At 40.5% G+C, this 288358-nt stretch overlaps 3 protein-coding genes across 11 annotated transcripts in view; 2 read left to right on the forward strand and 1 right to left on the reverse strand.

Annotated features, from left to right (window-relative positions):
• The window catches only part of LOC133536452 (uncharacterized), a 5861-nt gene extending 1058 nt beyond the window's left edge, over nt 1-4803 (forward strand). For 3 of the 5 annotated variants that reach the window (XM_061876983.1, XM_061876980.1, XM_061876981.1), the window contains 2 exons: nt 14-184; nt 427-4803. In XM_061876983.1, coding sequence (XP_061732967.1) covers nt 14-184; nt 427-554 — 299 coding nt within the window. In that variant the 3' untranslated portion in view covers nt 555-4803. Of the gene's footprint in view, nt 1-13; nt 270-426 lie in introns of those variants that run through there. The other 2 variants (XM_061876982.1, XM_061876984.1) reach the window with 2 other exon arrangements.
• Nucleotides 4804-33093: 28290 nt separating this feature from the next.
• Nucleotides 33094-34794, reverse strand: si:dkey-175m17.6 (N-acetyllactosaminide beta-1,3-N-acetylglucosaminyltransferase 2). Its single transcript, XM_061877246.1, has one exon. The coding sequence runs from the start codon at nt 34681-34683 to the stop codon at nt 33358-33360; it is 1326 nt and encodes a 441-aa protein (XP_061733230.1). The 5' UTR covers nt 34684-34794; the 3' UTR covers nt 33094-33357.
• Nucleotides 34795-45859: 11065 nt separating this feature from the next.
• Nucleotides 45860-228447, forward strand: smad2 (SMAD family member 2). Of its 5 annotated transcripts, XM_061876989.1 has the most exons (12): nt 45863-46035; nt 57402-57903; nt 65477-65566; nt 69351-69544; nt 69630-69764; nt 71354-71428; nt 71559-71612; nt 76178-76390; nt 76487-76624; nt 78557-78701; nt 223325-223395; nt 226889-228447. In XM_061876989.1, exons 2-11 carry the CDS (start codon nt 57647-57649, stop codon nt 223344-223346), a joined length of 1323 nt encoding a protein of 440 aa, XP_061732973.1. In that variant the 5' UTR covers nt 45863-46035; nt 57402-57646; the 3' UTR covers nt 223347-223395; nt 226889-228447. The 5 variants fall into 5 exon arrangements, with proteins under 5 accessions (XP_061732971.1, XP_061732969.1, XP_061732973.1 ...); XM_061876985.1 differs by lacking the exons at nt 223325-223395; nt 226889-228447 and adding an exon at nt 144009-144201 and having other exon boundaries at nt 45862-46035; XM_061876986.1 differs by lacking the exons at nt 223325-223395; nt 226889-228447 and adding an exon at nt 96039-98794 and having other exon boundaries at nt 45864-46035.
• The last annotated feature ends 59911 nt before the right edge of the window (nt 228448-288358 follow it).

The raw sequence follows: 288358 nt of genomic DNA on the forward strand, positions 1-288358 counted from the left end.
TATTTACTTACAGATTTTCCGTTTACATCTCTTGCTCACTGGTCTCCCTTAACGCTGGAGGGTCCGTCAACGGCCATTCCAGGCAGAGGAGAAGGCTTGATTGCGCCAAAGACTCCAGACATCGAATCCTTGCTCCGTGGGGAAATCATCGAAAACGACGGTGAATGTCCAACAGGCACCCGCTGTAAGTTTTTCTCGTTTTCTGTAAGCTTTTTAAGATTCTCAGGAGCTTTAAAGAGCTCCTCTCATTCCAATGTCTTTCGCTCAAATGAATTTCGCGCCTAAGGGGAATGGGCGGGGACTGATTCCGGAGGTGGGCGGTTGTTTCCGGCTATGCTTGCATGAGTGGAGATGACAGCGCCACATGTGGTTAAAGCCGGTATATATTAATTTTTTTTTTTTTTTGTTTTTTTTTTTTTTCCACAGGCAACAAACGCAGGAGGAAGCGTAGATGCGCCCGCCAGCTCGACAAACATGATAGAAACAGAAGAAGGCTGAAACAGTACTATCGTATACTGGCTCGCACTCTCATGAAGATGGCAGACATGATTTGATACATACTGGTTTGTTATATCTGTTCCATTCGAATTATTTTTTCTTTTTTTCTTTAGAGAAATATAATGGGTGTAGTTCCATCTGAATTAGATGTAGTTATTGAAGAAGATGAAGACGTTTGTAATCATCATTTAGATCCAAACAACCAGATAGAATGGGAACCAAACAATGATCCGTCTTTGCAAGATGATATTAATGTGTTAAATTCAAACACAAACACACAAGCCTCTACACAGCATCACGAGGTGTTGGGAGGGGCGACACCCTCGGGGGAATGTTTGGATTTTTCGGAGGTGGTGGGGGTCATGCAGAACCAACCGTCAACGGCTGACCAATCAATTTCAAATGAGACCCAGAGGGGTGATGGGGTAAATGTCTTGAGGAGGGAAACATTCAACAATATACAACTATCCAGCGTTTTAACTTTTCCTCAAAACAACGATGTAACAGATTACGCCACATTTTACCGCGGAGTCTTGGGGAGGCTTAAAAAGCTGACACAGATGGTAACTAAGGAAGCTAGACCCGGCGATATCATTCAATTGGAGTTATCCGGTGAAAGTGCAAATCAACACACTTCATTTACATTTCGAAACGATGCCGGGGCTGTGATGAATGCTTTTCAAGATGTGTTAGATCTGTTGGTACAATCAAACGTTGAAATATTGAACGATGAAGAAATACAGGTGATGGTCCAGGTGATACATAACCCTCGAGGTGGTGTAAGAAGAAAAATCGAAACCCTTTTGGAACATGAAATCCACAGAAAAAAAGCTCGTTATCTTTACAATCCATTAAACTCGAATAATCAACTATGTTTTGCCATTAGCCTAGCAAGTCTGTTACATCCTGAATTTACAGATAGCCAGGCTGTGGCGGAGGCTGAAAAAATACAGAGAAAAGCGGGCTTAGACGAACAGACTTCCGTCACTTTCAGTCATATTCGTGAATTTGAAAAAGTGGTACGTCGTAAAATTGTCATACTGTTCAGAGAAGAGGGCCAACGACCCCTCTCACGGTTCGAGACGGATTACCCAAAATCAGAAAATCCGTTGTATCTGTATTTATCTCAGAATCATTACAGCGGTATCATTAACATTAAAGGTTTTTTGTCAAAACCGCACGTTTGTCACTACTGTTACCAAGGGTACGACAAACCCGACAGACACAAATGCGACGGCTATTGCTTGGTCTGTACACAAAACGGGTGTGTAAAAATAGAGGGGAAAACTGTGCTTTGCAGGGATTGCAACATGTGGTGTCGTTCTCCTGCATGTCTCCTCAGACACAGGGTAAAACACCGGGTTATGGAAAAACTCGTCAGCAACTGCGATCGGCGAAAGAAATGCCTTAAATGCAACCTATTTTACGATGTACCTGTGGCTACAGGTATCGCTAAACACACGTGCCCTAAGTTAAAATGTCAAATATGTAAAGAAGAGCTACCTCGCAGTGACTCAGAGACACCTGAAACACGACATCTTTGCTATATACAACCCCAACCACGTGAAGTAAACCACAATGATAATATCATATTCTATGATTTTGAGACGTTTGTCGATGACAATCACACTCACATTCCCTTTCTAGTCTGTACCAAGACGCTGCAAGGAGAAGAGTGGTGTGCTTTTGGACTGGATTGTGTTACAGTTTTCCTCAATCATTTCAGGAAACCTCGTTATCTTAAATCTACATTTATAGCCCACAATTCGAGAGGATTTGACGGTTACTTGATTCTGAGAGGCATGGTACGGCTGGGTATAGCACCCTTAATTATCATGCAGGGGAGTAAAGTTCTCTGTTTTAAAGACCCTGATTTTTTGCAAAAATACATTGACTCGCTTTCCTTCCTTACCATGCCGCTTAGCGCTATGCCAAAAGCGTTAGGACTCGGTGATTGCTGGTCCAAGGGGTATTTTCCTCACAAATTTAGTTCGGAGGAACATTTAAATTATGTCGGAAAATACCCCGCAATCAGCAATTACGGTGTAGAACGCATGACACCTGTTGAACGCACCAAGTTTGAGACGTGGTATCAAAATGAGAAAAGCGAGGTCTTTGATTTTCAAAAACAAGCGGTACACTACTGTAAAAACGACGTCAATGTTCTTCGTGAGGGTTGCATCAAATTTAGAGCCGAGTTTACGAGCGAGACGGGTGTTGACCCCTTCTCCCGTATCACCATAGCCTCGGCCTGCATGAAGGTGTTTGTGACTAATTTCCTCGAGCCGCGTTCTCTAGCCATACCTTCCCCGGATAACTACCGAGGGTTGTGTAAAAAATACTCACACACCAGCATCCAATGGTTAGAATGGGAGTCGCATCGTCGTGGTATTTTCATTCAGCATGCTTTAAACAAAGGCGAAAAACAGATGGGGGCATACTTTGTGGATGGGTTTGCTATAATCGGTGGCAAACCATTCGTCTGGGAATTTCAGGGGTGTTTTTATCACGGATGCCCGACGTGTTTCGAACCCGGTGCTGTATGCCCTTTGACAAACACACCGTTCGAGGAGTTGCACAAGGCTACCGAGAAAAAAATGAAAGCGTTAAAGCGTGACCACAAGGTCAACATCATCGTCATCAGAGAGCACGAGTGGAATGAAATGAAAAAATCAAATCCTAGGGTAATAGACTTTCTCAAAACACGCAATTACCCCGCACCTCTCATGCCTCGAGACGCTCTTTATGGAGGTAGGACAAGCGCCTTTTGCTTGAGGCACACGGCGGGTGAGAACCAGCGTGTATTGTATGAGGATGTCACCTCTCTCTACCCGTACGTCAACAGCGCATTTCCTTACCCCCTGGGTCATCCTGTCATCATCCACACGGATTTTGACGATGTTGGAAACTATTTCGGTCTGGTCAGAGCCGTTGTTCACCCTCCTCGAGGTCTCTATTTCCCTGTGCTACCCTACAGAACGGTCAAGGGTAAACTAGTGTTTACACTTTGCCGCACATGCGCAGAAAACAATAACCAGCAGGAACCCTGCGAACATGATGAGGAAGGAAGGGCATTGACGGGAGTCTGGGTCACGCTCGAATTCAACAAAGCTTTACAGTTGGGATACAGAGTCGGTAAGATTACGGAGGTGTGGCACTTTGAAGAACGGAGCGAAACCGTTTTTACGGGTTATGTTCAAACTTTCCTAAAGGGTAAGCAAGAAGCTTCAGGGTATCCCAAAGAAGCCGTCGATGCAGAAAGCAGGGAAAAGTACATTCGTGAATATCGTGAAAATCAGGGAATACAGCTGGATGCTGAAAAAATCGACCCCAACCCTGCCAAGAGACAAATGTCAAAACTCTGTTTAAACAGCCTTTGGGGAAAGTTTGCGGAGAGGTGCAATAGAACTCAGACCACCTTGGTGAGAAAAAGTGAAGTATTTTTCGACTTTGTATTTTCAGGAAAATATCAGGTTGAATATTTTTCCTTTCTCAACGAGCAAATTGCTATGGTGCAATGGCAATACAGTAAAAACAGCGTGGTGCTTCCCGGTAACACAAATAATGTATTTGTCGCTGCTTTTACCACCGCTTACGCACGTTTGAAAATGTACGGTTACCTAGAGGGGTTGCAAGAGAGAGTTCTTTACACAGACACCGATAGTTTAATCTACACGGTAAACGAGGGGGAAGTTTCTCTGGAGACGGGGTCCTATCTAGGCGATTTGACGGATGAGTTGGGAGGAGACAGCATTCACGAATTCGTCTCCGCCGGTCCAAAGAGTTATGCCTACCAAACCCTGCAGGGTAAAAAAACTGTGCTGCGTGCCAAAGGAATCACTCAAACCCGCGAGTGTTGTGAGAGGGTCAACTTTGACAGCGTTAAAGATTTGGTGGAGGGCTATCTGGAGGAAGACAAAACAGGTGCGATCTACACCCCTCATCACCAAATTGTTCGTGATAAAAGGGGGTTCCTTTTAAATAACTCGTCTTTCGAAAAAAAGTTTCGAGTGGTGTATGACAAAAGACGTCTCTTTCCCGACGGGAAAACTTTACCTTTCGGGTATTAGGGAGGAAATGGAAAAAATGGAACGAGTAGACTTTGATCCCAGATTTCATACACCTTTTTCATGCCTGGTTGTAGGACCTAGTGGTTGCGGAAAGACTTTTTTTGTAAAATGTGTATTGGAAAATTGTGAACACGTCATGAATTCTGTACCCGACAACATTGTGTGGATTTATACATCTTTCCAACCCATGTATGCTGAATTAAAAAAGATGAATAAAAAAATAAAATTTGTTGAAGGACTGCCTGATTCCTTTGAAGATGAAAACTTGTTTCCGGACGATCAGACCCATTTGGTGATTTTGGACGATGTTATTTTTCAAGCCTCAAATCACCCCGAAGTGGTTAAAATTTTCACGCAGTATAGACATCATAGAAATATGAGCGTTATGATGCTGACCCAGAATGTTTTTCATCAGGGAAAATTTTCACGCACCATTAGCTTAAACTGTAATTATATGATCCTGTTTAAGAATCCGCGTGACAGATTGCAGATTAACGTGTTGGCACAGCAAATGTTCCCCGCACAAAAAAGTTTTTTCTTGGAAAGTTTTGCGGATGCTACTTTGGATGCTCATGGCTATTTATTGGTCGACCTGACACCTTTCTGTCCAGAACAATACAGAGTGAGGTCGGGCGTGCTTCCGCACCAGTGGCCCGTTGTCTACGTGCCAAAAACATAATGTCAAAGCGTGTAAAGAGGAACGGTCCCATGTTAAAAGCTCTGTACCATGCCACACCACAAAAACGTCGAGATATTCTGAGTCACGGCTCACCAGACTTTATCCAGACGCTGTGTGAAATTGCTTTAAACATTCTGAAGGGTAATGTGCCCTTATCACCGTCTCAATTTGCTCAGCTTAAAAAACAAAAGAAAATCATCCGACTGCTGGCTGATAAAAGGACTGGACTGAAACGCAAACGCCAGACTCTGATGAAACAGTCGGGCGGTTTTCTTCTACCCTTACTGGCCACCGTCGTACCGTTTATAGGGAATCTTATCGGTGGATTGAGCGGAAAAGGTTGAAGATGAAAAAGGCTCAAAAATTGTTTCTCCTATCCCCCCAACAATTAAATCGTCTGACTCGCCCGGAGCCGACCATCAGAGACTCGGCGGAGGATGATCTAGATGTTAAAATGAGAGCCGTCTTAAACGAACCCGGAATGAATCCTCATGAAAGAATAAAAATATACGATACCCTGCTGCAGAGATATCTCGGCCTGTTGAAGCAGGGGCAACGGGAGGAGAAAAGGATGACTCTGACTTTACACAAGGATTTGCGGGGTGAACCATGGAATGACTCTGAGGATAAACCGGAGGATAAACCAGAGGATAAACCGATGGATAAACCGGAGGATAAACCTCGGAATACTGGCGGGGGGTCAAAGGATGTCACGATGATCGAAGTTCTGAAAATCCTCCCCCGACGCGACCGTAACAACGCCGAGTACATTATGAAAAAATTATCCGAGAATGATAAGGGGTGGACCTCTAAAGGAGAGTTTGTTCAAAACGGTACACCGGTGCAGGGATCTCATATGATCGATTTACTGAAACACCTGATGCAACGGTCCAAAAATCCACAGACCCGCACGCCTGAGGGTTGGAGAAAATTTTTAACAGCGTTGACGGAGCTAAATGTCCCCACATCGACCATTCATAACCCCAGAGCACGAGATCAATACAGACATCTGAAAGCGGATGGAGAGTTTGAATCAGAATGGGTGGAAAAAGAAACATTTCTATCCCCCGAGAGGAAAAGAAGAGGTAGAAAAGTGACATTGTCCCCACATTGGTTAAACCTTGAATGAATGATGACAAAACTCTTGTTTCAATAAAATGTTTTTTTATTCATCAAACGCAGTGTGTACAGCATTTTCATTTCAACGGTTCAAAAAAGTTTCTAAACAACAGACGTCTTGTACGCCACAACGACTACTATTATTCTTATTCGTGCTAGTACAACATTGAATTTTTTTAACCAGGGTATATGCTTCAAGATCATTTTTTACTACATCATCTGTGTATAAAGACAAAACTTGTTCAAAAGACAGTCCGCAAAATCGATGGTGCAGATAATAAACGCAGTGTTGACCGCACACTGTGGACAAAGGGTGTTGAAGCTGTAGGTTGTGGTACAATATACGGTCAGAACGATTTTCCAAAAAGTTCAAGATGCTCCGAGGGTAGTAATCAAAATCGGGAGAAAATCCATAAGAATCAAAAAAAGTGGCGGTCCCATCTTCCTCCAGAGTCATCGATAACCAGTGCTCCCCCGGTCGATGTCCTTCGTGGGTGTTGACGATAAAGTAGGAGGGTGGGGTAAAGGAGCGAGTCAGTGAGGGGAGTTGGTCGGAGGCCCATACACCACAGAAAACATTCCCCAACACTCGTCGCAGAAGCTTCTCCAGTTGATGGTTATTCATCTCCGTCGTCAATAATAATCCACCAGGACTTGTCGTTTGGAATCAATTTCCAAAATAGAATCGTAACATGCGTAAACCACAAGAGTGACCGTGTTGGGTAAGGGTACTCTGAATCTCATTTCCAACCTCAAAGTGCCATTAGAAACCCGAGACAATGCGTCGCTGTCCTCTCCCGGATTGAGATTGAACACAAACAGCGAATAACCCCGTTCAAAATCTTGTCTGTTGATGCACAGAGGTAAATCTTTCATATGCCTCCCTGTAGCGGTAAACATGTTGTAAAACTCTCTGACCGAAGCCCCCTGGTTAAATTGCGGTTGGAAAGCTTTGGAGGGAATTTGTTTTCCCGCGTGACAGAGGGTGATGTATTCTGTGTTAAAATGCTGGAAATTAAAGGGTGAGAGATCTCTTCTTCCTGTGAAAGCTTCATGATTTACCATACCCAAAACAATGTATTTAGGCATCGTGCCCAAAAACAAATTTTCTTGGGTGCATACTCTGGAATTTTCAGGGATAGAGTAGGTTTTCACGCTGACCCGTGACAAAGGGTAGAGTGCGTTTCCTTTGAGTAAGGCCGAGGCGTGCCCCAATCGTACGGCCGGCGAAACGGTGACCTTTTTTGTGAAGAGAGAGGCACCCAGCACTTTCAGACGGAAAGTACCGTCCGCAGCCCCTGTGAGACAAAAGGCGTCGCTGGCACGCGTGAGTTTGATCCTCAGATCCACCGAGTTGAGAAGGAGTCTCTCGCTGAAAAGAATGTCTGCGTGGAGGGGTCCTAGTAGCTGAACCTCTTTAGATTCAGCCGTGTAACCGGCTCTGATGTTGAGTCCTTTGTTTGGTCCGTTCGCTGTTTCTATAGAGTCTATTGAGCCGCCGGTGTCTTTGTGGAATAACCCGGCTGAGAATTGACTTCTGAGTGTGGCTTCAGAATAGTTTAGTAGCGTTTCAATTATCGCCCTGTATGGGTGTGTGGCGCTGGATTGAGAAATCAGTCTTTCCCCGAGCATAATGTCGCATTGGCTGAAGATGGTGTTTAGAGGATAATTGATGAGACCCACATTGGCGTCGTTTGGGATATTTGATCCATCGGCGCGGGTAATTTTAACCCGCAGGTAAAGTAATGTGTCATTCAGATCCAAGTACTTTTCACCTTCTCCCGGGATGAAAAATTCAATAGGACCCCCGTCAGTGATGGCGGATAGCGGTAGGACTTCTGTGTAGGATTTATCATCGATAGACATCTGAGTCATAGGAGCTGAAAATAAATCCAGCTCGGCCATCGTGCATTCGGCCGAATTTTGATGTAAAAGAGCCATCTTTTTTCTTTTTTTTTAAAAATATATCGTGTGAGGGAACGACGGTCCTTCTCTTCGAAAACCTTTTACCGACTGATTTTCTTCTCCCCAGATGACGGCGTTTTTTACCACTCGTTGAGAGACGTCGTCCCGGGGGTCTCTTTCGGGGTTGTCTAGCCAGGACCATTATTCCTCCTGATCCGTCTTGTACCCCACTACCCATTTTTCCAACGGCATGACTGAATACGTCGGAAGCGATATTTTTTGCCGCTGTTTTAAGATGAGGTTTGACCAGGGCAAAACCTCTTTTCACCAGAGGTGATACAAAACGAAACAACCTGGAAAACACGGAGCCTATCCCACGCCCGTACATCACAGGTGAACCTGTGAAACCGGGGAGGGAACCCCCCACCTGGCTTTCGTAATAACCCACTAAACGTAGAGGGTCGTGCATGGGTTGACTCATTCTCATTGTTGTTGGTTTTACTTTCTAACGGGTCTAAAGTGGAGCTTCGCGATGGTCTTTCCAAAGGTGAAGTCGACGTGTTTGTTCTGATCAGATTTAATCTCCACCCTGATGTTTTCAATGTGATTTTTCGAGACGGGTAAATAGTAGGCGGGGTTAAAACACTTGGTGACAATCTCACCGTAAGCTCCCTCTACACTCACGATTCTCAAAAGAGGAGCATAAGCGTCGCCTACTATCTGAGGTCGCACCACGTCACTGTAACAGTAGAGATGGTAGAAACCGGCGTTTATATCCGCGGGATAGGGGGCCGACCCCCGGTCAAAGTTGATCCACTTTCCAGGTTTCACTCCCATGATGTAAGCCAGGGAAGGGGAAAAACGAAAATGAGTTTGACCCCCTGATTGATAGGAGATTCGCTTTTTAACATCGTCAAAGGCTATCCTCACATCGTTGTCAATTTTTTGTAAAGATTCATTCAGTTCATTTATGAATCGTGTAATGTTCTCATAACATCCCCCTCTCAATTCTTGACGGTAAACTATCCCCATTCCAGGATTGCTTTCAGGTCCCACCGGTGGAGGTCTCTTTAGCCATTCATAAAATGCTCCGTTAGAAACATTATACCATGAGCGAGGGTATGAAATCTCTGTTAAGGCCACCTCCCATGAGCCTGCTAAATCTATATGTTGACTTAAATCTATCTGGTAATGGGAACTTTTGTTTTCTTTAAATACGTTGAGGCTGGCGTTGGAGGGTAAGGTGAGGTAAAAACCCTCGTTGCAGGAATGATCCATAATGCTCGATGATCTTTAGACTGTGAGGCTCATCAAAGGCATCAGATTGTTTTATACATTTGTAAGGAGGTCAGCGTCCACCCAACTGTTGAATTTTTCGGGCCAGTTTTTCCAGTGCACTAGAACTTGTTTTTTGCCACCGACCGTACGTCGTTTTAGAATTTCCTCCACATGATAGCGCTTGTCCTCGCTCTCTTTTACTTTCTGCAACTCGGCTTCGTAAAAAGAACCCTCTATTATTTCACCGTCAAAATCTTTCAGTCTGTATGCCGGGGGAGATCGATGGAGACGTCGTGTTATTGTAAACACCTCGTCTGTAAAACTCTGTTCATATTTTTTATCAAACACTCCTCTCACTTTGGATATTCTCACCATATCTCCCGTGGCAAATTTGTATTTGCGTTTGAATGCTGTGAATGAGCCGTAGAGATTCTCAAACACTTGAGGGGTATTTTCCAAAGTCACATCCACCGGTTTCATTTTAATACTGCTGTGATATCCGTGATTGTAGCTTTTTACCAAGTCTTGTAAGACGTCTAGGTAGCGCCTGGTGTTGTTGGCTGTAAAATATCTCCACATTCTCCCTTTCAGAGTACGATTAAATCTTTCAACCACCGAAGCTTTGAGATCGCTGGCCGTAGAAAAATGTACAATATTGTGTTTCTTCATCAGAGCTTGAAAACTCTTGTTAAAAAATTCTTTTCCCGCGTCGGTTTGGAGTTTGCGAGGAATCTGACTTTCCCCCAACACCGATTGAAACGATTCAACCACCTCCACGGACGTCTTTCTCCTCAAAACCCTCACATAGGCCTTCTTGGAAAATACATCTATGACCGTTAATAAATAATTATAACCGTCGTTATATTCAGCCAAGGCTTGCATGTCACAGAGGTCGGCTTGAAACTGGGTTAAAGGTCGCGGGACAAAGACTCTGTTTCTTGGAAAATGAATGCGAACCGGTTTATGGAGTGTATAGGCGTCCTGTCCCGTTAAATATTCTTGAACTTTTTCTTTTGTGACACGTTGCCCCGTTTCATCCTGCACAGCTCGACGGAGTCGATCTACCCCTCCAAAACTACCCGGGTGTGCGGGTGTATAGTATGCTTTTTCCATAGCTTTCTCCATTGTGGAAAGACAAAGAGAAATGAACTCGTGTTGCTTGGTACACATTTCTTTTATTCATTCATGGAAACAACACAATGAATCTAAAACAGTTTGTTTTTATTCATTCATGGACACCACACAGCGAATCTAAAACAATTTTTTTCTATAAACTATAAACTATAATCAAGGTTTGATGTAAAACAGGTATACCGTAGGTGAATTTAATCGCTTCGTGCAGTTTTTGTAGTTCAAACAAAACGTTGACGGGGATGTCGCATCGTAGACGATACATCGACATATCAACAAACAGAGCATATAAAATGAACACGTGATAAGGAGAAGGTTGAAAAGACTTTTCTTTAGACCATTCCTTCAAAATTGTTTCAAAAATGTCAAAGTCAAAAGCATGAGAGACAACGGATTTCCAGGTAGCTTCCCAGGTAGGCTTAGAGCGGGCATAATCAAGAATAATTTGTAGTTTTTGAGGTTTGTCTCATTTTAGAACATACGCTTCCATCGCGTCAATCAACGGGTAAATAACAGCGTGGTTCTCGATAGAGTTTACAAGTTTTCTCCAATAATTACCCATCTTTTTTGTAATTATTCCAACACTCTGTCACCATATCCAGATGTCTCAAAATCGTTTCATCACCCCGTACCAACTCGTTGTACACGTCATCTATGGCCCACCAGACATTTCTCTCAGATTTCAGTTGAGACAGCAGAGAGTCGGCGTAGGATTCGACCCTTGAATCCTCAGCCTCGATGCGACGAAGCATCAGCAAGCGTTGAATGGCTTGAATGAATTTAGACGTACGCAGAGTCTTGATGAGTCCGTCGTAGTTGTACAGGAGAAAGTCCTCTTCATAGGGTTCCAGGCACGGGTGGTTTCTCTGGCTCGGATGGTTCACCCGACAACCGTAACATTCGCTCTGCCTGAACTGGCGGATGGCCTCGTTGAGGAGATGAAACACGGCCGTTTTCACCGTGCTGGTGAAAAGCAACCACTTCCCCCCATCGGTTTCATCATCGATGTGCAACGGGGGGTCCAAGAGTGACAGGGATGGTGACGGGGGTGGTGGCGGGGACGGCGGAGGTGTTATGATGATCAGGTCATTCTCCTTTTCCTCCTCCTTCCTATCGTCATCTGGCAAAGACTGCGTAGCGTTGTCGGTTTTCACCCCCCATCTGCAGAAACATCTGCCGAAGCGACACGTCTCATCGTCGCTCACCACCTCCGATCCAGCCGTCGTTTCAGGAGGGTTAAAGATCTCGGCCATGTTTGCTTCATCAGTCGTGTTTACGGATGGTTTGAAATCGTCCTGTGGTATAAGACGGGTCTTTACGCGTCTGATGGTCTTGTTTGCCATTTTCTTGTTTGAGATCCGTGCGTTCAAAAAAGGGAGCCAATATGGTCTGGTCGAAAAAAAAAATTGCAGGGTGGGGGTTGTTTTTATAGGGAGGGTCGAAAAAAAAGTCTCGACCAATCAAACTAACGCTATGATTTTCAAAGGGTATTGGACGAGTCGGAGGAGGGGGTGTTTCCTTGAAGGTTATTGGTTGAAACTGAAGCGGGGGAGGTCCTTTCGTCCTCCGTCGGGGGTGTGGTCTCAAAGGACAACTTTCTTCTCGTCGTCAGCATGCTTTTCCATTGTCGACTGCTTCGGAACAAGTCGTTTATTTTCTCCTTCATCGACGCCATTCGCTCTCGCCATGCCACGATGGGTACGACCACCAACGGTGTAAACACCCCGCATTCATCGTTGAAAGACTCCAGGGAAAAGACATCGGGCTCGGTCCACTGAGCCGTATAGGTACCGGTGATTTTTGGAGCACGGAGACTGGCACGTAAAAACCAACGACCCGAGGCTGAAGATTTCGTCTCCCAGGTAGCGCTGAACAGAATTCTTCTCTCATTCAACTCATCCATCGTCGGGTAAGTAAACAAGCTTCCTTTTACGCGTTTATCCACCGGTGAAGGATCACGCCACAGGAAATCGGGCATTGCCAGTCTTAAAACTTCCCAATCCACGGTAGATAACGATGAAAATATCGAGAAAGGGCTTCCGTCTCTTCTTTCTTTTAGCTGAAATAAGCAGATATCCCCCATTTCGTATCTGAATACAAATCCAAAAGATCCCTCCCCTTCCAAATCCCATTTCTCACGCAAAGATTCGGTCGGCGGCATCTGAATACGATTTAGAAACACTCGACTTTTTTGCGGAGCGTCAATGTAAGTTTTATTATTTTTATAAATCGACACAGGCGTTTCACTAATCATGACCGAATCGAACAAAGTCTTTACGCTAACGTATAAAGCTCCAAATAATGACTAAGCCTTACACCGCCCTTTTGTACCCCTCCTCTACGTGTGTGTGTGTGTGTGTGTGTGTGTGTGTGTGTGTGTGTGTGTGTGTGTGTGTGTGTGTGTGTGTGTGTGTGTGTGTGTGTGTGTGTGTGAAGTGCGTGCGTGTCCACATCTCCACACGTAACATTCCCAGCCATCAATACATCGAAATCTGGAAGTTGTTTCAAACGATCGTAAACATTTAAACTATCAAATATATGGTCACATGCTGCTCAGATGACATTGCTTTCTTAAAAAAACTGATCCCTCCTCTGTTCCCTGTCAGGTCTTAACTCCACCCTCTTCCTGGTTTAACCACTCCCACCGCAGGTCTTAACTCTGCCCTCTTTCTGTTTAAAACTCCACCCTCTTCCTGGTTTAACCACTCCCACCGCAGGTCTTAACTCCACCCTCTTCCGGGTAAGCCACACCCACTTGACCTTGACATTTGAACCTGACATTTGAACCTGACCTTTAACCTTGACCTTTAACCTTGACCCCCTCATAAATCATTAACCTTTGAACTTGACCCCTCATAAATCATTGACCTTTGACCTTGAGGGTCATAAATCATTGTTTTATGGGGGGTCATAAATCACTTTTGACTAAAGGTAGGGACTTAACTTCTCTGTCGTGTCATCAATAGCAAGTCTGCCTTCTAATGATGCTCAGCTGGGATGGACTCTGGTAGTCCTCAACTTTACACTGCAAGTTCGCCTCCTTTGTTGTCCTTCCACTCAATGATTGCTGTATTTTGGGCCATTATTTTGGAGGAGTTACTGTCACCAACACTAAGGCAGTTGTGACATGCCGGTGAGAATATTTCAACTAAAAGATGGAGGCTTGACCAGCAGGATGTCAGGCTTGCCACTGACAGTTTGTGTTTTAGTTTTTCCTCTGTGTGTGTTTAGTATTTCCTGTCCTTAGTTCCTGTCAGCACTCTTATTTTGGTTCAGCTCCCTGTGTGTTGTTTTCCCTCAGATGCAGCTGATTGGCACCTGGCCACACCTGTTATCAATCAGCCCACTCCTATTTTACCTGCTTTCTTCCTCCAGTCAATGCTGGATTATTGTCGCTCTTGTGTCGTTGCTACCTGTCGTGTCGTGGATTGTCGATGTCACTTCTCGTCGCTCTCGTCGTATCTTTGCAGCGTAGCGGTAAGCTATATTTTGTTAGCTATTTGTAGCTTACTGGCTTTTGTTCCCTGCTTCCAGTTTTGTTTGTTCATAGCTTTTTTTGGTTTGTTGTCCGCCCACGTGCGCACTTTTTGTTTGTACCTTTTGTTTGTTCTAGTTCTAGTATTTTAAATTAAATGATGTTTTTCTCTCTCCATGCCTGCCTCCTTCTCTGCATCAATAGCAAGTCTGCCTTCTAATGATGCTCAGCTGGGGTGGACTCTGGTAGTCCTCAACTTTACACTGCAAGTTCGCCTCCTTTGTTGTCCTTCCACTCAATGATTGCGATATTTTGGGCCATTATTTTGGAGGAGTTACTGTCACCAACACTAAGGCAGTTGTGACATGCCGGTGAGAATATTTCAAATAAAAGATGGAGGCTTGACCAGCAGGATGTCAGGCTTGCCACTGACAGTTTGTGTTTTAGTTTTTCCTCTGTGTGTGTTTAGTATTTCCTGTCCTTAGTTCCTGTCAGCACTCTTATTCTGTGTGCTGTTTTCCCTCAGCTGCGGCTGATTGGCACCTGGCCCCACCCGTTGGCAATCACCCCACTCCTATTTTACCTGCTTTCTTCCTCCAGTCAGTGCTGGATTATTGTCGCTCTTGTGTCGTTGCTACCTGTCGTGTCGTGGATTGTCGATGTCACTTCTCGTCGCTCTTGTCGTATCTTTGCAGCATAGCGGTAAGCTATATTTTGTTAGCTATTTGTAGCTTACTGGCTTTTGTTCCCTGCTTCCAGTTTTGTTTGTTCATAGCTTTTTTTTTTTGTCATCCGCCCACGTGCGCACTTTTTGTTTGTACCTTTTGTTTGTTGTAGTACTAGTATTTTAAATTAAATGATGTTTTTTCTCTCTCCATGCCTGCCTCCTTCTCTGCATCAATAGCAAGTCTGCCTTCTAATGATGCTCAGCTGGGATGGACTCTGGTAGTCCTCAACTTTACGCTGCAAGTTCACCTCCTTTGTTGTCCTTCCACTCAGTGATTGCTGTATTTTGGGCCATTATTTTGGAGGAGTTACTGTCACCAACACTAAGGCAGTTGTGACATGCCGGTGAGAATATTTCAACTAAAAGATGGAGGCTTGACCTGCAGGATGTCAGGCTTGCCATTGAGAGTTTGTGTTTTAGTTTTTCCTCTGTGTGTGTTTAGTATTTCCTGTCCTTAGTTCCTGTCAGCCCTCTTATTTTGGTTCAGCTCCCTGTGTGCTGTTTTCCCTCAGCTGCGGCTGATTGGCACCTGGCCACACCCGTTGTCAATCAGCCCACTCCTATTTTACCTGCTTTCTTCCTCCAGTCAGTGCTGGATTATTGTCGCTCTTGTGTCGTTGCAACCTGTCGTGTCGTGGATTGTCAATGTCACTTCTCGTCGCTCTCGTCGTATCTTTGCAGCGTAGCGGTTAAGCTATATTTTGTTACCAAATAGTAGCTTACTGGCTTTTGTTCCCTGCTTCCAGTTTTGTTTGTTCATAGCTTTTTTTGGTTTGTTGTCCGCCCACGTGCGCACTTTTTGTTTGTACCTTTTGTTTGTTCTAGTTCTAGTATTTTAAATTAAATGATGTTTTTCTCTCTCCATGCCTGCCTCCTTCTCTGCATCAATAGCAAGTCTGCCTTCTAATGATGCTCAGCTGGGGTGGACTCTGGTAGTCCTCAACTTTACACTGCAAGTTCGCCTCCTTTGTTGTCCTTCCACTCAATGATTGCGATATTTTGGGCCATTATTTTGGAGGAGTTACTGTCACCAACACTAAGGCAGTTGTGACATGCCGGTGAGAATATTTCAAATAAAAGATGGAGGCTTGACCAGCAGGATGTCAGGCTTGCCACTGACAGTTTGTGTTTTAGTTTTTCCTCTGTGTGTGTTTAGTATTTCCTGTCCTTAGTTCCTGTCAGCACTCTTATTCTGTGTGCTGTTTTCCCTCAGCTGCGGCTGATTGGCACCTGGCCCCACCCGTTGTCAATCACCCCACTCCTATTTTACCTGCTTTCTTCCTCCAGTCAGTGCTGGATTATTGTCGCTCTTGTGTCGTTGCTACCTGTCGTGTCGTGGATTGTCGATGTCACTTCTCGTCGCTCTCGTCGTATCTTTGCAGCGTAGCGGTTAAGCTATATTTTGTTAGCTATTTGTAGCTTACTGGCTTTTGTTCCCTGCTTCCAGTTTTGTTTGTTCATAGCTTTTTTGGTTTGTTATCCGCCCACGTGCACACTTTTTGTTTGTACCTTTTGTTTGTTGTAGTTCTAGTATTTTAAATTGAATTATGTTTTTCTCACTCCATGCCTGCCTCCTTCTCTGCATCAATAGCAAGTCTGCCTTCTAATGATGCTCAGCAGGGATGGACTCTGGTAGTCCTCAACTTTACACTGCAAGTTCGCCTCCTTTGTTGTCCTTCCACTCAATGATTGCTGTATTTTGGGCCATTATTTTGGAGGAGTTACTGTCACTAACACTAAGGCAGTTGTGACATGCCGGTGAGAATATTTCAAATAAAAGATGGAGGCTTGACAAGCAGGATGTCAGGCTTGCCACTGACAGTTTGTTTGTGTTTCAATTTTTCCTGTCCTTAGTTCCTGTCAGCACTCTTATTTTGGTTAAGCTTCCTGTTTGTCTCCCTGTGTGCTGTTTCCCCTCAGATGCGGCTGATTGGCACCTGGCCACACCTGTTGTCAATCAGCCCACTCCTATTTTACCTGCTTTCTTCCTCCAGTCAGTGCTGGATTATTGTCGCTCTTGTGTCGTTGCTACCTGTCGTGTCGTGGATTGTCGATGTCACTTCTCGTCACTCTTGTCCTATCTTTGCAGCGTAGCGGTAAGTTATATTTTGTTAGCTGTTTGTAGCTTACTGGCTTTTGTTCCCTGCTTCCAGTTTTGTTTGTTCATAGCTTTTTTTGGTTTGTTATCCGCCCACGTGCGCACTTTTTGTTTGTACCTTTTGTTTGTTCTAGTTCTAGTATTTTAAATTAAATGATGTTTTTCTCACTCCATGCCTGCCTCCTTCTCTGCATCAATAGCAAGTCTGCCTTCTAATGATGCTCAGCTGGGATGGACTCTGGTAGTCCTCAACTTTACACTGCAAGTTCGCCTCCTTTGTTGTCCTTCCACTCAATGATTGCTGTATTTTGGGCCATTATTTTGGAGGAGTTACTGTCACCAACACTAAGGCAGTTGTGACATGCCGGTGAGAATATTTCAACTAAAAGATGGAGGCTTGACCAGCAGGATGTCAGGCTTGCCACTGACAGTTTGTGTTTTAGTTTTTCCTCCGTGTGTGTTTAGTATTTCCTGTCCTTAGTTCCTGTCAGCACTCTTATTTTGGTTCAGCTCCCTGTGTGCTGTTTTCCCTCAGATGCGGCTGATTGGCACCTGGCCACACCCGTTGTCAATCAGCCCACTCCTATTTTACCTGCTTTCTTCCTCCAGTCAGTGCTGGATTATTGTCGCTCTTGTGTCGTTGCAACCTGTCGTGTCGTGGATTGTCGATGTCACTTCTCGTCGCTCTTGTCGTATCTTTGCAGCGTAGCGGTAAGCTATATTTTGTTAGCTATTTGTAGCTTACTGGCTTTTGTTCCCTGCTTCCAGTTTTGTTTGTTCATAGCTTTTTTTTGTTTGTTATCCGCCCACGTGCGCACTTTTTGTTTGTACCTTTGGTTTGTTGTAGTTCTAGTATTTTAAATTAAATTATGTTTTCTCACTCCATGCCTGCCTCCTTCTCTGCATCTCGGGGTTCGTCACCAACTAACTTGAATCAGGATAACACTGACAACAATTATACTGCAACTAGTGTTGTAAACATACCAATATTTTGGTACCGGTACCGACACCAAAATAATTTTGATACTTTTTGATACTTTTCTAAATAAAAGGGACCACAAAAAATGTCATTATTGTCTTTATTTGAACACAAAATGTTTGTGTACATCATAGGTGTCAAACTCTGGCCCACGGGCCAAATTTGGCCCGCCATGTAATTTCATTTGGCCCTTGAGGCAATATCAAATTAACATTAGAGTTGGCCCGCCGGTGCTATACAGCGGTGCCGCTGTAACACCGCATTCACCGATTTCCCGGCAGACTCTCGAATTTCAGTGCCGCTCCCGAATTCCACCCGGACAACAATATTGGGGGTGTGCCTTAAAGGCACTGCCTTTAGCGTCCCCTACAACCTGTCATCAAGTCTGTTTTTCTTCCTCACAAACAGCGTGCCGGCCCAGTCACGTAATATATGTGGCTTCTACACACGTGTAAGTAAATGCAAAGCATACTTGATCAACAGCATACAGGTCACATTGAAGGTGGCCATACAAACAACTTTAACACTGTTACAAATATGCGCCACACTGTGAACCCACACCAAACAAGAATGACCAACACATTTTGGGAGAACATGCGCACCGTAACACAACATTAACACAACAAAAACACAACAGAACAAATACCCAGAACCCGTTGCAGCACTAACTCTTCCGGACTACTACAATATACACCCCCATCCCCCTACCAACAAACCCCGCCCACCTGAGCCCCGACATTAACTGAGCAGTAAAAAGGCCTGAATGGTTGATTTATTCATTGTTATTTTATTTTCAAATGTATTAGCCTCTGGAAAAAGTTGATATTTACCTCAGAAGGCTGCAAATACAAAAGAAGCATTCAATTTTTATTTAAATTTGATTTGATATGCCATTGATATTTTTTAATTACCGGTATTGTTGTTATTATTATTTGAAACTCAATTTTGCATGTCACTATAAAGTTATACAAGCCTTGCTTGTTCAATATTCAGTGACAAACTTGTTTGGCTCGCTATTAAAGGGTTAATTTGTTCAACCCCGGCCCGCGGCTTTGTTCAGTTTTAAATTTTGGCCCACTCTGTATTTGAGTTTGACACCCCTGGTGTACATGAAACATATGTTTATTAGTGTAATTTAGTCCTTGAGTAAAATGTTGAACGTACTAGACATCTTGTATTTTAGTAGTAAGTAAACAAACAAAGACTCCTTATGTACATATATACTTACATCATGTATATATTACATGTTATTATGAATGTTACTAGATACTACACATATACTTACATCATGTATATATTACATGTTATTATGAATGTTACTACATGACATACATACTTACATCACTTATATATATATTACATGTTATTATGAATGTTACTAGATACTACACATAAAATTACATCATGTTTATATTACATGTTATTATGAATGTTACTAGATACTACATATATACTTACATCATGTATATATTACATGTTATTATGAATGTTACTAGATACTACATATATACTTACATCATGTATATATTACATGTTATTATGAATGTTACTACATGACATACATACTTACATCACTTATATATATTACATGTTATTATGAATGTTACTAGATACTACACATAAAATTACATCATGTATATATTACATCTTATTATGAATGTTACTAGATACTACATATATACTTACATCATGTATATATTACATCTTATTATGAATGTTACTACATGACATACATACTTACATCACTTATATATTTTACATGTTATTATGAATGTTACTAGATACTACACATAAAATTACATCATATATATATTACATCTTATTATGAATGTTACTAGATACTACATATATACTTACATCATGTATATATTACATGTTATTATGAATGTTACTAGATACTACACATATACTTACATCATGTTTATATTACATGTTATTATGAATGTTACTACATGACATATATACTTACATCATGTATATAAAATCTTAATGGAGGTGTTTGGATATTTGTTATGGCTTTGTTGGCAGAATACAGTGACTCCCACAGGCTATAAAGTAAGCTGGCTTTTGTTCACATTTATGTAATATTTAAAATGCATAAAAAAAGAAAAATATGTGTTCTTATCTTACATAAGATTATGAATGATAGGCAAAATAAAATTAAAAAAAGGTGCAGTTCCTCTTTAAATAAATGTTTCTTACTGCATTTTAAAAACAATTTAGTCCTTAAATAAAATGTTGAACATAGTAGACAACTTGTCTTTTAGTAGTAAGTAGACAAACCAAGACTCCTAATTAGTCTGCAGTAAAATATTGTGTCATTTATACATGTATTATTTTGCACAATTATAAAGGACAAGCTGTGAAAATTGATTATTAATCTGATTGTTCATTTACATTTATTATCTGCTTATTATCCGTTTTAACATGTTCTATCTACACTTCTGTTAAAATGTAATAATCACTCATTCTTTTCTTCTTTAATACTTTACATTAATTTTGGATGATACCACACATTTGGGTATGGATTCGATACCAAGTAGTTACAGGATCATACATTGGTCTTATTCAAAGTCCTCATGTGTCCAAGGACATATTTACTGAGTTTTAAACATAATAAACGAAAAAAGATGTTGCAATACCAAAATATATAGATGTAATCATAGTAGTATCAACTAGATACGCTCTCGTACTTGGTATCATTACAGTGGATGTCAGGCGTAGATCCATCCATGGCATTTGTTTACATTGTGGCGCCGGTGCACTACTGTATCCTCCTACGGTGTGCAGGGAAGCATGTTTAGCTATTCCTCTTACTGCAGTGAAGAAACTTACTTTATTTGTCGCCATGGAGACCAGAATTAGTGATTAAGAAGTAGCAAAAACACTGCGGATGGTTGTTAGCCATGTCTTAAAACAGCTCTTCCTGAGGGTGTTTCAGCGGTATAACTTCACCTTTATCTTTACTTTTTACAACAAAATGCGTTCATTCTCCCTTTTCTGTCCACACACTGTGTCTGCTTGTAAGTACTCAGTGTGTGTGCGCTGCCCAACATGCTCCTCTGCTCGTAAAACCAGCAAAGAAATGTCAGTCTTTTCCTTTCTCACGTATTGTGCTCAAATGTCTTAGTCAGCAGAAATACCAAACATCCATCCATTTTCTACCGCTTGTCCCTCTCGGGGTTACCACCTCATCCCATATAAACACTTAATTTTATTTATTTTTTTAACCCTTTGAAGGACTTTTTAAAAATGATTTCAGTTTTCACTTTTGTATCACATTAATTATTTCATCTGACCAAAAGGCCTAAAAAGTATATATAAAGCATGTTTGACACTATCATAGTTTTAGAGAGAAAAAAGTTAAAAGTATATGACTCCAACATGTTTTTATGCCCTTCAAAAACGGGAAGAATTTTATGCCCTGTTTGGCTTTGAATATAAATAAAAGTGAATCTCCCCGGAAAGTTACATCAAAGTCAGAATGTTAGTTTTTTTTTTTATCATTTTCCCAATCATTCAACCTCAAGGAAAGTAAGCAATCATGTTCGAGCAGGGGTCACCAATGCGGTGCTCGCGGGCACCAGGTAGCCCGTAAGGACCAGATTAGGAGCCTGCTAGCCTGTTCTAAAAATAGCTCAAATAGCAGCACTTACCAGTGAGCTGCCTCTATTTTTAAAATTGTATTTATTTACTAGCAAGCTGGTCTCACTTTGCTCGACATTTTTGATTCCAAGAGAGACAAAACTCGAATAGAATTTGAAAATCCAAGAAAATATTTTGAAGACTCTGTCTTCACTTGTTTAAATAAATTAATTTATTTATTTACTTTGCTTTTTATAACTTTCAGAAAGAACATTTTAGAGAAAAAATACAACCTTAAAAATGATTTTAGGATTTTTAAACACATATACCTTTTTACCTTTTAAATTCCTTCCTCTTCATTCCTGACAATTTAAATCAATATTTAAGTATTGTTTTTTATATAATTGTAAATAATAATAAATACATTTTAATATACTTCTTCATTTTAGCTTCTGATTTTTCGACGAAGAATATTTGTGAAATATTTCTTCAAACTTATTATGATTAAAATTCAAAAAAAGTATTCTGGCAAATCTAGAAAATCTGTACAATCAAATTTAAATCTTATTTCAAAGTATTTTGAATTTCTTTTAAAATTTTTGTTGTGGAAAATCTAGAAGAAATAATGATTTCATATAGTTCGGTCCAATTTGTTATATATTATAACAAAGTGCAGATTGGATTTTAACCTATTTAAAACATGTCATCAAAATTCTAAAATTAATCTTAATCGGGAAAAATTACTAATGATGTTCCATAAATTATTGTTTTTTATTTTTTCAAAAAGTTTCAAATTAGCTAATTTTTCTTTTCATTTTTTTCGGTTAATTTTTGAAATTTAAAGGGTCGAAATTGAAGATAAACTCTGTTTCAAAATTACATTTTCATTTTTTTCGTGTTTTCTCCTCTTTTAAACCATTCAATTAAGTGTTTTTTTTTTTTAATCATTTATTCTCTACAAAAAACCTTCCGTAAAAGCAAGAAAAATGTACGGCGGAATGACAGACAGAAATACGCTTTTTTTTTATATAATACAGATTTATTTATTAAAGATAAATTGAGCAAATTGGCTATTTCTGGCAATTTATTTAAGTGTGTATCAAACTGGTAGCCCTTCCCAATAATCAGTACCCAAGAACTAGCTCTTGGTTTCAAAAAGGTTGGTGACCACTGTGCTAGACACACCACAATAATGTTCTGTGTGTGATGGCAATGACCCCCAATTTTACGTATAAAGCACTTCAAAACATGAAAATATGAAAGCAAAAAGGCATGTAAACTAATAAAAGCCAACATTATACATCCCCCCAAAAAATGAATGCATTTAAAAAGGTGGATCAATTTAATAGCCAAAAGATAAACAAAACAGATATATATAAACTAAAAATAAATATAAGGTAAAGTCAAATTAGCAGCTTTAAAAGTGCCAAAAGCCAATGAAGAGAAAATTTATAGTTGGAATAAGTCTCTAGTTTATATATTTTAGAATCTCTATCAACTATTTTGGAATGACGTACTCGTTAAGGGCCAACGTGTTGGACATTTATTGTGAAAGGCTGCCACCTGCTGGACAAATAGCAGTACTGCGAGGCCCTCAGGGTTCTCGAAAAGGGAGTCTAAAACCCCTCATACTTCCACTACTATCTTCTCATACGTTAGATACCATTCAAAGTAGTCAGTGTACAGCTTTTAAAGCAGGATGGACTGATACATGTAAAACGCTGGTACTAGGATGACAATTGTGGGTTCCACCCTTTATGACCAGGATACTTGATACTTTGAGTAGCTGGACAAGTGAACTTCAGTTAGCGTTCAATGCTGCATGAGTGCTGGGGAGCTGCGGTTCATCGAGGGGAGACATTGTGGAATAGTGCACGACAACACATGCATCACAGCAGAGTGTACGCAATAATACTATTAGGAATGTCACCGACTTGTCTGTTCTGATTAGGGTAGCAAAGAGGTGGGAAGTTTCCGGAAATTTTCCAGAAATTTACCATGGGTAATTAAGCTCGGGAAGCACTTAAGATTAAATATATTCATCCCAGTTATATCATCAAAACTTAAATGACTCCTTGTGCTGAAATACTAGTGCGGCCTCAATAGTCCTGCTGTAGTGTGTAGCATGCTGGCAATTATCTGGGCATGTGATGGATCCATGCACTGCACATGCGATGGAGGAATGCACGGTGCAGGGTTGAAATCCTACAGGTTGCTTAGCTGATAATCATGCTGCATGATCTAGCATGTTGCATTCAATGATTATTCCATTCATTTCCATACATTCCCATGGGAAGTTTCCGACTTTGAATATTCCTGGACTTTTGCCACCCTCGTTCTGATAGTAGGCTGGTGTCCCACTTTCAACTGGGCCCACTGACGCAGTGCAGGAAGTGGCCACTAGATGTCACTCAATCCCAAAATAACATCGGAAATCTGCATTTATGCCAACAACTTCCCAGACTTGGATGATTTGCTCAAGTACAAAGATCATTTGCAACATGGTGACAGCAGCCTTATAAAATGGGGCTGCATGAATGCTGCCGGTTCACAGTATTATCTCACAGTACATTATGTTAAATAGTTTATTGATTAAAACTTTGGGTAGCAACTTTTATGTATTGTAAGATATAGTATAATTTTTTTTTTACTACGTGCCTCACAATACAAAGGTCCTGAGTTCAATCCCGGGAGTTTGCGTGGGTTCTCTTCGGGTACTCCAGCTTCCTCCCAGCTCCAAAGACATGCACCTGGGGATAGGCCCCTCCCACCTCCAAAGACATTCACCTGGGGATAGGCCCCTCCCACCTCCAAAGACATTCACCTGTGGATAGGACCCTCCCACCTCCAAAGACATGCACCTGGGAATAGGACCCTCCCACCTCCAAAGACATGCACCTGGGGATAGGCCCCTCCCACCTCCAAAGACATTCACCTGGGGATATGCCCCTCCCACCTCCAAAGACATTCACCTGTGGATAGGCCCCTCCCGCCTCTTAAGGGGAATCTTAAGGTTAGCTTTTTTGCAACAAAAGCAGTCAGACAACTTTTTTGCGCTAAATGAGGCATCTCCTCCTATCTATACGAATGCGCATATTGCCCGTCCCCTTAAAAGGCGGGAGGGGCCTATCCTGACATGCACCTGGGGATAGGCCCCTCCCACCTCCAAAGACATGCGCCTGGGGATAGGCCCCTCCCACCTCCAAAGACATGCACCTGGGGATAGGTTGATAGGCAACAGTAAACGGTCCCTAGTGTGTGAATGTTGTATGTCTGTGAAGAGGTGGTGACTTGTCCATGGTGTACTCCACCTTCCGTCCAAATGCAGCTGAGATAGGCTCCAGCACCCCCCGCCATCCCCAAAGGGGACAAGCGGTAGAAAATGGATAGATGGATGTAAATGTGTTCATGAAAATTGTACAACAGTCATTTTTGTATGATTGCAATTGTTTATTAACGTTTTCTTCAGAAATTGTTGTTGTAAATGTGAACAATTCCTGACTATTTTGAGTATTATGGGATGTCTGCTGAGTGCCTATGTAATGATCAGACTGTGTGCAGTGCACTACTTATGTCCTGAGTGCACTTAATGAATATGTACCTCGCCTGCTTCAGTCAGTGTTTTTCTGCTCCGCACAGAACTCCAACCTGGGTCATCCGGCATGAGAGACAAGTGTGCTAACTGCCGAGGTAAAAGCCCAAGCTACCAACCCGATAGCCAGTATTGCTCTCAAGGTTGTCAGGGAGTGATGTTTACCAACTTACACATACTGGTTGGCCTCCATCACATATACAGCAGAGAAGCCAGAAATATAGGAGTTTTCTCACAAAGTATTTCCGGTCTACTTCAGTGTGAAAGAGTATAATGTTTCCAGAATTGTGTTGAAATCCAGACTTTGTACATTGTAGAATCATGCACCCTACGTCATGTATTCATTGTTATTCTTAATGATTGGACGCTACAGAAAAAAACGGGATTTTGTTTGAAAAAAAACTTTATTGACACAAACAAAATACAATAAATCTATGTTAATATCCTGCTGAATTACTGAAAGAATAAATGAATGTATAAATGTGACTACAAGGATGGAAAATGATAATAGTGCTGTATTGTAGCAATCAAATAATTTATTGATTAGTTTGTTTGATTCACCGAGTTCACACTTCATAGCCTCAGTGTGTATTTTAGGGAAACAATTTGAAATAAAATATATTTCTGCTTATCATAACCGTCATTCTTTTCTAATAAATTCCCATCATTAACAATAACATTGACCTTATTCCACACCACTGCTCTCATGTTCACTCTTTTGCACTCTACAGCTATGTTCGTGTATTTGAAGTCCCCAGCACTTCCTTTGATGAGTTGCACTTATTCAATGAATGATCAAAGCAACAGTATATAAATCAAAGCTTGTTTTTCTTGTATAACTAATCATCTGATTCATTGTGGCAGCCCGAGATTAAATATACAAGCTCTAAAAAGTCTCCAAACTGGTCTTTTCGACACAACCGAAGGTGACCAACATGTAAAATCAAAGTACTGTATAGAATCGGGGTAGGGAACCTATGACTCGCGAGCCAGATGTGGCTCTTTTGATGACTGCATCTGGCTCTCGGATAAATCTGAGCTGACATTGCTTAACACGATAAGTAATGAATAATTCCACTTGTAATCACAGTGTTAAAAATAATGTTCAAAATATAAAACATTCTCATGCATTTTTAATCCATCCATCCGTTTTCTACAGTACCTGTTCAAGAAGTTACGTTAAAGGTAAGATGTTATTTATTTATTATTGGTTAGTGTGGGGCTTGCCCTCCTGGGGGTTCTTCAGACCACAAAGCACCGACATGAGAGCCTGTTTCAGGGTTACAATATTGTTTTATTTTTCAATCAGTCTCTCGGTTGCGTTCCAGCAATTGTCTTTTTCTCTTTCGTTCTCGCTCGCGCTCTGGCTCCAGCCCCAGCCCCAACCCCGTCTCTCCTCCTGGCTGCTGCTTATAACAGAGCGACAGATGATTAGATAACAAGGCCCAGGTGGGCCTTCTACACACCTGTCGCTGATTTCAAGGCCGATCCTGGCAACACCCCACTTCGCAGCTGGCCCGCAGGCCACGCCCCCTCCACATTTAGCTTCAGAAAAACAATGTTATTACAAAGAATAAGAGATGTTGGTCTTACTTAAAAATGCACGCGTTTAGTTGTGTTCAGTGTTAAAAAAATATTAAATTGCTCTTAAGTAAATACATTCTAAAGCAGTGGTCTCCAACCTTTGTGTATCCGCGGACCGGTCAACGCTTAATAATTTGTCCCGCGGCCCGGGGGGGGTGTCCTTTTTTTTTTTTTTTTTTTTCTTTGTCATGAAAAAGGGACGTTTTTGTCATGAAAAAGGGAGGTTTTTTTGGTTGGTGCACTAATTGTAAGTGATTTAATTAAAAAAAAACAAAAAAAACTTTTTTTTTATTTTTTCTTTTTTTTTTTTTATAAAAAATTCTTCTGCGGCCCGGTATCAATCGGTTGGGGACCACTGTTCTAAAATATTTGGCTTCTTGGTTCTTTCAGTCAAAAATGCTCCCGACCCCTGGTATAGAAGCTTGTACATAATTTCATTTTATAAAAGTAAATAAATGTGACTTAAAAGTATTTGATGATTGATGAAATAATTGATTTTAATATTTTTATAAAAAAATGTATTATTCTCTTCTTTTTCTTGTTATCCACTTTGGGCCCTAAACTCCTGTTTACACTTCAGCGAGGTTTTTTTTTACTCGCTTGAAGTTACGCACGTTTCTATTATTAGTTTTCTCCCAAGCGGCCTGCGGACACGCCCACGCCGCATAAATCGGGCAAAAGTGTTTATGTTCGGAATAGAGGCGGGATCATTACTAGTGAGGCAGACTTTGTTGTGAAAATGATGGAACCTGAAGTCGTACTAACACTTGTGAATGTCTTTCGAATCCATGGAGAAGATAACACTTAGAAAAGTATCTATCCAGTCAGCGCTTGTCATGTGTGTCGCCATGGCGATGTAGTTAGTGTATGCAAGCTACAACGGCTTCTTCTTCCTGGCTGGATGCATATAATAATCCAAGGATTAAAGTTTGTTTCACTTGTTTTTCTAACCACTCGCATGTTATTTATGATGTTAAAAGGTCTGTTTAGCACGAATGTTTGTGAACGGCCTTCTTTCATCTCCGTAATATCGCTAAAATTCGCTCCGTTTTGTCCACTAAAGACGCCGAGATCATTATCCATGCGTTTGTTACGTCTCGTCTCGATTACTGTAACGTATTATTTTCGGGTCTCCCCATGTCTAACATTAAAAGATTACAGTTGGTACAAAATGCGGCTGCTAGACTTTTGACAAGAACAAGAAAGTTTGATCACATTACGCCTGTACTGGCTCACCTGCACTGGCTTCCTGTGCACTTAAGATGTGACTTTAAGGTTTTACTACTTACGTATAAAATACTACACGGTCTAGCTCCATCCTATCTTGCCGATTGTATTGTACCATATGTCCCGGCAAGAAATCTGCGTTCAAAAGACTCCGGCTTATTAGTGATTCCTAGAGCCCAAAAAAAGTCTGCGGGCTATAGAGCGTTTTCATTTCGGGCTCCAGTACTCTGGAATGCCCTAGCCTTTAAATAGACCTCCTTTTTTGACCAGTTGATCTGCCGCTTCTTTTCTTTTTTCTCCTATGTCCCCCCACCCTCCCTTGTGGAGGGGGTCCGGTCCGATGACCATGGATGAAGTACTGGCTGTCCAGAGGCGAGACCCAGGATGGACCGCTCGCCTGTGTATCGGTTGGGGACATCTCTATGCTGCTGATCCGCCTCCGCTTGAGATGGTTTCCTGTGGACGGGACTCTCGCTGCTGTCTTGGATCCGCTTTGAACTGAACTCTCGCGGCTGTGTTGGAGCCACTATGGATTGAACTTTCACAGTATCATGTTAGACCCGCTCGACATCCATTGCTTTCGGTCGCCTAGAGAGGGGGGGTTGCCCACATCTGAGGTCCTCTCCAAGGTTTCTCATAGTCAGCATTGTCACTGGCGTCCCACTGGGTGTGAATTCTCCCTGCCCACTGGGTGTGAGTTTTCCTTGCCCTTTTGTGGGTTCTTCCGAGGATGTCGTGGTCGTAATGATTTGTACAGTCCTTTGAGACATTTGTGATTTAGGGCTATATAAATAAACATTGATTGATTGATTGATTGAAGTAGTGACACATCAGAGAGCCTTGAACCGACAACTCAATTGAAATCATCAAAATATTGACGTATTTTCTATTGAACGGTCACATTGCTCAATGATGGCGGTCCAGATGCATTTAGTACCAGGATGTTCAACACATGCAGTCGACTTTTGCCGTGGTCGTACCCATAAGATAATGATGTGCTGTTTTGATTTGTGATAGTTACCGCACGGTGGCATTGTTTATCCTCAAGGCCCTGAGGGTTCCTGGTTCAATCCCCACCTTTTACCAACCTAAACACGTCCGTCGTGTCCTTGGGCAAGACACTTCACCCTTGCTCCTGATGGCCGGTGGTTAGCGCCTTGCATGGCAGCTCCCACCATCAGTGTGCGAATGTGTGTGTGAATGGGTGAATGTGGAAATAGTGTCGAAGCGCTTTGAGTACCTTGAAGGTAGAAAAGCGCTATACAAGTATAACCCATTTACCAATTAATGGTTAGAAAAGCACAAAAAAAAAAGATGTTTCCAGTTGTCTCAACTGAGGCGATCAGAATAGATTTCATAGTTTTCTGGAAGTTTCTTTTATCATTTTCTTATGTGCCTACTGAAATGAGATTTTCTTATTTAAACGGGGATAGCAGGTCCATTCTATGTGTCATACTTGATCATTTCGCGATATTGCCTTATTTTTGCTGGAAGGATTTAGTAGAGAACATCGACGATAAAGTTCGCAACTTTTGGTCGCTCATAAAAAAGCCTTGCCTGTACCGGAAGTAGCAGACGATGTGCGCGTGACGTCACGGGTTGTGGAGCTCCTCATGGACCGAGAAAGCGACGATTTCCCTATTAATTTGAGCGAGGATGACAGATTAATGGATGAGGTTAGTAAGAGTAAAGGACTATAAAAAAAAAAAAAAAAAAGCGAGGGCAGTGGGAGCGATTCAGATGTTATTAGACACTTTTACTAGGATAATTCTGGAAATTTTCTTATCTGCTTATTGTGTTACTAGTGTTTTAGTGAGATTATATGGTACCTGAAAGTCGGAGGGGTGTGGCCACGGGTGTGGTGACCGCCAGTGTCTACGGTAAGAGACGATTTATTAGCACAATTTTCTCACCGAAACCTGCCGGTTGACATGTGGTCGGGAACCATGTTTGCTTGACCGCTATGTTCAATAGTAAAGCTTCACCTTTGGGAATGTAACCAAGTAAACACCGGCTATGTTTGTGTTGCTAAAGGCAGCTGCCATACACCGCTTCCCACCTACATACTTCTTCTTTGACGTCTCCATTAGTAAAGGCCTACTGAAATGAGATTTTCTTATTTAAACGGGGATAGCAGGTCCATTCTATGTGTCATACTTGATCATTTCGCAATATTGCCATATTTTTGCTGAAAGGATTAAGTAAAGAACATCGGCGATAAAGTTCGCAACTTTTGGTCGCTCATAAAAAAGCCTTGCCTGTACCGGAAGTAGCAGACAATGTGCACGTGATGTCACCGGTGTGAGGGCTCCTCACATCCTCACATTGTTTATAATGTGAGCCACCAGCAGTAAGAGCAATTCGGACCAAGAAAGGGACAATTTCCCCATTAATTTGAGCGAGGATGAAAGATTTGTGGATGAGGATATTGATAGTGAAGGATTAGGAAAAAATAATAATAAATAAATAAAATAAAAAGCGACGGCTCCGGGCGGCGGCAGTGTGAGTGTTTCAGATGTAATTAGACACATTTACTAGGATAATTCTGGAAGATCCTTTATCTTCTTATTGATTTAATTGTGTTTTAGTGAGATTGTAAAGACATACCTCAAAGTCGGATAGCTGCGGTGAACACGCCGGTGTCTTTGATGGAAGCCATGGAGGACCCAAGCTCCGAGCTGGCTTTTTTGACAGCTACTGCAGGAGGACGCATAATCCACTGATGTCTCCGGTAAGATAAATATCACAATTTTCCCATCCAAAAACATGCTGGTTGTTGTAGAGAAACATGTTCGCTTGACCGCTCTGTGTTAAAGCTTCACAACAAACAAAGAAACACCGGCTGTGTTTCGGTTGCTAAAGACAGCTGCAATACACCGCTTTCCACCAACAGCATTCTTCTTTATAGTCTCCATTATTAATTGAACAAATTGCAAAAGATTCAGCAACACAGATGTCCAAATTACTGTGTAATTATGCGATGAAAAGAGACGACTTTTAGCCATAATTGGTGCTGGGCTAATATGTCCCCTCCAACCAATAACGTCACAAACACACGTCATCATACGAGTCATCATTCCGCAACGTTTTCAACAAGAAACTCCGCGGGAAATTTAAAATTGCAATTTATTTAAACTAAAAAGGCCTTATTGGCATGTGTTGCAATGTTAATATTTCATCATTGATATATAAACTATCAGACTGCGTGGTCGGTAGTAGTGGGTTTCAGTAGGCCTTTAATTGAACAAATTGCAAAAGACTCATCAACACAGATGTCCAGAATACTGTGTAATTATGCGATTAAAGCAGACTACTTAAAGCTCGGATCGGGCTGGAAGAACATGTCCGCTACAACCGGTGACGTCACTCGCACGCGTCATCATTCCGCGTCATTTTCGGTTTGTAAAGACAGCTGCAATCCACCGTTTTCCACCAACAGCATTGTTATTTATAGTCTCCATTATTAATTAAACAAATTGCAAAAGATTCAGCAACACAGGGTCCAAATTACTGTGTAATTATGCGATGAAAAGAAAAATTGCTCGGTTTGTAGCGCAGCCGTGCCAGCAACTTGAGGGTTGCAGGTTCAATTCCCGCTTCCGCCATCCTAGTCACTGCCGTTGTGTCCTTGGGCAAGACACTTTACCCACGTGCTCCCAGTGCCACCCACACTGGTTTAAATGTAACTTAGATATTGGGTTTCACTATGTAAAGCGCTTTGAGTCACTAGAGAAAAGTGCTATATAAATATAATTCACTTCAATTCATTTCACATTTTCAACAGGATACTTGGCGGGAAATTTAAAATTGCAATTTAGTAAACTAACCCGGCCGTATTGGCATGTGTTGCAATGTTAATATTTCATCATTGATATATAAAGATGTTCTTATTTAAACGGGGATAGCAGGTCCATTCTATGTGTCATACTTGATCATTTCGCGATATTGCCATACTTTTGCTGAAAGGATTTAGTAGAGAACATCGACGAAAAAGTTTGCAACTTTTGGTCGCTAATAAAAAAGCCTTTCCTTTACCGGAATTAGCAGACGATGTGCGCGTGACGTCACCGGTGTGAGGGCTCCTAGCATCCTCACATTGTTTATAATGTGAGCCACCAGCAGTAAGAGCAATTCGGACCGAGAAAGCGACATTTTCCCCATTAATTTGAGTGAGGATGAAAGATTCGTGGATGAGGATATTGAGAGTGAAGGACTAGAAAAAGAAAAAGAAATAAAAAGTGACGTTGGGGTGAGTGTTTCAGATGTAATTAAACACATTTACTTGGATAATTCTGGAAGATCCCTTATCTGCTTATTGTTTCAATAGTGTTTTAGTAAGATTGTAAAGACATACCTCAAAGTCGGATGGCTGCGGTGAACGCGCCAGCGTCTCAGAGAGAAGCCGAGGAGCCAAGCTCACAGCTGCCTTTTTTGACAGCTACCGCAGGAGGACGCATAATCCACTGATTTCTCCGGTAAGAGCCGACTTAATATCACAATTTTCCCATCCAAAAACATGCTGGTTGACGTAGAGAAACATGCTCGCTTGACCGCTCACAACAAACAAAGAAACACCGGCTGTGTCTCGGTTGCTAAAGGCAGCTGCAATACACCGCTTTCCACCAACAGCATTCTTCTTTGACGTCTCCATTATTAATTGAACAAATTGCAAAAGATTCAGCAACACAGATGTCCAAATTACTGTGTATTTATGTGATGAAAAGAGACGACTTTTAGCCGTAAGTGGTGCTGAGCTAATATGTCCGCTACAACCAATGACGTCATCATTCCGCGACGTTTTCAACAAGAAACTCCGCGGGAAATTTAAAATTGCAATTTAGTAAACTAAAAAGCCCGTATTGGCATGTGTTGCAATGTTAATATTTCATCATTGATATATAAACTATCAGACTGTGTGGTCGGTAGTAGTGGGTTTCAGTAGGTCTTTAACACTAACTTAAGTGCAATATCATTTTTCATCCTCCAGGGGCACTGGACTTATTGGCGCCTCAGAGGCACAAAGGAACAAAAGTATTTACGTAGATAGAAGGCCATATTTGACAGGCAACACCCACATCAGAGGGTGGCTCCACCAGAGTCTGCATCTTGGATGAAGACAGCGCCAGGGAATCTGCACACCTTTTTTTTGGACTAAAGCACATGGGAGATTAGGGCCCTTACTGTAATAACAATGAGGACCTCACCTGTGATTTTCTATTCAAATAGTGCCTCAACTGCCTCGAACCTCACCGCACGTCACTGATATCGTGTATGGACTTGGTCTTGCGAGTGTTTCGTCACAGCCTGGTATTCATTGACCTTGTTTACGATGTTACCTGCTTGAATTAAACCCGCTGAGTCACCCAGAGTTCACCTGGCAGGCTATTTATATTTGACAGGCAAATGACGCTCAGCAGTGAGCGGGCAGATTGTGCAACTGGTGCCACAAAGTCAACATCTCTTTGGGACTCCGCCTGTGCACCAGCAGCACGGACCTGTGAGCGCAGGGATTCCCTCTGTCCGTCTCTGGGAGGTCAAATGTTAGAAAACCAGGGTGATGGCTCGGAGACAACCCCAGTCTCTGAAGGCACATTCCCAAGTAAACGTCGTCGATGGGGAAGAGGCATACTTTTTGGGACACCTCTTTCAGTCGTAACGCCAGTGAGGCGGAATATACCACCCCTCCCCCTCCAGCGTACGTTGGGTAGGCACCTTTATAGAAGTTTTCCGGTATGTAGTATTTAGTCGATGGATTCCGGTTCGGGAAGGCGTTACTGATGACATCCCCCACAAATAAATTGATGTGAGTTTGGTTGCGCAGTTTGTGCTCCTCCCACTGCTGGTGCAAGTAATCCAGGAGAGCGCCGGTCCGGACGAAGACGTCATCGTCCCCTTTGAAGACGAACACAGCTGTGGGACAGTGTTGTTGGAGCCAATGCCAGAACAGCAAGTCTTTCAGGGTCAGGTTGAAGAAAGTATCTTGGAAATCCCACTGGAGGATGTCGCCGTATTTCCGGTTCTCCAGCTCCAGAAAGTTTTTGAGGTCCGGATGAGGTCCCGTACTGGAGTCTTGCCTTCCCAGCAGGAAGAGAGTTCGCACGAACCCACCTTTCCTGTGAGACTCCCCTTTAATCAAACCACTGCGGCCCCATGTTTCACGGATGGCTTGCCTGTTTTCAAAGTTCCCCACTTGAGACTTGACGGCCATGAGGAGCATCGGATACTCTCGACTGGTCTTGTTCCTTTTGCACGTCGTCGGCTGATTGATGAGGATCGGATAACTCCTGCAGTGCATGGACCTGACAAATGCCCCAATTTGTTCGGGCATATCGTCGACGTCATGCAGACCGGCTTCTGAGCACTCACACGATGTACGGTCAGGAAGGCACTTGTCTCCATTTTGACTGGGTAACTCTGCTTTGGGCTTCCTCAGAGTCCCGGTGGTGTTTCCACGCAGTATGGGGTTGTTCTGGCGGTCCAAAGAGTGCTGCAGCCGGTTCCACAAGGCACTGTTCTCCAGGTGAAGGTTCCAGAAGGGGCCGAGTGGATGAGAGGCTAGAGCGCCGGAATTTGCGGAAATCCCCGGCGCGACATAGTGGATGGTTATTTTGGGGGGAACGTAAGAGATGGTGACGAAGATGGTGACCATGATGTAGATGAGAAGGTGGCCAGTCATCATGAAGGGAAGCAAGCACAGGCACAGCAGCCTCCCGTTGCACTTGCAGCATTTGCCCATTGCCTGCAGCCAAGTCACCTGCACACACAGAAGACTTACAACAAACCCTGTTTCCGTATGAGTTGGGAAATTGTGTTAGATGTAAAGACAAACGGAATACAATGATTTGCGAATCATTTTCAACCCATATTCAGTTGAATATGCTACAAAGACAACATATTTGATGTTCAAACTGATAAACATTTTTTTTTTTGCAAATAATCATTAACTTTAGAATTTGATGCCAGCAACACGTGACAAAGAAGTTGGGAAAGGTGGCAATAAATACTGATAAAGTTGAGAAATTCTGATTAAACCCTTATTTGGAACTGCCCACATGTGTACAGGCTAATTGGGAACAGTTGGGTGCCATGATCGGGTATAAAAACGGCTTCCATGAAATGCTAAGTAATTCACAAACAAGGATGGGGCGAGGGTCACCACTTTGTAAGCAAATTGTCGAACAGTTTTAGAACAACATTTCTCAACGAGCTATTGCAAGGAATTTAGGGATTTTACCATCTACGGTCCGTAAAATCATCAAAAAGTTCAGGGAATCTGGAGAAATCACTGCGAGTAAGCGATGATATTACAGACTTTTGATCCCTCAAGCGGTACTGCATCAAAAACCGGCATCATTGTGTAAAGGATATCACCACATGGGCTCAGGAACACTTCATAAAACCACTGTCAGTAACTACAGTTGGTTGCTACATCTATAAGTGCAAGTTAAAACTCTACTATGCAAAGCCAAACCCATTTATCAACAATACTCTGAAACGCCGCCGGCTTGGCTGGGCCCGACCTCACCTTAGATGGACTGATGCAAAGTGGAAAGGTGTTTTGTGATCTGACGAGTCCACATTTCAAATTATATTTGGAGACAGAGGACGTGGTGTCCTCCGGATCAAAGAGGAAAATAACTATTCGGATTGTTATAGGCGCAAAGTTAAAAAAACCTGCATCTGTGATGGTATGGGGGTGTATTAGTGCCCAAGGCATGGGTAACTTACACATCTGTGAAGGCACCATTAATGCTGAATGGTCCATACAGGTTTTGGAGCAACATATGTTGTCATCCAAGCAACGTTATCATGGACGCCCCTGCTTATTTCAGCAAGACAATACCAAACCACGTGTTACAACAGCGTGGTTTCGTAGTAAAAGCGTGCGGGTACTTTCCTGGCCCGCCTGCAGTCCAGACCTGTCCCCCATCGAAAACGTGAGGCGCATTATGAAGTGTAAAATACGACAGCGGAGACCGTGGACTGTTAAAAGACTGAAGCTCTACATAGAACAACAATGGGAAAGAATTCCACTTTCCAAAGCTTCAACAATTAGTTTCCTCAATTCCCAAACGTTTATTGAGTGTTGTTAAAATAAAAGGTGATGTAACACAGTGGTGGACATGCCCTTTCCCAACTACTTTGGCACGTGTTGCAGCCATGAAACTCTAAGTAAATTATTATTTGAAAAAAAAAAAAAGTTTATGAGTTTGAACATCAAATATCTTGTCTTTGTAGTACATTTAATTGAATATGGGTTGAAAAGTATTTGCAAATCCCTGTATTCCGTTTATATTTACATCTAACACAATTTCCCAACTCACATGAAAACTGGGTTTGTAAATGAAACCCACGCAAACATAGAAAACACAGGTTCTCACAAAGCGTATCCCGACACGGGTATAACCAGGACTACTGTCAACCCTCTGGGGTTTCCATCACCTTGGTGACGCCCCAGTGAGCGTTATTAACTCGGCATCAGTCTTACCTGCCTGGAACCCCATGAACATGCACAAAGCACACAATATACAACAATGTTACACAAAATCTACTACAATATCAGAGTCCATTCTCTCTTAACATGGTTGTTTTTGAACAAGAGTATGTCTTGTCTGTGTGTTTTGATGTAAAGGAGAGGTGTGGTTGTAATGTTTAATAAGTATGTGTCAATGAAAGGGCATTTTATGACTTTTCTTGATTTGATTACATAATATAGTAGAATTTTATTGTTATAATTGTATTGCATGATTTGTGTATCCCTTTAATTTAGGTAGCCAGGGACTGCAGATAGAAATGAGTTATTTAGCTATAATCTGGTGCAGAACATAACTGTCTTTGAGCTTAATGTTTCTGTGCATTATCCCTTCAAATAAAGACTAAACTAAACTAAGATATTAATTAATGTCAATATGGTCACATGACCTGCTGAGCTTTGTCAACAACGTACAAACAAATTTCCTTCTAGACAACATGCTAAATTGTTGCCTATAAGCCAAAAGCTACTTTTTTTTTTCATTAGAATACATGAATGTAATGAATCAAGGAAATTGCAAAAAACATACTTACAAGAATTCAGAAATTAGTGAAGTCGTCAGAGATGGGAAAAAAAGGCTCCTTGTCTTTTCTCTCTACTTACTAAATATATTATTTCCGTTCCAGAAAGCATCACTGATGTCAATGGCGACGTTTAATGATTATTTGAAAAATGAAAATCCTGCGGTATTAAACAGTCCTTGGCATCGCGCATCAGTCGCACCTGAGCAACAAGTGCCAGGTGAGACAGTGGGCGTCGTGCGCATGTGCGGTGTTGTCGCCCCAGCACCGACGGTCTATATTAAGTACAAACATCCACAGGTGAATTAAAAGTAGGATGCTTTTCAGCGAGGACTTGATTTGCATCCAGGTGCTGCGGGGGAACGTATTTGCATGATGCATATACCAAATGACCTGTGAAAAGTCCTGATTATCTCTTCAGCTTTCAATGTTTTTATATCAGCTTGAGGGTGCTATTGATTAAATAATCATTATCTTAATCACACAAAAAGACAGTGATTTGTGTAGGGAGTGTATTTTTGCGCAAATCCTCGGAATAAAAGTGTATAGTGTACTTCTCAAACATCTAAAAAGGTTTTTTCAAAAGCAAAAAAAAAAAAGAGTCAATAAATGATAAAAATAAAAGTAAGGAGAGAAGCAATAATAGTATAAAAGACTTACATAATTATCTAAAGGGCAATTAAGGTATAACTCAGTGGTTCTGAACCTTTTTTCAGTGATTTGTTAAATTGTATAACAGTGCAAAATATTGCTCATTTGTAGTGGTCTTTCTTGAATTATTTGGGAAAAAAAGATAAAAAAATAACTAAAAACTTGTTGAAAACTAAACAAGTGATTCAATTATAAAAAATACAGATTTCTACACATAGAAGTAATCATCAACTTAAAGTGCCCTCTTTGGGGATTGTAATAGAGATCCATCTGGATTCATCAACTTAATTCTAAACATTTCTTCTCAAAAAAATATACCTTTAACATCAATATTTATGGAACATGTCCACAAAAATTCTCGCTGTCAACACTGAATATTGCATTGTTGTAGTTTCTTACATTCACATTTAGTTGAAGTATTACTCAATAAATACATTTATAAAGGATTTTTGAATTGTTGCTATTTTTAGAATATTCAAAAAAAAAAAATCTCACATACCCCTTGGCATACCTTCAAGTCACCCCAGGGGTACGCGTACCTCCGTTTGAGAACCATTGGTATGACCTTTTTTTTCTTTTAAATGTTTATTTATAAATTTCAACACTAACAAACAGAAGATAAACATAATCAAAATAGTTCAACAACAGTATACACACAGTAAACAGTACAAAACATTATAAAAAAAAGTACAAAACAGCGCCAGGGGGTTGTAAATTCAAAGTAAAAAAAATGGAATACAAATATATATATATGGGACGGCGTGGCGCAGTGGGAGAGTGGCCGTGCGCAACCCGAGGGTCACTGGCTCAAATCCCACCTAGAACCAACCTCGTCACGTCCGTTGTGTCCTGAGCAAGACACTTCACCCTTGCTCCTGATGGGTACTGGTTGGCGCCTTGCATGGCAGCTCCCTCCATCAGTGTGTGAATGTGTGTGTGAATGGGTAAATGTGGAAGTAGTGTCAAAGCGCTTTGAGTACCTTGAAGGTAGAAAAGCGCTATACAAGTACAACCCATTTATCATTATCATTTATATATATATATATATATATATATATTAAAACGCTCTCTAGAGGTAGAGAGCGTTTTAATGTAAAGTTCAAAATCTTTTTTAAAGGCACAAAAAACAGGTCGGGTATTGAGAAACTTACATTTATGAATATATAACTTAGCCAATAGAATAATGAGTTTGCAAAGGTAAAATTCCTTTTCAATTTTTTTTTCAATTAAGGTATAACTTTTTTTTTTTTATGTTTATTTATAAATTTCAACATTAACAAACAGAAGAGAAACAATGATCAAAATAGTTCAACAACAGTATAAAACATTACAAAACATTATAAAAACAGTACAAAACAGCGCCAGGGGGTTGTAAATTCAAAGTAACAAAAATAGAATATAAAAAAAAATAAATACAGTATATAATAAACAAAGTGCAAAGCCATAGGCTCACTCAGATTCAGTAAATAACTTAAATTTGGAAGACAGCATCACCGTTTTCACAGCTTTTTGGTTGTTAGAGGTAGAGAGCGTATTAATGTAAAGTTCAAAATCTTTTTTAAAGGCACAAAAAACAGGTCGGGTATTGAGAAACTTACATTTATGAATATAAAACTTAGCCAATAGAATAATGAGGTTGCAAAGGTAAAATTCCTTTTGACAATTTTGTTCAATTAAGGCATGGGTGTCAAACTCAAAATTTGGCCCGCCGTGTAATTTTGTTTGGCCCTTGAGGCAATATCAAATCAACATTAGAGCTGGCCCGCCAGGATTATACAGCGGATTCACCGCTTATTCTCAGACTTGCCAACCCTCCTGATTTTCCCGGGAGACTCCCGAAGTTCAGTGCCCCTCCCGAAAATCTCCCAGGGCAACCATTCTCCCGAATTTCTCCCCGGACAACAATATTGGGGTCGTGCCTTAAAGCCACTGCCTTTAGCGTTCTCCCCAACCTGTCTTTACGTCCGCTTTTCCTCTATACATACAGCGTGCTGTCCAAGTCACATAATATATACACACACACACACACACACACACACACACACACACACACACACACACACACACACACACACACACACACACACACACACACACACACACACACACACACACACACACACACACACACACACACAAGTCAATGCAAGGCATATTTGATCAACAGCCATACAGGTCACACTGAGGGTGGCCGTATAAACAACTTTAACACTGTTACAAATATGCGCCACACTGTGAAGCCACACCAAACAAGAATGACAAACACAATTCGGAAGAACAACCGCACCGAAACACAACATTAACACAACAGAACAAATACCCAGAACCACTTGCAGCACTAACTCTTCCGGTACGCTACAATATCCACTCCCCAACCCCAACCACCTCATTATTTTATTTTCAAATTTATTAGCTAGTGGAAAAAGCTAATGTTGATATTTACATTAGAAGGCTGCAAATATAAAAGAGGCATTACATTTTGTATTTAAATTTTATTTCTGTGATGTTTTTTCGTTTGTTTTTTGAAAGTTGATTTTGCAATATTAGGTTATATAAGCGTTTTTTAAGCAAATCTGTGTAACAAACTGAGCAATAATTAACGTTTTGATTCACTTTCGCTTGCTACTTTCAAGGCTTGAATGTTTGATTCATTCCTTATTGTTACTTTACTTTCAAATGTATTATTGGCCTGTGGAAAAAGTTTATTTTGATATTTACCTCAGAAGGCTGCAAATAGAAAAGAGGCATTCAATTTTTTTATTTTTTTTTATTTGATATGCCATTGATATTTTTTAAATATTGTTATTATTTGAAACTCAATTTTGCACGTCACTATAAAGTTATTTAAGTCTTGCTTGTTCAATATTCATTGCAAAACTTGTTTGGGTCCCTATTAAAAGGTTAATTTGTTCAACCTTGGCCCGCGGCTTTGTTCAGTTTTAAATTTTGGCCCACTCTGTATTTGAGTTTGACACCCCTGAATTAAGGTGTAACTTTAAAAAAAAAAAAAATTGTATTTATAAATTTCAACATTAACAAACAGAAGAGAAACAATAATCAAAATAGTTCAACAACAGTATAAAACAATACAAAACAGTATAAAAAACAGTACAAAACAGCGCCAGGGGGTTGTAAATTCAAAGTAACAAAAATAGAATATAAAAAAAATATATATTTATATAATGAATATATTTATATAATAAACTTGGCTCATTCAGATTCATTAAATAACTTAAATTCAGAACGCAGCATCATCTTTTTCACAGCTTTTTTATTGTTAGAGTTATAGAGCGTTTTAATGTAAAGTTCAAAATCTTTTTTAGAGGCACAAAAGACAGGTCGGGTACTGAGAAACTTACATTTATGAATATAAAACTTAGCCAATGGAATAATGAAGTTGCAAAGGTAAAATTCCATCCATCCATCTTCTTCCGCTTATCCGAGGTCAGGTCGCGGGGGCAGCAGCCTAAGCAGGGAAGCCCAGACTTCCCTCTCCCCAGCCACTTTGTCTAGCTCTTCCCGGGGGATCCCGAGGCGTTCCCAGGCCAGCCGGGAGACATAGTCTTCCCAATCAATCACTCAATCAATCAATGTTTACTTATATAGCCCTAAATCACTAGTGTCTCAAAGGGCTGCACAAACCACTACGACATCCTCGGTAGGCCCACATAAGGGCAAGGAAAACTCACACCCAGTGGGACATCGGTGACAATAATGACCCAGTGGGACGTCGGTGACAATGATGACTATGAGAACATGATACTGTGAAAGATCAATCCATAATGGATCCAACACAGTCGCGAGAGTCCAGTCCAGAGCGGATCCAACACAGCAGCGAGAGTCCCGTTCACAGCGGAGCCAGCAGGAAACCATCCCAAGAGGAGGCTGATCAGCAGCGCAGAGATGTCCCCAGCCGATACACAGGCGAGCAGTACATGGCCACCGGATCGGACCGGACTCCCTCCACAAAGGAGAGTGGGACATAGAAGAAAAAGAAAAGAAACGGCAGATCAACTGGTCTAAAAAGGGAGTCTATTTAAAGGCTAGAGCATACAAATGAGTTTTAAGGTGAGACTTAAATGCTTCTACTGAGGTAGCATCTCGAACTGTTACCGGGAGGGCATTCCGGAGTACTGGAGCCCGAAATGAAAAAGCTCTACAGCCCGCAGACTTTTTTTGGGCTTTGGGGATCACTAATAAGCCGGAGTCTTTTGAACGCAGATTTCTTGCCGGGACATATGGTACAATACAATCGGCAAGATAGGATGGAGCTAGACCGTGTAGTATTTTATACATAAGTAGTAAAACCTTAAAGTCACATCTTAAGTGCACAGGAAGCCAGTGCAGGTGAGCCAGTACAGGCGTAATGTGATCAAACTTTCTTGTTCTTGTCAAAAGTCTAGCAGCCGCATTTTGTACCAACTGTAATCTTTTAATGCTAGACATGGGGAGACCCGAAAATAATACGTTACAGTAATCGAGGCGAGACGTAACAAACGCATGGATAATGATCTCGGCGTCTTTAGTGGACAGAATGGAGCGAATTTTAGCGATATTGCGGAGATGAAAGAAGGCCGTTTTAGTAACGCTTTTAATGTGTGCCTCAAAGGAGAGAGTTGGGTCGAAGATAAAACCCAGATTCTTTACCGTGTCGCCTTGTTTAATTGTTTGGTTGTCAAATGTTAGAGTTGTATTATTAAATAGAGTTCGGTGTCTAGCAGGACCGATAATCAGCATTTCCGTTTTTTTGGCGTTGAGTTGCAAAAAGTTAGCGGACATCCATTGTTTAATTTCATGAAGACACGCCTCCAGCTGACTACAATCCGGCGTGTTGGTCAGCTTTAGGGGCATGTAAAGTTGGGTGTCATCAGCATAACAGTGAAAGCTAACACCGTATTTGCGTATGACGTCACCTAGCGGCAGCATGTAGATGCTGAAGAGTGCAGGGCCAAGGACCGAACCCTGGGGAACTCCACACGTTACCTTAATGTAGTCCGAGGTCACATTGTTATGGGAGACACACTGCATCCTATCAGTAAGATAAGAGTTAAACCAAGACAGGGCTAAGTCTGACATACCAATTCGTGTTTTGATACGTTCTAATAAAATATAATGATCGACAGTATCGAAAGCAGCGCTAAGATCGAGGAGCAGCAACATAGATGACGCATCAGAATCCATCGTTAGCAATAGATCATTAGTCATTTTTGCGAGGGCTGTCTCCGTGGAGGGATTTGCCCTGAAACCGGATTGAAAGGTTTCACATAGATTGTTAGACGCTAAGTGTTCATTTAACTGCCCCGCAACAATTTTTTCGAGGATTTTTGAAATAAAGGGAAGGTAAGACACCGGTCGGTAGTTTACCATGAGGTCAGGATCGAGGTTAGGTCTTTTAAGAAGAGGATGAATAACCGCTTTTTTGAATGCTAGGGGAACACTGCCCGAGGAGAGTGATAAGTTTATAATATTTAGCACTGATGGACCTAATAATACAAAGAGCTCCTTGATCAGTTTCCCAGGAAGAAGGTCAAGTAAACATGTTGTTTGTTTTATTCCATTTACACGTTGTAACAGTTCCTCTAATGTTATTTCCTCAAAACGAGAGAAACTATTTTGGAGGGCAGTATCCGCCGTAAATACCATCGTGTCAGAGTTAATAGAACCCCGTTGTAGCTGGGACGCATTGTCTTTAATCTCCTTTCTAATGACTTCAATTTTCTTACTAAAGAATTGCATAAAGTCATCAGCTGAGTGGGTGGAGCTACTGGAAGGAGTCCCTTGTTGGGTTAGCGATGCTACCGTACTAAAAAAAATTTAGGATCGTTTTTATTACGGTGGATGAGATTTGAGTAATAATTAGCTTTAGCTAAGGTAAGCATGCGTTTATAAGTTATTAAACCATCACTAAATGCTTGATGGTGCACCTCAAGTTTAGTCGTGCGCCATTTGCGTTCCAGCTTTCTACATAATAATTTCTGAGCTCTAGTTTCTTCTGTAAACCACGGGGTGCGCTTTTTTGGAGCCTTTTTCAACGTGTCCTGGGTCTTCCCCGCGGCCTCCTACCGGTTGGACGTGCCCTTAACACCTCCCTAGGGAGGCGTTCGGGTGGCATCCTGACCAGATGCCCGAACCACCTCATCTGGCTCCTCTCGATGTGGAGGAGCAGCGGCTTTACTTTGAGTTCCTCCCGGATGGCAGAGCTTCTCACCCTATCTCTAAGGGAGAGCCCCGCCACATGGGGGAGGAAACTCATTTCGGCCGCTTGTACCCGTGATCTTATCCTTTCGGTCATGATCCAAAGCTCATGACCATAGGTGAGGATGGGAACGTAGATCGACCGGTAAATTGAAAGCTTTGCCTTCCGGCTCAGCTCCTTCTTCACCACAACGGATCGGTACAACGTCCGCATTACTGAAGACGCCGCACCGATCCGCCTGTCAATCTCACGATCCACTCTTCCCCCACTCGTGAACAAGACTCCTAGGTACTTGAACTCCTCCACTTGGGGCAGGGTCTCCTCCCCAACCCGGAGATGGCATTCCACCCTTTTCCGGGAGAGAACCATGGACTCGGATTTGGAGGTGCTGATTCTCATTCTGGCCGCTTCACACTCGGCTGCGAACCGATCCAGTGAGAGCTGAAGATCCCGGCTAGATGAAGCCAACAGGACCACATCGTCTGCAAAAAGCAGAGACCTAATCCCGCGGCCACCAAACCGGAACCCCTCAATGCCTTGACTGCGCCTAGAAATTCTGTCCATAAAAGTTATGAACAGAATCGGTGACAAAGGTAAAATTCATTTTCAAATTTTTGTTCAAGTAAGGCAGGGGTGTCCAAAGTGCGGCCCGGGGGCCATTTGCGGGCCGCAGCTAACCGTTTACCGGCCCGCCACACATGCTGCAAAAATTGCAAAATTGATAGTATTGCAAAAATTAAAAAACACATTTAAACAAGTGAAATGAGGTGAAATCTAATGAGGAAAAAATGGCAATGTTGACTCAAAGCTGCCATGCAGGCAGTTTTTTTGTTCCTTTTGTCTTTATTTTCTTTCCCGCGGAGTTTCCTGTTGAAAACGTTGCCGAATGACGCGTGTTTGTGACGATATTGGTTGGAGGGGACATATCAGCCAACACCAATTACGGCTAAAAGTCGTCTCTTTTCATCGCGCAATTACACAGGACATCTGTGTTGCAATTCGTTCAATTAATAATGGAGAAGTCAAAGTAGAAAGATGGAGGTGGGAAGCTTTTAGCCTTTAACCACACAAACACACGGTGTTTCCTTGTTTAAAATTCCCGGAGGTGAAGCTTTACTATGGATCAGAGCGGTCAAGCGAATATGGATCCCGACTACACGTCAACCGGCAGTTTTCGGTGAGAAAATTGTGGTAATAAGTCACCTCTTACCGGAGATCAGCGGAGCTTCTGTCCTGCTGCAGCTTCGTGACTTCCCTCAACACTTCCCTCAACACACACGGCCGTGGCCACACCCCTCCAACTATCAGGTACTATTTAACTCATTAAAACACTATAGCAACACAATAGGCAGATAAGGGATCTCCCAGAATTATCCTAGTAAATGTGTCTAAAAACATCTGAATCCCTCTCATTGCAATCGCCTTTTTTTATTTTTATTAAACTCTCTTTTTTTTTCTAGTCCTTCACTCTAAATTTCCTCATCCACGGATCTTTCATCCTTGCTCAAATTAATGCGGGAATTGTTGCTTTCTCTGTCCGAATAGTTCTCGCTGCTGGAGCCTCACATTATAAACAATGTGAGGATCCCTACAACCCGTGATGTCACACGCACATCGTGTGCTACAGGCAAGGCTTTTTTATTCGCGACCAAAAGTTGCGAACTTTATCGTGGATGTTCTCTACTAAATCCTTTCAGCAAAAATATGGCAATATCGCGAAATGATCAAGTATGACACATAAAATGGACCTGCTATCCCCGTTTGAATAAGAAAATCTCATTTCAGTAGGCCTTTAAATTTTTCCGTGTGTGGCCCTCCGTGGAAAAAGTTTGGACACCCATGAATTAAGGTATAACTGGTAAGGGTCCCCGACCTACATTTACGTCACAATAGTACACAACTGACAGCGAAATGAACCAATAGAAATCCTGTCTATCAACTTCCTTGCTGAGTTTATAAAATCAGCCAATGAGAAGACGACAAAGGCGGAGCTTAGCGCGTCAAGCTCTTTGTGCAGAGATACAAGTTCGGTTGTACGATACAAGTTAGGTTGCGCTTTGAATGAGGGGCCATCATCCCGGTGGTTCTGCGCTGCTATTTATCTCCTTTTTACTTTTAAAATGAACAACTTGGATTTATTGACGGGTACCTGAGTCACCACCACGCCTTCTTTTGCCCATTTGGCCAGTAAGTATGCTTTAAAAATGGTTACATTTACTCCGTTTGCAGATTATGTGTCTGGCGGACAAAGTAGCAAAGCTTGCTAGCGGATTTTTTTCTCCCAGCACTCGTTGTTGCAGCCGCAGGGAGGAGGAGATGCACTTTTAGTCGCTGCAGGACAAAGAAACTGCAACTGCATCTGTTTGCCTTCATTTAGCTCGCTTTTATGCGCTTTCTTAAAGTCTACATCCACTGTTTGTGGCGGCGAGCGTTAGCTTATTCTTCCAGCGTGTGTGTGAGTGTGTTTGTGTGAGTGTGCAAGGTGGGTGTATGTGTATGGGGTGTGTGTGTGCATGGTGTGTGTACGTGTTTGTGTGTGTGCAAGGTGTGTGAGGTTCTATTTAGTGTGTGTGTGTGCAAAGTGTGTATATGTATAGTGTGTGTGTGTGAGAGAGACAGTGTGTGTGTGTGTGTGTGTGTGTGTGTGTGTGTGTGCATGCATGTGCATGGTGGTGTTTGCAGGGAAGAAGTAAGGATGTGAATGCATGGTGGTGTTTGCGTTGTGTGTGTATGTGTATGTGTATGGGGGTGTAAGTGTGTGTATGGTGTGTTTGTGTATGGGGTGTGTGAGTGTGCATGGTGTGTAAATGTATAGTGTGTGTGTGTATGGTGGTGTTTGCAGGGAAGAAGTAAGGGTGTGTGCATGGTGGTGCTTGCATTGTGTGTGTGTGTGTGTGTGTGTGTGTGTGTGTGTGCATGGCGTGTATGTATATGGGGTGTGTGTGTGTGTGCATGGTATGTGTGTGTGTGTGTGTGTGCATGGCGTGTGTATGTATATGGGGTGTGTGTGCATGGTATGTGTGTGTGTGTGAATATGTATAGGGGAGTGTGTGTGCATGTTGGTGTGTGTGTGTGTGTGTGTGTGTGTGTATGGGGGTGTGAGTGTGTGAGTGAGTGTGTATGTGTGTGTCTGTGTGTCTGTGTGTGTGCAAGTTCATGGTGTGTGTACGTGTGCAAGGTGTGTGAGGTTCTGTATAGTGTGTGTGTGGATGTGTATAGAGTGTGTGTGCAAGGTGTGTATATGTATAGTGTGTGTGTGCATGTGCATGGTGGTGTTTGCAGGGAAGAAGTAAGGATATGTATGGATGGTGGTGTTTGTGTTGTGTGTGTGTGTGTATGTGTAAGTGTGTGTATAGTGTGTTTGTGAGTGTGCATGGTGTGTATATTTATAGTGTGTGTGTGTATGGTGGTGTTTGCAGGGAAGAAGCAAGGGTGTGTGCATGGTGGTGCTTGCATAGTGTGTGTGTGCATGGCGTGTGTATGTATATGGGGGGTGTGCGTGTGTGCATGGTAGGTGTGTGTGTAAATGTGTATAGTGTGTGTGTTTGCATGTAGTTGCTTGCATGGTGTGTGTGTGTATGTGTATGGGTGTGTGTGTATGTGTATGGGGGTGTGAGTGTGTGTATGGTGTGTTTGTGTGAGTGTGCAAGGTGTGTGTATGTGTATGGGGTGTGTGTGTGCATGGTGTGTGTATGTGTGTGTGTGTGTATGTGTATAGGGGCTTTGTGTGTGTATGTGCATGGTGTGTATATGTATAGTGTGTGTGTGTGTGTGTGTATGGTGGTGTTTGCAGGGAAGAAGTAAGGATATGTATGCATGGTGGTGTTTGCGTTGTGTGTGTGTGTTTGCATGGTGTGTGTGTGTGTGTGTGTGTGTTTATGTGTATGGGGGTGTAAGTGTGTGTATAGTGTTTGTGTGTGTGTATGGGGTGTGTGAGTGTGCATGGTGTGTATATGTATAGTGTGTGTGTGTATGGTGGTGTTTGAAGGGAAGAAGTAAGGATATGTATGCATGGTGGTGTTTGCGTTGTGTGTGTGTGTTTGCATGGTGTGTGTGTGTGTGTGTATGTGTATGGGGGTGTAAGTGTGTGTATAGTGTGTGTGTGTGTGTATGGGGTGTGTGAGTGTGCATGGTGTGTATATGTATAGTGTGTGTGTGTATGGTGGTGTTTGCAGGGAAGAAGTAAGGTTGTGTGCATGGTGGTGCTTGCATAGTGTGTGTGTGCATGGCGTGTGTATGTATATGGGGTGTGTGTGTGTGTGTGTGCATGGTATGTGTGTGTGTGAATATGTATAGGGGATGTGTGTGTAAATGTGTATAGGGTGTGTGTGTGTGCATGTTGGTGCTTGCATGGTGTGTGTATGTGTGTGGGTGTGTGTTTATGTGTATGGGGGTGTGAGTGTGTGTATGGTGTGAGTATGCAAGGTGTATTCATGGTGTGTGTATGTGTATGGGGTGTGTGTGCATGATGTGTGTGTGTGTGTGTGTGTGTGTGTGTGTGTGTGTGTGTGTGTGTGTATGTGCATGGTGTGTGAGTGTACAAGGTGTGTATGTGCATGGTGGTGTTTGCAGGGAAGAAGTAAGGATGTGTGTGTGCATGGTGGTACTTGTGTTGTGTGTGTGCATGTGCGTGTGTTTGCATGGTGTGTGTGTGTGGGGGCATGGTGGTGTTTGCAGGGAAGAGTGTGTGTATATGGTAGTATTTGCAGGGAAGAAGTAAGGATGTGCTTGTGTGTGTTTGTGCATGGTGGTGCTTGCATTGTGTGTGTGTGTTTGTGTGTGCATGGTGGTGTTTGCAGGGAAGAAGTAAGGATGTGTGTTTTTGCATGGTGGTGTTTTCAGGGGAAAAAGTAAGGATGTGGGTGTGTGCATGGTGGTGCCTGCGTTGTGTGTGTGTTTGCATGGTGTGTGTGTGCATGGTGGTGTTTGCAGGGAACAGTGTGTGTGCATGGTGGTGCTTGCATTGTGTGTGTGTGTGTGTTTGTGTTTGCATAGTGTGTGTGCATGGTGGTGTTTGCAGGGAAGAAGTAAGGAAGTGTGTTTTTGCATGGTGGTGTTTGAAGGGAAGAAGTAAGAATGTGGGTGTGTGCATGGTGGTGCTTGCATTGTGTGTGTGTGTTTGCATCGTGTGTGTGCATGATGGTGTTTCCATTGTGTATGTTTGCAGGGAAGAAGTATGGATGGGTGTGTGCATTGTGTTTTTTTGCATTGTGTGTGTTTGCATGGTGTGTGTGTGTGTGTGTGCATGGCAGCGTTTGCAGGGAAGAAGTAAGGATGTGTGTGTGCATGGTGTGTGTGTGTGCGCATGGTTGTTTGCAGGGAAGAGTGTGTGTATATGGTAGTGTTTGCAGGGAAGAAGTAAAGGTGTGTGTGTGCATGGTGGTGCTTGCATTGTGTGTATTTTTGCATTGTGTGTGTGCATGGTGATGTTTGCAGGGAAGAAGTAACAATGTGTGTGTGCATGGTTTTGTTTGCAGGAAAGAAATAAGGATGTGTGTGTTTGCATGGTGTATGTGTGCATGGTGTGTGTGTTTGCATGGTTGTGTTTGCAGGGAAGAAGTAACCCAAACAGACAGTTTCTCACAGAGACTTGCACTACAGACATAATAATGCTTACTAATCTCGCTTACAAGGCCGCGCCAGTCGTGATTAGCATTTTGCAGTTGGCATGTTTGCTGTATAAACACTTTTTCAGCTTTTTTTAAATTGTGTGTGTTCTGTACATTAAAACAGTGTTTTTCAACCTTTTTCAAGCCAAAGGAACAATTTTTTTTTCATTGAAAAAATCCAGAGGCACACCACCAAGCAGAAAACATAAAAAAATTAAACTCAGCAGTTGATATTGACAGTAAAAAGTCGTTGTCGCAATTGTTGGATATGACTTTAAAGCATAACCAAGCATGCATCACTATAGCTCTTGTCTCAAAGTTGGTGTACTGTCACCACCCGTCACATCAAACCCTGACTTATTTGGACTTTTTTTCCTGTTTTCCTGTGTAGTGTTTTACTTCCTGTCTTGCGCTCCTATTTTAGTGGCTGTTTCCTGTTTTGTTGGTATTTTTCTGTAGCAGTTTCATGTCTTCCTTTAAGAGATATTTCTCCGTTCGATTTTTTTTTTTAGCAATCAAGGATATTTGAGTTTTGCGGACGCCATCTTTCTATGTGGGGATATTGTTGATTGTCATGTCACGTTCGGATGTACTTTGTGGACGCCGTCTGCTGCTCCACATGCTGCAAGTCTTTGCCGTCGTCCAGCATTCTGTTTTTGTTTACTTTGCAGCCAGTTCAGTTTTTAGTTTCGATTTGCATAGCCTTCCCTCAGCTCCAATGCCTTTTCTTAGCGACACTCGCCTTTTGTTTATTGTTGCTGTCGTCTGCATATAGGGATCACGACAAACCATCGTCGTCGTTCCCGACATCTACAAAGCAATTAGCTACCTGCTGCCACCTATGGAAGAGTATTATACGGTTACTCTGCCGAGCTCTAGACAGCACCGACACTCAACAACGGCACATTATTTGCGGATTATAACTACTGGTTTGCCATCCATTTTCCATCCATTTTCTACCGCTTATTCCCTTTCGGGGTTGCGGGGGGCGCTGGCACCTATCTCAGTTAAAATCGGGCGGAAGGCGGGGTACACCCTGGACAAGTCGCCACCTCATCGTAGGGCCAACACAGATAGACAGACAACATTCACACTCAATTTAGTGTTGCCATTCAACCTATCCCCAGGTGCATGTCTTTGGAAGTGGGAGGAAGCCGGAGTACCCGGAGGGAACCCACGCATTCACGGGGAGAACATGCAAATTGCAAAAAATACTTTTAACCCAGCCAGGTGAAATTACATAATCTCGCACGGCACAGCAGACTGTATTTCGCGACACACTAGTGGTCAAAAAACACTGCATTAAAGGCCTACTAAACTGAGATTTTCTTATTTAAACGGGGATAGCAGGTCCATTCCATGTGTCATACTTGATCATTTCGCGATATTGCCATATTTTTGCTGAAAGGATTTAGTAGAGAACATCGACGATAAAGTTCGCCGCTTTTGGTCGCTAATAAAAAAGCCTTGCCTGTACCGGAAGTAGCGGACGATGTGCGCGTGACGTCACGGGTTGTAGGGCTCCTCACATCCTCACATTGTTTATAATCATAGCCACTAGCAGCAAGAACAAATCGGGCCGAGAAAGCGACGATTTCCCCATTAATTTGAGTGAGGATGAAATATTTGTGGATGAGGAAAGTTAGAGTGAAGCACAAAAAAAAAAGAAAGAAAAGGCGACGGCTCCAGGCGACGGCAGTGTGAGCGATTCAGATGTTATTAGACACATTTACTTTTGATTGATTGATACTCTTATTAGTAGATTGCACAGTTCAGTACATATTCCGTACAATTGACCACTAAATGGTAACACCCAAATAAGTTTTTCAACTTGCTTAAGTCGGGGTCCACGTTAATCAATTCATGGTAAAGGATAATTCGGGAAAATCCCTTATCTGCTTATTGTGTTAATAGTGTTTTAGTTAATTATAAAGTCATACCTAAAGGTCGGAGGGCTGCGGTGAACGCCAGTGTCTCTGAGAGAAGCCAATGGAGGAGCCAAGATCACAGCTGCCTTTTTGACAGCTGCAGGAGGAGGTCGCATAATCCACTCAAGTCTCCGGTAAGAGCCGACTTAATATCATAATTTTCCCATCCAAAAACTTGCTGGTTGACGTAGAGAAACATGTTCGCTTGACCGCTCTGTGTTAAAGCTTCACAACAAACAAACGGTTGCTAAAGGCAACTGCAATCCACCGCTTTCCACCAATAGCATTGTTCTTTATAGTCTTCATTATTAATTGAACAAATTGCCAAGGATTCAGCAACACAGATGTCCAAAATACTGTGTAATTATGCGATTAAAAGAGACGACTTTTAGCCGTGAGTGGTGCTGGGCTGAAATGTCCGCTCCAACCAATAACGTCACAAGCACGCGTCAACAGGATACCTCGCGGGAAATTTAAAATTGCAATTTAGTAAACTAAACCGGCCGTATTGGCATGTGTCGAAATGTTAATATTTCATCATTGATGTATAAACTATCAGACTGCGTGGTCGGTAGTAGTGGGTTTCAGTAGGCCTTTAACGCCGTGTGTGCAATTTGTAAGGCTCCCTTCACAACACACGGTTGTATCCCCAGAAGCTACAGCATTATTGCTTTTTCTTACGTTTCTTGACGCATAAGGGAAATAATCAGAAGTTGAAATGTGTGAATTCCCAAGCTGCTTGTGATGGTTTTTCCAGGCACTGTCTTTGTCTGGCATCCAAACATTCCTCCAGAAGCAATAATTATTAATGCCACGAAGGCTTAAATAGTCGCACACCGCTAAGAATCAACATTTTTTTCCCCCATATTCAAAGATGATTTAGGTTCGTTCTGCCACTGTACTACTTGTAAGCAGTCCAAGGGTTAATCCATTGAAATTAATTCTTGGAAGGAGCTTGGACTTTCAGAGAAACACTGTAAAGACAGTTATCCCTTCTTTCCTGTCATCAGTGTACCATTCTCTATGGATTGAAGGCCTCATTGATCAATATTTTCTTATACTAATTCGACATATGCATTCCCACAGTCTTTTCCTGAGCTTGTTTCTCTCTGATTACCTAATCAGGAAAATTGATCTTGTTTAAATAATGGCTGTAATAGGATAGGGTTACAGAGAAAGTCAATACTCAACAAAAAAAGGATTGCAGCCTTTTCAGAACTGTATTTCATAGTGTCAGAATTGCTGAAAGAGAAAATGAAAACCAAGCCAAGCTGTAATGCAGGACTATTCGACCGGGAATTACATCGTTCCAGCCCCCAGGTTCTGTTCAAAACTTGAGAGACAAACATTTTTGCGGCAAATTCATACAAACACTATTGTGTTTCTGCAGACGCACTTAGACCAGTTTAAACTAGGCACGTTCCAATCAGGGATTTATGCTGCTGATTCCAAAACGACTATACTTGAGTGCGATCGGCCAATACCAATCACATGTTTTAAGTTATTTATTGTGAGTGCTAGTGACAGTTTGACAATATCAGCACAATATTTTATCTAGATCTTTATTTTGTTTTATGACATTCAATTGTTGGTGCAAAACAAAGTCAATACACAATAACTAAACAAATTAAAATAAAAATAACACCATCTATTACTCATTGAAGTCCTTTTTCGCTCTTAAAGTCTTCCTGTGTCCACGCACCTATTCTCTGAAATTGGTAACATTAACAAAAACATTTTTTGAAGGGGAGAAAATAGAAAATATCGATCAAATCACTCTAGTATCAATCATATACTGATATTACTCCCGGTGGCGACGCCACCAATTCATGGATGGATCCACCCTCCTCTTCCGTGTTCTGTGACAATGTTGACACATCAACAGTTATTAAATCATCCTTGCTTTAGACTCTATAAATCTACTTGTTGATAGCAGCTTACTTTCTTTTGCAACATGTTTCCATCTATACTTCTTAAAAGTCATGAAGTTCTTATTTCTTATGGTATTTATGAATTTATTAGGGGTGTAATGGTACACAAAAATTTCGGTTCGGTACGTACCTCGATTTAGAGGTCACGGTTCGGTTCATTTTCGGTACAGTAAGAAAACAACAAAATACAAATTTTTTGGTTATTTATTTACCAAATTTGCAAAATCATCCACCAAAAATATTTTTCTTAGTGGAATATTTGATGTACGGTAATGGGAACCTTGGATAGGTGAATAATTCATAATAATATTGATTTTGATTCAATATTATGTTTTGAGCAATGACAGTTTGAAAGAAAAAAAACAGCTTTGTTTTATTAGTCAGCATTGCAACTTTTTCTAAAGTACATTTAACTTGTAAGCTTTTTTATTTCATTTTTGTTATGTTTTTATTTATTTTAATAGTATTTTTAGAATGTGCCGTGGGCCTTTAAAACATTAGCTGTAGGCCGCAAATGGCCTCAAGGGCACACTTTTGACACTATAGATAATAAAAAATAAAATCTGATAAATCTATGAATAAAAAGCAGAGCCTGGCAACGCATACGCGGTTATCATAACTCTCTCGCTCTCTCTGTCTCTGCCCCTCTCTCACGAATGCTGCTGCATGCACAATTTTTGTTTTTAATCCCGAACGTACATTGAAAATACACTCAACTCTAACTTAAAATGCCAGACATTTGAGGCATTTAAGAAACTCCACCCGGATAGCCCCGTAAAAGAGGAGGTGGTCAGTCTATCGTAGCCCGGTCGCTGCTAGCATGCCGTGTGTTGTGCCTCGCTGTGCATTGTTTACACAACGTGCGGTACACTACTTAATATGTCTGTGTGAAAACTCGTTCGGTACACCACCGAACCGAAATGGTTCTATACGAATACACGTACCGTTACACCCCTAGTATTTATAGCTAGTTTACCGGTGATCTTAGCAACTAGCATGCCTGCTCCTGCTTGCTCTCGGTGTGCAATATTTTTAGCCTTGTCTTAAATTTTGATGATAATACCTGATAGTGATACTTACAATACTAAAAAAAATGCAATTTTGGGCCAAAATGGAGGTGATTATAAAGAACTTCAACAGTGACTTCAAACTGAGTATGGAGATACACAATTAGTTGGTAGCTTGTTAGCCGGGGGACTAAAACTAAATATAATATTAGCCAGTGGAAAATGGCATTTGTGATTGCCATTGAAAGGCAGTATTCGGCAATTGTGATCATGTACTTTTTCAGGAAAATCTGTCGACACTGATCGGTGGCCGTTCAATTGAAACATCCCTATTGCAATCAGATTGGAAGAGCCTGATTAACATTTTAACCTCCCTAAGACCAAGGTACACTACAGCGTATTGTGGTATATTTTGCATAATCAATCAATCAACGTTTACTTATACAGCCCTTAATCACAAATGTCTCAAAGGGCTGCACAAGCCACAGCGACATCCTCGGCTCAGATCCCACCTTAGGGCAAGAAAAAAATTCAACCCATTGGGAACAACAAGAGACCAGATGTGAGCGGGTGACCGGTGAAATGGGTGCCGATTGGATACAGTTAATAATGTGAGAGTCCAGTCCATAGTGGTGCCAGGGGGGGGATCTTCTTGCATGTAGACACGTCGGGGCGCAAAGATGGCACCGACTGATGCATAAGGAGTGGTCACCCCGGAAATTGTGAAAATCCAGTCCTTAGTTGGGTCAGCAGGGGACCATCTTTTATGTAGACAAGTAAGTCAGCAGTGCAGAGACCTCACCGATTGATGCGAAGAGGAATGGTCCATCCTGGGTCCCGACTTTTGAATAGCTACCGCCTCATCCGTGGAGGTTGATCCGTGGTCACCTGATAACCTCTCCACGCATGAGAGGTGGGCAGAGCAGAAAAGAAAAGAAACGGCAGATCAACTGCTCTAAAAAGGGGGATCTATTTAAAGGATAAAGTATACAAATTAGTTTTAAGATGGGACTTAAATGTTTCTACTGAGGTAGCATCTCTTACTATTACCGGGAGGGCATTCCAGAGTACTGGATCCTGAATAGAAAACGCACTGCAGCCCACAAACTCTTTTTGGGCTCTGGGAATCACTAATAAGCCAGAGTTCTTTGAAGGCAGATTTGTGGCCGTGACATATGGTACAATACAATAAGCAAGATAGGATGGAGCTACACTGTGTAGTATTTTATACGTAAGCAGAAAAACCTTAAAGTCGCATCTTTAAGTGCACAGGAAGCCAGTGCAGGTGAGCCAGTATAGGGATATATAGGTGTATATGTTTATAGGTATATACAGTATAGGCGTAATATGATCAAACTTTTTTGTTCTTGTCAAGTCTAGAAGCCGCATTTTGTACCAACTGTAATATAGGGAGACCCGAGAATTATACGTTACAGTAATCAAGACGAGAAGTAACCAACACATGTATAATGTTTTCTGCGTCGCTGGTGGACAAAATGGGACACATTTTAGGGATATTATGAAGATAAAAGAAGGCTGTTTTTTAGTAACAAACTCAAATGAGAGAGTTGGGTCGAAGATAATACCTAGATTCTTTACCGAGTCACTTTGTGTAATTTTTTTGTTGTCAATTTGGTATTATTAAATAGGTGTCGGTGTCTAGCAGGACCGATAATCAGCATTTCTATTTTGTTGCTGGACATCCATTGTTTAATTTGATATAAATACGCATCCAAGTGGTCATCTTTAGGGACATGTATTGTTGGCTGTCATCATAACAGTGAAGGCTAACTCGTATGATGTCGCCTAGCTGCAGCATGTAAATACTGAAGAATGCAGGGCCAAGAACCCAACCCTGTGGAACTCCGCACGCTACCTTAACATACTCCGAAGTCACATTGTTATGGAAGACACACTGCATCCTGTCAGTAAGGCAGGAGTTTAACTTAGAAAAGGCTAAGTCTGATGTACATGTTTTGATAAGTTCTAATAGAATGTTATAATCAACAATATCGAAAGCAACGCTAACATAAAGTAGCAGCAACATGGAAGACACATCAACTTCCATAGTTAGCAATAGATTATTAGTCATTTTCGCGAGGCCTGTCTCCATAGAGTGATTAGCCCTGAAACCGGGCTGAAAGGGTCGACAGAGATTGTTAGACGCTAAGTGTTCATTTAGCTGCTGTGCAACAAATTTTTCGAGGATTTTTGAGATAAAGGGAAGGTGGGAGACCGGCCGGTAGTTAACCATGAGGTCAGGATTAAGGTTAGGTCTTTTGAGCCGAGGATGAATTGATGTTTTTCTGAATGCCAGAGGAAAGTGATAAGTTATTTAGACTGCTGGTCTTAATATTCCAAACAGCTCCTTGATAATTTTCCCAGGAAGTGGGTCAAGTAAATATGGTTTTTGGATTGTCCAATTTACAAGTCTCAGGAGTTCCTCTGTTAATTCTTCAAAAAGAGAGAGATTATTTTGAGCTCAATATCCGTCGTACATACCATACCTGTATAGCTGCGTTAATAGAACCCAGTTAGAACTGGAATGCTTTAACCTCCTTTTCTAATGAGTTCAATGTTCTTATTAAAGAAATTCATACAGTATAACATGGCTATTTTCTTAAGAAATGTGTAACAATAAAAGAAATATACCAAAAACAAATGAAAATGGTTGTTCTCAAAATAAGAATAATATTGAAATGAGAAATACGACCTTGATCCTTAGCTTTCTGAAAATGTGGCCCCTGGAACAAGTTAGTTGATTAGTCCTGCTGTAATGGCAGCATGTTTGACCCTGCAGCCGAGCCAACTTTAATGCAGTCTGACACTGCTCGGCTTTAGAAGGAGAAGGTTATAACCCTGGTTTTGATAATAGGATAGGTACACTTGTATAGGATTAGCATATGATTAGGTTAGGCATCAACAGAGAAGATTTGTCACCTCAGTTAAGATGGATTAGGTTTTAGAAGCTGACCTAGTAACCCACAGGGAACCTTGTGTTGTGACATGGGGTCGTCCACATTTGTGAGCTTTTTTAAAAAGAAAAACAATAATTGTCTCTTTGTCTCTTTCTTTTAGGATCCTTTGGATGTTCCTCTTTCTGCTCCCCTTCATTTGCACACTCCAGCGTCTTATACTTTCTTTAATGCTAATGCCTTAAACCTGACCTAACTTCATTTAAAAATATACACATTCTGTATTTGTACATTTATCTCCTGGAGGATTTCAAACATACAGCCCAGCAACTTCAAATCCCACTCCCCCTCCCTTGTTCCCTTGGCATCAGATTAAGACGGGTAACTGAAAACACACGTACAGCAAGCATGTCCTCCATACTACCCTTCACTCCCCCGGTTGTGAAGAGGCTTCTTGGGTGGAAGAAGACTCCGGCAGGAGGTGGAGGAGCCGGAAGTGGGATTGGAGGAGTCGGGGAGCAGAACGGAGGCGGGCAGGAGGAGAAGTGGTGCGAAAAAGCCGTCAAGAGCTTGGTGAAGAAGCTGAAGAAGACGGGGCAACTGGATGAGCTGGAGAAAGCCATCAGTACGCAGAACAGCAACACGAAGTGTGTCACCATACCAAGGTGAGATTAAAACGCTAACACAAGCAGTTAGACTTTCATCCGGTCTGATTAGCACTGCCACACATTTTTAAATAAGGTAAAACATAGAAAGTCGCCACTGAACTTAAACAATGGAGTATTTGCAATATGTACATACTGTAGTGTCTCAACTATGGTATCTTTTTAGAGAGATTATCAAACCCTAACGGTCAGCTTTACCTCAGGCTGACAATAAATAGCGCACAACTCCGACTCAATGCATTAAATGACTTTAATTTGCTTTCACTTAAAAAAAACACTTATTTTTAAGGTGTGGCGATACTGGCAGCTATGATTTTGCTGTGGTGGTGGGCCACGTTCTGTTACAACCCTGAAATGTAAAAAATAGGAAATAATAAAATAAGATTATAGTAACGGTAGAAAATAATCAACATAAACAAAAAGTATTATTAAAAATAAATGTATTGTTAACAGGAAACATTTGCTTTATTGTTCCTATCAAACAGTTATGCATGCTCATTTTTTCTTTTTTCTTTTGAAATTAGCCTTTGGCTACAATGTGGCACGTTTACATTTTATATGTTCATTAATGAGCATTGTCCTATGAAACAAAGCATCAGTGTCAGTTTTTAATGCTGTGTTTACTGGAATGCACATAATTAGATCCTGTTCTATAGTGCTGTTGTTTTTACAAGCTCCTGGTGTTATGTTAGTGTTTACACTTGCTATATTATCTCACAATGCCTATAGTTTATCCAACATGTGTTGGAAGAAGCGATCTAATGTGACACGAATACTTTGTTGCTGTTTGTTCACACTGATTTGACTCAATGCTAAGCTATTGATGTAAGTGACATGTTCATCTTTAACTATTTACCAACTCAATTCTTCATTAAGAATCTTCTCATCAACATCATTTAACTCCACAATTATTGCTCCTCATTGGACGTATCAAACTCTTTAGCTGCAAATTTCTTCTGGCTGGTTTTGCAAAATAAGTGAGCCATGGTCTTCAATGACTACCCCTGTCGTTTTTTTAGGCACTGAAACATCGTGTAGTAGAGCCTTCGGGATTAGATAACTGTGACATTTTTAATCACGGTTAATTGTTAAACCGGTTAATCATTGCATCCCTACTTTCGCACCAAGTCATGACGAAGGGGGCCTTCATTGGAATTCAGACACATCAATATAACAAAATATTACCATAACTATAACTATCACTGCTAAAAAACGCTACCGTTCGGGCATGGCAAAATGCATAAAAATGTTTAAAATATTTTCTTGATACACAGGTCAAAAGACATAAATAGAGTTAGACCTCTGTTTATTTAAACCATTATTGGTACCTCCCCTGCAAATTCCTAAAAACAATAAAGTGCTGACATAGATCTTTGACTAGCTTTTTTGCTGTAAGTATACAATAACAGCAGATTGTCATGAATATACAAAAGAGTAATTGTGTAGAGAAAAGTCAAGCCCACTAGTCCTTAGCTCTGTGGAAGTGGCTCCCAAAACAATTAGGTTGAATAGCCCTGGCCTCTTGTCTCTCCTGCACAAACATAGGTATCGCTACTCTGGATAGTAATAACCTAAGCGGATAAAACATGCTACCTGTCTTCAGTCTAGCTAAGCCGAAATAAATAATTAATACATTGACACATAACTTCAGTAGTTAGCCACATGTCCTAAAGCCAAAACTCAACAGGCTTGCAGGACAAAATATAAAAGTTGTGAAACCGAGAACTCGCTTCTTCATTCATTTTACACAGATTGGCATTGAAAGAGTGAAGTGAAACCAGGGTGGAGGAAACCAAAACCCAGCATGTGAAGCCAACCAACTTTCACCAACTTCTGCTACTTGAATAGTTTTCGTAAGGAGAGCTTGCCTGAAATTGTTAAAATGTCCTTTTTTTTTTTCTTCTAAAAACCATGCTGCTTGGCCAGTAAACTCCCTGGACAAAATCCTGCAAAATATACAGTGGAACTGCTTAACAATCAGGCATTGCACCAAAGTCTTCTGGAAAAATTCACCTCAAACATTGAGCACAAATCTATGCTTCTAACTCTGCAGGAACACTTAAACTTCTCTGTCCCAGCATGACTCCATGAAGACATACTCTGATGGGTTTGGTGTGTAAAGCCTGACCTTAAGTCCTTTGTGATGAGATTGTGAGCAATCATCGATCACCTGAGACCAGAATTCACATTTTTTGGACAAGCTGTGACGCTGTTACTTCATGGTTCTTATTCTTCATTGTACTATATATATGGTATTTATGCATTTTAGACATCAATTGTATTTGATTATTTCAATAACAGAGGTTTATATCCTAGATGCTTGACTGATTTTTATTTGCCAAATTTCAGTCAACTAACTATCCATCCGTTCATTTTCTACCACTTGTCCCTTTTGGGCTGACGAAGGGGTGAGGGGGGTATAGGGCTGTAGCTTTTGTCAGCTGCAGTCGGGCGGAAGACGGGGTATACCCTGGACTAGGGATGTCCCGATCCAGGTTTTTGCACTTCCCATCCGATTCCGATATTGTTTTTGCACTTCCGACCCGATACCGATACTGGCCTATCCGAGCATGTATTGAATGTTCAAAGTTATTTAGCCTACTTATTTTTCAGATTCATGCTGGAAAGGATTTTAGTACTCTTGATAACAACTAGCGAGCTGAATTAGGTGAGTTTGAATAATACACAATAGTTGGTATTCAAGTATAAACACAAAAAATCAAAAAATATACATGACAAACAGAAATGGCATCATTAAACAGTAAAAAAGTGAACAGTATAAAGTGCAAATAATGCTGTAAACATTATTAAAAAAAGCAAAACACACAAACAACCTGAGTGGGATAAAATGTCTATAACTCAGCATCAATACTTGCTCGTGAACAAGTGTAAACTTAAAAAATAAAATTAAAAATCTACACACTCCCTTCAATTTTTTGCCCCAGTCAGGGGGGGGGGCGGCAAACAATTAAGTCCAAGCATGATGGGGAGATTCTTTCTAACAAAGACGAGCACTTCAAGATGCTCAGGTGTCAGCCTGCTCCTGTGTTCATCAATGATGAGTGCTAAAAAGCCTCTAACTCTAAAGAGTCAGTAAAATGTCTTACATTACCACCACGCTTGACTATATTGTGGCATGTTTTACACTCCACCTCTTCATCTTTTTCGTTTTGTAGGGTAAAATAATCCCACACAGCTGACATTTTTACCGTAACTTTTAATTCGCACGGCCGTCTGAACGGTTAGAACACAGACTTGTGGATGTTTTGAAGGTGTGCTGGAAAATGCGGAACGGAGTATAGAGAGCAGCAGAAGAGTGGAATGTATTATTTAAATCGGTGCTTTGGAAAACACGGACCAGTTTTTTTTTTTTTAAACTGGATCTGGATCGGCATTTTCCCATGCCTTGCTGATACGCATTTTTTGGCAAATATCGGCATCCGATTCAAATATCGGATCGGGACAACCCTACCCTGGACAAGTCGCCAACACAGATAGACAACATTCACACACTAGGGACCATTTAGTGTTGCCAGTCAACCTATCCCCAGGTGCATGTTTTTTTTTTTTTGGCGGTGGGAGGAAGCCGGAGTACCTGGAGGGAACCCACGCAGTCACGGGGAAAACATGCAAACTTCACACAGAAAGATCCCAAGCCTGGGATTGAACTCCGGACAACTCAGGACCTTCGTATTGTGAGCCCTGGTCCACCGTGCTGCCCTCAACTATGCAAGTGCTGTATTTAGTGCATCCTTATGTGATAAAACATTTTCTACAAGTCATTTGTTTTACAGTGTGGACTTCAGAGGTCGCGAGGATTACGTACAGAAGCCACATCACATGAGCAGGCAAAACACTATCTTGATCAAAAGCAAGTCAAGCGAGTCCCAACAGAAGCATGTGATCAATGTCAATCACTGTGTTGAGGTTCAGCAGTAAATGGAGATTGTAGTAGCCTGTTTGTCAAACATAGAGTTTTAAAAATCCAAATGTTCACCAACCTTTGGGTTGTACTGTTTTTTGTCAGACTGGTTTAAAATTAAACTTCACTAACATTATATAGATTCACCCGGTCACAAAATGAGGTGCATCTGCCCACTCATCGATTGATATACAAATTAGTAAAAGAGCTGCTTTTAGCAGCATTTATGTCAGTGCATGTCGTACGTCGTCATTATTGTGCGCATGCCAAGATTACATGAACATATTTTATCCTACCTGTGAGAATCACATTTTTAAAATGGTGTTGAAAAGTGTTAACTTGTGATTAGTCTTTTTTTTAATATTTCCTATGGCCTTAAGTCTTAGATGAAGAGTTTGTTCCTCCCCTGTTTGGTGGTATTAAATATCCATCAGTGCACAGCTGAAATGGCTGTATGGAGCTTTAATATACTTTAACCCTATTGCCTTTAGAATTTGCGACTAATCTCACATTTTTGGGTGAGGTGTACAGTCAGGAGGAAGCGGGTATAAATGTCTTAGAAGTCAAAATGATGTTGGAGGAAGTGTGTGAAAGAACACAGGCACAATTGGATGCTTACTATTAGTTTGAGTTTAAATGCTTCTAACGCATGCATTAAATGGTGGTTGTGTATTTTACTTAAGACAGCAGACATCTAGATTTAATCTGGTGGTACTTTCCGGCGATAGTCAGTAATCAGTCCATTGTCATTATAGCTAGATAAAGAATAAAGCAGCAAATTGCTCTGTGTGGAGACACTTGTATTCATTTAATAGAGACAAGGCCATTGCAAATTCCCATTAAAGATTTTGGAATTGCTCTTACTGATCGGTCACATGCTCCTTGAAGAAAATATATTGTAACCAAGGAGGTTACAACAATATAGTCTAGTAGGGCAGTCTAGATGTGTGTGTAGGAGTGTTTGTTGGTCATAAACAAACCATACGCAACCCTTAGAAGGGAACTGCACTTTTTTTGGGAATTTTGCGTATCTTTCACGATCTTCATGACAATGCAGTTTTATTTTTAATGCATTCTAACTTGTAAATAAAAGTCAGCTTTCAATGGAACCAATAGAAAGTCCTCTATCCAGCCCATAAAACAAAATAAATAACCATGCAAAAATAGCCAACAATACTCATTTACAATTTGTGACTTGAATATTAACCAGGTATTAGTGGTATTGTTATCATAAGCACAAACACAGACAAACTACCTCCAAGCTTGTTTGCCTGTTTTGACACGATGGACTAGTTAGTTGCTTTCTTGCTTGTGGAAGTTTATTCTCGATCATTAATCATGCTCACCTGGGTAGAAGAAGGATGAGGACGTGTTCCCACGATTTGGTCAACTTTGACATCCAATTTAGACCCGCACATGTCGGGAAGGACAGGAAAAGATGCTTGGTTCCACTCCCCCTTTTTCCCGCAAGTATTATGAGTCATTTTCCACCTAAACGGGACTAAAACAACATTCTGTCAGTCGGCAAACTAATGACAGCAAACATTGTCCTGTAAGTGATGTTTTATTATGTGTGTTGGTTCTCATGAAGTCTGCAGTGAGTAGTTATCAGTGCCATCCATCCCTCTCGGGGTGGCAGGGGTGCCGGACCCTGGACAAGTTGCCACCTCCTAGCCGGGGCAACACAGACAACCATTCACTCTAGAGATGCGCGGATAGGCCATTATATCATCCGCAACCGCATCACCAAAGTCGTCATCCACCCACCGTGCACCCGAACCAACATTTTATCAGAACCGCAACCACCCGCCACCCGCCCGTTGAAATACATCAGAAGTCGGCCACCTTTACCACTCAAAGAGCTATTTAAACCCGTCTCACAGAGTAAAGAAGACAATGGGAGCCGCTAACGTTCTCGCGAATATCCAATGGTGTTCGTCCTGATGGTAAGAATAAGGGCGTGCTGTGAAGCCATTGCCTTTGACACCTTCAACATGTACAAATCAATTTTTAGTCCAGCAACTTATTGTATGCAGCTTCCGCAGTCACACGTACAAGATTGAAAGGCATACTGGGTGATACAGAGTACACTGATGGTTGTGATATAAACAATTTTAACACTCTTACTAATATGCGCCACACTGTGAACCCACACCAAACAAGAATGACAAACACATTTCGGGAGAACATCCTCACAGTAACACAGCATAAACGCAACACAAGAAATACCCAGAATCCTTTGCATCCGTGACAGTTCCTGAATATATTTTACACCCCCGCGCCCCCAACCCCGCCCACCTTACCGATGCAAGGAGGGGGAGGGGGTTTGCTGCTAGCAGGGTGTATAAAATAGTCAGGAATTGTCATGGATGCAAAGGATTCTGGGTATTTGTTGTGTTGCGTTTATGTTGTGTTACTGGGAGGATGTTCTCCCGAAATGTGTTTGTCATTCTTGTTTGGACTGATAAACAGATCGTACATGCTATAGAAGGCGACAAAGCCAATGGCTTCATAGCACACCCTAATACTTATTAACTGGGTCACTGCCGGCAGACATATTTGAGAATGTTTACGTCAACTAATGTCTTCTTCGCTTTGTGACACGGGTCCTAAGTGGCTCTTTGAATGGTAAAAGATACCGATCCCTGAACCATGTATATCAAATATTTCCGAATGGATCAACCGCCACCCGCCCGAATCTAATTAAAATCAATTTTTTCGTCATGTCACCCGCCCGACCCGCGGACTCCGCGGATGAGACCGCAAACCGCGCATCTCTAATTCACTCACTTTCACGCACTTGACACAATTTTAGGGATTACTATGCCTTTTTGCCTGTTCCTTTGTCTGCTTAGTATTAGTCGTGTTTATTTAGCCTTGTCCTCCAATGATTGTGATACTAGTAAGAAATTTAGTTTTTTTTGCCAAAACCGAGGATTATTAACTTGGAGAAGGCGCTCTAGTCTGTTAATGGAAATAAACATTTAGCTGCTTGCCGCGTCTGACATCAGAGGCCCTTAAAATAAATTCAGTGTCAGAGGGAATTGTCTTTTTGTGATTTGCATCGAAAGGCTTCAGTCGTCTTTGGCCGATCACATACTATTTCTCATAAATCGGCTAATACCGATTGATTGGCGCGTCCCAATAAAAAAAATATACCGTAGCAATATATTAGGAATAATGCACATTGTATGAATTTATGTGCAACTAGCGTGAGCTCATGCGATGTTCAACCCTGGAAACAAGGAATGGATATCTTTTTTCATGGGCATACAAAAACAGTACTAGGACTAATTTGAACAAGTTGTCCAGTGGTCAAAACAGTTTCATTACAACACCTGCCGTTTTTTGGACAATAATTTTACTTTTTTGTCACCATTTGTCCTCATTTAAATGTTTTCAAAGAAAACCTACTCTACAATACTTATTGCACACATCATTTTTCAAATTGTCACACCTCAATCCCTCCTTTTAGTGGTAAGCATGTGGGAGGTCAGCTGTTTACATTTAATGTTTGTGCTTTCATCCTGCTTATTTTCAATACAACATCTCACATTTACTGTCTGTTGGATTTTATTTTGGTCATTTTTTTGCTCATGCCCGATATGTTTTTGTGTCTTGTGTGCATGTGTGTGTCCTGTGTGTCTGTAGCAATTGCTCAGATCTATGGGGTCTTGGCTCAGGCCACATGATAGAACAGTGGGACTCTGCAGGCATGTACGGATACCATGACCACAACAGGTGAATACACTCGCATGTACACGCACACACATGCTATGGCTTTATTGCCACCTTGTCTGTCATTCTGACCATTAGGGTGTGATTAACCCAATATAACGACTATACTGAGTGCATTGTAATTGTGTTGTTTCACAAAGCAGCATATAATGGAACCAATCTGCTACACAAACAAATTAGTCCCTTGTATTGTTTATAGTTCTTTTTCACCTATTTATTTTGGTTGCTATTGTCAGTTTAACAATATCAACACAATGTCTAAACTAATTCTTTATTCTTCTATTAAATACAATTATTCAAGTAAAATAAAAGTCGATAGTACCTAATAACTGAACAAAAGCAAAAAGTACTCATTTAAATATGTCAAGGGAATTTATTTCCAGAGTTTATAAACAAGTTTTAAAAGGAAAATATCGACTTAATCCATTTATACTAAGCACTTTAGTATGGATCTTTTACTGCTACTTCCCTTATCCACCACCAATTTATGGATGGATCCGCCCTCCTACGTGTCGTGCACTGATGCCGACAACGCTGACAAACCAGCAGTTGCTGTTATATTATCCTCCCTCTAGACTTTTAATTAATTTGTAAACTGCTTACTCTCCGTTGCAATTTACCTGCATTCTTAAAATTCACTAAGTACCCATTTATTGGTGGTGTTTAAAACCAGCTTAGTAATTAGCATGTCTGCTCCTGGCTTGCTCTCTGTGGGTAACATGTTTAGCCCCATCCTCCAGTGATATCACACTTGATCATGATAATTAAGATACTAAGAAATGCAGTTTATTTTCCGTAATGGAGGTGATTATAATTAATTGGGGGAGCGACCCCACACTACGTATGGAGACACATATTTAGCTGTTAGCCGCTCACATACAGTCATGGTCGAAAGTGTACGAACACTTGTAAAGAACATGATGTCATGGCTGTTTTGAGTTTCCAATCATTTCTGCAATTCTTATTTTTTTGTAATGTAGGGATTGGAGCACATACTTGTTGGTCATAAAAAACATTCATGAAGTTTGCTTCTTTTTTGAATTTATTATGGGTCTACTGAAAATGTGAGGGTCAAAAGTATACATACAGGATTGTTAATATTCGCTTACATGTCCCTTGGCAAGTTTCACTGCAATAAGGCGCTTTTGGTAGCCATCCACAAGCTTCTGGCAAGCTTCTGCAACCTAAAACCATCAGCCCAGAGGTTGGGTCTTGGGCGCAGTTGGGTGTTCAAACAGGACAATGACCCCACACACCTCAAAAGTGGTAAAGGAATGGTTAAAGCAGGCTAGAATGAAGGTTTTAGAATGGCTTTCCCAAAGTCCTGACTTTAACACTTGGACAATGCTGAAGAAACAAGTCTATGTCAGAAAAGCAACACATTTAGCTGAACTGCACCAATTTTGCGGTCAATAATTCAAGCAGAGGCTACCAAAAGTGCCTTATTGCTGTGAAACTTGCCAAGGGACATGTGAGCAAATATTAACATTGCTGTATGTATACTTTTGACCCAGCAGATTTGCCCACATTTTCAGTAGACCCATAATAAATTCATAAAATAAGCAAACTTCATGAAAGCTTTTTGTGACCAACAACTATGTGCTCCAATCACTACATCACAAAAAAATAGAAATGATTGGAAACTCAAGACAACCATGACATTATGTTCTTTACAAGTGTATGTACACTTTTGACCACGACTGAATTTAGTCACGAAAATCCACCCGATCAACACATCCCTACGTGTAATATACAGTCAAGAAAATAAGCATTTGAACACCCTGCTATTTTGCAAGTTCTCCCACTTAGAAATCATGGAGGGGTCTGAAATAAGTATTTGAACACCTGTCTATCAGCTAGAATTCTGACTCTGATAGACCTGTTAGTCCGCCTTTAAAAGTCCTCCTCCGCTCCACTGTATTATCCTGAATCAGATGCACCTGTGTGAGGTCGTTAGCTGCATAAAGACACCTGTCCGCCCCATACAATCAGTAAGACCCAGACATTCAGCATGGCTAAGAGCAAAGAGCTGTCCAAAGACACCAGAGACAAAATTATACAACTCCTTAAGGATGGAAAGGGCTCTGGAGAAATTGCCAAGCAGCTTGGTGAAAAAAGGTCCACTGTCGGAGCAATCATTAGAAAATGGAGGAAGCTAAACATGACGGTCAATCGGAGTGGAGCCCCATGCAAGATATCACCTGGTGGAGTCTCAATGATGCTAAGAAAGGTTAGCAATCAGCCTAGGACTACACGGCAGGACTTGGTCAATGACCTGAAAAGAGCTGGGACCACTGTTTCCATGGTCACTGTTGATAATACACTAAGATGTCATGGTTTGAAATCATGCATGGCACGGAAGGTTCCCCTGCTTAAACCAGCACATGTTAAGGCCCGTCTTAAGTTTGCCAATAACCACTTGGATGATCCAGAGAAGTCATTGGAAAAAGTTTTGTGGACAGATGAGACCAAAATTGACCTTTCTGGTCATAATTCCACTATGCGTGTTTGGAGGAAGAAGAATGATGCGTACCATCCCTACTGTGAAGCATCGGGGTGGTAGCATCATGCTTTGGGGGTGTTTTTCTGGTCATGGGACAGGACGACTGTACTGTATTAAGGAGAGGATGACTGCAGCCATGTATTGTGAGATTTGGGCCAAAAACCTCCTTCCCTCAGTCAGATAATTGAAGATGAGCTGTGGCTGGATCTTCCAACATGACAATGACCCAAAGCACACAGCCAGGAAAACCAAGGAGTGGCTTCGTAAGAACCATATAAAGGTTCCGGAGTGGCCTAGCTAGTCTCCAGACCTAAATCCGATTGAAAATCTTTGGAGGGAGCTGAAATTCTGTGTTACTCAGCGACAGCCCAGAAACCTGACTGATCTAGGGAAGATCTGTGTGGAGGAGCGGGCCAAAATCCCTCCTGCAGTCTGTGCAAACCTTGTGAAGAACTACAGGAAACGTTTGACCTCTGTAATTGCAAAAAAAGGCTACTCTACCAAATAATAATCATCATCATCATCAGCCGTTGTCAGTCCACTGCTGGACGAAAGCCTCAGCATGTTTCTGCCATTTGGCATACTTTTCATGCTGGTTATTAGCCTACACCTTCTACGCTGGCTTGGTGCGGGTTGGAAGGGGTATTTTATATCAGAGATCCTTCTCCTAGACTAATTGCCTTACTGGGCTGGTGAACTTAGTCTGTCCAGTTGGTTGTCCGCGTCCCATTTACCCAGGGACCCGCTCAGCTTTATGGCGCTGACCACCCGCCAGTCACAAGAGAAGGTGCAAACGGTTCTTTGTGTGCATTTTATAGACGTTAGTTGGGACTCACTAACCCCACACACAACCTCCCATCTCATGCCTGGATGTAGTTTAACGTCATACCCAGGACGCCAAATAATAATGTTGGTGTTCAAATACTTATTTTCAGCTTTATCACACAAATAAATTGTTATAAAATCATTTCTGGATTTTTCTTTTTAGGTTATCTCTCATACAGTGGACATGCACCTACCGTGAAAATTTCAGACCCCTCCATGATTTCTAAGTGGGAGAACTTGCAAAATAGCAGGGTGTTCAAATACTTATTTTCTTCACTGTATGTGTACTGTGACTCATATTTATTTTCTTACCTGGCACTAAATGGATTAAGTAAAATACAAAATGAATTCCATAGTGAATACGGTGGTGTGTTCAATGTTGTAAATTGTTCTTTTTAGGTAATACTGTATCATACCTTGTTTCGCAAGTGATAGCCGTCTTCTTTCAAATGTAATCAGGTCACTGGATGGCCGTCTTCAGGTGTCCCATCGTAAGGGCCTGCCACATGTCATCTACTGTCGCTTGTGGCGATGGCCAGATCTCCACAGCCACCATGAGCTGCGAGCCATTGACAACTGCCAGTTTGCCTTCAACCTCAAGAAGGATGAAGTGTGCGTCAACCCATACCATTACCAGAGGGTGGAGACGCCGGGTAAATAAACACTTTTGAAGTCGATTTGTGGGAAAATCTCATCAGGGTGCCATCAAAGTTCAATCTGGACCTCTTTCGTCTTCAGTGCTGCCCCCCGTGTTGGTGCCACGCCACACAGAGATTTTGACTGAGCTTCCACCTTTAGATGACTTCACCAATTCAATCCCTGAAAACACCAATTTCCCTGCCGGCATAGATCCTCCAAACAACTACATACCAGGTCTGTATGTAGAACCACAAGATGCTAAACCTTCTTAACGTGATTGTAATGTGTCACATATTCCCTATCCATCCATCCATCCATCATCTTCCGCTTATCCGAGGTCGGGTCGCGGGGGCAACAGCCTAAGCAGGGAAACCCAGACTTCCCTCTCCCCAGCCACTTCGTCTAGCTCTTCCCGGGGGATCCCGAGGCGTTCCCAGGCCAGCCGGGAGACATAGTCTTCCCAACGTGTCCTGGGTCTTCCCCGTGGCCTCCTACCGGTTGGACTTGTCCTAAACACCTCCCTAGGGAGGCGTTCGGGTGGCCTAAAGAAACACAAATATTACAAAATGTATCTGTGTTGCATATATTTATTTCTACCAAGTTTGGCAAAAGTGTGAACCCAGTATGTTCCACTTCTTCATCCACTGTACTTTGACTTTATAATTCAAAAAAAGTTGTAATTGTTTAGAGGCCTACTGAAATGAGATTTTCTTATTTAAACGGGGATATCAGGTCCATTCTATGTGTCATACTTGATCATTTCGCGATATTGCCATATTTTTGCTGAAAGGATTTAGTAGAGAACATCGACGATAAAGTTCGCAACTTTTGGTCGCTAATAAAAAAGCCTTGCCTTTACCGGAAGTAGCAGACGATGTGCGTGTGACGTTACGGGTTGTGGAGCTCCTCACATCTGAACATTGTTTACAATCATAACCAGCAGCAGCTAGAGCTATTCGGACCGAGAAAGCGACAATTTCCCCATTAATTTGAGCGAGGATGAACGATTCGTGGATGAGGAAATTTAGAGTGAAGGACTAGAAAAAGAAAAAAAAAATAAAAGAAAAAAAGGTGATTGCAGTAGGAGTGATTCAGACACATTTACTAAGATAATTCTGAAAAATCCCTTATCTACCTATTGAGTTGCTAGTGTTTTAGTGAGATTAAACAGTACCTGAAAGTCGGAGGGGTGTGGCCACGGGTGTGTAGACGCCAGAGTCTCTGAGGGAAGTCACCGCAGCTGCAGCAGGATGGAAGCTCTGCTGATGTCTCCGGTAAGAGGCGACTTATTACCACAATTTTCTCCCCGAAAACTGCCGGTTGACTTGTAGTCGGGATCCATGTTCGTTTGACTGCTCTGATCCATAGTAAAGCTTCTTCTTTGGGAATTTTAAACAAGGGAACACCGGCTGTGTTTTTGTGGCTAAAAGCTTCCCACCTCCATCTTTCTACTTTGACTTCTCCATTATTAATTGAACAAATTGCAAAAGATTCAGCAACACAGATGTCCAGAATACTGTGTAATTATGCGATTAAAGCAGACTATGCGACGTTTTCAACACGACACTTCGCGGGAAATTTTAAATTGCAATTTAGGAAACTAAAAAGGCCGTATTGGCATGTGTTGCAATGTTAATATTTCATCATTGATATATAAACTATCAGACTGCGTGGTCGGTAGTAGTGGGTTTCAGTAGGCCTTTAACCAACTAGTAGAAGTATTGAATGACTGTTGTGAACCAGTACTACATCTCAGCAGGAACATTTTTTCTTGTTGTCTGCCATTCAAGTAAGCGTAATTCATGTATTATTTTCTAATGCAGAGACTCCCCCGCCTGGCTACATCAGTGAGGATGGCGAGGCTAGTGACCAGCAGATGAATCAAAGTATGGAATCAGGTAAATTTGTCTTTTTTTTTTTTTGTCGCGTCTACTTGCTGCTGTTGGACTTTAGCAGTAGTTGCAGCCAAGATGATACATTGGCATTTCTTTCAAATACATACAGTACATATTGCCTTGTCTGTGCTAGGTTCACCAGCAGAACTGTCACCCAACACCTTGTCACCGGTCAGTCACAGCCTGGGTAAGTCTGCTTTCTGCCTTCCGTTCTATAAAACAGAGGTGTGCAAAATTGCGGATTTTGAGGTAATTGAGTTGAAATGGCTTCATTTCACAGGATGTTGAATTGGAATTACAGGAAGTTGAACTAAATTTATTACAATTCAGATAAATTCCTGAGTGAATTATGTAAACCCACTACAATATCAATAAAATAAAATCAAAACACAATTGGTTGAATGCTGTTTAGCCACAAGTACTCACTGTTTTCCCGGAGCCTGAACGTCACACTGAATTGCAAGACAATGCGGCGACAAACTCGCTAGTTAGCCTAGTTAGTAGGGATGTAACAGTCTCAAGTCTTACAAGAGGATATTTCAGAGTATTAAGGCCACAGTACGATATATGAATTGCTTTAAAGGGGAACATTATCACCAAACCTATGCAAGCGTCAATATATGCCTTTATGTTGCAGAAAAAAGACCATGTATTTTTTTAACCGATTTCCGAACTCTAAATGGGTGAATTTTGGCAAATTAAACGCCTTTCAGTTTATCGGCCTTTTAGCGATGACGTCAGAACGTGACGTCACCGAGGTAACACACCCGCCATATTCATTTTCACATTACAAACACCGGGTCTCAGCTCTGTTATTTTCCGTTTTTTCGAGTATTTTTTGGAACCTTGGGGACATCATGCCTCGTCGGTGTGTTGTCGGAGGGTGTAACAACACTAACAGGGAGGGATACAAGTTGCACCACTGGCAAGAAATCTTCCACCAGACCCCCATTGAATGTACCAGAGTGTCTTCACATTTTACCGGCGATGCTAAGACAGACATGGCACAGAGATGTATGGATAACCTACAGATGCATTTGCAACGATTAAGTCAACGAAATCACAAAGGTGAGTTTTGTTGATGTTGTTGACTTATGTGCTAATCAGCCATATTTGGTCACGGCATGACTGCCAGCTAATCGATGCTAACATGCTATGCTAATCGATGCTAACCTGCTATTTACGCTAGCTGTATGTACATTTGAAACTAAATACCCACATTTAATGCGAAACAAACACTTACCAATCGACATATTTAAGTTGCTCCAGTGTCACAAGATGCGAAAGTCCTGATCGTTTGGTCCGCACATTTTACCGGCGATGCTAATAAGGCAGCCATGCTGTGGGCCACGTCATTAGGTACACCCACGCTATGGCCAAATAGCGTCAATAGCTATTCGCTCAATAGCTTCAATTTCTTCTTCAATTTCGTTTTCGCTATCTGCCTCCATACTCCGACCACCTGTGTCAATACATGCGTAATCTGTTGAATGGCTTAAGCCGCTGAAATCCGAGTCTGAATCCGAGCTAATGTCGCTATATCTTGCTGTGGTAACCGCCATGTTGTTTGTATTGGCAGCCCTGTATGACGTCACAGGGAAATCGATAGTGGTTTCTAAGATAGTGAAACAAAGGCACTTTTATGCTTTATTTAGGGATATTCCGGGACCTGTAAAATGTTGAAAAAATTTTCCAAAAATACAACAAGTCACTGGAAACTGATTTTTATTGTTTTTAACCCTTTTGAATTTGTGATAATGTTCCCCTTTAAAATGTTACACTGTGTAAAATTGTGGCAGTTATGTTTAGGATAAGCACACCTACTTTAATTGAAAACAAACATAAAGCTAAAATGTTGTAATCAAATTTACAAATGTAAATTTAAGTGAAAAAAAAAAACCTATAGTTGAGTGTCTTTTAGGTGACAATGTAAGCATCCACTGTAAAACTAAGTTATTTTACTTTCTGACAAGCGGTGTCCTTCACAGTGGACATGTTCATATCAGTCTGGAAAATGCTGTTTCTCAGAAAAGTTAACGAGCAATTTAACTTTTATTTATGTAAATACTTTAGCAGATGTTTGGCTTTGCTGGCTTAAAGATATCTTTTCTGGCTGACATTTTTTGAGGAGGCGACTTTAAATCCTGGTAGCACAGAGACCAAAACTAGTGAATCCCAGAGAAGAGCGCATACACTATACTTTGATAAAGCAAAGGATTCTGGGAATTTAAGTGTTTTTCCATCGTTTTAAAAATGGTAACAACAATTGAGTTATATTTTTGTATGTACAAAATTGGCTAGCATGCTAAGTTAGGTTTAAGATAGCGCCTAAGATTATCTATGACAGGGCTCACCAACGCAGCGCCCGCGGGCACCAAGTAGCCTGTAAGGACCAGATGAGTCACCCGGTGGCCTGTTCTAAAAATAGCTCAAATTGCAGCACTTACCAGTGAGCTGCCTCTATTTTTTAAATGTTATTTATTTACCAGCAAGCTGGTCTCGCTTTGCTCGACATTTTTAATTTTAAGAGAGACAAAACTCAAATAGAATTTGAAAATCCAAGAAAATATTTTAAAGACTTGGTCTTCCATCCATCCATTTTCTACCGCTTATTCCCTTTCGGGGTCGCGGGGGGCACTGGCGCCTATCTCAGCTACAATCGGGCGGAAGGCAGGGTACACCCTGGACAAGTCGCCACCTCATCGCAGGGCTAACACAGATAGACAGACAACAATCACACTCACATTCACACACTAGGGCCAATTTAGTGTTGCCTTCACTTGTTTAAATAAATTCATTTATTTTTTTTACTTTGCTTCTTATAACTTTCAGAAAGACAATTTTTGAGAAAAAAATACAACCTTAGAAATGATTTTTGGATTTTTAAACACATATACCTTTTTACCTTTTTAAATTCCTTCCTCTTTTTTTCCTGACAATTTAAATCAATGTTCAAGTAAAAATTTTTTTTTTATTGTAAAGAATAATAAATTAAATTTAATTTTTTATTATAGCCTCTGTTTTTTCAACAAAGAATATTTGTGAAATATTTCTTCAAACTTATGATTAAAATTCAAAAAAATTATTCTGGCAAATCTAGAAAATCTTTAGAATCACATTTAAATCTTATTTCAAAGTCTTTTGAATTTCTTTTAAAATTTTTGTTCTGGAAAATCTAGAAGAAATAATGATTTGTCTTTGTCAGAAATATAGCTTGGTCCAATTTGTTATATTTTCTAACAAAATGCAGATTGGATTTTAACTTATTTAAAACATGTCATCAAAATTCTAAAATTAATCTTAATCAGGAAAAATTACAAGTGATGTTCCATAAATTATTTTTTTTAATTTGGATTAGTTAGTCTTTCTCCATTTTTTCGGTTGAATTTTGAATTTTAAAGAGTCAAAATTGAAAATAAACTATAATTCAAAATGTAATTTTAATTTTTTTCCTGTTCTCCTCTTTTAAACCGTTCAATTAAGTGTTTTTTTCATCATTTATTCTCTACAGAAATACCCATTTTTATATGTATATATATATATATATATATATATATATAATATATGTATATATATGTATATATTTATTTATTTATTTATTAATTAATTAAAGGTAAATTTGTTTTTTCAAAAAGATTCGAATTAGCTCATATTTCTTTTCATTTTTTTCGGTGAATTTTTGAATTTTAAAGAGTCGAAATTGAAGATAAACTTTGTTTCAAAATTTAATTTTCATTCTTTTCGTGTTTTCTCCTCTTTTAAACTGTTCAATTAAGTGTTTTTTTTATAATTTATTCTCTGCAAAAAACCTTCCACAAAAGGAAAAAAATGTACGGCGGAATGACAGACAGAAATACACTTTTTTTAATCTACAGATTTATTTATTAAAGATAAATTGAGCAAATTGGCTATTTCTGGCAATTTTTTTTAAGTGTGTATGAAACTGGTAACCCTTTGCATTAATCAGTACCCAAGAAGTAGCTCTTGGTTTCAAAAAGGTTGGTGACCCCTGATCTATGACTTTGCGTGTTGGCCAATTTTGTAGGCATAAAGCTAGCAGTCAGCATCCTAACACCTAGCATGATAGCAATAAGTACAAAGAGTGCTACATGTCCTGAACTAATTGAGCATTTTGACTTTGGAGTAGTTTGACAAATAGTTTGAGTTGTTGATTCTGGTATACCGAAAGTATCAATTAAAATTTCAAAACGGTATACCTTTTTCAATTCCAACTGGAACTGACAAATCTACTTCGTGTTTGCAACCTCCATTCAAATTTAATTCACATTCTCAATTCAATTTAGAGTTTTGCACAAGTCTGGTAAGCAATTTGAAGTTTTTATTTCGTAGCTGTTTGTTGCAGTGATAGAACAACTACCGTGTTGCTGTATTTTTTTTCTCATCTCATAATGTCATATAAATTTAAATTTCAGACTAGATATTCAAGGACAATATATACATGGAAAGATCAAACGTGCTTGCTACCATGTTTGATCTTTCCATGTATATATTGTCCTTTGGACCCCCTATCGAAAGCTTCTTCTAGCTTATTTGGGGGACCCTTTCACGTACCAACATCTTTAAATGATGATATTCACCACTATTGTAAATGTTATATGGTATTGTGAATAAACTTGTAACAAACTAACTTGTAACTAACTATGGCAGCCATTATTTCTATGTTTACATTGGAGTTTAAATGTCACCATTTTCCAAACAAAAGGTATTTATTGAAACCGGTTTCCCCACCAGACCTTCAGCCTGTTACCTACAGTGAACCAGCTTTTTGGTGCTCTATAGCCTACTATGAGCTCAACCAGCGGGTTGGAGAAACCTTCCACGCGTCGCAGCCTTCTCTTACTGTGGATGGCTTCACTGACCCCTCCAACTCTGAACGTTTCTGCCTCGGACTACTCAGCAACGTCAACAGGAACGCAACTGTTGAAATGACAAGGAGGCATATAGGTATCTAATATGTAAACACACCTACCAGTTAAAGGCTGAGAAGATTTTCATTGGAATATCTTTTTAATGCTTCTATATTTGCAATGCACCCCGCAGGCCGTGGCGTGAGGTTGTATTATATTGGAGGTGAGGTTTTCGCCGAGTGCCTCAGCGACAGTGCCATTTTTGTCCAGAGTCCCAACTGCAACCAACGATACGGCTGGCACCCCGCCACAGTCTGCAAGATACCTCCAGGTAATTACACTGGTTTAAAACAAAAAAAAGAAGGAAATCCAAACCTCATATCAGGATGTATTTTTACTGGGCCACTGTTCAGCTCTGCATTTGGGTCTATCCAGGCAGGGCTCCTCCTCATTTTATTGTGTGTCTGTTAGGGGATGTCCCGATCTAGGTTTTTGCACTTCCAATCCGATACCGGTGTTGTTTTTGCACTTCCAATCCGATACCGGTGTTGTTTTTGCACTTCCGATCCGATACCGATACTGGCCGATTATAGCCTAAGTTATTTAGCCTAATTAGCTGTCAGATTCATGTTGTAAAGGGTTTTAGTACTCTTGATAACAATTACCCAGCTGAATAAGGTGAGTTTGAATCGAATCCAAAAAAATCGATATATTATCGAATCGTGACCCCAAGAATCGATATTAAATCGAATGGTGGGACACCCAAAGATTCACAGCCCTACCAATAATGCTTTAAACATTATTAAAAAAAAAAGCAAAACACACAGACAACCTGAGTGGGATACAAGTGTGAACTTAAAAAAAAAAAATAACTATCTACACACTCCCTTCAGTTGTTTGCCCCAGTCCTGTGTGAAGTCCTAGCATAATGGGGAGATTCTTTCTAACAAAGGCGAGCACTTCAAGATGCTCCTGTGTTCATCAATGATGAGTGAGGCTGTGTTAAAAGCCTCTCACTCTAAAGAGTCATTAAAATGTCTTACAACTTTACCACCATGCCTGACATTATTGTGGAATGTTTTGCACTCCACCTCTTCATCTTTTTCGTTTTGTAGGGTAAAATAACCCCACTCAGCTTGTGTTCCAAATTTAAGTTATTTACTGAATCTGAGTGAGCCTATGGCTTTACACTTTGGTTATTATATATATATATTTTTTTCTATTCTATTTTTGTTACTTTGAATTTACAACCCCCTGGCGCTGTTTTGTACTGTTTTTAATAATGTCTTGTTATGTGTTGTACTGTTGTTGGACTTATTTTGATTATTGTTTCTCAACTGTTTGTGAATGTTGAAATTATAAATAAATATTTATATTAAAAAAAAAAAAAAATCCCACACAGCTGACATTTTTACCGGTATCTTTCACATGGCCATCTTAACGGTTAGGACACATACCTGCAGATGTATTAATGGTGTGCTGGAGAATGCGGAACGGATATTAGGGAGCAGCAGAAAAGTGGAATGTATTATTTAAATTGGTGCCTTGGATTTTTTTTTAAACCTGGATCTGGATCGGCATTTTCCCATGCCTTGCCGATACGCATTTTTTAGCAAATATCGGCAGCCGATCCAATCCAAATATCAGATCGGGACAACCCTAGTGTCTGTCATAAAAAAAAATTCACTCAAAATGACATTGATGACCAAATTAGAATAGTATAAGTCAGTATGTTGCTGCAGAATGTGAGAAACTAAACATGTCATATTGTGATTACGTAACGAGCTCCTTCTACAAATGACACTCATATGAAAAATAAAGCTCCTCAAAGAAGCGCAGCCGATGCTCTTCACAGCATGACTTGTTTTTTCTGTCAGCTGCTCACCCACACACGCTGACTAATTTGTATCCACGCAACTTTGAACATTTCATTCTTGGCCAAAGAGCAGCGTGAACAAAGTTGTACACATTTGCGTATAAGTAACACGAGCATCACGTGCAGATGTCCTGGTCTGAGCTGTCCGCTCGTGAATTATAGCCCTCCTCATGGTTTAACGCCCGGCAGTTTCACAGATGTTTTGTTTTGCTTCAGAACACAATACAATGGAAACATTCCACACTGTTGAAGTGTTCAAGGCATTTTGTGTTCTTACAATGCACTCATCTCTCTTATAAAAAGCATGTCACGCCACACAAATGCTCAAAGATGTTTCGGTCCGTGCAAGTCAAATGAAGCCTCATCCCACGTCTTCTGCATTTCTAGGCTGTAATCTGAAGATTTTTAATAACCAAGAGTTTGCTGCGCTGCTGGCCCAGTCTGTCAATCAGGGTTTTGAGGCAGTCTACCAGCTGACCAGGATGTGCACCATCAGGATGAGCTTTGTTAAAGGCTGGGGTGCTGAATACAGGTATGCCTCTTTTCACATCACCTACACATCAAAGAGTAGTTGACTACAATCAGTTGAAAAAACCCTAGAATTTTGCGACTACTTCACAACACATGTAACTTCAAAACTGACCGACTTGTGATTTTAATCTAAGTTTAAACCACATACTTGTGGTTTAGATCAGTGGTTCTCAACCTTTGTTCAGTGATGTACCCCCTGGGAACATTTTTTTTTAATTCAAGTACCCCCTAATCAGAGCAAAGCAGTTTTGGTTGAAAAAAAGAGATAAAGAAGTAAAATACAGCACTATGTCATCAGTTTCTGATTTATTAAATTGTATAACAGTGCAAAATATTTCTCATTTGTAGTGGTCTTTCTTGAACTATTTGGAAAAAAACTAAAAACTTGTTGAAAAATAAACAAGTGATTAATTTATAAATAAAGATTTCTACACATAGAAGTAATCATCAACTTAAAGTGCCCTCTTTGGGAATTGTAATAGAGATCCATCTGGATTTATGAACTTAATTCTAAACATTTCTTCACAAAAAAGAAATCTTTAACATCAATATTTATGGAAAATGTCCATAAAGAAATCTAGCTGTCAACACTGAATATTGCATTGTTGCATTTCTTTTCACAGTTTATTATATTTTGTTGAAGTATTATTCAATAAATATATTTATGAAGGATTTTTGAATTGTTGCACTTTTTAGAATATTTAATAAAAATCTCACGTACCCCTTGGCATACCTTCAAGTACCCCCAGGGGGTATGCGTACCCCCATTTGAGAACCACTGGTTTAGATAATATGCATTGGATATGATTTAGTGTACATTTTGCTATGCACTCCCTTTTTTTGAGTTAGATGTTGATTATGGTTCCAATGATGGAACCGATGGTCAGTGACCAAGAATTTTATTTGAAAGTATTGTTTTCACAGCATCAATATACATTCGCGGTCAAAAGTTTACATACACTTGTAAAGAACATAATTTCATGGCTGTCTTGAGTTTCTATCATTTCTACAACTCTTATTTTATTGTGATGTAGTGATTGGAGCACATACATGTTAATCACAAACAACATTCATGAAGTTTGCTTCTTTTATGAGTTTATTATGGGTATACAGCAATGTTAATATTTGCTTACATGTCCCTTGACAAGTTTTCACTGCAATAAAGCCACCCATAAGCTTCTGGCAAGCTTCTGCAAGCTAAAATCATCAGCCCAGAGGTTGGGTTTTGGGCGCAGTTGGGTGTTTCAACAGGGTAATGACCCCAAACACACGTCAAAAGTGGTAAAGGATTGGCTAAATTAGGCTACAATTAAGGTTTTAGAATGGCAAATATATATACTGTGTGTGTGTGTGTGTGTGTGTATGTATATATATATATATATATATATATATATATATATATATATATATATATATATATATAATATGTAGGTGTGGGAAAAATCACAAGACTACTTCATCTCTACAGAACTGTTTCATGAGGGGTTCCCTCAATCATCAGGAGATGAAAAATCTCCTGATGATTGAGGGAACCCCTCATGAAACAGTTCTGTAGAGATGAAGTAGTCTTGTGATTTTTCCCACACCTACATATTGCGCTCTACCACGGTATCGAGCACTATTCTCGGGATATTCCAATCAAGACATATATATATATATATATATATACTGTCAAACGATTCAAATATTTAATCAGGATCAAACACATTTCCATAGTTAACTCAATAGGTATAATTTTTCACCATTAATATGTGTACCCTGGACACATAATTTTCAGGAGGGGGGTGGCTTCATATAACTGCATAACAATGTTTTAACCATCATTATTATTTCATAAAATGTAATATTCAGCATGTTAATCATTCTGTAATTGAGGACTGGACCAGAATATGTTATACAAGAATTTACACAATATTTCAGGATCACAAGTAGCATTATTTCTCTAGGCTCTAGTATTCTATTTGAACAATACACAAACCTGCAGCTAGGTGGCAGCAGTGCTCAGTCTATTAATGAGGCTTCCTGTTTGACCCGGTTGAAGTAGTAAGCACACAGGAACACGTGTACAGAGCTAACATAAACCAAGAAATAGAAGTTTGTGACAGGAATAACGGCATCTATTAAGATTGTAACTCACAGTGCGTCGTACAGATACATGAATACATATTACCAAGATCTTAATGGTAATTACATTCAGGGGGCTTGTGGCAGAAAATACATGAGAAGCACTGGACTACAAGTTACATGGAGTTAGGAATTTAAGGCAGTAAGAATCAAGTGTTATAATAAGTGTTGTCATCTCAAAGTTTATTTGTGATTGGATTTTACGATCATCAGTGGTCGACTATTGCTAGTGTTATGGTTCACACTGCAGAGTTCTAGACTTAGCATGTTCATAGTCACCCTATCTGTAGTCCACATTTTCAGTTAAAGATCCAGTAGGTGCCGAGTCCTGCTGGGACATTCAACAAGATCATCTTTTTTTAACACTTGGGTGGCGGTTAACTTCAAACTGCAAGAAATGTTGAATAAAGTTTACGCACTTCCAGGATAGATTTTCTCGGGTTGAGCACCTGGAAAAGCTTGTTGCTTAATTTTTTGTTTTTGTCCCTATACCTGACCTACGGCACCTATTTCTCGTCGTCATTTTACTGCTTGATATATACGGTACCAGCATCCCCAGCGTATGAATCCTATTCAGAGAAGTTAAGTCCCTACCTTTAGTCAAAAGTGATTTATGACCCCCCATAAAACAATGATTTATGACCCCTCAAGGTCAAAGGTCAATGATTTATGAGGGGTCAAGTTCAAAGGTTAATGATTTATGAGGGGGTCAAGGTTAAAGGTCAAGGTTAAAGGTCAGGTTCAAATGTCAAGGTCAAGTGGGTGTAGCTTACCCGGAAGAGGGTGGAGTTAAGACCTGCGGTGGGAGTGGTTAAACCAGGAAGAGGGTGGAGTTTTAAACAGAAAGAGGGCAGAGTTAAGACCTGCGGTGGGAGTGGTTAAACCAGGAAGAGGGTGGAGTTAAGACCTGACAGGGAACAGAGGAGGGTTCAGTTTTTTTAAGAAAGCAATGTCATCTGAGCAGCATGTGACCATATATTTGATAGTTTAAATGTTTACGATCGTTTGAAACAACTTCCAGATTTCGATGTATTGATGGCTGGGAATGTTACGTGTGGAGATGTGGACACGCACGCACTTCACACACACACACACACACACACACACACACACACACACACACACACACACACACACACACACACACACACACGCAGAGGAGGTGGAGCTTTATACGTTAGCGTAAAGACTTTGTTCGATTCGGTCATGATTAGTGAAACGCCTGTTTCGATTTATAAAAATAATAAAACTTACATTGACGCTCCGCAAAAAAGTCGAGTGTTTCTAAATCGTATTCAGTTTTCAGCTAAAAGAAAGAAGAGACGGAAGCCCTTTCTCGATATTTTCATCGTTATCTACCGTGGATTGGGAAGTTTTTGGTGGACACGCACACACGCACACACACGCACACACACACACACTTCACACACACACACACACACACACGCACGCACGCACGCACGCACGCACGCACGCACGCACACACACACACACACACACACACACACACACACACACACACACACACACACACACACACACACACACACACACACACACACACACACACACACACATTCGTACGCACTGAAACAACTTCCGTACCTCACGAAAACATATTTAAACAGATGGAAAAAACTATCGCAGAACACAGTGTCACGTAGCAACTGGTCTTTACGGTCGTTTGAATCAACAGGTCAGTTTGGGGGACAAAAGGAGGGTTCAGTTTTTACTGACTTCCCATCTGACAGTTTAAATGTTTATGACCGTTTGAATCAACAGGACACGCACGCACACACACACACACGCACGCACACACACACACACACACACACACACATACACACACACACACACGCACACACACACACACACACACACACACACACACACACCATTACCTCTGCTTTACCATGTTATTAGACATTGGTTTAACTCCATTTAAGCATTTAAACGTTAAAAGCATTACACTTGTACGACGATGTAATACCTTTTTTTTTTTAACAGCCGATGACGACGAAGTGAAAGACGATGAACTTTGCTTAAACGGTCTTACAAAGTTGGAAGATGATTTTCGAGGTGTGTTTAAACCTTCAAATTATTTAATATTATGTGTATTCATTATTTAGTTTCATAGAGGATTTGCCGTAAGATCCTAACGCGATCGTTTTAACACAATCGCAGTCTGGTGAGTCAAATGATTCTCATTTTACAAGAAAAAAAACATGCGGTATACGATACATATATACATATATTTACTTACAGATTTTCCGTTTACATCTCTTGCTCACTGGTCTCCCTTAAAGCTGGCGGGTCCGTCAATGGCCGTTCCAGGCAGAGGAGAAGGCTTGATTGCGCCAAAGACTCCAGACATCGAATCCTTGCTCCGAGGGGAAATCATCGAAAACGACGGTGAATGTCCGACAGGCACCCGCTGTAAGTTTTTCTCGTTTTCTGTAAGCTTTTTAAGATTCTCAGGAGCTTTAAAGAGCTCCTCTCATTCCAATGTCTTTCGCTCAAATGAATTTCGCGCCTAAGGGGAATGGGCGGGGACTGATTCCGGAGGTGGGCGGTTGTTTCCGCCAAGCAACCTTCTGGTTGAAATGGAGTGTGGATCAAGATGGATCCCTACTCTATATTCTTTTATTTAACCCAATGTTTTTTAAATACGTGTATAATGCTTTATATCCTATGGGTTGTGAATTCCATCCTACAATATCTTTCAAGGAACCCAAAGAAATGTTACCACACCTCCCGCTTTATTTATTCTATAGATTGCCTGAACTATTTCATAAACTAAATCTTGTCTTGTTTCTGATGCTATGTTTTTTATGCTCATCAATGCACTGTTGGACTGCGAGCACACAACTACTTTCCTTGCTTTGTTTTCCTCTATCCAGTTAACTGCCATATAAATTGCTACCAATTCCCCCGTAAAAACAGATAGTTTATCACTGATTATTTTATTTAATACTATGTTTCCTTGTGGGATAACTGCTACAGCTCTTACCTTTATTTTTTTTTATATAGTTTTTGATGCATCCGTATATATCATATCTCAATCCATTTTTCTATCCGGTAACTATTTAAATTTCTATTCTTTAGTAATTGCATGTTTTCTTTTGGGTTATCAAACATCCACGGTGGTATTGCAGGCATTGGTACTGTAGGACTAACTTTAATATTGTCAATTTTAACTTTATTACATATGTCTCCTATAATCCACCCAAAACTATTCTTTTTTGTTTTCTCTTTTTCTTGGCAGATTGGTAGCACTGGACAAGTCGGATATCCTTGCTTGGATCCTTTTAAAGTTGCCCGATAAACTGCTGAGAGTTGATCTCTCCTCTTGTCCAAAGGTTTTTCGTTCATTTTTACTTGTAATACTGGCACTAGGGTTGATGTAGTAGCTCCACAACATAACCTTAAAGCCTGTGACTGGATCCGGTCTATTTTCCCAAGTCATGTTTTTGAAGCAGATTGGTAAATAATGCATCCGTAATCAATAACAGATGGAATTAAAGTTATAAATATATACATGTATTGTTTTCAACGTTAACCTATCAGCCCCCCAATCATTACCCCTCAAAGACCTCATTATATTTAACACCTTTTTACTTTTTCCCCTATTTTTTTATTTTCCGGAAGGAACACTCCTGAAGGAATAAATAAAGTACTATCTAATCTAATCAAATCTATTTTGCTGATGTGGGTTGACTAGTTCATATTTTTATCAAACCATATTCCTAAATATTTAAATACTTGTACCTCTTCTATATTTTCACCTTAGAGTTTTTATTTGGAGCTTGTTTTGTACTTTTGTCTTTGTAAAATGTATGACTTTTGTCTTTCCAACAGAGAATCTTAAACCTCAAGCCGTTCCTCAGTCTTGAACATTATTTACCACTTTGTTAGTTTTTTGATTATTTCTTTTGACTCTAAATAATATACTAGTCTTTCATTAATCTTTTTTTTTTTCCATTACTTTTCCCCAAATTTATAATTTCCTGCCTCTTCCGGGTCTTACCCTGACTTGCATATTGGAATTGTTACCGCTAATTTTCCCCTCTGCCGGTCATTCTCCTTCTTCATATATCCTGTCATATCATTTCAAGACCACTTCTTTGACGATGCCACCTAAGTTTTTGATCATTTGATAACCCGCTAGGTCTTTCCCCGGTGACGTATTTTTAACCTTTTTCAAAATTCGAACCATTTCATTCAAAGAAAATGTCATATCCATAGTGTTGGTAAAGCTATTAACGTTGTCTTCCATCATTTCCCCAATATTTAAACTCATTGTTTTTTCTCTCTTTTGTTTTTCCACATTTCTCAAATTATCATTACTGTGCACTTTAACACATTTTTTTTGCTAAAGGTTCTGCTGTTTCTTTACCCGTGACTACATCTTCTTTAATAAATGTGGCACATCATCCTCTTTACCCTTCATTCCTATCTTTACGAATCGTTATATATCCTTTTATTATAAAGTTTAATTTTGGCTTCAGCCCTGTTTCTTGAATACAAATTATACGTGGTTTAGTTTTCATATTTTTAATATATCCCTTTAATTCATGTTCGGTTGCTATCAAACTTCTGGCATTCCACCGGACCATTAACAGGGTGTTGGAATGTGGTAACATGACTCCGTCACGTCTACTCTCCGTAGTACAGCTTGCACCCGGTACCAAGATAGTTCTTTCAACAACTTTGATGCTGCTTTGACAATTATTTTGATCTTCTCAGTCTTATTTTTACTTTCATTTTGTATCAAAGCTGAGTTGTGCTCTCTGGTTTATTTTGCAAATGAACCGACAGAACATGATCATGTACAAGACTCGCCTACCCACAATGCACTGCAGCCCAACGCTCCTGGTCGGATGTTTTTTTCGGGGTTCATGGAGAGATGCGGTAAAGAGTGGTAGCCAAGACACACGGTCACACACGGTCACACACGGTCACACACGGTCACACACGGTCACACACGGTCACACTCGGCAATTATTTTGACCTGGGGAGCAGATATAGAGGAAAAAATGTGTCTGGGGGGCCGGGATATCTGATTTTCAGGTACAAAAAACTTCACAATGACACAAAATAAACACAACAGTTAAACCTCACACTAAAATCAAGACATTGACTTGTACGTTCAAAAGACAGAATAGAACAAGTCAAGACATGCAATGCCATCTACAAAATGTTATGTAAATGTTAGTCACTACACACGCGGCTATGGTTTTGATGTATTTGTTACAGACATGTTTACGTCAAGTAACATCACATGGTTCCATTTGCACCTTTCAACAAATCTGAAAAGGAATATTAAGAAGTAAAACTTATATTTAATCCTACCTCTTCTTTGAGCACACGGTGACTGTACATACGGGTCGAAAAATGTTGACCTAATTCAGCATTTCTCAAAGTGTGGGGAATAGAGACATGACAGGTGGGGCGCGAGGAAAGGGAGGACATTTTTTATTTTTGATTTTTTTTTACTATGCTTTCATTTTCTATACACACTGTAAATCACTTTGTGATTCTGTCTGTGAAATCCGCCGTATAAATAAATGTAAATTACTTATTTTTCCTGTAGGCTTTAAATTTCTCGGCAGGAGCGAAAGTTTGACAGACATAGCAACAGTAACTTTTGCAGGCAGGGCTAAGAGGAACAAACTTTCGCGCGGATGGGTAGCAGGCTAATGTGCGGACCACAATTACACAAAATGGATACATTTGCAACTCGCACCTCAAAGGTCTGCGGAGAAACAAAAATATGACGGGTCTAATCAACCAAAAAGTCAACCTAAAAGAAAATATGGCGAAGGGTATCTTGCTCTTGGATTCACGGCAGCGGAGGTGGGGGCAGAGGAGAGACCCCTGTGTGTTCTTTGTCTAAAACGGCTAGCAGCAGACAGCATCAGGCCCAACAAAGTAAAGAGACAACTCGAGACCACACATGATGTCCAATAAATTGTTTTGTTGGGGCGATGGGGGTAGGTGGGCCTTGAGTCTAAAGTGCTGATGACAGAAAAAAAAAAAGTTTGAGAAGCCCTGACCTAATTGTACGGATCTCACTTTAAACGGCAAACCGATCATTTAAATGTTTTCACTTTGAATATGAAACGAGGAGTAAAATGTACAATGTACAATATTATCAATTATTTCACAAGGACATGTTTTAAGGATATTGTACAGTATAATTAAATCTAAAATGAATGTGATCACTTTCAGGATCATTTTATTTTTAGCCAGTAAACAACTGTTATGTACTTTTGAATCGGGTTTTCCCCTTTAAATAACAAAAATTATAGAATTTTACAATATTCATTATTATTAAATATTAAATGTGCCAACTAGTTTTACGGCATACATCATCCCCCCTTTACCCATTTGTTAAAAAGACGAAAGTTGATGCGAACGCCTACGTGCTGTCAGAAAACTAAAAGAAGAAGAATGCCTTTGTGCAATTACTGCTAATAAATCAATCAATAAAATGCATCAGTCAAATAGTACAGGCAACTTCGTTAACATGGAGCCACAGACAATTTCATTCAAAAAGTCCCAATTGCTAACATAAAGATACAACAACAAATAAAGGCAAAGAAGGCCTAGTAGGTAATTACAACAACAGACAAAGTATTAAAAATATCGGTCCAATAACTGCACAGGGATGGGCAGAGCCAAAACATGTGTAGCAAGTAAGCTGGAGACTGTTGACACTGAAATAAGGCTATATGTGGCACAGATACAAGATTTATAAACTCTACTTAAACCCCCACTTAAGAACTTTCAGTTTTGGTTTATATTGGCCGCACCAGTGAACCAAAGCGATGGCGTTTTCCCAAAAGGAAAACCACATTTACCATGAGGACTAGCGCATATAGCGTCCAACTGACACGATAATGCCACAATGATTCTGTATTACTGAACTTTCCACAGTAGGAACCTACATTCGTTTTCTACCACTTATTCCCTTTTGGGGACGTGGGGGTCGCTGGCGCCTATCTCAGCTACAATCGGGTGGAAGGAGGTGTACACCCTGGACAAGTCGCCCCCTCATTGCAGGGTCAACATAGATAGACGGACAACATTCACACCAACCTACATATTTTACTCAAACCTTATATTTGCAGTTTGAAGTCACTGCATTGTTTTTTCCTTGTACAGTTCTTTTGAGTTTGTTGCGTGGTTGGTCAGTGTGGAACTGCAAAGTATCGCGCTGGTGGGTATTTATTGCCACCACACAAATTTCCAGTAGCTAAAATTAGTATTATTATTCTGATTTGAGCATTGAAAGTCACTTACTAGTTTAGCAGGAACAGATCCAAAGCAGCATTGGTCTAAAATCTCTTGTCTTTTGACCTCACGCAAGTTAGTGAAAGTCGTGCCATTGTTGATCCTTGATTGTCCCTCCCTTTTTTTTTTTTTTGAAAACCCGATTCAAAAGTACATAACAGTTGTTTACTGGCTAAAAATAAAATGATCCTGAAAGTGATCACATTCATTTTAGATTTAATGATACTGTACAATATCCTTAAAACATGTCCTTGTGAAATAATTGATAATATTGTACATTGTACATTTTACTCCTCGTTTCATATTCAAAGTGAAAACATTTAAATGATCGGTTTGCCGTTTAAAGTGAGATCCGTACAATTAGGTCAGGGCTTCTCAAACTTTTTTTTTTTCTGTCATCACCACTTTAGACTCAAGGCCCACCTACCCCCATCGCCCCAACAAAACAATTTATTGGACATCATGTGTGGTCTCGAGTTGTCTCTTTACTTTGTTGGGCCTCATGCTGTCTGCTGCTAGCCGTTTTAGACAAAGAACACACAGGGGTCTCTCCTCTGCCCCCACCTCCGCTGCCGTGAATCCAAGAGCAAGATACCCTTCGCCATATTTTCTTTTAGGTTGACTTTTTGGTTGATTAGACCCGTCATATTTTGGTTTCTCCGCAGACCTTTGAGGTGCGAGTTGCAAATGTATCCATTTTGTGTAATTGTGGTCCGCACATTAGCCTGCTACCCATCCGCGCGAAAGTTTGTTCCTCTTAGCCCTGCCTGCAAAAGTTACTGTTGCTATTTCTGTCAAACTTTCGCTCCTGCCGAGAAATTTAAAGCCTACAGGAAAAATAAGTAATTTACATTTATTTATACGGCGGATTTCACAGACAGAATCACAAAGTGATTTACAGTGTGTATAGAAAATGAAAGCATAGTAAAAAAAAATCAAAAATAAAAAATGTCCTCCCTTTCCTCGCGCCCCACCTGTCATGTCTCTATTCCCCACACTTTGAGAAATGCTGAATTAGGTCAACATTTTTCGACCCGTATGTACAGTCACCGTGTGCTCGGAGAAGAGGTAGGATTAAATATAAGTTTTACTTCTTAATATTCCTTTTCAGATTTGTTGAAAGGTGCAAATGGAACCATGTGATGTTACTTGACGTAAACATGTCTGTAACAAATACATCAAAACCATAGCCGCGTGTGTAATGACTAACATTTACATAACATTTTGTAGATGGCATTGCATGTCTTGACTTGTTCTATTCTGTCTTTTGAACGTACAAGTCAATGTCTTATTTTTAGTGTGAGGTTTAACTGTTGTGTTTATTTTGTGTCATTGTGAAGTTTTTTGTACCTGAAAATCAGATATCCCGGCCCCCCAGACACATTTTTTCCTCTATATCTGCTCCCCAGGTCAAAATAATTGCCGAGTGTGACCGTGTGTGACCGTGTGTCTTGGCTACCACTCTTTACCGCATCTCTCCATGAACCCCGAAAAAAACATCCGACCAGGAGCGTTGGGTTGCAGTGCATTGTGGGTAGGCGAGTCTTGTACATGATCATGTTCTGTCGGTTCATTTGCAAAATAAACCAGAGAGCACAACTCAGCTTTGATACAAAATGAAAGTAAAAATAAGACTGAGAAGATCAAAATAATTGTCAAAGCAGCATCAAAGTTGTTGAAAGAACTATCTTGGTACCGGGTGCAAGCTGTACTACGGAGAGTAGACGTGACGGAGTCATGTTACCACATTCCAACACCCTGTTAATGGTCCGGTGGAATGCCAGAAGTTTGATAGCAACCGAACATGAATTAAAGGGATATATTAAAAATATGAAAACTAAACCACGTATAATTTGTATTCAAGAAACAGGGCTGAAGCCAAAATTAAACTTTATAATAAAAGGATATATAACGATTCGTAAAGATAGGAATGAAGGGTAAAGAGGATGATGTGCCACATTTATCAAAGAAGATGTAGTCACGGGTAAAGAAACAGCAGAACCTTTAGCAAAAAAATGTGTTAAAGTGCACAGTAATGATAATTTGAGAAATGTGGAAAAACAAAAGAGAGAAAAAACAATGAGTTTAAATATTGGGGAAATGATGGAAGACAACGATAATAGCTTTACCAACACTATGGATATGACATTTTCTTTGAATGAAATGGTTCGAATTTTGAAAAAGGTTAAAAATACGTCACCGGGGAAAGACCTAGCGGGTTATCAAATGATCAAAAACTTAGGTAGCATCGTCAAAGAAGTGGTCTTGAAATGATATGACAGGATATATGAAGAAGGAGAATGACCGGCAGAGGGGAAAATTAGCGGTAACAATTCCAATATGCAAGTCAGGGTAAGACCCGGAAGAGGCAGGAAATTATAAATTTGGGGAAAAGTAATGGAAAAAAAAAAAGATTAATGAAAGACTAGTATATTATTTAGAGTCAAAAGAAATAATCAAAAAACTAACAAAGTGGTAAATAATGTTCAAGACTGGGGAACGGCTTGAGGTTTAAGATTCTCTGTTGGAAAGACAAAAGTCATACATTTTACAAAGACAAAAGTACCAAACAAGCTCCAAATAAAAACTCTAAGGTGAAAATATAGAAGAGGTACAAGTATTTAAATATTTAGGAATATGGTTTGATAAAAATATGAACTAGTCAACCCACATCAGCAAAATAGATTTGATTAGATTAGATAGTACTTTATTTATTCCTTCAGGAGTGTTCCTGCCGGAAAATAAAAAAATAGGGGAAAAAGTAAAAAGGTGTTAAATATAATGAGGTCTTTGAGGGGTAATGATTGGGGGGCTGATAGGTTAACGTTGAAAACAATACATGTATATATTTATAACTTTAATTCCATCTGTTATTGATTACGGATGCATTATTTACCAATCTGCTTCAAAAACATGACTTGGGAAAATAGACCGGATCCAGTCACAGGCTTTAAGGTTATGTTGTGGAGCTACTACATCAACCCTAGTGCCAGTATTACAAGTAAAAATGAACGAAAAACCTTTGGACAAGAGGAGAGATCAACTCTCAGCAGTTTATCGGGCAACTTTAAAAGGATCCAAGCAAGGATATCCGACTTGTCCAGTGCTACCAATCTGCCAAGAAAAAGAGAAAACAAAAAAAGAATAGTTTTGGGTGGATTATAGGAGACATATGTAATAAAGTTAAAATTGACAATATTAAAGTTAGTCCTACAGTACCAATGCCTGCAATACCACCGTGGATGTTTGATAACCCAAAAGAAAACATGCAATTACTAAAGAATAGAAATTTAAATAGTTACCGGATAGAAAAATGGATTGAGATATGATATATACGGATGCATCAAAAACTATATAAAAAAAATAAAGGTAAGAGCTGTAGCAGTTATCCCACAAGGAAACATAGTATTAAATAAAATAATCAGTGATAAACTATCTGTTTTTACGGGGGAAATGGTAGCAATTTATATGGCAGTTAACTGGATAGAGGAAAACAAAGCAAGGAAAGTAGTTGTGTACTCGCAGTCCAACAGTGCATTGATGAGCATAAAAAAACATAGCATCAGAAACAAGACAAGATTTAGTTTATGAAATAGTTCAGGTAATCTATAGAATAAATAAAGCGGGAGGTGTGGTAACATTTCTTTGGGTTCCTTGGAAGATATTGTAGGATGGAATTCACAACACATAGGATATAAAGCATTATACACGTATTTAAAAAACATTGGGTTAAATAAAAGAATATAGAGTAGGGATCCATCTTGATCCACACTCCATTTCAACCAGAAGGTTGCTTGGCGGAAACAACCGCCCACCTCCGGAATCAGTCCCCGCCCATTCCCCTTAGGCGCGAAATTCATTTGAGCGAAAGACATTAGAGTGAGAGGAGCTCTTTAAAGCTCCTGAGAATCTTAAAAAGCTTACAGAAAACGAGAAAAACTTACAGCGGGTGCCTGTCGGACATTCACCGTCGTTTTCGATGATTTCCCCTCGGAGCAAGGATTCGATGTCTGGAGTCTTTGGCGCAATCAAGCCTTCTCCTCTGCCTGGAACGGCCGTTGACGGACCCGCCAGCTTTAAGGGAGACCAGCGAGCCGGAGATGTAAGTAAATATATGTATATATGTATCGTATACCGCATGTTTTTTTTCTTGTAAAATGAGAATCATTTGACTCACCAGACTGCGATTGTGTTAAAACGATCGCGTTAGGATCTTACGGCAAATCCTCTATAAAACAAAATAATGAATACACACAATATTAAATAATTCGAAGGTTTAAACACACCTCGATAATCATCTTCCAACTTTGTAAGACCGTTTAAGCAAAGTTCATCGTCTTTCACTTCGTCGTCATCGGCTGGTAAAAAAAAAAGTATTACAACGTCGTACAAGTGCAATGCTTTTAACGTTTAAATGCTTAAATGGAGTTAAACCAATGTCTAATAACATGGTAAAGCAGAGGTAATGGTGTGTGTGTGTGTGTGTGCGTGTGTGTGTGTATGTGTGTGTGTGTGCGTGCGTGTGTGCGTGCGTGCGTGTCCTGTTGTTTCAGACGATCGTAAACATTTAAACTGTCAAATGGGTGGCCAGTTGCTATTCATACGACATTCTCAAGCTCCCATAAAAACTGAACCCTCCTTTGTACCCCAAACTGACCTGTTGTTTCAGACGACCGTAAAGACCAGTTGCTACGTGACACTGTGTTCTGCGAAAGTTTTTTCCATCTGTTTAAATATGTTTTCGTGAGGTATGGAAGTTGTTTCAGTGCGTACGAATGTGTGTGTGTGTGTGTGTGTGTGTGTGTGTGTGTGTGTGTGTGTGTGCGTGTGTGCGTGTGTGTGTGTGTGTGTGTGTGTGTGTGTGTGTGCGTGTGTGTGTGTGTGTGTGAAGTGTGTGTGTGTGTGTGTGCGTGTGTGTGCGTGTGTGTGCGTGTCCACCAAAAACTTCCCAATCCACGGTAGATAACGATGAAAATATCGAGAAAGGGCTTCCGTCTCTTCTTTCTTTTAGCTGTAATAAGCAGATATCACCCATTTCGTATCTGAATACAAATCCAAAAGATCCCTCCCCTTCCAAGTCCCATTTCTCACGCAAAGACTCGGTCGGCGGCATCTGAATACGATTTAGAAACACTCGACTTTTTTGCGGAGCGTCAATGTAAGTTTTATTATTTTTATAAATCGAAACAGGCGTTTCACTAATCATGACCGAATCGAACAAAGTCTTTACGCTAACGTATAAAGCTCCAAATAATGACTAAGCCTTACACCGCCCTTTTGTACCCCTCCTCTGCGTGTGTGTGTGTGTGTGTGTGTGTGTGTGTGTGTGTGTGTGTGTGTGTGTGTGTGTGTGTGTGTGTGTGTGTGTGTGTGTGTGTGTGTGTGTGTGTGTGTGTGTGTGTGAAGTGCGTGCGTGTCCACATCTCCACACGTAACATTCCCAGCCATCAATACATCGAAATCTGGAAGTTGTTTCAAACGATCGTAAACATTTAAACTATCAAATATATGGTCACATGCTGCTCAGATGACATTGCTTTCTTAAAAAAACTGAACCCTCCTCTGTTCCCTGTCAGGTCTTAACTCCACCCTCTTCCTGGTTTAACCACTCCCACCGCAGGTCTTAACTCTGCCCTCTTTCTGTTTAAAACTCCACCCTCTTCCTGGTTTAACCACTCCCACCGCAGGTCTTAACTCCACCCTCTTCCGGGTAAGCCACACCCACTTGACCTTGACCTTTGAACCTGACCTTTGACTTTGACTTTTGACTTTGACCTTTAACCTTGACCCCCTCATAAATCATTAACCTTTGAACTTGACCCCTCATAAATCATTGACCTTTGACCTTGAGGGTCATAAATCATTGATTTATGGGGGGTCATAAATCACTTTTGACTAAAGGTAGGGACTTAACTTCTCTCTATTCTGTAAGAGTGGCATATTTGCACTGTAAATAAGCATGAGACGTACTCTGATCTGCCAGGCACCTGTATAAGTTCTACTGTATTCACCTTTTGTGTTAAAACACCCTGAGATTACAGGGCATTTGTCTGTCTGTCTGCTCATCTTACCATCCATCCAGCAAACATCTGTTCTGCCCCTGGCTGGGTTTTTATGTTGGAGGCTCCCAGCAGCCAGACATCACAGTCTGTGGCATATCCTCATTGGTCAGCCCTAAGCTGCTGTGTCTGGTTAGCCATCACTGTACCGACTGCTTTAATCATCTTAGTCTTGGGCAATAAATTACCGCTCCCCCCCCCTATTATACAGTTTGTACCATTACTTTTTATGGAGGGTTTGTTCAAGTTATAAACCCAATTCTTAAAATGAGTATTACAGTGGTACCTCATCTTAAGAGTGCCCCAACTTAACAATGTTAAAGCTGTCTCTGGACTAATTGTTATGCTTGAAGTTGCAAGTAAAGTTCATTTGAGTGTACATAAATGAAGGTGTGTGTTGCTGAGTCCAACCTGGACATAATCTGGACTGTACATAAACACTTATTTTGAAAATGTAACTTTGCTTATAGATTATATGCAATCTGTTGTTGTGTTTCCTAATTTGAGTGTACATAAATGAAAGTGTGTGTTGCTGAGACCTGGTTTTAAGAACCCTTTAAACCAAGGGTCTCAGACACTGACTCTACCGGGCTACCCCCCCTGCAAGATCCCACAGCTGCATCTAGGGCAGGGGTCTCAAACTCAATTTACCTGGGGGCCACTGGATGCAGAAACTGGGTGAGGCTGGGCCGCAAGAAGAGATTTCTTAAAAAAATATAACAAGAACTGTTTAATAAATTCACCTTCTTTGAATGGCTTTCCCACCCTAGCAACATACTTGCCAACTCTCGCGATCTTTCCGGGAAACACCCGAATATCAGTGCCCCTCCCGGGGCAATTTCTATCGGTTTTCCCCCGGATAACAATATTAAGGGCGTGCCGTGATGGTACTGCCTTTAAAGTCCTCTACAACCTGCCGTCTCGTCCGCTTTTCCACCATACAAACAGCGTGCCGGCCAAGTCACATATTGTACGAGGCTTCTGCAGACCCATGGAAGTGACTGCAAGACATACTTGATCAACAGCCATATAGGTCACACTGAGGGCGGCCGTACAGACAACTTTAACACTGTTACAAATATGCACCACACTGTGAACCCACACCAAACAAGATTGACAAACACATTTTTGGAGAACATCTGCACAACAGAACAAATACCCAGAATCCAATGCAGCCCTAACTCTTCCGGGCTACAATGTGGGGGACGGGGGTGTATATTGTAACCTGGAAGAGTTGGGGCTGCATGGGATTCTGGGTATTTGTTATGTTGTGTTACAGTGCGGATGTTCTCCCAAAATGTGTTTGTCATTCTTGTTTGGTGTGGGTTCACAGTGTGGCACATATTTGTAACAGCATACCGGTATTCAATAGGTTGGACCTTAAATCCTGCTGAATATCTTTTAATCTTCTTCCCTTTATGCAATTTCAAATTACCGGTATTGAAATCAGCCCCCTCCACTTTGAAAATGAAGACAGAGGACGTGTCACGAGTTTGACCCGGCAGTAATTCAAGGCAGGCGCGTAATATATGCCTGGCGGCAATTCAAGGAAATACGGTAATTAAAAATTAATTACAAATATCCATTTAATTTTGAACATTGACAATCAGCACAGTAGAATGGGCTACAAACAACTACAGTAGTTTAAAGTAATAATATATCAATATTTGACAGCATTTGGACTACAATGTAGTGTCTCCTTAGAGCTGAGTGTCTGTGTATTACCCGCTTATTACAAGTGACTTGTTTTCACGGAGCTCTTGCATGCTTCTGTCCTTACGTCTGGCAACGCTGTCCTTGAGTGAGTGACCCAGGAAGTCACAGCTCACAGCTTTTTTTTTTTTTTTTAATCTCTCCAGACGCCAGACGGTCACCAGCACACCTTGTTGGATCGAGTTGCACCTCAACGGCCCCCTCCAGTGGCTGGACAAGGTACTGACCCAGATGGGTTCCCCCTCCGTGCGCTGCTCCAGTATGTCATAAGCGGCCCGGAGCTTCTGCAGAAGAAACTTGACCTTGCACAACATTTGACCAGCGTCTTGAAGGACGACACCATGCAGAGGTGATGGAGCAACATCATCTCAAGAAGAAGAAGAAGAAGAAAGTCAAGCTCAAAGATGAGAGAGCAGTGCCGTAGTGGAATGTAGACGTCACAGCAAGCCTAATCACCTTTTTGCTTCTGCTGGATCCACCTCAGGCGGACATTCCGATCATCACGGACTTAATGAAACAGTCGGAAGCGGCGTCACGGTAGCCCAGAATCCTTTCAGGTATTGGACTGAGGTGCTGAACCAGACCTTCAACAACTCTTCTGGGAACCAAGTCTCGCTCACCAGTACACCTCACCGCCTGGAGATGCCACACCACAAGCCGGATCCAGTGTCAAGAGTTTTTCGTTTACACAAGGTTGACTTGTAGTCCAACTGCCACTCTCTGGGTTCACGTTCAACCAAAGTGTTTCTTGGTTCCAGTGACCAAAGTATTGTTTTCTTTTCCCTTCTCTCTGAGTCCGTTGTTGTCTGGACGGCAGACGTTGATGTCTTTTAATGAACAGTAACACCCCGTCTTCACATCTCACTTTTCACTGCTGCGTTTGGGTCAAAAGTGGTGGGCTGAATTAGAATTCCACGTCCACGTTCTATCTCTTGCTTCCTTCTACGTCATCTTCCTATACCAAGGGGCAACTGTAACGTCGCCCCGTGCCGTCAGTTTGTTCCCCTCGTTCTGGATGACTCTGGAACTGATGCATGGTCCCCAGCCCTATCGTTAAAAGTCCTACAATGTGGGATTTTTTTTGGAAAAATGGCCTCTATATTGTAATTGCACTGCCCCCAAATGATGCACCCTTATTAACGCTTTCAAGAAAGTTGCCTTTTGATGTCAAATACAGCAAGACATGCTTTTAAATTGTACAGATAGGAATGTGGGGGGAAAACCCAAGAGAAGCAAAGAATTTGCATATTTTTTAGATAATCACCATAAAGATTCTCCTTCTATTGTATAAATTGGCTGATGTGGTATTTTAGTGAGTTCCTGTCCTCATATGAAAGCAGTTTTAGAGTCCACATGTTTCCAATCAAATATATTTAAGCTTTAAGTTTTAAACCAAGCACAGTTATTTGAGGTTTGGAGCTTTGTTTTTCCTTGTATTAATGGTTTAAAACAAAAAAATATATATATATACTGCAGCTTGGGTAGGCTTTGGCTCCCCTCTACTGCAACCCCAAGAGGGACAAGTGGTATAAAATGGATGGATATATATATATATAAATGTGAAATAATCAAGCCTTGGGAACAAATGCAAGAAATTGTCATTTGGCCAAGTTGTGTTCACACAATCAGTGAAATAATCCTTGTCCAAAATATATTTTTTCTTTTACCTCCTTTCTTAAAAATGAGATTTGAAATTGCTCTATTATAATTGAATACTTCCAGAATCTATAAGCTATTTTATCCCCTTTTAAAAAGGACCTTTCACCAATTGCAAAATGGATTATGATGTCCCAAAGACGAAATGCATTGTTTGTACAAGTTTATTAACATAATGGCCACCTCTCAACTCTTATTTCAATGACAACGAACACAATTTGTACGTTTTATGTCCTCATGTTTTTTTGTTATTTTTTTTTTAAAAAGCTTCAGCAATGCGGAATGACAGTTTTTATTTTTTTATTTTTTTTTATCACTTGATGCATTGATTGAATTCTGTCTACTTTTCTTCAGTGACATTCCAGTTTGCGTCGTAAAAAAAACAACTCCACAGCTTGTGTGTTTGCGTTCATTTCCACGGAGTGTGTTTACATTTTCATGTTCAATGTTCCCGTCAGGCCAATGTTGCTCATGTGCACGCGAGCACAATGTCGGTGTAAATACGTCACATTCCACATGCATCGTTTACTCCAAACTATTGGAAGCGACATGTTGTCCAACAGGGTGATGAATATTGACGAGTTGAATGACTTTGATCACAAACCTGATCCTGCAGGGTGGCCTTTTTCTAGTCTTTTCTTTGAGTCCTCCTCCGGATCGAATGGGATCGTACTTGTACATAAACTTAACTAGCGGTTGTGTTTCTTTCCTTTCCTTTGTACTATTTGGCAATGACTTTGTTGGATGGCCAGGTCAGTAAGAAGGTGTTGTATCAGTGCCACCGAGTGTTTGTTCTATGCATTGACTTCAGATTGTATTCACTAGTAGTTCCCGTTGACGTTCCATCACTTGTGTGCAGATTGCCAGCTTCCCACCAGCCTTTCCTCCTTTCAACCAGTGCCACCTTGTTCTTTATAGTCGGCTTCTTCCCTTCCCCGAGGGAATGTGAGCCCAAGTGTGTGTTTGCCACATCTACACACACCTGGTTTCTTCTGTGAAGGACAAGTGTGGATTCCCAAACAGCCTAAAAAAAACCGAAACAAACTACTACTTCAGGGGAAAGTTGCTTCACGTCTCGAGTAGTTTTGTATAGTTCTTCTCTCATCTTTATTTGTATGTTTTTCTGGCTTCCCGCCAACATAGGCCCTTAGACAACAAGCTGTAAGGATTCTTCAATCACTGATCTTCATATGTGAGCAACTTGGGACTGTGTACACTAATAAAGCTGTTATGATTCCAGTCAGAATGTTTGTTGTGTTGTCTTGTCAAACCAATAGAAATAGTCACTTCAAGCTCAAATATCGTGCCAACGTCTTTAAAGGGGAACATTATCACCAGACCTATGTAAGCGTCAATATATACCTTGATGGTGCAGAAAAAAGACCATATATTTTTTTAACCGATTTCCGAACTCTAAATGGGTGAATTCTGGCGAATTAAACGCCTTTCTGTTTATTGCTCTTTTTGCGATGACATCAGAATGTTACGTCACCGAGGTAATACAGCCGCCATTTTCATTTCCTCGAACACATTGCAAACACCGGGTCTCGGCTCTGTTATTTTCTGTTTTTTCGACTATTGTTTGGAACCTTGGAGACATCATGCCTCGTCGGTGTGTTGTCGGAGGGTGTAACAACGCTAACAGGGAGGGATTCAAGTTGCACCACTGGCCCGAAGATGCGAAAGTAGACATTTTACCGGCGATGACTGACATGGCACAGAGATGTATGGATAACCTGCAGATGCATTTGCAACGATAAAGTCAACTAAATCACAAAGGTGAGTTTTGTTGATGTTGTTGGCTTATGTTCTAATCAGACATATTTGGTCGCGGCGTGACTGCCAGCTAATTGATGCTAACATGCTATTTACTGGCGGTGCTAAAGCAGACATGACACAGAGATGTATGGATAACCTGCAGATGCATTTGCAACTATATTACTTTTCCTTCCACCCACATTTAATGGGAAAAAAAACACCTACTAATCGACAGATTTAAGTTGCTCCAGTGTCACAAGATGCCAAAGTCCTGATCGTTTGGTCCGCAAATTTTACCCGCGATGCTAACGCAGCTATTCGGCCATGCTATGGCTATGAATAGCGTCAATAGCTATTCGCTCAATAGCTTCAGTTTTCTTTTTCAATACTTTCATACTCCAACCATCCGTTTCAATACATGCGTAATCTGTTGAATCACTTAAGCCGCTGAAATCCGAGTCTGAATCCGAGCTAATGTCGCTATATCTTGCTGTGGTATTCGCCATTGTTTGTTTACATTGGCAGCACTGTGTGACGTCACAGGGAAATGGACAGTGTCTTGGCAGAGAGCGAAAAAAAGGCACTTTAAATCTTTTTTTAGGGGTATTCCGGGACCGTTAAATTTTGAAAACTTCAAAAAATATAACAAGCCTCTGGGAACTGATTTTTATTGTTTTTAACCCTTTTGAAATTGTGATAATGTTCCCCTTTAAAAGAGGAACATTATCAAAACTTCTAAAGGTTAAAACCAATAACAATCAGTTCCCAGTGGCTTATTTTATTTTTCAAAGTTTTTCTCAAAATTTTACTCATCACGCAATATCCCGAAAAACAGCTTCAAAGTGCCTGATTTACACCATCACTATATCCACCCGTCTATCGTCCTGTGACGTCACTGCGTGAAGCCACCAGAAACAAACCTGGCTGATAGCACAGAAAGGTATAGCATAGTAGCTCGGATTCAGACCCGGATTTCAGCGCCGTAAGCGATTCAACAGATTACGCATGTATTGAAACGGATGGTTGGAGAGTGGAGGCAGGTTCCGAAAACGAAATTAAAGAAGAAACAGAAGCTTTTGAGCCATATCACGACAGACAGCGGCACGGGAGGAAGCGTGGACAAATTCGCCGATCGCCTTCTAAACCAACGATTGGTATGTGTTTGTTTGGCATTAAATGTGGATGGAGGGAAAGGCTGGATGCAAATATAGCTACAAATGAGGCATAATGATGCAATATGTACATACAGCTAGCCTAAATAGCATGTTAGGATCGATTAGCTTGCAATCATGCTGTGCGCAAATATGTCTGATTAGCACAAAAGTCAATAACATCAACAAAACTCACCTTTGTGATTTTGTTGACTTTATCGTTGGAAATGCATCTGCTTTGAGTGTTGCAGGATATCCACACATTCTTGCCATCTCTGTCGTAGCATAGCTGTCGCCGGTAAAGTATGCAGAACAAATGAGGTACTTTCGCATCTTTTGACCAGTGGTGCAACTTGAAACCGTCCCTGTTCGTGTTGTTACACCCTCCGACAACACACCGACGAGGCATGATGTCTCCAAGGTATGGGAAAACAGTAAAAAAAAAAACGGAAAATAACAGAGCTGATTTGACTTGGTGTGTGTAATGTGTTTGAGAAAATGCCGGGTCGCTTCACGATGTGACGTCACGGGTGAAAGGTCATCGCTCCGACAGGCGAACAATTGAAAGGCGTTTAAATCTCCAAATTCACCCTTTTTAGAGTTCGGAAATCGGTTAAAAAAAAACATATGGTCTTTTTTCTGCAACATCAAGGTATATATTGACGCTTACGTAGGTCTGGTGATAATGTTCCCCCTTTAAACTTAAATGACTGCAAATGTTTGTTTTTTAGTTTGACGGCACTAATTGCAAATTCAACAAATGTAGTTACGGTAAATTTGTAAAATATTCACAAAGCTTCACTCTTGCCACATTTTATCAAACAGCCTTATTCCAAAATAACGTTTGTTTCATCTGACATCACATGAACAAAGATGAGACCTTCTGGAGGAAAGTTCTGGGGTCAGATGAAACAACAATGGAGCTGTTTGGCCACAATACCCAGCGATATGTTTGTAGGAGAAAAGGTGAAGGAACACCAAACCTACCGTCAAGCATGGTGGTGGTAGTATTATGCTCTGGGCCTGTTTTGCTGCCAATGGAACTGGTGCTTTACAGAGAGTAAATGGGACAATGAAAAAGGAGAATTACCTCCAAATTCTTCAGGACAAGCTAAAATCATCAGCCCAGAGGTTGGTTATTGGCTGGTAAAAAATACATGGTTCCACTAGCTGGTTGCAGGGTCAGATATACAAATACACCTGCTCAGGGGTCACCAATCTTTTTGAAACCAAGAGCTACTTCTTGGGTACTGATTAATGCAAAGGGCTACCAGTTTGATACACACTTAAAAAAACATCCATAAATAGCCAATTTGCTATGTGTATATATATATCTATATAATATATATATATATATATATATATATATATATATATATATATATATATATATATATATATATATATATATATAATGTGTATATATGGGTATTTCTCTGTCTGTCCGTCGTAAATTTTTTTTCCTTTGACGGAAGGTTTTTTGTTCAGAATAAATGATCGAAAAAAACGCTTAATTGAAGGGTTTAAAAGAGGAGAAAACAGGAAAACAATGAAAATTTGATTTTGAAACATAGTTTATCTTCAATTTCGACTCTTTAAAATTCAAAATTCAACTGAAAAAAAAAGAGAAAAACTAGCTAATTCGAATCTTTTAGAAACAATTAAAAAATTATTTATGGAACATCATTAGTAATTTTTCCTGATTAAGATTAATTTTAGAATTTTGATGACATGTTTTAAATAGGTTAAAATCCAATCTGTACTTTGTTAGAATATATAACAAATTGGACCAAGCTATATTTCTAACAAAGACAAATCATTATTTCTTCTAGATTTTCCAGAACAAAAATTTTAAAAGAGATTAAAACAAATTTGAAATAAGATTTAAATTTGATTGTAAAGATTTTCTAGATTTGCCAGAATACGGTTTTTGAATTTTAATAATAATACGTTTGAAAAAATATTTCACAAATATTCATCGAAAAAACAGAAGCTAAAATTAAGAGTTAAATAAAAAATTATTTATTATTTTTCACAATAAAAAATATATTTACCTGAACATTGATTTAAATTGTCAAGAAAGAAGAGGAAGGAATTTAAAAAGGTAAAAAGGTATATGTGTTTAAAAATCCAAAAATAATTTTTAAGGTTGTATTTTTTCTCTAAAATTGTCTTTCTGAAAGTTATAAGAAGCAAAGTAAAAAAAAAAAAATGAATTTATTCAAACTAGTGAAGACCAAGTCTTTAAAATATTTTCTTGGATTTTCAAATTCTATTTGAGTTTTGTCTCTCTTAGAATTAAAAATGTCGAGCAAAGCGAGACCAGCTTGCTAGTAAATAAATAAAATTTAAAAAATAGAGGCAGCTCACTGGTAAGTGCTGCTATTTGAGCTATTTTTAGAACAGGCCAGCGGGCGACTCATCTGGTCCTTACGGGCTACCTGGTACCCGCGGGCACTGCGTTGTTGACCCCTGTCATAGATAATCTTATGCGGGGTCACCGCGTTGGTGACCGCTGGTCTAGCTGTTATCAGTAATTATACAAATACACTAGCTGCTATCAGTTATCATACAAACACTTGCTCCATAGCTGCTGATATGTTTATTATTCTTAAATTGTGTCCCTGTCAGTTAAAAAAGCCACACCACTTCAATATGTTACATCTGCTAACATGTACAGCAGGGGTCACCAACGCGGTGCCCGCGGGCACCAGGTAGCCCGTAAGGACCAGATGAGTCGCCCGCTGGCCTGTTCTAAAAATAGCTCAAATAGCAGCACTTACCAGTGAGCTGCCTCTATTATTTACATTGTATTTATTTACTAGCAAGCTGGTTTCACTTTGCTCGACATTTTTAATTCTAAGAGAGACAAAACTCAAATAGAATTTGAAAATCTGAGAAAATATTTTAAAGACTTGGTCCTCACTTGTTTAAGTAAATTCTTTTTTTTTTTTTTTACTTTGCTTCTTATAACTTTCAGAAAGACAATTTTAGAGAAAAAATTCAACCTTAAAATGATTTTAGGATTTTTAAACTCATTTATCTTTTTACGTTTTAAATTCCTTCCTCTTCTTTCCTGACAATTTAAATCAATGTTCAGGTAATTTTTTTTAATTATTGTAAAGAATAATAAATACATTTTAATTCAATTCTTCATTTTAGCTTCTGTTTTTTCAACGAAGAATGTTTGTGAAAAATTTCTTCAAACTTATTATGATTAAAATTCCAAAATATTATTCTGGCAAATCTAGAAACTCTTTAGAATCAAATTTGAATCTTATTTCAAAGTCTTTTGAATTTCTTTTAAAATTTTGTTCTGGAAAATCTAGAAGAAATAATGATTTGTCTTTGTTAGAAATATAGCTTGGTCCAATTTGTTATATATTCTAAACAAAGTGCAGATTGGATTTTAACCTATTTAAAACATGTCATCAAAATTCTAAAATTAATCTTAATCAGGAAAAATGACTAATGATGTTCCATAAATTATATTTTTATTTTTTTCAAAAAGATTCGAATTAGCTGGTTTTTGTCTACTTTTTTTTGGTTGAATTTTGAATTTTAAAGGTTCAAAATTGAAGATAAACTATGTTTCAAAATTTTTATTTTAATTTTTTTCCTGTTTTTTCCTCTTTTACACCGTTCAATTAAGTATTTTTTTTAATCATTTATTCTCTACAAAAAACCTTCTGTAAAAGGAAAAAAAATGTACGACGGAATGACAGACAGAAATACCCATTTTTGTTCTATATATATAGATTTGTTTATTAAAGGTAAATTGAGAAAATTGGCTATTTCTGGCAATTTATTTAAGTGTGTATCAAACTGGGAGCCCTTCGCATTAATCAGTACCCAAGAAGTAGCTCTTGGTTTCACAGTAAACATTGCCGTATCTTTTTTTTTTTTTTTTACCTTTTATTTTCTTTACTGATTTTGTAAGAATTAGGAATGATTGAATTCACTATTGTGTTCTAATTCTATATTTTTTTTAGTATCGTGTGAGACTTTTATTTTGACACTCTCCCGGAAGTGCGCAGATGAAGCAGGAAAGGTTGAAGCTAGCCTGCCTTTTAAACTACAACTTTATGGTTTTAAGATACTCCTTTTAAGCTCCGAAGCAAAAAAGTTATTAATAAGGTATGATTATGTATGTAACAAGATGACTAATATATTTGATTTATTGACATATTTCATTCCAGCTGCCATTTGCTGAGGTAAGCATTAGCTAGCTAACTTACATTAATAGAATATTAATCTATAATGATATGAAGGAAAGTTGTATTTAATACCAGAGATTCTATTTCGGTATTTTTTATTTGTTTTATGTTAATGTATTTGAACTAAAATGTAAACATATGTCCATTGGCCACTGAATCCAACTACAGTATTTTCATTATTACTTAGTTTAATCAGCCTCATAGTCATAGTTTGCATTATTTATTGAGTATCGGTGTTTCCTTTTTTTTTTTTTTTAAATTAAGTCCCTATTATAATTTGGCTGTCTTTTTTTAGTGTGATAAAACCGTGAATACATCAAATATGATATACTTTATAATTACTGGCGATAGCTGCATTGCACTAGAATGACCACTTGAGGGAGGTAGAGATGCACTAATGAGACTCACTGCAGCCTACACTCTTATACGAAATACAATCAATAACAAAAATAATTCAAATATTTTAGGCATATTTAAACTATAGTCTATGTATGTGTATATATATATATATATATATATATATATGTATACACACACACACACACACACAAATAATGTTAAATATGTATTTAAGGGAATAAGCGGTAGAAAATGAATGAATGTATTTATTTTTTTTAAAAAGTGTTCCTGTAAATAAAATAATTTGGGTATTTATGAGAAGGTAAAGGACAATACAGGAACTGTATCAATTTAGCATTATTACAAATAGTATAGTTTACTCCTGCAAGCTACAACGACAAAATAATTGTTGCCAATTATTTGTTAAAACAAGTAGGGGAACACAATTTTGCCTTCATATTTATAAATTGTGCACATTTTTATTTGAGTTGTATTCATATTTTTTATACAGATTATTCTAGGTGTATTAATGCAGTGGTTCTTAAATGGGGGTACTTGAAGGTATGCCAAAAGTACGTGATATTTTTAAAAAATATTCTAAAAATAGCAACAATTCAGAAATCCTTTATAAATATATGTATTAAATAATACTTCAAGAAAATATGGATGTAAGTTCATAAACTGTGGGAAAAAAAATGGAACAATGCAATATTCAGTGTTGACAGCTAGATTTTTTGTGGACATGTTCCATAAATATTGATGTTAAAGATTTCTTTTTTTGTGAAAAAATGTTTAGAATGAAGTTCTTGAATCCAGATGGATCTCTAAAACAATCCCCAAAGAGAGCACTTTTTAAGCTTATGTGTAGAAATCTTTATTTATAATTGAACCACTTGTTTATTTTTCAACAAGTATTTAGTTATTGCTATATCTTTTTTTCCAAATAGTTCAAAAAAGACCACTACAAATGAGCAATATTTTGCACTTTATACAATTTAATAAATCAGAAACTGATGACATAGTGCTGTATTTTACTTCTTTATCTATTTTTTTAACGAAAAAATGCTTTGCTCTGATTAGGGGGTACTTGAATTAAAAAAAAAAAAATTCACAGAGGGTACATCACTGAAAAAAGATTGAGAACCACTGTATTATTATACCGGTATTTGTTTATTCTTCAGCAGTACAGTATAACTCATTTCCACATTGCAAAATATTAAAATGCCATTCAGACCCAGCATGCTACATGCCTGAAAAGAATAATAGACCAAGTATTAATAATTCAAATTCCTGAAGTGGATATTAACAATAGTATTTTTCAAAAGCCAATAATGTTTTTTTGTTTTTGTAGAAAACTGCTCATCACTAATCACAACGCCCAACCTAATAAGAAACAAGCCTTCTGCAAATACTTTTGAGTGTAATTTAGCAAGTTAAATCACACAAATGTTACATATGTATTTATTTATTTTTTAAATATGTTTTTTTTTTGTTTTGTTCTGCATAGCCTTCCCTAAGCTTCAATGCCTTTTCTTACCTGCACCCTACCTCCCCCTGTTTCAGACATTTACAAAGCAATTGGCTACGGACAGTACAGACACTCAACATACAACATATCATTTGCAGACTATAATTACTGGTTTGCAAAAAATATTTTTAACCTAAATAGGTGAAACTAGATAATCTGTTAGATGTAAATATAAACGGAATACAATGATTTGCAAATCCTTTTTAACCCATATTCGATTGAATTCACTACAAAGACAAGATATTTGATGTTCAAACTCATAAACTTTTTTTTTTTTTTTCAAATAATAATTAACTTGAAATTTCATGGCTGCAACACGTGCCAAAGTAGTTGGGAAAGGGCATGTTCACCACTGTGTTACATCACCTTTTCTTTTAACTACACTCAATAAACGTTTGGGAACTGAGGAAACTAATTGTTGAAGCTTTGAAAGTGGAATTCTTTCCCATTCTTGTTTTATGTAGAGCTTCAGTCGTTCAACAGTCCGGGTTCTCTGCTGTCGTATTTTACGCTTCATAATGCGCCACACATTTTCCATGGGAGACAGGTCTGGACTGCAGGCGGGCCAGGAAAGTACCCGCACTCTTTTTTTGCGAAGCTACGCTGTTGTAACACGTGCTGAATGTGGCTTAACATTGTCTTGCTGAAATAAGCAGGGGCGTCCATGAAAAAGACGGCGCTTGGATGGCAAAACCTGTATGTACCTTTCAGCATTAATAGTGCCTTCACAGATGTGTAAGTTACCCATGCCTTGGGCACTAATACACCCCCATTTCATCACAGATGCTGGCTTTTGAACTTTGCGTCGATAACAGTCTGGATGGTTCGCTTTCCCTTTGGTCTGGATGACACAATGTCGAATATTTCCAAAAACAATTTGAAATGTGGACTCGTCAGACCACAGAACACTTTTCCACTTTGCATCAGTCCATCTTAGATGATCTCGGGCCCTGAGAAGCCGGCGGCGTTTCTGGATGCTGTTGATAAATGGCTTTCGCTTTTCATAGTAGAGCTTTAACTTGCACTTACAGATGTAGCGTTGAACTGTATTTAGTGACAGTGGTTTTCTGTAGTGTTCTTTAGCCCATGTGGTGATATCCTTTAGAGCAGGGGTAGGGAACCTATGGCTCGGGAGCCAGATGTGGCTCTTTTGATGACTGCATCCGGCTCTCAGGTAAATTTGAGCTGACTCTGCTTAACACGATAAATCATGAATAATGTGTGTTAAAAATGATGTTCAAGATATAAAACATCATTGTGCATTTTTAATCCATCCATCTGTTTTCTACCGCACCTGTTCAAGAAGTTGCGTTGATGGTAAGAAGTTATTTATTTATTATTGGTTAGTGTTGGGCTTGCCCTCCTGGGGGTTCTTCAGACAACCAAGAACCGACTTGAGACCCTGTTTCAGGGTTACAGTATAGTTTCATTTTTCAATAGGTCTCTCAGTTACTTTCCAGCAATTGTCTTTTTCTCTTTCGTTCTGGCCTGCGCTCTGGCTCCAGCACCAACCCCTTCTCTCCTCCTGGCTGCTGCTTATAACATAACGACAGGTGATTAGGTAACAAGGCCCAGGTGGGCCGTCTACGCACCTGTCGCTGATTTCGAGGCCGGTCCTGGCAACACCCTGCTTCGCTGCAGGCCCGCAGGCCACGCCCCCTCCACAGTTAGCTTCAGAATAACAATGTTATTACAATAAATAAGAGACCTATTATACTCTAAAAATGTCAGTCTTACTTAAAAATGCACGCGTTTAGTTGTGTTCAGGCTTAAAAAAATATTTTACGGCTCTTACGGAAATACATTTTCAAATATTTGGCTTCTTGGCTCTCTCTGCCAAAAAGGTTCCCGACCCCTGCTTTAGAGATTGATGTCGGTTTTTGATACGGTTCCGTCTGAGGGATCGAAGGTCACGGTCATTCAATGTTGGTTTCCGGCAATGCCGCCTACGTGCTGTGATTTCTCCAGATTTTCTGAACCTTTGGATGATATTATGGAGCGTAGATGTTGAAATCCCTGAAATTCTTTGAAAAATGTTGTTCTTAAACTGTTTGACTATTTGCTCGCGCAGTTGTGGACAAAGGGGTGTACCTCGCCCCATCCTTTCTTGTGAAAGACTGAGCATATTTTGGGAAGCTATTTTTATACCCAATCACGGCACCCACCTGTTCCCAATTAGCCTGCACAACTGTGGGATATTCCAAATAAGTGTTTGATGAGCATTCCTCAAATTTATCAGTATTCATTGCCCCCTTTCCCAACTTCATTGTCACGTGTTGCTGGCATCAACTTCTAAAGTTAATGATTATTTGCAAAAAAAAAAAAAGGTTTATCAGTTTGAACATCAAATATGTTGTCTTTGTAGCATATTCAACTGAATATGGGTTGAAAATGATTTGCAAATCATTGTATTCCATTTATATTTACATCTAACACAATTTCCCAACTCATATTGATACGGGGTTTGTATATGTGTGTTATTATGTCCTGCATACAATATCTATATGTGTGTTATGTCCTGCATACAATATGCATATGTGTGTTATTATTTCCTGCATATTATATGTATATGTGTGTTATTATGTCCTGCATACAATATGTATATGTGTGTTATTATGTCCTGCATACAATATGTATATGTGTGTTATTATGTCCTGCATACAATATGTATATGTGTGTTATTATGTCCTGCATACAATATGTATATATGTGTTATTATGTCCTGCATACAATATGTATATGTGTGTTATTATGTCCTGCATACAATATGTATATGTGTGTTATTATGTCCTGCATACAATATGTATATGTGTGCTATTATGTCCTGCATATAATATGTATATGTGTGTTATTATGTCCTGCATACAATATGTATATGTGTGTTATTATGTCCTGCATACAATATGTATATGTGTGCTATTATGTCCTGCATATAATATGTATATGTGTGTTATTATGTCCTGCATACAATATGTATATGTGTGTTATTATGTCCTGCATACAATACATTTATATGTGTGTTATTATGTCCTGCATACAATACATTTATATGTGTTATTATGTCCTGCATACAATATGTATGTGTGTTATTATGTCCTGCATACAATATGTATATGTGTGTTATTATGTCCTGCATACAATACGTTTGTTTATATGTGTGTTATTATGTCCTGCATACAATACGTTTATATGTGTGTTATTATGTCCTGCATACAATATGTATATGTGTGTTATTATGTCCTGCATACAATATGTATATGTGTGTTATTATGTCCTGCATACAATACGTTTATATGTGTCTTATTATGTCCTGCATATAATATGTATATGTGTGTTATTATGTCCTGCATACAATACGTTTATATGTGTGTTATTATGTCCTGCATACAATATGTATATGTGTGTTATTATGTCCTGCATACAATACATTTATATGTGTTATTATGTCCTGCATACAATATGTATGTGTGTTATTATGTCCTGCATACAATATGTATATGTGTGTTATTATGTCCTGCATACAATACGTTTATATGTGTGTTATTATGTCCTGCATACAATACGTTTGTTTATATGTGTGTTATTATGTCCTGCATACAATACGTTTATATGTGTGTTATTATGTCCTGCATACAATATGTATATGTGTGTTATTATGTCCTGCATACAATATGTATATGTGTGTTATTATGTCCTGCATACAATATGTATATGTGTGTTATTATGTCCTGCATACAATATGTATATGTGTGTTATTATGTCCTGCATACAATACGTTTATATGTGTGTTATTATGTCCTGCATACAATATTGTATATGTGTGTTATTATGTCCTGCATACAATACGTTTATATGTGTGTTATTATGTCCTGCATACAATATGTATATGTGTGTTATTATGTCCTGCATACAATACGTTTATATGTGTGTTATTATGTCCTGCATACAATACGTTTGTTTATATGTGTGTTATTATGTCCTGCATACAATACGTTTATATGTGTGTTATTATGTCCTGCATACAATATGTATATGTGTGTTATTATGTCCTGCATACAATATGTATATGTGTGTTATTATGTCCTGCATACAATACGTTTATATGTGTCTTATTATGTCCTGCATATAATATGTATATGTGTGTTATTATGTCCTGCATACAATACGTTTATATGTGTGTTATTATGTCCTGCATACAATATGTATATGTGTGTTATTATGTCCTGCATACAATACATTTATATGTGTTATTATGTCCTGCATACAATATGTATGTGTGTTATTATGTCCTGCATACAATATGTATATGTGTGTTATTATGTCCTGCATACAATACGTTTATATGTGTGTTATTATGTCCTGCATACAATACGTTTGTTTATATGTGTGTTATTATGTCCTGCATACAATACGTTTATATGTGTGTTATTATGTCCTGCATACAATATGTATATGTGTGTTATTATGTCCTGCATACAATATGTATATGTGTGTTATTATGTCCTGCATACAATATGTATATGTGTGTTATTATGTCCTGCATACAATATGTATATGTGTGTTATTATGTCCTGCATACAATACGTTTATATGTGTGTTATTATGTCCTGCATACAATATGTATATGTGTGTTATTATGTCCTGCATACAATACGTTTATATGTGTGTTATTATGTCCTGCATACAATATGTATATGTGTGTTATTATGTCCTGCATACAATACGTTTATATGTGTGTTATTATGTCCTGCATACAATACGTTTGTTTATATGTGTGTTATTATGTCCTGCATACAATACGTTTATATGTGTGTTATTATGTCCTGCATACAATATGTATATGTGTGTTATTATGTCCTGCATACAATATGTATATGTGTGTTATTATGTCCTGCATACAATATGTATATGTGTGTTATTATGTCCTGCATACAATATGTATATGTGTGTTATTATGTCCTGCATACAATACGTTTATATGTGTCTTATTATGTCCTGCATATAATATGTATATGTGTGTTATTATGTCCTGCATACAATACGTTTATATGTGTGTTATTATGTCCTGCATACAATATGTATATGTGTGTTATTATGTCCTGCATACAATACGTTTATATGTGTCTTATTATGTCCTGCATATAATATGTATATGTGTGTTATTATGTCCTGCATACAATACGTTTATATGTGTCTTATTATGTCCTGCATATAATATGTATATGTGTGTTATTATGTCCTGCATACAATACGTTTATATGTGTGTTATTATTTCCTGCATACAATACGTTTATATGTGTGTTATTACGTCCTGCATATAATATGTATATGTGTGTTATTATGTCCTGCATACAATACATTTATATGTGTGTTATTATGTCCTGCATATAATATGTATATGTGTGTTATTATGTCCTGCATACAATACATTTATATGTGTGTTATTATGTCCTGCATATAATATGTATATGTGTGTCAGATGAGCAGCAAAGTGTATTTTAGGAGAGTGAGTAGATTTTGTCTGCCTGCACTCATTAGTGCAGCTTCTGCTCCTCATCTGGCCTTGGATGTCCTGCCTCCCCAGCGTCCTCTCACAGTGGAGTACAGTGCCTTGTAAACACTTCCCAAACAAATGAATAAACAGCACTGGAACTTTCTGGAAGTGCAATAGAGACTGGAAATGGGAACAGTGGTGTAGTCCTTTCTTTGTCCAGTGGTCATGTTTTGGTTGATGTTTGTCGACACGCGACCGTGCTGTCTGCTTTATTGGATGGATATTGATCGGGTGTGCTGTAACCGTATCGCAGCCCATGGCAGTGCTAATGCTAAATGAATTCCTATAATTATGTGTGATTTAGCTTGCTAAATTACAGTCAAAAGTACAGTATTTCCAAGAATTGCCTAATTAGTTAAAACCTTTTCTCACTCCTGCGCTCACCAAAGGCATGCGGTAAAAGTAAGCATGCGCTAATTATTTCAAAACCTCTGCTCACTCCGGCACTTACCAAAGGCATACAGTAAAAATTTAAGTGTGATGTAAGCTTGGACCTTAAATTTGACTGAATAGCTCTTAATCTTCTTCCCTTTATGCGATTTCAAATTACCGGTATTGAAATCAGCCTCCTCCATTTTGAAAGTGATGACAGGGGATGTGTCACTCTTTGACCAGGCGGTAATACTAAGCATGCACTGATTATTTTGCAGTAATTCAAGGCAGGCGCATAGTATATGTCCATCCATCCATTTTCTACCGCTTATTCCCTTCGGGGTCCCGGGGGCGCTGGCGCCTATCTCAGCTACAATCAGGCGGAAGGCGGGGTACACCTGCATACTATATGCCCTGCGGAAATTCAAGGAAATACGGTATTTGCAGAAGGCTTGTTTCTTATTATGTTGGGCGTTGTGGTTAGGGATGAGCAGTTTTCTACAAAAACAATTATTATTATTGGCTTTTTTTAAATACTATTGTTAATATCTACTTCAGGAAGCACGAAACATTGAATTATTATTATTATTATTATTATTATTTTCAGTAATGTTGCATGCTGGGTCTCTTTGGCCTTTTAATGTTATCCATCCATCCATCCATCTTCTACCCCTTATCCCTTTCTGGGTCGCGTCCGGGTGGCAAAATGACCAGATGCCTGAACCACCTTGTGGGGAGGTGGAGCCAACGGGCCGACGGCAGGGCAGGGCACGCTGCGGCCCTGACCAAGATGGCGGCAAGGCCGCAGACTCTCCAACTCCATCTCCTTGTTCTCTCCTCCTTCTCCTCTTTTACACATTGTTAGGAGAAATGTTAATATAGCAGTATAGCTCGGTTGGTAGAGTTGCCGTGCCAGCAACTTGAGGGTTGCAGGTTCGATTCCCGCTTCTGCCAACCTAGTCGCTGCCGTTGTGTCCTTGGGCAAGACACTTTACCCACCTGCTCCCAGTGCCACCCACACTGGTTTAAAAGTAACTTAGATATTGGGTTTCACTATGTAAAGCGCTTTGAGTCACTAGAGAAAATGCGCTATATAAATATCCTTCACTTCACTTCACAATAATTTCCCGGTGTGTGAGCCACGCACCTGATTTCGATTGCAGCGGCGTCGCTCCCGGTACGCCCCGCCTCTCCACTCTGCTGCATCCTCCGCCTCCTTGCCGCCATCTTGGGCAGGTCCGCAGCGTGCCCTGCCCCGCCGTCGGCCCGTTGGCTCCGCCTTTCCACACACCTCATCTGACTCCTCTCGATGTGAAGGAGCAGCGGCTTTAGTGTGAGCTCCTCCCGGATGGCAAAGCTTCTCACCCTATCTCTAAGGGAGAGTCCCGCCACACGGCGGAGGAAAGTCATTTCGGCCGCTTGTACCCGTGATCTTGTCCTTTCGGTCATAACCCAAAGCTCATGACTATAGGTGAGGATAGAAACGTAGATCGACCGGTAAATTGAGAGCTTTGCCTTCCGGCTCAGCTCCTTCTTTACCACAACGGATCGATACGGCGTCCGCATTACTGAAGACGCCGCACTGATCCGCCTTTCGATCTCACCATCCACTCTTCCGTCACTCGTGAACAAGACTCCCAGGTACTTGAACTCCTCCCATACTTGCCAACCTTGAGACCTCCGATTTCGGGAGGTGGGGGATGGGGGGCGTGGTCGGGGGTGGAGCAGAGGCGTGGTTGGGGGCGTGGTTGGGGCGGGCCGTGGTTAAGAGGGGAGGAGTATATTTACATCTACAATTCATGAACTCGAGTATTTCATATATATTTCATATATATATATATATATATATATATATATATATAAATGATAAATGGGTTGTACTTGTATAGCGCTTTTCTACCTTCAAGGTACTCAAAGCGCTTTGACACTACTTCCACATTTACCCATTCACACACACATTCACACACTGATGGAGGGAGCTGCCATGCAAGGCGCCAACCAGCACCCATCAGGAGCAAGGGTGAAGTGTCTTGCTCAGGACACAACGGACGTGACGAAGTTGGTACTAGGTGGGATTTGAACCAGGGACCCTCGGGTTGCGCACGGCCACTCTCCCACTGCGCCACGCCATCCCATATAGATGTATGAAATACTTGGCTTTCAGTGAATTCTAGCTACATATATTTATTATATTACATATACAAATAAAATAAAAAGTTGAATTTCAGACGGCACCTATCAAATACACAGTAATAAAAACACAGTTGTTCTACTAACTGTACTGTGGTTGCTGGTTACTAAAAAAAACAACAACAACACTTACCTTTCACTATTTCAGTGACCTTTGGCGAGAGTCACTTGACATCAAGTGCACAGCACCACGTAAATCGTTGGCCAATCCAAAAGCAACCCCATAACGCTATAGCCAACATTCACCAGGAGATGGCGACAGACAACATAGACTCACTCTATTACAAACGGCGTCCCCATGGCTTTAACTTCCTCGTTCTTCTGCTTCGTCTCCTTGTGTGTGCAGTTTTTATTAAAATCCATAGATGTTGTAACGTGATTGGGCGGGCAAGCTGTTTATATAGTGGGAAAGTGGACGTGAAAACAGGCTGTCCCCACTCAGGTCTGCATGGAGCTGGAGGGAGCGTGTCCTCCAGCTCCGCTGAATTTCGGGAGATTTTCGGGAGAAAATTTCATCCGGGAGGTTTTCGGGAGAGGCGCTGAATTTCGGGAGTCTCCCGGAAAATCCGGGAGGGTTGGCAAGTGGAAATGGCACTCCACCCGAGAGCCAGGTTCAAATGTCAATGCAAAAATTTTCTTTCCTTGTTTCTTTATTTTTAGGAATTTGCTGCAAAAATGTTTGTCTCTGAAGTTTGAACAGGATTTGGCCCCTGGGCTGCCAGTTGAAGAGCTTATTTGTGATCCCTGCTTGTCATGGCTTTGAGATGTTAGACGAGATGTTACAAATGTTAGACGGATTCATTTGATTTGTTCAAGTGAGAGTAAAAAACGATGAATAATATTAACAAATATTGACCGAGGACCTCCCTGATATGACTTTATATCTGATTGATTGATTGAGACTTTTATTAGTAGATTCCACAGTTCAGTACATATTCTGTACAATTGACCACTAAATGGTATGTATTTCAACTTGTTTTAAGGCCTACTGAAAGGAGATTTTCTTATCTAAACGGGGATAGCAGGTCCATTCTATGTGTCATACTTGATCATTTCGCGATATTGCCATATTTTTTGCTGAAAGGATTTAGTAGAGAACATCGATGATAAAATTCGCAACTTTTGGTCGCTAATAAAAAAGCCTTGCCTTTACAGGAAGTAGCAGACGATGACGTCACCGGTGTGAGGGCTTCTCACATCCTCACATTGTTCTGCAGACCACCACACACTGCCAGGAAAGCCCAGCATTCAGGGTATAACACTGTTTTATTGTCATATAATAGTGCCAGTCTTTTGCATTCCAGCAAACGGTCTGTTTCCGTCCATTTCTCGCTCGCTCTCTCTCTCTCGCTCCCACTCCAGCTCCAAAAACCTGTCTCAACCCGGCTGCTGCTAATAAAGGCGAGAGGTGTTTAGATAACAAAGCCCACCTGGGCCATCCACTCACTGGTCGCTGTCTTCGAGGCCAGTCAGTAGAGAACATCAACGATAAAGTTCGCAACTTTTGGTCGCTAATAAAAAAGCCTTGCCTGTACGGGAAGTAGCAGACGATGTGCGCGGGACGTCACCGGTGTCAGGGCTCCTCACATCCTCACATTGTTTATAATCATAGCCACCAAAAGCAAGTGCAATTAGGACCGAGAAAGCGACGATTTCCCCATTGATTTGAGGGAGGATGAAATATTCGTGGACGAGGAAAGTTAGAGTGAAGCAGTAAAAAAAAAAAAAAGGCGACGGCAGTGTGAGCGATTACTAGGATAATTCTGGGGTTTGCTGCTAGCGGGGTGTATAAAATAGTCAGGATTTGTCATGAATACAAAGGATTATGGGTATTTGTTGTGTTGCGTTTATGTTGTGTTACTGTGAGGATGTTCTCCCAAAATGTGTTTGTCGTTCTTAATTGGTGTGGCTTCACAGCGTGGCGCATATTACTAAGAGTGTTAAAATTGTTTATATCACAACTATTAGTGTACTCTGCGTCACCCAGTATGCCTTGCAGTCGTGTGCGTGTTGCCGCGGATACCACACACAACATGATGCTGGACTGACAAGCAGATCGTAAATGTTATAGAAGGCGACAAAGACAATGGCTTCATAGCACGCCCTAATACTTATTTTCTGGGTGACTACCGGCAGTCATTCAGGAGCATAATAGCATCTCTTATTGTCTTCTTCGCTTTATGACACGGGTCTTAAATGGCACTTTGAATGGCAAAGGATACCGATCACAGAACCATGCATATCAAATATTTCCGGATGGTTCAACCGGCACCCTTCCGAATCTAATTAAAATCAATTTTTTCGTCATGTCAACCGCCCGACTCCGCGGATAAAATCCGCGGATGAGACCGCAAACCGCGCATCTCTAGTTAATAGTGTTTTAGTGAGATTATAAAGTCATACCTGAAAGTCGGAGGGCTGCGGTGAACGCCAGTGTCTCTGAGAGGAGCCAAGATCACAGCTGTCTTTTTGACATCTACAGGAGGAGGTCGCATAATCCACTCAAGTCTCCGGTAAGAGCCGACTTAATATCACAATTTTCCCATCCAAAAACTTGCTGGTTGACATAGAGAAACATGTTGGCTTGACCGCTCTGTGTTAAAGCTTCAGAACAAACAAGGAAACACCGGCTGTGTTTCGGTTGCTAAAGGCAGCTGCAATCCACCGCTTTCCACCAACAGCATTCTTCTTTGACGTCTCCATTATTAATTTAACAAATTGCAAAAGATTCACCAACACAGATGTCCAAATTACTGTGTAATTATGCGATGAAAAGAGACGACTTTTAGCCGTAAGTGGTGTTGGGCTAATATGTCCGCTACAACCCGGGACGTCACAAACACGCGTGATCATTCCGCGACGTTTTCAACAAGAAAATTAAAAATTGTATTTTAGTAAACTAAACCAGCAGCAATGTTAATATTTCATCATTGATATATAAACTATCAGACTGCGTGGTTGGTAGTAGTGGGTTTCAGTAGGCCTTTAAGTCGGTCGGGGTCCACGTCAATCAATTCATGGTAATTCCGCTGTGTTGTTTTGTGATACACGGAGAAACCCTCTTCCTGGCTTTTATGTCTGAAGCATTTCTTATATTTGGAGACTGACCCGAGTGGAGGTGATCATGTATAAGTCATGTCAGCTAATTAAGACTGCCTTCTAACCTGCGGCTGACCCCCGAGAAACAACAATGCAGCATCTGAAGGCCTTTTGTACCCGGGTGCCCGCGGCCTCTTGGATGTCTCGTGTTGGTGTGTCAGTGCAGGACTACCATGATCTGGTAACAGGAGCGTTATGAGAGGAGAAGTCAGGGGCCGAGAGAAAGGGAAAGGGTGAAAGAAAGTACGAGGGACGCCAGAGCCTGAAGCATATAATTAGTCCTAAATGAGTTTTCCATTGATGCAACACAAAAGACAAGACTGGACAGACTGGACTTTGGTCAAATAAAACAACATGAACTTGGAGACCTTGGTGGTCAAGGTTTCTTAAATCCAATCATTAGGATAGTGAAACTCATTTGACATGTTCTATAGTCTTTGGAACACTTCGTTGTGTATTTTATACTCTGTATTGTTTATATTATACTTTGTGTATTTTATACTCTGTATTGTTTATATTACACTCCGTAATGTGTATATTATAATCTGTATTGTGTATTTTATACTCTGTATTCTGTATATTATACTCTATATTATGTATATTTATATTATACTCTCTATTCTCTGTACTCTGTAAGCTCCTCTTACCAAACCTCTAGAGACTGGTCAACATGTGGTAGTCCAGGTTTTAGGTTTTGAGAAGTAGACTGGTCAACATATGGTAGTCCAGGGTTCAGGTTTTAGGCCTGGAGTGAGGCCTTAGATAAACCACACACTCTTCCCTTAACAAGCAGAGCTAATGGCTCCTTCAAAGCAGTCCAAGCCACAAAGTGGTGTGAAACCGTTTCAAACTCATTTACAATAGAATTGGTCCCTGGTAAGTGTGACGTTAGAGGAAGTGACCACCTGGTGGCAGGAAGTGTGGTTGGGATTACATCATCCTCACCTGCTGGTGAAAATTAACTCTACCATACTCTACTGCACTCGACTCTACTGTACTGTACTCTACTCCACCCTACTCTAATATACTCGACTCTACTGTACTGGACTGTACTGTACTCCACCCTACTCTAATGTACTCGACTCTACTGTACTGTACTCTACTCCACCCTACTCTAATGTACTCGACTATACTGCACTCTACTGTACTGTACTCTACTCCACCCTACTCTAATGTACTCGACTCTACTGTACTGGACTGTACTGTACTCTACTCCACCCTACTCTAATGTACTCGACTCTACTGTACTGTACTCTACTCCACCCTACTCTAATGTACTCGACTCTACTGTACTGGACTCTACTCCACCCTACTCTAATGTACTGGACTGTACTATACTCTACTCCACCCTACTCTAACGTACTCGACTCTACTGTACTGTACTGTACTCTACTCCACCCTACTCTAATGTACTCGACTCTACTGTACTGGACTCTACTGTACTCTACTCCACCCTACTCTAACGTACTCGACTCTACTGTACTGTACTGTACTCTACTCCACCCTACTCTAATGTACTCGACTCTACTGTACTGGACTCTACTGTACTCTACTCCACCCTACTCTAATGTATTCGACTCTACTGTACTGGACTGGACTGTACTCTACTCCACCCTACTCTAATGTACTCGACTCCACTGTACTGTACTGTACTCTACTCCACCCTACTCTAATGTACTCGACTCTACTGTACTGGACTGGACTGTACTCTACTCCACCCTACTCCAATGTACTCGACTCTACTGTACTGGACTGTACTCTACTCCACCCTACTCTAATGTACTCGACTCTACTGTACTGGACTGGACTGTACTCTACTCCACCCTACTCTAATGTACTGGACTGTACTGTACTCTACTCCACCCTACTCTAACGTACTCGACTCTACTGTACTGTACTCTACTCTACTCCACCCTACTCTAATGTACTCGACTCTACTGTACTGGACTCTACTGTACTCCACTCCACCCTACTCTAATGTATTCGACTCTACTGTACTGGACTGGACTCTACTCTACTCCACCCTACTCTAATGTACTCGACTCTACTGTACTGGACTGTACTGTACTCTATTCCACCCTACTCTAATGTACTTGACTCTACTGTACTGGACTGGACTGTACTCTACTCCACCCTACTCCAATGTACTCGACTCTACTGTACTGGACTGGACTGCACTCTACTCCACCCTACTCTAATGTACTGGACTCTACTGTACTCTACTCCACCCTACTCTAATGTACTCGACTCTACTGTACTGGACTGTACTGTACTCTACTCCACCCTACTCTAATGTACTTGACTCTACTTTACTGGACTGTACTGTACTCTACTCCACCCTACTCTAATGTACTCGACTCTACTGTACTGTACTGGACTCTACTGTACTCTACTCCACCCTACTCTAATGTACTCGACTCTACTGTACTGGACTCTACTGTACTCTACTCCGCCCTACTCTAATGTACTCGACTCTACTGTACTGGACTGTACTGTATTCCACCTTACTCTAATGTACTCGACTCTACTGTACTGGACTGTACTGTACTCTACTCCACCCTACTCTAATGCACTTGACTCTACTCTACTTGACTCTACTGTACTCGGCTTGACTCTACCCCACTCTACTGTACTCTAATCGAATCTACTTTACTCTACTCGACTCTACTTTACTCTATTCTACCGTACTCGACTCTACCCTACTCTGCTCTACTCAACTCTACTCTACCCCACTCTAATGTTCTCTACTTGACTTGACTCTACCGTTCTCTACTCGACTCTACTGTACTCTCCTCGATTCGACACGACTCTACTCTACTCCACCACTCAGTGAGCGTTTACAAACTAGTCTCAGGCACTCCATGCCATCCAGATTTTTAAAATGTTTATTTTATACCCTCATGTAACAATTATTTGAAGCAACATGCGCTAATATGAATACTGTATAAGCTTTTTGTTATGAAATGAATTAGAGCTGCAGCTATTAATTATTTTATTAATTTATCATCAAGTTTATTCAATTAATCGAGTAAATAATGGGATAATACACATTTCATGGCCTGCGTGTTTTACAGATATAGTTTAAATAAACAAAATAGGTTTCTGCTTCTCAAAACCGTCATATAATAAAATTAATAATAATAAAATATAATAAATAATAAGTGTGAAATACAAAAACAAAAACAACTCTTAAATGTTTCCGCCACAGGGACCACAGCAGCAAAACACCACCACTCTCATGTCTGCTCTTTTAGCAAAGCACCACCGCTCTCATGTCTACTCTTTTAGCAAAACACCACCGCTCTCATGTCTACTATTTTAGCAAAACACCATCGCTCTCATGTCTGCTCTTTTTGCAAAACACCACCACTCTCATGTTAGCTCTTTTAGCAAAACACCAGCGCTCTCATGTCTACATTTTTAACAAAACACCACCGCTCTCATGTCTGCTCTTTTAGCAAAACACCACCGCTCTTATGTCAGCTCTTTTAGCAAAACACCACCGCTCTCATGTCTACTCTTTTAGAAAAACCCCACCGCTCTCATGTCTGCTCTTTTAGCAAAACACCACCGCTCTCATGTCTGCTCTTTTAGCAAAACGCCACCGCTCAGATGTCTGCTCTTTTAGCAAAACACCACCGCTCTGATGTCTGCTCTTTTAGCAAAACGCCACCGCTCTCATGTCTGCTCTTTTAGCAAAACACCAGCGCTCTCATGTCTACATTTTTAACAAAACACCACCGCTCTCATGTCTGCTCTTTTAGCAAAACACCACCGCTCTTATGTCAGCTCTTTTAGCAAAACACCACCGCTCTCATGTCTACTCTTTTAGAAAAACCCCACCGCTCTCATGTCTGCTCTTTTAGCAAAACACCACCGCTCTCATGTCTGCTCTTTTAGCAAAACGCCACCGCTCAGATGTCTGCTCTTTTAGCAAAACACCACCGCTCTGATGTCTGCTCTTTTAGCAAAACGCCACCGCTCTCATGTCTGCTCTTTTAGCAAAACACCACCGCTCTCATGTCTGCTCTTTTAGCAAAACACCACCGCTCTCATGTCTACTATTTTAGCAAAACACCACCGCTCTCATGTCTGCTCTTTTTGCAAAACACCACCGCTCTCATGTCTGCTCTTTTAGCAAAACACCACCACTCTCATGTTAGCTCTTTTAGCAAAACACCACCGCTCTCATGTCTACATTTTTAGCAAAACACCACCGCTCTCATGTCTGCTCTTTTAGCAAAACACCACCGATCTCATGTCTGCTCTTTTAGCAGCGCTGCTTAAACCTCTTTTGCATATTTAAAGTTTTGGTCATTGCATTTGTACATTTGTATTAGTTTTATAATTAAAGCAACAACACATTAAAATTCTAATTGAATCATTAATTTAATCAATTAATCTTTGCAGCCCCACACTTGATATTTAGTCATCTTTATTCAGCTAAGTTGGACAAAAAAGGACCGAGCAGGCTATCAAGAAGCTGAATTACATTTGCCAAATCAAATAATAAAAAATGAAGGTCATGTTTTACCGTTCTCTGCATTCTAGTCGTCCTGTACTAACGGTGCTTCAGTGTTGGATTTTAAAGCAATGTAAACAATATAACATGATAATAATGTGTGTTCTGCCGTCACAGGGTTGTTATGATATGTTGTGAAACATCTAACTACAATTATCACTTTATTGTTTTTTTTGTGTGACACATTTCTAGAAAAAATAACATTCCAGTTCAATCACATTTTTGCATAAAAATGATGGATTTCAAGACACGGCGAGATTCACCCCAGTGTGTGTGCGTTTGTGTGTGTGTGTGTGTGTGTGTGACTCTGCTGGTCATCTCCCGCCTCCTGCCTCCCGCCTACCGCCTCCCCCCTGCCGTCCCCCAACATGTGTTAGGTGCTAGCATGTGTGTAGGGTTATGAAAACAGTTAAACTTAATAATTGATGTTCTGCATTTCAATCAATTTCACCACAGTGTTAGGCTAATTAAGGTTACCTTCATCCTCCTGGGGGCTGTGTGTGTGTGTGTGTGTGTGTGTGTGTGTGTGTGTGTGTGTGTGTGTGTGAGTGTGTGTGTGTGCGTGCATGCGATGCAAGGGACAATGTGTGTGTGCGAGCTCCTGAGGCTCCACGCTCCATTTTCTATCCAAGAATACATGTGAGTTGTCTATTTTAGGAGGCAAATGTGAGATCATCTCCATCTCCCTCCTCCTCCCCAGGCAGGACCCTAAATGCAATTAACACAGTCGCTTTACTGCCTGCTAATTATTAAAATACACATGTGCACACACACACACACACACACACACACACTGTGGTGCAATGATTATTTTTGCTTGTCTAATTTAAAGTTTATTGACAATTGTGTTAATTAATCAAAGAAAAGTACACACTTAAGAAAATTTGTCAGGCTGCCAGGCAAGTACTGCAGGTTATCTTGTGTGTGTGTGTGTGTGTGTGTGTGTGCTTGTGTGTGTGTTTACATTTTTATTTCGATTTATTGTTTTAATTGGTTTTACCCTTTAAAATCGTTTTTAGTCATATTTATTTTTATATTTATTTTTGTTTTTGTTTTTATTCAGTCATTGGTGGAGCTAAGGATAATATTTGAATATTGTTTTTAATATTGTTGTGCTGCACTTCGGAAACTTTGTTGTTGTTTAAATGTGCTATACATATAAAGTGGATTGGATTGTGTGCATGTGTGTGCGAGTGTGTGTGTGTGTGTGTGTGTGTGTGTGTGTGTGTGTGTGTGTGTGTGTGTGTGTTTTAAAATGTTTATTTCGATTTATTGTTTTGATTGGTTTTCCCCTTTAAAATAGTTTTTAGTCATATTTATTTTTGTTTTTGTTTTTATTCAGTCATTGGTGGACGTAAGGATAATATTTGAATATTGTTTTTAATATTGTTCTGCTGCACTTTGGAAACATTTTTGTTGTTTAAATGTGCTGTACAAATAAAGTGGATTAGATTGTGTGCATGTGTGTGCGTGTGTGTGTGTGTGTGTGTGTGTGTGGGTGTTTTGAAATGTTATTTCGATTTATTGTTTTGATTGGTTTTCCCCTTTAAAATAGTTTTTAGTCATATTTATTTTTGTTTTTGTTTTTATTCAGTCATTGGTGGACGTAAGGATAATATTTGAATATTGTTTTTAATATTGTTATGCTGCACTTTGGAAACATTTTTGTTGTTTAAATGTGCTATACAAATAAAGTGGATTAGATTGTGTGCATGTGTGTGCGTGTGTGTGTGTGGGTGTGCGTGTGTTTTGAAATTTGTATTTCGATTTATTGTTTTAATTAGTTTTACCCTTTAAAATACCTTTTAGTCATATTTATTTTTATATTTATTTTTGTTTTTATTCAGTCATTGGTGGACGTAAGGATAATATTTGAATATTGTTTTTAATATTGTTGTGCAGCACTTTGGAAACATTTTTGTTGTTTAAATGTGCTATACAAATAAAGTGGATTAGATTGGGTGCATGTGTGTGCGTGTGTGTGTGTGTTTTGAAATTTGTATTTCGATTTATTGTTTTAATTAGTTTTACCCTTTAAAATACCTTTTAGTCATATTTATTTTTATATTTATTTTTGTTTTTATTCAGTCATTGGTGGACCTAAAAATAATATTTAAATATTGTTTTTAATATTGTTGTGCAGCACTTTGGAAACATTTTTGTTGTTTAAATTTGCTATACAAATAAAGTGGATTGGATTGTGTGCACGTGTGTGTGTTTTTAAATTTTTATTTCCATTTAGTGTTTTAACTGGTTTTACCCTTTAAAATTGTTTTTATCCATCCATCCATCCATTTTCTACTGCTTATTCCCTTTCGGGGTCGCGGGGGGCGCTGGCGCCTATCTCAGCTACAATCGGGCGGAAGGCGGGGTACACCCTGGACAAGTCGCCACCTCATCACAGGGCCAACACAGATAGACAGACACCATTCCCACTCACATTCACACACTAGGGCCAATTTAGTGTAGTCATATTTATTTTTATATATTTTTTTGTTTTCGTTTTTATTCTGTCATTGGTGGACCTAAGGATAATATTTGAATATTGTTTTTAATATTGTTGTGCTGCACTTTAGAAATATTTTTGTTGTTTAAATGTGCTATAGAAATAAAGTGGATTGGATTGTGTGTGTGTGTGTGTGTGTGTGTGTGTTTGTATACGTGTGTATAAATATGTATACAAACATACTGCAAGAATGTGAAGTAAAAATAATGAAGAATAAAAACCAATTACAAACAAAAAAAATACTAAAATCAGTCTTTTTCTCACAATGTGTCACTTTTTTCTTATAAAACTGGGAACAATTTCTCATATTCTTTCAGTTTCTGTAATATTGCAATATTTTCTTGTAAAATTATCACTTTTTTATGTAAAATTCTTACTTTTTCTTGCAATATGGCGACATTTGTCATTTAAAATTCGGACTTTTATCACAATGTCGCCAATTTTTTGGGTGTTCTTGTAAAACAGTGACATTTTTTAAGAAAAAAATGTTGACTTTTGTCATAATTTTGCCATGTAAAATTCCAATTGTTATTGCAGCATTGCAAAAACACAAAAGTTTTCTTATAAAAGTGTGACTTGTCGGGTAAAGTTACGACTCTTTTCATAAAATTGCCAACCTTTTGAAGACCTACTGAAACCCACTACTACCGACCACGCAGTCTGATAGTTTATATATCAATGATGAAATATTAACATTGCAACACATGCCGATACGGCCTTTTTAGTTTACTAAATTGCAATTTTAAATTTTTCGCGGAAGTATTATGCTAAAATGTCACGCGTCATAGAGGACATTTTGGTCCAGCACCGTTCACACCTATAAGTCGTTTCTTTTCATCGCATAATTCCACAGAATTCTGGACTCTTTGTTGCTGAATCTTTTGCAATTTGTTCAATTAATAATGGAGACGTCAAAGAAGAAAGCTGTAGGTGGGAAGCGGTGTATTGCGGCCGCCTTTAGCAACACAAACACAGCCGGTGTTTCCTTGTTTACATTCCCGAAAGATGACGGTGAAGCTTTACTATGGAACAGAGCGGTCAAGCGAACATGGTTCCCTACCACATGTCAACAAGCAGATTTCGGTGAGAAAACGGTGGTAATAAATCGTCTCTTACCATAGACATGAGCGGAGAGTTTGCGTCGTTCTTCCTGCAGCTGAGGACTCTCTTGCCTCCTCCCATCGGCCGCCACCGACCTTCGGATGCTTACACCGTGGAGGAAGGGGGGGAAAGAAATCTCAGCCCGGCTGCCTTACCTCGTCGAGAAACGTGGCTTCCCACGGAGACACTGGCGGTCACCACACCCGTGGCCACACCCCTCCGACTTTCAGGTACCACCATATAATCTCACTAAAACACTAGTAACACAATAAGCAGATAAGGGATTTTCCGGAATTATCCTAGTGTAACAAAGAGTTCAAGGTGTCCCAAGTTAACAGAGAGTGTGAGGAGGAGGAGGAGGAGGAGTTTTTTCCTTTCAGAGTTGCCGCGGGGCTGTGACGAAGGGTGTGTGGTTGTGGAGAGAGAGGTGTAAAGGAGTTCACATTAAAGAAGCGGTGGCTACCGGACCTGCTCTAATGTCTCCCGTTTATTATTTTATTATATAAATACAATGTATAAGCAAACCCAGGACACTCGGCTACACTAACATAACATCTGAATCGCTCCCACTGCCCTTGTCTTTTTTTTTTCTTTCTAGTCCTTCACTCTAAATTTCCTCATCCACGAATCTTTCATCCTCGCTCAAATTAATGGGTAAATCATCGCTTTCTCGGTCCGAATCGCTCTCCCTGCTGGTGGCCATGATTGGAAACAATGTTCAGATGTGAGAAGCTCCACAACCCGTGACGTCAGGCGCACATCGTCTGCTACTTCCGGTACAGGCAAGGCTGTTTTATTAGCGACCAAAAGTTGCGAACTTTATCGTCGATGTTTTCTACTAAATCCTTTCAGCAAAAATATGGCAATATCGCAAAATGATTAAGTATGACACATAAAATGGACCTGCTATCCCCGTTTAAATAAGAAAATCTCATTTCAGTAGGCTTTTGAGCTTTTTCTTGTAAAATTGCGACTGTTATCGAGTAAAATTCCAACTTGAATCATAATATTGCACAAATGTTCACTTTCTCTCGTGAAATTGTGACTTGCGTTGAGTAAAATGACGACTTTTATTATAACACTGCCAAAATTCGACGTTTTTCTTGTGAAATTCCAACTTATTTTTCACAACAAGCTTTTTATATTTTCATAGTATGTATATATTATTAATGTTGTAAATACACCTCTTTATATTTGTAGAAAGGCTGGTCCTAAAGAAGTCGGCATTTTTGCGGTTTGTGTGCTTGTCTGAATGAATATCAGAGTGTCAGCTATAACGTGTATTTTAGCACATGCTTAGTTTGTGTGTGTGTGTGTGTGTGTGTGTGTGTGTGTGTGTGTGTGTGTGTGTGTGTGTGTGTGTGTAGACAGAAGCTGCTGGCCATGCGTTATTGATGCTTCTGCCTGGGGGTACGTGGGGGGGGAAGTGTGTGTGTGTGTGTGTGTGGGGGGGGGTCAGGTGGTGTGGTCAAACGGCGGCGGGTTGAAAGATGGCGAGCGGTGACATGATCAGTCATGTGTTGATCAAGACGTAATAGTGCCGCCTAGTCCTACTTTCTCTCACCACTCTTGACTTCTTCTTCGTCTTTGCCTGCCTTTAAGTTATGTGTCGATCATTCCAGAAGATTCCATGCACACCCCCTAGGTTATTGGCCTTCCACTTTCATAACTTTGGTAACTCTTTGAGCTCAGTGAGATGTATTTAACAAAAAGCATTTTATTTGATAATTACTGTTTTGCATGTAGAAAACATGACTTATGAGGTGGGTAAATAATGAATATGTAATTAAAACCAATTTTAAACAAAAAAATTAACTAAAAGCAGTCTTTTGTCACAATGTGTCGACTTTTTTCTTGTAAAATTGGGAACAATTTCTCATATTCTTTCTGTTTCTGTAACATTGCAATAGTTTTTATTAAAATCATTACTATTTTTATGTAAAATTATAACTTTTTACTGCAAAATGGTGACATTTGTCATATACAATTCTGACTTTTTTCACAATATTGTAAATTTTATTGTTGTTCTTGTAAAATAGCGAGATTTTTAAAGTAAAATGTTGACTTTCGTCATAATTTTGCCAAGTAAAATGGTTATGATCCGCCGCCCGGATCATATGTTATTTTGGTTTTTGAGCCCTTTTCTGTTTTTTAATTATTTTTGGACTCTTCCTGTTCCGAGTTTTGCTCTTCCTGATTTATCTGGTTACCATGGTTTCATATTAGTTCCACCTGCTACTCGGTGTTAACGCGCACCTGTTATTGTTGATTACTGCCAGTATTTAAGCCTGCCTTCTACCTCAGTTCATCCTTGATCCTTTGTTTGCGGTAAGCAACATTCACGAGGCGTCACTTCCCTAAGTCTGTTTTCTTTACTCGACAAGTCACACTTTTATAAGAAAACGTATGTATTTTCGCAATGTTGCAAAAATAATTGGAATTTTAGTCAACATTTTACTTAAAAAAAGTCACTGTTTTACAAAAACACCCAAAAAATTGGCAACATTGTGATCCATCCATCCATCCATTTCCTACCGCTTATTCCCTTTTTTGGGGTCGCGGGGGGTGCTGGCGCCTATCTCAGCTACAATCGGGCGGAAGGCGGCGTACACCCTGGACAAGTCGCCACCTCATCGCAGGGCCGCAACATTGTGATAAAAGTCCGAATTTTTATGTGACAAATGTCGCCATATTGCAAGAAAAAGTTATAATTTTACATGAAAAAGTGACAATTTTACAAGAAAATATTCCAATATTAGAGAAACAGAAAGAAAATGAGTAATTGTTCCCAATTTTATAAGAAATTAGTTGACACATTGTAAGAAAAAGAGTGATTTTAGTTATTTTTTGTTTTTAATTGGTTTTTGTTGTTCATTATTTTTACTTCACATTCTTGCAGTATGTCTGTATACATATTTATACACTGTGCGGAAACAAATAATTTACCCTACGATGAGGTGGCAACTTGTCCAGGGTGTACCCCGCCTTCCGCCCGATTGTAGCTGAGATAGGCGCCAGCGCCCCCCGCGACCCCGAAAGGGAATAAGCGGTAGAAAATGGATGGAAATGGACATATTTATACACATGTAAACAAACACACACACACACACACACACACACACACACACACACACACACACACACACACACACACACACACACATTCTTGCATTTCTGACCTTCTTGAGACCTGAGAAAAATGCTTACCTCTTGAGGACCACCATAATGTATTCAAACTATGCAAATATAAAACAAGCTTGTTGCAAAAAATGAGTTGGAATTTTACAAGAAAAAGGTCAAAATTTCACAAGAAAATCTTTGAATTTTAGCAGTATTATAATAAAAGTTGTCATTTTACTCAGCGCAAGTCAAAGTTTTACAAGAAAAACTGAACATTTGTGCAATGTTATGATAAAAGTTGGAATTTTACTCAATAACAGTCACAATTTTACAAGAAAAGCTTTAAGCATTTTGGCAATTTTATTTAATAGAGTTGTAATTTTACTTGACAAAAGTCACACTTTTCCTATAGTCTTAATAGCGTAGTGTATTTGTTCATCCTATGCTCACATATGGCTTGTCTTACATCAGCACCAGAAGTTGTAAAATCAGCTGTTCACCTGGTGGCTTTTTGCCATGAATTGATTAACGTGGACCCCGACTTAAACAAGTTGAAAAATTCATTGGGGCGTTACCATTTAGTGGTCAGTTGTATGGACTATGTACTGTACTGTGCAATCTACTAATAAAAGTTTCAATCAATCAATGCCGGGGATAAACAGGGAAGTCCTTCTTTAGCAGCCGTCTTGTTTTATCAGATATTGCTGCCTTTGTCAATGTTTACTTTTCTAGTCACATTAAACCAACCAAAAATCCTGACTTTGGAGCAATGTTCACAGACTATAATATTTGACTCTTTATTAGATGCAATGGTTTTCTGTATTGGGACCAGGATTTATGTCATCACTTGCTACTTTTCCTTGTTGATGACTCAAGAAGGGTCAAAATACAAGGACACACACACACACGCACGCACGCAGGCGCACACACACGCACACACACACACATTCTGGCATTTTTGACCTTCTTGAGACCTGAAAAAATGCCTACCTTTTGAGGACCACCCTTTCTAGATATATAAAGATGTGTATTTATAACATTAATTATACATCAAAATTATGCAAATATTAAAAAAAAGTTGTTGTGAAAAATGAGTTGGAATTTCAGAAGGAAAAGGTCACAATTTCACAAGAAAAACTTAGAATTTTGGTGTTATTATAATAAAAGTCGTCATTTTACTCAACACAAGTCACAATTTTACGACAAAAAGTGAACATTTGTGCAATATTTTGATAAAAGTTGGAATTTTACTCGAAAACAGTCGCAATTTTACAAGAAAAAGCTTAAAATGTTGGCAATTTTATGAAAAGAGTCGTAACTTTACTCGACAAGTCACACTTTTATAAGAAAACTTTTGTATTTTTGCAATGTTGCAATAATGATTGGAATTTTAGTCAACATTTTACTTCAAAAAAGAAACTGTTTTGCAAGAACACCAAAAAAATTGGCAACATTGTGATTAAAGTCCGAATTTTATATGACTAATGTCGCCATATTGCAAGAAAAAGTAATCATTTTACATGAAAATATTGCAATATTAGAGCAACAGATTTACCAAAGTCGAGAGATAGCGTCGTCACTTGTTGAGGGAAACGAGGCTAGGAAGCGAGAACGAGTCACAGAAAATGCAGGCTTAAATAAGGATGGTAATCAACAAACAGGTGAAAGTCTGGAAACAGGTGAAACAAATATGCAACCATGGCGACCGAACAAACCAGGAAGTGGCATCAAACCCAAAAATCCAAATAACAAACGATCCGGGCAGCAGATCGTAACATATTGCTGCCTTTGTCAACGTTTACTTTTCTAGTCACATTAAATCAACCAAAAATCCTGACTTTGGAGCAATGTTCACGGACTATAGTATTTGGCTCTCTATTAGATGCAATGGTTTTCTGTATTGGGACCAGGATTTATGTCATCACTTGCTACTTTTCCTTGTTGATATCTAAAGAAGGGTTGAAATACATGCACGCACACGCACACGCACGCACACACACACAGACATACTGTGGTGAGTTGGTAATACGCGGTAGAAAGAGTGGTTAAGAGTAAAAGAGCCGTCTAAAGTGCTCTGCTCTGCGGTGAATAGCTAATGGACTTCAGAGTTTGTTTCTTTAAACTTGAGGTGGTGTAGTTTTCTGTGGTTAACAGATAATGGGGGCCTCATTGTGTGGTTAAGTGCTAGCTGGTGTGTGTGTGTGTGTGTGTGTGTGTGTGTGTGTGTGTGTGTGTGTGTGTGTGTGTGTGTGTGTGTGAGTTTATTAAAAATACTATTACCTAATGGACTTTGTTACTTGAATAAAATTAACATATACGTCAGAGGTGGCCACACTTTTCCAGCAGATGATCAAGTATAAATATTAATAACTCTTTATTTAAAAACAGATGTTTTTTTTTCTTAACAAGTTAAAGGTATTTAAAGGCCTACTGAAATTAGATTTTCTTATTTAAACGGGGATAGCAGGTCCATTCTATGTGTCATACTTGATCATTTCCCGATATTGCCATATTTTTGCTGAAAGGATTTAGTAGAGAACATCGACGATAAAGTTTGCAACTTTAGGTCGCTAATAAAAAAGCCTTGCCTCTACCGGAAGTAGCAGACGATGTGCGCGTGACGTCACGGGTTGTGGAGCTCCCTCACACCTGAACATTGTTTACAATCATGGCCACCAGCAGCGAGAGCGATTCGGACCGAGAAAGCGACGGTTTCCCCATTAATTTGAGCGAGGATGGTATATAGGTTATACTTGTATAGCGCTTTTCTACCTTCAAGGTACTCAAAGCGCTTTGACACTATTTCCACATTCACCCATTCACACACACATTCACACACTGATGGCGGGAGCTGCCATGCAAGGCCCTAACCACGAACCATCAGGAGCAAAGGACAAGTGTCTGGCTCAAGGACACAACAGGCGTGATGAAGTGAATTTTTTTTTTTTAATATTTATATAGCGTTTTTTGTCTAGTGACTCAAAGCGCATTACATAGTGAAACCCTATATCTAAGTTACATTTAAACCAGTGTGGGTGGCACTGGGACCAGGTGGGTAAAGTGCCTTGCCCAAGGACACAACGGCAGTTTCGAAGTTGGTAGAAGGTGGGGATTGAACCAGGAACCCTCAGGTTGCTGGCACGGCCACTCTCCCAACTGCGCCACGCCGTTCCCGGATGAAAGATTTGTGGATGAGGAAAGTGACAGTGAAGAACTAGAAAAAAAAAAAGGCGATTGCAGTGGGATTGATTCAGATGTTATCAGACACATTTACTAGGATAATTCTGACTTAAAGGTGTGGCCAATGCTGAAGAAACAAGTTCATGTCAGAAAACCAACACATTTAGCTGAACTGCACCAATTTTGTGGTTCAAAAACTCAAGCAGAAGCTTGTGGATGGCTACCAAAAGCGCCTTATTGCAGTGAAACTCGCCAAGGGACATGTAAGCAAATATTAAGGTTTTACTACTTACGTATAAAATACTACACGGTCTAGCTCCATCCTATCTTGCCGATTGTATTGTACCATATGTCCCGGCAAGAAATATACGTTCAAAAGACTCCGGCTTATTAGTGATTCCTAAAGCCCCAAAAAAGTCTGCGGGCTATAGAGCGTTTTCCATTCGGGCTCCAGTACTCTGGAATGCCTTCCTGGTAACAGTTCGAGATGCTACCTCAGTAGAAGCATTTAAGTCTCACCTTAAAACTCATTTGTATACTCTAGCCTTTAAATAGACCTCCTTTTTAGACCAGTTGATCTGCCGCTTCTTATCTGTTTTCTCCTATGTGCCCCCCTCCCTTGTGGAGGGGGTCCGGTCCGATGACCATGGATGAAGTACTGGCTGTCCAGAGTCGAGACCCAGGATGGACCGCTCGCCTGTGTATCGGTTGGGGACATCTCTACGCTGCTGATCCGCCTCCGCTTGGGATGGTTTCCTGTGGACGGGACTCTCGCTGCTGTCTTGGATCCGCTTTGAACTGAACTCTCGCGGCTGTGTTGGAGCCACTATGGATTGAACTTTCACAGTATCATGTTAGACCCGCTTGACATCCATTGCTTTCGGTCCCCTAGGGGGGGGGAGGGGGGGGGTTGCCCACATCTGAGGTCCTCTCCAAGGTTTCTCATAGTCAGCATTGTCACTGGCGTCCCACTGGATGTGAATTCTCCCTGCCCACTGGGTGTGAGTTTTCCTTGCCCTTTTGTGGGTTCTTCCGAGGATGTCGTAGTCGTAATGGTTTGTACAGCCCTTTGAGACATTTGTGATTTAGGGCTATATAAATAAACATTGATTGATTGATGATGTGCTCCGATCACTACATCACAAAAAAATAAGAGTTGTAGAAATGATTGGAAAGTGAGGAACATGATATCCTTTACAAGTGTACGTACACTTTTGACCGGGACTGTACATACAAAATATGGATGTTGTTGATGCATTCATGTGTAAAAGAGCTCATATTTACCGTAGGCATGTTTGCATGTGTGCTGTACACACACTGTATGACTGGAGAAGCATGATGATGTCACCACTACTTTGACCTGGTGTCAGTGGCAAAGAGCTGTGATGTTTGCAAAGTGTGGTGAGAGTGTTGAGCGACACAGTTCAGCGTCCTGACCCGCCCATGCATAATGCAGCCGCTCTGACCGCACACGCCAGCCAGAAGTGGACCTCCGTGCCGGCATTAGGAGGGAAGATGAAGCACTAAAAGGATGCTTTAATGAAGGCTGGGATGGCTGATTGGTTACCATTGTGCGGGTCTTTGCTTCTCACTCATTCATTTTGGAATAGTGGCTTCAAAAAGAACTGCAGTCTTTTGGAATTGAACCTATTATTCACAATATTTATGTTAGACAATACCACATCTTTTTTTTTATATCCATCCATCCATTTTCTACGGCTTGTCCCGTGCTGGAGCCTATCCCAGTTCCACTCGGGCGGAAGGCGGGATACATTTTTATGCATTGTAATTTGGTGGCTAACAAGTACTCTGGTGAGCCCCGTTTCCATATGAGTTGGGAAATTGTGTTAGATGTAAATATAAACAGAATACAATGCAAATCCTTTTCGACCCATATTCAGTTGAATGCACTACAAATACAAGATATTTGATGTTCAAACTCATGAACTTTATTTTTTTTTGCAAATAATAATTAACTTAGAATTGCAAAGTAGTTGGGAAAGGGCATGTTCACCACTGTGTTACATCACATTTTCTTTTAACAACACTCAATAAACGTTTGGGAACTGAGGAAACTAATTGTTGAAGCTTTGAAAGATGAATTCTTTCCCATTCTTGTTTTATGTAGAGCTTTAGTCCTTCCAACAGTCCGGGTTCTCCGCTGTCGTATTTTACGCTTCATAATGCGCCACACATTTTCGATGGGAGACAGGTCTGGACTGCAGGCGGGCCAGGAAAGTACCCGCACTCTTTTAATTTGAAACCACGCTGTTGTAACACGTGGATTGGCATTGTCTTGCTGAAATAAGCAGGGGCGTTCATGATAACCTGGCTTGGATGACAACATATGTCGCTCCAAAACCTGTATGGACCATTCAGCATTAATGGTGCCTTCACAGATGTGTAAGTTACCCATGCCTTGGGCACTAATACCCCGTCATACCATCACAGATGCTGGCTTTTCAACTTTGCGCCTATAACAATCCGGATGGTTATTTTCCTCTTTGTTCCGGAGGACACCATGTCCTCTGTTTCCTAATATAATTTGAAATGTGCACTCGTCAGACCACAAAACACTTTTCCACTTTGCATCAATCCATCTTAGATGAGCTCGTGCCCAGCGAAGCCAGCGTCGTTCCTGGGTGTTGTTGACAAATGGGTTTTGCTTTGCATAGCAGAGTTTTAACTTGCACTTACAGATGTAACAACCAACTGTAGTTACTTACAGTGGTTTTATGAAGTGTTCCTGAGCCCATGTGGTGATATCCTTTAAACACTGATGTCTGTTTTGGATGCAGTACCGCCTGAGGGATCAAAGGTCCGCTTACGTGCAGTGATTTCTCCAGATTCTCTGAACCTTTTGATTTTTTTTCCGGATTGTAGATGGTGAAATCCCTAAATTCGTTGCCATAGCCCGTTGAGAAATGTTGTTCTAAAACTGTTTGACAATTTCTTACAAATTTGTGACCCTCGCCCCATCCTTGTTTGTGAATTACTTAGCATTTCATGGAAGCTGCTTTTATACCCAATCATGGCACCCACCTGTTCCCAATTGGCCTGCACACCTGTGGGATGTTCCAGATTAGTGTTTGATGAGAATTTTTCAACTTTATCAGTATTTATTGCCACCTTTCCCAACAGCTTTGTCATGTGTTGCTGGCATCAAATTCTAAAGTTAATGAATATTTGCAAAAGAATATATATTTCTCAGTTTGAACATCAAATATATTGTCTTTGTAGTGCATTCAATTGAATATGGGTTGAAAAGGATTTGCAAATCATTGTATTCCCTTTATATTTACATCTAACACAATTTCCCAACTCATATGGAAACAGGGTTTGTAACATCCAAAACAATACATCCATTTACATGTGGCGACCTGAATGGTAACTGTCACAATCATTATATTTAAGTTATCACAAAACTTTCTGTTCCTTGCGAGCAGACAAAAAGCTGTCTTTGATCTTACCAAGCAAAAGGCTCGTAAAACTCCATTGTGTCCGATGGGGAGCGACAAGAAGGTGTTGGTTTCTTTGATCTATTATGATCCACAAGAAGATCCTGTCTTGACCTGAGATCTACAAAGAGGAAGCATGACCTGACTTAAGCTCCAGGCACCTTTTCTTTGAACTGTTTTGTGACATAGGGCAACGGCTGTTTACAACCCCCCCTCCCCTTAGAAACAGCTGTTACCATACTTCCCAACCCTCCCGATTTTCCCGTGAGACTCCCGAAATTCAGTGGCCCTCCCGCAAATCTCCCGGGGCAACCATTCTCCCGAATTTTTCCCGATTTCCAGCAGGACAACAATATTGGGGGCGTGCCTCAAGGGTACTGCCTTTATTGTCCTCTACAACCTGACGTTACGTCCGCTTTTCCTTCATAGAAACAATTTGCCGGCCAAGTCTCATAACATATGCGGCTTTTACACAAACACGAGCTAATGCAAGGCATACTTGGTCACACTGAGTTTGGCCGTATAAACAACTTTAACACTGTTACAAATATGCGCCACACTGTGAACCCACACCAAACAACAATGACAAACACATTTTGGGAGAACATCCGCACCATAACACAACATGAACATAACATAAAAAAATAATCAAGAAACCCTTGCAGCACTAACTCTTCTGGGACGTTACAATATACACCCCCCGCTACCGCCCTAAATAACAGCTTAGAAAAGGGAGAACGAGTGATGAATGTGTGTTTAATAGGAAGAAGTAGGGGTGTAGGAAAAAATTGATTCGAATACGAATCTAATCGAATCCGTTGTGCGATTCAGAACCGATTCTTTTTTTTTTTTCATCAATCCAACAAACCATTACACAGCAATACCATAACAATTCAATCCAATTCCAAAACCGAACCTGACCCAGCAACACTCAGAACTGCAATAAACAGAGCAATCGAGAGGAGACACAAACACGACACAGAACAAATCAAAAGTAGTGAAGCAAAAATGAACAGTATCAATATTAGTTATAATTTCAGCATAGCAGTGATTAAAAATCCCTCACTGACATTATCATTCGACATTTATAAAAATAATACAAAAGAACAATAATGTCGCAGTGGCTTACACTTGCATGGCATCTGAAGTGAAGTGAAGTGAAGTGAATTCTCTTTATATAGCGCTTTTCTCTAGTGACTCAAAGTGCTTTACAAAGTGACACCCAATATCTAAGTTACATTTAAACCAGTGTGGGTGGCACTGGGGGCAGGTGGGTAAAGTGCCTTGCCCAAGGACACAACGGCAGTGACTAGGATGGCGGAAGCGGGAATCGAACCTGGAACCCTCAGGTTGCTAGCACGGCCACTCTCCTAACCGAGCTATGCCGAGTAACCGTGTAATACTCTTCCATATCAGTAGGTGGCAGTCGGTAGCTAATTTCGTTGTAGATGTGGGAAACAGCGGGAGGCAGGGTGCAGGTAAAAAGTTGTCTAATGCTTAAACCAGGGGTAGGGAACCTATGGCTCTAGAGCCAGATGTGGCTCTTTTGATGACTACATATGGCTCTTGGATAATTATATTTATATAGCGCTTTTCTCTAGTGACTCAAAGTGCTTTACAAAGTGACACCCAATATCTAAGTTACATTTAAACCAGTGTGGGTGGCACTGGGGGGAGGTGGGTAAAGTGTCTCGCCCAAGGACACAACGGCAGTGACTAGGATGGCGGAAGCGGGAATCAAACCTGCAACTCTCAAGTTGCTGGCACGGCCACTCTAACCAACCGAGCTATGCCGCTCATACGCTTGACAACACACTGTGTCCAATGTTTTCACAAAGATAAAATAAGTCATATTTTTGGTTTGTTTAATAGTTAAAACAAATTGACATTATTGCAATCAGTTGATAAAACATTGTCCTTTACAATTATAAAAGCTTTTTTTTTTTTAAAATATGCTACTCTGCTAGCATGTCAGCAGACTGGGGTAGATCCTGCTGAAATCAATCAATCAATCAATCAATCAATCAATGTTTATTTATATAGCCCCAAATCACAAATGTCTCAAAGGACTGCACAAATCATTACGACTACAACATCCTCGGAAGAACCCACAAAAGGGCAAGGAAAACTCACACCCAGTGGGCAGGGAGAATTCACATCCAGTGGGACGCCAGTGACAATGCTGACTATGAGAAACCTTGGAGAGGACCTCAGATGTGGGCAGTCCCCCCCTCTAGGGGACCGAAAGCAATGGATGTCGAGCGGGTCTAACATGATACTGTGAAAGTTCAATCCATAGTGGCTCCAACACAGCCGCGAGAGTTCAGTTTAAGCGGATCCAAGACAGCAGCGAGAGTCCCGTCCACAGGAGACCATCTCAAGCGGAGTCGGATCAGCAGCGTAGAGATGTCCCCAACCAATACACAGGTGAGCGGTCCATCCTGGGTCCCGACGAGCGGTCCATCCTGGGTCTCGACTCTGGACAGCCAGTACTTCATCCATGGTCATCGGACCGGACCCCCTCCACAAGGGAGGGGGGGACATAGGAGAAAACAGAAAAGAAGCGGCAGATCAACTGGTCTAAAAAGGAGGTCTATTTAAAGGCTAGAGTATACAGATGAGTTTTAAGGTGAGACTTAAATGCTTCTACTGAGGTAGCATCTCGAACTGTTACCGGGAGGGCATTCCAGAGTACTGGAGCCCGAACGGAAAACGCTCTATAGCCCGCAGACTTTTTTTGGGCTCTGGGAATCACTAATAAGCCGGAGTCTTTTGAACGCAGATTTCTTGCCGGGACATATGGTACAATACAATCGGCAAGATAGGATGGAGCTAGACCGTGTAGTATTTTATACGTAAGTAGTAAAACCTTAAAGTCACATCTTAAGTGCACAGGAAGCCAGTGCAGGTGAGCCAGTACAGGCGTAATGTGATCAAACTTTCTTGTTCTTGTCAAAAGTCTAGCAGCCGCATTTTGTACCAACTGTAATCTTTTAATGCTAGACATGGGGAGACCCGACATTAATACGTTACAGTAATCGAGGTGAGACGTAACAAACGCATGGATAATGATCTCGGCGTCGTTAGTGGACAAAATGGAGCGAATTTTAGCGATATCACGGAGATGAAAGAAGGCCGTTTTAGTAACGCTTTTAATGTGTGACTCAAAGGAGAGAGTTGGGTCGAAGATAATACCCAGATTTTTTACAGAGTCACCTTGTTTTATTATTTGGTTGTCAAATGTTAAAGTTGTATTATTAAATAGAGGTCGGTGTCTAGCAGGACCGATAATCAGCATTTCTGTTTTTTTGGCGTTAAGTTGCAAAAAGTTAGCGGACATCCATTGTTTAATTTCATTAAGACACGCTTCCAGCTGACTACAATCCGGCGTGTTGGTCAGCTTTAGGGGCATGTAGAGTTGGGTGTCATCAGCATAGCAGTGAAAGCTAATACCGTATTTGCGTATGATGTCACCTAGCGGCAGCATGTAGATGCTGAAGAGTACAGGGCCAAGGACCGAACCCTGGGGAACTCCACACGTTACCTTAACATAGTCCGAGGTCACATTGCTATGGGAGACGCACTGCATCCTGTCAGTAAGATAAGAGTTAAACCAAGACAGGGCTGAGTCTGACATTCCAATTCGTGTTTTGATACGCCCTAATAAAATATTATGATCGACGGTATCGAAAGCAGCGCTAAGATCGAGGAGCAGCAACATAGATGACACATCAGAGTCCATCATTAGCAATAGATCATTAGTCAATCCTATGTATTGAATGAATACAGAATCGTTTTGAATGGGAAAAATATCGTTTTTGAATCGAGAATCGCGTTGAATCGAAAAAAAATCGATCTATTCTCGAATCGCGACCCCCAGAATCGATATTGAATCGAATCGTGGGACACCCAAAGATTCGCAGCCCTAGGAAGAAGTCTGTATTATTATGCTTTAGAAAGGTAACATCGGCTCCAATCTGGTCATCTTCTTTTACTCGCTTACTTCATTTGCTCTCCTGCTTGGGTCTTAACTGTCTGCTCTGCAGTTGTAAACAACTCTCATAGCTTGCCTTCTTAAATAGCCATCGCATTACACACCGAATATCTCATCAATGTTTCATAGGCCGGGGCTAAGTATCATCCAGCTATGGAGCGTAGCTCGTCCTCACTTATTTACATCCGGCCGCCCCGCGCCACTGAAACCTCAACAGCAGCATCAATGATTCATGAGCCATCTTTTAGCAAAATGCATCGCAGCTCCGTCAATACAGGAGGGAGGAAAGAAAGGACGGCGCTTGAATGAATGGAGGGAAGGCAAGAGGAGAGGAGGGGAAAAAAAAGAGACAAAAGCATGGATTATTTATTTTATTTAATGCATGACTGGAAGGAGCAGGAAGAAAAAGGAGGGGGCGAGGTTAGGAAATAAGTGCAAGTTGGAGTCAGGGGGCAGCAGAAGGAGATTTACAGGTACAAAAAAGTTGAATGTAGAGAACAGAAAAAAGTCTGCGGGCTATAGAGCGTTTTCCGTTCGGGCTCCAGTACTCTGGAATGCCCTCCCGGTAACAGTTCGAGATGCTACCTCAGTAGAAGCATTTAAGTCTCACCTTAAAACTCATCTGTATACTCTAGCCTTTAAATAGACCTCCTTTTTAGACCAGTTGATCTGCCGCTTCTTTTCTTTTTTCTCCTATGTCCCCCCCCTCCCTTGTGGAGGGGGTCCGGTCCGATGACAATGGATGAAGTAGTGTGAATGAATGATGGGTTCCCACTTCTCTGTGAGCGCTTTGAGTATATAACAATAGAAAAGCGCAATATAAATCTAATCCGTTATTATTATTATTATTATTATTACTGGCTGTCCAGAGTCGAGACCCAGGATAGACCGCTCGTCGGGACCCAGGATGGACCGCTCGCCTGTGTATCGGTTGGGGACATCTCTAAGCTGCTGATCCGTCTCCGCTTGGGATGGTTTCCTGTGGACGGGACTCTCGCTGGTGTCTTGGATCCGCTTTGAACTGAACTCTCGCGGCTGTGTTGGAGCCACTATGGATTGAACTTTCACAGTATCATGTTAGACCCGCTCGACATCCATTGCTTTCTGTCCCCTAGAGGGTGGGGGGGGGGGTTGCCCACATCTGAGGTCCTCTCCAAGGTTTCTCATAGTCAGCATTGTCACTGGCGTCCCACTGGATGTGAATTCTCCCTGCCCACTGGGTGTGAGTTTTCCTTGCCCTTTTGTGGGTTCTTCCGAGGATGTTGTAGTCGTAATGATTTGTGCAGTCCTTTGAGACATTTGTGATTTGGGGCTATATGAATAAACATTGATTGATTGATGATTGAACACCAAGCCTTGGGTGGCGTTGCCCGCTTGGTAGAGCCTGCAACTTGAGGCTTCCAGGTTTAATCCCCGCTTCCACCGTCCTAGTCACTGCCGTTGTGCCCTTGGGCAAGATACTTTACCCAGTGCCACCCTCACTTAGACACTGGCTTTCACCATGTGAATATATATATATATATACTAGGGATGCACCGATTAATGGGTAACCGAATATATTCGGCCGAATATGGCAAAAAAAAGCCACATTCGGCCTTTGGTGGAATGAGTTAAAAACAAGGCCGAATAGTGGCGTGTGACGCCATTTTTTGACGCGGTGACGCAATCAACCAACGTGCAGTGACGCGGTGACGCAATCAACCAACGTGCAGTGACGCGGTGACGTTAGGATATGTTGTGTACCTGTATAAGTGTATGAGGTTACAAGCACACACTTAATTGAGATTTTCCTAACGGAAGTTACAAGCAGTTTTGTCTGTGTTTTATTCCTAGGGGGCGCTAGGGCGCAATTTTGAGTTTTTATTTATTTATTTATTTATTTTTTTATTAGATGGCAATTTTCACCAGTCTTAAAGCGTGTGCCAAGTTTGGTGAGTTTTGAAGCATTTTAAGGGGGTCAAATTACAGCTCAAAGAGGCAAAAATGACACTTTTTAGGAAACTTTTGTCTTGAAGGGGTTTTTAATAACGTTTTGTTGATTTTTGCTGAAGGATGTCAATGTATGAAATCTAGGTCCAAGTCCAACCTACATAGAGGTTTTTGTTTTATGTCTCTACACCATTCCTAACGGCAGTTACAAGCAGTTATGTCTGTGTTTTTTCATAGGGGGCGCTAAAGCGCAATTTTGAGTTTAAAAAAAAAAAAATGTATTAGATGTCAATTTTTACAAGTCCTAATGCGTGTGTCCAGTTTGGTGAGTTTTGAAGCATTTTAAGGGGGTCAAATTACAGCTCAAAGAGGCAAAAATGATACTTTTTAGGAAACTTTTGTTTTGAAGGGGTTTTTGACAACTTCGTGTTGACTTTTGCTGAAGGATGTCAATGTATGAAATCTAGGTCCAAGTCCGACCTACATAGAAGTTTTTGTTTTACGTCTCTATAACATTCCTAACGGCAGTTACAAGCAGTTATGTCTGTGTTTTTTCCTAGGGGGCGCTTGAACACAATTTTTAATTTTTATTTTTTATTTTTTTTTATTAGATCGCAATTTTCACCAGCGTGTGTCCAGTTTGGTGAGTTTTGAAGCATTTTAAGGGGGTCAAAACACAGCTCAAAGAGGCAAAAATGACACTTTTTAGGAACTTTTGTCTTGAAGGGGTTTTTAATAACTTTTTGTTGATTTTTGCTGAAGGATGTCAATGCATGAAATCTAGGTCTAAGTACGACCTACATAGAGGTTTTTGTTTCATGTCTCTACAACATTCTTAACGGAATTTACAAGCAGTTTTGTCTGTGTTTTTTCCTAGGGGGCGCTAAAGCGCAATTTTTTTTATTTTTTTTTATTTTTTATTAGATGTCAATTTTCACCAGTCCAAAAGCGTGTGTCCAGTTTGGTGAGTTTTGAAGCATTTTAAGGGGGTCAAATTACAGCTCAAAGAAGCAAAAATGACACTTTTTAGGAAACTTTTGTCTTAAAGGGGTTTTTAATAACTTTTTGTTGATTTTTGCTGAAGGATGTCAATGTAAGAAATCTAGGTCTAAGTCCGACCTTCATAGAGGTTTTTGTTTTATGTCTCTACAACATTCCCAACGGCAGTTACAAGCAGTTATGTCTGTGTTTTTTCCTAGGGGGCGCTAGAGCGCAATTTTGATTTTTTTTAAAAAAAATTTTTTATTAGATGGCAATTTTCACCTGTCCTAATGCGTGTGTCCAGTTTGGTGAGTTTTGAAGCATTTTAAGGCGGTCAAATTACAGCTCAAAGAGGCAAAAATTACACTTTTTAGGAAACTTTTGTCTTAAAGGGGTTTTTGATAACTTTTTGTTGATTTTTGCTGAAGGATGTCAATGTATGAAATCTAGGTCCAAGTCCGACCTACATATACGTTTTTGTTTTACGTCTCTACAACATTCTTAACGGAATTTACAAGCAGTTTTGTCCGTGTTTTTTCCTAGGGGGCGCTAGAGCGCAATTTAGAGTTTTGGGTTTTATTGTTTTTTTTTAATTAGATGACAAATTTCACCAGTCCTAATGCGTGTGTCCAGTTTGGTGAGTTTTGAAGCATTTTAAGGGGGTCAAATTACAGCTGAGTGGGGACAGCTTGTTTTCACGTCCGCTTTCTCACAATATAAACAGCTTGCCTGCCCAATCACGTTACAACATTTACGTATTCTAATAAAAAACTGCACACACAAGGAGACGAAGCAGAAGAACGAGGAAGTTACAGCCTGTAATAGAGTGATTCTACGTCGTCTGTTGCCATCTCCTGGTGAATGTTGGCTATAGCGTTATGGGGTTGCTTTTTGATTGGCCAACGATTTACGTGGTGTTGCGCACCTGACGGCAAGTGACTCTCGCCAGTACGCAAATGGCAGAACAAAGGTTACTCAAATAGTGAAAGGTAAGTGTTGTTGTTGTTGTTTTTTTTAGTAACCAGCAAGCACAGTACAGTTAGTATTTGATAGGTGCCATATGAAATTCAACTATTTCTTTTATCTATATGTATAATAAAACAAATATATAGCTAGAATTGACTGAAAGTCAAGTATTTCATACATATTTATATATATATATATATATATATGAAATATTTGAGTTGGTGAATAATACTCCCCTCTTAACCACGCACCCTGCCCCAACCACGCCCCCCTACCTCCCGAAATCGGAGGTCTCAGGTTTGGCAAGTATGTTTTCTGCCTATTCTTCTTGGAATATGCTAAAGTGGAGATTGTGAGGGATCATGTTCTAACCATGCACCTTCCAAATCAACTCAAACCATAAAAGAATGATATTGGATGGGAATTATAGGAGAAGTTCAACCATGACATAGTTAAGTGAGAGAATGTCTTTTTTTTTTTTTCTTTCACTGTCAGGACTTCAACACTCGATCCTTCTTTTACGGATGAAACTTGGCCCTTTTTATGCCCTTTTTTTGGTGTCAAATCGATGAGCCGTCAGACGCAGGAGTCCGATATGTCTTTTACTCTTAGGGTTTCACCAGAACATGACCCAGCTCTCCCTGTGGACTCACTTCGGATATTTACATATTGATTTTAAACATCTACCTGCCTTTTCTGTGTCTTTATATGCACTTCATGTGCTTCATGTGGTTTACCATTACAATAGACCCCAGATGCAGTCTCATGCCTTTTTAGTCCATAAAACAACTACTGTATACTCTTGTCTTCACTTCACTGGACTAAGATGCTGCCAGGTCTCAAATGTAGTCGGAATTTGGACTTTTTCATAATTGTTTTTTTTTTTATTGATTTCACTAACTAAGTATTGTTTTGGATAAAATGGGATAATCTATCTGTGTGTTCTGCAGTCCTGTGTCCAGTGCCTTGATTGGACAGAGCTCGTTTCAGACATGCAAAACCTAGTCACATGATTACATTTGCACCATTAAACGTGTGTAAAAGGAGTAGAAAGAAGCAGTTGTATTCACTTCCTGTGTTGAAGTCACCATTTGTAATGGAGGAGGAGGATGTACGAACCCTGTTTCCATATGAGTTGGGAAATTGTGTTAGATGTAAATATATACGGAATACAATGATTTGCAAATCCTTTTAAACCCATTTTCAGTTGAATGCACTACAAAGACAAGATTCTTGATGTTCAAACTCATAAACTTTGTTTTTTTTGCAAGTAATAATTAACTTAGAATTTCATGGCTGCAACACGTGCCAAAGTAGTTGGGAAAGGGCATGTTCACCACTGTTTTACATCACCTTTTCTTTTAACAACACTCAAAAAACGTTTGGGAACTGAAGAAACTAATTGTTGAAGCTTTGAAAGTGAAACTATTTCCCATTCTTGTTTTATGTAGAGCTTCAGTCGTTCAACAGTCCGGGGTCTCCGCTGTCGTATTCAACGCTTTATAATGAGCCACACATTTTCGATGGGAGACAGGTCTGGACTGCAGGAGGGCCAGGAAAGTACCCGCACTATTTTACTATGAAGTCACGCTGTTGTAACACGTGGCTTGGTATTGTCTTGCTGAAATAAGCAGGGGCGTCCATGATAACGTTGCTTGGATGACAACATATGTTGCTCCAAAACCTGTATGGACCATTCAGCATTAATGGTGCCTTCACAGATGTGTAAGTTACCCATGCCTTAGGCACTAATACACCCCCATACCATCACAGATGCTGGCTTTTGAACTTGGCGTCTATAACAATCCGGATGGTTATTTTCCTCTTTATTCCGGAGGACACCACGTCCACAGTTTCCAAATATAATTTGAAATGTGGACTCGTCAGACCACAAAACACTTTTCCACTTAGCATCAGTCCATCTTAGATGAGCTCGGGCCCAGCGAAGCCGGCGGCGTTTCAGGGTGTTGTTGATAAATGGGTTTGGCTTTGCATAGTAGAGTTTTAACTTGCACTTACAGATGTAGCGACCAACTGTAGTTACTGACAGTGGTTTTATGAGGTGTTCCTGAGCCCATGTGGTGATATCCTTTTCACACTGATGTGGGTTTTTGATGCAGTATCGCCTGAGAGATCAAAAGTCCATAATATCATCGCTTACATGCAGTGATTTCTCCAGATTCTCTGAACTTTTTGATTATTTGACGGACCGTAGATGGTAAAATCCCAAATTTCTTTGCAATAGCTCGTTGAGAAATGTTGTTCTAAAACTGTTTGACAATTTGCTTACAAATTGGTGACCCTCACCCCATCCTTGTTTGTGAATTACTTAGCATTTCATGGAAGCTTCTTTTATACCCAATCATGGCACCCACCTGTTCCAAATTAGCCTGCACACCTGTGGGATGTTCCATATAAGTGTTTGATGAGCATTCGTCAACTTTATCAGTATTTATTGCCACCTTTCCCAACTTCTTTGTCACGTGTTGCTGGCCTCAAATTCTAAAGTTAATGATTATTAGCAAAAAAAAAAAAATGTTTATGAGTTTGAACATCAAATATGTTGTCTTTGTAGCATATTCAACTGAATATGGGTTGAAAATGATTTGCAAATCTTGTATTCCGTTTATATTTACATCTAACACAATTTCCAAACTCATATGGAAACAGGTTATGTATATGATGGATAATATCCGGGTCAACACTGACGCTAAATCTCTGCAGAAGTCTTTTTGATGACTATCAGCTTCACAGAATGAAGTAAATAGCACATTTTATTTTGTCGAAAATACGTCGTCAAAGTGTGTATCCTTCTGAGAAACAGCGTCCTCTGTGGTGGACATTTTTTTTTTTTTTGCCAGTTCCTTTTTACGGTTACACATTTCAAAATAAAATAGTCTTTGTCCTCTCTGTGGGACGTATAGCAGGAAAGGCTGGTAGGAATGTTACATGGTTCTTGCAGAGAATGATAAACTTGTCGGAGTAAAATGTAAAAAAGAAGGCGAGTCCGCCTTGACATTGTGAAAGAGTGGTTCCTGGGTAACAAGGACAAGACATCGCTTCTCTCCTTTTCTGTCATTTGGCGCCCAGGGTGAAGTTATGATAATAAGAGAAAGGAAAAGCTATTACTGTGACTGCTCTCTCATTATGTAAATGATATTAAATAGGCCCTCTTTGCATGCGTGTGTGTGTGTGTGTGTGCGTGTGTGCGTGTGTGTGTGTGTATGTGTGCGTGTGTGTGTGTTTCTGCTGTTGCATCTACAAAGTTTACATACTGTAGATGTCTGCTTCTGTTTGAGATTTTCTGTGCAGCCATGTAATGAAATAATCCTTGTCAGTGTGTGCGTGTGTGTGTGTGTGTGTGTGTGTGTGTGTGTGTGTGTGTGTGTGTGTGTGTGTGCGCTCATCTTTACGTCGTGATTGTCAAACACCGATGATGACACGTTTAATTATACGCCATATTTCCGCCCGCTCTGATGACACAAAACACGTACGTCTGAGATAATTACCGAGAGCCCAGTGCTGACTGTGCACATATTTACATCTAAGCTGCAGTTTCTAACAATGTAGCTGTGGTAGACATCATGGATGAAAACTTCCCATTCGACTTGATAGAGGGAAAGATGAATGCAGCAATATACAGAGACCTCCTGGATGAAAACGCCCCATTTGACCTGATAGAGGGAAAGATGAATGCAGCATTATACAGAGACATCCTGGATGAAAACGTCCCATCCGATCTGATAGAGGGAAAGCTGAATGCAGCAGTGTACAGAGACATCCTGGATGAAAACGCCCCATTTGACCTGATAGAGGGAAAGATGAATGCAGCAATATACAGAGACATCTTGGATGAAAATTTCCCATCCGAACTGACAGAGGGAAAGATGAATGCAGCAGTGTACAGAGAAATGCTGGATGAAAACTTCCCATCCAACCTTACATCCATCCATTTTCTACTGCCTGTCCCTTTTGGGGTCATGGGGGGTGCTGGAGCCTATCTCACCTGCATTCGGGCGGTAGTCCGAGTCACACACACACACACACACACACACACACACACACACACACACACACACACGCACACACACACACACATTTATATATATATATATATATATATATATATATTTTAAATTATATTTGTAAACTGTGGACGTGGTGTCCTCCGGAACAAAGAGGAAAATAACCATCCGGATTGTTATAGGCGCAAAGTTCAAAAGCCAGCATCTGTGATGGTATGGGGGTGTATTAGTGCCCAAGGCATGGGTAACTTACACATCTGTGAAGGCACCATTAATGCTGAAAGGTCCATACAGGTTTTGGAGCAACATATGTTGTCATCCAAGCAACGTTATCATGGACGCCCCTGCTTATTTCAGCAAGACAATGCCAAGCCATGTGTTACAACGGCGTGGTTTCGTAGTAAAACAGTGCGGGTACTTTCCTGGCCCGCCCGCAGTCCAGACCTGTCTCCCATCGAAAATGTGTGGCGTATTATAAAGCGTAAAATACGACAACGGAGACCCCGGACTGTTGAACGACATAAAACAAGAATGAGAAATAATTCCACTTTCAAAGCTTCAACAATTAGTTTCCTCAGTTCCCAAACATTTATTGAGTGTTTTTAAAAGAAAAGGGGATGTAACACAGTGGTGAACATGCCCTTCCCCAACTACTTTGGCACATTTTGCAGCCATGAAATTCTAAGTTAATTATTATTTGCAAAAAAAAAAAAAGGTTTATGAGTTTGAACATCAAATATCTTGTATTTGTAGCATATTCAACTGAATATGGGTTGAAAAGGATTTGCAAATCATTGTATTCCGTTTATATTTACACCTAACACAATTTCCCAACTCATATGGAAACGGGGTTTGTATATACATATATACAAACATATATATATATATATATATATATACATATATATATATATATATATATATATATATATATATATATATGAAGTATTTTCTATCATTTCTAGATGTGAGCTTGATTGCATGTGCACTGCAGCTTTTTATATGTGTGTGTGTGTGTTTGCGTGTGTGCGTGTGTGTGTGTGCGTCGGTGAGTGTGTGCTTGTTGGTCTATCCATCCTCTACTCTACTCCATTGCTTGTTTATAGCTCCATACCACAGATCCTTTGGGATTTATAAATATTGATCGTTACACAGGATAGATAGACGCTTGATAGTCTGTCTGGGTCCTGGGAATACACTAACACACACACACACACACACACACACACCTTCATGTGTTTTATCTGCAACGCTACAGCCAATAAAAATTGCGCTTGTTCCCCAAAACTGAAAACAAATAAAATAAAATTGGGATATCGAGATTTCTGCTTTCTTGTAATGATTAATTCTGATAATATACTGTAAATCCTGGCAGAAGCTATGTTGTCAGTAATTATTGATGTAAGCATTCATAGACTAATGACATGTATTGGCAATGCAGTGACTGTTGACAAGGATGTGTCCTACAAGGATCTTCCATCACTCTTACTTCATGTGGAGCCAAATGAAGAGTTCCATTCATCCGTGTCTGGACAGGAAGAAGTGTCCGGTCATAACTAGACTCAACTCAAGCAACATTTTATTATCATTTTAGGCCAAAGAAGATGTTTTTCATCGCCATTAAAGGCCTACTGAAATGAGATTTTCTTATTTAAACGAGGATAGCAGGTCCATTCTATGTGTCATTCTTGATCATTTCGCGATATTGCCATTTTTTTGCTGAAAGGATTTAGTAGAGAACATCGACGATAAAGTTCGCAACTTTTGGTCGCTAATAAAAAAGCCTTGCCTGTACCGGAAGTAGCAGACGATGTGCGTGTGACGTCACGGGTTGTAGAGCTCCTCACATCCTCACATTGTTTAAAATCATGGCCACCAGCAGCTAGAGCGATTCGGACCGAGAAAGCGACAATTTCCCAATTAAGTAGAGCGAGGATGAAAGATTCGTGGATGAGGATAGTGAGAGTGAAGAACTAGAAAAAATCAGATGTTATTAGACACATTTACTAGGATACTTCTGGAAAATCCCTTATCTTCTTACTGTGTTAATAGTGTGTTAGTGAGAATATATAGTCAAACCTGAAAGTCGGAGGGGTGTAGTGACCGCCAGTGTCTCTGATAGAAGGAGGAGCCAAGAGTGTCGCAGCTGCCTCTTTGACAGCTGCAGGAGGAACGACACAAGCTCCGCTCATGTCTACGGTAACAGCCGACTTATTACCACAATTTTCTCACCGAAACCTGCCGGTTGACATGTGGTAGAGAACCATGTTCGCTTGACCGCTCTGTTCCATATTAAAGCTTCACCGTCATCTTTAGGGAATGTAAACAAAGAAACACTTGTTTACAGTTCTTTAAAAAAGTAATGCTATGTGAAACTCTTTGGTTCCTATTAACCTCTTGGTTTTCTACGATGTAGATTCGTGTGCGTTTGATTCGTCACTTGGTAGAACACTGGCAATACGTTTGATAGAAGTTCGAAAAGGCTTGAGTCCCACTCCAAGGTAACGTAGCCGAGACGTGTGGAGATGTAATTTGGTGTGTTGGTGCCGCACACCTTCAAAGGGCTCAGGATGACACAATAGAACCACATGATTGGATTCAGGTCTGGCTAAAAGTGCTGCGAGGGCACTCCAGACGGCCAAGTGGCGGAAGCTGAATAATGAGAGGGAAAGATCAGACGGCGTATTTGGGCGATCCCATCTGGGCTGCCGTACACTTCAGGACACTTCACGAGGCGTCCTTCTTACACACTTGGTAGAAGACGTGTTGGAGAGTGTGACCTGGAGAAACAACACAGCTTGTATTTATTGGTTAAATCTGGCCTTTCTAGGCCTGAATCTGCTATCATGTGATAGTTAGGTGTTTAAAACTGATAGTTATGTGTTTACAACTATCATAGTTATGTTTAAAAGACAACATCCACCCACCATAACTCGCAGAAATAATTCAGGTTTTGGTAGATTCTAAATGTACTTTCTGTTCAAACATTAGACAGCAGGGCTTCACGGTGGCAGAGGGGTTAGTGCGTCTGCCTCACAATACGAAGGTCCTGCAGTCCTGGGTTCAATCCCAGGCTCGGGATCTTTCTGTGTGGAGTTTGCATGTTCTCCCCGTGACTGCGTGGGTTCTCTCCGGGTACTCCGGCTTCCTCCCACTTCCAAAAACCTGCACCTGGGGATAGGTTGATTGGCAACACTAAATTGGCCCTAGTGTGTGAATGTGAGTGAGAATGTTGTCTGTCTATCTGTGTTGGCCCTGCGATGGGTTGGCGACTTGTCCAGGGTGTACCCCGCCTTCCACCCGATTGTAGCTGAGATAGGCACCAGTGCCCCCTGCCACCCCAAAGGAGAATAAACGGTAGAAAATGGATGTATGGCATTAGATAGCAAATGGACAGTCATTCGGTCTTCTTTCCCAACACTGCTTTGGTAAAGTATTCACAGCGTTTCACTTTTTCCACATTTTGTTATGTTACAACACTTTTTCAGCAGGCGAGCTACTTTTTAAATGACCAAGTCAATGTGATCAACCTCATTTATATATATATATATATATATATATATATATATATTCAGCCATCCATCCATTTTCTACCGCTTGTCCCGTTCGGGGGTGCTGGATATCTCAGCTGCATTCGGGTGGAAGGCGGTGTACACCCTGGACAAGTCGCCACCTCATCACAGGGCCAACACAGACAGACAGACAACATCCACACTCACATTCACACACTAGGTACCATTTAGTGTTGCCAATCAACCTGTCAGAGTTAGTTGTTGACGAACCCCAAGATGCAGAGAAGGAGGGAGGCATTGGGCAGGAAAACATGATTTAATTTAAATAATACAACAAGAACAAACAAAAGGGTACTAACACAAAGCGCGCACGAGGCGGATAACAAACTAAGGGAGCTAGCATGGGAGCTAGAGAACACAAAGGAACTTAGCATGGAAGCTAGCATGAATCGAGCAGGAAACAGAAGTCGTACATGTATAATAAAAACAAACTTGGAAGCAGGGAACAAAAGGCAGTAAGCTAAAAACCGCAATCCAACATAGCTTACCGCAACGCTGCATAGACAAGACAAAATAGGACACGACACGACAGGTAGCAACGACAAGAGCGACATCGGCATGACAAATCAATAATCCAGCGACTGACTGGAGGACAAAAACAGACTTACATAGAATCGGGCTGATTGACACCAGGTGTGGCCAGGTGCCAATTAGCCGCAGCTGAGGGGAAAACAGCACACAGGGGAAAAACAGGAAACAGACAAAATAAGAGCGCTGACAGGAACTAAAAACAGGTAATACTAAACACACAGAAGAAACCAAGACAAATGCAGAGAAAAAAACTAAAACACAAACAAACTGTCACGCGCACGAGGCGGATAACAAACTAAGGGAGCTAACATGGGAGCTAGAGAACACAAAGGAACTTAGCATGGAAGCAAGCAAGCATCGAGCAGGAAACAGAAGTCGTACATGTATAATAAAAACAAACTTGGAAGCAGGGAACAAAAGGCAGTAAGCTAAAAAACGCAATCCAACATAGCTTACCGCAACGCTGCATAGACAAGACAAAATACGACACGACACGACAGGTAGCAACGACAAGAGCGACATCGGCATGACAAATCAATAATCCAGCGACTGACTGGAGGACAAAAATAGACTTAAATAGAATCGGGCTGATTGACGCCAGGTGTGGCCGCAGCTGGGGGGAAAACAGCGCACAGGGGAAAAAACAGGAAACAGACAAAATAAGAGCGCTGACAGGAACTAAAAACAGGTTATACTAAACACACAGAGGAAACCAAGACAAATGCAGAGGAAAAAACTAAAACACAAACAAACTGTCAGGGGAAAGCCTGACACAACCGATCCCCAGGTGCATGTCTTTGGAGGTGGGAGGGGCCTATCCCCAGGTGCGTGCCTTTGGAGGTGGGAGGGGCCTATCCCCACGTACATGCCTTATCATTATATTTAATACTAATATATACTATATATACTTTGATCTATAGTTTCAGTATTTCATATATACTCATTGTTTTAACAAGGCATAGTAAACACTCAAAATTGAAAATGTTGGTCATGTAATTGAACTAAACTCATTATCTCTCATCAGCCATCTACTGTACATTTATTAACATGAATGCATATACAGTCATTTCCTGACAGCATCATGAAGCAGCAGCAGACTCAATGTTACAATCCAACAACCTGAAGACTCATCCTGGGCTTCAACAGATGTTTGTGGCTCCATCAAAGCTGCCTCTATTGATTTGACCGATACATTAAGAACTGAATTATTTACCGAGGACCTAATGAGCTAAACTCAGACTTCACGTTCCCGAGAAGAGATGATGGAAGACGTTTCCATCACCACTACTTCCACAGACATTTAGTGAACGGAGGGAACATTTAGAGAATGTGGCTCATGTACTCCCCCAATTTTATTTGCACTTCAGTTTTTGTTATTCTATTATTTTTATATTCTATTTGTGACGATTTGCGGGTTCGTTCCCTCATGTTGCAGTCGGGCTTCGAACACAGCGTGAAGGTAAGAAATGAGGATTTATTTGAAATTAAATCAGACTATGAAACAGAAAACTTGCACTAGGCAAAAAAGGCAAAACAAACAGAACTAGCATGGGAGCTAGAAAAAACCCAAAAGTGCTAGCATGGGAGGTAGAGAAAAAACAAATACTTAGCATGGAAGCTAGCTGGTTGCGAACAGGATTACGGGATCGGATCAGATTCGTCACTGTTGTGAAAAACAAACTAGGAAGCAAGGTCGAATCAACGGAAAAGGCAGGCTTAAATAAGGCAGTAATCACAAGGCAGGTGCCCGTCAAGAAACGAGTGGCAGGTGAAACTAAGGCAAACATTAGCAGAACATAATACAAAACAAGACTCAAAACCTGAACATAATATGATCCGGGCAGCGGATCATAATACTATTCTTAGGGAAAATATCTATCTTTTTATCTTCACATGTCCAGTAAATAATGACTAAGTGTGTAATGCCGCATATAGACTTTTCTCTGGAGATGGGGGCGGTATTCTTTTCTTGAGGGGTGGAGTTCACTCTCGCCCGGGGCGTTAAATGGTCTCATCCAACCCGATGGAGCTTTAGAGGTGTTGCAAAGAAACTGCCCAAAGATATTTGTGCCAAGTTGATATTGAAAAGGACTTGAGAGTGAAATTGCTGCCAAAAGTGCATCAACTAAGTATTGAGAAAATGCTGTGAATTCTTGTGTACATGTATTTGTATATACGTTTTATTTTTATTTTTTTTACAAAATAAAATAAAAAAACATAATTTTTATGTCGGGATTAAGGGGTATTGTCTGTAGAATTGTGTGAACAAAAATTAATGTATTCCGTTTTGGAAGTGATTGTTGTAGCTTCACATGCATGAATTGGCAGCAGCTTTTTCGGAAAGTTGGGGCAAAAGTTGTAATGTCTTGAGGTTTATTTTTTCCCAACAACAAGGAAAGGATGTCAACAAACACCAAAATAGACACTTAGATCACGACATTCTGGAGGGACTGTACATCATACAATACTTAAATGCATAGTTCTTGGAGATGTAAAGAACATCATGTCATGGCTGTCGAGCTCAAATTTTCATCTGACCTCAGAACTTTCCTCCAGAAGGTCTTATCTTTGCCCATGTGATGTCAGATGAAACAAAAACAGAGCTGTTTGGCCACAATACCCAGCAATATGTTTGGAGGAGAAAAGGCGAGGCTTTTAATTTCAGGAACACAATGCCTACCGTCAAGAATGGTGGTGGTAGTATCATGCTCTGGGCCTGTTTTGCTGCTACTGGTGCTTTAAATGGGACAATGAAAAAGGCTCCAAGTTCTTCAGGACAAGCTCAAATTATCAGCCCGGAGGTTGGGTCTTGGGCACAGTTGGGTGTTCCAACAGGACAATGACCCCAAACCATACTTGCCAACCTTGAGACCTCCGATTTCGGGAAATGGGGGGTGGGGCGTGGTTACAGGGGAGGAGTATATTTATTGCTGTTGTGTGCGCAGTTGTGCACTGCACTCTCTAAAAGCCGTAGATGTTATCGTCACATATGCATGATTGATTGATTGATTGATTGATTGAAACTTTTATTAGTAGATTGCACAGTACAGTACATATTCCGTACAACTGACCACCCGAATAAGTTTTTCAACTTGTTTAAATCGGTATCCACGTTAATAAATTAATACTACAGATATATACTATCAGCATAATACAGTCATCACACAAGTTGATAATCATAGTACGTACATTGAATTATTTACATGATTTACAATCCGGGGGGTGGGATGTGTATGGAGGAGGGTATTAGTATTAGTAAAGGGTTAAAGTTGCCTGGAGGTGTTGTGGTGCATGTACAGTAGATGGCAGTATTGTCCTGTTTAAGAGTGTCACAACATTTCTGTTTACGGCAGACAAACTGCTTTACGGTAGACGAAAAGGTGACTGCTGTTGTTGTGTGTTGTTACCGCGCTGGGAGGACGTTAATGAAACTGCCTAACAATAAACCCACATAAGAAACCAAGAACTCGCCCTCGATCATTCTACAGTTATAACGTCATTGGGCAGACACGCTGTTTGATATTGTGGGAAAGCGGACGTGAAAACAGGCTGTCGTCACGTCACTCAGGTCCGCATGGATCTGGAGGGGGCGTGGCCTCAATTTCGGGAGAAAATTTGTCCCAGGAGGTTTTCGGGAGAGGCGCTGAATTTCGGGAGTCTCCCGTAAAATCCGGGAGGGTTGGCAAGTATGCCCCAAACACACCTCAAAAATGGTAAAGGAATGGCTGAATCAAACTGGGATGAAGGTTTTAGAATGACCTTCCCAAAGTCCTGACTTAAACGTGTGGACAATGCTGAAGAAACAAGTCCATGTCACACATTTAGCTGAACTGCAGCAATTTTGCGGTGAAAAATGTAAGCAGAAGCTTGTGGATGGCTACCAAAAGCGCCTTATAGCACGGTATAGCTCGGTTGGTAGAGAGGCCGTGCCAGCAACTTGAGGGTTGCAGGTTTGATTCCCGCTTCTGCCATCCTATTCACTGCCGTTGTGTCCTTGGGCAAGACACTTTACCCACCTGCTCCCAGTGCCACCCACACTGGTTTAAAATGTAACTTAGATATTGGGTTTCACTATGTAAAGCGCTTTGAGTCACTAGAGAAAAGCGCTATATAAATATAATTCACTTCACTTCACTTATTGAAGTGAAACTTGCCAAGGGACATGGAGGCAAATATTAACATTGCTCTATGTATACTTTTGATTGCTCACATTTTCAGTAGAGCCATAATAAATTCATAAAAAAAGCAAACTTCATTAATGTTGTGGAGAGGCGGCAAGGAGGCGGAGAATGCAGCTGAGCGGAGAGGCGGGGCGTGCCGGGAGCGACGCCGCCCTACTCTAATTCAGGTGCGTGGATCGCGCACCGGCACACAATTGACTTATCTCCTCACACTGTATAAAAGAGGAGAAGGAGGAGAGCTCGAGGCAGAAGGAGTAGGAGAACCCGCAGCAGTACCTGAGGACCGACAGTGACGACGCGGCCGGCTGGAAGCGAGCAAGGAGCGAGCAGGAGAGAAGGAGCTGAAAAACAACCGGACCGCAGACGAGCTTGTGTTATTGAAAGAATAAACAACAGTCAAACCTTCTCCAGCAACTTGTCCTTCCTTGATGGTCCTTGGAACCCGCACGACAGCAAGAGTCTGTCACAAATGTTTTTTTTTGTGAGCAACAAGTATCACTACATCACAAAAATATAAGAAATGATTGAAAACTCAAAACAGCCAGGGCATTATGTTCTTTACAAGTGTATGTACACTTTTGACCAGGACTGTTGGTGTCAGGTCAGGTGTTTCTACATGTAGCTACACTGGTATATGTGAGAGAGGGGGGAGGGTGTGTGTGTGTGTGTGCGTGCGTGTTCCAGCTCATTTCTCCCGGTGTGTGTTAGCGTCTAATTCCTCATGACAGATAACTGGTGGGAGCAGGACTGTGTCAGCTGTGTTTAGGCAGGACATGTCTCCGGGAAACAAGACTTAACTCATAACCACCGAGCGCAATTGTCCTCTCCCACACACTCTCGTGCGGACACGTCCAGGCTGGAAGGTGTGGTGGGACAAACGGTGCTGGTATTAGGCGGCCGTGAGAAGAGCAATATGCATAGACTAAAGGTGTTAGAACACAACTTATTCAGTAGCTGTCACTTCTGCTTAATAAATAACCAGCGAGCTGTGCTGGTGTGTGTTGGAGAAGTACTTGCAAGTGTGTGTATGCATGAGTTGATGTGTGTGTATGCGTGCGTTGATGTGTGGAAGAGATTGCTAAAAAAGACATGAGGGGGCGGGGGTTGCTTGCTATCTAGATTAAAGATCTGGTGGTGTGGTCAGGCTCCTAATGAAAACCAATTGGGATTGACTCTGCTTTAATGAACAACACACACACCGCACAGCCTCAATTTACACCTGCAATAACATCTTGTCACTCACCGGGTGTGTGTGTGTGTGTGTGTGTTTCATGTTGGATGTCATCTTCCACCTTTTTAGGAATTTTACCTCCACTTTACACCTCGCCGCTTCTGAAAGTCAGGAGCAATCTCTGCAATCAGCGCTCTCCTCGTTAACGCACGTGTGCTTGGAAACACTAAATACTGTCTCCTCGTTAAAGGCCTACTGAAATGAGATTTTCGTATTCAAAGGGGGATAGCAGGTCCATTCTATGTGTCATACTTGATCATTTCGCGATATTGCCATTTTTTTTGCTGAAAGGATTTAGTAGAGAACATAGACGATAAAGTTCACAACTTTTGGTCGCTAATAAAAAAGCCTTGCCTTTACCGGAAGTAGCAGACGATGTGCGCGTGACGTCACGGGTTGTGGAGCTCCTCACATTCGAACATTGTTTACAATCATAGCCAGCAGCAGCTAGAGCTATTCGGACCGAGAAAGCGACAATTTCCCCATTAATTTGAGCGAGGATGAAAGATTCATGGATGAGGAAATTCATAGTGAAGGACTAGAAAAATAATAATTAAATAAAATAAAATAAAAAGCGACGGCTCCGGGCGGTGGCAGTGTGAGCGTTTCAGATGTAATTAGACACTTTTACTAGGATAATCCTGGAAGATCCTTTATCTGCTTATTGTTTTAATAGTGTTTGAGTGAGATTGTAAAGACATACCTCAAAGTCGGATGGCTGCGGTGAGCACGCCAGTGTCTCAGAGAGAAGCCGAGGAGCCAAGCTCACAGCTGCCTTTTTCGACAGCTACTGCAGGAGGACGCATAATCCACTGATGTCTCCGGTAAGATATATATCACAATTTTCCCATCCAAAAACATGCTGGTTGACTTAGAGAAACATGTTCGCTTGACCGCTCGGGGTAAAGCTTCACAACAAACAAAGAAACACCAGCTGTGTCTCGGTGCTAAAGGCAGCTGCAATCCACCGTTTTCCACCAACAGTATTCTTCTTTGACGTCTCCATTATTAATTGAACAAATTGCAAAGGATTCAGCAACACAGATGTCCAAATTACTGTGTAATTATGCGATGAAAAGAGACAACTTTTAGCCGTAATTGGGGCTGGGCTAATATGTCCGCTACAACCCGAGACGTCACACACTTGCGTCATCAAACGCGTCATCATTCCTCGACGTTTTCAACAAGAAACTCAGCGGGAAATTTAAAATTGTAATTTATTAAACTAAAAAGGCCGTATTGGCATGTGTTGCAATGTTAATATTTCATCATTGATATATAAACTATCAGACTGCGTGGTCGGTAGTAGTGGGTTTCAGTAGGCCTTTAACTCATGTGTGCTTCAAAACACTAAACCAGGGGGTCACCAATGCGGTGCCCGCGGGCATCAGGTAGCCCGTAAGGTAGCTGGCCTGTTCTAAAAATAGCTCAAATAGCAGCACTTACCAGTGAGCTGCCTCTATTTTATAACATTTTAATTATTTACTAGCAAGGTGGTCTCGCTTTGCTTGACATTTTTAATTATTAGAGTAACAAAACTCAAATAGAATTTGAAAACCCAAGAAAATATTTCAAAGACTTGGTCTTCCCTTGTTTAAATAAATTCATTTATTTTTTTACTTTGCTTCTTAAAACTTTCAGAAAGACAATTTCAGAGAAAAAATACAACCTTAAAAATGATTTTAGGATTTTTAAACACATACCTTTTTACCTTTTAAATTACTTCCTCTTCTTTCCTGACAATTTAAATCAATGTTCAAGTAAATTTGAATTTTTTTTTATGTTAAAGAATAATAAATACATTTTTATTTAATTCTTCATTTTAGCTTCTGTTTTTTCAACGAAGACTATTTGTGAAATGTTTCTTCAAACTTATTATGTTTAAAATTAAAAAAAAATATTCTGGCAAATCTAGAAAATGTTTAGAATCAAGTTTAAATCATATTTCAAAGTATTTTGAATTTCTTTTAAATTTTTTGTTCTGGAAAATCTAGAAGAAATAATGATTTGTCATTGTTAGAAATATAGCTTGGTCCAATTTGTTGTATATTCTAACAAAATTCAGATTGGATTTTAACCTATTTAAAACATGTCATCAAAATTCTAAAATTAATCTTAATCAGGAAAATTGACTAATGATGTTCCATAAATTATTTTTTAAATTTTTTCAAAAAGATTTGAATTAGCTAGTTTTTCTCTTCTTTTTTTCGGTTGAATTTTGAATTTTAAAGAGTCGAAATTGAAGATAAACTATGTTCCAAAATAAAATTTTCATTTTTTTCCTGTTTTCTCCTCTTTTAAACCATTCAATTAAGTGTTTTTTTCATCATTTATTCTCTACAGAAAACTTTCCGTAAAAGGAAAAAAAATGTACGACGGAAAGACAGACAGAATTACCCATTTTTTTTTATATATATATAGATTTATTTACTAAAGGTAAATTAAGCAAATTGGCTATTTCTGGCAATGTATTCAAGTGTGTATCAAACTGGTAGCCCTTGGCATTAATCAGTACCCAAGAAGTAGCTCTTGGTTTCAAAAAGGTTGGTGACCCCTGTCCTAAATACTGTCTCAGCTGTCCTCGTTAATGCATGTGTGCTTGGAAACACTAAATACTGTATACCCTCGTTAGCTTTGGTATGGTAGACCTGGTTTTCTTTCTACTGATGGATGTTTCTACTGTAGGATGGATGATTCTAACATGTAGGACAGATGTTTCTACTGTGTAGGATGGATGGTTGTACCATGTAAGATGGATGGTTCTGCTGTATAGGATGGATGTTTCTACTGCATGGTGTGTAGGATGGATGTTTCTATTGTGTAGTATGGATGTTTTTACTGCATGGTGTATAGGATGGATGTTTCTACTGTGTAGCATGGATATTTCTACTGCATGGTGTGTAGGATGGACGTTTCTATTGTGTAGGATGGATGTTTCTACTGCATGGTGTGTAGGATGGATGTTTCTACTGTGTAGGATGGATGTTTCTACTGCATGGTGTGTAGGATGGACATCTCTATTGTGTAGGATGGATGTTTCTACTGCATGGTGTGTAGGATGGATGTTTCTACTGTGTAGGATGGATGTTTCTACTGCATGGTGTGTAGGACGGACGTCTCTATTGTGTAGGATGGATGTTTCTACTGCATGTTGTGTAGGATGGATGTTTCTACTGCATGGTGTGTAGGATGGATGTTTCTATTGTGTAGTATGGATGTTTTTACTGCATGGTGTATAGGATGGATGTTTCTACTGTGTAGCATGGATATTTCTACTGCATGGTGTGTAGGATGGACGTTTCTATTGTGTAGGATGGATGTTTTTACTGCATGGTGTGTAGGATGGATGTTTCTACTGTGTAGGATGGATGTTTCTACTGCATGGTGTGTAGGATGGACGTCTCTATTGTGTAGGATGGATGTTTCTACTGCATGGTGTGTAGGATGGATGTTTCTACTGTGTAGGATGGATGTTTCTACTGCATGGTGTGTAGGACGGACGTCTCTATTGTGTAGGATGGATGTTTCTACTGCATGTTGTGTAGGATGGATGTTTCTACTGCATGGTGTGTAGGATGGATGTTTCTACTGCATGGTGTGTAGGATGGACGTTTCTATTGTGTAGGATGGATGTTTTTACTGCATGATGTGTAGGATGGATGTTTCTATTGTGTAGTATGGATGTTTTTACTGCATGGTGTATAGGATGGATGTTTCTACTGCATGGTGTGTAGGATGGACGTCTCTATTGTGTAGGATGGATGTTTCTACTGCATGTTGTGTAGGATGGATGTTTCTACTGCATGGTGTGTAGGATGGATGTTTATACTGCATGGTGTGTAGGATGGATGTTTCTATTGTGTAGGATGGATGTTTTTACTGCATGGTGTGTAGGATGGATGTTTCTATTGTGTAGTATGGATGTTTTTACTGCATGGTGTATAGGATGGATGTTTCTACTGTGTAGCATGGATATTTCTACTGCATGGTGTGTAGGATGGACGTTTCTATTGTGTAGGATGGATATTTCTACTGCATGGTGTGTAGGATGGATGTTTCTACTGTGTCAGATGGACGTTTCTATTGTGTAGGATGGATGTTTCTACTGCATGGTGTGTAGGATGGACGTTTCTATTGTGTAGGATGGATGTTTCTACTGCATGGTGTGTAGGATGGATGTTTCTACTGTGTCAGATGGACGTTTCTATTGTGTAGGATGGATGTTTCTACTGCATGGTGTGTAGGATGGATGTTTCTACTGTGTAGGATGGACGTTTCTATTGTGTAGGATGGATGTTTCTACTGCATGGTGAGTAGAAAATGTTGAACATACTAGAAAACTTGTCTTTTAGTAGTAAGTAAACAAACAAATACTCCTAATTAGTCTGCAGTAACATATTGTGTCATTTATACACCTATTATTTTGTACATATTATGAGGGACAAACTGTAAAAAGGGATCTAGTTTTTCATTTACTGTCATTGGCATGTTCTAGCTACATTTCTGTTAAAATGTATTCTTATTCTTATTCTTCAAGTTGCACCGTGTGAGACGTGACAACACAACTCTCTGAAATCCTGAGAAAATATTAATAATACATTTAATTTATAAGCACCTTTCAAGAAACCCAAGGACACTTTACAACATCAAAATAATGAAAAGAAAATCATAAAAAGATCAAAGGATAAAATCAGCGTGTACACAAAATAATGAAAAGATAATGATAAAAGGATAAAATCAACATGTAGAGAAAAAGTAATTAAAAGATAATAGTGAAAGGATGAAATGAAGAAATAAATAAAGGACAGAGTAGAGGCAGCTGTAGTAAGTAAGCAGTTTTAAACAGACGGTTTTCAGTCTTGATTGAAATGTCTGAAGGCAGTCAATAATGCAGATGTGAGCTGGGAGAGAGTTCCAGAATTGGGCATCTCCTCATGGAAACCATGGAGACCATGGCACAGCAAGGTGGATTGAGAAGGAGGATCTGAGTAATGATGTGGTGAAGGTCTGACAAATAAGGTGGAGTTGTGGATGGCCTTAAGGTACATAAGATAATTTTTGTAATTGATTATTCGCCAGTGAAGACTTGACTAAACTATTCAAGAGTGTTGATAAAGTGGAAATATCCAGACTGATCAGCGGACCTTGGACAGGAGGATGACAAAGCTGACAACATGGCTGTCCGGTCTGTGGCTTCAAAACACTATATCTTGTTGACCACCTAAACCTTTTCTGGCAAAGAGAGGATCTGTTTGCGCACACCTGAACAAAGGTGAAGCGAGACGACTGGCCTGCTTGCTCTGAGGCATCAGAACAGGCCTGGAACAGGTGCCTGAGTCCGATGTCTGATGTCCGTTTCTTTTGTGCTCTGTTGGTACTGTCTCTGTGTTGGTACTGTCTCTGTGTCGGTACTGCTTCTGTCTGTACTGTCTCTGTGTTGGTACTGTGTCTGTGTTGGTACTGTCTCTGTGTCTGTACTGTCTCTGTGTTGGTACTGTGTCTGTGTCGGTACTGTGTCTGTGTCTGTACTGTCTCTGTGTTGGTACTGTGTCTGTGTCTGTACTGTCTCTGTGTTGGTACTGTCTCTGTGTCGGTACTGTCTCTGTGTCGGTACTGTGTCTGTGTCGGTACTGTGTCTGTGTTGGTACTGTCTCTGTGTTGGTACTGTCTCTCTGTCGGTACTGTGTCTGTGTTGGTACTGTCTTTGTGTTGGTACTGTCTCTGTGTCGGTACTGTGTCTGTGTCTGTACTGTTTCTGTCTGTACTGTCTCTGTGTTGGTACTGTCTCTGTGTCGGTACTGTCTCTGTGTTGGTGCTGTCTCTGTGTCTGTACTGTCTCTGTGTTGGTACTGTCTCTGTGTTCGCACTGTCTCTGTGTCTGTACTGTCTCTGTGTCGGTACTGTCTCTGTGTTGGTACTGTCTCTGTGTCGGTACTGTCTCTGTGTTGGTACTGTCTCTGTGTCTGTACTGTCTCTGTGTCGGTACTGTCTCTGTGTCTGTACTGTCTCTGTGTCGGTACTGTCTCTGTGTCTGTACTGTCTCTGTGTTGGTACTGTCTCTGTGCCGGTACTGTGTCTGTGTCGGTACTGTCTCTGTGTCTGTACTGTCTCTGTGTTGGTACTGTCTCTGTGCCGGTACCGCGTCTGTGTCGGTACTATCTCTGTGTCTGTACTGTCTCTCTGTCGGTACTGTGTCTGTGTTGGTACTGTCTCTGTGTCTGTACTGTCTCTGTGTTGGTACTGTCTCTGTGCCGGTACTGTGTCTGTGTCGGTACTGTCTCTGTGTCTGTACTGTCTCTGTGTTGGTACTGTCTCTGTGCCGGTACTGTCTCTGTGTCGGTACTATCTCTGTGTCTGTACTGTCTCTCTGTTGGTACTGTCTCTTTGTCGGTACTGTCTCTGTGTTGGTACTGTCTCTGTGTCTGTACTGTCTCTGTGTTGGTACTGTTTCTGTGTTGGTACTGTCTCTGTGTTGGTACTGTCTCTGTCTTCGTACTGTCTCTGTCTGTACTGTCTCTCTGTCGGTACTGTGTCTGTGTTGGTACTGTCTCTGTGTCTGTACTGTCTCTGTATTGGTACTGTCTCTGTGTCGGTACTGTGTCTGTGTCTGTACTGTCCCAGTGTCGGTACTGTTTCTGTGTCGGTACTGTCTCTGTGTTGGTAGTGTCTCTGTGTTGGTAGTGTCTCTGTGTTGGTACTGTCTCTGTGTTCGTACTGTCTCTGTGTCGGTACTGTCTCTAGCCTGGTGCACGCTCGTAATCATGCTCTGTCTGCAGTGTTATTTGTCATCCTCTATGGGTGGCTGCCTCTCTACTAATCACTCTAACCGCCGCCACTAAGCAGCGCCTAATGGACTCATCCTGGAGAGCACACCATATTACCAAGGTTCACCTCACTTACTTTTTTATGTGCCATTAAAGCCATATAAAAATGCTTGTTTTTTTAATGAGAACTCCTCATTTCGTTTATTGAATTAATAAACCTTAAAATTCCCAATTGAAGTCTGGTAAACACCTGCATGTTGTGTATCAGTGATTGACTGCAGGTCGTCTCCCAGCCAGCTGGTTCCGAGTTTTAATCCAATCTGTGCGAAGTATGGATATTTTAGCTCGGTTTTTACGGAGTACTCTGTTAATTGGACTCTCATTTGTCCATGTGAGTGAATACTCTTCTAAATGTGTCTTGTGATGGACTGGCGACCTCATACTTAAAAGCAGAGTACGTACTTGGAATGTGTTGCCAAGTGAGTCTTTTATTTACCAGGTGTGAACAGATTGATCCAAAAATCAATAACCCAGTACCAATGGTAGTATTGGTATCGGATAGATCAGGGGTGTCCAAACCTTTGGCCACAGTGGGTTCAACTTACCTCTGTGCTGCTCGTATACAATTCACATTATTGGATATTTAGACTATGCAAAAGTTTGACTCGTTTACTTCCGTGACAACCTCCTTAAAGTTTTCTAACCAGTCAGAAATATCACGCAGCTAAAATTTGCCAAACATGGATAAGTGTGGTAGGAGTGTTTTCCCATCATACACTGCAATGGATTGAAGTGGGGGTCATTTTGAATATTGTAATAGTGTTAAGGTGTTTTGTTTATATTATCTACCGCGTTCACTGAGCTGGTTGAGTTATATGTGAACGTGTGTGTTGACTTTTCGGGCTGCATGCATTTTTTTTTTTTTTTTTTTTGCGCCATTACTAAGGGAAGTTTTTTGGATTGGTTAAAAAAGTAAATGTACAATTCATGGTCATTGACCTGATTTACTCACATTGTCCACAAGATGCCAAAGAAAACCAATCTGCAAATTCCGAATGAGGTCTTGCTCGCCAAGACTCGTAGTTTGGACACATTTAGGATGTATTCTCCAATAATTGTCAGGCTTGCCACTGACAGTTTGTTTGTGTTTTAATTTTTCCTCTGTGTGTTTGGTATTTCCTGTTTTTTTAGTTCCTGTCAGCGCTCTTATTTAGTCTGTTTCCTGTGTTTCTCCCTGAGCGTTTTTTCCCCACAGCTGTGGCTGATTGGCACCTGGCCTTACCTGGTGTCAATCAGCCCGCTCCTCTTTGTACCTGCTTTTGTCCTCCAGTCAGTGCTGGATTATTGTCGCTCTTGTTGTCGCTCCTGTCGTGTCAATGTCATTTTCTACTTGTTGTCCTACTGGTCGTGTGATTGCAGCGTAGCGGTAAGCTATATTTGGTAGATGTTTTTAGCTTACTGTTTTTTGTTCCCTGCTTCAGTTTTGTTTGTTCATAGCCTAGTTTGTTATCTTCTAGCTCCCATGCTAGCTCTTTTAGTTTGTCAAGTGGATATTTCAGCAAAAGAAGGAAACGCTAACACAATGCAGAACCGCTAAGTCCAGAAAGATCACACACCCTTCCTGGAGAAAGTAAAATGTTTAATTCAAAGTACAATTCATGGTCATTGACCTGATTTACTCACATTATCCACAAGAGGCCAAAGAAAACCACTCTGCAAATTCCTAATGAGGTCTTGCTCGCCAAGACTTGTAGTTTGAACACCTTTGTCAGGCTTGCCACTGACAGTTTGTTTGTGTTTTAGTTTTTCCTCTGTGTGTGTTTAGTATTTCCTGTTTTTTTAGTTCCTGTCAGCGCTCTTATTTTGTGTGTTTCCTGTGTTTCTCCCTGAGCGTTTTTTCCCCTCAGTTGTGGCTGATTGGCACCCGGCCACACCTGGTGTCAATCAGCCCGCTCCTATTTGTACCTGCTTTTGTCCTCCAGTCAGTGCTGGATTATTGTCGCTCTTGTTGTCGCTCCTGTCGTGTCAATGTCATTTTCTACTTGTTGTCCTACTGGTCGTGTGATTGCAGCGTAGCGGTAAGCTATATTTGGTAGATGTTTTTAGCTTACTGTTTTTTGTTCCCTGCTTCAGTTTTGTTTGTTCATAGCCTAGTTTGTTATCTTCTAGCTCCCATGCTAGCTCTTTTAGTTTGTCAAGTGGATATTTCAGCAAAAGAAGGAAACGCTAACACAATGCAGAACCGCTAAGTCCAGAAAGATCACACACCCTTCCTGGAGAAAGTAAAATGTTTAATTCAAAGTACAATTCATGGTCATTGACCTGATTTACTCACTTTATCCACAAGAGGCCAAAGAAAACCACTCTGCAAATTCTTAATGAGGTCTTGCTCGCCAAGACTTGTAGTTTGAACACCTTTGTCAGGCTTGCCGCTGACAGTTTGTTTGTGTTTTAGTTTTTCCTCTGTGTGTGTTTAGTATTTCCTGTTTTTTTAGTTCCTGTCAGCGCTCTTATTTTGTCTGTTTCCTGTGTTTCTCCCTGAGCGTTTTTTCCCCTCAGCTGTGGCTGATTGGCAACTGGCTACACCTGGTGTCAATCAGCCCGCTCCTATTTGTACCTGCTTTTGTCCTCCAGTCAGTGCTGGATTATTGTTGCTCTTCTTGTCGCTCCTGTCGTGTCAATGTCATTTTCTACTTGTTGTCCTACTGGTCGTGTGATTGCAGCGTAGCGGTAAGCTATATTTGGTAGATGTTTTTAGCTTACTGTTATTTGTTCCTAGTTCGTTATCTTCTAGCTCTAATGCTAGCTCTTTTAGTTTGTTAGCTGCCTCGTGTGCACTTTTTGTTTGTACCCTTTTCTTTGGTTTTGTTGTAGTGTGTAAATTAAAACAATGTTTTCTTATTCAATGCCTGCTTCCTTCTCTGCATCTTGGGGTTCTTCACAAACTAACTCTGACAATAATGAGATCGATATTTTTCTGTTCTCGTCTAGTGGGATGGGAATCAAAAACCGGTTCCCGTTAGGAATTGGTTCTCCGTGTTTCAATTCCTTGGAATTGTTTGCCACTTAGGCACTTGTAGATTCCTGTGGGTATAAAAGACGTCGGAGCGGCACAAACGCTCGAGAGTTACAATTTCATGAAAACATGCAACACCTGTCAAGTGGATATTTCAGCAAAGGAAGGAAACGCTAACACAATGCAGAACCGTTAAGTCCAGAAAGATCACACACCCTTCCTGGAAAACGTAAAAATGCTCATTTTTCTGCAAATCAATAGTTAATTTTCCGAGTTGCAGATGTGCTGACTGCAGAGTTCCGTTGGACTTTACTTGTGTTTGTCACTGGCTGACACAGATAGTTTAGTTTTTATGGAGGACAAAGTAGCGCTTCATCAATTCCCCAAAGAAGAATTGATAAAGAATTAAATCTTTAAGCAGAATTGAATATACAATAGCAATCATAAAACTCTTATCAATTCCTGTCCCTACGAGTCTGTTAATGTGTGTTATATTACTGTTATTTATTTGTTATGTTACATTGTTGATATTGTGATATTCATTTCAGTGGCCTAGTGGTTAGAGTGCCGGCCCTGAGATGGGTAGGTTGTGAGTTCAAACCCCGGCCGAGTCATACCAAAGACTATAAAAATGGGAGCTATTACCTCCCTGCTTGGTACTCAGCATAGAGGGTTGGAATTGGGGGTTAAATCACCAAAAATAATTATTGGGCGTGGCCACTGCTGCTGCCCACTGCTCCCCTCACCTCCCAGGGGGTGATCAAGGGTGTTGGATCGAATACAGAGAATAATTTCACCATATCATTGGTACGTACGGTAACAGTTCGAGATGCTACCTCAGTAGAAGCATTTATGTCTCTTCTCAAAACTCATCTGTATACTCTAGCCTTTAAATAGACTCCCATTTTAGACCAGTTGATCTGCCGTTTCTTTCCTTTTTCTCCTCTGTCCCACTCCCCTCTGTGGAGGGGGTCCGGTTTGGTGGCCATGGATGAAGTACTGGCTGTCCAGAGTCGGGACCCAGGATGGACCGCTCGTCCAGGGTCGGGACCCAGGATGGACCGCTTGCCTGTGTATCGGCTGGGGACATCTCTGCGCTGCTCATCCCCCTCCGCTTGGGATGGTTTCCTGTTGGCTGTACTATGGACGGGACTCTCGCTACTGTGTTGGATCCACTTTGGACTGGACTCTCACGGTTGTGTTGGATCCACTATGTACTGAACTTTCACGGTATCATGTTAGACCCCCTCGACATCCATTCGTTTCGGTCCTCTCCAAGGTTTATCATAGTCATCATTGTCACCGACGTCCTACTGGGTGTGAGTTTTTCTTGCCCTTACGTGGGCTCTAGCGAGGATGTCGTTGTGGTTTGTGTTGTGGCTTCTGCAGCCCTTTGAGACACTGGTGATTTAGGGCTATATAAATAAACATTGATTGATTGATTGATGAAGCTTCAACTGACCGGGATCTTCAGCTCTCACTAGATCGGTTCGCAGCCGAGTGTGAAGCGACCGGAATGAGAATCAGCACCTCCAAGTCCGAGTCCACGGTTCTCGCCCGCAAAAGGGTGGAATGCCAGTGAACCATTGGAGACCCTGCCCCAAGTGGAGGAGTTCAAGTACCTAGGAGTCTTGTTCACGAGTGGGGGAGTAGTGGATCGTGAGATCGACAGGCGGATCGGTGCGGCGTCTTCAGTAATGCGGACGTTGTACCGATCCGTTGTGGCAAAGAAGGAGCTGAGCCGGAAGGCAAAGCTCTCAATTTACTGGTCGATCTACGTTCCCATCCTCACCTATGGTCATGAGATTTGGGTCATGACCGAAAGGATAAGATCACGGGTACAAGCGGCCGAAATGAGTTTCCTCCGCCGTGTGGCGGGGCTCTCCCTTAGAGATAGGGTGAGAAGCTCTCCCATCCGGGAGGAACTCAAAGTAAAGCCGCTGCTCCTTCACATCGAGAGGAGCCAGATGAGGTGGTTCGGGCATCTGGTCAGGATGCCACCCGGACGCATCCCTAAGGAGGTGTTTAGGGCACGTCCAACCGGTAGGAGGCCACGGGGAAGACCCAGGACACGTTGGGTAGACTATGTCTCACGGCTGGCCTGGGAACACCTCGGGATCCCCCGGGAGGAGCTGGACGAAGTGGCTGGGGAGAGGGAAGTCTTGGTTTCCCTGCTTAGGCTGTTGCCCCCGCGACCCAACCTCGGATAAGCGGAAGAAGATGGATGGATGGATGATTGATTGATTGATACTTTAACCAGTTATATTGTCTAGAATGAATATCATCTTGAACACCAAGGCCATGGTGGCAAAAAGCCAAAGGATTTCAATGCAAGCTAATAGTATTTTTTGCTTTTGTTGGCACTACTGACTTTATTTATGTAAACAATTGTATGTAATAAGGGAATAATTGTATTGTTTTGTGGATATTGTCACATTTGTGTTTCTGATTGTAAACATGTCAATGAATTCAAGGCAAAATCCTTCAATGATCTTCAAAGAATCCCTGTAAAAGTGCATCTTTACTTCGTATCAGAGTGATACCAGACTTGTCAATATCACCTGAGCCTACTATCATCCTCTTCATCCCTTATTCTGTTCCACTTAGTTCTCTCCTCTCATCCGTCCTTTTTTTATTCCTTTCATTATTCCCTTGTTGCCTGGGGCCAGTCCACTGGTCTGATGGCTCCCAGCAGGGGGCCGACTTAGGATGCATAGATACTGGGAACATGCACAATACTAAATAATAGACTCTGTTCTGCGATGGCTCCAGTTTTTGAGCAAATCCCAGAAGTAAAGTCTTTTCAAATTGGAATATACGGAACTTAAGTGCAAGATATGGTAATCAGAGATAACGGTTTCATGTTTTTCTTGATTTCTTTAGTAGTTAAAATGCTTAATTTAATAGCAATGTGTCTTTTGTACAGAATTGACCAGAGTGAAAAATATATTTTTCTCTAAAGAAATCGAAAAACATTGTGTTTTATTCAGGTTTTAGAAGTCGTCTATTTCTGTGATGCCATTTTAACACTGTTATGGTTTTGAGTCTGTGTCGTGTTCACATTCGACATCAAAGTTCCAATGCGAGTTTAAACGGTTTGCTGGCTCACCAGGTTTGGTAGATGGTCTTCACAGTTGACCAAACTAACCGCACCAGCAGAGCAAATGCACCAAAGTTCTGTTGAAGTGAACCAAACATGACACGTTTTAAAGGGGAACATTATCACAATTTCAAAAGGGTTAAAAACAATAAAAATCAGTTCCCAGTGGCATGTTGTATTTTTTGAAATTTTTTTTTTAATTTTACCGTCTCCGAATATCCCTAAAAAAAAGCTTTAAAGTGCTTGATTTTCGCTATTTGCGATGCCACTATCCATTTCCCTGTGACGTCACACAGTGCTGCCAATGTAAACAAAAAATGGCGAATAGCACAGCAAGATATAGCGACATTAGCTCGGACTCGGACTCGGATTTCAGCGGCTTGAGCGATTCAACAGATTATGCATGTATTGTAACGGATGGTTGGAGTATGAAAGTATTGAAGAAGAAACTGAAGCTATTGAGCGAATAGCTATTGACGCTATTCATAGCCATAGCATGGCCGAATAGCTGCGTTAGCATCGCCGGTAAAATGTGCGGACGAAACGATCAGGACTTTCGCATCTTGTGACACTGGAGCAACTTAAATCCGTCGATTGGTAAGTGTTTTTTTCGCGTTAAATGTGGGTGGAAGGAAACGTAATATAGTTGCAAATGCATCTGCAGGTTATCCATACATCTCTGTCCCATGTCTGCTTTAGCACCGCCGGTAAATAGCATGTTAGCATCGATTAGCGTAGCATGTTAGCATCGATTAGCTGGCAGTCAACATCAACAAAACTCACCTTTGTGATTTCTGTGACTTTATCGTTACAAATGCATCTGCAGGTTATCCATACATCTCTGTGCCATGTCTGCTTTAGCACCGCCGGTAAATAGCATGTTAGCATCGATTAGCGTAGCATGTTAGCATCGATTAGCTGGCAGTCACGCCGCGACCAAATATGTCTGATTAGCACATAAGTCAACATCAACAAAACTCACCTTTGTGATTTCGTTGAGTTTATCTTTGGAAATGCATCTGCAGGTTATCCATACATCTCTGTGCCATGTCTGTCATCGCCGGTAAAATGTGCAGACACTCCGGCACATTCAATGGGGGTCTGGCGGCAGACACTTTCGCATCTTCGGGCCAGTGGTGCAACTTGAATCCCTCCCTGTTAGTGTTGTTACACCCTCCGACAACACACCGACGAGGCATGATGTCTCCAAGGTTCCAAAAAATAGTCGAAAAAACGGAAAATAACAGAGCTGAGACCCAATGTTTACAATGGGTTGAAAATGAAAATGGCGGCTGTATTAGCTCTGACGTCATCCCCTCCAGAGCGATAAACAGAAAGGCGTTTAATTCGCCAAAATTCCCCCATTTAGAGTTCGGAAATCGGTTAAAAAAAATATATGGTCTTTTTTCTGCACCATCAAGGTATATATTGACGCTTACATAGGTCTGGTGATAATGTTCCCCTTTAATGCACTCAAGTTATGATTTGAAGAAATTAGTTATCATGACGAGAGTCAGTCATCAAACAATTTTGAGGTCTTGGGAAATATGAGTGATACAATATGAAATATTTGGGGAAAACATATTCAGATGATACATTTTGTGTTGAAAAAAAGATGTGTTCTGGGTGGAACCTTACACACACAGTTCTAGGTATAACCCTTCATGTTGGGTTCTAGGTAGAACCCTCCAAAAGGAGCCAAAAAGGGTTCTTCTATGACAGGGGTAGGGAACCTATGGCTCTAGAGCCAGATGTGGCTCTTTTGACGACTGCATCTGGCTCTCGGATAAATCTGAGCTAACACTGCTTAACACGATAAGTAATGACTAATTCCACTTGTAATCAAAGTGTTAAAAATAACGTTCAAAATATTAAACATGCTCATGCATTTAAATCCATCCATTCTTTTTTCTACCGCACTTTATTTATTTTTATTTTTTTTAAGGCTTGCCCTCCTGGGGGTTCTTCAGACCACCAAGCACCGACAAGCCTGTTTCAGGGTTACGATATTTTTTTTATTTTTCAATAAGTCTCTCAGTTGCTTTCCAGCAATTGTCTTTTTCTCTTTCGTTCTTGCTCGCGCTCTGGCTCCAGCTCCAACCCTGTCTTTCCTCCTGGCTGCTGCTTATAACAGAGCGACAGGTGATTAGAAGTAGAAGCATTTAAGTCTCACCTTAAAACTCATCTGTATACACTAGCCTTTAAATAGACCTCCTTTTTAGACCAGTTGATCTGCCGCTTCTTTTCTTTCTCCTATGTCCCCCCCCTCCCTTGTGGAGGGGGTCCGGTCTGATGACCATGGATGAAGTACTGGCTGTCCAGAGTCGAGACCCAGGATGGACCGCTCGCCTGTATCGGTGTGGGACATCTCTACGCTCCTGATCCGCTTGAGATGGTTTCCTGTGGACGGGACTCTCGCTGCTGTCTTGGATTCGCTTGAACTGAACTCTCGCGGCTGTCTTGGAGCCACTATGGATTGAACTTTCACAGTATCATGTTAGACCCGCTCGACATCCATTGCTTTCGGTCCCCTAGAGGGGGGGGGGTGGGTTGCCCACATCTGAGGTCCTCTCCAAGGTTTCTCATAGTCAGCATTGTCACTGGCGTCCCTCTGGATGTGAATTCTCCCTGCCCACTGGGTGTGAGTTTTCCTTGCCCTTTTGTGGGTTCTTCCGAGGATGTTGTAGTCGTAATGATTTGTGCAGTCCTTTGAGACATTTGTGATTTGGGGCTATATAAATAAACATTGATTGATTGATTAGATAACAAGGCCCGGGTGGGTTGTCTACGCACCTGTCGCTGATTTTGAGGCCGGTCCTGGCACGCCCCGCTTCGCTGCAGGCCCTCAGGCCACGCACCCTCCATAGTTCAGAATATCAATGTTGTTACAAAGAATAAGAGACCTATTATACTCTAGTAATGTTGGTCTTACTTAAAAATGCTCGCATTTAGGTGTGTAAAAAAAGGACATGGCTCTTACGGAAATACAGTTTAAAATATTCGGATTCTTGGCTCTCGCAGCCAAAAAGGTTCCCGGCCCCTGTTGTAACTCTGGCCCGCGGGCCAAATCTGGCCCGCCGTGTAATTTAATTTGGCCCTTGAGGCAATATCAATTTAGCATTAGAGCTGGCCCGCCGGTGTTATACAGCGTCGGTGCCGCTCTAACACTGCATTCACCGCTAATACTTATACTTGCCAACCCTCTTAATTTTCCCGGTAGACTCCCGAAGTTCAGTGCCCCTCCCGAAAATCTCCCTGGGCATCCATTCTCCCGAAATTCTATTGATTTCCACCTGGACAACTATTTTGGGGGCGTGCATTTAAGGCACTGCCTTTAGCATTCTCTACAACCTGTCGTCACATAGCTCGGTTGGTAGAGTGGCCGTGCCAGCAACTTGAGGGTTGCAGGTTCGATTCCCGCTTCCGCCATTCTAGTCACTGCCGTTGTGTCCTTGGGCAAGGCACTTTACCCACCTTCTCCCAGTGCCACCCACACTGGTTTAAATGTAACTTAGATATTGGGTTTCACTATGTAAAGCGCTTTGAGTCATTAGAGAAAAGCGCTATATAAATATAATTCACTTCACTTCACATCTGCTTTTCCTCCATACTAACAGTGTGTCACATAATATTTGTGGCTTTTACACACACACACACGCACGCACGCACGCACGCACGCACACACACACACACACACACACACACACACACACACACACACACACACACGTGAATGCAACACATACTTGGTCAACAGCCATACTGGTCACACTGAGGGTGGCCGTACAAACAACTTTAGCACTGTTACAAATATTCGCCACACTGTGAACCCACACCAAACAAGAATGACACATTTCGGGTGAACATCCGCACCGTAACACAACAGAACAAATACCCAGAACCCCTTGCAGAACTAACTCTTCCGGGAAACTTCCAGCAAACTGACCAATAATTAACGTTTTATTCATGCAATGCATTTTCTCTTGCTACTTCAAGGATTGAATGTTTGGTTCATTCATTATTATTTTATTTTCCAATTTATTATTAGCCTGTGGAAAAAAAAAAGATAATTACCTCAGAAGATTGCAAATAGAAAAAAAGGCATTACATTTTTATTTAAATTTTATTTGATATCCCATTGATATTTTTTTTAATTATTAGGACCCTATTGAAACTGGTGCGTTTTATTATTATTCCGCACCTATGCGCTGTAATTTGACCCCCTTAACATGCTTCAAAACTCATCAAATTTGACACACACATCGGTCTGGCATGCCTTCCCAACTTATTAGGCAGCCAAACCACAAAAATCAAAATTGCGCGCTAGCGCCCCCTAGGAAGGAAAGAAAAACAGACTGCTTGTAACTTCCATTAGGAATGTCGTACAGACATGAAACAAAAACTGTCACGTAGGTCTAACTTAGACCTACATTTCATAATTCTACCTTCTAGGGCAAAAATCAACAGGAAGTTGGAAAAAAACCCTTCAAAACAAAATTTTCGCGAAAAATTCAATTTTTGCCTCTTTGAGCTGAAATTTGACCCCCTTAAAATGCTTCAAAACTCACCAAACTTGGCACACACATCAGGACTGGCAGAAATTGCGATCTAATGAAAAAAAAAAAAACAACTCAAAATTGCGCTCTTGCGCAATTTTTGATCAAAACACAGCAAAAACTGCTTTGAGGAAGAAAACACAGACAAAACTGCTTGTAGCTTCCGGTGGGAATGCCGGAAAGACATGAAACACAAACTTCTATGTAGGACTCACTTAGACGTACATTTAGATAATTGACATCCTTCGGCAAAAATCAACAGGAAGTTAAAAATTACCCCTTCAAAATAAAAGTTTTGTAAAAACCCGTCACCTTTTTCAAACGTAAACTCCTCCGAGTGCGTTTGTCGTTTCGGCTTCAAACTCACTCAGGAGAGAGATTGAACCCTTTTGATTAAAACTATCCAACAAAGTTTTGATTACTGCTCCGGTTTTGCTTTTACGCGCCTTCAAAGAACCCCTGCGCAAAGTTTCCTAAAAAATGTAATTTTTGCCTCTTTGAGCTGTAATTTGACCCCCTTAAAATGTTTCAAAGCGCAAGTTAAAGCTCTACTTATTTTTTGTTTTTATTCAGTCATTGGTGGAGCATAATATATATATATATATATATATATATATATATATACTTTTTTTATTTTATTTTATTTATTTATTTATTTATTTTTTCAATTGTTTTTAACATGGCTGTGCAGCACTTTGGAAACGTTATTGTTGTTTAAATGTGCTATATAAATAAAGTGGATTGGATTGGATTACTATGCAAAGCGAAAGCCATTTCTCAACAACATCCAGAAACGCCGATCTGTGATTTGACCCCCTTAACATGCTTCAAAACTCACCAAATTTTACACACACATCAGGACTGGCGAAAATTGCCATCTAATAAAAAACCAAACCCCAAGTCAAAGTTGCGCTCTAGCGCCCCCTAGGAAAAAACCCAGACAAAACAGCTTGTAACTTCTGTTAGGAATGTCGTAGAGACATGAAACAAAGACCTCTATGTAGGTCTGACTTAGGCCAACGCTGCTTGCTGCTTTAATTATTATTTGAAAATGGATTTTGCATGTCACTAAAGTTATATAAGCCTTGCTTGTTCAATATTTAATGCAAAACTTGTTTGGGTCCCTATTAAAAGGTTAATTTGTTCAACCTTGGACCGCGGCTTTGTTCCATTTAAAATTTTGGCCCATTCTATATTTGAGTTTGACACCCCTGTTCTATGAGGACGAGCCGAAGAACCTTATATGGTTCTACTTAGCACTTTTATTTCTAAGAGTGTACTAAGAAGTGTATTTCATTTATAACTAATAATAACAATTAAGAGCTGAGGTTAGATGATGTTTGTCAGTGGAATATTGGTCAATTCAACTTGGCTTTTGAAAGTAATTGTGGTTTAGGTCTTCTATGAAATAAAAGCAGCAGTCCAGTATTTGCATAAATAAATGTGTGCAGCTGTATACAAATAAGACATTTGCAGCAAAATATGCTGGATGTTCTTGTCACTTAAGCCCGGCGAGCATCACTCGCAGTAAACGACTCCCACAAAGTGATTGTGTGCGCACAAAGACCACTTTGTGTGTTTATCTCATTTCTTGAGCTTTGCTTGCACTGCACTGCAAAGTAATAAAGAAGAGAGCGCTTTTTTCGCACGGAGCGAGTAATTACGGGAGCGCCGTGATGAGAAGCTTTTCTCTTGATAGACTAGATTGGCCATTCATTAGCAGGAGGACGCGCGCACGCAGACAATGGAGGGCAGGCTGATTCAATCTGAGAGAGTACTTACAGAAAACAATGAGATCATCAAGTCGCTGCACTTGCCGCGTGCCTCTCGCTACTTTGCACTCCCAAAAAATCATGATATAGCATTTTAAAAGTCAAAATGTTGCGTGAATGGTAATGTATCCTGCCCTATGGCTTTTTTTCTGCTTCTCAATTGATATGTGCTTGGTTCCTTGCACCCCCTCTGGCACACACTGGGGAGCCTTTTTACATTTTACGCTTGGATATATCTGTTTAACTCCACTTTTACCCCTCTGACACACACACACACGTTTGTCTTCCCTACCTTCTTCAGACCGGAGAAAAAGGCCCACCTCTCGAGGACCACTTTTCTACATAAATAAAGAAGTGTATTTACAACATTATTAATATATACATACTATGCAAATATAAAAAAAGCTTGTTGTGAGAAATGAGTTGGAATTTCACAAGAAAAAGGTCACAGTTTCACAAGAAAAACTTGGAATTTTGGCAGTATTTTCATTAGTCTTAATTTTACTCAAGTCAAAATTTTACAAGAAACTGTGCAAAATGATGATAAAAGTTGGAATTTTACTCAATAACAGTCACCATTTTATAAGAAAAGCTTAACATTTTGGCAATTTAATGAAGTGTCATCATTTGATTTGACAAAAGTCACAATTTTATAAGAAAACTCAAAAATGTTACCCGACAAAATGATGACAAAAGTCATTATTTTACTCCAAAAAATGTCACCGTTTTACAAGAACAACAAATATTGGGCAATATTGCGATATTATTGCAATATTACAAAAACAGAAAGATTATGAGAATTTTTTCCCAATCCAAGAAAAAAGTCGACACATTTTTTAGATTTTTTTTAATTTTGTTTGAAATAATTTTTTAATCTTCATTATTTACTTCAACTTATAACAGTATGTCTCTCTCTCTCTCTCTATATATATGTATATATATATATATATCCGTCCATTTTCTACCGCTTATTCTCTTTGGGGTTGTGGGGGGCGCTGGTGCCTATCTCAGCTACAATCGGGCAGAAGGCGGCGTACACCCTGGACAAATATATATATATATGTATGTAATTTTCTTTTTTTTTTTTTGCCCAAAAGGGGAACATTTCAATTACTTACACACACTTGTTATGTCATATGTTGACCAGAAGAGGAGCACTTTTATCTCGAGGACCACCTTTCTACATAAATAAAGAAGTGTATTTACAACATTATTAATATATACATACTATGCAAAAATAAAAAAAGCTTGTTGTGAAAAATAAGTTGGAATTTCGCAAGAAAAAGGTCAGAGTTTCACAAGAAAATCTTGGAATTTTGGCAGTGTTGTAGTAAGTCGTAATTTTACTCAAGTCAAAATTTTACAGGAAAAACTGAACATTTGTGCAAAATTATGATAAAAGTTGGAATTTGACTCAATAACAGTCACAATTTTACAAGAGAAGCTTAACATTTTGGCAATTTTATGAAAAGTGTCGTCATTTTATTTGACAAAAGTCACAATTTTACAAGAAAAGCTTAACATTTTGGCAATTTTATGAAACGTGTCGTCATTTCATTTGACAAAAGTCACAATTTTGTAAGAAAACTTAAAAACGGAATTTTACCTGACAAAATGATGACACAAGTCATATTTTTTTTAATCCAAAAATGTCACCGTTTTACAAGAACAACAAAAAATTTGGCAATATTGTGATAAAAGTCGGAATTTCATATGACGAATGTCACCATTTTTCATGAAAAGCTCGGTTGGTAGAGTGGCCGTGCCAGCAACTTGAGGGTTGCAGGTTCGATTCCCGCTTGTGCCATCCTAGTTCCTACCGTTGCATCCTCGGGCAAGACACTTTACCCACCTGCTCCCAGTGCCACCCACACTGGTTTAAATGTAACTTTGATATTGGGTTTCACTATGTAGAGCGCTTTGAGTCACTTGAGAAAAAGCGCTATACAAATATAATTCACTTCACTTCACTACTTTTACATTAAAAAAAAAAATAATTTTAAGAGAAAATTTTGCAATATTACAGAAGCAGAAAGATTAACAGTATGTCTCTCTCTCTTTCTTTCTCTCTCTCTCTCTCTCTCTCTCTCTCTCTCTCTCTCTCACTCTATATCCATCCATTTTCTACTGCTTATTCCATTTGGGGTTGCGGGGGGGCGCTGGTGCCTATCTCAGCTACAATCGGGCAAAAGGCGGCATACACCCTGGACAAGTCGCCACCTCATTGCATATATATATATATATATATATATATATATATATATATATATATATATATATATATATATATATATATATATATATATATTTATATATATATATATATGTCTTGATTGGATTTTCCAGAGAATAGTGCTCGATACCGTGGTAGAGCGCAATATGTAGGTGTGGGAAAAATCACAACACTACTTCGTCTCTACAGTTCTGTAGAGACGAAGTAGTCTTGTGAAAAAGGTCACAGTTTCACAAGAAAAACTTGGAATTTTGGCAGTATTGTCATAAGTCGTAATTTTACTCAAGTCAAAATTTTACAAGAAATTGTCCAAAATGATGATAAAAGTTGGAATTTTACTCAATAACAGTCACAATTTTACATGAAAAGCTTAACATTTTTGGCAATTGTGTCGTCGTTTGATTTGACAAAAGTCACAATTTTATAAGAAAACTTAAAAACGGAATTTTACCTGACAAAATGATGACAAAAGTCATATTTTTTTAATCCAAAAATGTCACCGTTTTACAAGAACAACAACAAATTTGGCAATATTGTGATAAAAGTCGGAATTTCATATGACAAATGTCACCATTTTTCATGAAAAAGTAATACTTTTACATAAAAAAAATAATTTTAAGACAAAATATTGCAATATTACAGAAGAAGAAAGATTATGAGAAATTGTTCCCAATATCCTAAGAAAAAAGTCGACACATTGTGTGAGAAAAAGACTGCATTTAGTAAAATTTTTGATTTTTGAAATTTTGTTTGAAATTGTTTTTTATCTTCAATATTTACTTAAAGTTATGACAGTATGTGTCTATATACAGTACACACACACACACACACATATATATATGTATACATACATACACATATATATATACATACATACATACACACACACACACACACACATATATATATATATATATATATATAGCATGTTAGATCCACTATGGACTGGAGTCTCACACTATTATGTTAGATCCACTATTGACTGGACTCTCACTCTATTATGTTGGATCCACTATGGACTGGACTCTCATGATTATGTTAGATCCACTATGGACTGGACGCTCTCACTATTATGTTAGATCCACTATGGACTGGACTCTCACTATTATTTTAGATCCACTATGGACTGGACTCTCAATATTATTTTAGATCCACTTTGGACTGGACTCTCACTATTATGTTAGATCCACTATGGACTGGACTCTCACTATTATGTTAGATCCACTAGGGACTGGACTCTCACTATTATATTAGATCCACTATGGACTGGACTCTCACACTATTATGTTGGATCCACTATGGACTGGACTCAAACACTATTATGTTAGATTCACTATGGACCGGACTCTCACACTATCATGTTAGATCCACTATGGACTGGACTCACACTATTATGTTGGATCCACTATGGACTGGACTCAAACACTATTATGTTAGATCCACTATCGACTGGACTCTCACTCTATTATGTTAGATCCACTATGGACTGGACGCTCTCACTATTATGTTAGATCCACTATCGACTGGACTCTCACTATTATTTTAGATCCACTTTGGACTGGACTCTCACTATTATGTTAGATCCACTATGGACTGGACTCTCACTATTATGTTAGATCCGCTATGGACTGGACTCTCACTATCAAGTTAGATCCACTATGGACTGGACTCACACTATTATGTTGGATCCACTATGGACTGGACTCAAACACTATTATGTTAGATTCACTATGGACTGGACTCTCACACTATCATGTTAGATCCACTATGGACTGGACTCTCTCTATTATGTTAGACCCACTATGGACTGGACTCTCAAACTATTATGTTGGATCCACTATGGACTGGACTCAAACACTATCATGTTAGATCCACTATGGACTGGACTCTCTCTATTATGTTAGATCCACTATGGACTGGACTCTCTCTATTATGTTAGATCCACTATGGACTGGACTCTAGCTATTATGTTAGATCCACTATGGACTGGACTCTCACTATTATGTTAGATCCACTATGGACTGGACTCTCACACTATTATGTTAGATCCACTTTGGACTGGACTCTCACTATTATGTTAGATCCACTATGGACTGGACTCTCTCTATTAATGTTAGATCCACTATGGACTGGACACACACTATTATGTTGGATCCACTATGGACTGGACTCAAACACTATTATGTTAGATCCACTATCGACTGGACTCTCACTCTATCATGTTAGATCCACTATGGACTGGACTCTCTCTATTATGTTAGATCCACTATGGACTGGACTCTCACACTATTATGTTGGATCCACTATGGACTGGACTCAAACACTATCATGTTAGATCCACTATGGACTGGACTCTCTCTATTATGTTAGATCCACTATGGACTGGACTCTCTCTATTATGTTAGATCCATTATGGACTGGACTCTAGCTATTATGTTAGATCCACTATGGACTGGACTCTCACTATTATGTTAGATCCACTATGGACTGGACTCTCGCACTATTATGTTAGATCCACTTTGGACTGGACTCTCACTATTATGTTAGATCCACTATGGACTGGACTCTCTCTATTAATGTTAGATCCACTATGGACTGGACACACACACACACACACACACACACACACACACACACACACACACACACACACACACACACACATATATATATATATATATATATAATTGAAATGCGCCTCTTTTGGGAAAAAAAATACACACACACACACACACACATATATATATATATATATATATATATATATATATATATATATATATATATATATATATGTGTGTGTGTATTTTTTTGGGCCCAAAAGAGGCGCATTTCAATTACTTTCAATTACACACTTGTTATTTCATATGTTGATCAGAAGAGGAGCACTTTTAAAGGCGACACAGCCAATTTGAAAAATCCCTCCTTTTTGGGACCACCCTCATTTTGACCAGCAGGGGTGCAAATGAGACATTGTCTATTACAGTGGTTCTCAACCTTTTTTCAGTGATGTACCCCCTGGGAAATTTTTTTTAATTCAAGTACCCCCTAATCACAGCAAAGCATTTTTGGTTGAAAAAAAAGAGATAAAGAAGTAAAATACAGCACTATGTCATCAGTTTCTGATTTATTAAATTGTATAACAGTGCAAAAATATTTCTCATTTGTAGTGGTCTTTCTTGAACTATTTGGAAAAATATTGCATTGTTGTATTACTTTTCACAGTTTATGAACTTACATTCATATTTTGTTGAAGTATTATTCAATATATATTTATAAAGATATATTTATAAAGGATTTTTGAATTGTTGCTATTTTTAGAATATTTAAAAAAAATCTCACATACCCCTTGGCACACCTTCAAGTACCCGCATTTGAGAACCACATTTATCTCGTCTTTTATTCTCCTCCAACTGGCGAGAACACCTCTATCGATCCTCGCCTTCCATCAACCTCGCTCTAACCGCCTTTGTCCCCCACTGCCCTCACTTGAACCCTGGACCACTCAAGGTCAAAGGTCAAGGTGAGGCTGGGTCAACTGGGTGACAGTGAAGAGGCACGCACACCCTTTTTTTCCTCCCTGGAAGCAGCTGGAAGGAATGCCATTGTAGCGCTGGATTGATTGACAGCACCGAGACATGCGGCATATGTGTGTGTGTGTGTGTGTGTGTGTGTGTGTGTGAGTGTGTGTGTGTGTGTGTGTGTGTGTGTCCTTGTAATCTTTCCTTCTTGAGACACCAACAAGGAAAAGTACCGTCCATCTCTGCCACAGGTGGTTTTGTCTGCGATGCAACGTTTCCATGCCGTCTTCGGACCACCAGTAGAAAAACGTAGGCCGAGGAAACATTTGCCTGAACTGGGATCAGTTTAAGTGGAATCTATCTTATTCATTTTTATTGTCATTCAAATTTTAACTTTACAGTACAAATATGAACGAAATTTCGTTGCATTAGCTCTTGGTAGTGCAGGACTTTAAAAAAAAAAGCATTAAGGTGCAGATATAAATAAATAGATTACTGTACAGATAAATATATTGCACTTTTTCCACATGCGTCCATGTTTATGGATGTATGTTATATTGTCTTTTTTATTCCAGCGAGTTAATCCATTTTGGGGGGAGTAGAGGGGATAATTTAATTATGATGCGTTCAAGAGTCTTACGGCCTGAGGGAAGAAGCTGTTACAGAACCTGGGGGTTTGCTACGGAGGCTGCGGAACCTCTTTCTAGAGTCCAGCAGTGAAAACAGTCCTTGGTGGGGGTGGGAGGAGTCTTTGCAGATTTTCTGAGCCCTGGTCAGGCAGCGGCTTTTTTTTAATCTCCCGGAATGGAGGAAGAGGAGTCCTAATAAACTTTTCCGCCGTCTTCACCACCCTCCGGAGAAACTTCCAGTCTGAGGCATTGCAGACTCTAGTGTTACGCCGGTTCGGCATTGTGGTACCAGGTTTGATTCCCTCTAGGATGCGTCATACGAAGAACACAACAAAGTTAGGATCTAACAAATTTATTAACAAAAAGTGAGATCTGAACAAAAACACTGGAGCTAATAAAAAGGGAAACAAAATATGCTAGCGTGAAAGCTAGGAGAACTAAGACTTGGCACGATGGCACAAAAAGTAAAAACAAAGATGATTAGCATGTGAGCTAAAGATGACAATACGGTGGCTTAGCTAATGAGCTAGCGAGAAAAACATACCTGACGTTACTTGTGAGCAAATTAGAGTCCCAGAAAGAATAAACAGAAGAGGCCGGCTTATAAAGGAGGGTGATTAGCTACTAATGAGTAACCATAGTGATGGACAAAACAGGAAATAAACGGGTCGGACGGAGAATGAAACAAAGATGGAAAAATAAACATGTGAAGATCCAAGTCACGGATCGCAACATCCAGTCCAGACAGAGATGCTGTTGGTCAGCAGGCTCTCTATAGTTCCTCTGCAGAATTTTGTGAGCTGTGCTCTTTTCATCCGACGCAAAAAAGTGCATGTGCTGCTGAGCTCTTTTTTCAAGAGCTCTGGTTTGTAGTGACCAGGGTATATTGTCAGTGATCTGCACCCCCCAGGAACTTGGTGCTGCTTACCTTCTCCAACGCTGTGCCGTTGATGAAGAGTAGAGCGTGGCTGGACTGGTGCTTCCTGATTGTGATCCTCCTCATTTGTGGATGAAAGTATCTCCATGGTCTTCTCGGAATGCTGCTTGATGTAAAGCCGGTCTCACACACTCCCCACAGAGCGCCAGGTGTCCACATATTATTGGATTTAAGCAGATAGACGCTTCTTTCATGGTGTGTGTGTGTCTGTGTGTGTGTGTGTGTGTGTGTGTGTGTGTGTGTCTTCAGGGATTTTATGGAGATCAGAAGCAGGCTGGGAGCCACAGAGGCTATTAGCTTATCTGTATTGTATCGAGATGAGGGTATGTACACATCTGCTGATGACACCGGAGAATTGAGCTGTGTGTGTGTGTGTGTGTGTGTGTGTGTGTGTGTGTGTGTGTGTGTGTCCATTTCTGGCTTGCATACCATAATGTGTGTAAATGCTCGTCCCAGATATTTTAATTTGATAACCTGAGGAATCTGCGCGGTGGTAAAACCACAGTTTATAAACAAATGTAAGGTTTTTTTTATTTTTTAATCTATTTGAGTTGTCATCATATTAAGGCGCTGCGACATGTCAGCCACACACGTCTCATTCAGCTCATTTGACATGAAAGTATTTGATCACAGCAGCCGTGGTGGAGTGTGCCGGATTGAGCCATCAAATAAGACTTTTATAAACAGCGAGTGCGGTGAGGCGCGGGCAGCTGTGGTTGCCAGGAATTCACCGTCAGAAAAAGGAATGCAGTCACGATGAGCAGGATGTTGTGTTGATGTTGAATCCCTTCATTGTTTTTGCTTATAGTAAATTAATATATCAAAAAAAAATCAAGGCAAATTTATATGTTGCCAAACAACCTAACCCCAGGTCCACTTCTTTGGAGGTGGGTGGACTAGACTCTCACACTATTATGTTGGATCCACTATGGACTGGACTCACACTATTATGTTAGACCCACTATGGACTGGACTCTCACTATTATGTTAGATCCACTATGGACTGGACTCTCACACTATTATGTTAGATCCACTATGGACTGGACTCTCACACTTTTATGCTATTTCCATTATGGACTGGACTCTCACTATTATGTTAGACCCACTATGGACTGGACCCTCACTATTATGTTACATCCAATATGGACTGGACTCTCACTATTATGTTAGATCCACTATGGACTGGACTCTCACTCTATTATGTTAGATCCACTATGGACTGGACTCTCACTCTATTATGTTAGATCCACTATGGACTGGACTCTCACACTATTATGTTAGATCCACAATGGACTGGACTCTCACTATTATGTTGGATCCACTATGGACTGGACTCTCACACTATTATGTTAGATCCACTATGGACTGGACTCTCACACTATTATTTTAGATCCACTATGGACTGGACTCTCACACTATTATGTTAGATCCACTATGGACTGGACTCTCACACTATTATTTTAGATCCACTATGGACTGGACTCTCACACTTTTATGCTATTTCCATTATGGACTGGACTCTCACTATTATGTTAGATCCACTATGGACTGGACTCTCACAGTATTATTTTAGATCCACTATGGACTGGACTCTCACTATTATGTTAGATCCACTATGGACTGGACTCTCACTATTATGTTAGATCCACTATGGATTGGACTCTAACACTATTATGTTAGATCCACTATGGACTGGACTCTCACACTATTATGTTAGATCCGCTATGGACTGGACTCTCACACTATTATTTTAGATCCACTATGGACTGGACTCTCACTATTATGTTAGATCCACTATGGACTGGACTCTCACTATTATGTTAGATCCACTATGGATTGGACTCTAACACTATTATGTTAGATCCACTATGGACTGGACTCACACTATTATGTTGGATCCACTATGGACTGGACTCTCACTATTATGTTGGATCCACTATGGACTGGACTCTCACTATTATGTTAAATCCACTATGGACTGAACTCTCACTATTATGTTAGATCCACTATGGACTGGACTCACACTATTATGTTAGATCCACTATGGACTGGACTCTCACTATTATGTTGGATCCACTGTGGACTGGACTCTCACTATTATGTCAGATCCACTATTGACTGGACTCTCACTATTATGTTAAATCCACTATGGACTGAACTCTCACTATTATGTTAGATCCACTATGGACTGGACTCTCACAGTATTTTTTTAGATCCACTATAGACTGGACGCTCTCACTATTATGTTAGATCCACTATGGACTGGACTCTCACACTATTATGTTAGATCCACTATGGACTGGACTCTCACAGTATTTTTTTGGATCCACTATAGACTGGACGCTCTCACTATTATGTTAGATCCACTATGGACTGGACTCTCTCACTATTATGTTAGATCCACTATGGACTGGACTCTCACTATTATGTTGGATCCACTGTGGACTGGACTCACACTATTATGTTGGATCCACTATGGACTGGACTTTCACAATATTATGTAAGATCCACTATGGACTGGACTCTCACTATTATGTTAGATCCACTAAGGACTAGACTCTCATGATTATGTTAGCTCCACTATGGACTGGACTCTCACTATTATGTTGGATCCACTATGGATTGGACTCTCACACTATTATGTTAGATCCACTATGGACTGGACTCTCCCAATATTATGTTAGATCCACTATGGACTGGACTCTCACACTATTATGTTAGATCCACTATGGACTGGACTCTCACACTATTATGTTAAATCCACTATGGACTGGACTCTCACACTATGATGTCAGATCCACTATGGACTGGACTCTCACTATTATGTTAGATCCACTATGGACTGGACTCTCACACTATTATGTTAGATCCACTATGGACTGGACTCTCACACTATTATGTTAGATCCACTATGGACTGGACTCTCACTATTATGTTAAATCCACTATGGACTGAACTCTCACTATTATGTTAGATCCACTATGGACTGGACTCTCACAGTACTTTTTTAGATCCACTATAGACTGGACGCTCTCACTATTATGTTAGATCCACTATGGACTGGACTCTCACACTATTATGTTAGATCCACTATGGACTGGACTCTCACAGTATTTTTTTGGATCCACTATAGACTGGACGCTCTCACTATTATGTTAGATCCACTATGGACTGGACTCTCTCACTATTATGTTAGATCCACTATGGACTGGACTCTCACTATTATGTTGGATCCACTGTGGACTGGACTCACACTATTATGTTGGATCCACTATGGACTGGACTTTCACAATATTATGTAAGATCCACTATGGACTGGACTCTCACTATTATGTTAGATCCACTAAGGACTAGACTCTCATGATTATGTTAGCTCCACTATGGACTGGACTCTCACTATTATGTTGGATCCACTATGGACTGGACTCTCACACTATTATGTTAGATCCACTATGGACTGGACTCTCACACTATTATGTTAGATCCACTATGGACTGGACTCTCACACTATTATGTTAAATCCACTATGGACTGGACTCTCACACTATGATGTCAGATCCACTATGGACTGGACTCTCACTATTATGTTAGATCCACTATGGACTGGACTCTCACACTATTATGTTAGATCCACTATGGACTGGACTCTCATATTATTACGTTAGATCCACTCGACGTCCATTGCACCGGTTGTCTGGGGGTGGGGTCCCTACATCTGCGTTCCCCTCCAAGGTTTTTCATTGTCATCCCATTGGGTTGAGTTTTTCCTTGCCCTGATGTGGGATCTGAGCCGAGGATATCGTTGTGGCTTGTGCAGCCCTTTGAGACACTCATGATTTAGGGCTATATCAGTAAACATTGATTGATGTCTTAAACTACCCGCCAAAAAAATACAAGAACAAATATTGCTAGCCACAAGTGAACTAATGCTTTAACACAAACCATTTCACCAGGTAAGGTATTCACTCAATTTAGATGTTCAAGCTGAAAAATCTTTCTAATACCCTAGAGTTAGGTTTTATGAGAATTCTTTTGACACTACAGTATTTGCAAATGCAAAGTCCGATGTGTAGTTTTTTAGGTGTAACTTTCATAGTCCTTTAGGTGATTTACTGCTTCTTGGTTGGCAGGAATCCACCACATTTATTACTTTAATCAACTGTTTTTGATTTGCTGTTGCTATTGAACAATTTGTGTTGTTTTTTTTACAGTGTATAAAAAATTAAGTGCCCTATTGTAACATTGTTTCCCCCTCCCAATCACTATATCTCGTATTCAGCACCTATTTGTCTTTGCATGGGAACCAGCTTCCTCTGCATGGGATCCCTCATGACCCGGGAGAGCCCAGTCCAATGACGGGTCCAGGTGGCTTCTGACGTCCCATCAGGTCCACAAAATACTATTAAAGGCCTACTGAAACCCACTACTACCGACCACGCAGTCTGATAGTTTATATATCAATGATGAAATATTAACATTGCAACACATGCCAATACGGCCTTTTTAGTTTACTAAATTGCAATTTTAAATTTCCCGCCAAGTGTCCTGTTAAAAAAGGTCGCGGTATGATGACACGTGCGTTTGACGTCACCGGTTGTAGCGGACATTTTTTTCCAGCCTGATCCAAGCTATAAGTAGTCTGCTTTAATGGCAGTATTCTGGACATCTGTGTTGCTGAATCTTTTGCAATTTGTTCAATTGATAATGGAGGAGTCAAAGAAGAAAGATGGAGGTGGGAAGCTTTTAGCCTTTAGCCACACAAACAAATCCGGTGTTTCCTTGTTTAAAATTCCCGAAGATGAAGCTTTAATATGGATCAGAGCGGTCAAGCGAACATGGATCCCGACTACATGTCAACCGGCAGAGAAAATTGTGGTAATAAGTCGCCTCTTACCGGAGATCAGCGGAGCTTCCGTCCTGCTGCAGCTTCGTGACTTCCCTCAGAGACTCTGGCGTCAACACACCGGTGGCCACACCTGTCCGACTTTCCGGTACTGTATAATCTCACTAAAACAACAGGCAGATAAGGGATTTTCCGGAATTATCCTAGTAAATGTGTCTAATAACATCTGAATCGCTCTAATCGCCTTTTTTATTTTTTTATTTTATTTTTTCTAGTCCTTCACTCTAAATTTCCTCATCCACGAATCTATCATCCTGGCTCAAATTAATGGGGGAATCGTCGCTTTCTCGGTCCGAATAGCTCTAGCTGCTGCTGGCTATGATTGTAAACAATGTTCAGATGTGAGGAGGTCCACAACCCGGTACAGGCAAGGCTTTTTTATTAGCGACCAAAAGTTGCAAACTTTATCGTCGATGTTCTTTACTAAATCCTTTCAGCAAAAATATGGCAATACTGCGAAATGATCAAGTATGACACATAGAATGGACCTGCTATCCCCGTTTGGATAATAAAATCTCATTTCAGTAGGCCTTTGAGGTGAGAAAGAAGATGATGGAATGAAACAAAAAAGCTTGTTCTCTTTTTTGCTGATATTAACAGCTTTTAACACGCTTTGATTGATGCACCGTCACAACTTACCACCTTTCACACAGCACACATTCCTACTTAAAAGTCTCCGGAGTGCTAAATTATTTATTGACGTCTGTTCTAATCTGCATCTGCCTCAGACTGCTGGAGCTGCTATACTCTGTCTGTGTGTGTGTGTGTGTGTGTGTGTTTTGGGGTTTACCGGGGGAGGTGCGAGGCACCCGCGTAGCGCCTAGAGGAACTTGTTATTCACGTGCACTTGTTGACCTGGACGTCTTCAGTAATGGAGCTCAGCAGGCAGTAGGGGACAATCATTTATGTCCGCCTTCTCACAAGTCAACCTTCTTTGTCCTCTTAGTCACATTTTACAGTAGAAGGAAACGGCTAAGGACATTAGAGCTACGTACACACTGCAATTCTACTTAGATTTGTTTGCCCGAATATGACTGATATCAGATCAGTATCAACACTTGTGTAGGTGCTAGAGTTGTCCTGATACCAATATTTTAGTACTGGTGCCAATATGTATCAACATTTTCTATATAAGGGGGACTACAATGTCATTATTTACTTTATTTTAACAACAAATCCTAGGGTACTGTAAACATATATTTATTATTGCAATTTAGTCCTTAAATGAAATGTTGAACATACTAGACAACTTGTCTAGTATTTTGTTTTAGTCATGTTGTGTTTGTTTTTTGGCCACTCAGTTCCTGTTTTTGCACTTCCTGGTTTGTTTTCTCACCATGACTACCCATTAGTTTTCACCTGTCCTCATGCCTCACACCTGTTTTCACTAATCACCAATTAAGCCTGTCTGTTTCTGTTCTTCGTCCTGGCAACACCCTCCATCACCTGCTAAGCACCTTGTAATCCATGCCTATGATCCATGTCCCGTTCTCGTTCCGTTCCAAGTAAGGTGTTTTGTTATTCATGCCATTGTGCAAGTGTTTTGTTTTATGTTCATAGTTTTGATTCATGGCCAAGTTTTTGTACCGCCACTGTTTGTTCCTGTTTTTAGTTATAGTGGTAATAAAAAATATGCACTTACATTCACGTCTTGCCCGAATATGACTGATATCAGATCAGCATCAACACTTGTGTAGGTGCTAGAGTTGTCCTGATACCAATATTTTAGTATTGGTACCAACATGTATCTAAATTTTCTAAATAAGGGGGACTACGAAAAATGTCATTATTTACTTTATTTTAACAACAAATCCTAGGGTACAGTAAACATATGTTTATTATTGCAATTTAGTCCTTAAATGAAATGTTGAACATACTAGACAACTTGTCTTTTGTCATGTCTATGTGATCATGTTTTGTTTTAGTCATGTTCTGTTTGTTTTTTGGCCACTCAGTTCCTGTTTTTGTCACCATGACTACCCATTAGTTTTCACCTGTCCTCATGCCTCACACCTGTTTTTACTAATCACCACAGTCATATTTAAGCCTGTCTGTTTCTGTTCTTCGTCCTGGCAACACCCTCCATCACCTGCTAAGCACCTTGTAATCCATGCCTATGATCCATGTCCCGTTCTTGTTCCGTTCCAAGTAAGTTATTTTGTTATTCATGCCATTGTGCAAGTGTTTTGTTTTATGTTCATAGTTTTGTTTCATGGCCAAGTTTTTGTACCGCCACTGTTTGTTCCTGGTTTTAGTTATAGTGGTAATAAAAAATATGCACTTACATTCACGTCTTGCCCGAATATGACTGATATCAGATCAGTATCAACACTTGTGTAGGTGCTAGAGTTGTCCTGATACCAATATTTTAGTACTGGTACCAACATGTATCAACATTTTTTAAATAAGGGCGAATTCAAATATTTTCATTATTTATTTCATTTTAACAACAAATCTTAGGGTTCAGTAAACATATGTTTATTATTGCAATTTAGTCCTTAAATGAAATGTTGAACATACTAGATAACTTGTCTTTTGTCATGTCTATGTGATCCTGTTTTGTTTTAGTCATGTTCTGTTTGTTTTTTGGCCACTCAGTTCTTGTTTTTGTCACCGTGACTACCCATTAGTTTTCACCTGTCCTCATGTCTCACACCTGTTTTCACTAATCACCACAGTCATATTTAAGCCTGTCTGTTTCTGTTCTTCGTCCTGGCAAGACCCTCCATCACCTGCTAAGCACCTTGTAATTCATTCCTATGATCCATGTCCCGTTCTCGTTCCGTTCCAAGTAAGTTGTTTTGTTATTCATGCCATTGTGCAAGTGTTTTGTTTTATGTCCATAGTTTTGTTTCATGGCCAAGTTTTTGTACCGCCACTGTTTGTTCCTGTTTTTAGTTATAGTGGTAATAAAAAATATGCACTTACATTCACGTCTTGCCCGAATATGACTGATATCAGATCAGTATCAACACTTGTGTAGGTGCTAGAGTTGTCCTGATACCAATATTTTAGTATTGGTACCAACATGTATCTAAATTTTCTAAATAAGGGGGACTACGAAAAATGTCATTATTTAATTTATTTTAACAACAAATCCTAGGGTACAGTAAACATATGTTTATTATTGCAATTTAGTCCTTAAATGAAATGTTGAACATACTAGACAACTTGTCTTTTGTCATGTCTATGTGATCATGTTTTGTTTTAGTCATGTTCTGTTTGTTTTTTGGCCACTCAGTTCCCGTTTTTGTCACCATGACTACCCATTAGTTTTCACCTGTCCTCATGTCTCACACCTGTTTTCACTAATCACCACAGTCATATTTAAGCCTGTATGTTTCTATTCTTTGTCCTGGCAACACCCTCCATCACCTGCTAAGCACCTTGTAATCCATGCCTATGATCCATGTCCCGTTCTCGTTCCGTTCCAAGTACGTTGTTTTGTTATTCATGCCATTGTACAAGTGTTTTGTTTTATGTTCATAGTTTTGTTTCATGGCCAAGTTTGTGTACCACCACTGTTTGTTCCTGTTTCTAGTTATAGTGGTAATATAAAATATGTACTTACAGTCACGTCTTGCCCGTGCCCACTTTCCTTTGCGTTAGGGGAAAACAGGCCCCATAGTCCATAGTCGTGACATCTTTTAGTAGTAAGTAAAACAAACAAAGACTCCTAATTAGTCTGCAGTAACATATTGTGTCATTTATACACCTATTATTTTGTAATATGAGAGACAAACTGTAAAGATTGATTATTTATCTACTTGTTCATTTACTGTTAATATCTGCTTATTTTCTGTTTTAACATGTTCTACCTACACTTCACTTATTCTTTTCTTCTTTGATACGTGACATAAGTTTTGGATGATACCACACATTTAGGTATCGATCCGATACCAAGTAGTTACCGGATCATACCTTGGTCATATTCAAAGTCTTAATGTGTCCAGGGACGTATTTACTGACTTTATACACATAAGGATTAGTGATTTAGAAGCAGCTAAAAGACTTTCTTAAACACGGTGTCTTAAAGCAGCTCTTCCTGAGGGTGTTTCAGTGTTATAACTTCACCTTTATCTTGACTTTTAACACTAAAATGCATCCATTCTCCCTTTTCTGTCTATACACTGTGTCTGTTTGTAAGTACTGTGTGTGTGCGCTGACCACCATTCACGAACAATTCCAGGAATTGGTATAATTTTTCAATTCAACATGTTACTACTTCAACATTTGAAAAAAATCAACATCGACCATTTCAACTCATTCGGGTCATTGAAGTTTTTTCCAACTGTGGAGAGGCGGAGCCGGCGAACAAGCAGCGGGGTAGGGCATGCTGGGGCCCGGCCCAAAATGGCGGCGTGGAGGCGGGGACGACGACCGAGTGGAGAGGCGGGGCGGGCCGGGAGCGACGCTACGAGCGAGATCAGGTGCGTGGCTCGCACACCGGGAAACAATCAACTTATCTCCTCACAGTGTATAAAAGGGGAGAAGGAGGAGAGATCAGGGCAGAAGGAGTAGGAGAGCCGGCAGCAGCAACTGAGAAGCAAGAGCAGACGAGAACGAAGACGAGGACGACGGCGGCTGAAAAGCAGACCATGAACGACCAGTGGAGGAAGGAGCTGAAAAGCGACCCGACTTACACTAGAGCTTTATTGCAAGATAAAGAAGTCAAACCTGCTAAAGAGATGTCCTTCCTTGGTGGTCAGTGGAACCCAAGCGACGACAGTGAAAGTCGTCCACACCCGCTTTTCCCGAAATACCCCATTTTGGGGAAATTCCCATTGAAATCAATGGGACATTCTTCAAAGTTGCACAATTCCCACATTTTTCATCTGATTCAAACGGTTCCAACTTCAAAATATTTAGCCTGTTTGGGAATTGTGTTCTCTACTTCAACCATGCTAAAAAAAAAATCAAATCCAGGAATTTCAGTTGAACTTCAGCATTGGAGCATTCACACTCAGGAATTGCCTGTCACGACTTGGACTTGGGAGTGGATTGTTTACCCGAGGCAAAGGAAAGTTGGCACGGGCAAGACGTGAATGTAAGTACATAATTTATTGATACACTATAACTAAAAAACAGGTACAAACAAAAGGCGCGCACAATGGCGGTACAAAAACTTGGCTATGAAACAAAAGACTAGCACAACGGCAATTAACTTTAAACACGGAACAAACACTTGCACTGTGGCATGAATCATGAGAAACACTTACAGTAACTGAGACAAGGGTATGAGAAAAAAGCAGCATGGATATCTTGGGTGATGTTGCCAGGCTGGCTACCTGGTAAATGTGGCTTAAATAATACTATGGTGATTGGTGAAAACAGGTGTGTGACATGGGGACAAAGTGAAAACTAATAAGACAAACAAGGAAGTGCAAAAACAAGAAACAATGGAGTTTTAAGCAAAACAGAACACAACTAAACAAAAACATGAACAGACATGACATTGCCTCTTCTGGTTAGGTTGATATTTTTCTTTTTCTTGTTCTATTATTACCAAGCCGTGATCCCTCCCTACGGTTTTCATTATTCCCATTGTTTTTTTTTCTTGCCCAGATGTGGGTTCAGATCCAAGGATATCGTGGTGCTTTTTGAAGCCCTTTGAGACACATCTGATCAAGTGTGTGTAAATAACATTGGATTGAATATTCGATGTACTTGTATTGTACATTCTGCATCCGTACAGTGTTGCCTTCAGGTGCACGCCAACTTACAGCGGTCAGGTCCAGGCGGTTGTTTCAGTGAATCATGTTTCAGTTGTTTCAGTGAATCATGGCTGGGATTGAAGCATCACTGCAACCTTGAGGGTAAATCATCGGATGGAACCCCCATCCCCGTCTATTGCTTGGATGAAGTTTGTGGAAAACTAAGTGACTTCATTTACTTTGTGTGTGTGAAGGCAAGGTGTGTCATTTTGTGTGTGTGTGTGTGTGTGTGAAGACAAGGTATGTCATTTTGTGTGCCGGGGGCTTTAGGTCTGGCCATGTTTCTCCCATGGCTGTTTATTGAGGGCCTTTTTCAGGGCCCAGGTATTGATTTCTGACTGGATGAGATGGGATAGTCCTGGAAGGACACGGTGACGAATGGATCCGGAGGAATAAGCGGGGGACTTTAGCTTTTGTACCCACGCCCCCAGTTTTTTTAATCACTTTTTTCAAAATGTTAACTTTATCTGGACGACCCATTGTGTCCTGTTTTGAAAAATAAACATGTGAGAATAATACAATAATAATGTAGTTGAGTAGAACCTGTCAATGATCGTCTTTGTTGGACTCTCCTTTTCACACTTTTAGATCCGTCGCCTATAACTTTCGGTTTTATTTCAACTTGCCACAAATGATAGTCTTCTCAGGCCCTCAATCACAAGCACCTATAGTCCGCGCTGGAGCCCAGTCCCTATCAAGGTTGTATAGTTGATTGTTGTCTGCGTAAGTGCCCAGTGAAAGTCTCACAACACACACACACACACACACACACACACAAACATACAAACACACACGCCCTATTCTCGGGCCCTCTGTCAACTTAACGGCTGCCGATCAATGGCAGGAGGTCAGCCTGGTGATAGAGAAGCATTGAGCTGCTGTGTGTGTGTGTGTGTGTGCGTGATAGAGAGCGGGGCTTAGGGCTGCCGAGCAATTGGACCGGGGGAAAAAAGTGTCCAAGATTCATTTTTTCTCATCTGGTACTGAGGGGAGCGCAGGGTACGTTATTTTTCTTGGCTTTAGCCCTCACGGCTCTAAGTGGGTATTGATCAGGCGCCTTAATGCAAACCTGTCAAATTAATTTTGCAGGGAGAGACGGCACTGACTGTTGCCAGATTGCTTCAGAGTGAGCAGCGGGCAGATGGATGGACAGGAAGCGGGCGAAAAGGACGTTTTTGGTGGGTTGGGAGAGCTTTTGAAATTTTCAACATTATTCCCCGCTGTCAGAGTTAGTTGGTGACGAACCCCGAGATGCAGAGAAGGAGGCAGGCGTTGAATAGGAAAACATGATTTAAGTAAAATACTAGAACAAGAACAAACAAAAGGGTACTAAGAAAAGGCGCGCACAAGGGGGATAACAAACATGGCTATGAACAAACAAACTGGAAGCAGGGAACAAAAGACAGTAAGCTACAAACAGCTCCCGATTATAGTTTTCCGCTACGGTGCAATGACATGACCAGTAGGAAGGACAAGTAGAAATGACATTGACACGACAGGAGCGACAATAATCCAGCCCTGACTGGAGGACAACGCAGGTAAAAATAGGAGCGGGCTGATTGACATCAGGTATGGCCAGGTGCCAATCAGCTGCAGTTCAGGGGGAACAGCGCTCAGGGAGAAAGACAGGAAACAGACAAAATACTACACACACAGAGGAAAAAACTAAAACACAGACAAACTGTCAGGGGAGAGCCTGACACCCACAAAATGGTATTCCTGTTAGTTCCTTTTGTGTCCGTGTACTATGACCAGGGAAAATATAAAGTTCAACGTCTAATTGGTTGTCATTTGGGAAATATTAAAGGCCTACTGAAACCCACTGATAGTTTATCTATCAATGATGAAATATTAACATTGCAACACATGCCAATACGGCCTTTTTAGTTTACTAAATTGCAATTTTAAATTTCCCGCGAGTTTCTTGTTGAAAACGTTGCGGAATGATGACGTCACGTGTTGGAGGGGACATATTAGCGTAGCACCAAACACGGCTAAAAGTCGTCTCTGTTCATGGCGTAATTACACAGTATTTTGGACATCTGTGTTGCTGAATGTTTTGCAATTTGTTCATTTAATGATGGAGACTATAAAGAAGAATGTTGTTGGTGGAAAACGGTGGATTGCAGCTGCCTTTAGCACCAAGACACAGCTGGTGTTTCTTTGTTTGTTGTGAAGCTTAACACAGAGTGGTCAAGCGAACAAGTTTTCTCTATGTCAACCAGCATGTTTTTGGATGGGGAAATTGTGATATATATCTTACCGGAGACTTCAGTGGATTATTCGTCATCCCGCAGCAGCTGTGAGCTCGGCTCCTCGGCTTCTCTCTGAGACACTGTGTGCTCACCGCAGCCATCCGACCTCGAGGTATGTCTTTACAATCTTTAATATCACTAAAACACTATTAAAACAATAAGCAGACAAGGGATCTTCCAGAATTATCCTAGTAAATGTGTCTAATTACATCTGAAACGCTCACACTGCCGTCACCCGGAGCCGTCGCTTTTTCTAATTTTTATTTATTATTATTATCTTTTTTTCCTAGTGCTTCACTATCAATATCCTAATTCACAAATCTTTCATCCTCGCTCAAATTAATGGGAAAATTGTCACTTTCTCGGTCCGAATTGCTCTTACTGCTGGTGGCTCACATTATAAACAATGTTCAGATGTGAGGAGCCCTACAACCCGTGACGTCACGCGCACATCGTCTGCTACTTCCGATAAAGGCAGGGCTTTTCTATTAGCGACCAAAAGTTGCTAAATTTATCGTCGATGTTCTCTACTAAATCCTTTCAGCAAAAATATGGCAATATCGCGAAATGATCAAGTATGACACATAGAATGGACCTGCTATCCCCGTTTAAATAAGAAAATCTCATTTCAGTAGGCCTTTAGCGTAAAAGTTGTAGTTCAAACCTCCGTTGTTCAGCAAGAACCAAAGCATTATTTCTGGGTTGCTGTTTGGTTTGTTGTTTGTGGCTTTAGAGGAGCAGGCCTCAACATGCAGGAGAGTACAATGAGGGCAAAAAAACTAAATATTTCAATGCTTTTGTTTAGTTATTGTGTACTATTTACTTTGTTTTGATCAAATGCAATACGAGAGAATTGGATACCATGAATACCATGAACAGAATACCATGAATTAAATTAACGTGGACCCCGACTTAAACAAGTTGAAAAACTTATTGGGGTGTTACCATTTAGTGGTCAATTGTATGGAATATGTATTGAATTAATAAAAGTTTCAATCAAACAATTAATCAATGGGAACTAGTTTAAATATTGTGTTGATATTGTTACACCAGGGGTGTCCAAACTTTTTCCACTGAGGGCCGCACACTGAAAAATCCAAAAAAGCGGGGGCAATTTTGATATCTTTTGTTTAAAAAAATAATAAAATATATGTATAAAAAATATACATTTCGGTCTCCACTCAGGGTTGATCTCAGGGATTAAAAAAATATTAAAAATGTGTCATTATTCAGTGTTATTTTTTTATTATCAAGTTAATCAAGTTTTAAATCTCTAGATCAACATTAGGTCCATCCGTCAATATGATGATTTTAAAGATTTAAGTTATGTGCTCTTTTTGTCACAAAAAAAACCTTTTTTATGGAAAAATCACAAAATATGCAATATTTTCACCCAATATTTTTTTCAAGCGGAATAGTTGAGATTAAATAATAATTGGAGCATTAAAAAGGTCAATAAGTCATAATGCCATTGATTTTAATTAATTATTATTTTTTGAGCAATGGGACCTCAAATCACACTAAAATGATAATTTAATAAAAGGGTCCTACTCATTAAAGTGTTAAAAATAAGTTATACATTTTTTTTACTGTATACTTTTAACACAATAATCTCAAGATGAACTTCAGATCTACCTGTCAATTAAAAGTTATGTTGTTGTTTATGTTTTTTGTTTGTTCATTTTAGGCCCTTCTTTAAAAAAAAAAAAGCAGCTCAGTTTTTATATGGCAAACACAAAATATGCAACATTTTCCCCCAAAAATATGTCAAAGTGGAAAATTTAACATGACGTAATTGGAGCCTTGAATAGGTCAATAATTCATAATGACATTGACTTTGATTCATTATTATTTTCTTAAAGAAAAAAACAGCCTGCGTAGCAGCTTTGTGAAATTAGAGTAAACATTGCAACATTTTCTTGTTACATTCCACCCGTTTGCTCCTAATTTTTAAGTTTTAAACATTTTTCAATCGTATTTTTAAAATGTGCCGCGGGGCCGTTAAAAAATTACCTGTGGGCCGCAAATGGCCCCCGGGCCGCACTTTGGACACCACTGTGTTACACAGTCAATAGCATTCTTGAATATAGAAATAAATACAAGAATTACAGTTAAACATGTCTTCCGTATTGGAACCAGCAGCATGAAACCCTGATGGGAACATCCTGGTCGCTAACAGATAAACTACAGAATATCAGTAAATGTTTGTTTTTCCAAAATAAAGTGTGAAAGTGTAATCCTGTGAAAAGAAAATCCATAACATGTATATTCAATTGATTGATTGATTGAAACTTTTATTAGTAGATTGCACAGTACAGTACATATTCCGTACAATTGACCACTAAATAGTAACACCCCGATAAGTTTTTCAACTTGTTTAAGTCTTGGTCCACGTTAATCAATTCATGGTAAAAGTTCAAGTTCAAATAGTTGATATTTATATGCTGCATCTTGAAAGAATCGAGAATAGTTGGCAATGGAAATCTGTCACGACTTGGACTATGGGATAGAATGTTTTGTCAACGCAAAGGAAAATTGGCATGAGCGAGATGTGAATTTAAGTACATTTTTATTTATATTAAGAAACTACAAACAAAGGAAGCAAACAAAAGGTGCGCACAAGGGCGGAGAACAAACTAGACTACTGAAAACAAAAAAACTACCACAAAGGCATGAAACACAAAACTCAATAACCGTGACCTAAAAAAAACCCCAAAAACTTACGTGGCATGGAGAGAACGATAATACAGCAATGGCATGGCATGAAGGCAGTTGAGGAATAAAGTCGCCAGGCTGACTTTTCGGCAACTTCTGGTTTAAATAATAGACATGATGATTACAAACAGGTGTGAGAACTGAGGACAGGGTTGTGACATGAGGGCAAGGTGAAAATTAATGAGTTGGCATGGTAACAACGAAAACAAGGAGTCCAAAAAATAAAAACAAACATGACAAAAACAAAACCTGATCCCATGGGCGTGACAGAAATCAAAACCAGGAACAGAAATGTGAATCAGAATCTTCCCAATTCAAACGCTGGTACTAAACATGTGACAAGTCTGTATACTTTGTATTTCTTCTATTTTACACGAGGACAAGTCAGAAGTAGATTTTGTGAGACCTGAGAGGCATCAACTGTTCCCTGTGCAGGATAAATATTGTGCACAAAGACAATACAAAGTTGGATGAAGCATCCATCCCTGCACATTCTGGTTATGTACACCCACAAGAAGTTGTTGTTCACCCTTTGTCTTTGTTTTATTTCCCAGGTTCGACATGTTGGCTTATTACTCCCCTTCTGTACTGTAGTTAGTTAAACATAATTAGGCAATTACACACAACCACGCTTGTGATTTATTCTCTTCATTACTATGCGCTTCTAGCCCAGGTGTGTACGTGCACACACACACACACACACACACACACACACGCAAATTTTTCACTGGGTGCATAACTCACCTTCTACATTCCACACCAAAACACATATCTAACGTTGATAAAGCATTTGTCTTGCAACATGCACCCAATGGACACTTCACACGCATAATCCAATTAGCTGAATAACAACCACAGGGCTTGATCTACTAAGATCCAAATAACACATGCTAAACTGCGTGTGCAAACTATAAAATTGCGTGTACAATTGGCGGGCGTGTTGTGCTAAGACCGCATGCACAATCGATACCAAGTACATACCCTATTTAAAGGGGAACATTATCACAATTTCTGAAGGGTTAAAACCAATAAAAATCAGTTCCCAGTGGCTTAATTTATTTTTCGACGTTTTTCTCAAAATTTTACCCTTCACGCAATATCCCGAAAAACGGCTTCAAAGTACCATCGCTATATCCACCCGTCAATTGTCCTGTGACGTCACTGCGTAAAGCCACCAAAAACAAACATGGAGGATAGCACAGAAAGGTAGAGCATAGTAGCTGGGATTCAGACTCGGATTTTAGTGCCGTAAGCGGTTCAACAGATTACGCATGTATTGAAACGGATGGTTGGAGTGTGGAGGGAGGTACCGAAAACAAAATTAAAGAAGAAACAGAAGGTTTTGAGCCATATCACGACAGAAAGCGGCACGGGAGGAAGCGCGGACGAATTTGGCGATCGCCTTCGAACCAACGATTGGTATGTGTTTGTTTGGCGTTAAATGTGGGTGGAGGGAAAGGCTGGATGCAAATATCAATCAATCAATGTTTACTTATATAGCCCTAAATCACTAATGTCTCAAAGGGCTGCACGAACCACAACACAAACCACTACGACATCCTCGGTAGGCCCACATAAGGGCAAGGAAAACTCACACCCAGTGGGACGTTGGTGACAATGATGACTATGAGAACCTTGGAGAGGACGAAAGCAATGGATGTCGAGCGGGTCTAACATGATACTGTGAAAGTTCAATCCATTATGGATCCAACACAGCCGCGAGAGTCCAGTCCAAAGCGGATCCAACACAGCAGCGAGAGTCCCGTTCACAGCGGAGCCAGCATGAAACCATCCCAAGCGGAGGCGGATCAGCGGCGCATGGATGTTCCAAACCGATACACAGGCAAGCGGTCCATCCTGAGTCCCGACTCTGGACGAGCGGTCCATCCTGGGTCCCGACTCTGGACAGCCAGTACGTCATCCATGGCCACCGGATCGGACCGGACCCCCTCCACAAGGGAGAGTGGGACATAGGGGAAAAAGAAAAGAAACGGCAGATCAACTGGTCTAAAAAGGGAGTCTATTTAAAGGCTAGAGTATACAAATGAGTTTTAAGGTGAGACTTAAATGCTTCTACTGAGGTAGCATCTGGAACTGTTACCGGGAGAGCATTTCAGAGTACTGGAGCCCGAACGGAAAACGCTCTATAGCCCGCAGACTTTTTTTGGGCTTTAGGAATCACTAATAAGCCGGAGTCTTTTGAACGCAGATTTCTTGCCGGGACATATGGTACAATACGATCGGCAAGATAGGATGGAGCTAGACCGTGTAGTATTTTATACATAATTAGTAAAACCTTAAAGTCACATCTTAAGTGCACAGGAAGCCAGTGCAGGTGAGCCAGTACAGGCGTAATGTGATCAAACTTTCTTGTTCTTGTCAAAAGTCTAGCAGCCGCATTTTGTACCAACTGTAATCTTTTAATGCTAGACATGGGGAGACCCGAAAATAATATGTTACAGTAATCGAGGCAATATGTACATACAGCTAGCTTAAATAGCATGTTAGCATCGATTAGCTTGCAGTCATGCCGTGACCAAATACGTCTGATTAGCACTCCACATAGGTCAAAAACATCAACAAAACTCATATTTGTGATTTTGTTGACTTTATCTTTGGAAATGCTTCTGCTTTGAGTGTCGCAGGATATCCACACATTATTGCCATCTCTGTCGTAGCATAGCTGTCGTCGGTAAAGTGTGCGGAACAAACGAGAGACTTTCGCATCTTTTGACCAGTGGTGCAACTTGAAACCGTCCCTGTTCGTGTTGTTACACCCTCCGACATCACACCGACGAGGCATGATGTCTCCAAGGTACGGAAAACAGTCGAAAAAACGGAAAATAACAGAGCTGATTTGACTTGGGGTGTGTAATGTGTTTGAGAAAATGGTGGATTGCTTCATGTTTTGACGTCACGGGTGAAAGTTCATTGCTCCGACAGCGAACAATTGAAAGGCGTTTAAATCGCCAAATTTACCCTTTTAGAGTTCGGAAATCGGTTAAAAAAACATATGGTCTTTTTTCTGCAGCATCAAGGTATATATTGACGCTTACATAGGTCTGGTGATAATGTTCGCCTTTAAATGAGGTTTTCGCATGTACTACCGCATGGGAGTCAAACTCTGGCCCGCGGACCAAATTTGGCCCGCCGTTTAATTTCATTTGGCCCTTGAGGCAATATCAAATTAACATTAGAGCTGGCCCGCCGGTAACACCACATTCACCGCTAATACTCATACTTGCCAACCCTCCAGATTTTCCCAGGAGACTCCCAAAGTTTAGTGCCCTTCCCGAAAATCTCTCTGGGCAACCATTCTCCCGATTTCCACCTGGACAACAATATTGGGAGCATGCCTTAAAGGCACTGCCTTTAGCGTCCTCTACAACATGTCGTCACGTCCTCTTTTCCTCCATATAAACAGCGTGCTGGCCAAGTCACATAATATATGCGGCTTTCACAAACACACACTTGGTCAACAGGTCACACTGAGGGTGGCCGTATAAAAAACTTTAACATTGTTACAAATATGCGCCACACTGTGAACCCACACCAAACAAGAATGACAAAACATATTTCGGGAGAACACCCGCACCGTAACACAACAGAACAAATACCCAGACTCCCTTGCAGCACTAACTCTTCCGGAACGCTACAATATAAACCCCCTGCTACTACCAAAACCCCGCCCACCTCATTTTTATTTTATTTCGGAATTTATTAGCCTGGGCTTCACGGTGGAAGAGGGGTTAGTGCGTCTGCCTCACAATACGAAGGTCCTGCAGTCCTGGGTTCAAATCCAGGCTCGGGATCTTTCTGTGTGGGGTTTGCATGTTCTCCCCGTGAATGCGTGGGTTCCCTCCGGGTACTCCGGCTTCCTCCCACTTCCAAGGACATGCACCTGGGGATAGGTTGATTGGCAACACTAAATTGGCCCTAGTGTGTGAATGTGAGTGTGAATGTTGTCTGTCTATCTGTGTTGGCCCTGCGATGAGGTGGCGACTTGTCCAGGGTGTACCCCGCCTTCCGCCCAATTGTAGCTGAGATAGGCGCCAGCGCCCCCCGTGACCCCGAAAGGAAATAAGCGGTAGAAAATGGATGGATGGAATTTATTAGCCTGTGGAAAAAGTTAATGTTGATATTTACCTCAGAAGGCTGCAAATAGAAAATTATTTTTTTTAATTAAATTGTATTTAATATACCACTGATGTATTTTGACGGTTGATTTTGTACTATTACGTTATATAAGCTCTGCCTGTTGCATGGGAAGAAGCCCAAATACCCGGAGGGGACCCACGCAGAACATGGAAACTCCACACAGAAAGATCCCCAGCCCAGGATTGACCCCAGGATTACTCAGGACCTTCGTATTGTGAGGCAGATGCACCAACCCCTGTTCCACCGTGCTGCCCTATTTAAGCCTTGTTTGTTCGATATTCATTGCAAAACTTGTTTGGGTCCCTATTAAAAGGTTAATTTGTTCAACCTTGGCCCGCGGCTTTGTTCAGTTTTAAATTTCGGCTCACTCTGTATTTGAGTTTGACAGCTCTGTACGACCGGCATTATGTGGCCATGGAATCACTCATTACCCTCCACATTCATGTTAGCATGCTCATACATATGGCGATTTGTTGCAGCACAGCGGATCATCGGCTGCTCTTTAAACTTCCTGACACACATGTACACTTCAGCAGAGCTAGCAACATTATCAAGGACAGTTCTCACCCTGGCTTTGACCTGTTGCCCTCAGTAAGGCACTACAGGGTCATCAGGTCTAAGACAATCAGACTCAGGAACAGTTTTTTCCCTAAAGCCATAACCACGGTCAACTCTCATAGGCACTGATTTTATAGTTTAGCACTTCTCTGTGTGCAATTTGTACTTTCCACCCACAGTCTGAAAGCTTCTTTATACATGTATATAGTACAATATTTAATATTTGAACAACACATGAAGAACATTCATTCTCAGGACTGGACTGTGCACCTTACCTCTGTCAGAGTTCGTTGGTGAGGAACCCCGAGATACAGAGAAGGAGGCAGGCATTGCGTAAGAAAACATGATTTAATTAATAACTAAAACAAGAACCAACCAAAAGGGTACCAAGAAAAGGCACGATAACAATCTTGGCTAAGAACAAAAACACTTACTGTGACACGACGGAACTAAGGCATGAGCAGAGTGAACAGAAGTAGACAAAGCTCAAAGTGACATGGACACGACAATAACCCAGCATCTGACTGGAGGACAAAACAGGTTAAAATAGTGCCTGGCTGATTGACACCAGGTGTGGCCAGGTGCCAATCAGCCACGGCTGAGGGGACACAGCACTCAGGGAGACAAACAGGAAACAGAACCAAAATAAGAGTGCTGACAGGAACTAAAGACAGGAAACAAAGCAAAATGCTCCTTTTGCACTATTTTTTATTTTCTTTCCTTCCTATGTTTCGCATATTTATAGACTGTCGCACTGATACTGGAGTTGCTTTTCATCATTGCACCTGTCTATAGTGACTATAAAAGGCATTCTATTCTATTAGAATATAATAGGTATACCTAATATAGATATAGCTCGGTTGGTAGAGCGGCCGTGCCAGTAACTTGAGGGTTGCAAGTTCGATCCCCGCTTCCGCCATCCCAGTCACTGCCGTTGTGTCCTTGGGCAAGACACTTTACCCACCTGCTCCCAGTGCCACCCGCACTGGTTTAATTGTAACTTAGATATTGTAAAGCGCTTTGAGTCACTAGAGAAAAAGCGCTATATAAATATAATTCACTTCACTTCACTATTACACACACGCACACACACACATGTACCAATGCGGCGATGTCATAAGACCTATTAAATAGCCAACCTTTAAAGAATGAATCAAAGATATCATTTTACACATTGAGCCTAATAGAGTAAAGAGTTAATCAATAATCAATATATCAGTGGGCAGATTTTCAAAGGCCTACTGAAATTAGATTTTGTTATTTAAACGGAGATAGCAGGTCCATTCTATGTGCCATACTTGATTATTTTGCGATATTGCCATATTTTTGCTGAAAGGATTTAGTAGAGAACATCGACGATAAAGTTCGCAACTTTTGGTCGCTAATAAAAAATTCTTGCCTGTACCGGAAGTAGCAGGCGTTGTACGCGTGATGTCACGGGTTGTGGAGCTCCTCACATCTGAACATTGTTCACAATCATGGCCACCAGCAGCGAGAGCGATTCGGACCGAGAAAGCGACGATTTCCCCATTAATTTGAGCGAGAAATAAAGATTAGTGGATGAGGAAAGTGAGAGTGAAGGACTAGAAAAAAAAAAGACGAGAGCAGTGGGAGCGATTCAGATGTTATTAGACACATTTACTAGGATAATTCTGGAAAATCCCTTATCTGCTTATTGTGTTACTAGTGTTTTAGTGAGATTATATGGTCGTACCTGTACAACCTTAAGGTCAGCCCCGCACCTTTCTTCAGCACCAGTCGACGGGTGGTGGCGATGCCCATCCCTGCCCTTCGCAAGGGACCCGTCTTTGAAACACAATCTTTTGAAATGATCGCCGCATAACACACTGTACCTTGTGTGTATGGTCCAATCCAACCGTGTGCGCTTGACATCTCTGTTCCATAGTAAAGCTTGACTGTCCTCTTTCGGGAATGTAAACAATGAAACAGCGGCTGTGTTTGTGTTGCTAAAGCCGGCCGCAATACACCGCTTCCCACCTACAGCTTTCTTCTTTGATGTCTCCATTATCCATTGAACAAATTGCAATAGATTCAGCAACACGGATGTCCAGAATACTGTGGAATTTTGCGATGAAAAGCTGGGAACGATGCCGGAACAAAATTTCCTCGACAATCCGTGACGTCACGCGCACGCGTCATCATACCGGCGCAAAATTTAAAATTGCAAATTAGTAAACTAAAAAGGCCGTATTGGCATGTGTTGCAATGTTAATATTTCATCATTGATATATAAACTATCAGACTGCGTGGTCGGTAGTAATGGGTTTCAGTAGGCCTTTAAACATCACAAAATGACTATTTTCTTTTTGAGCAAGTTAGATTTTGAGTTTGGTTGTTTGTTTTTTTTAGTTGCGGCTATTTTAACTGTGAACACGGTTAATTGTTGTTGTTTTTTATTTCTTTTTTTTTGGCATTTTGCCTTTCTTTTCTCTTAATTTGACAACATTGTAACAGTCATTTTAATTTTTGTAACGGCATAAAAACAGTATAAATCAATAGATTAGTCATTTTTGTTGTTAGTAAACACATGCCTATAATAACTTGTTCTGCATTTAGAAGTCGATGGAGAAATGAGAGCCGTTAAACATGTACGCTTTATTATCAGACTAATCGTGAAGATAATCGTTGACTAATCGACGATCAAAGTAATGGTTAGTTTCAGCCCTATGTCTTTAGTAGATGAGGCCCATCATGTACATGTACACCATCTAACAGTTAGATGATAATAATAGTTGTATTAGATTATTTAGGGTCTACTTGTTGAATTAATCTTGTAATATGTCGTGTAAATAAGTGACAAGACAATCGACTTCCAGCTCACATAAAACAGGACAACTCTTATTCATTGCTGAAATACCACTTCGAATGACAAACTAATCTCCGACCTGCTCCTTAATCCCGTTAGTTAGTTAACTGTCGACCGGGGGATTTTCACAGCGGAAAAAAATTAAAAACAACCATAAGTAACTTTTACGAGGCGGGATTAGAGGGCTAGAGAGGTGTTAGAGCAGGGAATGTATCTGCATGTGATCTACTGCATCTTTAGTACCCCGCTCTTTTATTCTGTCTTGTAAATTCTCCACTTCACATCCACCTTCTTTATCATCCTTACACGGGGGCAAAATGGAGACACCCTGTTACTGTACTTCTGTTCTTGATAAGACACGTCCATGCTCAATATTAAAAAGTGTAACCACAATGGGAACACAAGCATGTCAGTCAAGGCAAGAATAAAACTAACTGCTTAGTCCTAAAGGAGAAAAGAGGACGTTTGCCATTTATCCATGGCAGGCCCTGACAACAACAACAATTTATATATATATGTCTTGATTGGACTATCCAGAGAATAGTGCTCGATACCGTGGTAGAGCGCAATATGTATGTGTGGGGGTAAAAAATCACAAGACTACTTCATCTCTACAGAACTGTTTCATGAGGGGTTCCCTCAATCATCAGGAGATTTTAATGGAAGCATTCACATACAATGGTTTATATTGGGCACAGAGTGGGTGGGTACAGGCAGGCGTAGGGGCGTGGTGATTGGCTCATGTGTTACCTCGGAGGTGTTTCCAACTGTGACGGCAGGTTGATATGATTTCACTGCGCTTGTTGAGGGATGACAGGTCTGGATGATGTATAATAAACAGTTTCTCTTTGAAGCATAGGTTGCATCTTTTATTACCACTGTTGTAAGGTGCGCTGGATGCAAGAATTTGCCATGTTATTGAATATTCAACATTATTGTCTTTGAGGTTCCAAATGTGCTTGCTGAGTTCTGTAGAAATCCGCAAAATCTGGTTTCTAAAGGAGGCCCTGTGATTATTCCATCTGGCTTTAAACGCTCCTTTGGTTATTCCTACGTACGTGTTGGATGTGCTAATGTCCTTGCGTGTTACCTTTGCTTGGTAAACGACTGATGTTTGTAAGCAACCCCCTCTCAATGGGGGGTGCTTACAAACATCAGTATATATATATATATATATATATATATATATATATATATATAAGTTGGGAAATTGTTTTAGATGTAAATATAAACGGAATACACTGATTTGCAAATCTTTTTCAACCCATATTCAATTGAATGCACTACAAAGACAAGATATTTGATGTTCAAACTCATAAACTTTTTTTTTTTTTTTGCAAATAATAATTAACTTGGAATTTCATGGCTGCAACACGTGCCAAAGTAGTTGGGAAAGGACATGTTCACCACTGTGTTACATCACCTTTTAACAACACTCAATAAACGTTTGGGAACTGAGGAGACACATTTTTTAAGCTTTTCAGGTGGAATTCTTTCCCATTCTTGTTTTATGTACAGCTTAAAATGTTCAACTGTCCGGGGTCTCCGTTGTGGTATTTTAGGCTTCATAATGTGCCGCACATTTTCCATGGGAGACAGGTCTGGACTGCAGGCGGGCCAGTCTAGTTCCCGCACTCTTTTACTATGGAGGCACGCTGTTGTAATAATTGACTAGGTATTGTATTGCTGAAATAAGCAGGGGCATCCATTATAACATTGCTTGGATGACAACATATGGTGCTCCAAAACCTGTAAGGACCATTCAGCATTAATGGTGCCTTCACAGATGTGTAAGTTACCCATGCCTTGGACACTAATACACCCCCATACCATCACAGATGCTGGCTTTTCAACTTTGCACCTACAACATTCGTGATGGTTATTTTCATCTTTGGTCCGGAGGACACGACGCTCATCGTTTCCAAAAAACAATATGAAATGTGGACTCGTCAGACCACAGAACACTTTTCCACTTTGCAGCCGTCCATCTAAGCTGAGCTTAAAGTATGAGTGTTAATATGTTCTTGTCAGCTGTGACTAGACGACTTTCACATGTTGACATAAGGACGGCGCTTCATGAATGGAGAATGTTGAATTTCACAATTCCTTCAAGGACGTTTAGTCAGTGGAAGATGAAGACACGCCAGCTGCAGTCGTTGGTGTTGAGAAGCAGACTGTCCCAGATGATGACAACATTCATCAAATGTTGCCTTCAGCTGTTGTTGCATGGACAGCTCGGCTGATTATTCTTACTGTAGAAAAAAAAAAGTCATGTAAAAGTTAAAGGAAATGTGTGTCGGGTATTTGAGAAGACCATCTGTGGACCACACTCAGTGCTGTTTGTTTCTTAAAGAGACAGGAACATTTCTCCAAAGGAGCTGCAAAACGTTTGAAAGCGACTACTTCATAGGGTTGCCAACTCCCTCTAGGTACTTTCTTTTTGCCTTTTTTCTGTGAAAGGAGTTGTATAATTCCCACAAATGTTTAATGGAGGCAACTGGACTTGTCTTATTTGTTGAAGGTCTTTCAGAGCTGCCCCTATTCAACATTTAGGGATCATCTAAACCAGGGGTCACCAACGCGTTGCCCACAGGCACCAGGTCGCCCGTAAGGACCAGACGAGTCGCCCGCTGGCCTGTTCTAAAAATAGCTCAAATAGCAGCACTTACCAGTGAGCTGCCTCTATTTTATAAAATGTTATTTATTTACTAGCAAGCTGGTCTCGCCTTGCTTGACATTTTTAATTCTAAGAGAGACAAAACTCAAACAGAATTTGAAAATCCAAGAAAATATTTTAAAGACTTGGTCTTCCCTTGTTTAAATAAATTCAATAATTTTTTTACTTTGCTTCTTAAAACTTTCAGAAAGACAATTTCAGAGAAAATATACAACCTTAAAAATGATTTTAGGATTTTTGAAGACATATACCTTTTTACCTTTTAAATTCCTTCCGCTTCTTTCCTGACAATTTAAATCAATGTTCAAGTATCTTTTTTTAATTGTAAAGAATAATAAATACATTTTAATTTAATTCTTCATTTTAGCTTCTGTTTTTTCAACGAAGAATATTTGTGAAATATTTCTTCAAACTTATTATGATTAAAATTAAAAAAAAAAAATTCTGGCAAATCTACAAAATCTGAAGAATCAAATTTAAATCTTATTTCAAAGTCTTTTGAATTTCTTTTAAAACTTTGTTCTGGAAAATCTAGAAGAATTAATGATTTGTCTTTGTTTGAAATATAGCTTGGTCCAATTTGTTATATATGCTAACAAAGTGCAGATTGGATTTTAACCTATTTAAAACATGTCATCAAAATTATAAAATTAATCTTAATCAGGAAAAATTACTAAAGATGTTCCATAAATTCTTTTTTTAATCTATTTAAAAAATATTTGAATGAGCTAGTTTTTCTCTTCCTTTTTTTCGGTTGAATTTTGAATTTTAAAGAGTCGAAATTGAAGATAAACTATGTCTCAAAATTTAATTTTCATTTTTTCGTGTTTTCTCCTCTTTTAAACTGTTCAATTAAGTGTTTTTTTCATCATTTATTTTCTACAAAAAAACCTTACATAAAAGGAAAAAAAATGTACGACGGAATGACAGACAGAAATACTCATGTTTTACATATCTATAGATTTATTTATTAAAGGTAAATTGATCAAACTGGCCATTTCTGGCAATTTATCCAAGTGTGTATCAAACTGGTAGCCCTTCGCATTAATCAGTACCCAAGAAGTAGCTCTTGGTTTCAAAAAGGTTGGTGACCCCTGATCTAAACACATATTTTATACTATTTGACTCCAGGCAAAACATAATTAGATGCACAGGTTTTAGATTAATACAAAAAAAAAAAAGACTTACATAGAAATCATCCCTGCTTATCTTGAAGTAGCAGCTGAGTGGAAAAGCAAGTTGACTTGTATGCTTAGTTGTGTATCTATTAAACATATCCAATTGTATTTAACATATGCAAAATATGTGAAAATAAATGCCACACATTCAGTCGGCCAAATATCTTCGTCAATTTCTGTAAATTCTACATCCCTGTGGCTACGCTTCTACACTCTGACCATATTATTAGAGCAGTCATACTGGAAATATGCCAACGTTGAAAACGTTCCCAATCCTTATGTAAGACAACAACATGAATGCTTGGCTTTTTTATGCATTCAAAATTGTAGATGAATAGCCAATGTTGTAATTGGTCCGTTCCAGACATTTTGATTGATTGATTGATTGATACTTTTATTAGTAGATTGCACAGTTCAGTACATATTCCGTACAATTGACCACTAAATGGTAACACCCGAATACGTTTTTCAACTTGTTTAAGTCGGGGTCCACGTTAATCAATTCATGCCAACCCAACAATATGAACACAAAACACATTTTATAGGGAATAAATATTGTTTTATATGCAGAAAACAGCCTGCGATGAGGTGGCGACTTGTCCAGGGTGTACCCCGCCTTCCGCCCGATTGTAGCTGAGATAGGCGCCAGCGCCCCCCGCGACCCCAAAAGGGAATAAGCGGTAGAAAATGGATGGATGGATGCAGAAAACAGCAGCACAGTGGAACAGGGGTTAGTGCATGTGCCTCACAATACAAAGGTCCTGAGTAGTCTCGGGTTCAATCCCGGGCTCGGGATCTTTCTGTGTGGAGTTTGCATGTTCTCCCCGTGACTGGGTGGGTTCCCTCCGGGTAGTCCGACTTCCTCCCACCTCTAAAGACATGCACCTGGGGATAGGTTGATTGGCAACACTGAATTGTCCCTAGTGTGTGAATGTTGTCTGTCTATCTGTGTTGGCCCTCTGTTGAGGTGGCAACTTGTCCAGGGTGTACGCCGCCTTCCACCCGATTGTAGCTGAGATAGGCTCCGGCGACCCCGAACGGGACAAGCGGTAGAAAATGGATGGATGGCTGCAGAAAAACTATGCAAAATGCATATAAATAACAAATAAAATGAACATTCAACCTCACTTTTGCTGATTGAAGACTCGTGTTGGAAAAGACGGTGAGGAGTTGAAAGAGAGGAGGTGAAGTGAGACCTTTGTACTTTTATACGAGTCCTTTCTTTTTTTTTTTTTTTTTTTTTTGTCCTGTCAACCTTTTTAGGCAAATCATATAGTAGATGTAGATGCCCATATCAGCTGTTCACATTTATTTTACACATGAGAAGTGTAGGATGAAGCAATAAGGTGCAAAAGTAAATAAATAGATTACAGTACTGATAAATATATTGCACTTTTGCACATGCATGCATGATTATGGATGGTTAACAAATAAGATTAGTTAAAAAACAAACATTTTTGACAACAATTCCCCTGCCAAAACTAAGTCGCCGCCGTAGAACCTTCCGGGCTGTCTTGGAAGATGTTCACTACAGGAAAAGCATGATAAAAGGGAGCAGGATTCTAATAAATATTCTTGTGTGAGCGTGTCAGTCCTCATATCCATCACAGGCTGCGTCCTCGTCGCAGCGGCTCGACAGAGATGTCATGCAATCTACTGGCCGCACAATTTCATTTTCAATGGTCTGCCCGCCAAATCTCCATTCAGATCAACACGCACACACACACACACACACACACACACACACACACACACACACATGTTAATAGCTGCACGCCTCCTCCTAAGTGTGCACAAATACACACCCTTTCATTTTGCCCCCCCCACAATATATTATCTAACCCCCCACCCGCAGACGTCCTGATACGAGAAAATAGGTTTTTGAGGATTGAATACAGCTTCCTCGCTAACTTTACATATGCAAAACCTAGCTCTGCGCATTCAAGCAGCGAGACGCCAACCATCAAAAAAGTCCCTCACTGCAAAATAAGGAGACAAACAACAGCCTGAGAGACCAGCAGGCTGTAAAACAAACATGACGACAATTATCTCTCAGGAAGGCTCTCTGCACAACTTTTTCTTAAAGGCCTACTGAAATGAGGTTTTCTTATTTAAACGGGGATAGCAGGTCCGTTCTATGTGTCATACTTGATCATTTCGCCATATTGCCATATTTTTGCTGAAAGGATTTAGTAGAGAACATCCACGATATAGTTTGCAACTTTTGGTCGCTAATAAAAAAGCCTTGCCTTTACCGGAAGTAGCAGACGATGACGTCACCGGTGTGAGGGCTCCTCACATCCTCACATTGTTCTGCAGACAACCACACACTGCCAGGAGAGCCCAGGATTCAGGGTATAACACTGTTTTATTGTCATATAATAGTGCCAGTCTTTGGCATTCCAGCAAGCGGTCTGTTTGCATCCATTTCTCGCTCGCTCTCTCTCTCGTTCCCATTCCAGCTCCAAAAACGTGTATCAACCCGGCTGCTGCTAATAAAGGTGAGAGGTGATTAGATAACAAATCCCACCTGGGCCATCCACTCATTGGTCGCTGTCTTCGAGGCCGGTCCTGGCAAAATTTGTTCCCACAGGCCACGCCCCCTCCACAATATATATATATATATATATATATATATATATATATATATATTTATTTATTTTTTGTGTATATTTTTGTATATATATATATGTAGATATATATGCATCCATCCATTTATACCGCTTATTCCCTTTGGGGTCGCGGGGGGCGTCGGTGTTTATCTCAGCTACAATCAGGCGGAAATCGGAGTACACCCTGGACAAGTCGCTACCTCATCGCAGGGCCAACACAGATAGACATATATATATATATATATATATATATATATATATATATATATATATATATATATATATACATATATATATATATACCGTATTTCCTTGAATTGGCGCCGCATATAGTATGCGCCTGCCTTGAATTACTGCCGGGTCAAACTTGCTTCGCAAAATAATTAGCGCATGCCTAGTATTACCGCCGGGTCAAACTGGTGACGTCACGAGTGACACTTCCCCTGTCATCATTTTCAAAATGGAAGAGGCTGATTTCAATACCGGTAATTTGAAATTGCATAAAGGGAAGAACATTAAGAACTATTCAGCAGGATTTAAGGTCCAAGCTTACATCACTCTCAAATTTTTACTGAATGCCTTTGGTAAGTGCCGGAGTGAGGAGAGGTTTGAAAATAATTAGCGCATGCTTACTTTTACCGCATGCCTTTGGTAAGCGCAAGAGTGAGAAGAGGTTTTAAATTAATTAGCGCCCCGGCGGAAATATATATATACATATATATATATATATATATATATATATATATATATATATATATATATATATACATATATATATTGCTCCGTAATTGAATCCAAAGCGCTCTCCTGTGCTGTACCTCTTGAAAAGATAGCCATTGCCTGAAAAGTGTTGTTACCGCTAGCCGGATGATGTTAGCTTTGAGCATCATTGTGCCGCAGACAATATGCCGCCAGCATCAGGTGCATGTTCCTGATAGCCAATATTGACATCAAAAGATGCATTCCCGTCCATCTTAATTGAAGTGAGAAGCGTCGGCGACGTGGCCGAGTCTCATCTGTGTGTTTGTAAACCACGACTTGTGCAGACGCTGATTGGTTGCTGCGGCTGCTTGCCTCCGGCCTTTGTGTCAGCTCAGCTTCTGTCTTCTTTTTCATTCAATGCACACGTTTGAGGCGTGTGTGCGTGTGTGTGTGTGTGTATCATTTAGTGAGTTCTTCAAGTACACCTGTGGCAGCGAGGAGGCCACTGATTGTGTGTACAGGTGTTGGAGTGTGTTTCATGTGAAGTTTCAGCACCTCCTGTGTGTGAGCAACACTTTCCGCAACACATGCTTTGACATATCCATCTGCACAACACAACACAACTCAAGGAAGCTGATGAGCGAGAAAAGGAAAAATGCAGAACTAATTAGCAGGAGAGGAAAAAAAATGAATATTAATCACAATCACAATCAGAAGTACTTTAATAATCCCCGAAGGGAAATTGACATTTTCAGCACAATCCCATTCAAGATGAGACAAACATTACAGGGAGACAGAACGGGATCAAACATTACTGGGAGACAGAACAGGATAAAACAATACAAGGAGACAGAACAGGATCAAACATTACAGGGAGACAGAACAGGATCAAACATTACTGAGAGACAAAACAGGATCAAACATTACAGGGAGACAGAACATGATCAAACATTACAGGGAGACAGAACAGGATCATACATTACAGGGAGACAGAACAGGATCAAACATTACTGAGAGACAAAACAGGATCAAACATTACAGGGAGACAGAACAGGATCAAACATTACAGTGAGACAGAACAGGATCAAACATTACAGGGACACGGAACAGGATCAAACATTAAAGGGAGACATAAACAGGATTAAACATTACAGGGAGACAGAACAGGATCCAACCTTACAGGGAGACAGAACAGGATCGCTGACGGGTCTGCCAACTTCCAGCACCCCTTACAAAAAAGGTGAAAAACAGGTAAACACTGGAGATGGGGGGAGGAAGAAAAAAAATCAGTCTGAACCTGGGCCACTAGAGAGGAGGTCCAGACCGAGGCCAAGGGAAAAAAATCCTGAAGCCATAGCACACATGAGCATGTGTGTAAGAGGGAAACATCAAAAAACACAAAGGAAATTTTAGATGAGCAGTTTACCAATCTACTAGTCCCACTGGGTGTGAGTTTTCCTTGCCCTTATGTGGGCCTACCGAGGATGTCGTTGTGGTTTGTGCAGCCCTTTGAGACACTAGTGATTTAGGGCTATATAAATAATCATTGATTGATGGATTGATAAATAGCACCCATGGTAAGTTGGAAATGTTTTACTGTATTTAGTGGCAGGCTTAAATAAGTCATACAAATATCAATTATTATCAATATAAAACATGTATATTGTGATACAGTATTCAGCCAAATCGCCTCAAAAATATTTCAATGTCGGCTTTTTTTATAAATATATACATGTCATAATTGAATGTTGTTGTTTAACAAACTGCTGACATGGAACTGACTTCAACATAGACCAGCAAAGACTAATGTTGCCTAAATCAAGTCACAGTTTTCATTTCCTATTTGACGTTTCACTTCAGCAAAAAACAGAGTATATTTGATGATTTCATCTAAAACAGGGGTCACCAACCTTTTTGAAACCAAGAGCTACTTCTTGGGTACTGATTAATGCGAAGGGCTACCAGTTTGATACACACTTAAATAAATTGCCCGAAATAGCCAATTTGTTCAATTTACCTTTAATAAATAAATCTATATATACAGGTATATAAAAAAAATTGATATTTGTTTGTCATTCCGTCTTAAGTTTTTTTTCCTTTTACGGAAGGTTTTTTTGTTGAGAATAAATGATGAAAAAAACACTTAATTGAATGGTTTAAAAGAGGAGAAAAAACGAAAAAAATTCAAATTAGATTTTGAAACATAGTTTATGTTCAATTTCGACTCTTTAAAACTCAAAACTCAACCAAAAAAAAAAATGAAGAGAAAAATGTGCTGATTCGAATCTTTTTGAAAAAATTTAAAAAAGAATTTATGGAACATCATTAGTAATTTTTCCTGATTAAGATTAATTTCAGAATTTTGATGACATGTTTTAAATAGGTTAAAATCCAATCTGCATTTTGTTAGAATATATAACAAATTGGACCAAGCTATATTTCTAACAGAGACAAATCATTATTTCTTCTAGATTTTACAGAACAAATTTTTTAAAAGAAATTCAAAAGACTTTGAAATAAGTTTTAAATTTGATTTTAAACATTTTCTAGATTTGCCCGAATGTTTTTTATTTTATTTTAATCATAAGTTTGAAGAAATATTTCACAAATATTCTTTGTCGAAAAAACAGAAGCTAAAATGAAGAATTAAATCAAAATGTATTCATTATTCTTTACAATAAAAAAAAAATACTTGCACATTGATTTAAATTGTCAGGAAAGAAGAGAAAGGAATTTAAAAGGTAAAAAGGTATGTGTTTAAAAATCCTGAAATAATTTTTAAGGTTGTATTTTTTCTCTAAAATTGTCTTTCTGAAAGTTATAAGAAGCAAATTAAAAAAATAAATGAATTTATTTAAACAAGTGAGGACCAAGTCTTTAAAATATTTTCTTAGATTTTCAAATTCTATTTGAGTTTTGTCCCTCTTAGAATTAAAAATGTCGAGCAAAGCGAGACTGGCTTGCTCCTAAATAAATACAATTTTAAAAATAGAGGCAGCTCACTGTTAAGTGCTGCTTTTTGAGCTATTTTTTTGGTCCATACGGGTTGGTGACCCTTGATCTAAAATAGAATTCCTTTACAATGTCCAACATCCCAAAAGACTGTGGACACTCCGATCAGACAGAAGAATTAAGTATGGAAGGATAGACTGCCATTAATGAAGAGAAATTAGTGAGAACATATCTGGTCTTTGATCTCAAATTTTAAGCCTTTGCTCTCTTCAATCGTTCCATTTCTCAATTAGCAAATGAGGTCAACGATCATCTTGAGTGGTCAGAGATTACTGACGGGCATTATAGGGTAATTCATGACAGTTGTGGACTTTTACTATAATTATGAAAATTCAATTCAATTTATGACTTTTAACCCATCTTTTCAATCCTCAGCTTTGTGGGTTTTTCTACTTTTGGAGACAAAACTCTTCTTCAACTGGCACAAGCATTAAAGTTAAAAGCTTAGTGAATGTCAGAGTGCATTATTGATGCACGGCTTTAGATGATGCGTCTTTCCCTAAGAAGTCGCAGGTTTTCCCCTCTTTTGACAAATCGTCAGTCGTATTTTTGCAGATGGTATTTCTTTGAGTGCGCATACGACCGTCGTTTACTCTTTTCTTTCTTTGAAAGATGTATGATGATGAAGTCAACCACACGGGAACAATTTCCTTTCCTTTGCTCTCCTTCCTCCGCTGCACCAACGGTCCATCATGTCGTCCTGTCAGCTGCGGCGAAGGCTGGAAGGAAACTTCTATTTTGTTGCGTTAATAAGCAAACAAGTACATCTGTGTGCGTGCGTGTGTACTTAATCTGCCGCTCCTTATGTTCCATTCGCCTCCCGATGGGCGGATTTAAATGATGATGAAATTAAATTTGTAAATGCATGTTGTAACATTAGTTTTTTTTTATTATTTTCGCAAACCAACTTTTGCATGGATTTTGTCATTGCAGGTTTCATGCATCAGGAAGATAACTTTATTTAGTGTCATTGTTATTCTATAAAGGTCTCAATCTCAAACCTTTCCAGGAAATACTTTTTAAATTAATGTATTTTAAAGGCCTACTGAAATGAGATTTTCTTATTTAAACGGGGATAGCAGGTCCATTCTATGTGTCATACTTGATATTTTCGCGATATTGCCATATTTTTGCTGAAAGGATTTAGTAGAGAACATCGACGATAAAGTTCGCAACTTTTGGTCGCTAATAAAAAAGCCTTGCCTGTACCGGAAGTAGCAGACGATGTGCGTGTGACGTCACGGGTTGTAGGGCTCCCTCACATCCTCACATTGTTTACAATCATGGCCACCAGCAGCTAGAGCGATTCGGACTGAGAAAGCGAGAATTTCCCCATTATTTTGAGCGAAGATGAAAGATTCATGGATGAGGATATTGATAAAGAAGGACTAGAAAAGAAAAAAAAGCGACGGCTCCGGGCGGCGGCAGTGTGAGTGTTTCAGATGTAATTAGACACATTTACTCAGATAATTCTGGAAGATCCCTTATCTGCTCTTGTTTTAATAGTGTTTTAGTGAGATTGTAAAGACATACCTCGATGTCCGATGGCTGCGGTGAACACGCCAGTGTCTCAGAGAGAAGGGGGGAGCCAAGCTCACAGCTGCCTTTTTTGACAGCTATTGCAGGATGACACATAATCCACTGATGTCTCCAGTAAGATACAGTGGGGCAAAAAAATATTTAGTCTGCCACCGATTGTGCAAGTTCTCCCACTTAAAATGATGACAGAGGTCTGTAATTTTCATCATAGGTACACTTCAACTGTGAGAGACAGAATGTGAAAAAAAAAATCCAGGAATTCACTTTGTAGGATTTTTAAATATTTTATTTGTAAATTGTGGTGGAAAATAAGTATTTGGTCAACCATTCAAAGATCTATTTGATGGAAGGAGGTTTTGGCTCAAAATCTCACGATACATGGCCCCATTCATTCTTTCCTTAACACGGATCAATCGTCCTGTCCCCTTAGCAGAAAAACAGCCCCAAAGCATGATGTTTCCACCCCCATGCTTCACAGTAGGTCTGGTGTTCTTGGGATGCAAGTCAGTATTCTTCTACCTTCAAACACGACAAGTTGAGTTTATAGCAAAAAGTTCTATTTTGGTTTCATCTGACAACATGACATTCTCCCAATCCTCTGCTGTATCATCCATGTATCCATTTTGGTATATAAATTGTGATTTTGAATAATTTACCTGAAAGTGCATAAACTCTTTCTGTTCAAAATAGTTTGAAACACCACATGCTAAATGTTTAGATATCAACTGTCAGTTTACTGTACTGTGCCAACTGTACTACTATATCAGTACCTCTTTCCTCTTGTTTCTTTGAAAATACAACAGCAAAGTCCATTTGGCTGTCATCTGTTTTAATTATCAGACACAATGTGTCAAAGTCATGATTTTTTTTATTTATTTCATGTTTGAAATAAGTAATGATGACTTTGAAAAAGCGGTTTCATACTTGTGAGTGTTGATGACACAGCTTTGCAACACTTGATATTCTAGTTTCGAACTTGTTTTACTTAAAGGCCTACTAAAACCCACTACTACCGACCTCGCAGTCTGATAGTTTATATATCAATGATGAAATATTAACATTTCAACACATGCCAATACGGCCTTTTTAGTTTACTAAATTACAATTTTAAATTTCCCGCGGAGTTTCCTGTTGAAAACGTCGCAGAATGACGCGTGTTTGCGACGTTATTGGTTGGAGCGGACATATTAGCCAGCACCACTTACGGCTAAAAGTCGTCTCTTTTCATCGCATAATTACACAGTAATTTGGACATCTGTGTTGCTGAATCTTTTGTGATTTGTTCAATTAATAATGGAGACGTCAAAGAAGAATGCTGTTGGTGGAAAGCGGTGGATTGCAGCTGCCTTTAGCAACCGAAACACTGCCGGTGTTTCTTTGTTTTTTTGTGAAGCTTTAGCGAACATGTTTCTCTACCAGCAAGTTTTTGGATGAGAACATTGTAATATTAAGTCGGCTCTTACTGGAGACTTGTGCGGAGTTAGCGTCCTCCTGCAGCAGCTGTCATCTCAGCTCTTCCTTTGGCTTAATTCTCTCGGAGACACTGGCGGTCACCGCACCCCTCCGACTTTCAGGTTTGACTTTATAATCTCGCTAAAACACTATTAACACAATAAGCAGATAAGACATTTTTCAGAATTATCCTAGTAAATGTGTCTAATAACATCTGAATCACTCCCACTGCATTCGCCTTTTTAAATTTTTTTTATTTTATTTTTTTCTAGTGCTTCACTCTAACTTTCCTCATCCATAAATCTTTCATCCTCGCTCAAATTAATGGGGAAATCGCCAAATTGCTCTTGCTGCTGGTGGCTCACATTATAAACAATGTGAGGATGTGAGGAGCCCTCACACCGGTGACGTCACGCGCACATCGTCTGCTACTTCCGGTAAAGGCAAGGCTTTTTTATTAGCTACCAAAAGTTGCAAACTTTATCGTCGATGTTCTCTACTAAATCCTTTCAGCAAAAACATGGCAATATCGCACATAGAATGGACCTGCTATCCCCGTTTGAATTAGAAAATCTCATTTCAGTAGGCCTTTAATACGTGGTGTGTTGCAGCAAGAGGTGGTTGAAAGAACGGAGGCCTTCTCTCCCCCAGAGGGCCAGAGAAGCCACTGATGGTCTTCATGTTGCTGCTTAGCTGATAACACATGGCCTAATGTCCTCTCTCCGCTCTCCTCGCCATCGACACTCGCTCACTTCCTTTCTTATCCGTCTCGCTCTCCATTTATTTCCCCCCGGCCTTCTCTCCGTCTCCGGTCCGCAGGAATGAATCAGACGTAAGAGGCCAAACACCATTTTCAAGCCATTGCTTTTGATTAAGTGACTTAGCGCGGAGGTCTTGCGGGCCGGCAATATCACTAATGGTCCGGAGGAAGAGAGATGGTCGGGGGAGGACGGAGACAGACGTGGGTTAAATCTCCCCCAAGTAGTAGCATTATCCCCCGGCGGGAGGAGAAAGTGATTATGAAGTTAAAAGGAGCTTTGCGCTCCGAGCTTTCCTCCACAGCAAGTTTAGTTGGAGAGTTAAGATTAAGCTGGATTTACATCCACGCCAGGGCCTTTTAGCCGGAGAAAAGTTGCACTCGCTATTGTCCGTCCTTTCAGAGATATACTCCTTTTCATTAGCAACATTGCCCGCTGTTGCAGACTTTTAAATCACACGCACCTCTCTTTTTTCTTTGCACGCCGTTTTTTTTCTTTTTCCTAAAGTAAATTAGTAAACGTGACGACTTATAGTCCACTGGAGTCACAGGAAGTGTAAAAGTTAAAGGCCTACTGAAATGAGATTTTCTTCTTTAAACGGGGATAGCAGGTCCATTCTGTGTGTCATACTTGATCATTTCGGGATATTGCCATTTTTTGGCTGAAAGGATTTAGTAGAGAACATCCACGATAAAGTTCGCAACTTTTGGTCGCTAATAAAAAAGCCTTGCCTGTACCGGAAGTCGCAGACGATGACATCACCCGTTGATGGGTTCTCACGTCCTCACATTGTTTTTAATGGGAGCCTCCAACAAAAAGAACTATTTGGACCAAGAAAATGACAAATTCCCCATTAATTTGAGCGAGGATGAAAGATTCGTGTTTCAGGACTAGAATAAAAAAAATAAAAAAAATCAAATAAAAAAAAAAAAACGCGATTGCATTGGGACGGATTCAGATGTTTTTAGACACATTTACTAGGGTAATTCTGGGAAATCCCTTATCTTTCTATTGTGTTGCTAGTGTTTTAGTGAGTTTAATAGTACCTGATTGGCGGAGGGGTGTGTCCACGGGTGTGTTGACGCCAGTGTCTGAGGGAAGTCGACGGCACCTGTATGGACGGCACAAGCTCAGCTGATCTCCGGTAAGTGGCGACTTTTTACCACAATTTTCTCACCGAAAACTGCTGGTTGACATTTGGTCGGGATCCATGTTCACTTGACCGCTCTGATCCATAGTAAAGCTTCACCTCCAGGGAATTTTAAACAAGGAATCACCGTGTATTTGTGCGACTAAAGCTTCCAACTCCATCTTTCTACTTTGACTTCTCCATTATTAATTGAACAAATTGCAAAAGATTCAGCAACACAGATGTCCAGAATACTGTGTAATTATGCGGTGAATGCGGACGACTTTTAGCTGTGTGTGTGTGCGCAGCGCTAGTATTTCCTTACAGTCCATGATGTCACGCGTGCACGTCATCATTCCGCGACGTTTTCAACAAGAAACTCCCGGGGAAATTTAAAATTGCATTTTAGTAAACTAAAAAGGCCGTATTGGCATGTGTTGCAATGTTAATATTTCATCATTGATATATAAACTATCAGACTGCGTGGTCGGTAGTAGTGGGTTTCATTAAAGGCCTGCTGAAATGAGATTTTCTTATTCAAACGGGGATAGCAGGTCCATTCTATGTGTCATACTTGATCATTTTGCAATATTGCCATATTTTTGCTGAAAGGATTTAGTAGAGAACATCCATGATAAAGTTTTGCAACTTTTGGTGCTAACAGAAAAGCCCTTCCTTTACCGGAAGTCGCAGACGATGACATCACCCGTTGATGGCTCCTCACATCCTCACATTGTTTTTAATGGGAGCCTCCAACAAAATGTCACGCCTGTAAATTATGTTTTGGTTTTGGTCATGCTATGTTTAGTTTTTGGACATTTAGTCATGTTTTTTTCACTTCCTGGTTTTGTTTGTTTCCATGCCAATGCATTAGTTCCCACCTTGTCACGCCCCTGCCCTCAGTCCCACACCAGTTCCTGATTATCACAGCCAGTATTTAAGTAATTTTCTTTATGTTCATCATTCTGGGATCTTCACCTCATTCACGCCCTCAATTATCTGCTTCATGCCTTGCAATGCTGTCCATTTTGTCCACGTAAGTTGTTGTTATTCATGCCACTGTGCAAGTGTTTTTGTTTCATGTTTGTAGTTTATAGCCTTTGTGCTAGTCTTTTGTTTCATAGCCCGGTTTTTTGTACCGCCATTGTGCGCGCTTTTTGTTGGTTCCTGTTTTTAGTTTTAGTGTTAAAATAAAGATGTCTTTACCTTCGCGCCGTTTTCACTCCTTTTGCTTTGCACCTAGGGGACACAAACCAAGACCAAGTCCCAGCTTGACACAAAAAAAGCTATTTGGACCGAGAAAACGACAATTTCCCCATTAATTTGAGCGAGGATGAAAGATTCGTATTTCAGGATATTGATAGCAATGGACTAGAAAAAAAAAAAAAAAAAAAATCTAATAAAAAAAAAAAAACGCGATTGCATTGGGACGGATTCAGATGTTTTTAGACACATTTACTAGGATAATTCTGGGAAATCCCTTATCTTTCTATTATGTTGCTAGTGTTTTAGTGAGTTTAATAGTACCTGATTGTCGGAAGGGTGTGTCCACAGGTGTGTTGAGGCCAGTCTCTGATGGAAGTCGACGTCAGCTGTATGGACGGCACAACCTGAGCTGATCTCCGGTAAGTGGCGACTTTTTACCACAATTTTCTCACCGAAAACTGCTGGTTGACATTTGGTCGGGATCCATGTTCACTTGACCGCTCTGATCCATAGTAAAGCTTCACTTCCGGGAATTTTAAACAAGGAAACACCGTGTGTTTGTGTGGCTAAAGCTTCCCAACTCCATCTTTCTACTTTGACTTCTCCATTATTAATTGAACAAATTGCAAAAGATTCAGCAACACGGATGTCCAAAATACTGTGTAATTATGCGGTTAAAGCAGACGGCTTTTATCTGTGTCTGTGCACAGCGCTAATATTTCCTTACAGTCCATGATGTCACGCGTGCACGTCATCATTCCGCGACGTTTTCAACAAGAAACTCACGGGAAATTTAAAATTGCAATTTAGTAAACTAAAAGTTCCGTATTGGCATGTGTTGCAATGTTAATATTTCATCATTGATGTATAAACTATCAGACTCCGTGGTCGGTAGTAGTGGGTTTCAGTAGGCCTTTAAAGGCATTGTTTATCATTTGAGCCACCAGCAGTAAGAGCAATTCGGACAGAGAAAGCGACAATTTCCCCATTAATTTGAGCGAGGATGAAAGATTTGTGGATGAGGATATTGATAGTGAAGGACTAAGCAACGGCTCCGGGCGGCAGCAGTGTGAGCGTTTCAGATGTAATTAGACACATTTACTAGGATAATTCTGGTAGATCCCTTATCTGCGTATTGTTTTAATAGTGTTTTTGTGAGATTGTAAAGACATACCTCAAAGTCGGATGGCTGCGGTGAACACGCCATTGTCTCAGAGAGAAGCCGAGGAGCCAAACTCACAGCTGTCTTTTTTGACAGCTGCTGCAGGAGGACAAATAATCAACTGAAGTCTCCGGTAAGATATATATATCACAATTTTCCCATCCAAAAACATGCTGGTTGACGTAGAGAAACATGTTCGCTTGACCGCTCTGTGTTAAAGCTTCACAACAAACAAAAAAACAACAGCTGTGTTTCGGTTGCTAAAGGCCGCTGCAATACACCGCTTTCCACCAACGGCATTCTTCTTTGACGTCTCCATTATTAATTGAACAAATTGCAAAAGATTCAGCAACACAGATGTCCAAATTACCGTGTAATTATGCGATGAAAAGAGACGACTTTTAGCTGTAAGTGGTGCTGAGCTAGTATGTCCCCTCCAACCAATAATGTCACAAACGACGGTCATCATTCCGCGAAGTTTTCAACAAGAAACTCCGCGGGAAGTTCAAAATTGTAATTTAGTCAACTAAAGCGGCCGTATTGGCATGTGTTGCAATGTTAATATTTCATCATTGATATATAAACTATCAGACTGCGTGGTCGGTAGTAGTGGGTTTCAGTAGGCCTTTAATAAACAGACAAGCACTTCTAATTCCCCTTTTGGCTTTTAGTGGAGGGATAACAAATGCTGCAAACATATGTTACTGCTTATCAGCTCCCCTGCAGGGTATCAAAACAATTTGGGATGTGATCTGCGTTGATGACATGCGAGACTTAAAGCATTTCCCCCCAAAAACACATTTTTATAATAATTTGTTTTTCGGGCGTTGCTTCATTATCCAAACAACACGTTGGAGTTTTTACTGTCACGGCATTGTGTTTTTGTTACGCTCCTCCATAGGACACAACTTTCCCTTTTCTGTGCATTTTGAATAGTAAAAAAACGACTAGCGCGAGGCAGCTAACAATGCAGGTAATAGGCATACAGTCTACGCCGTCTTTAAAGCCCCCAAAAAAAAAATCATCCGAAAACCTCCAACATTGTTTTGTATGCATGTTGTAAGTATTTACTGTATGTAATATACAAAACCTGTCACGTATATGGTCATGTTTGTTTTTGTTTTTTGGACATTCACTTCTTGTTCCTGCACCTCCTTGTTTTTCTTATTTCCATAGCAACTCATTAGTTTTCATGTCCTCATGTCTCACACCTGTTTGTAATTATAATGTCTATTATTTAAACCGGAAGTTGCCAGGAAGTCAGCCTGGCGACTTTTCATATCATGCCAAGCCATGCTGTTTAAACATTCTATCCATGCCACGTAAGTTTTTGGTTTGTTTTAGTTTTGCTTTTGTACTTTGTCTGTATTCATAGTCTAGTTTTGTACCGCCATTGTACGCGCCTTTTGTTTGCCTTTTGGTGTAGTTTTTTAGTGTTAGTAATAAATAAATATGTACTTACATTCACGTCTCGCTCGTGCCAACTTTCCTTTGCATCCGAAAAACAATCCAAGTCACAGTCCAAGTCCTGACAAAACCCTAAACCAATGAAATTGTCACGTTGTGTAAATGCTCAATAAAAAGAGAATACAACAAATCCTTTTCAACTTATATTCAATTGAATAAACTGCAAAGACAAAATACTAAACGTTAAAAAGTTGTTATTTTTGCAAATATTAGCTCATTTGGAAATGGATGCCTGCAACATATTCCGAAAAAAGCTGGCACGAGTGGCAAAAAAGACTGAGAAAGGTGAAGAATGCTCATCACAGACTTATTTGGAACATCCCACAGGTGGACAGGCTAAATTGGTAGCAGGTGTCTGCCATGATTGACTATAAAAGCAGCTTCCATGAAATGCTCACTCATTCACAAACAAGGACTACATCTGTAAGTGCAAGTTAAAACGGTCAGGCTTGTCCCTAACAGTTTGGCTATGTTTTAGTTTTTCCTCTGCGTTTGTCTTTGCTTCCTGCTGTGCTGTGTCCCCTCAGCTGCGGCTGATTGGCACCTGGCCACACCTGGCGTCAATCAGCCAGACACTATTTAGACCTGCTTTCTCCTCCAGTCAGTGCTGGATTTGTTGTGTTTGTTGTATTCTCCCTGCCTCCTCATCTGGTTTGTCAGTTTTTTTTCCCCAGTCTATTTTCCCTCAACTAGACACACCTGCTGCCAATCATGTCCCGGTAGTATTTAAGCGCTTCACCGCCAGCTGGTCCCTGCCGACTGTTGTTCCTGAACTCCGCTCTGACATGTTCTTCTCATATTCAGCTCCCCTGGTATGTTGCTCTCGTATATTCGTGTATTTTGACCTCTTTGTGTTTTTGTTTTTTTCTAGCCTCCTTGTTTTGAGGACTAGTTTTGCCACGCTGTATGTGTCCTGGCCTTTTCCCTGCCAGCCTCTGAGAGAGACTACCTTTGTTATATTTCCCATGGTGTGCACGTTTGCCCCATCTTCCTTAGTTACCATTTTGACGTATTAAATATTTTATTTTGTCACTATCGCTAACCTTGCCTCCATTCTCTGCATCTCGGGGTCCACCCTTGAACTATATATATATTTATATATAAGCGTAACAGGATTATTGTAATTAATGCTTGTCGTTGAACCTGTAGCTGTTTGCAGCGTGCTGTATTTTTGTTCCTAGTTCCTGTTTGCTGGTTCCTGTTCCCTGCTTCCAGTTTTTTTGTTCCTGGTTTGTGTTTCTTCTTTATTTTTAAATTTTTGGACATTAAATTATGTTTTCCAGCACCAAGCTCGCCTTCTCTGCATCTTGGGGTTTGTCACCAACACACCCTGACAAAAAGTCCACTATGCAAAGCCAACGCCATGTACCAACAACACCCAGAAACACTTCGGTGGGCCCAAGCTCATCTAAGTTGGACTGATGCAAAGTGGAAAAGTTTTCTGTGGTGTGACAAGTCCACATTTCAAATTGTGGACGTCGTGTCCTCTGGACCAAAGAGGAAAAGAACCATCTGGACTGTTTTAGGGTCAAAGTGTAAAAGGCAGCATGTGTGATGGTATGGGGGTGTATTAGTGCCTTCACATCTGTGAAGGCACCATTAATTCTGAAAGGTACATACAGGTTTTGGAGCAACATATGTTGCCATGCAAGCAACGTTATCATGGGCGCCCCTGCTTATTTCAGCAAGACGATGCCAAGCCACATGTTACAACAGCATGGCTTTGTAGTAAAAGAGTGCGGGTACTAGACTGGCCTGCCTGTAGTCCAGATATTGAAAATGTGTGGTGCAATATGAAGGCTAAAATATCATAAAGGAGACTGTTGAACAACTTTTTTGCAACTTTTTTGATTTCTCAGAGTGCATTTCGACTATTTTGTGTGTTGAGACTTCGTGAGAGCCTCGGAGCGATATTGCTGTTGCTCGGCGTTTCAAATAAGAAGATAAACAGAGCGACTTACAACGTCCGCTCTCACTGGGAGGCCGACTGGGTGGGTGTCAGAGAAAGTTTGTGATGAACCCAAAGATGCAGATAAGGAGGCAGGCATTGAATGAGAAAACATCATTTTATTTACCACTAAAACACTAAGCAAGAACAAACAAAAGGGGTACAACAAAACTAAAAGAGCTAGCATGGGAGCTACAAAACAAAAGGAGCTTACCATGGAAGCTAGCAAAAACAAAAGGGTCTAGCGTGGAAGCTAGCGGGTAGCGAGCAGGAAAATAAAAGTTGTTACTTGTAGAATGAAAACAAGGCGGAAGCAGGGAACAAAAGGCATTAAGCGACAAACAGATACCGAAATATAGCTTACCGCTACGCTGCAATGACACGACACGAAACGACACGACAGGAGCGACAATACGGAAGTGACATCGATAATAATCCAGCACTGACTGGATAGGAAGACAGGTATAAATAGGATCGGGCTGATTGACACCAGGTGTGGCCAGGTGCCAATCAGCCGCAGATGAGGGGACACAGCACTCAGGGAGAAAGACAGGAGACAGACAAAATAAGAGCGCTGACAGGAACTAAAGACAAGAAATACTACACAAACACAGGAAAAACTAAAACACAAACAAACTGTCAGGGGCAAACCTGACTGTGGGATGGTTGTATCTTTCAGAATTGATGAATTCTCAATAACCCACACTCCTCAGAAAAAAAAATTAAAATAAAAAACTTCCTTGCAATGTTGCGATATATTATGCTGCATTTTATTGGCAGAGAGCTATTTACAGCAGTATCTAGTTGGTCTGGTATGGCATTTCAAAGCTGGCCAACTTCCGGGCTTTGTGCTACAATCTTTTATAGCAACTTTTGTTATGATCCGTTGCCCGAATCATTCTATGTTCTAGTTGTGTTACGTGTTTGTATCATATTCTGTTGTTTGACATCCTTAGTTCCTGTTTTAGTCTGTTTCCATAATAAAGTATAATTTTCACCTGCTGTGGTTTCCAGACGCACACCTGTTTTGCTAATCACCATCCTTATTTAAGCCAGCCCTTTTTGTTCATTCACTCTCGGACAGTAATTTGCTTACACGCAAAAAGTGACGACTGCTATTCTTTGTTTTCTACTCGCTAGCTTTCGCGCTACGCCTAGTTTATCCCTAGCTCTCATGCTAGAAGTTTTTGTTTTGCCTTTTTGCGCCCTTGAGCAAGTTTTTCGGCTATTTCCCTAGCTCCCATGCTAGCGCTTCTGTTTTTTTCTGCCTAGTACAAGTCTTTCTGTTTCTTAATCTGTTTTACTTCTTAATGAATCTTCATTTCTTACCGTACGCTGTGTTCTTGCTTGACCGCATCCACGAAAGAACAAATCTGGTATCACCCTGCCCAGCAATTGTCATAGCTTTTTATTTTATGGTGAGTGGCAACTATAGTTATTAGCAGTTTAAGATAGCTAGTAGCTGACTACTACAATGCGTCACGACCCCAGAAAAGTAGTTCCTTGGCGTTAGCTCTAACAATAACAAAGTCACTACAGCTATGAAGCAGCACTTAGTAGTTGGAGTAGATGAAAGCCATACCCTGCATTGTTAGCCGCCTCTTACTAGCAGTTGTTTCTAATAAGAAGAGGGAAAATGTGGTCTCGTCTCACACAGGGATTTTGGATGATGGGCAAAATTCCAGAGTAAAATGCAGTTCATCCGGGAGGAGTTCAAAGTAAAGCCGCTGCTCCTCTACATGGAGAGGAGCCAGATGAGGTGGTTCGGGCATCTGGTCAGGATGCCACCCGAGGTGTTTAGGGCACGTCCAACCAGTAGGAGGCCATGGGGAAGACCCAGGACACGTTGGGAAGACTATGTCTCTTGGCTGGTTTGGGAACGCCTCGGGATCCCCCGGGAAGAGCTGGACGAAGTGGCTGGGGAGAGGGAAGTCGGGGTTTCCTTGCTTAGGCTGCTGCCCCCGTGACCTGACCTCGGATAAGCGGAAGAAGATGGATGAATGGATGGAAAATGCAGTTCGCCCGTGAAATACTTTTTCTAACATAACATGTCGCTTTATTTTGGAGTCACCATCCAAATATTGAATGAAAAAGAAGGCAGTTGGAGTTTGAACAAGTTGTGGGCCGCACTCCTGGGATCATAATGTCAGGTGTGGGAATGAGATGACACGTAAAGGCCATTACTGGCTTTTGGCTCCTGCGAGGAGAATTTCTTAAATGAGGAAACATCAAGAAAATTAATTTACTTGCCTAAATTTCTCTTTTATTGCTTTATGCATCAGTCACTAAGTCCACCCCCCCACCCAAAAAAAACAAACAAGCTTAACTATTCTCTTGACGAGATGTTGCACCTTGCATGTTTGTGTACATCCGATGTGCATCTTGCTCTCTGCACATTAGCGGTAATTATAGTCGGTAATAACCCTAACGAGGGGAGAGGGACGGACTGTGTGCAGAGCAGCAATTACATGTTAATCAGCTACCATGTTGTTGCAAGTAATTAGACAATGTTGGGAGGAGATTTAGCTCTCAGATATTTGCTGCTGCGCGGAGAGTGTACACACACGTGTGTGTGTGTGTGTGAGGATTAGTGCGGTCTGAGAGAATGAGTCAGCTGTTAATTGTAGGCACTGCCGGCTCCACAGGTGATGGACGTGCAGGAAGTTCAATTACTGTAATTTTAATGGACCACCGCCACGGCTACTTTATTGTATTTATTATTATAAAGCATGCAGAGCGTAACCTCCACTTACAAGCTCACTACTCAGTGGCCGCCCTGAGATGGGTAGGTCGTGAGTTCAAACGCCAATGACTACAAACCCAGATTCCATATGAGTTGGGAAATTGTGTTAGCTGTAAATATCAACGGAATACAATGATTTGCAAATCATATTCAGTGGAATATGCTACATAGACAACATATTTGATGCTCAAACTGATAAACATTTATTTTTTTGTGCAAATAATCATTAACTTTAGAATTTGATGCCAGCAACACGTGACAAAGAAGTTGGGAAAGGTGGCAATAAATACTGATAAAGTTGAGGAATGCTCATCAAACACTTATTTGGAACATCCCACAGGTGTGCAGGCTAATTGTGTATAAAAGCAGCTTCCCAAAAAAGGCTCAGTCTTTCACAAGAAAGGATGGGGCGAGGTACACCCCTTTGTCCACAACTGCGTGAGCAAATAGTCAAACAGCTTAAGAACAACGTTTCTCAGAGTGCAATTGCAAGAAATTTTGGGATTTCAACATCTACGCTCCATAATGTCATCAAAAGGTTCAGAGAATCTGGAAAAATCACTCCATGTAAGCGGCATGGCTGGAAACCAACATTGAATGACCGTGAACTTCGTATCAAAAACTGACATCAATCTCGAAAGGATATCACCACATGGGCTCAGGAAAACTTCAGAAAACCACTGTCACTAAATAAAGTTTGGCGCTACATCTGTAAGTGCAAGGTAAAGCTCTGCTATGCAAAGCGAAAGCCATTTATCAACAACATCCAGAAACTCTGCTGGTTTCTCTGTGCCTGAGATCATCTAAGATGGACTGATGCAAAGTGGAAAAGTGTTCTGCGGTCTGACGAGTCCATCCATCCATCCATTTTTTACCGCTTATTCCCTTTTGGGGTCGCGGGGGGCGCTAGCGCCTATCTCAGCTACAATCGGGTGGAAGGCGGGGTACACCCTGGACAAGTCGCCGCCTCATCGCAGGGCCAACACAGATAGACGGGCAACATTCACACTCACAATCAAACACTAGGGCCAATTTTGTGTTGCCAATCAACTTATCCCCAGGTGCATGTCTTTGGAAGTGGGAGGAAGCCGGAGTACCCGGCAGGAACCCACGCATTCACGGGGAGAACATGCAAACTCCACACAGAAAGATCCCGAGCCTGGATTTGAACCCAGGACTGCATGAACTTCTTATTGTGAGGCAGACGCACTAACCCCTCTGCCACCGTGAAGCCCGGTCTGACGAGTCCACATTTCAAATTGTTTTTGGAAATATTCGACATTGTGTCATCCGGACCAAATGGGAAGCAAACCATCCAGACTGTTTAAAAGCCAGCATCTGTGATGGTATGGGGATGCATTAGTGTCCAAGGCATGGGTAACTTACACATCCGTGAAGGCACCATTAATGTTGAAAGGTACATACAACTTTTGGAGCAACATATGCTGCCATCTAAGCGCCGTCTTTTTCATGGACGCCCCTGCTTATTTCAGCAAGACAATGCCAAGCCACATTCAGCACATGTTACAACAGCGTGGCTTCATAAAAAATGAGTGCGGGTACTTTCCTGGCCCGCCTGCAGTCCAGACCTGTCTCCCATCGAAAATGTGTGGCGCATTATGAAGCTTAAAATACGACAGCGGAGACCCCGGACTGTTGAACGACCGAAGCTCTACATAAAACAAGAATGGGAAAGAATTCAACTTTCAAAGCTTCAACAATTAGTTTCTTCAGTTTCCAAATGTTTATTGAGTGTTGTTAAAAGAAAATTTCATTTGGCCCTTGAGGCAATAATAAATTAACATTAAAGCTGGCCCGCCGGTATTATACAGCGGCGGTGCTGCTGTAACACCGCATTCACCTCTAATACTCCTACTTGCCAACCCTCCCGATTTTCCCTTGAGACTCCCGAAGTTCAGTGCCCCTCCCGAAAATATCCCGATTCCCACCAGGACAACAACACAGGGGGCGTGTCTTTAGTGTCCTCTACAACCTATTGTCAAGTCCGCTTTTCCTCCATACAAACAGCGTGCCGGCCAAGTCACATAACATGAGTGGCTTGCATACACACACACAAGTGAATGCAACGCATACTTGGTCAACAGCCATACAGGTCACACTGAAGGTGGCCGTGTAAACAACTTTAACAGTGTTGCAAATATGCGCCTCACTGTGAACCCACACCAAACAAGAATGACAAACACATTTCATGGGGCGACATAGCTCGGTTGGTAGAGCGGCCGTGCCAGCAACTTGAGGGTTGCAGGTTCGATTCCCGCTTCCGCCATCCTAGTCACTGCCGTTGTGTCCTTGGGCAAGACACTTTACCCACCTGCTCCCAGTGCCACCCACACTGGTTTAAATGTAACTTAGATATTGGGTTTCACTATGTAAAGCGCTTTGAGTCACTAGAGAAAAGCGCTATATAAATATGTTTCACTTCACTTCACATTTCGGGAGAACATCCGCACCGTAACACAACATAAACAGAACAGAAAAAATACCCAGCACTAACTCTTCCGGGATGCTACAATATACACCCCCCCCCCCCCCACCGCTACCCTCCCCCCACTTCAACCCCGCCCACTTCATTGTTATTTTATTTTCAAATATTTTAGCCTGTGGAAAAAGTTAATGTTGATATTTACCTCAAAAGGCTGCACATAGAAGAGGCATTACATTTTTTATTTAAATTTTGTTTAACATACCAATGATGTTTTTTCGTTTGTTTTGTGAAAGTTGATTTTGCACTATTAAGTTATATAAGCGTTGCTTGTTCCATATTCAGTGTTAAAGCAAATTAGTGTAGCAAACTGAGCCATAATTAACGTTTGATTCACACACTTTCTCTTGCTCCTTCAAGGCTTGTTCATTATTGTTATTTTATTTCCAAATTTATTATTAGCCTGTGGAAAATGTTTATTTTGATATTTGCCTCAGAAGGCTGAAAATACAAAACAGGTTTTCAATGTTTATTCAAATTGTATTTGATATGCCATTAATATTTTTTTAATTATTATTATCATTATTTGAAACAGGATTTTGCATGTCACTATAAATATAAGCCTTGCTTGTTCAATATTCAATGCAAAACTTGTTTGGGTCACTATTAAAAGGTTAATTTGTACAACCTTGGCCCGCGGATTGTTCAGTTTTAAATTTTGGCCCACTCTGTATTTGAGTTTGACACCCCTGGTTTGGAGTGGCTGACTCATGGTTTAAGCTAAATAATGATTGGTTCAAGGAGTTATTAACATAGACAGGGCTTGAGGCATTTGAACTTTCAATACAAATGTTGGCGGTGAATTAGAAAAAAAACATCTGGATCTCCGTTTTCTGTTGCAGAAATAATAATGCGCTTATTTCCAAGGAGAATGGCGAAAGAAACATCTTTAGCGGTCCCAGGAGGAGACGTGAAGGCCAGCAGTGAAGTTAATTAGGCGCTAACGTGTTTGGGCTTCAATTGTTTGTGCCGGGGTCCTAAATTGTTTGACTTGCCGGGGGAAGCGGTGATTCAGCGCCCTTGCCCAAACGTCATCTGGATGCGGTCACTGGAGCGCAGCGGCGACACTGACAAACACACGTTAATTGTACGCGGCGTTAACGAGACGCAGGGGATGCAGTCTGGAGCGAGGGATGGGACGGACAAAGAGCGGCCAATGACCTCTGTGATGAGGAGAGACTCTTCTGACAACCCCGGCAACCTTTTCGCGCTCCGTCTCTTCAGTTTTCTGCACTGAGGCTGATTGGCTATTAAAAGACAGAAGAATTAGACATAAAATCACCGCGCTGAATGTTTTTATGGGCGCCCATTCTATTAATTTAATTGCAGTTTCCTTAGAAGAGAATCCATTTTTTTTCCCTGCTATCCTATTAAAGGTAAAACTAAGCGGCTGGTAATAAGGACATAATCACTGCAATGCTCGCATTATTCAAACTGATCAGTTCCAGCGATATTCGGTGGTTAAATTGATGACTCGTCATTAGGCCAAACGGAGAGAGGTCACGTGACTCAGCCACGGCGCTTCGGAGCAAGTTTCAGCTCATTGTTCAGCAGTCGGCCCATGACTGCGCTCTCGTCTCGCTAGTTGTGTCCATTTGAGACGCAGCAGGCAGACGCTGTCAAGGATAGAACATATTTTCCTCCAGCAGCTTTGCGGCAAACAATGGATCTATCACATGCATGTCACTTATTGGACCTAAACACCCCTGCTGGTTGTGTAAGTTCACCCTCTTACCAAGGTGACACCTTTTTTTTATTCTAACACAGACAGAATATCAGTAAAAATGTGAATAAATTGGCAATGATTTGATAAAAGTGAAAAAAGTCATTGGAACTGACGGAGATACATATCTACATGTATCCATATTTAAGAGTTATTTCTTTCTATAGTCATATTTGAAATAACTAGAGCAGGGGTGACCAACGCGGTGCCCGCGGGCACCAGGTAGCCCGTAAGGACCAGATGAGTCGCCCGCTGGCCTGTTCTAAAAATAGCTCAAATAGCAGCACTTACCAGTGAGCTGCCTCTATTTTTTTAATTTTATTTATTTACTAGCAAGCTGGTCTCACTTTTCTCGACATTTTTGATTCTAAGAGAAACAAAACTCAAATAGAAATTGAAAATCCAAGAAAATATTTTAAAGACTTGGTCTTCACTTGTTTAAATAAATTCTATTATTTTTTAAATTTGCTTCTTAAAACGTCCAGGAAGACAATTTTAGAGAAAAAATACAAACTTAAAAATGATTTTAGGATTTTTAAACACATATACCTCTTTACCTTTTAAATTCCTTCCTCTTCTTTCCTGACAATTTAAATCAATGTTCAAGTAGATATTTTTTTTTTATTGTAAAGAATAATATATACATTTTAATTTAATTCTTCATTTTAGCTTCATGTTTTAATTTCTTTTAAATTTTTTGTTCTACAAAATCTAGAAGAAATAATGATTTGTCTTTGTTGGAAATATAGCTTGGTCCAATTTGTTATATATTCTAACAAATTGCAGATTGGATTTTGGCCTATTTAAAACATGTCATCAAAATTCTAAAAATAATCATAATCAGGAAAAATTACTAATGATGTTCCAAAAAATTGTTTTTATTCTTTTTCAAAAAGATTCGAATTAGATAGTTTTTCTGTTCTTTTTTCCGGCTGAAATTTGAATTTTAAAGAGTTGCATTTGAAGATAAACTATGTTTAAAAATGTAACTTTCATTTTGTTCCTGTTTTCTCCTCTTTTAAATCGTTCAATTAAGTGTTTTTTTCATCATTTATTCTCTACAAAAAACCTTCCGTAAAAGGAAAAAAAATGTACGACGGAATGACAGACAGAAATACCCATTTTTATACATACACAAATCTATATACATATATATATATATATCTTAATTGAACGATTTAAAAGAGGAGAAAACAGGAAAAAAATGAAAGTTACATTTTTAATCATAGTTTATCTTCAAATGCAACTCTTTAAAATTCAAAATTCAGCCGGAAAAAAGAACAGAAAAACTAGCTAATTCGAATCTTTTTGAAAAAAAATTTAAAAAGAAATTCCAGGGTGTACCCCGCCTTCCGCCCGATTGTAGCTGAGATAGGCGCCAGCGCCCCCCGCGACCCCAAAAGGGAATAAGCGGTAGAAAATGGATGGATGGATGGATGGATATATATATATATATATATATATATATATATATGTATATATATATATATATATATATATATTTCTTTTAGATTAGCCATATTGTATAAAAGCAATACAATACTTGATGCTTATACTGTATATGACATTTTTGCTTGCAACCTAAAGCACAACAATTAGCCGAGAGACAATGTAGAATTTATTCTAAAAAGGGTTAGAATGACCAAAAAAAAGCCATATCTTGTTGCACAATCCACCTTTAATCTAGATCGGATTCTTTCTGTTTGGAGTTTTTAATATTTGCACCTGGCTCGCTGACAACAAGCTATCCATACACTTAGGTAAAACGGAATCCATCCTATTTGGGTCACATATCAACCTTAATAAAGTCAGTAACTTCACTATAAAAGTGGGTGACATTGTTATCACCAAGAAGGATGAGATCACCTACCTAGGTTCTATTCTAGAGGCCAATCTTTTCTGTGATAAAATGGCAACCAAGGTGATCAAAAAGTCAACCAAAGAACGAGCACCTTGAAGATTCTAGCGGGAACTCTCATTCAACCCTTTTTTCATTACGCTTGCACCTCCTGGTACACCAGCACCTCCAAAACCCTCAAATCTAGACTCCAAACATCCCAGAACACGCTTGTCCGGTTACTTTAAGACCTCCACCCCAGATCACACCTCACTCCTACCCACTTCTCCAAAGTGGGCTGGCTCAGGGTGGAGGACAGAGTCAAACAACTTGCACTGAGCCTAGTCTATAAAATCCGCTACACCTCCCTGATACCGAAATACATGTCAAACTACTTCCTTAACGTAAATGACCGCCATAACCACAACACCAGAGGGAGCTCCACAAACCACGTTAAACGCAGATTCCAATCTAACAAAGGTCTTAACTCATTCTCTTTCTATGCCACATCAATGTGGAATGCACTCCCAACAGGTATAAAAGTAAGTGCATCTCTATCCTCCTTCAAAACCGCTCTAAAACAACACCTCCAGGCAACTTCAACCCTTTACTACTACCCTCCTCCATTCACATCCCATTTCCCCGGATTGTAACTAACCTAATGTAAATAATCAAATGTATTTGTAATATATATATACGTGTTCTTATGCTATCTGAACTCACTATGTTCTCTGCTGGCTGTACATATCCTACTAAGTACTTGGTTTAACTCTTATCTTACTGATAGGATGCAGTGTGTCTCCCATAACAATGTGACCTCGGACTACGTTAAGGTAACGTGTGGAGTTCCCCAGGGTTCGGTCCTTGGCCCTGCACTCTTCAGCATCTACATGCTGCCGCTAGGTGACATCATACGCAAATACGGTGTTAGCTTTCACTGTTATGCTGATGACACCCAACTCTACATGCCCCTAAAGCTGACCAACACGCCGGATTGTAGTCAGCTGGAGGCGTGTCTTAATGAAATTAAACAATGGATGTCCGCTATCTTTTTGCAACTCAACGCCAAAAAAACGGAAATGCTGATTATCGGTCCTGCTAGACACCGAACTCTATTTAATAATACAACTCTAACATTTGACAACCAAACAATTAAACAAGGCGACACGGTAAAGAATCTGGGTATTATCTTCGACCCAACTCTCTCCTTTGAGGCACACATTAAAAGCGTTACTAAAACGGCCTTCTTTCATCTCCGCAACATCGCTAAAATTCGCTCCATTCTGTCCACTAAAGACACTGAGATCATTATCCATGCGTTTGTTACGTCTCGCCTCGACTACTGTAACGTATTATTTTCGGGTCTCCCCATGTCTAGCATTAAAAGATTACAGTTGGTACAAAATGCGGCTGCTAGACTTTTGACAAGAACAAGAAAGTTTGATCACATTACGCCTGTACTGGCTCACCTGCACTGGCTTCCTGTGCACTTAAGATGTGACTTTAAGGTTTTACTACGTACGTATAAAATACTACACGGTCTAGCTCCATCCTATCTTGCCGATTGTATTGTACCATATGTCCCGGCAAGAAATCTGCGTTCAAAGGACTCCGGCTTATTAGTGATCCCCAAAGCCCAAAAAAAGTCTGCGGGCTGTAGAGCTTTTTCATTTCGGGCTCCAGTACTCTGGAATGCCCTCCCGGTAACAGTTCGAGATGCTACCTCAGTAGAAGCATTTAAGTCTCACCTTAAAACTCATTTGTATACTCTAGCCTTTAAATAGACTCCCTTTTTAGACCAGTTGATCTGCCGTTTCTTTTCTTTTTCTTCTATGTCCCACTCTCCTTTGTGGAGGGAGTCCGGTCCGATCCGGTGGCCATGTACTGCTCGCCTGTGTATCGGCTGGGGACATCTCTGCGCTGCTGATCAGCCTCCGCTTGGGATGGTTTCCTGCTGGCTCCGCTGTGAGCGGGACTCTCGCTGCTGTGTTGGATCCGCTTTGGACTGGACTCTCGCGACTGTGTTGGATCCATTATGGATTGATCTTTCACAGTATCATGTTCTCATATGTTCTCATAGTCATCAGTATCATCAGTATCACAGTATCACGTTCTCATAGTCATTATTGTCACCGATGTCCCACTGGGTGTGAGTTTTCCTTGCCCGAGGATGTCGTGGTGGTTTGTGCAGCCCTTTGAGACACTAGTGATTTAGGGCTATATAAGTAAACATTGATTGATTGATTGAAGTAAGACATACACTGTTTCAAAGTCCATTTCTCTGTTGATGCAATTGTTGATGACTGAAGTACTGATATCAACCAAAGCTCCTCATCCCACCCCCCAGATTGTAAATAATGTAAATAATTCAATGTACATACTATGATGATTAACTTGTGTGATGACTGTATTATGCTGATAGTATATATTTGTACCAAGAATTGATTAACGTGGACCCCGACTTAAACAAGTTGAAAAACTTATTGGGGTGTTACCATTTAGTGGTCAATTGTACGGAATATGTACTGTACTGTGCAATCTACTAATAAATGTTTCAATCCATCAATCAAAACAGGAAGTATAAAAGCCATTGCATATTTTAGTCATCCATAGCATTTCTACTCATTTGGTTTCTTCATGTTTTCCTCCTTTTTAAATTATATTTGTCTATCAGTTCCAATTAAAGGCCTACTGAAACCCACTACTACCGACCACGCAGTCTGATAGTTTATATATCAATGATGAAATATTAACATTGCAACACATGTCAATACGGCCTTTTTAGTTTACTAAATTACAATTTTAAATTTCCCGCCGAGTTTCTTGTTGAAAATGTCGCGGAATGATGAAGCGTATGATGACGTGTGTTTGTGACGTTATTGGTTGGAGGGGACATAATTAGCCCAACACCACTTACGGCTAAAAGTCGTCCCCTTTCATCGCATAATTACACAGTAATTTGGACATCTGTGTTGCTGAATCTTTTGCAATTTGTTCAATTAATAATGGATACATCAAAGAAGAATGCTGTTGGTGGAAAACGGTGGATTGCAGCTGCCTTTAGCACCGAGACACAGCCGGTGTTTCTTTGTTATGAAGCTTTAACACAGAGTGGTCAAGCGAACATGTTTCTCTGCGTCAACCAGCAAGTTTTTTGATGGGAAAATTGTGATAATAAGTCAGCTCTTATCGGAGACTTCAGTGGATTATGGGACCTTCTCCTGTAGCTGTCAAAAAGGCAGCTGTGATCTTGGCTCCTCCATTGGCTTCCCTCTGAGAAACTGGTGTTCACCGCAGCCATCATTAGAATCTCACTAAAACACTATTAACACAATAAGCAGGTCAGGGATTTTCCAGAATTATCCTAGTAAATGTGTCTAATTACATCTGAAACGCTACCACTGCCGCCGCCCGGAGCCATCGCTTTTTCTTTCTTTTTTTTTTTTTTTTAAGTGCCTCACTCTAACTTTCCTTATCCAGAAATCTTTCATCCTCGCTCAAATTAATGGGGAAATTGTCGCTTTCTCGGTCCGAATAGCTTTTTCTGCTGGCTATGATTATAAACAATGTGAGGATGTGAGGAGCCCTACAACCCGTGACGTCACGCATACATCATCTGCTACTTCCGGTACAGGCAAGGCTTTTGTATTAGCGATCAAAAGTTGCCAACTTTATCGTCGATGTTCTCTACTAAAAACCCTTCAGCAAAAATATGGCAATATTGCGAAATGATCAAGTATGACACATAGAATGGACCTGCTATCCCCGTTTAAATAAGAAAATCTCATTTCAGTAGGCCTTTAAGGACCTGTTATAGCTTTCAAAGAGGCAGAACTCACAAATTCAACAGGGGATCAAATATTCCTTCATCATGCTTATGGTATTGCGTGTGTTGTTGAACATGGCTGCATTAAAAGGGTCATACTGTAGATCTACACATTATTAGTTTAGTCACAGTTCATTTTAATTTGGAAGTAGCAACTATCGTCTGCACAGTTTTAGTGTGTGTTTGTGAATGGAGGAGAGGGATGACCTCCTAATCACTGCCAAAGTGATGGAGCAGAGATGAAGGGCCAGGGGTTAATAACCTGGCGGTCGGACATAAAGCGGAAGCAGGAAAGTGGGGGTTGGGGGCGTTGGGGCGGTAGATTACCGACAGGATGGAGGACCACTTGAGGTGTCATCATGTACTGGAAGCGTAATAAAGGCAGAGGAGCAAAGTACTCGTTAAGCAATGACAAAGTTCACGCCCTGCCAGGGAAACGAATAAAGAGGTTGTCATTAATCCTTTTCAGATTTACAAAGTCTGTTATTATCACATCTTAAAGGCCTACTGAAATGAGATTTTCTTATTCAAACGGGGATAGAAGGTCCATTCTATGTGTCATACTTGATCATTTCGCGATATTGCCATATTTTTGCTGAAAGGATTTAGTAGAGAACATTGACGATAAAGTTCGCAACTTTTGGTGCTGATAAAAAAGCCTTGCCTTTATCGGAAGTAGCAGACGATGTGGAGGTTGTGGAGCTCCTCACATCTGAACATTGTTTACAATCATGGCCACCAGCAGCGAGAGCGATTCGGTCCAAGAAAGCAACAATTTCCCCATTAATTTGAGCGAGGATGAAAGATTCGTGGATGAGGAAAGTGGGAGTGAATGACTAGAAAAGAAAGAAAAAACTAGACGGCAGAGCGATTCAGATGTTATTAAACACATTTACTAGGATAATTCTGGAAAATCCTTTATCTGCTTATTGTGTTACTAGTGTTTTAGGGAGATTATATGGTCGTACCTGTACAACCTGAAGGTCGGAGGGGTGTGGCCACACGTGTAGTGACCGCCAGTGTCTCCGAGGGAAGCCAGGTTTCTCGACGAGGCGAAGGCAGCCGATGCTTCCTCCACCTTGGAAGCACCCGATGGTCGGGGTCGGCCGGTGGGAGGAGGCAAGAGAGTCCGCAGCTGCCTCTTTGACAGGTGCAGGAGGAACGACGCAAGCTCTCCACTCATGTCTACGGTAAGAGCCGACATATTTTACCACCATTTTCTCACCGAAACCTGCCAGTTGACATGTGGTAGGGAACCATGTTCGCTCGACCGCTCTGTTCCATAGTAAAGCTTCACCGTCATCTTTCGGGAATGTAAACAAGGAAACACCGGCTGTGTTTATGTTGCTAAAGGCGGCCACAATACACCGCTTCCCACCTACATCTTTCTTCTTTGACGTCTCCATTATTAATTGAACAAATTGCAAAAGATTCAGCAACACAGATGTCCAGAACACTGGAATTATGCGATGAAAAGAGACGACTTATATCTGTGAACGGTGCTGGACCAAAATGTCCTCTACAATGCGTGATGTCACGTGCACGCGTCATCATACCGCGACGTTTTAGCATGATACTTCCGCGCGGAATTTAAAATTTGCAATTTAGTAAACTAAAAAGGCCGTATTGGCATGTGTTGCAATGTTAATATTTCATCATTGATATATAAACTATCAGACTGCGTGGTCGGTAGTAGTGGGTTTCAGTAGGCCTTTAAAGGGGAACATTATCACCAAACCTATGCAAGCGTCAATATATACCTTGATGTTGCAGAAAAAAGACCATGTATTTTTTTAACCGATTTGCGAACTCTAAAGGGGTGAATTTTGGCAAATTAAACGCCCTTCTGTTTATCGGTCTTTTAGCGACATCATTCCTCGTCGGTGTGTTGTCGGAGGGTGTGACAACACTAACAGGGAGGGATTCAAGTTGCACCACTGGCACGAAATCTGCCGCCAGACCCCCATTGAATTTGCCAGAGTGTCTGCCGGCGATGCTAAGACAGACATGGCACAGAGATGTATGGATAACCTGCAGATGCATTTGCAACGATTAAGTCAACGAAATCACAAAGGTGAGTTTTGTGGATGTTGTTGACTTATGTGCTAATCAGACATATTTGGTCGCGGCATGACTGCCAGCTAATCGATGCTAACATGCTACGCTAATCGATGCTAACATGCTATTTACGCTAGCTGTATGTACATTTGAAACTAGATACCCACATTTAATGCGAAACAAACACTTACCAATCGAGGGATTTAAGTTGCTCCAGTGTCTCAAGATGCGAAAGTCCTGATCGTTTGGTCAGCACATTTTACCGGCGATGCTAATAAGGCAACCATGCTATGGGCCACTTCATTAGGTACACCCATGCTATGGCCAAATAGCTTCAATAGCTATTCGCTCAATAGCTTCAATTTCTTCTTCAATTTCGTTTTCGCTCTCTGCCTCCATATTCCGACCATCTGTTTCAATACACGCGTAATCTGTTGAATCGCTTAAGCCGCTGAAATCCGAGTCTGAGCCCGAGCTAATGTCGCTATATCTTGCTGTGGTAACCGCCATGTTGTTTGTATTGGCAGCCCTGTATGACGTCACAGGGAAATGGACGGGTGGATATAACGATGGTGAAAATAAGGCACTTTGAAGCAGTTTTTCGGGATATTCCGGGAGGTGTAAAATTTTGAAAAAAACTTCGAAAAATAAAACAAGCCACTGGGAACTGATTTTTTATTGTTTTTAACCCTTTTAAAATTGTGATAATGTTCTCCTTTAAATAATTGAATTAGTCCGACCTGATGACTCAACATTTCATCTCCAAACCCATTTCAAACGTCCCGTCGCCCCTTTTCACATGAACATCACGGAACCGTCATGGTCCAACACCGTGTGGAAACACACGCCTGTTGGGACTGATTCCAAAACGGAGGGGGGGAAAAAACCACATCATAAATGTGAAATAAAAGCAATTCCCTGACTGTGTTTGTCTAGCACAGGTTGTCTGTGGCCTGCAGCAGTGACGGTGATTAGACACTCGTTAAAAGACAGAAACTCATCAAGAATTTGGAACAGCTCTCAGACGGAAATACACCTGTGTGACACCTGTAACCTAATTACACCAATGGACATATGAAGAGTTGAGCTCCAGACGTCACGTGTCTATGGTTGGCTTGGAAGAGCAAAAAAAAAGGAGTAAAATCTATTCAATCAGGATTTCACACTTCACTTCCTTTTTCGGCCTAAAATACCTGAGTTTGTTCCTTTGAAAATCTCACGTACCCCTTTACATATAAGTACCCCCAGGGGTACACGTACCCCCAGGGGTACACGTACCCCCATTTGAGAACCACTGCCTTAGAGGACACTAAAAATTAAAATACACTTTTGTTATAGCGCATGTTTACATTGTCAATTTTGTTATAGCGCATGTTTACATTGTCACTTTTGTTATAGCGCATGTTTACATTGTCACTTTTGTTATAGTGCATCTTTACATTGTCAATTTTGTTATAGCGCATGTCTACATTGTCACTTTTGTTATAGCACATGTTTACACTGTCATTTTTGTTATAGCGCATGTTTACATTGTCACTTTTGTTATAGCGCATGTTTACATTGTCACTTTTGTTATAGTACATGTTTACACTGTCACTTTTGTTATAGCGCATGTTTACATTGTCACTTTTGTTACGGCGCATGTTTACATTGTCACTTTTGTTACAGCGCATGTTTACATTGTCGCTTATGTTATAGCGCATGTTTACATTGTCACTTTTGTTACAGCGCATGTTTACATTGTCACTTTTGTTACAGCGCATGTTTACATTGTCACTTTTGTTACAGCGCATGTTTACATTGTTACTTTTGTTACAGCGCATGTTTACATTGTCACTTTTGTTACAGCGCATGTTTACATTGTCACTTTTGTTATAGCGCATGTTTACATTATCACTTTTGTTATAGCGCATGTTTACATTGTCACTTTTGTTATAGCGCATGTTTACATTGTCACTTTTGTTATAGCGCATGTTTACATTGTCACTTTTTTTTATACCGCATGTTTACATTGTCTCTTTTGTTATAGCGCATGTTTACATTGTCAATTTTTTTTATAGCGCATGTTTACATTGTCACTTTTGTTATAGCGCATGTTTACTTTGTCACTTTTGTTATAGCGCATGTTTACTTTGTCACTTTTGTTATAGCGCATGTTTACGTTGTCACTTTTGTTATAGCGCATGTTTACATTGTCACTTTTGTTATAGCGCATGTGCACATCATCACTTTTGTTATAGCGCATGTTTACATTGTAACTTTTGTTATAGCACATGTTTAAATTGTCACTTTTGTTATAGCGCATGTTTACATTGTCACTTTTGTTATGGCGCATGTTTACATTGTCACTTTTGTTATAGCGCATGTTTACATTGTCACTTTTGTTATAGCGCATATTTACATTGTCACTTTTGTTATAGCGTATGTTTACATTGTCACTTTTGTTACAGCGCACGTTTAAATTGTCACTTTTGTTACAGCGCATGTTTACATTGTCACTTTGACGACATCAACTCTGATTTGTTGTTTTTTTCATATTTGCTTAAGACAGTAGAGGTTCCTACAACATTTTTTGCACTTAAAAATACATGTTTATAGTTCTAAATATGTAATATTGTACCGTGAAATTTGGATGCTGTTACATCCTTACTTGTTACTGAAGAAAACTACAGTATTTGTAAGATAAATGTAACAAAACCGTATTACACATGTCCATGTGTTAAAAACATTCCGTTAACTCAGGGGTCGGGAACATTTTTGCCTGAGAGAGCCATGAAAGCTAAATATTTTAAAATGTATTTCCGTGAGAGCAATAAAATATTTTTTAACACAGAATACAACTAAATGTGTGCATTATTAAGTAAAACCAACATGTTTAGACTATAATAAGTATCTTATTCCTTTTAATAACATTGTTTTTTTTAAGCTAACCAATAATAAATAAAATACTTCTTACCGGGGGTCGCAGCTTTCTGTGGGGTTGTTTCCCTGGAGGGCAGATGGACAACTCTGCATTTAGGTAAAAACATGATTTAATTGTGACTAAAAAGGTACAAACAAAAAGCGCTCACTGCAGAGGCACAACTTGGCTAAAGAAACAAAACACTTTAACATAAACTATGAACATAACGCAAACAAGACTTACTTTGACTAGAAAAGAACAGCATGAACTTTGGCATGAAACAAGAACAGAGCATGGAACGAACACAATGACGCCAGGACGACCAACGGAAAAAGACAGGCTTAAATAGTGATGTGGTGATTGAAAACAGGTGCGTGAGTTCAAATGAATCAGGTGCGTGAGTCCTGAGGAAGGGTGAACTGATTGGTAGTCATGGTAACAAAGCAAACAAGGAAGTGCAAAAACAGGAAACAATGGAGTCTTAAGCAAAACAGAACATAACTAAACAAAACATGATCACAAGACATTAATGCGACTTCTTGAACACGTGCGGTGAATGGATGGATGGATTAAAATGCATGAGAATGTTTTATATTTTGAACGTTATTTTTAGCACTGTGATTACTTGCGGAATTATTCATAATTATCATGTTGAGCAATGTCAGCTAAGATTTATCTGAGAGCCAGATGCAGTCATCAAAAGAGCTACATCTGGTTCCCTACCCCTGCGCTAACTAATACACAAAATCTAGCTCACTTTTTTATGCACTACGTTACATTTACATTGTGTCGTCCTTCAATGTGATTTGTGATACCTCCGCACATCCACAGTCAGACGTGGGTAGTAACGCGCTACATTTACTCCGTTACATCTACTTGAGTAACTTTTGGGATAAATTGTACTTCTAAGAGTCGTTTTAATGCAACATACTTTTACTTTTACTTCAGTATATTTATAGAGAAGAAACTCTACATTTACTCCGCTCCATTTATCTACATTCAGCCCGCTACTCGCTACTGATTTTTATCGATCTGTTAATGCACGCTTTGTTTTGTTTTGTCAGACAGACCTTCAAAGTAGGATCTATCACATTTCTGCGTTTCACCAATCAAATGCAGTCACTGGTGACGTTTGACTCCATTTCACAAATCAAATGCAGTCACTCGTGACGTTTGACTCCGTCTCACCAATCAAATGCAGTCACTGGTGACGTTTGACTCCGTTTCACCAATCAAATGCAGTCACTGGTGACGTTTGACTCCATTTCACAAATCAAATGCAGTCACTGGTGACGTTTGACTCCGTCTCACCAATCAAATGCAGTCACTGGTGACGTTTGACTCCGTTTCACCAATCAAATGCAGTCACTGGTGACGTTTGACTCCGTTTCACCAATCAAATGCAGTCACTGGTGATGTTTGACTCCGTTTCACCAATCAAATGCAGTCACTGGTGACGTTTGACTCCGTTTCACCAATCAAATGCAGTCACTGGTGACGTTTGACTCCGTTTCACCAATCAAACAGAGCCAGGCGGTTACATGATTAACTGCACATTTTTTTTTATTTGTTTTTTATAAACCTATATTTATACATTTCAAAATTTACAAACAATGGAAAATAATAATCAAAGTAAGTACAAAAACAGTACAAAACAGTATAAAAACCGTACAAAACAGCGCCAGGGGGTTGTAAATTCAAAGTAACTAAAATAGAATGCAAAAAAAAAAAATATATATATATATATATATATATATACAATAAACAAAGTGCAAAGCCATAGGCACACTCAATCTCAATAAATAACTTAAATTTGGGACACAGCATCATCGTTTTCACAGTTTTTTAGTTGTTAGAGGTAGAGTGTTTTAATGTAGGGTTCTAAATCTTTTTTTAAAGGCACAAAAAACAGGTCGGGTATTGAGAAACTTACATTTATGAATATTAAACTAAGCCGATAGTATAATGAGGTTGCAAAGGTAAAATTCATTTTCAATTTTTTTTTCAATACAGTGTAAAACTAAATATATATTATTTAATATATATTATTGTTTTAGTCGCTTAAGAGATAATCCTGGCTCTGAATTTGTTCATTGCTATTTTGTGCATTACTTGTTGCCGTCATCATTAAACGAACAGGTTACTCATCAGTTACTCAGTACTTGAGTAGTTTTTTCACACCATACTTTTTACTTTTACTCAAGTAAATATTTGGGTGACTACTCCTTACTTTTACTTGAGTAATAAATCTCTAAAGTACTTGAGTACAATTTCTGGCTACCCTACCCACTTCTCTCCATAGCCCTAACTTTAGTCCCGCATCTTTATTTAATGAAAAATGTAATAAACTTTGAATGTCACTCCGACAAACCATTACAAACAAATGACACTTCCATGTAGGCTAATTAAAAACAAAACAATAAGTCGATAAAAATTGTTCCACAACTAATTAAAATGGCTTTTGTTTAATATATAAATCAAAACACACCAAAATAAAACAATCAAGTTTTGCCCTGGGACAGATCCTAGTAAAGATGTTTGGCACCTGGGCCACGTGGGTGCAAGTTGGAACATGGCGGCTTCTGATTGTAAACATTATGGAAACACTGATTGCCGTGTCTGCGTTTTGTAATTAATTAACCTGATTGATTCTGACTGCAGCTTGCTTTTGAGTGGCATTTCATCAAAAATGTTGCTTACTTAACACCTCCCTTCCCATTAATAAAGCAACAATTAAAACAATCATTTGCATCTAACATTTACCCTCTATTAGCGAGGGAAGGACGGACGGAGTAACATGGGGGAGAAAAGACACAACAACAACATGCAAAGGCTTTGGACAAACAAATAAAACAAAACAAACAAACAAACATACAGTGGTGGTCAAAAGTGTACATACACTTGTAAAGATCATCACGTCATGGCTGTCTTGACTTTCCAATCAATTTTATAACTCTTATTTTTTTCTGATGTAGTGATTGGAGCACATACTTTTTGCTGACAAAAAACATTCATGAAGTTTGCTTCTTTTATGAATTCATTACGGCTCTTCTGAAAATGTGAGCAAATTTTAATATTAACCAAATGTTAATATTTGCTTACTTTTCCGTTGGCAAGTTTTACTGCAATAAGGCGCTTTTGGTAGCCATCCACAAGCTTCTGATTCAATTTTTGACCACCCCTCTTGACAAAGTTGGTGCAGTTGAGGTAAATGTGTTGGTTTTCTGACATTGACTTGTTTCTTCAGCATTGTCTACATCAGGGGTGCCCACACTTTTTCTGCAGGCGAGCTACTTTTCAATTGACCAACTCGAGGGGATCTACCTCATTTATACATATCGTTTATATGTATTTATTTATGAAAAAGACATTTTTGTAAACAAGTTAAACGTGTTTAATGATAATACAAGCATGTGTAACACATATAGATGTCTTTCTTTCACAAAGACAAGAATATAAGTTGGTGTATTACCTGATTCTGATGACTTGCATTGATTGGAATCAGACAGTAATGATGATAACGCCCACAACGATTAAGTCAACGAAATCACAAAGGTGAGTTTTGTTGATGTTGTTGACTTATGTGCTAATCAGACATATTTGGTCACGGCATGACTGCCAGCTAATCGATGCTAACATGCTATGCTAATCGATGCTAACATGCTATTTACGCTAGCTGTATGTACATTTGAAACTAGATACCCACATTTAATGCGAAACAAACACTTACCAATCGACAGGTTTAAGTTGCTCCAGCGTCACAAGATGCGAAAGTCCTGATCGTTTGGTCCGCACATTTTACCGGCGATGCTAATAAGGCAGCCATGCTATGCGCCACTTCATTAGGTACACCCACGCTATGGCCGAATAGCGTCAATAGCTATTCGCTCAATAGCTTCAATTTCTTCTTCAATTTCGTTTTCGCTATCTGCCTCCATACTCCGACCACCTGTTTCAATACATGCGTAATCTGTTGAATGGCTTAAGCCGCTGAAATCCGAGTCTGAATCCGAGCTAATGTCGCTATATCTTGATGTGGTAACCGCCATGTTGTTTGTATTGGCAGCCCTGTATGACGTCACAGGGAAATAGATAGTGGTTTCGAAGATAGCGAAAATAAGGCACTTTAAAGCTTTATTCAGGGATATTCCGGGACTGGTAAAATTTTGAAAAAAATTCAAAAAATACAACAAGCCACTGGGAACTGATTTTTATTTTTTTTTAACCCTTTTGAAATTGTGATAATGTTCCCCTTTAACAAACTATGAACATAACGCAAACAACACTTACTATTGCTGGACAAAGGTAGCAAGGACTTTGGCATGAAAAAAACTGGCATGGACAGAGCATGAGAAGAACACAATGACGCCAGGCCGACCAACAGAAAAAGACAGGCTTAAATAACAGTGACATGATTGCACAGGTGTGTGTTGCCAAATGAGCAACAGGTGAAACCAATGAGTAACCATGGAAACAAAACAAGGGAGTTGTTGCGATCCGTTGCTCGTATCTAGACATATTAGTTATTTTTCCTTTCTGGTATCACTCCCCGTCAAGTGACTGTTTATTTTCTGTTTAGCCTGTCACCATGGTAACTCATCAGTCCACCTGCCAATCCCGGTCCACACACACCTGTTTTGTCTAATCACCCTCCTATTTAAGACAGCCTCTTTGTTCTTTTCTTCCTGGGTTCATAAATTGCTCTCATGCAACAAGTGACGACTGCTACTTTTTCTATTTTTATTCTCGCTAGCTCTCATGCTATGCCACTTGATTATTCCAGTTTTCTTACTGATGATTTGTTTTCTCGTTTGTGCTTTCATGCCAAGTTTAGTTTTCTGTTTGTATTTCCTAGTTTTCATACTAGCGTTTTTGGTTTGCCTTTTTATTAGCTCCAGCATTTCTGTTCAGAGCTCTCTTTTTGTTAAATAAATATCTTAAGATCCTACCTTTTGTTATGTTCACGTCATCGCATCCACGGAGGGACAAACCCGGCATTACCATGCCCACCAGTCCTCACAGGAGTGGAAAAAAACAGGAACTTAAAGAGTCCAAAGGTCAAAACAGAACATGACTTAAACCAGAACATGACATTAAAGGCCTCACCTTTTCTCCTCCAAACATATTGCTGGGTATTGTGGCCAAACAGCTCCATTTTTGTTTCATCTGACTACATTTCTTTCCTCCAGAAGGTCTTATCTTTGTCCATGTGATACATGTGCTCCAAACACTCTATCACAAAAAAATAAGAGTTGTAGAAAGTATTGGAAACTCAAGACAGCCATGACATTATGTATATGTAAACTTTTGACCACGACTGTACATACGTACATACATACAGACGCACACTCGGACTGACACACGTTTAACGGATTAATTGGAAAAGTGACTGCCAGTTCCATGACCCTGCGACGGTACTTCACGCATGACCCCTGGTACCCTGACACACACACACACACACACACACACACACATACAAAAGCCCGTATCAAGCCGTCATTTGTAGGAATATAGGTTGCCTCGCCACAGAACGAGGGTCCATGGGCTGTCCTTGAGGCTGATTGGCTGAGAGTTGTCAAACGATCACAGCGGTAGCGAGCAAGGGGGCGTCGCCCTCCCCCCTAAAATCAATTTCAATCAACGCGGCGACGCAATATTATCAAATGTCAAGTCCACCATGGCCCTCGGCCCTGTGCCGTGGCGAAAAATTATTCCTGACAGCCACTTGGCGACTTAATTAAGTGTCCCAAAAAGGATGGGGAAGTGAGGATTGGGGAGGAGTTGGCTTGGGGGGTGTGGAGGACGGGAGCGGGACGAGGGTTCACGGCGATTAAGAATCAAAATACCTCGATTGGTCAGTTGGTCATTTTGTCTGCTTGACTGGTCGTATTGACAAGACCTCAGAATGATGGCCTCACTGGGGAGCAGTCTGGAGGAGAAGGGTTGGGGGGTCTGGGGGGCAAGGGGGGTGCTTGAAAAAAGGGGGAGGAGGACTACAAAGAGAAAACATGGACTATTAGGTGCAGTCGCACCAGTGAAAGCAAATTAGAAAGATGGGCAGGATTAGAATAAGACATTAGGGGTGACGACAAGAAGTTTGGAAAATGATGGTGTAATAATGATTGAGACAAGAAACTTGGGAGGAAGAGAAGATTGAAGAATATTCTTTAAAAAATGGAAGGAGGCAGGCAGCTCGGGGTGGAAACTAATTGACATTGAGACAACGCTTGGAAACGGATGGAGACAAGACTATTACAACCAAGTTAAGAAGTTATGGATGAACACCGAAGGATTGATATGGATACTTGATGCTAAGAGGGGAGAATGAAAACTGGGAAGAGACAGAAGAGCTAGGACGAAGACAAGAACGCAATAAGTTAGGGATGGATACCAATTGACTGACATTGGTACTGGTTGCTAAGAGAGGAGACGAAAAGCTAGCTAGAGACACAAGAGCTAGGACGAAGACAAGAACGCAATAAGTTAGGGATGGATACCAAATGATTGATATTGGTACTGGGTGCTAAGACGGGAGACTAAAAACTAGGAAGAGACACAAGAGCTAGGACGAAGACAATGTTTGGGATGAACGCAAGAAGTTGGGGATAGAAACCAAATGATTGATATTGATCCTGGATGCTAAGAGAGGAAACAAAAAGCTAGGAAGAGACACAAGAGCTAGGACAAAGACAATAACGCAAGAAGTTAGGGATGGATACCAAATGACTGATATTGGTACTGGATGCTAAGAGAGGAGACAAAAAGCTAGGAAGAGACACACGAGCTAGGATGAAGACAAGAACACAAGAAGTTAGGGATGGATACCAAATGACTGATATTGGTACTGGATACTAAGAGAGGAGACAAAAGGCTAGGAAGAGACACAAGAGCTAGGACGAAGACAAGAACGCCAGAAGTTAGGGATGGATATCAAATGACTGATATTGGTACTGGATGCTAAGAGAGGAGACAAAAAGCTAAGAAGAGACACAAGAGCTAGGACGGAGACAAGAACACAAGAAGTTAGGGATGGAAACCAAACGATTGATATTCATACTGGGTGCTAAGAGAGGAGACAAAAAGCTAAGAAGAGACACAAGAGCTAGGACGAAGACAAGAACGCCAGAAGTTAGGGATGGATATCAAATGACTGATATTGGTACTGGATGCTAAGAGAGGAGACAAAAAGCTAAGAAGAGACACAAGAGCTAGGACGGAGACAAGAACACAAGAAGTTAGGGATGGAAACCAAACGATTGATATTCATACTGGGTGCTAAGAGAGGAGACAAAAAGCTGGGAAGAGACACAAGAGCTAGGACGAAGACAATGTTTGGGTTGAACGCAAGAAGTTGGGGATAGAAACCAAATGATTGATATTGATACTGGATGCTAAGAGAGGAAACTAAAAGCTAGGAGGAGACACAAGAGCTGGGATGAAGATAAGAACACAAGAAGTTTGGGATGGAAACCAAATGATTGATATTGATACTGGGTGCTAAGACGGGAGACTAAAAACTAGGAAGAGACACAAGAGCTAGGACGAAGACAAGAACGTAATTAGTTAGGGATGGATACCAAATGACTGATATTTATACTGGGTGTTAAGACGGGAGACTAAAAACTAGGAAGAGACACAAGAGCTAGGACGAAGTCAAGAACGCAATAAGTTAGGGATGGATACCAAATGACTGATATTGGTACTGGATGCTAAGAGAGGAGACAAAAAGCTTGGAAGAGACACAAGAGCTAGGACGAAGACAAGAACGCAAGAAGTTAGGGATGGATACCAAATGACTGATATTGGTACTGGATGCTAAGAGAGGAGACAAAAAGCTAGCAAAAGACACAAGATCTAGGACGAAAACAAGAACGCAAGAAGTTAGGGATGGATACCAAATGACTGATATTGGTACTGGATACTAAGAGAGGAGACAAAAAGTTAGGAAGAGACACAAGAGCTAGGACGAAGACAAGAACGCAAGAAGTTAGGGATGGAAACCAAATGACTGATATTGGCACTGGATACTAAGAGAGGAGACAAAAAGCTAGGAAGAGACACAATAGCTAGGACGAAGGCAAGAAAACAAGAAGTTAGGGATGGAAACCAAATGATTGATATTGATACTGGGTGTTAAGACGGGAGACTAAAAACTAGGAAGAGACACAAGGGCTAGGACGAAGACAAAAACGCAAGAAGTTAGGGATAGAAACCCAATGATTGATATTGATACTGGGTGCCAAGAGAGGAGACGGAAAGCTGGGAAGAGAAACAAGAGCTAGGACGAAGACAAGAACGCAAGAAGTTAGGGATGGATACCAAATGACTGATATTGGTACTGGATGCTAAGAGAGGAGACAAAAAGCTAGGAAGAGACACAAGAGCTAGGATGAAGACAAGAACGCAAGAAGTTAGCGATGGATACCAAATGACTGATATTGGTACAGGATGCTAAGAGAGGAGACAAAAAGCTAGAAAGAGACACAAGATCTAGGACGAAGACAAGAACGCAAGAAGTTAGGGATGGAAACCAAATGATTGATATTGATACTGGGTGCTAAGACAGGAGAGTAAAAACTAGGAAGAGACACAAAAGCTAGGACGAAGACAAGAACGCAAGAAGTTAGGGATAGAAACCAAATGATTGGTATTGATACTGGATGCTAAGAGAAGACACAAAAAGCTGGGAAGAGACACAAGAGCTAGGACGAAGACAAGAACACAAGAAGTTAGGGATGGAAACCAAATGACTGATATTGACACTGGATGATAAGAGAGGAGACTAAAAACTAGGAAGAGACACAAGAGCTAGGCTGAAGACAAGAACGCAAGGAGTTAGGGATGGATACCAAATGACTGATATTGGTACTGAATGCTAAGAGAGGAGACAAAAAGCTAGAAAGAGACACAAAAGCTAGGACGAAGACAAGAACGCAAGAAGTTAGGGATGGAAACCAAATGATTGGTATTGATACTGGATGCTAAGAGAAGACACAAAAAGCTGGGAAGAGACACAAGAGCTGGGACGAAGACAAGAACACAAGAAGTTAGGGATGGAAACCAAATGACTGATATTGGCACTGGATGATAAGAGAGGAGACAAAAAGCTAGGAAGAGACACAAGAGCTAGGATGAAGACAATGTTTGGGATGAACGCAAGAAGTTGGGGATAGAAACCAAATGATTGTTATTGATACTGGTTGCTAAGACGGGAGACTAAAAACTCGAAGACAAGGACACAAGAAGTTAGGGATGGAAACCAAATGACTGATATTGGTACTGGATGCTAAAAGAGGAGACAAAAAGCTAGGAAGAGACACAAGAGCTAGGATGAAGACAAGAACGCAAGAAGTTAGGGATGGAAACCAAATGATTGATATTGATACTTGGTGCCAAGAGAGGAGAAGAAAAGCTGGGAAGAGACCCAAGAGCTAGGACGAAGACAATGTTTGGGATGAACGCAAGAAGTTGGGGATGGATACCAAATGATTGATACTGATACTGGGTGCTAAGAGAGGAGACTAAAAACTAGGAAGAGACACAAGGGCTAGGACGAAGACAAAAACGCAATAAGTTAGGGATGGATACCAAATGACTGATATTGGTACTGGGTGCTAAGACAGGAGACAAAAAGCTAGGAAGAGACACAAGAGCTAGGACGAAGGCAAGAACGCAAAAAGTTAGGGATAGAAACCAAATGATTGATATTGATACTGGGTGGCAAGAGAGGAGACGGAAAGCTGGGAAGAGACACAAGAGCTAGGACGAAGACAAGAACGCAAGAAGTTAGGGATGGATACCAAATGACTGATATTGGTACTGGATACTAAGAGAGGAGACAAAAAGCTAGGAAGAGACACAAGAGCTAGGACGAAGACAAAAACGCAAGAAGTTAGGGATGGATATCAAATGACTGATATTGGTACTGGATACTAAGAGAGGAGACAAAAGGCTAGGAAGAGACACAAGAGTTAGGACGAAGACAAGAACGCAAGAAGTTAGGGATGGAAACCAAATGATTGATATTGATACTGGGTGCTAAGACGGGACACTAAAAACTTGGAAAAGACACGAGAGCTAGGAAGACAAGAACGCGATAAGTTAGGGATGGATACCAAATGACTGATATTGGTACTGGATACTAAGAGAGGAGACAAAAAGCTAGGAAGAGACACAAGAGCTAGGACGAAGACAAAAACGCAAGAAGTTAGGGATGGATATCAAATGACTGATATTGGTACTGGATGCTAAGAGAGGAGACAAAAAGCTAGGAAGAGACACACGAGCTAGGATGAAGACAAGAACACAAGAAGTTAGGGATGGACACCAAATGATTGATATTGATACTGGGTGCTAAGACGGGAGACTAAAAACTATGACGAGACACAAGAGCTAGGACGAAGACAAGAACACAAGAAGGTAGGGATGGGTACCAAATGACTGATATTGGTACTGGATGCTAAGAGAAGAGACAAAAAGCTGGGAAGAGACACAAGAGCTAGGATGAAGACAATGTTTGGGATGAACGCAAGAAGTTGGGGATAGAAACCATATGATTGATATGGATACTAGATGCTAAGAGAGGAAACTAAAAGCTAGGAAGAGACACAAGGGCTGGGATGAAGACAAGAACACAAGAAGTTAGGGATGGGTACCAAATGACTGATATTGGTACTGGATGCTAAGAGAAGAGACAAAAAGCTGGGAAGAGACACAAGAGCTAGGATGAAGACAATGTTTGGGATGAACGCAAGAAGTTGGGGATAGAAACCATATGATTGATATTGATACTGGATGCTAAGAGAGGAAACTAAAAGCTAGGAAAAGACACAAGAGCTAGGACGAAGACAAGAACGCAAGAAGTTAGGGATGGATATCAAATGACTGATATTGGTACTGGATGCTAAGACAGGAGACTAAAAGCTAAGAAGAGACACAAGAGCTAGGACGAAGACAAGAAAACAAAAAGTTAGGGATTGAAACCAAATGATTGATATTGATACTGGGTGCTAAGACAGGAGACTAAAAACTAGGAAGAGACCCAAGAGCTAGGATGAAGACAAGAACGCAATGAGTTAGGGATGGATACCAAATGACTGATATTGGTACTGGATGCTAAGAGAGGAGACAAAAAGCTAGGAAGAGACACACGAGCTAGGACAAAGACAAGAACACAAGAAGTTAGGGATGGAAACCAAATGATTGATATTGATACTGGATGCTAAGACAGGAGACTAAAAACTAGGAAGAGACCCAAGAGCTAGGATGAAGACAAGAACGCAATAAGTTAGGGATGGATACCAAATGACTGATATTGATACTGTGTTCTAAGAGGAGAGACAAAAAGCTGGGAAGAGACACAAGAGCTAGGATGAAGACAATGTTTGGGATGAACGCAAGAATTTGGGGATAGAAACCATATGATTGGTATGGATACTAGATGTTAAGAGAGGAAACTAAAAGCTAGGAAGAGACACAAGGGCTGGGATGAAGACAAGAACGCAAGAAGTTAGGGATAGAAACCAAATGATTGGTATGGATACTGGATGCTGAGAAAGGAAACTAAAATCTAAGAAGAGACACAAGAGATAGGATGAAGACAAAAACGCAATAATTTAGGGATAGAAACCCAATGATTGTAAAGATGGGAGGAATGGATAAAAGGTGTTGGCGATGAAGACAAGTTGCAAGGGATGGAGGCAAGATGATGAAAGCCAAACTATTGAGATAGGGACAAGATGGTAGAGATGGCAACAAGACTTAGGACCAAAGGCAAGGAACACATGGTTGTGATGGAGAGGCACCCAGAAACAATGCTATGAATAAAAGCAAGAAGTTGACCACAGGTTTGGAAATAAGACAAGCTCACAAACGATATTGACCCATTCTTGGGGTGGGGACAAGAAGTTAGTGATGAGATCAAGAAGTTAGAGAGCGAGACTAGCAGACGGTGATAGGACAACAGGTGCGTTCGTGCTTAGGTTTGCTGAAACAAGAAGATGCATTAGTTGACATGGATTATTTTGAGCGGAGGATGAAGCTCTTTGAATAGGCAAGCAAGAGCTCATTTATTGACAAAGACTTCCCTCCACACACACACACACACACACACACACACACACACACTACACGCCATCTTTCCTGATATTGAAATGATTCCTTGGGAAATAAATCACATTTCGATTGGCTGGTAATTGCAGAGGATCGATCAACACGTTCCGCGTGGTTCTCTCTGGGATGTTCCCCATTGTTCACACACACACACTCACACACGCACTGACTAGGCAGTGGACAGGGACCTTACATCTCAAGGGAGAAGTGATAACTGATTGAGTGAATCAGTAAACATGAGCTGCTGATTGTTCCCATGCAGATGTCTTCAACGGCGACGAGTGGGTGGGAGAGAAATACGGAATTGACAGTTTGACAAAAATAAATAGTCATTCACATTTCTGTTGGCTTAGAGATGTCTCATAAATAGATGTCTCATAAATAGATGTCTCATAAATAGATGTCTCATAAATAGAAGTCTCAAGCTGCAGAGCGAGGTACCATTTGATCTCCTTTTTGCTTCAAATGTTGCCAAAGTCCACAGTTGATGCATGAATGAGTTATTCTGATCAATGGTGCAGTCAGTGAGCGCTTAGAGATCGAGTTAAAGTATGATTTATAAATGGCTGCAGGTCATAATGACGCTGCGGGCACTTTATAAGGCTAAATGAGATTGGCCTTTCCTTTCAAGTTTGGCAGGGACAAGCAGGTTGTCGATACTTGCTGGAGGGCTGGAAAGAAACACGTAGGAATGGCTACACAAACACATAAATAATGTGCACAGCTACAGAAACAAGAAGGGGTCATGTAAAATAAACACATTTGTGGACATGCACAAAAGGATATTTTTGTAAAATTTACAAACGAAAGAAAACATGTCCACTGAATAGGACGTTGGTTCTCAGGAGTAATCAAGTCTTCTGTTTTAGTTTAGATTTTGAAAAAATTCATTACCTTCTGATTTACAGAAGAGCAAAGGAGTCCAAAGTACGAGCCGTGGTTGATTTTGAGCCTGCAGCTCATTTTATAAAAAGTTATTTTAAATCTGTGAGATAAATCATGACATATCACATCAGAGTTATTAGACTCAATTGTTTTTAAGAAAGCTAAGGACCGAGGGGACAGACATTTCTTTTCATTCGTTTTTTTTTATTGTTCTATGTTCTGACAACCAGTATTTTCTGCAGTGGACATTTGACTTTTCTCTATTTATTGTGTCAGCATAAGTACATTTGGAAAAATAAAATACCAGTGTATGTGCTCGCAAAGGATGCAAACACCTCATTCTGTTTAATTTGTTTTAGGAGTCTTTTTATGTGTTTTTAGGTGTCTTTTTTACGTGTTTTAGGAGTCTTTTAATGTGTTTTAGGAGTTTTGTTATGTGTTTTAGGAGTCTTTTTACGTGTTTTAGGAGTCTTTATACGTGTTTTAGGAGTCTTATGTGTTTTAAGATTCTTGTTACGTGTTTTAGGTGTCTTTTTACATGTTTTAGGAGTCTGTATGTGTTTTAGGAGTCTTGTTACGTGTTTTAGGAGTCTTTTTACGTGTTTTAGGAGTCTGTATGTGTTTTAGGAGTCTTATGTGTTTTAGGAGTCGTGTTACGTGTTTTAGGAGACTTTTAACATGTTTTAGGAGTCTGTATGTGTTTTAGGAGTCTTGTTTGTTTAGGAGTTTTGTTACGTGTTTTAGGAGTCTTTTTACGTGTTTTAGGAGTCTTTATGTGTTTTAGGAGTCTTATGTGTTTTAAGAGTCTTGTTACGTGTTTTAGGAGTCTTTTTACGTTTTAAGAGTATGTATGTGTTTTAGGAGTCTTATGTGTTTTAGGAGTCTTGTTACGTGTTTTAGGAGTCTTTTTACGTTTTAAGAGTATGTATGTGTTTTAGGAGTCTTATGTGTTTTAGGAGTCTTGTTACGTGTTTTAGGAGTCTTTTTACATGTTTTAAGAGTCTGTATGTGTTTTAGGAGTTTTATGTGTTTTAAGAGTCTTATTACGTGTTTTAGGAGTCTTTACGTGTTTTAGGAGTCTGTATGTGTTTTAGGAGTCTTATGTGTTTTAGGAGTCTTTTTACGTGTTTTAGGAGTCTGTATGTGTTTTAGGAGTCTTATGTGTTTTAGGAGTCTTGTTACGTGTTTTAGGAGACTTTTAACATGTTTTAGGAGTCTGTATGTGTTTTAGGAGTCTTGTTTGTTTAGGAGTTTTGTTACGTGTTTTAGGAGTCTTTTTACGTGTTTTAGGAGTCTGTATGTGTTTTAGGAGTCTTATGTGTTTTAGGAGTCTTGTTACGTGTTTTAGGAGTATTTTTACGTTTTAAGAGTATGTATGTGTTTTAGGAGTCTTATGTGTTTTAGGAGTCTTGTTACGTGTTTTAGGAGTCTTTTTACGTTTTAAGAGTATGTATGTGTTTTAGGAGTCTTATGTGTTTTAGGAGTCTTGTTACGTGTTTTAGGAGTCTTTTTACATGTTTTAAGAGTCTGTATGTGTTTTAGGAGTTTTATGTGTTTTAAGAGTCTTATTACGTGTTTTAGGAGTCTTTACGTGTTTTAGGAGTCTGTATGTGTTTTAGGAGTCTTATGTGTTTTAAGAGTCTTGTTACGTGTTTTAGGAGTCTTTTTACGTGTTTTAAGAGTCTGTATGTGTTTTAGGAGTCTTATGTATTTTAAGACAAAGAGCAGCTCGAAAACCTCTATGAAAAGTAAAAACAAAGGACCCAGATTTCCCTCGCCCGGACGCGGGTCACCGGGGCCCCCCTCTGGAGCCAGGCCCGGAGGTGGGGCACGATGGCGAGCGCCTGGTGGCCGGGCCTGTACCCATGGGGCCCGGCCGGGCACAGCCCGAAGAGGCAACGTGGGTCCCCCCTCCAATGGGCTCACCACCCATAGCAGGGGGCATAGAGGTCGGGTGCAATGTGAGCTGGGCGGCGGCCGAAGGCAGGGCACTTGGCGGTCCGATCCTCGGCTACATAAGCTCGCTCTTGGGACGTGGAACGTCACCTCACTGGGGGGAAAGGAGCCTGAGCTAGTGCGCGAAGTAGAGAAATTCCGGCTGGATGTAGTCGGACTCACTTCAACGCACAGCAAGGGCTCTGGAACCACTTCTCTTGAAAGGGGCTGGACTCTCTTTCACTCTGGCGTGGCCGGCAGTGAGAGGCGACGGGCTGGGGTGGCAATTCTGGTTGCCCCCCGGCTTAAAGCCTGCACGTTGGAGTTCAACCCAGTGGACGAAAGGGTAGCCTCCCTCCGCCTTCGGGTGGGGGGACGGGTCCTGACTGTTGTTTGTGCTTACGCACCAAACAACAGTTCAGAGTACCCACCCTTTTTGGGTACACTCGAGGGAGTACTGGAGAGTGCTCCCCCGGGTGATTCCCTTGTCCTACTGGGGGACTTCAACGCTCATGTTGGTAACGACAGTGAAACCTGGAGAGGCGTGATTGGGAAGAATGGTCGCCCGGATCTGAACCCGAGTGGTGTTTTGTTATTGGACTTCTGTGCTCGTCACAGTTTGTCCATAACAAACACCATGTTCAAACATAAGGGTGTCCATATGTGCACTTGGCACCAGGACACCCTAGGCCGCAGTTCCATGATCGACTTTGTAGTTGTGTCATCGGATTTGCGGCCTCATGTTTTGGACACTCGGGTAAAGAGAGGGGCGGAGCTTTCTACCGATCACCACCTGGTGGTGAGTTGGCTGCGATGGTGGGGGAGGATGCCGGACAGACCTGGCAGGCCCAAACGCATTGTGAGGGTTTGCTGGGAACGTCTGGCAGAGTCTCCTGTCAGAGAAAGTTTCAATTCCCACCTCCGGAGGAACTTTGAACATGTCACGAGGGAGGTGCTGGACATTGAGTCCGAGTGGACCATGTTCCGCACCTCTATTGTCGAGGCGGCTGATCGGAGCTGTGGCCGCAAGGTAGTTGGTGCTTGTCGTGGCGGTAATCCTAGAACCCGCTGGTGGACACCAGCGGTGAGGGATGCCGTCAAGCTGAAGAAGGAGTCCTACCGGGTTCTTTTGGCTCATAGGACTCCAGAGGCAGTGGACAGGTACCGACAGGCCAAGCGGTGTGCAGCTTCGGCGGTCACAGAGGCAAAAACTCGGACATGGGAAGAGTTTGGGGAAGCCATGGAAAATGACTTCCGGATGGCTTCAAAGCGATTCTGGACCACCATCCGCCGCCTCAGGAAGGGGAAGCAGTGCACTGTCAACACCGTGTATGGTGCGGATGGTGTTCTGCTGACCTCAACTGCGGATGTTGTGGATAGGTGGAAGGAATACTTTGAAGACCTCCTCAATCCCACCAACACGTCTTCCTATGAGGAAGCAGTGCCTGGGGAATCTGTGGTGGACTCTCCTATTTCTGGGGCTGAGGTTGCTGAGGTAGTTAAAAAGCTCCTCGGTGGCAAGGCCCCAGGGGTGGATGAGATCCGCCCGGAGTTCCTTAAGACTCTGGATGCTGTGGGGCTGTCTTGGTTGACAAGACTCTGCAGCATCGCGTGGACATCGGGGGCGGTACCTCTGGATTGGCAGACCGGGGTGGTGGTCCCTCTCTTTAAGAAGGGGGACCGGAGGGTGTGTTCCAACTATCGTGGGATCACACTCCTCAGCCTTCCCGGTAAGGTTTATTCAGGTGTACTGGAGAGGAGGCTACGCCGGATAGTTGAACCTCGGATTCAGGAGGAACAGTGTGGTTTTCGTCCTGGTCGTGGAACTGTGGACCAGCTCCATACTCTCGGCAGGGTTCTTGAGGGTGCATGGGAGTTTGCCCAACCAGTCTACATGTGCTTTGTGGACTTGGAGAAGGCATTCGACCGTGTCCCTCGGGAAGTCCTGTGGGGAGTGCTCAGAGAGTATGGGGTATCGGACTGTCTTATTATGGCAGTCCGATCCCTGTACGATCAGTGTCAGAGCTTGGTCCGCATTGCTGGCAGTAAGTCGGACACGTTTCCAGTGAGGGTTGGACTCCGCCAAGGTTGCCCTTTGTCACCGATTCTGTTCATAACTTTTATGGACAGAATTTCTAGGCGCAGTCAAGGCATTGAGGGGTTCCGGTTTGGTGGCCGCGGGATTAGGTCTCTGCTTTTTGCAGACGATGTGGTCCTGTTGGCTTCATCTGGCCGGGATCTTCAGCTCTCACTGGATCGGTTCGCAGCCGAGTGTGAAGCGGCCGGAATGAGAATCAGCACCTCCAAATCCGAGTCCATGGTTCTCTCCCGGAAAAGGGTGGAGTGCCATCTCCGGGTTGGGGAGGAGACCCTGCCCCAAGTGGAGGAGTTCAAGTACCTAGGAGTCTTGTTCACGAGTGGGGGAAGAGTGGATCGTGAGATCGACAGGCGGATCGGTGCGGCGTCTTCAGTAATGCGGACGTTGTACCGATCTGTTGTGGTGAAGAAGGAGCTGAGCCGGAAGGCAAAGCTCTCAATTTACCGGTCGATCTACGTTCCCATCCTCACCTATGGTCATGAGCTTTGGGTCATGACCGAAAGGATAAGATCACGGGTACAAGCGGCCGAAATGAGTTTCCTCCGCCGTGTGGCGGGGCTCTCCCTTAGAGATAGGGTGAGAAGCTCTGTCATCCGGGAGGAACTCAAAGTAAAGCCGCTGCTCCTTCACATCGAGAGGAGCCAGATGAGGTGGTTCGGGCATCTGGTCAGGATGCCACCCGAACGCCTCCCTAGGGAGGTGTTTAGGGCACGTCCAACCGGTAGGAGGCCACGGGGAAGACCCAGGACACGTTGGGAAGACTATGTCTCCCGGCTGGCCTGGGAACGCCTCGGGATCCCCCGGGAAGAGCTAGAAGAAGTGGCTGGGGAGAGGGAAGTCTGGGCTTCCCTGCTTGGGCTGCTGCCCCCGCGACCCGACCTCGGATAAGCGGAAGAAGATGGATGGATGGATGGATGTATTTTAAGAGTCTTGTTACGTGTTTTAGGAGTCTTTTTACGTGTTTTAGGAGTCTGTATGTGTTTTAGGAGTCTTATGTGTTTTAGGAGTCTTGTTACGTGTTTTAGGAGACTTTTAACATGTTTTAGGAGTCTGTATGTGTTTTAGGAGTCTTGTTTGTTTAGGAGTTTTGTTAAGTGTTTTAAGAGTCTTTTTACGTGTTTTAGGAGTCTGTATGTGTTTTAAGAGTCTTATGTGTTTTAGGAGTCTTGTTACGTGTTTTAGGATTCTTTTTACGTTTTAAGAGTATGTATGTGTTTTAGGAGTCTTATGTGTTTTAGGAGTCTTGTTACGTGTTTTAGGAGTCTTTTTACATGTTTTAAGAGTCTGTATGTGTTTTAGGAGTCTTATGTGTTTTAGGAGTCTTGTTACGTGTTTTAGGAGACTTTTAACATGTTTTAGGAGTCTGTATGTGTTTTAGGAGTCTTGTTACGTGTTTTAGGAGTCGTTTTACGTTTTAAGAGTATGTATGTGTTTTAGGAGTCTTGTTACGTGTTTTAGGAGTCGTTTTACGTTTTAAGAGTATGTATGTGTTTTAGGAGTCTTATGTGTTTTAGGAGTCTTGTTACGTGTTTTAGGAGTCTTTTTACATGTTTTAAGAGTCTGTATGTGTTTTAGGAGTTTTATGTGTTTTAAGAGTCTTATTACGTGTTTTAGGAGTCTTTACGTGTTTTAGGAGTCTGTATGTGTTTTAGGAATCTTATGTGTTTTAAGAGTCTTGTTACGTGTTTTAGGAGTCTTTTTACGTGTTTTAAGAGTCTGTATGTGTTTTAGGAGTCTTATGTATTTTAAGAGTCTTGTTACGTGTTTTAGGAGTCTTTTTACGTGTTTTAGGAGTCTGTATGTGTTTTAGGAGTCTTATGTGTTTTAGGAGTCTTGTTACGTGTTTTAGGAGTCTTTTTACGTGTTTTAAGAGTCTGTATGTGTTTTAGGAGTCTTATGTATTTTAAGAGTCTTGTTACGTGTTTTAGGAGTCTTTTTACGTGTTTTAGGAGTCTGTATGTGTTTTAGGAGTCTTATGTGTTTAGGAGTAATTTACGTTTTAGATGTCACTGTGCATCTCTTTGGAGTCATTTTATGTGATTCAGTGTCATTTTTAATGTTTTAGAAGTTGGTTGTTGTGTTTTTAAATGTTTTAATAGTCATTTTAATGTCTTAAGTCATTTTATAATTTTGTTTTTCGCACAAGAGGTAGAACATCTCACTGTGTTTTCTGGAATCAGATCACTATCAATACACCAAAAAAGCTGGTCAGGGGTTTTTAACCTTTTTGACCCCGGGGCTTAACTTTGCCACTCCAGAGAGGCCCACTCCAATATGAACCCTGAATAAGTAATCTTACTCTTGATTTGAATCATATTAAATAATTTTATCAAACCTACTTAGAATTTACAGACTCGTCAAATGTTATGAAACCATGTGATAGCTGAGATAGGCACCAGCGCCCCCCGCGACATACGCGGTAGAAAAATGGATGGCTATATATATATATATATATATATGTATATATATATATATATACATATGAAATACTTGACTTGGTGAATTCTAGCTGTAAATATACTCCTACCCTCTTAACCACGCCCCCGCCCCACCTTGGACCACGCCCCCCACCTCCCGAAATCAGAGGTGTCAAGGTTGGCAAGTATGTTCATTCACCAGTGTGAGCGGCACCGGGGTCCAGGGTGAAGTGTCCTGCCCAAGGACACAAACGGCAACGATTTGGATGTCAAGAAGCGGGGAGCGAACCCGCAACCCTCAGGTTTCTGGCACGGCCGCTCTACCCACTACGCCATGCCGCCCCGCTGAAGGCCTAGCTTGGGAAACGCAAATATGTTTTAACAATAGCTGTCTTTTTCTGTAGCGCTTGCATGAATTCTACGTACGTGCGCTCAATGTTGCAGGCAAACTTTGGAGGCGTGTATCACTCACCCACTCAAAACAGCTCCACACCTAAGGGTGCTTTGTGTAAATAAGCGCGAGTGCACCGCTGTAGGGAGGTCACAACATTCATCCATCTAGCCCTGCCTTGGGTCATCACACACACACACACACACACACACACACACATGCACATTATACCATTCATACAATCGCCGCACCGTCTCCTTTTTCTGTTTTCTCTCTTAGACACACACACACACACACACACCCACACACACACACACACACACGTTCTTGCAGCCTGCAGCTATCATTTAGTGGTTTGTGTTCAGAGTGTTTTGGATGTGTAAGACTAGAAATGACAAGAGGCGAGCCAGGATGACAGAACACTGTCCAGAGGTCAGGCGTGTGTGTGTGTGTGTGTGTGTGTGTGTGTGTGTGTGTTCCAAGCTGTGTAGCACCTGAGGAGGGTTGCACACACACACACACACACACTGCTCACTTGCTCATATGCATTTGCCTGCTGTGAACTTCCAAACGCACACGTTCCAAACACAAAGAGAGCTTTCTGTGGGTTTATTTCGTTTTGACGCGAGGAGAATTGAAAGTGATTTGCAAAGTGCTGCAGAAACTGCAATTGTTGGGTCTCTCCCTCAGCTGTTGCCACTCCGTCTGATGATGTTGTTTGTCGCAGGGCTTCAAGGCTTCCACAAACGGCATGATAGCAAAGGGGCTGAGGCACAGAGGTAAGATGTGAAAAAAAAGCCTTATTTTGTCAGACTTATTTGTCCCCCAGATCTGACCATTTGTCATTGTTCAAAGGAATCTGAGAAACGTCAGTACTTTCAATTAAAAACATACTGAGCTGTGATATGGGCCATAAAACATGTACTTTGGTACCTCTAGTCCAGGGGTAGGGAACCTATGGCTCTAGAGCCAGATGTGGCTCTTTTGATGACTGCATCTGGCTCTCGGATAAGTCTTAGCTGACATTGCTTAACGCGATAATTATGAATAATTCCGCTGGTAATCCCAGTGCTAAAAATAACGTGCAAAACATAAAACATTCTCATGCATTTATATCCATCCATCCGTTTTCTACCGCACCTGTTCAAGAAGTCACATTAATGGTAAGAAGTATTTTATGTCACGATTGGGGGGGGGTTGCAGCTTGCTGCGGGGTCGTTCTCCCAGGAAGGCAGACGGACTACTCGGGACATGGCATTTAGGTAAAAACATGATTTAATTTTAACAAAAAAAATATACAAACGAAAATCGCTCACAGGGGAGGCACAACTTGGGCTAAAGAACAAAGCTAACGCATAAACAGACTAAGAACATAAATCAAACAAAACTTATTTGACATGGCATGAAGCACGGAACTATGGCAAGGCATGAAACAAGTCAGCACAGGGAGACTGACTGGCAAAGACGAGCTTAAATACTGCCTCTGATTAGTGCTCGGGATGCAGGTGAGCGGGCGTTTTGTCCACCAGAGACAGGTGGACAAAATGAGTAAGCAAGGAAACCAGACAAGGGAGTGGAAAAAAACAGGAACTTAAAGAGTCCAAAGGACAAACAGCACATGGCCAAACAAAAACATGATCAACAGATATGACATTTTATTTATTATTGGTTAGCTTCAGAATAACAATGTTATTAAAAAGAATAAGAGACTTATTATACTCAAAAATGTTGGTCTTACTTAAAAATGCACGCATTTAGTTGTATTCAGTGTTAAAAAATATGATATGGCTCTCACGGAAATACATTTTGAAATATTTGGCTTTCATGGCTCTCTCAGCCAAAAAGGTTCCCGACCCCTGCTCTAGTCGCTATTCCAATGATTTAATGTACAGTAAAAAAGGTTATTGAATATGTCTGCAAAATAAGACACCATACTGCCAACTAAAGTGGCAACCCTTTAAAGGCCTACTGAAATGAGATTTTCTTATTCAAACGGGGATAGCAGGTCCATTCTATGTGTCATACTTGATCATTTTGTGATATTGCCATATTTTTGCTGAAAGGATTTGGTAGAGAACATTGATGTTTGGTTAAATGTTGTATTTAAAAAGTATGTATGTTTATCTATTTACAAAAAAGTGCATGTGTGTAAGTACATATTTTTGTATTATCTGTTAAAGGGCAACTTAAATGTAAATGCTGAATGACTATATTTATTTTTGTATTACAAAATTATTAGAAAAGGTAACTTAATTGAATGTAAAAAAAATTATGTTGGGCATATAAGCTTTTTTGCTTCTGCCTGTTTCAGTCATGTTATTCATTTTTGAATCGTGATCCATGTTTGAATATGTTTTTGTTAGACTGAAAATAAACTGAACTGAACTGAACTGAACTGGATGATAAAGTTTGCAACTTTTGCTCGCTAATAAAAAAGCCTTTGCCTGTACCTGAAGTTGTGCGTGTGACGTCACGGGTTGTGGAGCTCCTCACATCTGAACATTGATTACAATCATGGCCACCAGCAGCGAGAGCGATTCGGACCGAGAAACCAATGATTTCCCCATTAATTTGAGCACAATGAAACATTCGTGGATGAGGAAAGTGAGAGTGAAGGACCAGAAAAAAAAAAAAAAAAAAAAAAATAGACAGCAGAGCGATTCAGATGTTATTAGACATATTTACGAGGATAATTCTAGAAAATCCCTTATCTGCTTATTGTGTTACTAGTGTTTTAGTGAGATTATATGGTTGTACCTGTACAACCTGAAGGTCCGAGGGGTTTGGCCACGGGTGTGGTGAGCGCCAGTGTCTCAGAGGGAAGCCACGATTCTCGACGAACCGAAGGCAGACGATGCTTCCTCCACGGTGGAAGCATCCGACAGTCGGGGGCGGCCGGTGCGAGGAGGCAAGAGCTGCCTCTTTGACAGGTGCAGGAGGAACGACACAAGCTCTCCGCTCATGTCTACGGTAAGAGCCGACTTATTACCACTTTTTTCTCACCGAAACCTGCCGGTTGACATGTGGTAGGGAACCATGTTCGCTTGACCGCTCTGTTCCATAGTAAAGCTTCACCGTCATCTTTCGGGAATGTAAACGAGGAAACACCGGCTGTGTTTGTGTTGCTAAAGGCGGCCGCAATACACCACTTCCCACCTACATCTTTCTTCTTTGACGTCTCCATTATTAATTGAACACATTGCAAAAGATTCAGCAACACAGATGTCCAGAATACTGTGGAATTATGCAATGAAAAGAGACGATTTATAGCTGTGAACGGTGCTGGACCAAAATGTCCTCTACAATGTGTGAAGTCACACGCACACGTCCTCATACCGCGACATTTTAGCATGGTACTCCAGCGCGAAATTAAAAATTGCAATTTAAGAAACTAAACCGGCCGTATTGGCATGTGTTGCAATGTTAATATTTCATCATTGATATATAAACTATCAGACTGCGTGGTCGGTAGTAGTGGGTTTCAGTAGGCCTTTAATGGTTTTTGTTTTTTTGCTCTAGCTGTGAAAATGTTTAATTTATAATGAATGATTCTTACTTCACAGAAATGCATTTATCGCACTCTTGTCCGGAACCAATTAACAGCGATAAGATGCCTATTAGAAAGTATCCAGTGACAAACGTGTCCGCATCAACTCACATGAGCTTAACTTTACAAATTATTGTGACCACTCGGTGTTGCCAAAAAATAATTAACACAACTCATCAAAAGTAAGAATCTCTCATTAGGTTTGTGTTTTTCATACCTACTATTGTTTTCAGAGTAATTGTACATCATTAAACCTTTACACTCTACAAAATAATAAAAGTATGTATTTAAGGTTTTACGGCATACCGGTTAGTAGTATAGTACTGCGATACTAATGAATCATATTAGGTACTATACCGCCTCTGAAAAGTACCAGGCCCCCCAATTCTAAATCACTAATCCTCGGCTCCATGGCAACAAATAAAGTATGTTTCTTACAAGTATCATTATCACTGGAGGACAAGGAATAGATAAACATGCTTCACTACTCACCGTAGCTCACCAGCGTCAAAATGTAGACAAACGGCGTTGGTGGATCCACACCTGACATCCACTGTGATGATACCAAGCACAGGAGCGTTTCTAGTCGATACGACTATTATTACATTGATATTTTTTGGAATCACAACATCTTCTTTTGTTGTTTTTTAAATGTATATTATGTTTATAAAGTCAGTAAATACGTCCCTGGACACATGAGGACTTTCAATATGACCAATGTATGATCCTATAACTACTACTGTGAGAGTCCAGTCCATAGTGGATCTAACATAATATTGTGAGAGTCCAGTCCATAGTGGATCTAACATAGTAGTGTGAAAGTCCAGTCCTTAGTGGATCTAACATAATAGTGTGAGAATCCAGTCCATAGTGGATCTAACATAATAGTGTGAGAGTCCAGTCCATAGTGCATCTAACATAATAGTGTGAGAGTCCAGTCCATAGTGGATCTAACATAATAGTGAGAGTCCAGTCCATAGTGGATCTAACATAATAGTGTGAGAGTCCAGTCCATAGTGGATCTAACATAATAGTGTGAGAGTCCAGTCCATAGTGAATCTAACATAATAGTGTGAGAGTCCAGTCCATAGTGCATCTAACATAATAGTGTGAGAGTCCAGTCCATAGTGGATCTAACATAATAGTGAGAGTCCAGTCCATAGTGGATCTAACATAATAGTGTGAGAGTCCAGTCCATAATGGATCCAACATAATTGTGTGAGAGTCCATTCCATAGTGAATCTAACATAATATTGTGAGAGTCCAGTCCTTAGTGGATCTAACATAATAGTGTGAGAATCCAGTCCATAGTGGATCTAACATAATAGTGTGAGAGTCCAGTCCATAGTGGATCTAACATAATAGTGTGAGAGTCCAGTCCATAGTGGATCTAGTTAATAGTGTGAGAGTCCATTCCATAGTGGATCTAACATAATAGTGTGAGAGTCCAGTCCATAGTGGATCTAACATAATAGTGAGAGTCCAGTCCATAGTGGATCTAACATAATAGTGTATGAGTCCAGTCCATAGTGGATCTAACATTATAATGAGAGTCCGGTCCATAGTGAATCTAACATAATAGTGTGAGAGTCCAGTCCATAGTGGATCTAACATAATAAGGTGAGAGTCCAGTCCATAGTGGATCTAACATAATAGTGTGAGAGTCCAGTCCTTAGTGGATCTAACATAATAGTGTGAGAGTCCAGTCCTTAGTGGATCTAACATAATAGTGTGAGAATCCAGTCCATAGTGGATCTAACATAATAGTGTGAGAGTCCAGTCCATAGTGGATCTAACATAATAGTGTGAGAGTCCAGTCCATAGTGGATCTAACATAATATTGTGAGAGTCCAGTCCATAGTGGATCTAACATAATAGTGTGAGAGTCCAGTCCATAGTGGATCTAAATAATAGTGTGAGAGTCCAGTCCATAGTTGATCTAACATAATAGTGTGAGAGTCCAGTCCTTAGTGGATCTAACATAATAGTGTGAGAGTCCAGTCCATAGTGGATCTAACATAATAGTGTGAGAGTCCAGTCCATAGTGGATCTAACATAATATTGTGAGAGTCCAGTCCATAGTGGATCTAACATAATAGTGTGAGAGTCCAGTCCATAGTGGATCTAATTAATAGTGTGAGAGTCCAGTCCTTAGTTGATCTAACATAATAGTGTGAGAGCCCAGTCCATAGTGGATCTTATTAATAGTGTGAGAGTCCATTCCATAGTGGATCTAACATAATAGTGTGAGAGTCCAGTCCATAGTGGAACTAACATAATAGTGTGAGAGTCCAGTCCATAGTGGATCTAACATAATAGTGAGAGTATAGTCCATAGTGGATCTAACATAATATTGTGAGAGTTCAGTCCATAGTGGATCTAACATAATAGTGTGAGAGTCCAGTCCATAGTGGATCTAACATAATAGTGTGAGAGTCCAGTCCATAGTGGATCGAACATAATAGTGTGAGAGCCCAGTCCATAGTGGATCTAACATAATAGTGTGAGAGTCCAGTCCATAGTGGATCTAACATAATAGTGTGAGAGTCCAGTCTATAGTGAATCTAACATAATAGTTTGAGAGTCCAGTCCATAGTGCATCTAACATAATAGTGTGAGAGTCCAGTCCATAGTGGATCTAACATAATAGTGAGAGTCCAGTCCATAGTGGATCTAACATAATAGTGTGAGAGTCCAGTCCATAATGGATCCAACATAATTGTGTGAGAGTCCATTCCATAGTGAATCTAACATAATATTGTGAGAGTCCAGTCCTTAGTGGATCTAACATAATAGTGTGAGAATCCAGTCCATAGTGGATCTAACATAATAGTGTGAGAGTCCAGTCCATAGTGGATCTAACATAATAGTGTGAGAGTCCAGTCCATAGTGGATCTAGTTAATAGTGTGAGAGTCCATTCCATAGTGGATCTAACATAATAGTGTGAGAGTCCAGTCCATAGTGGATCTAACATAATAGTGAGAGTCCAGTCCATAGTGGATCTAACATAATAGTGTATGAGTCCAGTCCATAGTGGATCTAACATTATAATGAGAGTCCGGTCCATAGTGAATCTAACATAATAGTGTGAGAGTCCAGTCCATAGTGGATCTAACATAATAAGGTGAGAGTCCAGTCCATAGTGGATCTAACATAATAGTGTGAGAGTCCAGTCCTTAGTGGATCTAACATAATAGTGTGAGAGTCCAGTCCTTAGTGGATCTAACATAATAGTGTGAGAATCCAGTCCATAGTGGATCTAACATAATAGTGTGAGAGTCCAGTCCATAGTGGATCTAACATAATAGTGTGAGAGTCCAGTCCATAGTGGATCTAACATAATATTGTGAGAGTCCAGTCCATAGTGGATCTAACATAATAGTGTGAGAGTCCAGTCCACAGTGGATCTAAATAATAGTGTGAGAGTCCAGTCCATAGTTGATCTAACATAATAGTGTGAGAGTCCAGTCCTTAGTGGATCTAACATAATAGTGTGAGAGTCCAGTCCATAGTGGATCTAACATAATAGTGTGAGAGTCCAGTCCATAGTGGATCTAAATAATAGTGTGAGAGTCCAGTCCATAGTTGATCTAACATAATAGTGTGAGAGTCCAGTCCTTAGTGGATCTAACATAATAGTGTGAGAGTCCAGTCCATAGTGGATCTAACATAATAGTGTGAGAGTCCAGTCCATAGTGGATCTAACATAATATTGTGAGAGTCCAGTCCATAGTGGATCTAACATAATAGTGTGAGAGTCCAGTCCATAGTGGATCTAATTAATAGTGTGAGAGTCCAGTCCTTAGTTGATCTAACATAATAGTGTGAGAGCCCAGTCCATAGTGGATCTTATTAATAGTGTGAGAGTCCATTCCATAGTGGATCTAACATAATAGTGTGAGAGTCCAGTCCATAGTGGAACTAACATAATAGTGTGAGAGTCCAGTCCATAGTGGATCTAACATAATAGTGAGAGTATAGTCCATAGTGGATCTAACATAATATTGTGAGAGTTCAGTCCATAGTGGATCTAACATAATAGTGTGAGAGTCCAGTCCATAGTGGATCTAACATAATAGTGTGAGAGTCCAGTCCATAGTGGATCGAACATAATAGTGTGAGAGCCCAGTCCATAGTGGATCTAACATAATAGTGTGAGAGTCCAGTCCATAGTGGATCTAACATAATAGTGTGAGAGTCCAGTCTATAGTGAATCTAACATAATAGTTTGAGAGTCCAGTCCATAGTGCATCTAACATAATAGTGTGAGAGTCCAGTCCATAGTGGATCTAACATAATAGTGAGAGTCCAGTCCATAGTGGATCTAACATAATAGTGTGAGAGTCCAGTCCATAATGGATCCAACATAATTGTGTGAGAGTCCATTCCATAGTGAATCTAACATAATATTGTGAGAGTCCAGTCCTTAGTGGATCTAACATAATAGTGTGAGAATCCAGTCCATAGTGGATCTAACATAATAGTGTGAGAGTCCAGTCCATAGTGGATCTAACATAATAGTGTGAGAGTCCAGTCCATAGTGGATCTAGTTAATAGTGTGAGAGTCCATTCCATAGTGGATCTAACATAATAGTGAGAGTCCAGTCCATAGTGGATCTAACATAATAGTGTATGAGTCCAGTCCATAGTGGATCTAACATTATAATGAGAGTCCGGTCCATAGTGAATCTAACATAATAGTGTGAGAGTCCAGTCCATAGTGGATCTAACATAATAAGGTGAGAGTCCAGTCCATAGTGGATCTAACATAATAGTGTGAGAGTCCAGTCCTTAGTGGATCTAACATAATAGTGTGAGAGTCCAGTCCTTAGTGGATCTAACATAATAGTGTGAGAATCCAGTCCATAGTGGATCTAACATAATAGTGTGAGAGTCCAGTCCATAGTGGATCTAACATAATAGTGTGAGAGTCCAGTCCATAGTGGATCTAACATAATATTGTGAGAGTCCAGTCCATAGTGGATCTAACATAATAGTGTGAGAGTCCAGTCCACAGTGGATCTAAATAATAGTGTGAGAGTCCAGTCCATAGTTGATCTAACATAATAGTGTGAGAGTCCAGTCCTTAGTGGATCTAACATAATAGTGTGAGAGTCCAGTCCATAGTGGATCTAACATAATAGTGTGAGAGTCCAGTCCATAGTGGATCTAACATAATATTGTGAGAGTCCAGTCCATAGTGGATCTAACATAATAGTGTGAGAGTCCAGTCCATAGTGGATCTAATTAATAGTGTGAGAGTCCAGTCCTTAGTTGATCTAACATAATAGTGTGAGAGCCCAGTCCATAGTGGATCTAGTTAATAGTGTGAGAGTCCAGTCCTTAGTTGATCTAACATAATAGTGTGAGAGTCCAGTCCATAGTGGATCTAACATAATAGTGTGAGAGTCCAGTCCATAGTGGATCTAACATAATATTGTGAGAGTCCAGTCCATAGTGGATCTAACATAATAGTGTGAGAGTCCAGTCCATAGTGGATCTAATTAATAGTGTGAGAGTCCAGTCCATAGTGGATCTAACATAATAGTGTGAGAGTCCAGTCCATAGTGGATCTAACATAATAGTGTGAGAGTCCAGTCCATAGTGGATCTAACATAATAGTGTGAGAGCCCAGTCCATAGTGGATCTAACATAATAGTGTGAGAGTCCAGTCCATAGTGGATCTAACATAAGAGTGTGAGAGTCCAGTCTTTAGTGGATCTAACATAATAGTGAGAGTACAGTCCATAGTGGATCTAACATAATATAGTGAGAGTCCAGTCCATAGTGGATCTAACATAATAGTGTGAGAGTCCAGTCCTTAGTGGATCTAACATAATAGTGTGAGAGTCCAGTCCATAGTGGATCTAACATAATAGTGTGATAGTCCAGTCCATAGTGGATCTAGTTAATAGTGTGAGAGTCCATTCCATAGTGGATCTAACATAATTGTGTGAGAGTCCAGTCCATAGTGGATCTAACATAATAGTGTGAGAGCCCAGTCCATAGTGGATTTAGTTAATAGTGTGAGAGTCCATTCCATAGTGGATCTAACATAATAGTGTGAGAGTCCAGTCCATAGTGGATCGAACATAAGAGTGAGAGTCCAGGCCATAGTGGATCTAACATAACTGTGTATGAGTCCAGTCCATAGTGGATCTAACATTATAATGAGAGTCTGGTCCATAGTGGATCTAACATAATATTGTGAGAGTCCAGTCCATAGTGGATCGAACATAATAGTGAGAGTACAGTCCATAGTGGATCTAACATAATATTGTGAGAGTCCAGTCCATAGTGGATCTAACATAATAGTGTGAGAGTCCAGTCCATAGTGGATCTAACATAATAGTGAGAGTACAGTCCATAGTGGATCTAACATAATATTGTGAGAGTCCAGTCCATAGTGGATCTAACATAATAGTGTGAGAGTCCAGTCCATAGTGGATCTAACATAATAGTGTGAGAGTCCAGTCCATAGTGGATCTAACATAATAGTGTGAGAGCCCAGTCCATAGTGGATCTAACATAATAGTGTGAGAGTCCAGTCCATAGTGGATCTAACATAAGAGTGTGAGAGTCCAGTCTTTAGTGGATCTAACATAATAGTGAGAGTACAGTCCATAGTAGATCTAACATAATATAGTGAGAGTCCAGTCCATAGTGGATCTAACATAATAGTGTGAGAGTCCAGTCCTTAGTGGATCTAACATAATAGTGTGAGAGTCCAGTCCATAGTGGATCTAACATAATAGTGTGATAGTCCAGTCCATAGTGGATCTAGTTAATAGTGTGAGAGTCCATTCCATAGTGGATCTAACATAACTGTGTGAGAGTCCAGTCCATAGTGGATCTAACATAATAGTGTGAGAGCCCAGTCCATAGTGGATCTAACATAATAGTGTGAGAGTCCAGTCCATAGTGGATCGAACATAATAGTGTGAGAGTCCAGTCCATAGTGGATCGAACATAAGAGTGAGAGTCCAGGCCATAGTGGATCTAACATAACTGTGTATGAGTCCAGTCCATAGTGGATCTAACATTATAATGAGAGTCTGGTCCATAGTGGATCTAACATAATATTGTGAGAGTCCAGTCCATAGTGGATCGAACATAATAGTGAGAGTACAGTCCATAGTGGATCTAACATAATATTGTGAGAGTCCAGTCCATAGTGGATCTAACATAATAGTGTGAGAGTCCAGTCCATAGTGGATCTAACATAATAGTGAGAGTACAGTCCATAGTGGATCTAACATAATATTGTGAGAGTCCAGTCCATAGTGGATCTAACATAATAGTGTGAGAGTCCGGTCCATAGTGGATCTAACATAATAGTGTGAGAGTCCAGTCCATAGTGGATCTAGTTAATAGTGTGAGAGTCCACTCCATAGTGGATCTAACATAATAGTGTGAGAGACCAGTCCATAGTGGATCTAACATAATAGTTAGAGTCCAGTCCATAGTGGATCGAACATAATAGTGAGAGTACAGTCCATAGTGGATCTAACATAATATTGTGAGAGTCCAGTCCATAGTGGATCTAACATAATAGTGTGAGAGTCCAGTCCATAGTGGATCTAACATAATAGTGAGAGTACAGTCCATAGTGGATCTAACATAATATTGTGAGAGTCCAGTCCATAGTGGATCTAACATAATAGTGTGAGAGTCCGGTCCATAGTGAATCTAACATAATAGTGTGAGAGTCCAGTCCATAGTGGATCTAACATAATAGTGTGATAATCCAGTCCATAGTGGACCTAACATAATAGTGTTGGAGTCCAGTCCATAGTGGATCTAACATAATAGTGTGAGAGTCCGGTCCATAGTGAATCTAACATAATAGTGTGAGAGTCCAGTCCATAGTGGATCTAACATAATAGTGTGATAATCCAGTCCATAGTGGACCTAACATAATAGTGTTGGAGTCCAGTCCATAGTGGATCTAACATAATAGTGTGAGAGTCCAGTCCATAGTGGATCGAACATAAGAGTGAGAGTCCAGGCCATAGTGGATCTAACATAACTGTGTATGAGTCCAGTCCATAGTGGATCTAACATTATAATGAGAGTCTGGTCCATAGTGGATCTAACATAATATTGTGAGAGTCCAGTCCATAGTGGATCGAACATAATAGTGACAGTACAGTCCATAGTGGATCTAACATAATATTGTGAGAGTCCAGTCCATAGTGGATCTAACATAATAGTGTGAGAGTCCAGTCCATAGTGGATCTAACATAATAGTGAGAGTACAGTCCATAGTGGATCTAACATAATATTGTGAGAGTCCAGTCCATAGTGGATCTAACATAATAGTGTGAGAGTCCGGTCCATAGTGGATCTAACATAATAGTGTGAGAGTCCAGTCCATAGTGGATCTAGTTAATAGTGTGAGAGTCCACTCCATAGTGGATCTAACATAATAGTGTGAGAGACCAGTCCATAGTGGATCTAACATAATAGTGAGAGTCCAGGCCATAGTGGATCTAACATAACTGTGTATGAGTCCAGTCCATAGTGGATCTAACATTATAATGAGAGTCTGGTCCATAGTGAATCTAACATAATAGTGTGAGAGTCCAGTCCATAGTGGATCTAACATAATAGTGAGAGTCCAGTCCATAGTGGATCGAACATAATAGTGAGAGTACAGTCCATAGTGGATCTAACATAATATTGTGAGAGTCCAGTCCATAGTGGATCTAACATAATAGTGTGAGAGTCCAGTCCATAGTGGATCTAACATAATAGTGAGAGTACAGTCCATAGTGGATCTAACATAATATTGTGAGAGTCCAGTCCATAGTGGATCTAACATAATAGTGTGAGAGTCCGGTCCATAGTGAATCTAACATAATAGTGTGAGAGTCCAGTCCATAGTGGATCTAACATAATAGTGTGATAATCCAGTCCATAGTGGACCTAACATAATAGTGTTGGAGTCCAGTCCATAGTGGATCTAACATAATAGTGAGAGTCCAGTCCATAGTGGATCTAACCTAATAGTGTGCGAGTCCAGTCCATTATGGATCTAACTTAATAGAGTTGGAGACCAGGCCATACAGTAGTGGATCTAACATAATAGTGAGAGTCCAGTCCATAGTGGATCTAACATAATAGAGAGAGTCCAGTACATAGTGGATCTAACATAATAGTGTGAGAGTCCAGTCCATAGTGGATCCACCATTATAATGAGAGTCCGGTCCATAGTGAATCTAACATAATAGTGTGAGAGTCCAGTCCTTAGTGGATCTAACATAATAGTGAGAGTCCAGTCCATAGTAGATCTAACATAATAGTGTGAGAGTTCAGTCCATAATGGATCCAACATAATTGTGTGAGAGTTCAGTCCATAGTGGATCTAACATAATAGTGTGAGAGTCCAGTCCTTACTGGATCAATCAATCAATCAATGTTTACTTATATAACCCTAAATCACTAGTGTCTCAAAGGGCTGCACAAACCACCACGACATCCTCGGTAGGCCCACATAAGGGCAAGGAAAACTCACACCCAGTGGGACGTCGGTGACAATGATGACTATGAGAACCTTGGAGAGGAGGAAAGCAATGGATGTCGAGCGGGTCTAACATGATACTGTGAAAGTTCTAACATAATAGTGAGAGTCCAGTCCATAGTGGATCTAACATAATAGTGTGAGAGTCCAGTCCGTAGTGGATCTAATTAATAGTGTGAGAGTCCAGTCCATAATGGATCCAACATAATTGTGTGAGAGTTCAGTCCATAGTGGATCTAACATAATAATGTGAGAGTCCAGTTCTTACTGGATCTAACATAATAGTGAGAGTCCAGTCCATAGTGGATCTAACATAATAGTGTGAGAGCCCAGTCCATAGTGGATCTATCATAATAGTGTGAGAGCCTAGTCCATAGTGGATCTAACATAATAGTGTGAGAGTCCAGTCCTTACTGGATCAAACATAATAGTGAGAGTCCAGTCCATAGTGGATCGAACATAATAGTGTGAGTCCAGTCCATAGTGGATCTAACATAATAGTGTGAGAGTCCAGTCCATAGTGGATCTAACATAATAGTGAGAGTCCAATCCATAGTGGATCTAACATAATAGTGTGAGAGTCCAATCCATAGTGGATTCAACATTATAGTGAAATCCCAGTCCATAGTGGATCCAACATAATAATCAGAGTCCAGTCCTTAGTGGATCTAACATAATAGTGTGAGAGTCCAGTCCATAGTGGATCCAACATAATAATCAGAGTCCAGTCCTTAGTGGATCAAACATAATAGTGTGAGATCATGTTGATGCTGCACTCAACATGTAGTCCTGGTCCACCAGTGTTCATACAGTGTGAAGCCAATTGCTGTTGACCCGCTGAAGTTCCCAAGCAGGGGAATCCTCCTCCTCAAAAAGTGCAGGAGAGTGCTGCTCTCTCTCTGCTGCTTGGCCATTCGTGCACCACACCTTTTATGCTGTGAAATATTGATAAGTAGCCTTGCAACATTAATATCTTAAATGGTTTACAAGAACACTTAAATAAAATCACACTCTCACTCCACGCTCCCTCATAGCGGCTCTGTTGTTTTTCATTTCAGTAATGGATTTATTTGTTTGCCAAGTATGTTTGTGGGGGGGGTGGAGGGGGTGCAGCAGCGTGTTTGAGAAAGAAGATTAAAATCAGCGAGTGCACAAATAATTGTCTGCCAGCATGCACGCACACACACAAACACACACACACACACACACTGTACAATCTGCGTTTTCTTAATACATGAAGTGAAGGATTCGACGTGTAACTGTGGAGCAAGGCCTGTTTCTCAGATACTATGTTATCATTTAGTAGACCTATTAGTTTTTGTTGATTAACTGATCAATACATTGGATTATTAGTTGTCCGTTTAAGACATTTTTGCTCTGGAGAACACAAACCACTGGTGTGACAGACTCTTGCCGTCGTCGTGCGGGTTCAATGGACCACCCAGGAAGGAGATGCTTTTGAGCAGGTCTGACTCTTTTATTTTTCGATTAAAGCAGTCTTTTTCGCCGTCGTCTTGCTTATACATATATATATATATATATATATATATATATATATATATATATATATATATATATATATATATATATATATATATATATATATATACATGCAGCAGGCCAATAAAACAGTTGCACTATATATACAGCAGGCAGATAGAACAGATTGAAGTGCTGTGTGGTAGAATAACATCAACATGCCTAATCTCATTTAAAAAAGTGAAAAGCGCAATGTTCAAACACAAAAGCCCAGAACGATTTAAATGTCTTTCTAGTGTTTGACAAGATTTATAGGCACCCGGGTCCCAGGAGCCCCATTGAGAGTTTTAAAGGGATTAGGACAGGATTAGGCCCCAACAGAAAGGGATTAGCCCTCAGACTCTTATAGCTGCTCACATAGCAGGTGTAACACACACACACACACACACACACACACTAGTCAAATAGTAAAAGCCATGGTGAAGGAGTTGCACATGATTTGTTTTCCTCTATGTTGACAGTACAGTATACTGTACATGATATCAATGTAGATAACCTCGTAGAAGCAATTTATGCAGTTGGACACCGGGAGAACATCCCTCCACAAAACATTAAAGCCTTAAGTTTTAAAGAAAAAAAGAAAAATATCGGAATAGGTACCAACTTTCGTACTTGGTACCCAACATATTCCATCAGATATCTGCAACATCAAACTGCATGTTTTGATGATTTTGTTACATGTGCCATCATTTCCAGTTCCACACAAGGCCAAAGCAAATCGGGCAACTTTGTAGTTGACTCAGTCGGACTTCCTTTTTTTAATGTTGTCATTTTCCATGCCTGATCAAAAAAAAAAAAAACGCTCAAAAGGAATCCTCCACTTTTAAAATGCGCTAAATCAATGCTAATTTACCTCGTTTATGCCATATTGATGCTACTTTTGTACCGATTTTATATTCAAACACATCCACATTTGTTATTCAAAAAAACAACTATGATAAATGTACTCAGACAGTTGGTGTGTAATAAATACTTACAGTATAAACACTTTGTAGGGCTCATTTAATTTGATAGCAAACTACAGCAACACACCGAGGACAAACTGAAGTTTTTAATCAGTCAATCTGACATCAGATGGACAAAGATAATACCTTCAGGAGGAAAGTTCTGTGGTCAGATGAAACCAAAATGGAACTGTTTGGCCACAATACCCAGCAATATGTTTGGAGGAGAAAAGGTGAGGCCTATAATCCCAGGAACACAATTCCTACCGTCAAGCATGGTGGTGGTAGTATTATGCTCTGGGCCTGCTTTGCTGCCAATGGAACTTCTGCTCTAAATGGGACAATTCAAAGGGAGGATTAGTGAAGTGAAGTGAAGTGAATTATATTTATATAGCGCTTTTCTCTAGTGACTCAAAGCGCTTTACATAGTGAAACCCAATATATAAGTTACATTTAAACCAGTGTGGGTGGCACTGGGAGCAGGTGGGTAAAGTGTCTTGCCCAAGGACACAACGGCAGTGACTAGGATGGCGGAAGCGGGAATCGAACCTGCGACCCTCAAGTCGCTGGCACGGCTGCTCTACCAACCGAGCTATACCGCCCCAAATTAGCTCCAAATTCTTCAGGACAAGCTAAAATCATCAGCCCGGAGGTTCCAACAGGACAATGACCCCAAAACACACCTCAAAAGTGGTAAAGGAATGGATAAATCAGGCTAGAATGAAGGTTTTAGAATGGCCTTCCCAAAGTCCTGGACAATGCTCAAGAAACAAGTCCACGTCAGAACACATTTAGCTGAGCTGCAGCAATTTTGTGGTCAAAAATGTAAGCAGAAGCTTGCTGATGGCTACCACAAGTGTCTTATTGCAGTGAAACTTGCCAAGGGACATGTGAGCAAATATTAATATTACTGTATGTATACTTTTGATTGCTCACATTTTCAGCAGAGCCATAATAAATTCATAAAAATAGCAAACTTCATGAATGTTTTTTGTGAGCAACAAGTATGTGCTCCAATCACTACATCACGAAAAAATAAGAGTTGTAGACATGATTGGAAATGATTGTACACTTTTGATCGCAGCTGTATATATATATATATATATATATATATATATGTATATATATATATATATATATATATATATATATATATATATATATATATATGGATACATGGATGATACAGCAGAGGATTGGGAGAATGTCATGTGGTCAGATGAAACCAAAATAGAACTTTTTGGTATAAACTCAACTCGTCGTGTTTGGAGGAAGGAGAATACTGAGTTGCATCCCAAGAACACCACGCCTACTGTGAAGCATGGGGGTGGAAACATCATGCTTTGGGGCTGTTTTTCTGCTAAGGGGACAGGACGATTGATCCGTGTTAAGGAAAGAAAGAATGGGGCCATGTATCGTGAGATTTTGAGCCAAAACTTCCTTCCATCAGTGAGAGCTTTGAATGGTTGACCAAATACTTATTTTCCACCATCATTTACAAATAAATTCTTTAAAATTCCTACAATGTGAATTCCTGGATTTTTTTTCCACATTCTGTCTCTCACAGTTGAAGTGTACCTATGATGAAAATTACAGACCTCTGTCATCATTTTAAGGGGGAGAACTTGCACAATCGGTGGCTACTTTGCATATAAGATATTATGAGACAGTCACATGTACAAATAAAAGACCAGATGACCATACAGTTAGTTACTCAAATGCAGCATCATCCTTCAACAAGACAAATAATTGGACCAGAGGGTTTTTTAGCATGTGTGTGTGTGTGTGTGTGTGTGTGTGTGTGTGTGTGTGTGTGTGTGTGTGTGTGTGTGTGTGTGTGTGTGTGTGTGTGTGTGTGTGTGTGTGAATCCAGTCGGAAAAGAGTGATAGAAGGACATCTCGCCAGGTTCATCAAAGTCAGCGTTTCCGACGGCCGCCATCCTTCATTGGCTGAGGGCCCCTGCACACCTGCGACAGCCCAGCCCACCTGGGAGAGAAAAATGAGCGGGGGGGAAGAAGGATGGCGACAGAGAAATGGAGTAAGAGGCAAAGTGAAGGAAGAGTTGCTGGAAGAAAGGCGAGGGCGGCGGGACAGTTTGAACGACAGCGTTCTTCCTTTTACATTTCACACCCGGGCGCTCGCCGCACTGCCCGGGGGGGATCAGGGAGGAGGAGGAGGCGAGTGTGTTGTGGGCCTTGTTTTGCTGAAGGGGGAAGACACTGAGATCCATTCTCAGGATGTTATTGTTATATGTTTACCTTGTTTTTGGCTCACAGGGCGGCTCAGATGATACACAGGATGGACTACTACACTGGGCCAGCAGGGATTTCTTATCATATTAAAAGAAACAATAAAATATACATAGAATGACACTAAGTGGAGGGTCGACCTCCATCAAGGCTAAACAATAATAAAACACTCCTCTATTATTATTTTATACGGATTGTCATAAACTTGTAATGGATTCTTCTTTCTTAAATGTTCCACTGCTCCACAAAGTTAGCTTAGAATATATGTTGTCATTTTTCTGTCCAGTGGATGTTGGTTGACCTCTTGTTTGGATATTAGAACTTTATACGTAATAAAGCACTTGGGGAAATCAAGGTTCCAGTAGCAGCAACATCATTTATATGTATATATATATATGTATATATATATATATATATATATATATATATATATATATATATATATATATATATATCCTGCGATGAGGTGGCGACTTGTCCAGGGTGTACCCCGCCTTCCGCCCGATTGTAGCTGAGATAGGCGCCAGCGCCCCCCTCGACCCCAAAAGGGAATAAGCGGTAGAAAATGGATGGATATATATATCCAATATAATAATAAAACATTGATGACAAAACATGCATGTATATTCATTTAAAAAAACATTATTTAAATACGTTAAATGTATTTATTTTATTAATTTAGGTTTTTCGTTCCGATAGAAAATAAAGGCTATCATAAAAACATGTTTTTCTGTAAGGCAATATGTTTTGGAGCTTTTTAACGAGCTCAACTTTAAAATATTTGATAATAATACAATGTAGATAATGCTATGTCTGCATGTAGCTTAGTAAGAAAAAGTGAAACTATGTGTAGTAAAACAACAACAAAAAAAACATATATACAGTATATACACACACACACATACATACATATATCCATCCATTTGGGGTCACGTATATATATATATATATATATATATATATATATATATATATATATATATATATATATATATATATATCAATCAATCAATCAATGTTTACTTATATAGCCCTAAATCACTAGTGTCTCATATATATTTATATACATATATATATATATATATATAGATGCATGTATATATGTATGTATATGTACATATATATATGTATAAATGGTAAATGGGTTGTACTTGTATAGCGCTTTTCTACCTTCAAGGTACTCAAAGCGCTTTGACACTACTTCCACATTTACCCATTCACACACACATTCACACACTGATGGAGGGAGCTGCCATGCAAGGCGCCAACCAGCACCCATCAGGAGCAAGGGTGAAGTGTCTTGCTCAGGACACAACGAACGTGACGAGGTTGGTACTAGGTGGGAATTGAACCAGGGACGCTCGGGTTGCACACGGCCACTCTCCCCACTGCGCCATGCCATCCCCTAGATCTCTCACTCTCTCTCTCTGTATATATATATATATATATATATATATATATATATATATATATATATATTTATATATATATATATATATATATATACATACATACATATATATATATATATATATACATATATATATATATATACATATATATACATATATACATATATATAGATGCATGTTTATATGTATGTATATGTACATATATATATATATATATATATATATATATATATATTTACAAGTACAACCCATATATATGCATCTAGATCTCTCTCTCTCTCTCTGTCTCTCTCTCTCTCTCTCTCTCGCTATATATATATATATATATATATATATATATATAGATATATATATATATATATATTCAGTCTACCCCTGTTTACTGTATGTATTGTCTTGGACAAGTTGTATTGAAAACACATTTAGTTGTACTTTTTAAGTACAATAACAATAAAGTTCCATTTCATCAGTCTTTGTGGTACTGTATATGCTTTTATTCATCCATATTGTACTGAGCAATCACCACGCCTGCATACCTTTCTTGTTGCGACAGATTTAACATCTTGCCAACACAAAATAAGAAAAACCACAAAACCATCAAAAAAAACTATTCTTATTTTCTCCAACCAGCCACTAAAATATTTGCGACTGCTTTCTCCAGTGTGTGTGTGTGTGTGTGTTGGCGTGCGCTCGGTCAGGTGTCACCTTCACTGGGTTGTGGACATCATAAGCGTGTGATGTCCATTGCACCTGTCATCACTCCTTTGATTGTACACACACCTCCTTGTTGCTCCCGGCCATAGAGAGGCAGCATCCCAGCGCTGGGCCGCGGCCATCACTCACACACTGACACACACACACACTTGCTCACTCACGCACTTACAGACACACACTTGCAGGTAAAGACACGTATAAATAGACACAAGGTGACAGAAACACAGTCCAACGCACATGGTCAAGCAGAACCACATATCACCTACACACACACACGTACACACACACACACACGCGGCATCACACACTCTGGCAACAGACGGCTAACGCTGGAAATGAAGCTAATCCATCACCTGGAAAAAAAAAAAGACTGTCACCTTCACAGCTCACCTGTTGTCATTGTGGCTTCCATCCCTGCTGGACCATGTGTTGTCGTGGAGATTTCCTACCTGCAATGTGCAAAACATCAAAACATTGTCTAATTCAGGGGTCCCCAACATTTATTGCACCAGGGAATGCTTTAATGTAGGCATTATTTTCACATGTGGCAAATAAATATGCATGAAAATGAATTTGAAGAAAAAAGTCATATGTGGAATTAGTGGGAGCCTCTGGCATTTTCCCTTTGCAAAAAAGCTCTCCATATACTTTTGTTTTTTTTACTGGTTTTTGCTCGTAGTTGGCTTTTTTTTTTGCCTTTAGTACATGATAGGTGATACATCATCTCATTCAAGGACAAAAGCATGGAAATACATATGAGTTGGGAAATTGTGTTAGATGTAAATATAAACGGAATGCAATGATTTGCTAATCATGTTCAACCCATATTCAGTTGAAAATGCTACAAAGACAACATATTTGATGTTCAAACTGATAAACATTTTTTTTTTTTGTGCAAATAATCATTAACTTTAGAATTTGATGCCAGCAACACGCGATAAAGAAGTTGGGAAAGGTGGCAATAAATACTGATAAAGTTGGGGAATGCTCATCAAACGCTTATATGGAACATCCCACAGGTGTGCAGGCTAATTGGGAACAGGTGGGTGCCATGATTGGGTTTAAAAGCAGCTTCCATGAAATGCTAAGTAATTCACAAACAAGGATGGGGTGAGGGTCACCACTTTGTAAGCAAATTATCGAACAGTTTTAGAACAACATTTCTCAACGAGCTATTGCAAGGAATTTAGGGATTTTACCATCTACGGTCCGTAAAATCATCAACAGGTTCAGAGAATCTGGAGAAATCACTGCACGTAAGCGTTGATATTACGGACCTTTAACCCCTCAGGGGGTACTGCATCAAAAACCGACATCAGTGTGTAAAGGATATCACCACATGGGCTCAGGAACACTTCATAAAACCACTGTCAGTAACTACAGTTGGGTGCTACATCTGTAAGTGCAAGTTAAAACTCTACTATGCAAAGCAAAACCTATTTATCAACAATATCCTGAAACGCCACCGGCTTGGCTGGGCCGGAGCTCATATAAGATGGACTGATGCAAAGTGGAAAGATGTTCTGTGGTCTGACGAGTCCACATTTCAAATTATATTTGGAATAAGAGGCGTGGCGTCCTCCGGAACAAAGAGGAAAATAAGAATTCGGATTGTTATAAGCGCAAAGTTCAAAAGCCAGCATCTGTGATGGTATGGGGGTGCATTAGTGCCCAAGGCATGGGTAACTTACACATCTGTGAAGGCACCATTAATGCTGAATGGTCCATACAGGTTTTGGAGCAACATATGTTGTCATCCAAGCAACGTCATCATGGACGCCCCTGCTTATTTCAGCAAGACAAGTGTTACAACAGCGTGGCTTCGTAAAGAAAGGGTGCGAGTACTTTCCTGGCCCGCCTGCAGTCCAGACCTGTCTGCCATCGAAAATGTGTGGCGCATTAGGAAACGTAAAATACGACAGCGGAGACCCCGGACTTTTGAACGACTGAAGCTCTACATAAAACAAGAATGGGAGAGAATTCCACTTTCCAAGCTACAACAATTAGTTTCCTCAGTTCCCAAACATTTATTGAGTGTTGTTAAAAGAAAAGGTGATGCAACACAGTGGTGAACATGCCCTTTCCCAACTACTTTGGCACGTGTTGCAGCCATGAAATTCTACGTTAATTAGTATTTGCAAAAAAAACCCAAAGTTTATGAGTTTGAACATCAAATATGTTGTCTTTGTAGCATATTCAACTGAATATGGGTTGAAATGATTTGCAAATCTTTGTATTCCGTTTATATTTACATCTAACACAATTTCCCAACTCATATGGAAACAGGGTTTGTAAATCCTTCATAAAAATGTTGTTGATCTTGTTATTCAGTATTAGAACTTTAACTTTACGTTTCTTTTCAGTTAAAAACAATTCAAATTCACTACTCCTTTACACAGGGTGTCCATCTTTTTGGGCTGGGAGCCTAATGTGGAAAAAAATGAAAGAATAAGGGTGGCCTTTTTGGTAGAATTTGTACATTAAAGTTGCTAACACCAATTCAATGTACATCACTTGATAAGTTAATCAATTGCTTAATCTGAAAAGAGAATCATAGGTGATAAAGCAAATAATTATTAGTGTTATACAACAGATTAATAATGAATTATTTTAATTTTCACAACACATTTGGTGCCGAAAATGTCCATCCATCCATCCATTTTCTACCGCTTATTCCCTTTCGGGGTCGCGGGGGGCGCTGGCGCCTATCTCAGCTACAATCGGGCGGAAGGCAGGGTACACCCTGGACAAGTCGCCACCTCATCGCAGGCCGAAAATGTCCCTTCAGTCCAAAGCCTTGCACTAACTTATGATGCCTTCTGAAAAAGTCACATGGTCTGCAGGAAGTAGCATCACAGGAAGTAGCATCCTTCAGATCCAAATCCGATGAAATAAGTTATCTCCGTGTATTCGGTGACATTTCAACTATGACTGAAAACAGTACTGCTAGCTAAATACTTTTTAAGTTAAAAAAAACAACAGTAAAATGTATGTTAAAAAAGAGCAAAACAATGTAATGTAGTGAAAAAAAAACATAAATGTTATTTATAATAACTAATAATCATGTGATGTGTTGCCTATAACACAATTCTGACACAACGTTTTGTCTTTAAATATTAATACAGAATTTTTAACTTTTATTTACAAAACAAAATATGTAAAATTATCCCTGCATGTTTCAGTGAAACACGTTTGGACACTCCAGTCTCACGAGTCAAGTGATGTAATCATGGTAATTAAATACATGAATAACATGAAAAATTAAAGCTGCAAGCAGCGTTTGTCAGGTCCGCTTTGGCTGCTGCCCCCGCGACTCAAGCCCTGGTCTTAGTCAAACTTACATAGAGGTTTTTGTTTCATGTCTCTATGACATTCCTAACAGAATTTACAAGCAGTTTTGTCTGTGTTTTTTCCTGGGGGGCGCTAGAGCGCAATTTGGATTGTTG

This window comes from Nerophis ophidion, linkage group LG17 (assembly GCF_033978795.1).
Source record: "Nerophis ophidion isolate RoL-2023_Sa linkage group LG17, RoL_Noph_v1.0, whole genome shotgun sequence".
Lineage (NCBI taxonomy): Eukaryota > Metazoa > Chordata > Actinopteri > Syngnathiformes > Syngnathidae > Nerophis > Nerophis ophidion.

Bases quoted from the DNA above. Each gene is read 5' to 3' on its own strand.
- si:dkey-175m17.6 (XM_061877246.1), bottom strand. From the start codon at position 34,683: ATGGGCAAATGCTGCAAGTGCAACGGGAGGCTGCTGTGCCTGTGCTTG.
- smad2 (XM_061876985.1), top strand. From the start codon at position 57,647: ATGTCCTCCATACTACCCTTCACTCCCCCGGTTGTGAAGAGGCTTCTT. The intron at 69,545-69,629 runs GTAAATAAACAC...TTTCGTCTTCAG, and splicing joins CCAGAGGGTGGAGACGCCGG to TGCTGCCCCCCGTGTTGGTG. The intron at 76,625-78,556 runs GTAATTACACTG...CTGCATTTCTAG, and splicing joins AGTCTGCAAGATACCTCCAG to GCTGTAATCTGAAGATTTTT.